General features: G+C 37.2%; 1 protein-coding gene across 1 annotated transcript; it reads left to right on the top strand.

Annotated features, from left to right (window-relative positions):
• Nucleotides 1-70,163: 70,163 nt before the first annotated feature.
• On the top strand, nt 70,164-241,992 carry LOC150087946 (nuclear hormone receptor FTZ-F1-like). The gene is made up of 5 exons (XM_090369285.1): nt 70,164-70,859; nt 93,018-93,790; nt 221,902-222,160; nt 238,221-238,321; nt 240,303-241,992. Exons 1-5 carry the CDS (start codon nt 70,511-70,513, stop codon nt 240,447-240,449), a joined length of 1,629 nt encoding a protein of 542 aa, XP_090225411.1. The 5' UTR covers nt 70,164-70,510; the 3' UTR covers nt 240,450-241,992.
• The last annotated feature ends 46,366 nt before the right edge of the window (nt 241,993-288,358 follow it).

The following is a 288,358-nucleotide window of genomic DNA, read 5'->3' as shown; positions in this document are numbered from 1 at the left end:
GAAATGATTTCAGGGAAGGAAATGAGAAGTCCGACGGTGCAAGGTCAGGTGAGTAGGCTGTATGGGGCAGTATTTCATATCCACAAGTGGCCGCTTGTGTTGTTGCAATTTCAGAAGTGTGAACTTCAGAAGTCTTGAAGCATTCTCACACCTTTGGACAGCATGCCACGCCTACATGTTTTGATTTTCTCCCGTAATTTTGTAAGTTGGCATAATAGGCACCTGTAATTGTTCTATCTTTCGGAAGGTAATCAGTCATTCTTACACCTTTCTCATCCCAAAACACTGTCGGCAAGACCTTTCCTGCTGACGCTTGGACCCTCGCCTCCTTGGGGGTTGGGGAACCATGATGTCGCCATTATATGGACTGCTTTTTACTTTCAGGGTCGAAATGGTGTATCCAACTTTCATCCTGAGTGATTAGACAAGAGAAAAAGTCTTCCTCGTTTTTTTGGCACAAGACTAACAACTCTTGTGATTTCTGTTGTCGATCAGCCTTCTGGAAACCAGTTAATAATCGGGGAATCCATCTTGCACTCAATTTCCGCAAATGGAGTTGGTCATGAAGGACTGTTTCAACAAAGCCCACACTAATCTTCACCTCCTGGGAAAATTCATGCACAGATATCGGGCGATCTTCCATGATTAACGACTCCGCTTATCTGATCGTGTTGTCATCGATGGCTGAATGGGGACGACCTGTATTGGGCTGAGATTCTACCGATGTACGACCACACATAAACTGTCTATGTCAGTGCTTCACAATGCCATAGGTTGGAGCTTCATCCTTATATACAGCAGTCATCTCCTCGTGGATTTCTTTAGGAGATTTCCCTTTCAAGAACAGATACCGGATTACAGCTCTGGCTTCAACTTTGTCCATGATGCTACTTCTTCACACGTTCAGCTCTGTAAGAGAAAAACAAATTAAGACACAGAGCTGAAATTTTACACCTATAGTACAGAGATATGTATGATGCTACATACAAAATATCATGACTCTGTGATATCTGGAAGTAGGCGAAGACGATTCTTTTATTGAACCACCCTCGTACATTAATACACACAGTTCCAACAAAGTCTACATTTTACAGTTAAACATTTCTGGAGACGAGGACGGGTGTAAAGTTGGCAGTGCCATTGCAAGAAACTGCTACTTTACACCTTTCTTTTTGCTCTTTCTTATGTCCAGACGGCTTAAACAAATCTTCAATATTGACACTACGGAGGAGGTCAGACTCGACCTCATTTTCTCCACTGAAAACACTACCGTTAAAAAGCCTGAAGGTGTTTTCATCTTAGACCATTCCACTATTGCCTGCAAATTCCCAACAAAAGGTGCTCGTATTGGAAATTTATTAACTCAAAAGAGATTCACCTCTCATGAGGCGAACTGGGAGTACATTAACGGAGCAATCATGTCAACAGAGTTATCAGTTCACTAATGCACTCGTGTCAACGTTCGCACACTGAATAGGTTCTAATCGACAAAATCCCGGTGGTCATTCACAAGCCTTTTGATTATCCAACTTGGTAATCGAATAAACTCAGGGCAAAAATCAAATGCAAGGCGTGATGTCACAGGAAATGTAAAACTAAGCTCACTGGCAATGAAATCTTTCTTAATCAGTTCAAAGAGCTTAAAAAAGATTGAAAATCGTGAAATCTGTATTCCAAATAGTGGTCACTTTTAATATTATATATATATATATATATATATATATATATATATATATATATATATATTTATTTATTATTGTTAGGGCCATAGTGTAACTAAGAACCCTTATAATGTCACTCGGCTGTCTGTCCGTCCATCCGTCCGTCTACCACAGCATTATATCTCTGGAACCGCTCAACCTATTGACTTGAAATTTTGCATGGGTTTGTACATCATGTGGCCCACCATAACGCCATATTGATCGTTGTTGACAAAAGTTTGTCTGAGAAATGGGGGAGGATATGTGAGGGGGACAAGAATGTTGTCAACAACCTATAGCTTATTATACACCGTTGGAAAGAGCTCAACGAGTAGGTTTAAAATATAATTTTACAATATTTTTAAAATTAAACATGGCGGCGCCAGACAGGAAAATGTGAATAATTTTCGTGCCCCCTCTCTTTCCGTCGCTAATGGAGCTAAAAATTTAAAAATCGCAATAGCTATGCGTTATTCGATGCTTATCGAGGGAAAACTATTCCGATTGAAATCTATCATTTACTTTTTGTGTTAAAATTAAAAAAAAACAATTTTTTATTGCACTTCGATAGCGCGCTTCTTTCTACTAAGTCACTCCACTTTTGGTGACAAAAAGGTTGCTAAATAGTTAGTTAATAATTCTATAAAGGTCATTTATAAATTTTGCGATAAGAAGTATTTTTTAACAATTTTCAAAGCTGCAGTTGTCCCGGCAAGGAGGTTCTCAAAGATCCAGTGTTGAGGCGGTGGTGGTGAGGAGACACTTGCGCGGAGTCTTGCAAGGCCCTCACCCGCCAGTCGCTTCTCCCCAAGATTTTAATCGCTTCTCCAGGAAGAAGTCGAGGTCGTTTCTCCCACCCTTGTCATTCACAACAATTGGAAAGACTCAAATAGACAACGTTTTCGTTAGTTTCTCAGTCTTAGGCCAAGCCGGGGTACTAGAAACTTTTTTCAGTTAACATAAAGCTCTCTATTTGAGATACTACACTAACGACCATTCGTGACTACGGACCCTTCATCCTGAGTGCCCGGCACTCAGTTGACCGATTTATTATTTATTTGTTTATAATAAACAATAAATAAGAATATTTTTTGCTTTATTAATTTTATTATTTTTTTTACCATACAAAACTCCACAGCCATTTTTTTTTAATTCAAAAATTCACAGCTCTGTAGCCGTTCAGATTGGAACACATGTGTATTACGATTTCTTTTATTTTTATTTTGAATCCGAGAATACTTCACCCCCTCCCTTTTCTGACATACTTTTAAAACACCTTGTATGTTAAATAAAGAGACGCCTCTGATTCATTCTCAAAAATATTCATATACTGTATACGAATCGGTAAAGGGGCACGTCGACCAATGCTATTTATCATGTTCAACAGTTTCTTTAATGACCACCTATTATTTGAATGGTAGGATCGTAGCAACCAATTTGTTTTTTGTTCCACATATGTTTGTACAAAACATTTAAATTTGTTTTATTACCTTTTTTTTTAAAGTTGTCTTGCCTTTTAGTTTTCATAGTGAAAAAACCCACAAAGTGGAGTGATATATACTCGCCGTATCAGAACAATTTTCCCACCTAAAATTGTAGCTATTCCTTGGTGATATTCCCAGTCCTTTCTGACTTCCCAGTCAGAAAGGACTGGGACCGAAATCTTTGTTGTCTTTGCTGGAAATTTTTCTAAAGGCCTCTTTGTCAATGAGAGAAGATTTTTTCCCCTGTAAGGTATTCATATATTGGGTTTTCAGAGAGCACAACATGCTCCCAGTGCAGGCGGCAGTTATGGTCCTGCAGTGGGCTTGAAAAAGCAGATGAGGAATAAAAGTGTATTGGTATTAAATGTTTGCTTCCTTTTATCATTTATCCATTTGGATAAATGATAAAAGGAAGCAAACATTTTCTGCACTGCCAAAAAAAAAGACAAAAAAAAAACACAAAGTGGAGTGATATATCTGAGTTTTGAGGTAAGAGTAAAGACGGGAATTGATTAAATAATCAGCACAAAACATCTTTAATTCAGAAATACAGTAAACATCAGTACGAAGTTCAACTCTCCTTCCCTCTAGCAGCAATGTAAGTCATTATGCGGCTTAGCATGACGCCAAAAGATGCTAGATATCCTCTTGCGGAATATCTCTCCACGGGTGAATGTTGAATTTTAAACAGTTAAGGTTTGAGCCAATTAAAGCATGGTTATAAGTTGCCGTCCTATCACATTCCAATCATGCTCAATAGCAAACAAATCAGGACACTTAGTAAGCCAGGAAAGCACGTCGACATTGCAGAGAAACTGTCCAACATTAGTCGAGTACGACTTTCCACTGTCTCCTTGAAATAAACAATTATGTAAAAATGTTGAAGAAATAGCAAAATGACATAACGTCGACCTGTAACAAAAACCAGCAGCGGACGGTTATCAAAATAGGTAGCACCTAATTTCATGATTCCTGGAGTTTAGTTTATATTTCTTTGTTAAATAACAAGGAGGAACAACTCTTTCACCAGGACGTCGCCACACACTGATTTTTCCGTTATCTCTCCCCGAACAGAACCGTGACTCGTTAATAAAGACAGTCCCTCCCCATTCTTCATTCCAACTGGCTCTATCTCTGCACTACTAAAACCGCTCTAAATGATGAGATGCGGTGAGGGAATCGAACAATGAACAACATGAATTCATGCAATCTGGCTCTGTAAGTATTCTACTAATGGTACTTAATGATAACAGGCGTTCCAGATATGTATTCAGACAAGAAAATACGTGAGCCGCTGCCTGACAGGGAATTATCTGGTCCTCACTCTAATTCTGGATGGGCAACCTGGACAATTTACAGCGATACAGCGATGCATTATGGCCTTAGTTGTCGTGATGCAACTGAAACCAAACCAAACTTATTCGTTTGGAGAGGACCATGGTAAATTCCGCCAGTGACTACAAGAAATCTTTAGGGATCTCCAATCGGAGCTGCAATTAGCCAATATCAGAAGGAAGAAGCAAGATCATCCCCCTCCTTTCGTCGTGAGTGATCCGGTTTCTCAAACCGCACAACATACAAATCGCCCTGTGAACACATTGCACAAAGAAAATACATGTCACCAGAATTATGATTAGTTATCGTACATGTGAGAGCGTGAGATGGGGAATTGACTGAGGAAATTAAGAAAAATTAGCTTGCTATTCACATCTAGTGCTATTAAAATAAATGAATGAAAATATTAAAATAATTAATTCCTTCTAGATTATTTAGATGCAAAAGAAAGCACTAAGATGCAAAGCACTAAACCTAGCTAGCGCGAAGATGAAAAGGAAAGCACTAAGTTGATCACTGGATAAACAAGTTAGGTAAGTTCGCAGTATGGTACATCTCGGGCTCGTTAGATTTTTTTAATTGAATATTCATTTTCTGTGATTAATAGATGTGAAATATAAATAACTAATTAACTTGTTGAGAGTTAATTACTAACTAACTAATATATAAAAGTAACTGTTTTCACTTGACTGCACATACCTCAACATAACATTTACCTCAACGTTTTGTAATGTACTTTATTCATTTCCTCCTGGATTTACTAAAAATTGAAATGCAACACATATTTCACGCTCTGTGATTTAATAAATAAAAGGAACAGCAACACATACCTCATATCGTAATATGTTATTAATACTTTTTTAATGAATTTTACTCATTTATTTCTGAATTTTAATAAAAATTTAAATACGAGAGAGTACTGCTCTCCTAGTGCTCATGCAAGAGAGTGCAGTAATGCACACGCGTTTGAGTGGACCATGGTTCGAAGCCGCCTGACTTCTAAATATGGAAATATGGTTGATGATTGTATTCATTGATAAATAATTAATCGTAAACTCCTCAGATCTAGTAGTCGCACCAGAGTAAAAACCTGAACATTTATTTTCTGCTGTAATAGTTCATGATTTATATATTTAGCAAACTGATAACAAAAAAAAAAAAAACCGATCTCAGTAAAAGCAACGACTTTTATGCGCTAACTGAGAACATGCCATATCTGCGCATCCGCCACATTTTATATTCATTCCTACAATCAGTGCACGCCAACAAACATAATATCCATATTTAGCTACAATGTATGGTATATGGATAGTCTATGTGATATGTATGAAAAAAAATAATAACTAACTGTTGAATTTATATTTGTTCCACTTAGAATGAGATGGCTCAAAAATCTTTGTAAAAGAGCTAAATATGAAATTTCATGAAAATCCGTCCATTGGAAGTCAAGTTGTTACATGCGAACGGACAGACATGATGAATACAATAGGCGCTTTATGCATATATATGCAAACGCGCCTATAAAGTGTGCCTCGGAATCTGCCTGTTACTCTACTAGTAGTAGGCTCTTTCTTTAGCACGAGCGCTGCAGGTTGCCGACATAAAATTTTACAGACCTGTTCAGATATGAAATTAAATGAATAATTTCAAAATTAAATGAAAGACGTACGAAAAGTTCACAACCATTAACATAATATTAAAGGTGTGGTGCTTCTTTTTCATTCAGACATATTACATTGACTTACTCTTCATGGTACGTTAACGGTTATGAACCCATACCATTCCCACCAGTCTTACACCGCTGTATTCTACGGCAGGGGTCAGCAAACCCTTTAAAGATGAGTTAACAGAACAATGCTGCTTGCTATGGCAGTGTACCAAATTCTCTTTAATGCAAAGATCCTATATAAAAATCCTCTAACTAATATTTTACAATAATTATGCAATTATATAAAAGGTAAATACGAGGGTATCAAACCTCGTATTGGCTTTTAAACTGGGTTTAATAAAAAGAAAAAAAGAAAAAAAGACAGACACACCTATCTGCCTTTGTTAAGACTTTCGGAATAATATGCTATTTTCATAATTAAATCATCTCGTGTGCCCCCTGTGGCGCTCGCCATAGGTTGTCGACCCCTGTACTATGGCAACCAGTAGTTACTACAGCAACTGCAATCCACTCTTGCAAAATGCCACAAGAACTAAAAAAAAAAAAATCACATTAATATGATGTACGTGCCTTTCAAAGAAAGCTCCGAATTTCATTCGTGATAATCTTTTCATCTTTGTAAAGTGAGATGTCATATTCTGACTAGGAAGACTACTTATCGTTCTATGAAGATGCCAAGAGGGCAGTGAAAATGAAGCCTCGCAAAAGAAATAGTTCATTGTGTCAGTAATGGTGGAAGTTTCTGATTTCGACAATTTATACAAGTAGTTAATGCCAAAGTACTCGGGATGCGACACTTTTCTGGTACTTGCTGGTATAGCACTACCTCCATCAGGTGAGGGATATATTGTCTTTCCTTAGCAAACAGTGAATGCAGAGCCCGGCTCCTCGTGGGAAGCGGCTTTCCTGGTGATTGCTGCTTCCTGGTGGCTGGCAGTCCAAACAAACAATATTATACCCATACATTGGCCTAATTGTAAGGCCTATACTGTCTTGGAGGATAGCTTTAGTGCAAGAAAAAAACAAAAAGGAATTAGCGACGAATATGGGGAGCCTAAATGGTCAGTCACAAACCATATGATTAAATGGTTTTGGTTACTCACCTTTTATTGTTACTACTGATAAAAACTCTATTATAACGTGTTCTGATGGTTTTATTATAAAATTTCATAATTAGTAATGAATTTTTTCATCATTTTTCAACATTTCTTTGTATTTACTACTGCTACTGCCCAAGTGTTACAGACTAAGTTTTCAATTTCTGTAGCTCCTGTCTATCACTTTTTAAATCCCCCAGTCATAGAATTTACTTAAACTTGCTCTTCCGTCATTTGCGTTCCAGTCTCTGGGATTTTCCCCCTTGGCTTTCTGGGTTATTCACGTGCCGAAAAGCTGTCGTTCCTGACATTCGACTTTCAGTGAACTTGTCGGTTGACCTACAATTACGGAAGTTTTCGACAACTGCGGAAAAATTGCTATGGAATTTTGGTCGAAAACCTAACTACATCGATTTAAAATCGTGTTGCATACCCATTTGTCACTTCATCCAACTCTTACCTAATTTGCTCTGTGTGAGAACTTTGCTTACTAACTTTTCTATTCCACATTTAAACTTGTACATCACATCATTTTAGTGATTTTTTTCGCAACTACGGGATTACATCTTGATGTTTTTCATTTACTTGTGCCCTCGTGGGTAGCGCAGTTATTATAATCACCGGTTTTCCCACGCCGGGTTGAAAAGGAATCCAGTCAATAACGCGAGGAACTTTTATGGGCTTTTTTCCGTAAGTTATCCCGGTTTTTCAGCCTATACAACATGCGAATCAGCCCATAAACCATAATTGTATAGAAATAACAGAAAGCAAACCATATTAACAAGATTACCAATGAAAATGGAACGCTATGGCTTTAGTAGCCGGTGCGTCAAAAATTCTCAAGAATACGGACAAGTACTAACTTCAATAACTTTATAAATATTTTATTCGGCAATCATTTACTGAATAAAAAAAATTAAAAAAAAAAAAAACAGACTAGAACGTTAATACTTAGCCTGAATATGAGAAAAAGAGGGAGAAATTGCTGGTTCCTTTTTTTTTTTTTTTCTGTTGTTGTCAAAATCAGTTTTTATTGAATACTGATATTTCAAATTTAATTACTTGCTAAATGCTATAAGAAAGCCGAACAATAACAAAACAGCAAAATAAATAAAATAAAAAAATAATAATAATGTACCTTACCTTTAGTTATTTTTATTTTTTAATATTATTATTTTGTTATTTTTGCTATGAGCTCTGTTAGTAGCTAGGCATACTGCCATCCCATTATTCAGCTATTGCCATATAGGCACCAATATAAATACTGCTCTATCACTAATATTAGGACACCTTCATATCTATAAATAGCCTTTATTTACAGGAAAACTAATAACCTGTGCTGAAACCTTTAACCTTTATGACAGCCTCTAGTCTCCGTGGAACACTCTCCACCAGCTTTTTGGAAATGTCCCCCGATATTTTCCGTCATTCGGCCTTTAAAGTGGCGACTACTTCAGCTCTGTTTTTTTGGCAGTCACTTGTCACACGCATCCGAAGATCCAATTCATCCCACAGGTTCTCTATAGGAACGAAATCAGGGCTCTAGGCTGGCCAGTCCAACTTTTTGACGCTCATGTCGTCAAACCAGTCCGTCATAATGCGAGCAGTATGACATGGAGCGTTGTCCTGCTAATACAGGTATGGAAATCATTCATAAAATAGTTTTATTTCACCGTTGTGACTTTAAAGTTATATCATTGTCGTGATCAATTATTATGCTTTAATGAATTTGATACAATGTCTTATATCACTCAAAGTTTCGTGGGGGTTTGATATGTTTGGGATCGGGCTGGGGCCTTGATTTAAGATTCCCCGGGTGTTGAATCGTTCATGAGCAATGAGTGGAAGAAATTTATTTTAAGTGCATTAAAATTATTTTAAGCAGTTATATTTTGGAGAGAATTGTATTGAAGATATCCTAAAATGAATGAGGTAATATATTATATTTTTTAAGATATCATTCTCTGTATATATTGACCATAGCGGGCAGTGAACAACCGAGAAGTGCAGTTTCCGATATGGAAGCACCCGACGCACGAGCTAACACAATCATGCCTTTAGAAACGTGATATCTTTACTACACTGGTGTATAAAATTTAAGGACCAGTCAGGTTTTCACCTGTAGCTTCTCATAGGAATGGCCTGGATATGGGAAAAGCATACCAAAGGAACCTCGTGAGGTACAGAAATGATGAAGGAAACAACACCGACACAACGGAAACAAAACAGTACACAGGGACTTATTCAAAAATGGCAACATAGCACTGACTGCCATGATACAGATGCATTACTGCCAAAGATGGAACAATGGGAAGAGGTGGTCCTCAGTAGGAGATATGGCCACCCCTAATGTCGACGCAGGGTTTGCAACGCCTGTCTATACTTAGAACAATGTTGTTGATAAGTTCTTGCGGCAACATCGTCCATTCCTCTGTCAGCGCCATCTTCAGCTGGTGAACATTTTCTGGTGGATGTGCCGCTAAGCGTCTTCCCAGAGCTTCCCATATGTGTTCGATGGATTGAGATTGATGGAACGGGCAAGCCAATCCATACGAACAATGTCCTCACTTTCCAAAAGTATATCGACAGATGCAGTGCGATGGAGTGTTGCGTTATCATCCATAAACACGAACTCGGGGCCAATGGCACCTCGGAACAGCACATGGGGAAGGATTACCTCAGTACAATAGCGTGCACCTGTTACAGTACCGTCTTCCAGTATCTGGAGTTGTGTACTCTCCATCCAAGATAACGCCTCCCCAGACGAGAACAACTCGACCGCCATATCGATCCCTTTCAGTGATGTTTGCGGGGTGATACCGTGTGCCAACCTCTTGCCAGATTAGATGACGCCCAGAATCGCTGCTGAGACTGAATCTACTCTCATCAGTAAGAGTACCTTAAATAAAGATTTTGTGGTTGTAACCTTTAGAAATAGTGTTGGTCCTTAAGTTTTGCACACCAGTGTACGTCCCATAACTGATACTTTATCACTCTGACTTCACGAGCAGACGCAAATTACCACTGCTCTAGCATATGAAGCTGTTCAGCTTTTTATACTGCGAGCATAGTTCATTACGGAACTGGTGGTCACAATTCAGCGATCGCTGATTAAATGTATACTTCAATACATTTAATCTCAAAGATGGAAATAAAATACGCTTCGTATCTGGATTTGTGGGATGCTTTGTTCATATTTTGTTAAAAGTGCTGATTCATAAAAATAACGCGCGTCCCTGAAAAAACCAAACTTTGGAAACCTCTGCTGTAATACGTCGACTCCCACTGAACGGATTTTCACGATATTACAATTGGATCTTTTAGAAACATTTGAGCCATTTCAAATTTCATTTAAATCGGACCAAAAAAATCGATTAATATATTACACATATCTTGGCCTATTTATTTATTAAATATATATACAGTATATCGGTTACATTAAACTCTTCGCATTATATTTCAAAACCTTTTATTTAGAATCCTAAATTTTAAAAAAGTAAACAAAAGTATTACAAAAATGTATTATTTTTAGAAATAAAAATTCTATATATATAGAATTTTTCTATATATTCTATATATACGAAGGAAAGTTGCTCCTAAAAAAGGAAGGGATGAATGAAGAACAATTAGCCTGACAAGTCTGGAGTCGCATTGTAATTTTGAGGTCGGTTATTTCCATCAATCTTATTTCTAGAAAGTGGTGTCAATCAACAAAAAATCATCAATTCCTAGAGGAAGAAAATATGAAAACACAGCTGCGTTGACCACGAGGCTTTGTTTTCAAGAAAAAGGAGTGAATAAAGACTCCGCTCTGACTACATAAATACACGAAGAAAACTGTATTTTAAACGGATTTACGAATACTGCAATTCAATCAAATTAGAAATTAATATACAGTATTAATTTGATTGAATTAGCGTTATTATATCGGTTACTGTGTCATTTCTCTTTTTCTTTTTTTTTGTTTTCTGCAATAATATATCAGCTTAGCTGAAGTATACTGAAATTAAGTGAGAATGCTTAAGAAATCATAACCGAACAAATAAACTGGACAAACTTCGACATCTAAAGGAAAAATATTGCCGAATACGCACAACATTTACCGTCGGTGTCTCAGGAATGAATGTTACAGCCAAACATTACATAAGATTGGCACGAAAAATAGGACACCCGCAATCCAAGTGTGCGTGTGTATGCATTTTGTCAACACACCTTGGCAGACGATCGTAACCAAAAACACACATACACAAAAAAAAAAAAAAAAAAAATGAGTAATACAATAAAGTTCTCGAATAAGAAATAATTCAAAGTATTTTACCTATTTTTATCTTTACTTATTTTTAAACGAATTGTAATGTGTTCCAAGCAACAACAACATAAGAAAACCAGTGCGTCTAATTTTCCGTATACTGCTATAGAGTAACCTGTTGTAGAGGGGTTTTAACCCTACTACAACAACAAGGCCTCATTGCGCCGTATATGATGTCTGTAAATTGCGGGTGTTCTGTGGTCAATTTGCTTTTTGCTGGACGATAAACCCGAGATGCTACCCTTTCCTGAGACCAACTAACTCGACCACTTCGCTAAAAAGGCCCATAAAAATTCCTCCCGTCATCGATGGGACTCGAACTCAGGTCTTTTCCACTCGGTGTGAAGAGAACAGCGATCCAACCGTGTTCCCCACGAGGGCGCTATAGAGTAATCTGCAAGTTTTCTTGTGTATGATTTGTAGTCATATAATTAAATTTAGTCAGGATATTTAGTAGTAAGTCAGTTAGCATTGTGATTGCAAAATAATCAAGTGAATTAGTCCTTGCACATGGCGGTTTCAAGTGTGAACGTGGCTGCCAGTACATGTAAATCGGCAACTCAACTTTCTTTCTGGCATGTTATTGTAAAACAGTGTTTTGATTATCATTATTATTATTATTTCTGTCCTTCTGAAAAGGTATTATTCATGATATGTCATGAGTGTGTCTCTGTTTGAGAACTGAGAAGATTGCCCAAAAATCTTTCCCATTAAAATTGGGTTTTAATTTAGAATAAAATAATGGTTATTAAAAGAATAGCATTTGCACTCTGTTGGCTGTACAGAACAACCACAAAGCATATCACTTCATCTTAATGCCTTGTAGTAGTAGTAGTGGCATGTAATGCAAGAAAGCAAGTGTATGAGCATATGCAGCATCAGCCAAAAAAAAAAAAAAAAATTACAAAACAAATCCCTCTGAACGTTTGTTCAGTTCCTCCTTAAATCTATTTAACCTATCAACTTCCACAACGACAGATGGAAGTTTGTTCCCGCAATTAACCACCCGCTGGCTAAAGGCAAGTTTCCGCACATCTATTCTACATCTATCTTTCCTCAATTTGAATTTATGCCCCCTTAAGTTTGTAATCTAAAAAAAGTGGAAGAATCCCATCAGAATTCACCATGTTCAACCCATTCAAGGCCTTATACACCTCAATCAGATCACCTCGCAGGTGTCTAGTCTCCAGCCGCTGCAATTTGCAGAACTTAAGCCTCTCTTGGTAAGAGGATCCCTTCATTCTCCTCACCAATCTTGTTGCCCTTCTCTGTACACGCTCAAGCAATTCTACATCCTTTCTAAAATGAGGCCTCCAGACCTGTACGCAGTACTCAAGGCGTAGCCTGACCATTGCCTTATACAGAGGGACAATCACCTCCTTTTTCCTGCTAGCAAAATTCCTATATATCATTGACAAAACCCCATGACCTACCGTGGCAGCCTGCCTGCATTGCTCAGAAAACTTCATATCTGACAGCACAATTACTCCCAGGTCTTTTTCATTTTCTACCACGTTGAGTGTAGTACCACACGGTTGGTACGTTTCTCTAGGGTTACTTCTTCCCATAAGCAGTATTTTGCATTTGTCAAGGTTAAACTTCACTTGCCACTTCTCATCCCATCTGGCCAAATTTTCTAGATCCTGTTGCAGTAGCATACTGCCATTACTGTCATTAACAACCCTACCAACCTTTGTATCATCTGCAAACTTCGATACTAAGCCTGATATACCTTCATCAATATCATTGATAAATATGCAAAACAACAGTGGACCCAACACAGAACCCTGTGGGACTCCACTACTAACATTATTCCACGAAGAGCAGCATCCTTTGATTACCACCTTCTGTCTTCTCCCACTCAACCATTTTTTTATCCATTGTAGTAACTTACTCTTAATACCATTCTGCTCCAATTTGTACAATAGTCTTCCATGCGCAACAGTGTCAAAAGCTTTCCTGAAATCCAAGTATATAATATCAAAATTATTTTTTGCATCCAGTTCTTTTGTAACCTCATCATAATAGCCAATCATGGGATTGACTATTATGATGTGGGAAAGTCAGACAAGACTTTCCCTTAACATATGCTGTGTATGAATTATTGCTGCAGTCTTGTCTAGATGATCCTGCAATGCATCTTTAACAAGTGACTCCATTATTTTACCAGGTACAGAAGTTAAACTAACTGGTCTGTAATTACTCGTGTCACCCTTCGATTCCCCTTTGTGAACTGGGGATACATTTGCACATCTCCAGTCCGTGGGGACCTCCCCTGAGTCCAAGGGGAGTCTCCGTATCCAGGTGGGAAGGAGCAGCAGTGCGTAGACACGCTTCTTGATTAGACCGGGGTTCGAGCCAGTCACCACCAAATACGGAGGATGAGGAAAAGTCAGGGAATGACCACCGCATATTCCCGGAGCAATATGGCCTTAGTTGCTAATGCTCCTAAAAACCAAATAACAAACAAACATATTTGTATTTGAGTCCAAGGATGCTCTCATAATTATGGCTAAAGGCTTGCTCACTTCCTTTGCCGCCTCCTTTAATATAACTGGATAGATCCCATCCACCCCAGGTGTTTTTCTTATGTTTAACTTCAACAATTTCTCCTCCACTCTGCTCTCAGTTATTACAAAATCATTAAGAACCCTGCTACAATTTGATAACCTTCTGGCATTTTCGAACCTTAAAAACTCCTCATGTGGGAATGTAGATGCAAAATACTCATTCAGTTTGTTTGCTATCTGAGCAGGATCATCAACAGTCGAACCATCGATATCAAGTGGACCAATCAGATTCATCCCCTTCCTTTTAGAGTTTATATAAGTAAAGAAATCCTTGCTGTTTTTCTTAGCATCCTTTGCCAAAGATTTCTCGTAATCTGCCTTCGCCTGCCTAACCTCCTTTGTGACTTGATTACAGCCTATCTTATATTTGCCATAGGCTTCTGTGTCGCCTGATAATTTATATGCATCCCATGCATTTTCTTCTCTGTCACGAGTCTCATTAGTTCATTTGTATCGAGTAATTAATTAACGCTCTGTGGAAGGTAAAACGATCTGACTCTTTTGTCACATTCAAAGAACAAATTCTGCACTGATCAATGAGAAGGCATGGGAAAATCTTCAAAGCTGCAGTTTGAAGTCTTGAGATACCAGTGTCATTTAGCGATCTTTCTATGCTACTTGACTCCTATACCCAGTCACTATAATTAAAGTGCCAAAATTTTAAAATAACTCCAAATAATCAAGTGTGTAATCTTTAATGGATGAGATTACGAGATTTTTGTTGTTATTGTTGTAGGGTTTTAGGAGGATGAGCGACTAAGACCATATTGCTACGTGTATAGTGTCTGTAAATTTGGACTTTCTGTTTGCTCGACGAAAAACCCGAGTTTCCGAAAGAAAAGGCCATACTACCCGCGCCTGCGACCAACTAACTCAACCACGTTGTGCAAAAGGCCCATAAAAATTCCTCACATCATCGACGGGACTCCAATTCGGTTCTTTTTCCACCCGATGCGGGGAGGACGGCGATTCTGTCAACCTGTGCTACCACGAGGGCGTTTTTTTTTTGGGTTCTTAAAAATAGGATGATTATTATTCAATATACACGTGAACTAGTCTGAAAGGTCGAAATTGGCTTGTGAGGCTAAACTATGTGATCTCCAAATGGTGCTTTGAATAAGCGCTGGAAACATAAACTACAACATACTGCAATTTGTTTCGTCTACGTGCCCTTCAATCCCTTAAAAACAAGAAAATGTAAAAAATCTTATGAAATTGTCTATTTTTTATTTGAACCCCTACAAAACAGTAACTGCATTCCTGTTTTTTTATAAAATCACCAAGAATATTACATGACAAACGTTATAAATACAACTCACAAAAAAACAAGCAGCAAGGGAGCAGTTAAAAAAAAAAACACATACATTTCAATACTTCACCAAGCATGTTTGGTATAGCTTGCGATTTCCCCGAGCTTCCTACGGCACTACGAAACTATACACTGAGTTGGCTTTGCATTAGCAATACCCCCTTGTGTAGGAATGGACTGGCCTCTGACGCTGGTGAAGGCTGAAAGTCGGGAACGGCTGATTTAAGACTGCGGTTCGCATATGCTTGAGTGTCTGCGAGGAAGAATGAGTCGGTGTCGAGATCTTTCCAACTTCGAAGATGCAATGATTGTGGGGGCAAGACGCGCAGGTGTCAATATCTCAACAACAATCAACACAGTTAAGTGCTTTCATTCTGTGGTCCTACAAATCTATTGTAAATAGCTCAAACGCGGCCGAACAACCAGTAAAAGGTCACATGCTTCACCACTGCCGTTGACCACATGTGGGACAGCCACATATGGTCAACGGCAGTGGTGAGCGTCATGTGTCTCGTCACGTAACATAGCAGCAAAGAAGCACAGTGGTTCAGCTAACCACCCAGTACAACACAGGAATAGCGTGAAGCACAGTGGTTCAGCTAACCACCCAGTGCAACATAGGAATAGCATGACTAATATCCACATGGATTTGGAACGGAAATTTGTTCGTAGAGTCTGTGCAGCTGACGGCTGTTACGGGTAATTCTCACTGCGAGACACAAGAAACTGCGCCTTGCATGGGCACGTCATCACCAACTGAACCAACGATATGTGTAAATCTGTCTGATGAATACAGTTTCCAACTTCATCATACTGATGGGCGCATTGCTTTTGAAGGAAGCAACATAAATACATTCAGGTGCCAAGAAACCATGGCACCTGAATCGGTGTTCGGCAAACTGGAGGCGGGGGTGTTAAGAGTTCAGGGACTGTTTGTGTAGCTTACCCTGGGTCCTCTCATCACCGTTAATCAACGGCTCAATGGAAACGCTATATTTCTATCGTCGCCGGTCAAGTACACCCCTTCATAATGACAGTGCAGCCCTCGTGAGTAGTACAGTTGGTAGAATCGCTGTCCTCCCCCCCACAGGGTAGAAAAGACCTGAGTTCGAGTCCCATCAATGACGGGTAGAATTTTTATGGGCCTTTTCACAACGTGGCTGAGTTAGTCGGTCTCAGGCGAGGATAGCATGGTTTTCCCCTCCGGAAACTCGGGTTTTTCATCCAGCAAACAGAAAATCGACCACAGAACACACGCAATTTACACAGTATGTTATACACGAAGCAATATGCCCTTGTATATTCGTGTATATTATATACGAAGCAATATGACCAGTGTATACAAGGTGGGATCAAAAGGCTCGGGGCATTTGTACCCTGAAATTCGGCATCGTAGCGAACTTTCATCTGTCATATGTTGTATGACTCATCTAGACATAGTAGCGCAAGAATTACCCGTTTATCTGCAGTTTGTCTGAATTAAAGCGTGTTGAACAGAAAAGTGTTTTGCACCAAATTTTGTTTCAAAAGTTAGGAAAAGGTGCAACAGAAATCCAAGTAATATTAAAAACAGCTTTATCATTATCGAAAACTTTTCAGTGATTCGCAATGTTTACAGAAGGGCTGTTTGTCCGTCGAAGATGATCCTCGCTCTAGCCGCCCTTCAACTTCAAAAACCAATGATTCAATCACTCGCGTTCGTGATCTAATCAGAAGTGATAGACGTTAAACTATCGGCGAGGTTGGTAGTCAAACTGGTATTTCTTATGGTCAATAAATTTTGACACAAGGTTCGGGAATGAGGCACGTTTCAACCAAGCTTATGCATCGCATTTCCAATGATGATCACAGAGAATGACGAATTCTCGTATGTCAGGATCTTAGTCACGTGCTGCTGCTGCTGGCTCCCACTTAGTTTCTTTCATATGATTGGTGAGAAATCGTGGGTTATGGCTATGGCCCAGAAACAAAAGTCCAGTCCTCTCAATAGAAAACTCCATCTTTTCCAAGATTCAAAAGAGCAAGACAACCTCGATCAAATGTGAAATCATTCTTATCGTATTTTTTGCCTCCCAGGTCATCGTTCGTTATTAATTTGTCCAACATTATCAAACAGGGAATCAGGGATACTGCAAAACAGTTCTACGGTGATTGTGCTATGTTGTTCTAAACGGCCGGAAAATTGGACTTTGAGGAATTAGCGCTTGCATCACGACAATGGCCCTACACACTTCGCCTTTTCCAATCACGAATTTCTTGCGAAGCTCTCCAATACTGTGGTATACCATCGGCCATATTTGCTGAATTTAACTCCCTGTATATTTTTTTTTTTATTGTTGTTTGTAAAGATTAAAGCAGCCTTGAATGGTTTTTTTTTTTTTTTTTTATGAAAACCCCAAACACGAAAGGTATCAAAACCTATAGTACTTAGTACCGTGCATGGGTTGAAGGAGAAGTATGGGGGGGAGGGGGATGCCGGAAACTTTGCTCTAGAGACTAAACATGGGTTTCACCACTTCAAGCCTCCAATAAGCAAAGTGGTGGTATTTCACCGGTTGATGAAAGTCATCTACCACCTACCAGATCTGCAACGACTGTAGTTAAAATTATTCTGAACACCATTAGCAAATACAAACAAAGCCTATCAGGAATGCTGGCTGCCATTAGTTGCAGGAGAATTTGAATTGGTGTATACAGTACTAAGGAGACTACTTCGAAGAAGATTTATCCGAAGATCTGGCAAGCTTCATGATTTTCCAAGTATTAGCTCAATCCCAAACTTTTTGATCACACGATCAAAAAGTTCAGCTTAGTACAGTGTGTGCCAGAGCCTGAGCTCGGGATGATAAGTCGCTGTTCTCAAATAGTTGTAAAAACGTTAATCAATCCATTTGAATCTGAGATATGAAGTAAATGATATGGCTGGAAGTTTAGTGAAATATCGGTAATTACTGCTTATCGTCATCGCTATTTAAGAAGTTTATACGGATTTAGAGACCAACAGAGAAATTTTATAAATTGTTATGAAACGGGCCAATGAAAATCATGGAAAATTTAAACAGTGGCACGATGAGAAATAGCAACTTATGCAGTTAAAAAAAAAAAAAAAAAAAAAACCTCTCGGGAAAAGTCATCGCCCGATTTTGCTAAATGTACAAAGTGAGGAAGGATTTACAGGAAGGGACTGTCCAAAATGTATTTAGCATATCAATAAACTGGAAAACTCGTATAAGAAAACTGACGGCCTTGTCACAAAATGTGAGTTGAACTACTCATTTTAAAACTCTACGATAAGTATCGGTGATTGAGACTGGGACTGCGAAATAACTCCTTTATCTCCACAGTCTAAACCTAACTATAAAAACAAAAGTTCTTTCAAGGGCTGTATTGATACCTAAGGAGCATATTAAAGCATATTAATTTCGCAATAAGGGAACTCCTAAAAAGTTTTGTTATACAGTATAAAGGCTAACTAAAGGAATTATCATAAATTTAACTAAGGGAGAGTTTTATCAAACCAAAACTACAAAAAAAAAAGTTATATTCTATCTACCGATCGAGTCATAAACTCTTGGTTTGTTTTCGTAGGGATAATTACAAGTTTCTAGCGGTTAATATAATATTTTTGCAGTTAATCTTAAGTTATTTACATATACCTACTCAGTCTTACGTGGTGATTAAATCTTTGAATGTTTGTTTGCTTCATCAAGCTAAATCGCATTGTGTCACACTGTTTTAGTCATTTTATTTATTATTTTTATTCACATAAAAACAAACTTTTTTTTCATTCAATTGCAAAACGTATCAGGACGATGAGTTTATCTTATCAAGAAAAACAAATTTTCAATATAAATAAACAGTTTTTATTATGTTAGCATTTCTATGTCATCTTCCAGCAACTAAGCATTGACAGCTATCGCAACATGAATTGCAATGCAGTTCTTTCTTTTGATACGTAAAGAAAAACTTTGGTATTTTACAGGAAAAATAAAAAGAAACAAGTTGGTTAATGAACGCATTGCGCTACATTTTAGGCGGCTTCGACTTATTCTCTTATATTAATTGAATTTTTTATAAATATAATTACCTCCTTATCAATTAATTACTAAGATTATAACTCTATAGAACAGTTAGTAGAATTCTATAGTTTTACATCCTCTAAACTTAGCCGTTCAATTTAATTTCAATAATATTTAATGCTCTTCTCCCGTAGTATACTCTTTTTTCTTTAAGTCTCTTTTCTCTCCATATATACAAAATGTAGTATATCTATATATTCATAATCGTCACCACGTTCAAGAGACTTACCATAACATGAGAAGTGTGCACTGACTGTCTAAACCGTATAACAGTAGTTGAAGTAGAGATTGTTTGTTGTAATATATAAAACCATTGCTTTTTGATCTTTTCTTTTATAAATCGTGTATTACTCCTATTTCCTATTTCCAGTGGCGGCTCGTGACTGATGTATGGGGGTGCTGCTTCTTAAAGTTACATTAAATTTCCTTGGTTATAAGACATATAGACATATATGGTAATAATAATAAGCAACTTAAAAATACTACAAAAAATTAACCGGAAACTTGCTATTAACAGACTTGGGTAATCTCAAAATTTCATTTAAAAATAAAATCCATTCTTTGGTTTTTATTTGTCGAAAATAGATTAATAACTTTTTCATTCAAGTTTAGTGCACTGTTCAAATCGGCACTGCTCACTCCAAAGTACCTTTGACTCGTTTTACACTCTAAATAATGCGTATTGGCAACTGCTAACTAGGCATTGACTCAACCACTGGAGCCAAAATGTGGAACTGTGTAGCGCACAGTTCCACTTACGGTTAAACTTTAAAGTTGAAAACGATTTCGTGTTTTTATTCGTTTATTATTGAAATGATTATTGGAAATAGAGAATGAGTATACTATATGCGGGCCCTATTAATAAAAATATTCACAAAATATCATATAACTCCGTTGACTATATTTAGATTTAAAAAACTGGGGGTGCTTGCAGTTCCGCAGTGCCTACCAATAAACCCCCTCTGTAATTAACTTGTTATAAAAGTTTTTTAAATATTTCAACAGTTTGAATGAAAATTATTAATTTACATTTTAGTTTTGATATTTATGCGAATCCACACTTATTATATACACTGGTGCCTAAAAGTTTAGAATCACAAGAGCGTATGATAATAGTTTTCTTTAATTATTATTATTATTTTAAATTATTTATGACAATGTAGGGATTCATCAATTATTTATGACAATTTATGACAATGCATTGAAAATTTTACAGCAAAAAATACTGAAATGATTAATATTAACAACTATACTGATATTTTTCATCAAAATATCTCCACGAGCCTTTATCACTTCGTTACACACACGTGGCATTCTGGCGATTAATTTCATGATAGTGTATTGACTAACACTATTCCAAGCGATATGCAAAGTTCCCATAAATTTTATGAAGATGGGCAGACTTCACGGTTTAGCTGATCCCATGAAAGCTCTACCGGGGACAGCGATTGGGGTGGCCACACCATAATTGTAATACCCCTCCTTTTGTTTAGTTACTGGAAAGTCCCTGCAGACCTTAAGAGCTGTGCTTCGGGTTAAGTAGAAGCCCAGAGGATATTGCATTATGTTCAAGAATGTTTTTAGTCTTCTTTTTTTAAAATTCCTTCGATTCTGTCGATTTCACCCACTCCAGAAAAACAGCAAGAACCCCAGGACATGACCGAAAACCACCGTGCTTGACTGTAGGCACTAAACAATGTAGCACAATTTTTAATTCAGTAGATTGTCTCACATAAATTCTACGCCCTTACATCCAAAAATTTCAAATTTGGATTCATCCGTTCACAGTACGTTTTTCCACCCTTCGATTGTCCAATGTTGATGGCTCTTAGCCCAGCCCAACCCTTTCTTTCGATCTTCCGGTTTTAATAAGAGTTTCAGACCGCTACACGACCATGAAATTCTGCCTGTTTAAGACGAAGTTTTACAGTGGATGTAGACAAGGGAGTTTCTCTGTTTCTATTGAATTCTGCTCGAATTTCACGTGCAGTAAGTCGTCGACTGCGTTTACAGATCAGTGTTATAGTCTTATTTGCGCTTCCGTTGTTACATGAGGTCGTCTTAATCGTGGTTTGTCCCTTAAACTGCCAGTCTCCTTGAATAGTCGAATGGCAGTAAATGAAACACCTAGTTTTTGCTAATACTTCTCATGGAATAACTTTCTTTATACAGAGTTATAATAGCGCTTCTTTTTATTTTCAACACTGAGTTCCTTATTTCTTGCCATGTTTATCACGAAACACACAAAACTTACACCAAAGAGTCTTTCTGAGTGCGGATGTTCGATTTTATAAGGTAGAGTTCTTATTACCCTAGAATCATCTACAATCTTCTATAACATTTAAACAATACTCTCACTTCTAGAATATTTTAGAATCAGCGACAATGTTTAGGATCCTTCTACAATATTCCACCACATGCAGGAGTCTACTACAGCTTTCTGGAATTTTCTAGAAATTTCTTTTTTATTTCTTAAATATTATTTAAGGCTTTTGATTTTTTATACATAATACAAAATATTTTAATAAAAATTTTGAAAATTAAGCAAAATGAAATGTGATTCCAAACTTTTGGGCGAGAGTGTAGATATAACTTCTATTTTCTCCTAGCGATTATCTCGAAACAAGTGACTCCCAAGTGTACGTATAATTTTTATAGCAGTATGTACGAAATCAGTTTTATGAAACTGAATTCATGATGGCTTATTTAAATATAAGTACACTGTGTGTATTTAAATGTAAAACACACAAATACAGTAAAATACTGTGTGTTTTACTTAATACAGTGCACTAGATGGAGAGTTGTTTCATTGGCTACAGTTCGAGAATTTCTTCTAACTGCAACGTCATAAAATTATTATTATTATTTTATTTATTATTTTTTCAGACTGCTTTCAACTCTTATACAGGGTGTTTCAGTTAAACGTTTCAGAACTTCTAAGAGGGGTAGGGTACATCCTGACAACTCGAAATCATATAGCAATGTGGGGTCGGAAATGCTTTCCTGAAGCGGTGTTGTACACAGAAGCACCATAAAGAAAAGAGACCGTAAGTGAGAAATCGTTTTAATAATACATGAAAAGAAGCAAAAGGTACATGGATTAAAGTAAGTGTTCGAAGTTTCTTCCACGGGCTACAATACACGCTTCACATCTCCGACGCATGGACATCCGAACATTCTGGAATACTCCAGGCGAATTTCGAATTTCTTCGGCAGCTACTGCGATTCTTGCAACCAGCTCCTCAGCATTGTCAACAGGGGTGTCATAAACTAGCGATTTCATATGACCCCAGAAATAAAAATCAAGACATGATAGGTCGGGTGACCGAGCAGGCCAACGCACGGGACCACCACGTCCGATCCACTGTTGACCAAATGTGACATCCAGGTAGTTACGAACATCTCCGCTATAATGGGCAGGGGCTCCATCGTGTTGGAACCACATTGTCTGTTGCGTCGATGCAGAAATCTGTTCATCTCTCAAAAGTTGTGGCAATACTTGCTGCAGAAAGATCAAGTAGATAGGTCCGGTTAGACGACACGGTAACAGGTAAGGTCCGATGAGGTGATCTCCCATAATACCGGCCCATACATTGACCGAAAATCGAATCTGTGCTGCACGACGTCGCACGACGACTTCTGTGTACAATACCGCTTCAGGAAAGCATTTCCGACCCCACATTGCTATATGATTTCGAGTTGTCAGGATGTACCCTACCCCTCTTAGAAGTTCTGAAACGTTTAACTGAAACACCCTGTATAAAGATTCCCTATGTCAAAAGCATTCAAAATTAGTCACAAAGGAAGGTTCACCGCATCCATATCAGCCAAACGCACCTGACTGAATTACACCTTGCTTATCAATAAAACAGAAGTATGGAGATCAACTTGCTATCATTTACACAGCGATTTAGCATCTAAAACCATATTGCACTGCGTGTATTATCGCAGTGCAATTCTGAACTCGGCGCACAGCGACTTATGCCATATTGCGACATATATTGTCTTCAAATTGCGTATGTTCTGTGGTTTATTTGCCTGTTTGCTGGACGAAAAACCAGAGTTCCGGGAGAAAAACCATGCCACTCTCTCCAAGACCGATAACTCAGCAAGTTGTGAAAAAGGCCCTTAAAAATTCTTCACGTCATCGGCAAGGATCGAACCCTTAGTATACCACCTGGTGTGGGGAGGATGCGATTCTACCAAGTGAGCTAACCGCGAGGGATTTATCACTGACTACTCCACATAACTTCATTTAGTACTAGTCAGTGATATTTCATGATTACAATATTATTTGAACTTAACCTCTTCTTTCAGTAAATATGATATTACATTTTTGTAAAGGTACATCAAGAGGTAGTTAATTAACCATTTAAAAACATGATTAAGAAATCGTAACAGAATATTTCAGAATATAACAGAAATCGTAACAAAAAAATATTTATGTTTTCAATTTACTGTACATTATTAAGAACTAGTTAACATACATGAGGGATTAATAAATTTTAATTAACCAAACCATATCTGCTTGACAGGTAAAACTAGGTTGTTAAACCGGATGCCTGTTCATCAAGATCATCAGTAATTTTATTATAAAGAGTGAAATGGTAAAATATCAACTCTGTGATTCGTTTGCTTCAGTGAAATTCCAGAAATGATAATTAAGATAATTAAAATAATTCCATGAATGATAGTTAGGAATGATAATTAAAAGGAATTAATAACGAATACATACAAATAATAACGAATATATAGAAAATTGAGCATATTAATGTATATTAATTATAGACAGTTGCTTGGCAATTAAAAAGTAATTAAATATTTATAGATTAATAATTAGTTACTTGCCTGTAACATAACTAATATGAATTATTTATTCTTGATTTAAATTACTTACAAAATCGGTATGCTTTTAAGCTCTGCCAAAGATGTCAAACGGCTTTTTTTTTTTTTTTTTTTCAAAAGAATACAGAATATACAGTTATATGATGCGTAATTTTCATGTGCATATTAATTGCTAAATTTATTACAGGCAAGTATGAATACATGAAAGACGAATACATGAATAAATTAGTTGCGCAACATATTTGGCATATAAATGCCAAATATTCTGCGCAATTACCAGAATCAAAAGAGGTTGTTACTTACCTTACTCCTTATATGGAAACATAAGGCGTATACTTAAGCGTACAAATGTTCTTACAAAATGAAGCAAAACCAGGAATACCAGCAGCCTACTTTCATTCGGTTTTATAGGTTAAAAAAAAGAGAATGGCGTTAGGAAAAATAGAAGGTTTAATCATTTTTTTAATTACTAGTTATGTACACAATCGACAAGCAACCGAATTGACTTTTGCACTATATAAAAAATATAATCACGTTCTCAGATCATTATCGGAAACTGTCGTGTAGAGGCGCCCTATGCAAGAAAGCAGGAAAACATAAAACTCGTAATAATTAAAAAAAAAAAAAAGCTCTCGAATATTATTAAAACGTACGCTGTTTTGATAGAAAATGTAAGATGCGAGCACCTTGCAATTTGAGAGGATTGTTTTGGTTACATTTTTATGTTAATAAAAGCTACGAAAAAGATAAAATGTAATTTCATATTATGTATTCTAGACGTTTGTAAAGAATCTTGTTTTTTATAAGTAATTGTATACGGTATTACAAAATAGAATTTTGTGAGTTGTAGATAAAGTGTTTGCTTAATAACTTTATCAGGCCTGCCGCTATGCACGCCTTCTCTATTACTATACAGTAATTAACGAATCTAAAGGTAAAATTTACGCACGTTCATGTATTACGCATTCTGCGTGGCCCAGCGCGAGAAGACATAATCTGGGGTTGTAGGGAACTGTGTCACTGTCATAGATAGTGAAGTGGGACACAGATGTGTGTAACTGTGTATTTAGTTCAAGATCACTATGCCGTTGGAGAGAGTGAGTTGCATACGACGCTTCAGGCACGGGTGAGCTGAACTGTGTTACGTTTGCTTGGAATTACGTTATCGGTTCCTCTATCAGTCTTAAACACCAGACGGACCAACACTCACGGCTGTAATCCATGTCATCCTGGAGAAGTGAGTGACCTACTTTGCTGAAAGTGGTGGGTGGGTAGGTGACGTGCATCGAAGGAATCTATAACAGTTTCTGATGATAAAGGGTAAACTGTCACGATGTTTATTTACACCAAAATGCCAGTTTGTTTTATCGATCAGTAATATCTGAAACTGGGCAAACCTTGAGCAACGTTGAAAGCCTCTGTAAACTGAACTACGTAGATTTTTTTTTTCAAAAAAAACTAGCTATTCATGTGTAAGTTCTAGTTGTCTAAAACGATGTTAACAGTACAAATACAATTTTAAAAATTCAAAATATCAGCTTACTCCAAGGGGCGGATATACACATATACAGATTTATTACTTACAAGTACCATCTTCCTGAAGAAATATCTTTTGCAGGGCGTTCTAATCTGTGCCCTAGATATTAGAAATATATCCGACCTCACCAAGATATTTTTCACATCCATTAATTGTCGATGGATTATGAAATCCTTTGTTTTGCAAGCAACTTTCGTTTCTTTATGGGAACTTCACTAAACCTTGAGCATAAATTAGGTTACCCTACACTCGAAAATCCACTTTAGCACTCTTAAAAACTCTTCAAATTCTTAGATGCTTGAAACTCTTCAGAGGTTTAGAATTAAAAAATAAAATCAGGATCGAAAAATAATCTTCATTGCGTTAAATGTAACAAATTGAAAAAAAAATCTAAAAAAGAATGCCAGTTCACTCCAAAGCAGCTATGCTCAACATGTTTTAAATAGGCCACCCAGTCATATTACAGTGATACAATAACGGAAACAATCATACCTGTATATTACATAGTACATATTTTCATAATCACCCGTACTAAACTTTTTGAAGTAACTGGTGAATAATACTGCATTTCAAATATTTGATGACGTTTTCTAAGTGAGAATATTCTTACATCTTCAACTGAATAGGCAAACAAGTATGTCAACGATTTCCTTTCTGTCCACTACACAGCAGCATTTAAATAGCTTATCGAATTATGAAATACATCGAATTATGAAATACATTTTTCCGAGGCCGTTTCTAGTTCTGTAATTTTAATAAAAACTTTCTTTTATATAGGGAAACTAAACATACCGCCAGATACACCACCTCGGGGAGGGGGAGAAATGAAGATGTAACAGTTGGTTGGAATGGCTGTTGAAGAGAACAGAGGGAAGAAAAGTTTGCAGTTTGGCCTCTGCCCAGCGAAGACTAATACTTTAATTTAATATTAATCTTGTATATCGCGAGTATATCAGAGACATATATCCTATATATATATCACAGAATTTTTTACGCTCCACTTTCTAAAGATTATCATTATAGTCTAAGCATATGTAAAGTAATCGATGTAAATACTTCCCTTGTGCGCGTGCTCATATGGGCTCCTTCGAAGAGAAACAGGTACTAGTGACTAGTTAATGGTCAATGTTTCCAAAATTATAAGAGCCATTAATTTAAAAGCTCTGACAAAAGAAGTACAGGCAATGCATATCCTCCACCTCAGAATTAGGCATGCTGTGGCGAATGGAAGTTCAGGGGGTGGGGGATAGATGTCCAAGCGCCCCTGTCGCGCAGCCGTTTTAAAGAAAAATGAATTTGAAATACGCGGAGAACCATGTACATTAAGCATTTATGCCAGAGATATACAATCGTTTTTTTTTTTTTTTTTTCTTGAGATCGACTGCAGTGTAGGGCATCAGCACATGGAACAGTCTATTCGTTGCTGCCAGCCTTTTTTCTCCCTTCTTTCTTATCGTTGTTTCATGTTTTTCTAATCACAAAAATCATATTTTGTGTTATTTGCATCGCGATTACTAGTCCTTTATTTTTATGCTACAAGAATATCAAAAAAAATTCAGTGCGCCTGATGATTTCTTATACCTAACGGACTTTTATACTTGCTTGTCTTGGATTGGTTACGTTAGGTATGTTTTAAGTGTCAAAGCAAATAAATCGGTCAACTACTGAGTGCCGGGCACTTAGTATAAAAGGTCCGTAGTCATGAATGGTCGTTAGTGTAGTATCTCAAATAGAGAGCTTTGCGGTAACTGATAAAAGTTTGTAGTACCCCGGCTTGGCTTAAAACTGAGGATCTAACGAAAACGTTGTCTATTTGAATCTTTCCAGTTGTTGCGAATGATAATGAATGGTGGGAGAAGCGACTCCGACTTCTTCCTGGAGAAGCGATTAAAGTCTTGGAGAAGTGCGACTGTCAGGTGAGGGCCGTGCATGACTTCGCGTAGGCCCCTCCCCACCAATGCCGTCTCAACACTGGCTCTCCGAGTACCTACTTGCCGGGACAACTCCAGCTTTTAAAATTGTTAAAAAATACTTCTCGTCGCAAAATTTGTAAATGACCTTTATAGAATTATTAACTAACTATTTAGCAACCTTTTTGTCACCAAAAGGAGAGTTACCTAGTACAAAGAAGCGCGCTATCGAAGTGCAATAAAAAATTGGGTTTTTAAGTGTGGTACTACGCTTAAGGTGGTAGAAAATGAAAAAGACCTGGGAGTATTTGTGCAGTCAAATATGAAGTGTTCTGAGCAATGCAGACAGGCTGCCAGGGCAGGTCATGGGGTTTTGTCAATGATATATAGGAATTTTGCTAGCAGGGAAAAGGAGGTGATTGTCCCTCTGTATAAGGCAATGATCAGGCCACGCCTTGAGTACTGCGTACAGGTCTGGAGGCCTCATTTTAGGAAGGATGTAGATTTACTTAAGCGTGTACAGAGAAGGGAACAAGATTGGTGAGGGGAATGAAGGGATCCTCTTACCAAGAGAGGCTTAAGTTCTGCAAATTGCAGTGGCTGGAGACTAGGCACCTGTGCGGTTATCTGATTGAGGTGTATAAGGGCTTGAATGGGTTGAGCACGCTGAATTCTGGTGGGATCCTTCCACTTGTTCAAATTACGAACCTAAGGGGGCATAAATTCAAATTAAGAAAAGACAGATGTAGAATAGATGTGCGGAAATTTGCCTTTAGCCAGCGGGTGGTTAATTGCTGGAACAAACTTCCATCTGTCGTTGTGGAAGTTGATAGTTGAATGAATTTAAGGAGGAACTGGACAGGCATTTGGAGGGAACGGAGTGATTTTTTTTTTTTTTTTTTGGCTGATGCTGCATAAGCTCATACACTTGCTTTCTTGCATCACATGCCACTACTACTACTACTACTAATTTTAACACAAAAAGTAAATGATAGATTTCAATCGGAATAGTTTTCCCTTGATAAGCATCAAATAACGCATAGCTAATGTGATTTTTTTTAATTTTAAAAATATTTTAAAATTATATTTTAAACCTACTCGTTGAGCCTTTTCCAACGGTGTATAATAAGCTATAGGTTATCGACAACATTTTTGTCCCATCCCATATTTATCCCCCCCCCCATGTTCAGACAAATTTTTGTCAACAACGATCAATATGCCGTTATTTTGGCCCACATGATGTACAAACTCATGCAAAATTTCAAGTCAATATGTTCAGTGGTTCCAGAGATACAATGCTGTGACAGACGGAACGACATATAGACGTTAGACTTCGTTAGACTACGGACCTTAAAAACAAATGAGGCGTCAGTGTACAGTATTGTTCTTTTTTATTTATGAAAATCGTAAACACGGAAGGTATTACAACCTATAGTATTTAGTACCATGCATGGGTTCAAAGATTAGAGATTGTAATTGAAGAAACTAAAGTTTAATGTTGACATTAAACTTCAATTTCTGTACCTTCTAATACACGTACATTCAAATACGTGTGAAGCATGGCTTTTCCAGAAAACAGAAGTAAAAGGAATACATGAGGGGGAAAAAAGATCGTTCGGGAAGTTCGGAATTGGACAGTAAATGGATATTGACTGGTTGTGCGGCGCGTGTTCGGAATGGTTTGGAATTGCAAAACAACAGTCTGCAATTCCAATGGGAACTTGTTTAGAAGATCTTTGTGTGAAAAATGATCAAAAGCCTTAGAAACGTCAAGACCAATTGCTTGAGTTTCACGAAATTTTCCATTTAATTTGCCCATAGATTGGTAACATAAGCCAACAACCAACATATCGCTAGTAGTTCGACGCTAATGGAATCCCTAATGGCAATCGTTGACCAGATAAAAGTTTCGAAATAGTTTAGTAATTGGTGGTTAATGGAGTTCTCCACCACCTTGAAAAGAGTAGTAGTAATTGCAATGCGACGATAATTGGAGGGAAGGATTTTACCCTTTTCAGGAACTGGCTAGATATCAGGAAATTTCCAAGCAGACAGAAAAAACACCAGTGAAATGAGAAAGCGTAAAAAGGCGGCACATCACCGGAGCACGCTCAAGAGCACAGGTTTAGAGAACAAGTAGAGAAATTCCACCTGGAGTTCTCTTTTCTGACATCTTTTTGGCGGATCCCCACAGGAGGCATCCCATTAGCATCAGGAAATTTAAAACAGAATTCCAACCAAGGAAAGGAAGAATAGAAATATTGCAGATCATTCCATTTTGCATTCTTGTAATGTTAAACAACGCGAGGTTGAATAAAGGCACAAGAAAAAGGTTCCATTGGAGAAGGCACCATCACCAAGTTATGATCTCAGGTGCCTAGAGAACAATTCACCTCGACCGTGTATTTTGAAAGTTTTTTGTGAGAAAAAGATCAAGAGATAGTGAAGTGTGTATTTAAGACTGTCTGGTATTCTGGTAGGTAAATGAGCAATCTGTGTGCAGTCATTAGCAATTGCGAAAGCTTCAACATCTTGACCAGCTGGGTCCGTGTGATTAGAAAACTGAAGCCAGCTGGAGTTGTGAATATTAAAATAACCAAGGAAAATTACCTCACTGTTAGGAAAGTTCAGTGTTCAGTTTCAAAGAAAGAAATTGAAAGAATTCCACGTGATTAATGGAGATGGGAGAACGATAGAGGCAATAGATGAATTTGAGAGAATGGGTTAGAGAGATTTTTTTAAGCCAGAGAAGATCAAAAAAGGAGATTCCAAATTAGTAGATCTCTGACAGAAAATATCAGAGCGGACATAAGCAAAAATGCCACCTTTGATGAGAAAGGAATCCTAGACCGAATAATTAGGGAAACTAAGATAAGCAGTGGTTGAGTCAACGATAATTGGGATTCTGTCAGAAAAGTAAGTGGGGTTTGTAAGACTATGTGGAAATGGATATCCTTGAAATTGGAACTGAAACCCAGTACATGTGTAAAATGAATGAGGAAGTTTTTAGGACGTTTAGATCTTTCGGTGTTAAAGTTTTTGCTATTTGATTACCCATGATGCATTCAGAAGATAAAGTAAAAGTAATGGGAAGACGTGTTATATTAAGTAACTGAATTTTTGAATATGGCTTAAACACAGCAAGAATGTGATCAGCTCCTTGACATAACGTGATCTCGATAATGTCCTCCGCAATCGCACACACACACACTATTCTGACACCCTCCAGTCACTATCTGGTATAATATAAGTAGCGAAATTATACACTAGTTGATCCGGATGCCTATTAAAGAATTACCAATAGATTCAGTCCAGCAGGTAGCGCAGTTGGTATAATCACTCCTCCCCAAACAGGGTGGAAAAGACCTGACTTCCAATCGTCAATGAATTTTTATTGGTATTTTTCATGACGTGGCTCAGTTAGTCGATCTCAGGCAAGAGTAGCATGACGTTTTCTTCCGGAAACTCGAGTTTTCCGTCCAGCAAACAACAAATCGACCACAGAAGATACATAATTTACAGACATATTACATACGGTGCAATGTTGTCTAAGTTTCTGAAGCACCAATAACAATCTCGTCCTCGCTGGTGTTCAAAGAAACTTCAATGATCAAACAAACCGGCCGAGAAGTGTGTTTAAGGGAGTTATCTTGGAAGGCAGTGACATTTTTATTCCAGTGGAGAAGCTACAAAAGTAAGGTTCCAAAGTGGATAATAATAAATGAGCTGAAGAATTTAATTATACTTCCACGACGTCACATGGAAATTTGTACCATCTCTAAATGGATTGAGTAAACTAAATGCTGATGCATTTTACTTATTCGATTCATTTAAAGCCTCAAACACCTCAATCAGAACTGAAGTCTCTCGTAGTAAGAGTACCTTTTGTGTCCCTGACTAATTCCGTTGTTCTTTTCTACACCCGTTCCAACAGATTCACATCCTTCCTGGAAATGGGGCTTCCACACCATATGCAGTACTCAATATTCAGCCTAACTATTGTCTTATAAAACTGGATTATCACCTACTTGATGGTAGCAAAATTCCTGTATATCATATGAGCTGTCCTAGTAGCCTGTCTGCACTGTTCAAAGAACTTCGTGTCAGACTATACAATTACCCCGTCACTCTTTCGTTCTCCACCAGCTTTACCATGATACCATCCAACTGATATGTTATTCTGGGGTTACTGCTGTTCCACATGCAGTACCTTGCACTTATCAATGTTATATGTGTGAATTGCCACTTACCAGCCCATCTGCCTAATCTTCATACGTCCTATTAGAATAGAAAAATTAATAGAAGTATTGAGAAGTGGCAGTTGAGGTTTAACATTGATAAATGTCAATATGAGATATCACTGGTGAAAAAAATCTGACGTGGAATAAAGAGTTCTACTCGTTAATTAAAAACTCGTATTTGAATACAAGAAATAAGAACGAAATCAAATAGTGTCCTTACAGTACAGAAGTGGTGACTTCATAGTCCATGCAAAATAAACGGTGTATAAATCTGTAACGCTTACTCTCTACAACTAAGAGCGTGTATGAATCAGAAATAAATAGTGAAGGCGGGTCAGGCTGATGTAAGATATAGAATACAGCAACTATCTGAAAAGCGTTTATTGGAAATCCTATTGAGACTAAGGGAGAGTAAGAGCCTGGAGTGAACAGTATTCATCCACTTTCACTAAAAAGGTTGCAGGTGAGTGTAATCAAACCGTTTCTAATGACAATGAGATTATTTTTCGATTTCAGTGTCTCCCTTGAACTGGAGGAACTCTAATTTTTTTAAAACAGTAATAGAGGATCTAAAGTGCTAATGATAAATCATAGACTAGTAAAGTTAATTCTGTGGTGATTACTATAGTTAAGGAGAAGATATAAGACCAGTTCAGGAGAAGATACAAGACCACCAGGACCAGTTCAGGAGAAGATAGAAGAACACAAGACTACTTCGTTAAGAAGTAGTCTTGTGCAATAAGACCAGTTCAGGAGAAGATACAAGACCACCAGGACCAGTTCAGGAGAAGATAGAAGAACACAAGACTACTTCATTAAGAATAGAATCCTATTGGAATCACGACATGAGTTCGTGAAGAGAGAATCGTGCCTGACAAATCTGATAACTACACTGGTGTGCAAAACTTAAGAACCAACACTATTTCTAACGGTTAAAACCACAAAATCTTTACTTAAGGTACCCTTTACTGATGAGAGTAGATTCAGTCTCAGCAGCAATTCTGGACGTCAGCTTATCTGGCGAGAGGTTGGCACACGGTATCACCCCGCAAACATCAATGAAAAGGATCGATATGGCGGTACATGTGTTCTCGTCTGGGGAGGCGTTGTCTTGAATGGACGTACACAACTCCAGATACTGAAAGGCGGTACTGTAACCGGTGCACGCTACTGTACTGAGGTAATCCTTCCCCATGTGCGTCTGTTCCGAGGTGCCATTGGCTCCGATTCGTGTTTATGGATCATAACGACACATCCCATCGCACTGCAGCTGTTGATATGCTTTTGGAAAGTGAGGACATTGTTTGTCCTCACTTTCCAAAAGCATGGATTGGCCTGCCCGGTTACCGATCTAAATCCCATCGAACACTTATGGGACGCTATGGGGAGACGCTTAGCGGCACGTCCACATCCTCCAGAAAATGTTCACCAGCTGAAAATGGCGCTGAAAGAGGAATGGGGATGTTACCGCAAGAACTTATCAACAACATTGTTCTAAGTACGGAAAGGTGGTGCAAACTCTGCATCGACATTAGCGGTGGCCATATCTCCTACTGAGGACCACCTATTCCCTTTGTTCCATCTTTGGCAGTGATGCATCTGTATCATGGCAGCCAGTGCTATGTTGCCATTTTTGAATAAAGTCCCTGTGTACTGTTTTGTTTCCGTTGTTGTGTCGGTGTTGTTTCCTTCATCATTTCTGTACCTGACGAGGTTCCTTTGGTATGTTTTTCCCATATCTAGGCTACTCCAATGAGAAGCTACAGACGAAAACCTGACTGGTCCTTAAATTTTGCACACCAATGTATTATAATGAGGTCACCATACAGTTGGATGAAAAAACAGCGACGTTGACATATTATTATTATTATTATTATTATTAGCTATATGGTGCAAGGAAGCCTGAGGCTTATGCTGCACCAGCCAAAAAAAAACAATTCCTGAGCCACCCTGAGAGAGAGAGAGAGAGAGAGAGAGAGAGAGAGAGAGAGAGAGAGAGAGAGAGAGAGAGAGAATAGGGAATCACCAAGAAAGAGAAGAATGATGATATCCAGCTCAGGACCCTGGGTGTGCCATGCCCATACTCACCAGGTGTGAGCCCCCCGGGGTGTATATATATCTGGACTTCAGTAAAACTATATGAACCGCCCTACAGATTATTGTATAAACTGGAGCCGTAGCAGAGTGGTCAAGCGCGAGGATACATAAGTATCACTCGAACCACGATTTGAGTGACCGTGGTTCGAGCCTGCGTGATTACTAAATACGGTGCTATTTTCTCTGTCTTGTAAATTCCTCTGACCATGTCGTCGTCCCGGAGTGTAAAAGAATTTTTTTTTTTATCCTTAAGTAGAGCAGTACTAGACGAAGGCCATCAGATATTGGATATTCTTCAGAGTAGGAGAGGGAATGAGGCGTAATCTCTTAGGACTCGCTGCTTTAGGCCACTTACTTTTAATCTTCAGCAGTGAAATTGATGAGGAAACATAGTTGAAGTTGTGAAAGACTGCTGATTATTTGAAGGTTGGTAGTTTCGATCAGAACCATCCTATCCAGTTTAATTCAGGTCATAAACTGTGTTCTGAAAAATGGTAACTGATGTTTACTGATACCAGCTGTAAGACCTTGCACCCGGGCTAGAGAAATCTAGGAGTAATATCCAGACTAAAGTGGGAAGAATTAAAGGTGTTCAGGACAAAAAAGACTTTTGGTTACTATACAATCCAACATGAAGTTTACCATGTAAGTATAAAGAGATTTCCAAGAGAGCATGTAGCAATATATCAATAATTTATCAGACTTTTGTCAATTAGGAAGAATTCATTATTCCTCTGTACAAGATGATGGGAAGACCCACGTAGAATATTGCATTCAGATCAGGAAGATCATGTTGTTCTAAGAAAGCCACTGATGGCGTTATATGGGGTAATCTAATTACCTATTATGAGGATGGCTATAAAGAATTGGACAGAAGGAGTAACTTTTAGATCATTTACTTAGATTTCAGTAAAGCTTTTGATATAGTCCCACATGAACGATTGTTGTAAAAATTGAAGTAAAGTACCACCAAACTCACGAGTGTAGTTGATGAAAAGGACTTGGGAGTAATTATGCAATCTAATATGAAGTTTTCTGAATAATGTAAGCTAAGAAGGTTTATAGGGTTTTTCCAATGTGGGGACTATGGCAAAGTTCCTATATTCTGTGGAAATGGCAAAGTTTCAAAGTTCTAGATTGCAAACCGATATCTGCCGGATCGAGATGTTTAAGGTCTTGAAAAGTTAGCGTAAATTAAATGCTGGGGGAATTCTTATGCTTAGTCAAATTTATACACAAGAGAGGATATATTTAAGCTGAGAGCAGAGAATTCTGCACTAGATGCCCGAAATTTTTCCTTTAGCCAAAGAATAATTGACTATTGGAATAAACTCCCATCTACCCTTGTGCAGGTCAGAAGTTTAGCTAAATTTAAGGAGCAATTGGATAAAATTCTTTCCTTAAATTCTTGAAAGAAATAGGTTAATGAAAGGATGGAAAGTGTTTACTGTTTAAGATATGTATAATGACAAGTGAACGAGATTCGTCAGGCTAGTCGTAGGAATATTTACTGTGGATGTGTAGACATGTATAGCATCTTATGTAGGGCGACATTTGAACGTCAGTTCAACTCTTCCTTAATGCACTGTGATGAATGCAAAATTCTGTAAAAGGCCAGAAATGTGTGAAATGATATGTTTGTGCAGATATGTATGTTGTTGTGTTGTTGTGTTGTTCTGTTGTTTTTGGCCACTTTTCCAACAGGATGGCATGTTGAATATCCAAAGCGAAATTGGAACCATTCAAAATAATCCCGTACCGGCAAACTGCCACCAGCACACACAGAGACCTGGAAAGCCTGCCCAGTTCCCGTCTATACCATAAGGTGGGCCACAACTAGGTATGTACCCTGTCCAACTTCGGCTATCTGTATTGAATGTCCAAAGTGAAATTGGGACAATTTAAAATAATCCCGCCCCTTCAAGCCAACAGCAGCACGCACGCACACACACACATACACACACGCACACACACCCCCTTTCACTCAGGAGACAGGACAGCAGAAAACGATGAAAGACGAAAAAAATAGCATAAAGGAAAAAAGCGGGATACGATAAAGGATGCTGCACGAACCATGTCATTATCCAGTACAACCCAAGGCGGTCCACAAACGGTAAAAGTCTTCAATTAAACAACAACAGTAAAATTATATCCAAAAACAAGGCCAGCAAGGCAGGAGAAAGTTCACAATGTAAATCTGTTAATCGGAGTGGTATCAGAAATCACTAGTTGATGACAATATACAGAGGAAAGACTGGGTTGCAGAGACACTTAATAAAGGAAGAGCCAATGAAATACAATGTCTGTTAAAAACCTGTTTAGCGTGTTCTTGAAAAACCAGCAAAATTTTATTCATGTGGTCATCAATACGACAGATTAGGCAGCAGGATGTATTAACATTTACACCGGTGTGCAGACCTTAAGGACCAGTCAGGTTTTCACCTGTAGCTTCTCATAGGAGTGGCCTGGATATGGGAAAAGCATACCAAAGGAACCTTGTGAGGTACAGAAATGATGAAGGAAACAACGCCGACACAACAACGGAAACAAAACGGTACACAGGTACTTTATTCAAAAATGGCAACATAGCACTGGCTGACATGACACAGATGCATCACTGCCAAAGATGGAACAAAGGAAGAGGTGGTCCTCAGTAGGAGATATGGTCACCCCTAATGCCGATGCAGGCTGTGCACTGCCTGTCCATACTTAGGACAATGTTGTTGATAAGTTTTTGCTGTAACATCGTCCATTCCTCTGTCAAGCGCCATCTTCAGCTGGTGAACATTTTCTGGTGGGTGTGGACGTGCCGCTAGGCGTCTCCCCATAGCGTTCCATAAGTGTTCGATGGGATTTAGATCGGTCAACGGGCAGGCAAATCCATACGATGTCCTCACTTTCCAAAAGCATATCAACAGCTGCAGTGCGATGGGGTGTGGCGTTATCATCCATAAACACGAACTCGGGGCCAATGGCACCTCGGAACAGACGCATATGGGAAAGGAATACCTCAGTACAGTAGCTTGCATCGGTTACAGTACCGCATTCCAGTATATGGAGTTGTGTACGTCAATCCAAGATAACGCCTCCCCAGACGAGAACACCCCGACCGCCATATTAATCCCTCTCAGTGATGTTTGCGGGTGATACCGTGTGCCAACCTCTCGCCAGATTAGCTGACATCCAGAATCGTTGCTGAGACTGAATCTGCTCTCATCAGTAAAGAGTACGTTACCTCGTTGCGCTGTTGTCCAGTCCTTGTGTTCGATGCACCACGGTAAAGGGTATCTGGGATGGGCAGGTGTTAAAGGGACACAGCGTGCTGGCCGTCGGGCAAACAGTCCACCTTTGTGGAGTCGCCTGACAACAGTAAACCGCAATACCGTGCGTCCTGTGCTCCTGTGCAGCTAGTTTGCAATGGATCCCGCTGTCTGGTGTCGGTCCCTCCTGGCCTGTAGGAGTATATAGCGGTCATCATTGGGCGTTGTTTTTCGTGGACGACCACCACTGGTCTTTCAAACAGCTGTACCTGTCGTTCTGAAGGTGGACCACGCACGTGAGACGATGCTATGGGCGATGCCGAACTCTGCAGTCACACGCCTCGCACTTCGATCTTCCTCGAGCTTCCCAATTATTCGGCTCCGGGTAAAGTCATCCACATGTTGTCTACTGGCCATTTCGTTGTTTGTAGCACTGTATGAAACCAATCGAACGTCTGTAACAATTGTGCTCACCATTCGGTAATTTGCACATAACTGCTGAACTGCTGCTTATATCTGTTTATGTGAGCCCTCTCATCACGATTCAAATTTTTTCATGTGCACCAGCTTTCTACTGAACGGCCACAGTTGTGCAAATCGTCACATGCTGTTTCGTTTGATTTTGTGGTTGTAACCTTTAGAAATAGTGTTGGTCCTTAAGTTTTGCACGCCAGTGTATGATATGTTTACAATCTGATTGCATGCATTAGCATTGGCGCTGAAGATCCTCCTACGATTAAAAACAGCATTGTAGAAAGGGCCTGGAAGTTATTGATTGAAGAAATGAATAGCTCCTCACATCCAGAGACAAGTTTGGAACTGTTGCCTTTAGAGCCGATCTTTGGTCCTCATAAAGATGGCATTAAAAAAAAAAGTGAAAAGATTCTTCAAGCAACCCGCATCAACATTGCACAATATTAGAAAGTCTGAATTGGTAAAGTTTCGCATTAAGCGAACCATATCCAGTTAGTATAAAGAAGGTAAACAGCGAGGGTGAAAACCATTCTGTCCAGTTAGTAGTGTAGTTACAATGGAGAAAAAAAAAAATTCAAGTGGTGGCTCCTTTTTCTGTAGAACTCCATCTACGATGCCAGATGTCCAGTAATAAATTCCAGTATCTAGTTTGTTCAGTTTTAGGATCAGTTTGAGAATTAACAATGATTCCCTGAAATTCCATAGGCTTATAAATGCAACTTGAAGGTCCAGCGGTAAACTGCCCTCAAGAATCAGTCCAGTTGGTGTTGTTCAGCAAATGTGAATAGTGAATAGCTTAGTTTGTACATTTTTTTTAAGTGCAGTACATATAAACCAAAGAGTCAGCATAGCCTGTAAATTTAGATTATCACAGCTTTATGTATACAATAAATGTAGGGTTTCAGTCTTGCCTGGTAATTCGGAGCAGTACTGCAGTGAAGCTCTTTGCTTTAATCGACAGGTTTTGTAGAAGTGCAGTAAAAGAAAAGCGGTCGTCGATAACGACTCCTAAAATCTGATGCTTCTGACAAGTGGAAGTGATTTGTTGTCAAGTTTTACAACTGGTGGTCTGCCGTAGTCTAATTTATGTTTAAAACAGTAATCTTGGATTTGCTTGTGGGCTAATTTCAGTTCATTCTTAGAGGACCAAGACAATATTTCAAAGATCAATTTGCTAGCATACAGTTCTAAATGAGATCATGAGTTTCCATTAGCCAAAATGACAAGCTCCTCGCATATGAGATTTGTTGCACATTTTGAAAATCGGTCGTCATAAGCAGCCATTCATCAAGAACGAGGGTCCAAACCAAGAAGCCCAAAATTGATCATTGGAACAGCCCCATGAGGCAGTTCTGTGAAACGTCTATCTTTTAGTAATAACGGTGACAGAGCAATCATAAAAGTAATTCCTAAGTTTGTAAAGCTGAAGAGAGAAATAATTAGAACGGATTCGATATTTGCTATAGGCCTACTTCAACTAGTGAAGCTCATGTCGCTCTGTGCTGCAGGAAATGGAACTGTGTTTCTAGGTGAGTCTCTTTACTGACGCTGACTATGTAACATTCGTGCATATCTAACGCATTATAGCATTTTAGCTGCCCCCCCCCCTTTCTTACGTAACTTTTGAATCTCTCCCTGATACAGACAGAAATATACGAATATAGCCGTGTTTGGAAATTCTTTTCATTTATCTTAAAATAAATCATTTCAGATAAAACAAGCCTAATAATCTTTTCAAAACTGATTGCCTACATTAATATTGTTAAAGATCCGAAGACTCTTTCTCACAGTATATGTTATTATCTAGAAACTCTTCGAACTCTATCATAACACAATCAGTATTTTAAAATATCCGATTATTTATTAAGATAAAGATTCATCCAGACGAGCGAAATTATTTTTATTATTCTCACGCAATGTTCAAATTTGATAAGACTTGTTGCACGTAATGGACTTCTAAGCTTTAGTTTTATTTCCCATAAAAAATATATACAACATTAGGGAAACGTGCAGTATGACCTAAACAGTGTAGTGAGGGAAGGATGAGAAAGAAACAAAAGTAGGAGAATTAAGGTATGAGGAAGAAATAACAGGAAAAGGCTTTTCTATGTTTCATGTGGTGAAAGTGGCAAACGTGGGGATGAAACTATGTCAAGGACATACTTTCATACTTCAACTCACTCTAAGATGTGTGTGTGTGGAGTTATTTTGAATGGGCATTTCTTTAATTAGGCACTATTCAGATATTCTTACTTTTCTACTGATAGTGGAACCTGTCGACAATCTTTCATTTTTTGACGTTACGTGTCGTATAGATAATAATAACATAACTTTATTTTCTTCAGTACCATTCTTCGTTATTTATATCTACGACACCCTGTAATGCTTCCAGTTTTGTAGAAAATGATACGCATACTGACATCCGCTAAAATTGTATTTCCTCCATCTCTTTCGTTCCAGTTGCTTCTAACAACGGCCTTGTCCCCCCCTCTGCTCCCTGATTTTTATGCGACCAAATACGCTGTCACATTATTTTTATATATTTTTTTTAAAGTCTGTTACATGACATCCATGAGTTCCCCCCATCTTCCACCAGTAACTTAACATTTATATCCAACGCCTCCAATTTTTATTTCTCCAATCCATCCACTGAAAATCGACTTTTCACAGAGATGGATTGACTGACAAACGGACGGGTGTACTTGGTGAAGCTAATTGCGCTTTATGCATTGCGAACGTGCTTAAAAAATGATATCCTTGAATACTTTTATAGAGATTAGATCGAGCTTGCAATTCTCATTAGGGACTTGGTCTTTTCTTCACAGTTTTCGATGCTTTATTAAACCTCCAAACAACTAACGAGCCTTTCTTTTGTTTCAGATCAGAAAACTCTTTTCTGATCGGCTATTAATGTAATAATAATTAAATAATCTGTTACCGTATGTCAGGTTAAATAATTTTCACGTAAAATTTCAAAGTCAGTTGGCTTTTGTATTCGACAGACGAAGTGGTTTGATTTCTAGTTCATGAGAGGCTAGTCTCTTTCTTCAGTTCCTCATTACAATCAACAGTGAGCTACCAGATTTCTTCATTTTCTGGGGAAGGTCCCAGATCATCACTTACTTGAGACAAATAGTTGACTTTTGTATTCGACAGACGAAGTGGTTTGATTTCTAGTTCGTGAGAGGCTAGTCTCTTTCTTCAGTTCCTCATTACAATCAACAGTGAGCTACCAGATTTCTTCATTTTCTGGGGAAGGTCCCCGATCATCACTTACTTGAGACAAATCTTTTTACAGGTCAATATTCTGCACATCACATAACGAGCTCTCTCTAAATGACCAACGATGACATATTCATTTACCACTAGAATGGATGATGAGTGGCGTAAGTAGGTTATGGCAGATGTGGCCTCGAACCACAAAACAAACTTCGCCTTGATAAAGAATTACCCTGATATTGCACTGCTTTCAAACACATTTTTTTAACTAGTAGGCAGATTAAGATTTTAGACACGACATTACAACGCCAAAAGATTAATCTGCCATTTAGCCATTGTCCCCTTTAAATAAATGGCAGATTAATCTTTTTTACAATGTCATTTGTTTGAAAGTAGTGCAATACCAGTGTAACTCATGGTGAAAGCAAAAATAAAACGAGAGGACAGTCCATTAATATAACTATAATTTCATTTATTTGATTATTAATTAAATTCACAATTTAATACATAATGGTTGTTTATTTTTCCAAACGCTTGCTGTTGAAGGCATTTTGTTCCCCGATTTGAAGGGGGGAAATAGATAATCGCAGCTGTGATTATAAACCTCCAAAAATTCAGTTTCCTTGTCCTGGTACTCATGCGCGATGCTGATACAACCAGAAATACAAAAAACAACAAACAAAACAACATAAACATACACAGAATTATAAATTATGTTTATAATTCTGCATATGTTCTCGAAAACCTCTTGGACACTTTGCATTGTTCATTAAAGATACGTTTTTGGTGGTAGCTCTCTCTTTTTTCTCTAGCTTTCCACAAATTCTAAGGTTATTTACTATGCTGCACATCACTTGAGCTCTTTAAAAACCCACACTGTCCAATGTTGCATGTCACGTAATTCATTTCATTTGTCATACCAACGCCTTGTAACTGAGTTATTTTTAAACAAGTTTAACTAGACACGCAGAAGTTACACCTATTCTTTGAAGCTGTAATAATTACATATGATATATATTGTATATATATATATATATATATATATATATATATATCAGCTTAAATGCTTTATTAGAAGCAGTTAATGAGATGTAATGAAATTCATTTAAAAACGATACTTATTTGCATGACAAATGGTCTGATCCTTGTGCTGCACTAGATGTCATGTGACATATGTTTGAGGTTATGATCATTCTGCTTGTGAAAAATTAACTTTCGCTAAATTCTATTTGCCCATGATGTTGTTGTTCACTCTGTTTCTAAATAAGATAAGATTCTAATGAATAGAATGATCCCGATACAATATTTGGTTACTTGAAAGTTCATTTAAATTAAACCTACGTTTTAAAAAATGGCATGAGGAAAACTACTGAATAAAAACATGGTACGGTTATGAAGAAGGGAATCCGATCAATGGGCGAAAGTAAATCATGTTAGGCTTTTACCATGTATTTTTTTATATATTTTAAATTGAAATTAGCTCAGGTGGAGTTGAGTATTTTAAATTTCATACAAAGAATCTCGAGAAGGACTTTATCAGTAATTTAAACAAAAACTTCAACGAATCATCTAGATGTACAAACAGTAGAAGTTATTATCATCACCATCTTCAACCATTTTCGATCCGCTGTAGGAAGAAGGCGTGCTTTCTGTTGCCATTGTATTATTGCCATCGATCTACATATCCATTGTGGATCAATGAAATTTCACAATTTCATCGATCCATCTCATCTTTTGTCTTTTTCTTGGCGTTTAGAGTCAATCGGTATCCATTCCAAAATTCGTTTGGTCCATCAATCATCAGTTCTTGATATGTGACCTGCCATTTCCATTTTAAGCTCTCTGTTCTTTCAACTATGTCACAGACCTTGGTTTGTTGGCGAATCCATGCACATATTTTTCGGTCTCTTTTGGTTATGTTAAAAAGTCGAATAGAGGTAATTCTGAGTTAATATCGACTCCTTGCGGAAGGCATAGTGGTTTCGATCGCTATCATTCAACGACATGAGGAAAGGGACAGGGTTCAAATCCTCTAGCCCTTGTGGGTAACGCAGTTGGTAGAATCGTCCTCCTCCCCACACCGGGTAGAAAAGACCTGAGTTTGAGTCCCGTGGATTAGGTGAGGAATTATAATGGGCCTCTTTTCACAATGTGGCTGAGTTAGTCGGTATCGGGCGAGGGTAGCAGAGCTTTCCTCCCAGAAACTCAGTTTTTTTTCCAGCAAAACAGAAAATCGACCGCAGAACACACGTCGCTGATGATCCTAAAACCCCACTAAAACAACAACAACAAATCCCCTCAAATGGGAGGAATTTTTATGAGCCTTTTTCACATTGTGGCAAAGTTAGTCAGTCTCGCGAGAAGGTTTCAATTTTTTTTTCTCAGAAAACTCGGTTTTTTTATTCATAAAAACAAATAAACTGACCATAAACGCCAATTTCAGACAGTGTACTGACATCTCACAGCCTTAATCCTTTGGTAAAAAAACAACTTATTCTAACATTTATAGACATATTTCCAGGTCATTCAGAAACCAGTTTTAAAAATTAATTCGTTCCGGTTTCGGAACGAATTAATTTTTAAAAGTAATGAAAGTTGAATGGATCTCTAACTACATTTTCCTTGGATAATCCCAGTATTAGTGGATACTTTCAAGAACTAGATAAAATTATTTAAGTTCTTAGCTTTGAAAAAGAAATGACTTGTCAGCAAAGGCCCTGCCGGGGCCAAAACCTATCATTCCGGTCTTGTTTATAAGCATATAAATTGTACTGTATCTAATGTGTGTGTGTGTGAGAGTGAATATATGAAGACCTCATGGCATAGTGACTATGGCTGTTTTTTTTTTTTTAATCCTGTTGCAACGGAAGGAACTTTTATGGGCCTTATTCATATTTGAGCTCAGTTCGTCATTCTCGGGTAAGGGTTGCATAGCGCTTTCTCTCCCACCAAGCTATATGGGCTTTTCATCCCATAAATCCACTACGGTTTTACCATATCATATGAACAGCAATACTTTTATTTCCTCACATTATAGTTTGAATAGCTCCATCTTAATATTCATAACAGATTTGCCTACATAATTATGTCAGCTATCGTTATTTGATCAGTACAGATTTATTTTTAATAAATAATAAACAAAAAAAATTGATATCTAAATTACAAAAAAAAAGTTTTAGTCCCTATTTATATTATAATGACTTTAATTTCTCAGGTCATCCATATAGGTTTTAAGTACTAAAGTCATGAATTTCTGGGCCACATACCTTGTCGAGGTCAAGGTCAATAATACTGAATTAATATTTAAGAAATTTCTAGAATAGTGGAGATTATTCCAGAAAGATATAAAAGATTCCTGAATGTGGTAGAAGGTTGTAGGATCTAATATTGTTTCAATATTATAGAAGATTGCAAATGATTCTAGAGTGTTAGTGTTTTACAATAATATAAATTGAGGACTAAGAGATGTAACTTCTTACTACACCTGAAATTCGAGCTAAATTCAACAGGGACAAAGAAATTCCCGTGTCTACATCCACTGTAAAACTTCGTCTTAAACAAGTAGGACTTCATGGTTGAGTACAGTCCAAAAACCCTTATAAAAAAAGGAAAATCAAAAGAAACAGTTGGGGGCGGGCTAACGTAAAAACGTACTGAGGATGGATGAATCCAAATTTGAAATTTTTGGATCCAAGCGTGGAGTTTATGTGAGATGATCAACTAAATAAAAAATGGTGACGCATTGCTTAGGGCCTATAGTCAAGCACATTGCTGGTTTCATCATGATCTGGGGTTTCTTCTGTTCTTTTGAGTGGGTGAAAAATCGTCAGAATTGAAAGAATATTAAGAAAAGAAAGCATTAAAACATTTTTGAACATAATGCAATATCCTCTGGACTTCGACTTTGTGGGAGAAATTTTACATTACAACAAGACAATGACCCGAAGCACAGCTCTAAGCTGTGCGGTAATTTTCTAGCAATTAAACAACATCAGTGAAGTCTTCCCATCATCACAGAATTTATAGGAAACCTTGCAGATCGCTTGGAATAATGTTAATCAAGACACTGTTGTAAAATTAATCGCCAGAATGCCACGTCTGTGTAAGGCAGTGATAAAATCTCAAGGAGGATATTTAGATGAAAAATCAGTATAGTCGTTAATATTAATCATTTAAATATCTTTTTCTGTAAAATTTTCAATGCTTAATAGATTAATAAATAAATGCTTAATAAATTCTCAATCTTAAAATAGAGTGTAGCGTGTTTTTTTGATATATTAAATCTTACATTGTCACAGCTAATTTAAAAAAAAAAAAATAACGAAAACTGTTGTCATACGCTGTGATTCCAAACTTTTAGGCTGGAGTGTATCTAGTGTACATCTTCACGACAAACACATCTGGTACAGGTCTTCAGAACATTCTCGCCTCTCTGCTTCCAATATTTTTCATGAAACTAACAACGTTCAAGACTATTTTGGACTTAGCTGGTGACCTTTTTAACTTGTGCTCTTACCTGTTTTTTTTATTTATTTATTTATTATTTTTTTTACCAACACCTGTTTTAGCCAACACTTGTGCCAAAGTTTTTTTTTTCTTATGTAAACCTCTCTAAATTCTTTGCAATTCCTTTTATATTAGATATTCCAGTGATCTACAACTCATGTTGCCCGAAGGCAAATACATGGGATCCAGTCATATATTTTAATAATCCCCCCCCCGTTTCTTGTTTCTTCTAAAAGTCAGAATATACCTTCCTCGTTCAGTTTATGACTCTCCTTCAAGGCTTTAAAGTTAATCCTGTTCCCTGTTGGTATCCTGCTGCTAGTGGATAATTCCACTAATAGAATCTTACTATTCTTTCAGATATCTACTTCAGTAATAACACGTGCTTACATTTGAATGGAACTAATAACACGTGCTTGCCTGCACTGTAATTTGGATGGAAGATGCCTATTCTCAAAGTGGTCCATGAAATATATATCATCAGAGGCACATGGATAAGCCTTCGTGGTATAGTTGAGTGGGTATTCCCAAGCCCTGATTAATCACACTTCGATTTCTTTCTATGGGAGTAGCTGAAGTTCGTTGTTTACCAACCCAGACTTCGGATCGTCATTCAAAGCGAGTTAACTTGAAATAGATGAACAATTCCAGCGCTGTTATCACGCGATGTAATGACCCTCTGACAAGTGCGTTGATGGCTGGAGTCTTCGAATCAAACCAGTGTCCCTGAAGTAGCTTTTACCTGGGCGAACAAAAAGTAATGAATGGAGAGAGGTCCGAAGAATAAGGTGGTACCAACGTTTCTCAAACATGTTGATGAACACCCCCTTGGAGACAGTGCATTATCCCGAAAATATAAAGATACAGATAAATTACATCACAGCACCAAATGGCGTGGAACGATCAAGATTGGCATAACTTTCAGAGTACCTTGACTGTGTCGTCCTATGTTAAGGGTATACACTGACCACTGACCAGACCCATACGACGGCGCATGGATCCATAACTTCCTTTCAATAGGATTACAACGCTTGTGTGAAGCTTTTCTTAATAATAATAATAAAAAAAAGGTTAGGTCAGATTAGCTGAGTGGTCAAGCGCGAAGGGTTCATTAATACACGTGCATTCAGTGACTGTGATTCAAGCCTGCGTGATTACTAAAATACAGTGCTATTTCATGTATTCTCTACCTTGTGAATTCCTTTGATCGTGTGGTCATCCTGGAGTATTAACAGAAAAATTTATTTAAATTTGTGATCATGACCGTACACGATCACTTTTTCGAGTACTTTTATCATTTTCACTATTGTTGTGCAAGTAAAAGTATTCTTTGTATATCTATACTGTATTGTACTGTATTTTTAACATAATTACGGTATACATTACTCACATTCATGAGGGCAAAGTTCACTAACAACCGTTATTGTAGCTCGGTTCTATCCGTGAATCTGGGGTCAAAGTGTGGTCATGTACTACCAGTTTCAGTGACTTTCTCTGTCAGATTTCCCATAATATTTTTCTGCATTCTTAAATCTCTCATTTTTTAACCTCCTTATCTCCTAGTTTATTTACTTAAGATTTTTTTCCAAGGAGGAAATGATCCGTAGTACTGATGAAAGTATAAAATTCAGTCAGGTGGCTTTTATCTTTCTTACTCGGATGTTTCTTGCACACCCTGTAGCATTTCCCAGAAGGCGCGGATACCTTAGTTTTCCATGCGTTGAGGTATCCTTGACACAGTTCCCTATGTTTTACCTGGTGTTTCAGCAACCCTTTACATGCTGGTACCAGCAGTGGTTGCTCCAACGCTTATTTTCCGTGGAGGCTCTGCGATGACGTCTATCTTTCGACCCCTGGTGGTCATGTTTGTTGAATGGCTAATACTGTGCGTTGAATATGTAGGATATGTCCATATGCGAATACTCTATACAAGTCGCAATTTCAGAATAAGATTCGAGATGTGAGAAATGGTGCCAGTTTAAGAATACAGCATTATTTTTATACTCTTAGGATAAATAGTCCGTTTCCCCCTTTTCATATTCACCATTTCTCTGCTTCTGACTGAGAATAAGAAATCAGGACCATGTTGAATACCCTACCCTTAAACGAGAGAGAGAGAACAGATTATTTTAATTTTTTTACTATTGCCTCATTGGTATGGCAGACATTTAATTATTTTTGCTTCGAAAGCAGGTTAAAAATTCAAAATTATTCGGAAATAATAGAACCAATCTTTTCATCCTTATGGAGCCCAGTTATGTAACTGCCTCAGTTTGATAGTATTTACCATCAATTAAAGCATTTTAATTAACAACAGCGCAAATTTAGAGATAATGAGGAGGCTGACCTTGCTTTCATTTATCGATACAGTATGAGATAATCAGATAAAAAAAAACCTGAAATACTGTACGAAACATTTCTGTTCTCTTTTATGATCGTTGGCATAAATTGTTGAAAATACTGAATTTAAATTGTGTTTATAGTTTCTTCTGTTATGAATAAACTGTAAACAAAACCAAAATCACGTGGCCTGCGCCTCTACAATATTCACATCGTAGAGAGGGCAAAGGTGCCAGGGTTTCCTCATCGTCAGCCTGCCGAGAGTGTCAGTCATCAGTAAGATGTCACCTGAATCTCAGGGGAGGGTATTCGAATGCTCTTCATACTCTGAATAATGCTTAGTCAGAGTTTCCGCTGCCACTGCAGGACACAGAAAATTTTAAGCTCTTTAACTTCATACAGTAAGTGCAGTAAAATACGGTATTACAACCTTGCACGTATTCTTTCTAGATTCACATTTTGTGGCTACCATTCGTTTAAACTGGTTCTTAAATCTAAACTTGCGTTATCCAGATTGGGTAAGAGAGCCAGCGGGGTATTTTTTTTTTCTATACAGACTACGTATTATATTTATTTGTATGAAAGCGTTAATCACTTGGGAGAGGGCAAGATTGTCTTCAAAGAAGAAAAACAAAAATAATTCTGTCAGGGTGTTCATTACTGTTTCATGAAAATAACAGTCCATTCTTTTTTCACTTCTGATATCATGGAATTTTTAAATAAAACGGTTGTTCAAATAAAAAAGTGCACAACGAAAATTGTATGTAACGTTTATTTACTTTTATGAAATTGCAAAAACTATCAAAGCACATGTCCAACAGCGTTTCAACTTCAGACAGAATGGGGATCATTGCTATCAAAGGGATCTTTTGACCATCTGCTTCATATACGACTGGAACCTTTACTGGGCGTCAAAGATGTGAAAGTCCCAGGGGATAATTCTGTATTATGGGAAGGAAAGATGTTCCAATACCTCCCGTTGAAACCAGATTAAGGTTCCCACTTAGAGATGATGTTATGGGGTGGGCGTTGTCTTTCACTGCTGGACTTTATTGCCACTATAAACGTGCCCGTGTGTCGCTGTATTTGATCGTCTTGCCTGCTGATGAAAAACTGTCAACAACAGTTTGTGATGACTAAAGAAAAACAACAGCATCTGGTTTTGGTTCTGGAGTAGATTATGTGCTCAACAGTATGCATGTTGCTCATTTGAATCCATATGCCAGCACAAAAATTAGACCAACCATTTAACTTAGCTGTTGTGTTACTTTCGTAAAAATCAAGTTATAAATCTTCTTACATGGTAGATGTCCCATAATATAAAAGTCAGGTTGGTTTTTTTTTTTTTTTTGCACTCAACCCACTTACAATGCATGTACCCAGTTACATAAAACGCATAAGTATTATATCATTACAAGAAGTCTGCTTTCTGCGGTATATCAATACAGATGACTGCTCTTTGTGTCAACCTGCCACCAGATAGCAATATTTTAATCTGTTAATTAGTTAAGATTCATTGGACATTAAAAATCTTCAAGTAGAGGAACCGCTAGGGGCAGTAATCACATGTGACAATGTGAATGTGGGATATGTTCGAAGAAATAACAGCTCGTGGGGTAAGAGGAAGTGCTTTTCTTTTTCCTCTATAATGAGCCCTTGACATCGTTTGAATTCTATTTAGTGAGATCAACTGTCATATATAATAAGTAGAAATGCTAAATGGGATATGCATCCATATTCATATGCGAAGAAGCATTTAAACCAGAGGGCACTTATGTAGCAAAAACATCTGGTAACCGAGCACACGGAACCAAAACATCGTTACACTGGACAGCCGTAGGAGTTGAACAATTTTATATCTCGAAAGGACTGGAAGGAATTTAAAGTAAACATGATACCAGGCGCTGATGGAATCTATTCAGTAATATTAAAGGAAGCAGTAAAAATGTTATGAAACCTCTAACTATAATAATGAGTGTCTGCTTGGATCCAAACGAAGTTTTTATATCGATTGGAAATATTCAGACCTCCCTCCATTCAGAAAGGTAGTCCAAAGCAGGAAATTAGATCAAAGTTCATATACGTTGTCTGCGTTTACGATTTCGATTATAAAAAAAAAAAAATCAAAAAAACAAATTATGATATTAGGGTCCCCTGTAAATGATTCATCTACCCATATTTTGTCTGTGAATTTCTTGTGTTCTCTGGTCGATTTGCCTGTTTGCTGGACGAAAAAAACCCCTAGTTTCTCGGCGGGAAAACCTTGCTATCTGCACCTGAGACTGACTAACTCAGCCACGGAGTGAAAAAGTCCACTAAAGTTCTTCGCGTTATAGACGGGATTCGAACCCGGGCCTTTTCCACCCGGTGTGGGAAGGATGGTGACAATACCACTGTGCTACCGCGCAGACACGATTTCGATTACAGAGAGACTCTTTGCTCTCAGCGTTTTTGACCTCCGAGTTTTAATATCTTTTTAAATTGCACGGCATCACCTGAAAATGTAGATCCGCTCTACATTTAAAATCTGCTTGATGAGAAGCCAAGAGGCTTTGAAACAACTATCCCGTCGGTTTTTCAGATTTTTAAAGATCTCAGAGTATTTATTTATTTATTTAGAAATCAAACTCCACATAGAGTAGATATCGACATGACGAGCAAACATCGCAATGCAACAATTTAAAATGCAAAGACTGCTTCCAAACTAATGCTACCAATTTTTTTCCACTCAACTTAATCTTTCATATAAAATAATGTGATGGTGTCAGTAAAAATTAAACGGTACCTTCAACGTCCTGCAAGTTTTAAGACTGCACGCTAGGTGATAAGGCTGTGGTAGTCGGTGAAAATGTAATTGGTAATTCTTATGCAACACTTATAAATGTTCCTTATACCTGTCCGAAGTTTCTCTCTGTCTCCTCATTTCATCGTTATTCTATGGTACACCAACATTCCATATTTTGTTCGCTTCATCGCAAGCTACACGAGTTACACCACGTTTTTCACGTGTTCCGTTAAGTTTGTCAAGCAGTGTATGTCGAGAATGAAATAGATAAGCTTTAATGTATTGAAAACATATCTAGACAATCTGGGATACCAGAAGTTGTGTGCTGGGAGGATTGAATTACGATTCACTTTACAATCCACCGGAACATACAGTTGTCGAAGCACACCTTTTCCACAAGCTGATGAATTTCTGATAGAGAGTTGCTCCCTGCAGAAATAACGTTGCGTGGCAGTGGTTTTAACGCACCCTTCGCTGTAAAGACCACGTTTGCTCTGCCGCCTTGCGCGTGCAGTCCTTTCAGTAGAAGCACTAATATTAATATTTCAATTTACACTCATGGCAGTGCTTAACTTAAATAAACGCAATCGAATTCTTATTTGACTCACCCATTTTTGTTGTTATTGTAGGGTTTTAGGTGCATGAGGGAATTCCCGTTTGCTGGACGAAAACCCAGAGTTTCTTGGAAGAGGGAATGAAACCTCCCGGGATCGACTAACTCTTGCCCTCGTGTGTAGTATAGTTGGTAGAATCGGTGTCCTCCTCACACCGGGTAGAAAAGACCCGTCGATGACGTGAGGAAATTTTACGGGCTTTTTTCACAACATGGCTGAGTTAGTCGATCTCAGGCGAGGTAGCATGGTTTTTTTTCTCTCGGAAACTCGGTTTTTCATCCAGAAAACAGAAAATGAACCGCAATTTAGAGACAGCAAGCATGGAGCAATATGGCCTTAGTCACTGATGCGCTTAAAATCCCACTACAATAACAACCGACTACCTCAGCTACTTTGTGAAAAAAAAGCCCATAACAATTCCTTGCATCATTGACGGGAATCGAACCCAGAACTTTTTTTACTCGGTGTTGGGTTGAGCGTGCTTATATGCACTCTGCTACTGCGCGGGTTCACCTGCATACTTATACTTGAAACTGTGGTATTAAATAGCTTGGCTAGGAACGTTAGATTACAAACTGGCCAACAGTGTGAGGCGATTTACTTTTAATTGTTCTTATGTAAAGGAACACAACACCAACCAATTTTAAATGAACTGGATATATACTGTACCTTAAAGAAAGGTTGAGGAGTTTGAGGATGATGATGACAGTTACAGTGCGTAGAGATTTTTGTCCAAAATAGTAAGTGAATACGATTAAAAGGCATGAAAAAAAAAATCAATTTTCAGTTTTGTGTCTGAAATTTGAGGTTATCAAAACTAATAATAAAGAAAGATGACGAGTCATCCTTACTGACAATTAAGTCGTCCTTGCTATTCATAGCTATTTCCTGATTATTTGAGAAAGACAATGATTTGCAATGAGGTTCACTTTGCTAATTGGTTTCAAAATCGGATTACCATATAACAACCTCATCCACCTAGGTATATTATGTCCATAAATTGCATGAGTTCTATGGTCGGTTTGCCAGTTTTTCTGGACGAAAATCAGAAATTCCGAGAGAAAAAACCGTGCTTTCCTCGAGTGAGACTGAATAACTCGACCACAGAGTGAAAACAGCTCATGAAAGTTCTTCGCGAAATGTAAGGACGTGAAGAACTGGGGACTTTTTTCACAGTGGTTTTTCAACCGCTATTATAACCACTGTGCTACCGCGAAGCTGAGGTTTCGTGATAGATAGAATTCTTCATAAAATTAGAAATTAGCTTAATACCTTTGTTAGTTGACTTTGGATGGCCCTAATATATTTACGAGGGGTGATCATTTAATTCGCGGACTGTTAAAGAGATGAATGAATGAAACGTATGGTAGTGAGTGTCTTGGTAGGATGGCCATATTCCAGTGTGACCGAACTTTTCAGTGTGAAGCGGTTTCTCCATCGAGACAATGCCAGGCCCCATACGGCTAATATTGTGCAGGCAGTGATCACTGCCATAGATGCCGAGGTTCTAACACATCCCCCTCATTCACCGCACTTAGCCCCGTGTGATTTCTTCGTTTTTCCACGTCTAAAGAAACCTCTGAAAGGCAAGCGTTTCGCGTCCAACACAACGATACTTGCAAAGCCACAACGGAAGCACTCCACAGTCTTTTAGAAAATGGCTTGCAAGAAGCATTTAATGCGTGGGTACGACCAGGGTGAAAGTGTGCAAAGTTCAAGGGAGAGGAGTTCGAAAATGAGAAATCCTCAGAAGATTAAGATGAGGACAATTAAGAAAAGATCTTGCACCAATCGCGAATTAAATGATCACCCTTAGATCGCCGAACTTCTAATGAGGTTTTTGCTGTCCTAACATTGTTTATTTTAAACAAGCCAAGATAATTAGTCTTCTATAGCATTTTAGTGTTTGCGATTATAAATATTTTGTTGATCTTGAGTTTAATATGCTTATTTAACTAGACTGTCCTCCAACATATATTGGAACACTAAATTAAAAAAACACCATCTGGCTAGACAATATTGAGTATGATCCCCATAGGCTTTAATCCTTTAATTTATATACAAGTTTTTGATATGTTTAAAATGGAATATTGCTCCATTCCTCCCTTAACTACAGCTAGTTCTCGTCTTGAATTAGGACGTGTTGTTCTGTGGCCTCTCTTCTTCAATTAGAACGTCCGAAACATCTCAAAGATGTTCAGTTCATTTCAGGTTTCAACTCTAGGCCAGAAATGACAGGTTTACCACATTATTCTTCTCAAAGCATTATTGTACCGCGGAGCGTTGTCATGCTGACGACATAAATAAGGTCTTCCTCCCCAGAGAATTTTTATTTTCACCATGATATTTAAAATAAAATATCATAACCTTCACATCAAAGTTCATAAAAAAATTGAATGTACGGTATATATAAATAAAATATAAAATAATATAATATTTACATATTTATAATTCACGTTTAAAATTTATAAAATAAAACAATTTAGTGAGAACCTGTCTTAACATGAGAGTTTAAAATCCATAAAATCATTGCAAGCTTGGCATTTAGTCCACCAGTGCTGAATGATACAGCTTTCTTTACCTGCGTTTGAACACTCAATAAAACTACAAAACAATTTAAAAACGATCCGATCCACAAAAACAGTGAGAAGCATTTCAAGATCAAGCACATAAGCCTCCCTCTTGATCTCCCCTCAAAGGTCCACGTAATAGGATACTGGAGTGCAATATGTAAACCGTCTCCATTGCCTCACAGAAACACAAGCCTGAAGGAACCAAATTGAGCTCACTAAGCCTAGACATTAAGCCATGTCCAATCAGTAGGAAGCAAGCATTCATATTGAACTGTAACCACGGCCTATCTTAATAATCAACGGTGGTGAAGGAGGGCATGAAGACAAAAGTCTGCCGACCCTTTTCAGAACCATTCCACCTTTCTTGCCTAATTTGTACTAGTTCATCATGGATCCGCCGCCTCTCCACCGCTAGCTTTCGCCCCCGTAATACTGCTCCGGCTCCTGGGCATAACCGAATACTTAAAATCTCAGCGGGAATGCATCTTTAATAAGTCTGGTCGATCTGTGACGGCCAATGCTTTGGTGGGCCTGTTAAACCTGGGCATAACCCTCAGGTGCGAACCAACATAAGCAGGAGTCGAGGTGTGGCTGCCACCCATACAGAGGATGACGCCCCTCTGTGTTACCAGTAATACGGTGGTAGTTGACTCTCATCAACCGGTGCAATACCACCACTTTGCTTATTGGATGCTTGACGTGGTGGAACCCATGTTTAGCCTCCACAGCAAAAAAGTCTGGTAACTCCACCCCTAATTTCTTCCTTCATTCAGTATGATTGATGTCTTTTGATGTTATAATGGATATCATGTCGAGATCCAATCTTCCTTACATTTCGAGGGTACAGCTCTAAAACGGTGTTCGCCAACCGGCTGCTAAATAGTCCACCGCACCGGACCTATTGGTAACTCTGTAGGAGGCTTTCGGATCAGCTAGCATATAATCTCGCTGCCTCTACTCTGCCAGATAGTGACTGGGGGGGGGGGAGTCCGAGTAGTGTGTATGCGGGGAGGGGATTGTCGAGGCCATGTTATGTCAAGGAGCTCGGTATATTTTTGCCGTGTGTACGCCACATCCAAAAATTTCATTACTTCATACAACATGTTCTCCCCACCTTTTATTACTATTGAATACATCATGAATTGTCAAACTAACCGAACAAAGTTATCTGAGAAATGATCACCTCAGAAATACTTCCTCGTTCATTTTACAAATATACGTGGTCTCAGTTCCAATCTCAATGATGTTCATTGCTACTTACAGTCTGCCAAACCACACTTACTCTTTCTGACAGAATCCCAATTATCGGTTGATTCAACCACTACTCATCTCCGTTGTCCTAACTACTATCCCTGTGTGATTCCTTTCGCTTCAAATGTGGTCCATGTGCGTATGTCCGCTCTGATACTATCTATATCAGAGCAGACTTAGTAATTTGGACTCTCCTCTTTTCGATCATTCAGCTTAAAATCTACCACATTCTTTCAAATTCATCTGTCGCCTCTATCGTTCTACCAAAACTCCAATAATCACTTGGAACTCTTTGACTTCCACTCCTTGAAACTTTACTTTCTGCAGTCCAACTTTCCTAACGGTGAGGTAATCTTCCTTGGTGATTTTAATGTCCACAACTCCAGCTGGCTTCTGTTTTCTTGTCATACGGACCCAGCTGGTAGAGACGCTAAGGCTTTTGCAATTAATAATGACCTTGCAGAGATTGTTCATTTAACTACCGAAATACCAGAAAATCCTAACCACTCAGCCAAAACGCATCTTTTTCTCACAAATAATCCTTCTAAATACACGGTCGACGTCAATGGTCCTCTACGCACCCCAGATCACAACTTGGCGATGGTATCTTCTCCAATGAAGCGTTTCTCTTGTGGCCATTCTCAACCTGTGTTGTTTGGCAAAATGGGTTGATGCGCGAGATTTCTTTTCTTTTTTTTTCTTGATCGGATTACTGTTTCAAATTTTCTGATGTCGACGTTTTCTCAGATCGTATCAGTGAAATTATTCTTGTAGGGATGAAATCCTTTATCCCATACTCCTCCTTAAAATCGCTTCTTTTATCTAAACTTTGGTTTTCCAATAAATCTGCTAAGGCTGTTCAAGATAAGAATGTTTCAAATCGCAATTGGCTTGTATCCAAATTTCCAGGTTCATTTTCTGCCAACACCAAAGCTTGTAACAATTATAAAGCAGTTGTTAATCAGCCCAAACTAGACTTTGAATGGACTCAGAGTAGAAAACTGGCTTCTTGTACAAATGGCAGTCGAGAATTCTGGTCTCTTGTCAAAGGTATTGACCGCAGCTTTTTCCCACCTCTATTACCATTTCTATCAAAACAAAATGGTTCTACTGCCACTTCAGCCAAAGACCAGTACACTCCATTCACCACCTCCTGTTGTCTTCATCAAAAGGATGTCATAAGAATTGTGAACAATATTGATGCCAAGAAAGGGCCAGGTCCTGATGGTATTTCTCTACTTTTTCTCAAATCCTGTGCTCCCGGCTTACCCCTATTCTGTGTTGCCTTTTTTTTTTTTCACTTTCTTATTCCACACGTGTTTTTCCTTCTGCTTGGAAATTTGTCCATATTCGGACAGTTCCTAAGAAAAGTGACAAACCCGACCTATCCAATTATCGTCCCATTGCACTTAATTCTACTCTTTCTAAAGTAATGGAGAAATATATTAATCGCCAACTCTTAAACTATATAGAAACTTTCTACCTGATTAATGATCGCCAGTATGGATTCAATCGGTGTCGATCAACTGGTGATATATTGGCTTATGTTACCCATCTATTCGCAAATTCAATGTAAAAGCTTGGTGAAACTCAAGCAGTTCCTCTTGACATTTCAAAGGCTTTTGGTCGTGTTTAGCATAAAACGTCTTCTAAATAAGCTTCCGTCTTATTTAGCAGGATACCCAATTACAAAAAAAAAAATAAAAATAAAAGTTTTTGTCAACTTTTTTTGTAATTGGATATCCAGTTTTCTCTCTGACTGCTCACTGCGGTTGATGGTAAATGACTCTCTGTCTTCTAACATCTCCACTAATGCAGGTGTTCCTCAAGGTTCAGTTGTTTCTACCAGTCTTTTCCTCTTGTATATTAATAACCTTCTTCCATTTACTAGAAATTCTATCCATAGTTTTGTTGATGATAGACGTTGCACTCCAACTTTCATTTTGAGAAACTTTGCCCTGCTAAAACAGTTCAACTTCTCGAATATCCACTACCAATTTCTTGAAAGCTGGTCTCCAGTGGGGCAACGGTAACTTTCGATTTCAATCTTTCTAAAATTTGGTCTTGTCTTATATCTCGCATAAAGGATTCGTCTGTTTCTATGCTCGCCTTCGACGAAGCTGATTTTTAGACAAGATTACATACCTCTATTAGGGATTATTCTGACTTGTACTCTCTCTTGTCATATGCACATCACAAATATTTCTTCCTCTATATAAAAAAAAACTGGTTTTCTCTTTCGCTCTCGGCATTGCTTTTCTCCAAACAGTTGTTCACTCTGTACAAATCGCAAATCCTTCCCACGATGGAATTTTGTTCTCACATCTCGGTCAGTGCTCTCAAAACACCTCTCAGGCTTCTAGATTCCAATCAGATGAGGGCAGTTAAGTTAACTAATGTAGCAAAGTTTCTTTACTCTCTGTCTCATAGTCGTTCTGTTTCTGCTGCACTATTTTTCTATAGATACTTCCACGGGCACTGTTCTTCTGAATGTTCTTCTATAATTCCTGCTCTCTCTTCCAAATCAGCCCGAACACATGCCGCAACCAGTTAGCATCCATTTACTGCCCAACTTCATAGGAATTTGAAGTTGGGCAGTAAATGGATGCTGACTGGTTGACTTCTTCCTCATTTATTCCTTCAGTTTTCGTTTTCTGGAACTACCTCCCTTCTTATGTATTTCCTGAAAATTACAATCTACAGAAATTCAAATCTAATATCAACAAATATCTTCTTTCATCTAATCTTTTCAAACTTCAACCCATGCACGGTACTAAGTGCTATAGGTTCTAATACCTCTCGTGCTTTGGGTTTTCATTTAAAAAAAAAAAAAAAAAGATGTTTTTCTCAGTTTGGAAAAGGTCTGGGATTCAATTAACGACATTTGTAAAAGAAATTTTATAAATACTTTTGTATTTATAAAATTCAGGCGGAAATATATGACACAATATGCTATTGCCCTGATGGACCTTGGTTGCCTCAGCTTACTCTACGCAACGCAATTGAACTCTGCTTTCTGAAAACGTAGTCCGTCTATAAAGTTTTGGTAAAACCGTCATTAATTAACTGCTTGCTAAAAACCCTAGAAAAAATCGTTTAATCGTGGATGGATTTCGAATTATTTTCGATTTGGTAGGCTCCACTTTGGAGTATTTGAGAAACATTTTTAGCTTCAGGTCCAACTAAACAAATGCTTCCTTGAAGCGGTGTAGTTCACTTTGCTATTGTTGAATTCCGGGAAGGAAATCTGTTTACATTTTGACGCTACAAATTATCAAAAAACAAGAAACGTTAGTAAAACAGCGAAAAAGAGGAAAACCATTTATGTAACTGCCTAAAATGAATATACAGTAATTTCCTTCAAAGAAAATAATATGGTTTCTAATGGATCGAAAAATGGAGAATGTACAACTTGTAATTGTTACCTTGTCTACGCTGATCGACAGTTCGTGAATGGCTGTTGTTGTTGTTGTTGTAGGGTTTAAGGAGCATCAACGACGAAGGCCATATTGCTCCGTGTATATTGTCTGTAAATTGCGTGAGTGCTGAGGTCGATTTTCTGTTTGTTGGGCGAAAAACCCGAGTTTCCGGGAGAAAAAACCATGCTACCCTTTCCTCATACTGACTAATTCAGCCAGGTTGTGGAAAAAGCCAATAAAAATTCCTCCCATCATCGACGGGATTCGAACTCAAGCTACATCTTTGCACTATATAACGAATGTTTTTGTAAAATCTCGATTTATTACTTTCAAATGTTTTACTGATTATTGCTTATGTTTATTATACTGTGTTGTTGACTTAATGATAAGGATAGAATCCAACCTTATTGTATAAGAATTACCAAAAAGGTCACATTTCACATTCATTTTTTCCCTTTATTTTTTTTAATATATTGAATAAAAGTGGCCCCTAGCCAAAAAATATGGCAAATTCGTTGTAGACATGGTACAATATACAAATATTAACAATATTCTTATATACATGAAACATTGTACATAATAATTAATTCAATTAGCACATGACTAATCAACTATACTGTGCAATGGTCACCCCGAACTCAGCTACAGCACAACGATCTGAACAAGCAGGCGACAACTGAAATCGATGAAGAGACACTGTTCACAGATGAGCATCACATCCTAGACACTGATCATCGCCCGTAATCTCCAAAAGATAAATAGTTCAAGGAACAGCAATCCACCAGCAGTCACAGAGCTCAACAAAAGACACATTAACGAGCAAAACCAAGTTGGAAGAAGGCGTTATAGCAGAATCAAACCCAAGAAAAATTACAACTAAAGCTTACAACTAGGAGCAGAAGCTTACAACTTACAACTAGGAGCAGAAGCTTACAACTTACAACTAGGAGCAGAAGCTTACAACTTACAACTAGGAGCAGAAGTGGTCACATTACGCCGAAGCCGATACAAGATGCTCGAAAATACGATCATATGATATCAGTACGGTGTATGGTCCTCTCTAACAGTTAGACAGCCCTGACAGCGGTGAACCATGCTTGATACAAGGGTTTCTATAAGATTCTGTGGCAACAAATCCCATTCTTCCACCAGCGCAGACCTTTCTCACCAAATGACCGAGGAGTTGGCTGTCGGCGTGCAATGCGACGCCCAAGGGCATCCCATTCGGTTCGATCGCACGCCACTGCACATAGAACTCCCCCACATGAGCTCTATGTGCAGTGGCGTTGTCGTACATCAAAAGAAAATCTGGGCCAACGGTACCCTAAAAAGTCGCACATAGGGTTCGAGGATCTGTTCTAGATACCTCTGCGAAAGAGGGGTACAGCCATTGATCATTATTCTGCCCCACTGAGAACACCACCTCCACCGTAAGAGTACCTTTCGCTGAGGTTAGAGGGATGGTACCGCATTCTTCGTTGTCTCCCGATAAAATAACGTCTAGAATCTATTTTTAACCTAAAACGGGACTCATCAGTAACAGGACTGTACTCCGTTTTTCAGGGCTCCAAGTCACACGTTCATGGCGCCAGTTTCGATGAGTCCTGAGGTGATTTGGTGGTTAATGGAATACAAACCACTGGCTTCTTTGCGTAGAGTCCACTTGGATTGAGCCTTCTTAACACAGTCCGGTTGGAAATATTTTCATCGTTGCCTTAGCAAGAGACAGTTGATGACAGGACATCGTAAGGTTCCATCTTGTTTTTAGAGCCTGATAGTTGACGTAGTCCTCGGGCGACCTTGGCCAGCTCTTCTTGTAATGGTTCCTGTCTCCTGAAACTGCTTCCATAAAAAAAAAAAAAAAACTATTTAATAGTTACCCAGCACGTTAATTCAACTACCCATGTGTATTATGTCTGTAAATTGCGTGTGCATCCTGGAATTTGCATGCCAGGATGCCTATATATCAAATATTCAAATATTCGCCTTCGAACTCTGTTCACAATAAAATATTCATGAAAAACATTTTGTTCTCTTAATTTTATCGAGCAGTTAATTATTAAAATTTATTGTAAATCATGATAACTACTTTCGCTTTCACAAATAAAATAAAATACAAGGTAAAGAAGCTAAGATATATAATGCGAATTTATAATTAAAGTATTAGTCAAGGGCAGCTTGAATTTTAGAAAACAAATCAAAATCGTTTTTTATAGTAAAAATAAAAAGATCCAAAAAGGAATTTTGACTCAAACCATTAGTATTCACAACATGGTGCAAAATTTTGCTATTTTTAAAACGCAGGAAACAATAGGGAAGTATGGCACGCTTTAGGGAACCATGACGTCATACATGATGTAAAAAATATTTATGAATCGGTTTTATTTACAGAGAAATGTTTGTTTCTAACTATATATTAATAGAGAAGAAAAAATTATATTTTTTAATTCTACAACTTTTTAGAACCTGCATCATTTCCTTTTAGAAAATAAATTGCTTTTTAAATGGTCACTTGATTTTTCTTATATTTGACATTCTTCTGTTCCACTACTTGGTTAACTTAATTAACTGATAAGTAAACGAGGTTCGTATTAATTTTATTAGTATTAGTATTGCTAACTATTGCATCTATTGTTGCAATTCTGCATCAAGGTAATCTTGAGTCTCCTTTCCCCGTTGCAATGAGGAGCACTTCCAGCTGAAAATATCAGCTGGAAGTGCTCCTCATCGAGGTTAGACAACTGAGAAATTTCGCGATTCTGCAACATCTGTAGGTAATTTTTTCTGTTAATGGTATGTATTTTTCATGAAAGAAAAATGGCTCCACCACATGGTCATTCATGATTTTCCAAATTACCTGTACCTTTGGGCTGTCGAGTTTCATTTCTCGAACGACGTCAGTATTTCTGGAGCCTTAGTCCAAAGGCTGTGGCGATTGTCTCTCTGTGAGACACAAAATGGTAGCATTATCAGGAAACATCACACTTTTTAGGAATTCGTTGTCCTGAGGGCTCTACCTGGGATTTTCTATCCTACGATTTCCCATATGCTGATGAAGTCGAGAGCAGCTGAGCTTCCTCGCATATGCCAAGTACTGGGCTGGGGTGTATCTGAGATTTATGCAAAGTTGTGATTTTGATGTTGTATAGGGTAGGTGAGCCCAATTGTTGGCCCACTTTAGGACCCAGAATTCTATACCCCAGAGCATTTTCAGACTGGACATAGGAGCAGCGGACCAAACTTTATACCATAACTGATGATAGAACTAACGCAATAGAGGAGAAATTTTCTGGCTGTTTCCTTGTTGTACGCTCTACAGAGATCGAGTTTAATGCCTCAGAAAGTCCGTAATGCTCTAGAACGCAGTTGCTGGATTTGTTCCTTATACATTAAGTTTTCGTCCATTACCACCCCTTAGAATTTTACGTGATGAGTGGAGATGAGAACATGCTCCGCAATGGAGTGCTGCAGAGAGGCTGCTGGATTGAAGTCTGATTATGATTTATTTAGATTTTTCAGGGTTTAGTTTAAGCCCAAAATAGGCGACGTATTCACAGAAAGAGGACAGATATCTGTTCAGGATAACAGACTTCGATAATTCCTTTGCCTTGTTGTTGTTGTTTATTTCGTTTTTAGGAGCATTAGCAACTAAGGCCATATTGCTCCAGGGATATGCGGTGGTCATTCCCTGACCTGTCCGCATCCTCCGTATTTGGTGGTCACGGGCTCGAACCCCGGTCTAATCAAGAAGTGAGTGCTACGCACTGTTGCTCCTGCCCATTCCTTTGCCTGGTCTGGTGAGGTGTTAGAAGGCTTGAGAGGTAACATACAATATCGTCGGCTTAGGCTATAAACACAGGTATCTCATTCATTAGCAGAATAAATATCGCTGAAAATAGCAGTGCCGACAACGATCCCCCTTGGAGTATACCGACTTCCACCTGTTTTGTGATGCAGTTATTCCCTTGCTGGAAGGTAAGAAACCTCTTGGTTATTAGATTTCGGAGGAGTTTCGAGACATTACCTGTGAAACCGTAGTAGTTGTCCAGGAGGCACATAAGAGGCTTAACTTGCACTGAGTCAAAGGCTGCTTTCAGATCCAGAAAAACAGCGTGTAGAACACAGTCTTGCTTCCAGGCTTGAAAGGTTTTCAAATTCAGAGCCTGTATGCATGTTATTGGTGATCTTTGTGAGAATGCGTAATGTGTATGCTGCGGTCTTTTGGAAAGGATCTAATTGGCAACCATTTTGAACATGCACTTCTCTTGGGATTTGAGAAAACTGGGGGGGGGGGGTTGAAATAGGCCTATAGTCAGCAGTTGAGGTCGGAATTTGCACCTTTGGAACTAGGACGACTCTATAATTCAGCCAAGCGGTTGGGACGATTCCCTGTTGTAAAATTCTGTTATACAACTTCGTCAGCTCATCGCTGATGAAGTAGGAGGCGACTTTAAGGCAAAAGGTGGGAATAGAGTCACTTTCCATCGTTTTCTTATCGGACAAGGCGTTGATGGCCTTGATTAGCTCCTCTTCGCCACGCATCACGTTAGTGAGATTAGTTATGTCGTAGTGGGCACTGTTCCAGGGGAAGTCCGCAGCTCCACTGTCTGTTTTGAAGAACCTGGTTACATAATCCCACTATTTGGCCAGGTCTAACGATTCTGTCGACCGGATGTGATTGGCCGACCAGGATCGCTGGCCACAGGCTACCCTCTTCTCAATGAACGAGTTGATAGCCTACTTCTTGATTTCTGGATTTCTGGCTATTGAGTACACTGCAAAGTAATTTTGTATGTTACTGGCGGCTTCCAGGGTCTCCCCTATGTCCGCCGCTATTGAGTATACTGAGTATGATCTTTCTGAGGGCAATCTTTTGAATTGAGCACGTAGTCGTTACTTTTCCTTAAATTGGTGCATTAGAATGCTGGACCGCCATGGCTTGGGTGTGGACAGATGAGGCATACCCTTGACATGGCAACTCTAGCAATAAGAGACAACCATCTCTGAAGCCAAAACGCAGCTTCGCCAGGGGTAGAGCCTAAAGAGGTCCGTATCGATGGTTTTCTTTAGTATTGTGTCCGAAATTATTCTGTACATCTAAACGTAATTGACTGTTCATTGAAACCAAATCAGAACTGTCTGATTTGGTCTCAATAAACCGCGATACACTTTTATCTCAATAAAAAAAAAATATTACTATTGAAATAAACTTTTCGGCTATTTAACGATATGAAAAAACCATCTTAAAATACATAAAATATACGTTTCAAAGGTTATATATATTTCAGTTTGTAAAGGTTTCATGTGGACACCCTGTATAATAAAACTTTTTATGGAAAAATTTTTTAGGAGAAATTGTGCAAAAAATTACCATTAATTTGGATCTGAAAACAAAAGTTGCCATACACTCTGGAATATGGTTGTTTCAGCCTTTGTCACCCGCAACTATGATATAGCCCTATATTTTCACGATGTTCCAAAATCATTTCGCTGTTTGTGATCAGTGCCTTTCTGTTCATTATTCAAGAAGTACTACATCCAGTTGAAGACAGAAGTTGCAGCATTAAATCCAGTATGTTTTTAACTTCCTTTACTATACCATCTTTCTACTCCAGAATTGTACCGACAAGAAAGGTTCCTGAATTTCGATTGACAAAGTAAATAGTTGGGCGAAACCTGAAAATTAGGCAACAATAGTTCTCCTACAGAAAAAAACCCGAAGTGCAAAATTTTGATTTTTTTTTTGATAACCTTGTATACTTAGACATAAAACATGGTACTCCTTGTCACAGTCTCCTCAGTTTAATTGGCAGATTAGCCCAAAAATAGACTAAATCCACTAATATTGCTGCCTTAGGCAAGATACGAATATGGTCCCCTCCTTTATATGCACTGAGTGGCCAAATTATTAGGTACATTCTCATCGTCCAAGGCATCTAGTGTCTCTACCGAGAATGGTTCAACGAGGAGAAAACATCCAGCCAATAGCAGTCCTGTTGCCGGAGATAGCTTAATGAGAGCGGTGAGAGGCTAACGGAGGGCGAAAAGAATTGTGCAATTTAACAGATGATCCATCAGCTCCATACAACAGTCGTGTGCAAGTATATAAAGTAAGTAGTCATCGGAATGCACAGTGCATCGAGACCCATCACGAGTGGAATATAACAGCAGACAACGTCGATGGGTTCCTCTCCTGTCAGCTAAAACAAGCAATTAAGAACACAGTGTATACACGAACAACAACAGTGGGCATTTGAGGAGCGAAAAAGAGTCGCCTGGTCTGATGAATCCCGGTTCCAGTTGTTTCATACTGACTGCAGGATAAGGGTAGGGCAATAGCAATATGAATGAAAGACCAAACACCGCAGGCTGGTGATGGTGTGGGGAGTGTTTCTGTAGCTCAAAAGCTAGTTCCCCTGATACCCGTGAAGCAACGTCTGAATACCACAGGAAGGGCCAGATTTACATATAAGCTAAACAAGCTACAACTTAGGGCCTCACATTACAAGGGGCCTCGTTCTATCTTAAGAAATTCATCTTTAATATTACCACAGATGAACAGTAAGAGAGAAGGGCCTCATACATTTAATAGCTTAGGGCCACAGCAAGTTTAAATCCATCCCTGACCACAGACTCCTTCAGTATTGTTACCGACCAGTGACATTCCTTTATGCTCACAATTTGACCATCTGGTAACGGTTTCTTCTAGCAGGATAATGCGCCATAGCACAAGGCACGGATTACTCGAGAATGGTTGTAGGAGCGTCTTAAGCATTCTTCATCTACCTACTCAGTAATCGCATCTTAACCGATTGAGGAATCTGTGGAAAGCTGGAACGAGTTGTTCGTGGCAGGGATCCGCTTTTTGCTTTGATTAAACGCCAAATCAGCTGACGCCATGAGGCGTCAGTGTGTTAGTAAACTGTGTGTATTCTGTGGTTGGTTTACCTGTGTACCGGTTGAAAAATCTAAGTTTCTGTAAGGGAGAAAAACTGACTCTCGATTGAAGTTTATAAAAGTTTCTCCAGTCCTCATGGGAATCGAACCCAGTCATTTTAAGAGTGTGTTATCGTTATCCGAGGATAACTGGTTCCAGCAAATTCCACTTAAAACGAATCCACTTAAAATGGGGACCAAATTTTCGTAATGTTTATTATTTAAATAAATGAAACAGGCATAATATTTTAAGAGTTTAAGATTCTATATCTATATAATATAGGTGTATATACACCATAGACAACTCTTAAAGAAAAACTGAAAGGCATCATTTCATCTGTATCTCATATTGTGCTCATCCTTCACGAGATGTCCATGTATTGCACTACCTCGAATAAGTAACGCTTCACTAATATAGAAGACTGTTCTTACTTATTCTCGGTGGGCACCCACACAGACGACACCGTTTCAAAGCTAGTTGGCTTTTCATCGGTGGGTGAAAAGCCAATGAAAACCCAACTAGCTTTGAAACGGTACCGTCCGGGTGCCCACCGAGAATAAGTAACAACAGTCTTCCCTATTAGTGAAGCGTTACTTAATCGTGACAGTGCAATACATGGTAACTCGTTGTGAAGGATGGAGAAGCGTTGCCTATTCGGGGGATTTGTGATTTAGTTCAGTCAGTGAGTGGCAGTAACTATCCCTTTTTTTCTTTCGACGGTATTTCTTCCTCTTCTTCTCCTACTTTCACTTTTCTTTTTTGCTTTCCTAATAGGGATAGTATGTGGATAACAGAGTATCTTTGGTGTATCTACACCGATATTATATAATAACGTTTATTATGTACTTGTACATAGTAAAGAAATGAATGAAGAAACTGAAAAATGAGAAAATTATTTTATTAGACATTTTTTATTATGATATGTTGCACAATGTAAGGTTGAGTAAAGTTTTTTTTTTTTTTTTTTTGATTTGGTAGCGCATCGGCTTCTGTGGCCATATTGCACCTCCCAAGGTTTTTTGCAGTACTTTGATCCAAGCCCGAGGCGGGAATCGAACCCGCGACCTTTGGGTTGCCGGGCAGGTACTTTACCCACTCGGCTAGCCCGGTCGGCTAAAGTTTATTGAAGTTACACTATTTTTCAGTTGTACGAATAAAGAATGAATCCGGAGTTGTTCGTGTTTTTTTTTTGCAGTATTTTTTCAGATAAAATTGTGTCGTAGCATTTAGTTATGTCTTTAACTTCGCGCTTAACTTTTGTTGCACGATCATGAAGAAGATCATTCTTCCAAAAAATATTCAAGTGTTGGTTAATTTTCTCAATGGAAAAAAGCTTTAATTCTTTAATTAGTATTAGCAATGGCGACATGGCGCAAGGAAGCCCATGGTTTATGCTGCACCAGCCAAAAAAAAAAAAAAAAAATAATAATAATAATAAAAAAATAAAATAATAATAAATAAATAAATAAAATAATAATAAAAAATAAATAAAAATAAATAAATAAAATAATAATAATAAAAAAATAAAAATAAATAAATAAATAAATAAAATAACAATATAATAATAAATAAATAAAATAACAATATAATAATAAATAAATAAAATAATAATAATAATAAATAAATAAAATAATAATAAATAAATAAATAAAATAATAATAAATAAATAAATAAAATAATAATAAATAAATAATAATAATAATAAATAAATAAAAATAAACAAATAAATAAAATAATAATTATAATAAATAAATAAAATAATAAAATAATAAATAACAAATAAGTAAATAAAATAAAATGATAAGAATAAAATAATAATAATAATTAATAAATTATCCAGCTCACCTTTGAATTTCCCCAAAATGTCAGCCTCTACCACCCATGCAGGCAACTTATTCCAGTAATTCATAACTCGCTGGCTAAAATAAAACTTCCACACTCCATTTTAAAATCTCGTCCTTTATCTAAACTTTGGTTTTCCAATAAATGTGCTAAGGCTGTTCAAGAGAAGACATGTTGCATATCGTAATTGGCTTGTTTCCAATTCTTCAGTTTCATTTTCTGCCTACATCAAAGCTCGCAACAATTATAAAGCAGTTATTAATCAGCCCAAACTAGATTTTGAACAGGCTAAGAGTAGAAAACTCGCTTCTTGCCCTAATGGTAGCCAAATAATCCAGCTTCCTGCAATCCAGTCATATTCGAAGTCTTTCCTCATATGGACGCCCTTTTGCCGATCTCACCAGGCGAGTTACCCGTCTCTGAACCCTTTCAAGACGCACAATGTCTTTCCAATATGGAGCGGTCTCCATACCTGAACACAGGATTCTAAGTGTGGTCCAACAATAGTCATATACAATGGGATTAAGACGTACTTATCTCTACTAGCAATTGTTCGATGCATCATCGATAGGACACCGTAGGCCTTCCTTGCAACCTTTTAAAATTTTTCAAATCCTCGAACTGCTGGGCCTCGGATAATGAATACTCAGATACCGGGGACCCCTGTATCTGAGTAACAGATTAGATACCCCTGTATCTAATTCATATTATTATATGTGTATGTTTTTATCGCACTTTATCTGATTATTTACTGCGTAAGTGTGATATATCAAAAAGGTTTATCTAGTTAAGCATCATGTAGTGGTTTCGGTGTTATTTAAGAAGCGAAATCCATTAACAGATTTTAAAAAATTCAGGATTAAGAGATGTTGTACTACGTAAAGGTGAACGTTCACAGCTAAGATTAGCAGAGCTCTTTAAGCGTGGATACATTCTTGGAATGATTATCAAAAATACCTGGAAAGCTTTCTTGTTTTCACAAAAACTATGAGTTTTAATTTCCAGGAAGCTTTCATATTGACATCCTCACATGAAAATGCAGTCCTTTGGAGATTCCAGCGAGCAGTTTTACATTGATCTGTAAAGTTTTTTTCTGGAACCGTGTGAAAATGGGCAAACCACCAAGGTATTTTTGATAATGCATTCCAGGTATGACGTCATCAGACTCAACCTGGCTGTGAATGCTCGCCTCACATAGGATAATAGCTTCTTTTAATCTTAATGTTTTAATCTCGTTAACCCGTTTCACTTGCTAAATAGCAGCGAAAATTCTTTGCAATTAATACCTACAGTGATACTGTGACCCCTGTTCTTAAAACTAATGAATTCATTTGGTTTAGAGTTTAGCAAGAAATAAATAATACGGTGGTTACAATTTACTTGTAATAATTAAATTTTATATATCATATAAAACAATGATAGAACCTTGTAACTTTATAAAATAAAACCGTTTCATGGGAGATAAACAAAAAAAAAAAAAAAAAAAAATCGAATTTAAAACCTGAGGCAAACTTTTAAAAAATTTTGTGACCTCCTCTCGAAGATGCTCACGACCAACACGAGGCTCGTGATCTACACCTGAGAACTCCTCATATAACTTATATAAAGCTAAAGCTCATTTTATAAAGAATATTGGTTTAAAAAAAAAAAACTTTATATATCTTCAAGTACTGATCGAAATAATCTTTATTTCTCTTCCAGTACTGATTGAAATACAGTGGATATGGCATGATGCTGGACGTTGTAACTATTTTTGTGTGTAAAAAAAATAAAATAAAAGAAAGAAAGTGGAATAAGGCTCTTTGTCATCTGAACAGCGCACATAAACTTTAAAAATAAGTTTAGTGATCAGAAAAAATTTCCTCACCTGATATTTTAATAAAAATGCAATGTCTGTGCCATGATCATCATACAATAAGAAAAGTTAAAAGCAAGAAACTTCAGAACACTTAAAAAACAAAACTATACTTTCGTTTAATAAGTAAAATTTAGAGCCACCTTATCACCGAAGGGCCCGTGTCTCAATGAAGAACCAAACTCCCACTAGGCAGTCACAAATTCGCCAGATCTTTTGCCAATAAATTATTTTTCTGCATTTACTTACATCCAAAATCCATTTCTTCGTCAGCAAAAGGGGCCCACGGAACCATTCTGGAATTCTCGACTTTCCCTGTAAAAAATATCTGAATTCTTTTTCAAATCGTAGCGTTTAAAAAAAGAAGTATTTTAGCTATTAAAGGCTACCATGAGACAACTGAATTACAACAATACAGTTTGGCATCCACAAAGAGTAGACATATTTAAAACACCACAGGTTTCGAACCCCCCTCACCCTAACCCCTACCCCCAATCACTAGGAGATGAAGTCATTACAAAATGTAAGCAACCGTCACACCTACAGCTATAAAACCCGTTTACGCTTATCACTAGCTACACGGAGAAATCGCCATCGACAGCTTAAGGGGTGGTCCAGATAAAAATGTAGGTTTTGGTGTGAACTTAATTCGTAAAGAGAGTATGGCGATTTGTAAGGAGTCGCAGATAGCGTGCAAATCCAGAAATAGACTTGTTAACTTTTTCTATTATCTGTGGACACTCAACAAATCGCAGTCCCCTTTTTTGTAGAACTTTCACTTTCTTCCCGTCTCTGCTGTATAGGTAGTGTGTACGGCCTGTTGTGATTGGCCAGAAAAACGCACCGTTTGTGGGTCACTAGGTTCTAGCTGAGCTGACATAGACCCACTACTAGTATAGGTTACTGAAAGGGGTTGGCCGCCACTCGTTCCAGCCGTTCGTTCCGCTGACACAACTTTCACTCTTTCCGCAGAGACCTAGTTACGAACTACTGGTGTACCGTGTCCCCGCGTTACTCTGCATCGTCGGTTTATCAGCCCGCTCCCTGGTGAGAAGAGAAATTGTTTTCTACGGAAATACTGTACAGTGTTCTCCAGCGTGGCTGGCGGTGTTGTGTGTATGCCTTGTAGAACACGTGGTCGGTGTGTTTTGCTTTTGCCGGAGTACTCTTTGCCACCATGATACTTTCTATAAAGCCTATTTGACTAACATTAATCCGATATTAGACGTAGTGCGAGTTTTGTTTAGCACGAGATGTCCACAGCGCATCTGATGGATCCCTGTTTTTTCTCCTCTCTGTCTACAATGATGGGGATATCAACACCCCCTCCGATACCGAATCCCACCCTTGACTATCACGATCCTCCAGACACTAAGGAAGGAATAGAAGAATTGTGTCCCGTATGTGGTGATAGAGTTTCTGGCTATCATTATGGTCTTTTGACTTGCGAATCATGTAAAGGTTTCTTCAAGCGTACTGTTCAAAATAAAAAAGTGTATACTTGTGTGGCGGACAGAAACTGCCACATTGACAAGAGTCAACGTAAAAGGTGTCCTTATTGTAGGTTTCAGAAGTGCCTGGATGTTGGGATGAAGCTTGAAGGTATGTATTTTTAATAATGTTGCTGGTGAAAAGGTTTTGGATTAACACTAAAATCAAATTATTTCGATGTTTACTAATAATCTTTAAACGACAGTGGGTTACAAAATGATGTTTTTCAAGCTATTTATTAATGTTTGTTTTAATCGAAATACATTGTATAACCCTCAGGTCACGTGTGCGAAAAGTGAAAACGTTTGAAGTGTGCAAATGGCGCGGAAAACTTTAAACACCACTCATACGTGGAATGCGTAGACAACCGAGCTAGCATTTGGTATTAAAACCTAAACACTTTCACCTCATTTCATTAATTATAAATGGTGTGTTATCTCTAGCCTGCTGTCTGGAGTTTCTTCCACTAGTACTGTACTCTAGTTCCACTGAGCTCCATGTGGCGTTGAATATATTAAATATTTAGGTCATGACACACTTTCACTGGAACGTCAAAAGGGACACAGAAGGATTATTTAACATCTGAGCTGTATAGAACCATTTAAACCTATTGCCAAATTAGTAGTGATATGAAAAGGGGTGGAAAAAAAATTCCGGGTGAGGTGGGAAGGAAAGAAATTCAAAAAATATATTGTTAGCATCAGACAAATAAAATTAATATATACTAGCTTTAAATTCACGTATTTCAGTTATTATTAACGACAATTATTGTCTCTACCTCTGTATGTATCTTTGTGTATTTATCTTGAAGAATTAGTTTGTTTTTGCCTTAATCAAATAGAAAAAAGCAAAACGTATAACATGTATTTATAAACATATCAGCCTTTGCTTTTACTGAGTGTAGATCTCTAGTATTAGTTTTAATTTACATTATCTAATTTTAAAATAAATGTCTACCCAGTCATCCGGGCCATTGACCTACATATCACGTAATATATAAAATAACCATGAACGAATTACATAGATAAACTGCGTCTATAAATATAAAAAAATAAAAACGCTAAATATATAAGCAGACGATGAGAAATATTTTTTGCGATATTAATCGTCTGCCTAGCATTTATTGTACGAAGAGAAATATTTCGAACATTTTCTTTCATGCACGCAACTAATATTAAATGTATATAAATATAGGTCTTTGTAGATATAATTTATTATATACTCTCGACTCGCTTGCAGCCGATATCAGTTTGCAGTGGTGGCTCCTACGACCGATATTTGTTCACGTGAGCAGACGAACAGTTCATCGTACGAAATTGCTAAAGAGTTTCTGATAAGACTCGTATCTATGAAAGCACAAGGACTGAAGACAGTTGCTGGATTGTTCCTTTAAGTGGTACACGGGTTATTATAACTTTTAATCTAAATTTTAGTTATGTACTGAAAAGAAACGTTTCATTTACTGCGTAGTAATAGTGAAAGTGACCACGCCCGTTGCAGTACACACATCAGTTTTCGAGACCGAAAGTAGAATCGCGTTGTGACCCAGATTTGATGCAAATTTTGACCCACTATCCTGCTTGGCAGAGAGCTCTGCAGACGCGTATGTTGGCAGCTAGTTTAGTGGGTCACTGCTAACACATGCTCCACTTTACTCCTCATAATACACTTTCATTCAGTAAACGAAACATCATGTGATGTAGGACAAGGTTGCTTATTAAACCGCAAGAGGGCACTTAGGTCATAAATGGATTAGAGAAAAAAAAATTGAAGAGCAGGTGCGAGATGTATGCGATAAAAAATTAGTATTCATATTATTTGAAATTTATAAGAAAAATGAAGCCATCAAGAATTATTGCAACAGCCCTTAAAGTCATATTAATATTCACTATGCCGGTTTAACCTGAAAATTTTCCTAAAATGCAAAAAAATATCTTGTTTGTTGCGCGGGCGAATAATGTGGGCGTGGAAATCTAAACAGAAGTTTTTATAAAATTAGCTCTTCTGTTTCTATGTGCAAATAGATATTTAAGAAATAAAAATAGTTTTAAATGGAATCAAGTTATGCAAATCATTTTATTTTCTAATAAATATGAATTTTTGTTATGAAGGCTATGAAATGACATTGTTGACCAGTTAACGGTAATTTGCCTTTCTGAGCATGCGTGGATTTCACTATTTCTCACAAAGACACCGTGAACAAAATATTTCGGGTTATTCTGGAATTAAAGAAAGATTCAATAATTTTAAACCTTAATATCGGAAAAAAAATTTTAAAACTTAATGCCAAGGATAAATTTCATTTTTAAATTTATAAAGATATGCAAAGGGATAAAGTGAGTAGTTATGTAGCTATTTTTACAAGGCAGAGCATATAGTCGTTTGCCCAGTCTTTATGACAAATTATAACCGAAATAAATTTTTCATTTTTGGTCATTGAATTTTATATTACTCATAATGCTTCACAAACTGTAATGATTAACCTATTTCGTGATGTTTAAATTATTTTTTTTTTACACCCCCTTGCTAGAGATTTAAATCTAAATCAACTAATTTAATGTTTAATCACGTCTAGAGCTAAATAAATTTCTGAAGTGTTTTATATTTTAAAATTATTTTAGTTGTAAATTTTATAGTTGTGTGCCTATGGGTTTGTTTATATGCTGATATTATAATTACTGCAGATATTTTATTCGTTTTAAGACTAATAATAATGCCTAGGATAATTTTTATCTTTGTATAAAATAACCAGATCTTTTTGGATCCAAAGCGGCATAACGTGGTAAACGTTATAAGGAGCATGTTAGGTTACGAAAGTTTGTGTTTATATCATCAGTATCGTTTATAGTAGTAGTAATGGAGGCATGTGACGCAAGAAAGCAAGCATATGAGCTTATGTAGCATCAGCCGGAAAAAAAAAAAAAAAACAATTTCACACGTCCATTCCCTCTAAAAGTTTGTCCAGTTCCTCCTTGAATTTATATTTAAGCTATCAACTTCCACAACGACAGATGGAAGTTTGTTCCAGCAATTAACCGCCCGCTGGCTAAAGGCAAATTTTCGCACATCTATTCTACAACTGTCTCTCCTCAATTTGAATTTATGCTCCCTCAGCTCGTAATCTGAGCAAGCGGAAGAATCCCATCAGAATTCAGCGTGCTCAACCCATTCAAGGCCTTATATACCTCAATCAGATCACCTCGCAGGTGCCTAGTCTCCAGCTGCTGCAATTTGCAGAATTTAGCCTTTCTTGGTAAGAGGACCGCTTCGTTCCCTTCACCAATCTTGTTGCCCTTCTCTGTACACGCTCAAGCAACTCTACCTCCTTCCTAAAATGAGGCCTTTAGACACGTACTCAAGACATGGCCTGACCATGGCCTTATACAAAGGGATAATCACCTCCTTTTCTCTAATAGCAAAATTCCTGTATATCATTGACAATACTCCATGACCTGCTCTGGCAGCCTGTCTGCATTGCTTAGAAAACTAGAAATATTTGAGCTATTAAAGCGATTAAAGCTTTCATATCTTATAAAATTAAGATGAAACGTTTCAACGTACACATAAAGTCATTTTCCAGTTTACGTGGTAGATGTGTTCCTGAAAAGTGCCATGCGAATTAAAAATGTGCATATTGAGAGCTAATTTCTCAAACGAAATAATAGAAGAGATGAGGAGGGGTGTTGGCATACAAATGCATATAAAGGATCGAACTTCCAGATAACAGAGGGCGCCTCCGTAGCCAGGTGGGAAGGAGCAGCAGTGCATAGCACACGCTTCTTGATTAGACCGGGGTTCGAGCCCGTCACCACCAAATACGGAGGATGCGGAAAGGTCAGGGAATGACCACCGCATATCCCGGAGCAATATGGCCTTAGTTGCTAATGCTCCTAAAAACCAAATAACATAACATAACAGATAACAGAGAGAGTTCGATATTGTACATACATATTCGATCTTGACACAAATATAAAATATGTCAAGTAGTACTAGAAATTATTATTTTAAGAAAAGTTAATTACAGTAGACGATGGGTTACAATTTAAACAAAATTATACAATTTAATATTGAGTTTCAGTTAAGCAAAATATAATTTGAAGAATAAAATATTAATATTATTTAATATCAGACCATGGCTGTATGAGTGTGGGTAGGAGAGATTGGGTGTGAAGTACCCCAAAAAAAACCGTGTACTTTGTCGCCTGCACAGCAATTGTAGAACCAGCTATGATATTTTTGTGAAATTTTAAGAATTGATGAATTTGGTATGAAACCGTGGTGCCATCAAATTGATTTGAAAAACTGTAGTACTTCTAATCTTATATATTCGAATTAGATTCTGTAGTAACAAAGAAACTAGAAAATATGTTCTAGTTTATATTCTGGCACAACCACCAATTCAGAGTTTAAAAAAAAAATCATGAATACAATCGCTAATTGTAATTAGCAGTCATGCGGGCTTGAACCACAATCCACTCGAAGTGCGTGTGCTTCTGCACTGGCATTCCTGACCACGCGGCTACATCAGGCTAGGTCAGTATTACAAATGTGTGCTCAGAAGACAAGCAGAACATTTCATAATGCGGACAGCAAGTCGAAAAACGGGATGCGTGTTCACTTTATTTCGAATTTGTTTTTTTCTCTTCCTCCCCCCACACAAAAAAACATTGCTTGTTCTTACACATCGTTGAATATTGTAAAAAAACTCTCGTCAAATGAGCTATCGGGCTACTCTCAGAATCATTATGATTCTGTTTTTCTTTTCCTGTTCTTTACGATAGAAAGAACAGCACAGACGCCATTAAAAATGCTTTTTGATAATCGAAATGAATGTATACAGTCTATTGTATTGCGCATAAAACGATTTTTTTATCATTATCTACCACTATAGAATTGACCTACTATTTTAATATCAAAATAGTTCATGTTATCCCTATAAACTTAATTTCATATCACGTTACTGAGCAGATTAGAAAGACCAGATTTTGAAAAATTAAAAACAGGAAACACCTTGCCGAACCGCCAATGCGATAGGTGAAACAGCGCATGCGCATTGTGAAAACACGTGACTGACACAGTTATTTTTAGAAACGTACAGTGTCTGTGCTTTGATTCACATGGCTGTTATGCGTTACAAAATCGTGTCCGTTGGAAACAGGTGGTGAATCAGTACGCCTTATTACACTGTGTTTTAATTTGAAACGTTACAAGTGACATCCATATAACGTCGACATTATGTCACTTGTAAAAGAGAACATTAACAGATATGAAAATATGTGTCTTAGTCCCAGTGGTATCAATGATTATTTCCTTGTTTACTCAACTCGATCAACGTCTAATAAAACTGAGAGCCCTCGTGGGTAGCACAGTTGGTAGGATCACTTTCCTCCCCACACAGGGTGGAAAAGACCCAAGTCCCTTTTGGGGAGGGGAGACTTTTTCACAACGTGGCTGAGTTAGTCGGTCTCAGGCGATGGTAGCATGGTTTTTTCTCCCGAAAACTCAATTTTTCGGCCTGCAAAACAGAAAATCGTCCTCAGAACACACGCAATTTACAGACAATATACATGGAGCAACATGACTTTAGTTTCCGATGCTCCTAAAACCCTACTACAACAACAACAACAATAAAATTGAAGAAAAGTATCACTTACGAGTGGGCAACGTAAAATTTTCATGTAACTTCTAAATAAGATGGCACTATTATAAAAAAAAAAAATTCATCGTTATTGGGAACAGGACATCTTTTCATCCCATGAATGAAAAATTTTGCGTTAGTTTCTGATTACTTACACTGTATTTTTTTTTCTTTTTTTTGTGTATAAAGGCCTGTATAAACAAAAACTCTCTATTGGCGTGCATTATGATCAAAAAGTTCGAGGACTGAACTAATATTTGGAAAATGATAGTTTGCCATCTATTTGAACGGATCGACTTCACAGTAGTCTCTTTGACACAGTGCACATCGATTCCAATGCTTCTAGAAGAATTTATGATAGGCCTCTTTGGTATCTGTCGCCTTCTGAATAATTTTCTCAGTAATAACTGAGGAAATCACTGACTTTTCGAGGGGAGGGACTTTAACCTTGTGAAACAACAACATAAAGGGAGTGAGCTAAAATCGGTGAGTATGGCGAAGAAACAATAGCGTCAAGGAATAATACTTCACAAGAAATTCTCGACTGTGAAGCGTCGAGTGTACAGGAGTATTGTCATGATGCAAGCCCCAATTTCCCAAGGTCAACTTTCCTGGTCGTTTTTTCCCGATCGTCGCAGAACTTGTTGGTGGAACCGGTCGGTTGGTGGAACCGACTTCCGTCACTTGTTGTTGAAGTTGATAGCCTAAACAAATTTAAGGCTCAACTGGACAGGTATTTTGAACTAACGGAGGGGTGAAATGGGAGTGGTGTGTTTTTTTTTTTGGCTGATGCTGAATAAGCTTGCTTTCTTGCATCATATGCCTCTACTAATGCTAATGCTAACTTATGCATTATCCCAACTTCGCTCGTTGGCCATGAGGAACAAATTCATAATGAACACTGTTCTGTGAGTCAAAATATATGATAAGCATGAGCTTTGCATTTGATCGAGATCGGCGTTCTTTTTTTTTTTGGAGTGAGGGGGGACTTTGGAGAAGACGGAGTGTTCCATTGAAACGATTGACCTTTGTTTCAAATTGGTGGACATGACACAAAAGAAATCTCAATTTCATTAACAACTTTGTAGATATTCAAACCTCTTTGACCACTTCTGATCAGATCAGGAACATGAGCGATTAAATCATTGGTTTCAGAAGTTGACAAGGGCGGGGATCATCTTCGATGGGTAAGCGGCACTCTTTAAGCTTTGCGAACCATTGCTAAGTCTTCGAATCACACACACAGTCTTCTCCAATAGTTGTTCTTAACATTTCGTGGGTTTCTGTTGCACTTTTCCCTTAACTTGAAACAAATTTGATGCTAATTCGTAGCCTCGTAAGTTAACAGTAAAAAATTCTCACTTTCTTATTCCAAAGGTGTTTTATCTTCCGCTTGGAAATTTGCTCATATCAAGCCAGTTCCTAAAACGGGTAACAAATTTCCTCCGTCCCATTGCACTTCCTTCTACTCTTTCTAAAGTAATGAAGAAATCAATTAACCGCCAACTCTTAAACTGTCTAGAAACCTTCCATCAACGATCGGCAGTATGGATTCTGTCAGTGTCGATCCACTGGTGATATTCTGGCTTACCCATCTATGGACAAATTCAGTGGAAAAGTTTCATGAAACTCAACTCAAGCAGTTGCCCTTGACATTTCAAGGGCTTTCATCGTGTTTGGCATATAGTATTTCTAAATAAGCTTCCATCTTATAGTTTCCCGACTGTTTTTTGTAATTGGGTATCTAGTTTTTTCTCTGATCGCTCACTGCAGGTGATGGTAGATGGCTTTGTCTTCTAACTTCTCTACTAATGCTGGTTCAGTTTTTTTTCTCTCACTCTTTTCATCTTGTACATTGACTCGAAATGGAAGAAAAAAAATTGATGAGTCTCTATGTGTATTCTTTCCTCTAAAATACTATATCGTTCTAATTTATAACAGCAGTGGAAAAAAATAAAAAAAAAAAAGGTATAAAATGAATAAATAACAGAAATTAAATGAATGCTATAAATTCTGAATTGTTATTAGATTAGCTGTGTAACCGCTCATTATTTAAAAGTTTTTATGCCACATCCTATGGTATACCTTATCTTATAAATTTAGTGCTACTATTGATAGATGGTGCACTGATCACGGAGCAGGGTATTTCTATTGATGAAAATGTAATGACCATCAATTGCAGATTCGTTGAACTTTTCGTAAATATATGAAGCTATATGATAGTTTATTAAACAAAATGTAATGTAATTTCTTATGCCAGCGTTATGTAAAGTTTTGAGGGTCTACTAAGTGATCCGCAAATTCATTGAAGAAGTTTAAGCAGTTGGAAACATTGAGATATGTTGTCTTCTTTATGCACGAATTCCTTCCTCCCTATTGAGGTACTGTTAGTAGTGTTAAGGAATCTTTTTGAGATATTAAAACTTGCGCAATTTCACAGTGACTGCAGGAAACTGGTGATTATACGTTATTATGCTAGATGAGTCACTGAACACGTTGCGACAAGTCGTAACTACGACGCTGCTATTTAGATTCAAAGTCAGTCCCAGAACTTTTTGATCAAACCTCATACGTAATATCTAATTTTGTTTAATATTAAAATTTGAATTGAAAACTTATCGCAACTTTTTAAATAATTTTAACAAAATTTTAATTCGTAGTTTAAATTTTACAAAATATTTATGATTGGAGATCTGACATCGTGGTAATGACATTAGATGCAACGCTGTCATAAAACTTTTTGATTGTGCATGATTGTTTTCCCTAACTTTTGGCAGTAACATATTCCATCCAAAAAAACCCTTTGGGAAGAATAAATTTTCGCGGCCATATTAAATAGTCATAAATTATCTACTAATAAAAATTTAAACCTTTTTGTATCAAATGTGTAAACAATAAATAAATAATACTAACTGAAGAATTACTTTTTAAACTCATAAATTCTTTTTTTTCTCATTTTACTTCAATTACGACAGTAGCCAAGTGGTCCAAAGTACAGAGTTACTCACGCCTTGTGTCCCATCCATCTTTGATATAAAGAAATACGACAATACTCTTGTTTCTACCTTGTAAACTCTTCAATGAATAATGTGTGAAGAATGGACTTGATGTGTCCATTATGTCAGAAGAGTTTACTCCATCGTTTATTGCATCTTGTATCAACAGGAAGATTATCTACTTATAGTAGTTCGAGCCGCAAGTGTGAAAACATCCTTTCTTTCATTTGAAATTTCTGGAAGTATGCAAGTCATGGTGAACATGCAAGATATGAATCATTGCCAGGTATTAGCTGAACCGATACTTTATCTTTCTAACGGCATGACTTACGCGAATGATTCAGATTCAAAAGATATCAGGGCACTTGGGTCAAAAATGTGTGGTTAAACGGCAGTGCATTAGTACACGCGTTTAAGTTGACTATGGTTCAAATTCACGTAAGGATTACTTGTAAATTCCTGTAGCTTAGTAGATGGTCCTGCCCAGAGTATAAATAGAACTTTTCTTTTTTTAGCAATAAGAACATTGTACTTCTGCTGCGGTGTGAACTCGCATTTTTCGGTGTGAATGGGGTCAGAGTGACTTGCGCCACCCACACATACAGGCAGGTGAATCTAAATTTTATTAACTGAAATTTCCCTAAATGTAAGAAGATATGGTTTTCATTTACATTCATAAAAGTAATAAAATTTTTTCTTTTGAAAAGTAGATGCTCTCGATAATGCTTGTCGACCTTGTTAATTTGCCGAAATAAAATGGCGAACTCTCTAAACGATTAAAGCTTATTTATAAGTGCTTCCATTATTTTGTCTACTTACTGTAGACTTCCACACTAACAGGGTTCTTTAATTTAATAAGTTTTCCATTCAGAAATTTATTTAAAATACTGATAAAGTGAATGTACCTTCGTGCTAAACTGTATTTGAAGCAACTATGGCCTAGACATTAATTTTATGACAATGTAGAATCATCTGATATCCCTATAAAAATATAAAGGGAAAAAAAGTCTTTATTTTTAATATTTATTTTTACTTTTGGCTATATCGATGATATCTCAGAATGATAAAGTTTATGTACTTTCGTGCTAAACAATTCAAGAAGGCAAAAAACTTCTTTCCGAGCACGCTCTCGTGGTTTGATGTGGCCTTGCAGGCTGAAACAAGAAGGCCACATCAATCTAAGAACGTAGTCCTTAATATAAAAGGCACACAGGTCAATGAGCGGTGTCTCTGTATTGTTGTTTTAAAGAATCAGCAGTAATAAGTTGTAGTCTTGGTAATGATAGATAAAAAAAATGGATTAAAATAAAACTTTTTCTGTATTCTGGAAAATCAGCAGAAATAAATTGCTTTACGACTATTTAAATGTAGACAAAGAGTTGACAGGCAACTCTTTGTCTACATTTAAATTTATAAAACCCGAATTCTCCCATTGTGTCAGAAAGGCAGTGCACTCATTAAGGGAATCCCTTTTATTAGTATTACTTTAATATATGTGTAGTTTTTTTATTTCTTCCCCGGATAATTTTATCTCATGGAACTTAAGAGGATTAAGTCAACCGTTTACGTTGTGAAAACAAATATAAAATGGATTTATTGGGCTATAAATTATTATTACAAACTTTAAAAGAATTTTTGCAAAATGTACGCGCTTAATTCTACTTTCTTCTGATTATTATTATTATTATTATTGCTCTTATAATATTTATCTCTGATTGGAGTTCCACCGTGACGGGTATTTCTACCAAGTACGTAGGGTAGTTGTTATGTCTGGTGTTACTGTTGATCGAGGAACTCTCTGACTATTCTACAGGTGTAGTGTTCAGGATTGCGACTTTCTGGAGTTCCTTGTAGGTGTTTTCTGGGAGACCTATTGCGGCTAGGCTGTTATGTACATGTCGACTATGCCACCTGGCATAATCGACATGTGTAGGGTCTTTGGCACCATACCTGTGGTTGACACGATTATCGGGATGGTCGTTACTTGTTGCATATGCCACATCTCTTTGATTTCCTGTCTTAGGTTCGTATACTTCCCGATTTTTTTTTTTTTCTCGTGGGTTTTCTGGAGGTTGCCGGTGTTGGGCACCGCTATGTCAATCAGATAGGTAGCCGTTTCCTTCTTGTCCACAAGGGTTATGTCCAGTCTTTTGTGCGGGATTGTCTTGCCGTTACAATGGCGCGGTGCCAGCACAACTTGTTGGTTGGAGTCTCTAGCACTGCCTGAGGTTCCTATTTGTAAAACAGTACACTTTCTTTGATCAACTGGTATTTCCTTGCCAGTTTCTGATGTATTATCCTGGCTACCTGTTCGTGCCTACGAGTGTACAAAGTCTGGGTGATCACCTTGCATCCTGCGGTGATGTGTTGGATCGTTTCTGAGGCCAGGTGGCATAGTCGACATGTGTCATCTTACACTCCAGGCTCCTCGGTGATGTATTTTCTATAGTTTCTGGGTGTTGACTACCTGGTCTTGGATGGTGAACATGAATCTTTCAGTCTCAGGGAAGAGCATTCCGTACGTGAGCCATACATTTTGGAAGCCATTCAAGCTCGTAATCGGAGTTTAGTAGAACCTAAAATCCGGTTCTTTTTGAGTATTTCTTTGAGGGTAGTCAACAGCGCGAGGGCAGAGGAAAATATAGGCTGGCCAGACTTAGAAAAGAAAGAAAGAAAGAAAAAGCATTACAGGCTCCAAATTTATGCATTATGTTCCATTAATAATTTCCAGATATCAATTTCTTTGTTTTACGCATTTCCTAGACTGTTCATTCATAGCATAGCATAGCACTTAATAATACCGTAGTTATTTAATTTTTAGGGTGATTCAATTGGTGAAGTCGTATCACACTTCATACTCCATATTAAAAATATTGGGCAGTCGCAACGCCCATCCCGGAGGCAGCATTCGAACCTGCCTTTATTTATTAGGTAAATATATGGTAAATATTTATTAGGTAAATATCTGGTCCAATACTGGTCCAATTAGGTAAATATCAGGTCCAATCCGGCAGTACTGATTAACATTTTGGCTTAATGATTGTGAATATCGTTCTGTCTGGAGATTATAGGGATCAGAGCTACTGTGTTATGTAGTAAAAATGACGAATTACCCTTGGATACTTAGGCTGTATGAATAACCGTCTGCGCGTGTAGCACAGTGGTATTGTCACCATCCTGCCCACACAGAGTGGAAAAGGCCAGGGTTCGAATCCCGTCGATGACGCAAGGAACTTTAATGGACTTTTTTCACTTCTTGGCTGAGTTAGTCGGTCTCAGGAGTAGATAGAAAGACGCAAATACGCGTTTATGTAATCAATTACGGGTAACCCTAATATAATAATTTGAATTTGTATGAATAACCTTCGAAAAGCAGCATTTTCAAAAATTTGGAACTCTCTGTGTTCCCGAGCATGGCGGATTTATGAGGTTTACTGTAATCCTTTCTTTCAATTTCTCTCATGTATAAAGTTTATGAAAAATACAGGTAATTGCATTGATAGCAACTGCATATAGAGAAAATCTCATTTTGATCTTCCCAACGCTAAATAAAAAATAAATAAATAAAAACAGGAAGCCCATACATTGAAGAAAGTGCATATGTATGTCAGTTTTCCTTTGGAATTTCGTTATATCCTGGCCTCTTTCTAGCCTGTTACTTTAGCAGGATAAGATTTGTTTACATCACAACTTACATGACACAAATAAATATATGCCGCTGGTAACCAGTGACATCCCTACCAAGCACACTCCCTAAAATACTCTTAAGAGCTATTTTCATTCTTGCCTGAAACATAAAATGAAATATGGAAAATGAAACATAAAATAAAATATTTCATTCTTGCATTTTCATTTATTTACATGTTTTCTTAAATTCGCATTTTGACACTTTGACTTACCGATATACATGTCCAACCGTCCTGACCAAAACATATGCAGTTTTATCTTGTTGACTGCCACCTCACTAACGAAATTTGGATCTCCACACAGCTAAAACAGAAGAGGAGGATAGTGTGGATAGTCTCGTCTTCTTTCAGGCAGTTTGTTTGAAAGGCTAGAGACCCCATCTCAAACTCACCACCTCTTTCCTGCTGCCTGTGTATTTATTTCCTTGTCTGTCATTATTATGTAAGAAGTTCACGGCGAATTATTTAATGAAGGATGTAACTGTAATAGCAAAAATAAGAATGACAGTAAGTGCTATTAAAGAAACGCCAAGGTGTATCTTAGGTTTCTGTCGAAACTAACAGAGAGTCAGTTTCTAGGGATGAAAAGTGTATAAATGTAGATGACGGGGTGGCAAAAATTTCAAAAATGAAATAGTAAGGGTTAAACATGTACGGTGGGGATCACAGTCCTTTGCTATTGCATTTCTCCTGTAGCTAATATAATACAGGGCGATTTTTTTATTCATCTGAAGAACATAAAATGTTGTTTAGAATCAGAATTTAACACTTCAATTATATTTAGCAGTTGCGAAATTCATGTTTGCACGTTCACTGTGTCCTCCACATATATTAGTAATGTGTAGCAGTCAAAGTGCGAAGTTGCAAACGATATACAACGACTTTTCCTCCGAACACAGAATGGTTCGTCAAAGATTGTTTCATGGACTCTTCTAAAACAATGTCTTTGAAGTAATCCCAGAGATAAAAATCATATGGGTATAAATCAGATGACATTGAAGACCACGCCAGTCCTCTGCCATACACCTCAGGGTAGAGGCTAGAAACTACCCTGTTGTCAAAAATTTCACCCAGGAACTTCAGGACAAATCTTGCAGTCTGGGATCTCCCACCATCTTGTTGAAACCAGTTGCCATCCACGTCAATGCAATAGCCATACAAAAAAGGCACAAAATTATCCCTAATGACATTGAGGTAGACGCCACTTTTATGTTTCCATTGACAAACACTGTCTCAAAAATGCCAAATGCAAAGAGTGGTTCCAAATGCAGTGCCCCTTTTGTGCATGTAATGGATTATCAATTTTTCATAAACTGTCTAAATGAAAAGTGCCCTTCTTCAGAAAACCAAACTATGTTTATAATGTCAGATTCTCGTTCTGAGTGCACTGAATTCCACGGCAAACTGAATACTCCATTGTTTCCCATTTGGTGCTAGTGGCTGGCTGAGCTGAGTTTTGTAAGGATATGCAGACACATCACTTCGATAAATCTTCTTTACCGTGCTGTAGGAGATTTCATCTGTTGTGAAATTTTACACAAACTGTTCCTTCGGCTTCGCTACAAGATTTTCCAAGCTTTGTGAACCATGATGGTCGGCCCGCATGACCCTTCCTTTCGTGTAACACACTACTAACTACTTGTTCTCTCAAATTGATCTGTTAACCTCAAAATTGTTTGGTTTGTTGGTCCATCACGCCACCGAAGCTCTGTAAAAACTTTTTGTTTAATGCTGTACGCGGCCATTTTTTTCACACCAGCTGGAGTGTATTCATTGTTGCCAACCAAATCTCCACACCTTTCTCTACAAAGTAATTATGTTGTTGGTGAGAAAAATTTGAAGTTTGCCAAACTACAAAGCAGTCTTTTCTTTGGGATTTTTATTTTTGGAAATAGTATGGTGAATAGTCGCCCTGTATGAGAGCTGTTATATTCTCTTTTTGATTAATTGGCTTAGCCTCTGTTAATTTATCATAAGCAAGTCAGTAAAAGTAAATTACGTTTATCACCATATGCGTTTCACATCTTTTTTATGATACGCATGGACTGAAGAGAATAACATCAGAACACTGAAAATGGCCAGCTTAAAGTCCGACCTCAACCTAGTTGAATATCTTTGTGATGAATTCGAAAGCAGAATTAGGACAAGGATAAGACTATCTTTGTTTGTGGAATTCAAGAATGCTTTAAAGAAGTAAAACAGAATACGATGACTCATTGAAGCATTATAGAAATTTATGAAATTGATGATAATCAAAGGCCGTCCTGGTCTCCAGTTGAGTTGCTTTAACATTTGTTCCGAGTCAACCAAAATCATGAGGCATCGGTACGTATCGCTCTAAATAGCGTAAATCCTTATGTAGATCCTGTTTTCTAAACTCTTCATAAAGAAGAGTTCAATAAGAGAACTCTGCATTTTCCACCTATTCATTATGAAAATTCTAAGCGTGAATGGTTAGAATTGAAAATCAAGGTTTTTCACCAGTCCATGAAAAAACAACAGTATGGAATCTCTACTTCTTTGGTCCTTGTATATTTTCTGTCATTGTTTCAAGCAATTATCATGTGACTTAAAAACACCATTGCAATCACAAGAGTTCAAAAATTGTGTGATTTTATTCAAATACAAAACTCACGAAGAGGAGACCGTAAGATGATCTTAAATTTCAAATTTTAAATGCATGGTAATGCACGACTATATTATTTTTTGTCTGGAAAAAGGGTATTTTTATTGTATCACTTCTTTGAACATAAACAGAAGATTGAATTGGTTTTGCTAACCTAGAAAATGAGCTGACACTGGTAATGCTGTGTTCTTTAAAATTAGATGTGACTTTTGATAGGAATTTTTAACTCGCTGAACGAAGTAAAAGCTCCAACTTTCCTTGAATCTAAAGACTGGGTCTTTTGTCTCTGGGTGGCCGTAAACTGTTCATAACTAAGAAAAAGCTCGTTGCAGAACTTTGAACAAATAAATACTCTACTTTTATTTTGTCCTACACAGATTTCCTCATTCAGGTCGACGAGAGATGGAAATGTAATTCTTTTATACATTTTATCAAAAAAAAAAAACCTAATAAATAAAGTTTTCATGTTCTTTTCCTCTTACGCGACCATTATTTCTCAAGTTCCAAAAGCGCAACCAATAATTTTACGTGGAATGGGAGGGATATAGAGCATAATCACCACTGTCTATGAGAAAACAAAACCCTTCTTAATATGAGTAGTTAAAAACAAAATTTCATGGTTTACTAGAAAAGATGTACAATTGTAGGTATTGCGTGTAGTTTGATTGGGATTAAAAGACATGAAAGTAAACCAGTCTAACAGGTTTCACTCGTCATGTTTCTCTGAAAAGGCAGACAGACATGAACAGAACATGTTCTCAAAAGGTTTATTAATTCTCATTGCGCTAATCGATTATGGATCGATTGAATTTCTTATTTTTTTAATGACGAAGTTATTAAAAAAATAAGAAATTATTTTTTTAATAATTTCTGGTTCTTACCATGCCATCACCTCATTAATGTTTTCAGGCACTTTGTTAATTACTGGTGCTTTTTCCTTACATGATTCGTCCACACTCCTTATGTCACTGGCCTTCCGTTTGTCGATTGACTTCCCAGTGTTCATGGAGGCTGCGATTGCTTCCTCGCTCAGGTAATGCGCAACCGGAGTTTCCCCTGGTCAAATTCTCCAAGTCTGCTACCAAGACGTCACAAGCACCCTTTGCTTCCTGTCCTGAAAATCTGCTAATTTAAGGTTGTTATTAGTGATCTCGTCTTCTCCAATTTATTTTTTACAGCAGTTTTCAGTTGCTATTGATCTTTCTTTCTTCCACGCTAATCCAGTATTATATGCAACTTCCTTCCATGTTAATGATTTAAGAAATTCTAAAACGTGAATTTCTGAGGTCATAACACTAGCAAGTAGCTCATCAGGCTTTGAAGGCTCAAATAATGTCAAGGTCCATGGGCTGAATTAGTGCAGTGGGGTTCCTTGGCAGAAATGCGACTCTAATCTTGCCATCTTTCGATTTCAGACCCAGCTCATCCATTAGCCGAAGGATGAGCTGGGCAGCGATCCAACTGTAAGAGGGCATTTTCTTCAAGTTTTTTGGAAAGCGAGTGTTATCTCATCGATCGCACAAACTCATTTTCAATCCATGAAGGAAAAATATCACTCGTCATCCAAGCAGTGAAGCTATTTTTATAAATTACAGGCAGAAATTTGACGTGCACCGACGACTTCTACCAATGCACAATGGCTTTAGCTTGTGATTTCCAGTCTTGTTTACTCACAGTAACAGTAATTTTCTCTTTGTTAGATTGCATGCCCGCTTTGTCGGCCACCTTTTTAATATCCAGTGACTTGTTTGGGAGAAGTTTATAGTAGAGCCCTGTTTCGTCACAGTTGTAAACAAAAAAAAAACCTTTCATTAGAATCACCCGGAAAGTTATTTAATCTACCCATGTGTCTGTAAATTGTGTGATTGAGGGTTTTTGGCACAAGCGATGAAAACCAAACTGTCCGGCCTACCATACCATAATGCCGAAGTGAAGTCACATGATTTCTTCTTAGTTGATCTATATTTTTGTCTAGTTTTGCTCTTACCAGTTTCAGATATTCAAAGTGTAACTTCTATTGGAAGAAAGAATGTCATGTGCTGTTGTTTACAAAAATTTACTTTGTAAACTAATGTAACGCACTTGACGAGCAGTAGCGTGTTCCTCTCCAAACGTAGCTGTTTGCAATCAGCATCCACTGATATACTCTTTTATTACATCTGTAGCCGTGGAGAGAAACTGAATGTCAACAGTAATTCGCCTTTGACGAGTCGTGTTGTTTATTAAAATTATTCAGCAAGTGGATATTGAATATACAGCCAATTTTTAGCTAATTTTTCTTCTCCTCTTGGAAATAGGGTAATATGAGGATGTACAGTAAGGACGCGTATATATAGTATTCACTTCGATTTTCCAATATGAAGTTGCTAGTTCTTTGAACGCAGTACTTTTTTTTTCCATAATTCGTTTTGGAGAATATGATCATACCCGTGGTAGGGAGAGGGGCTTCGAGGTTTAAATAATATTTAATTCGCTTATGTACCTTTTGTAGAAAGCCTGATAACAGACAGGGGGAGCCGTTTCACTTCCTATGTGGCTTCAGTTAATGAAATTCTAAAATTAAAAAAATATATAAATATATCTGCTGGCTCTTTTATTCGCTGTAGAGAGGTAAACCAAAGTCCATCACAAATTGGCGTGTTCTACCCAACCCAAGTTTTTAATTTTCTACATTCCTTAAATTTTTGACAGTTAACATGACCCACATTGCTTTCACAGAAGGGCTCGAATATCACCAGATAGACTTTATATACGAAAGAATTAGAAAAAAGAATACGGACTGCCATCTTGAAATCTAAAATGTTAATTATAAAAGTGAAATTAAAAATTAGAAAAGTAGAGAAAGGATAACTAAGATTCTCGACCATTGAAGAATATTTCAACACAAGAGAACAGTTCCAATTAGAGTCTATTCCTGGCTTATCGTCATTCTCAAGGACTTAAGTAAGTTATAGTCTACTGTGAGAGTAAGGGTATTGCCTGCCTCTCCGCCAGTCACGTGATCAAAGCAGTACCAATAAAGGTGGACGAGTGTGGAGATGACCCAGTTATTTGTATTTATACACTATCGTCTACAAAGTATCCGTACACACATTTCATACTGACGCCACTCTGTTTTACATTAACGTCACTGTCACTCCCTTCAATAGCATATCGGTCTCCTTTGTCCTCTATGACACACCCCATCCTCCTGGACAGGCTTCCACTAACAAACAACAGACCGCTGTGGGTATAGTCTTCCATTTCTCCTGTAGAACAGCGACCAGTTGAGCTACCGATGTGGGACGTTTTGGTCTGCCCCTCATCTGATTCCATTTTACCCTGTAGGGTTCAGATCAAGATCTACGCCATGGTTCCAATTAGCACGATACTCCAATTGTCGCCTTGCATGGTACAAATAGATTGGAATCCCTTTCGATACCTTAAACTCCTGGTTGATATTTTGTAGGGATGTACCACGGCTCACGTGGAGTATGAACACCTTGTTTTATGACTGCATTTTCCTGAAGGTGCATTATAGCCAAAGCAGCTTATGCGCCATCAAACCCCCATAACAACAACAGTATTTTCCTGGAATTTGTGGGGTATGCATCTGGATAGGCTCCGCGTTGCATAAATTCAATGTGCTAAAGAACTTTTCGATTCAGCGATCAGTTCTACTGAAGATGTGTATGGCCTGTCGAACTGTCTACTGAGGCACTACAAGTTTTGACAGGCCGTCTATCACTGGATTTTCACTCGGTGTTTCTATTTATGAGTTATCATCTAAGAAAGGGACTGCCATATAACTGTTTGTCACTTGAAATAGATTGTGATGCTAGTTACAAAAAGGAAAGGAAGCGTCTATGGATAGAATTGGTAAAACTGTGGCAAGGACGTTGGAGCAATTGTTAAAATCATAACTTTTATTAAAATCATAACTAATTCAAACCGTATAACTGTTTGAATTAGTTATGATATTTAGAAATCCAAACTGTTTCAAAACTCATTGCTGGTTTTCTAATATTTTTTAATTGATTTTTATAGGAAACTGAACTTTCTACCTGCCAAGGTCAATGAACTTTACTTGAAGATTAATTTAAAAATTACGCTTTTTTTTTTTTCAAAAATGGTTCTAGTGATTTTGATGAAATTTTATATTTAGTTCTTATGTCATATAATTTGCTTGTTTTGTTGTCACAATAAAATGAAATTGAAAATGTTCTTTATTAGTTTTCCCTTTAGATGGGGCCCCCAAATTCCATTTTGTCTTAGGCCCCACGAAGGTATAATGCGCCACTGGGCACCACAATAATAGATGCCCTACTTCTCTTCAAACGCCACTTCTGTCTCAATGAAACTGCTTTCAGTCACCAGTCTAAAAGTATCCATCATTTAATAAGCGCTGTCACTCAGGATGTTGTAAAAAAAAGACGTCAAATCCATTTACCAATAGGAAACTACCTTATTATTAAAAAAAGTCTTTCAATATACACCTGTCTTTAATTAATTGGTAAACTTCATGCTTAATGAATTTTACTAATAAAGATACGCAGGAAATACAATATAGGCTATATACTGCCTGTCATTTATAATAATTAAGATAATGTTTTTTAATTGCGACGAAGTTATGCACTATTTCAAAATGTAATATTACCTAGCAGTCACAGTATGAACCGTGTAAAGCCTTGTACATTAATCTACTTCTCTGCCAAATGTCAACTGACGTTGGGTATTCGACCATTCATTAAATAGTTAACACTAAAATGATTACGGTCGTTTCGCTATAACAACGTGTATTTCGTAGCGTGCCTTTGACGGTTCCGCCTCTTTCGAATACAGGTTTCATGCCTGTTTAATGTATCAGTTGTCGGTACTGCTTGTCAGTTAGGTGTATCATGTTCCAACTTTCTTTTTGTGACTTCAGCGTAGTAATAAAGCAGCAAACGGACCTGGCTTGCAAACATTCGCTGCTTAAAAATTGATATATGTTCCAATTAAAGTCAGGAAACGTGACGACATGGAAATGGTCTTCTGAAGAGAAGTGTGGTGCTACCCGATATGCTGTCCATATAAAAATCAACTTTTTGCTCGTTATTTAGTAAACTTTTTTACAATTGTAAATAAAGGCCCTAAAGTGATGATCTGTAAAATTGGCGATGAACTAATATCAAATATTCTTTCTTTAATTTTAATTAAAAACATCACCCAGAATTAGATCCCTATGGCTTGTCACAGACATTCTTCTAGATATGGCCCCTAGAGCTGTTATCTGTTGGTCTAAACTGTTGTTCAGGTCCGCTTGTGAGTCAAATGGATTGAATTCCTCTATGCATGTGCGAGATCAGAACATCGCATTTGGTAAACTGGAGGTGGCCACCCAGATGTGAACCATCAGATTATAGAGGACTCTCTGCGTTACCAGACAATACCAGGTGGTAGACGACGCTCATCACCGATGCAATACCATCGCTTTGCACATGTTCGAAATTTATTTATATTTGCTTGAAGTAGTCAATCCTATGTTGTCTCAAGAGCAAAGGTCCGGCATCCGTTTCCCAGACTCATAAAGAGATACAACATTATACGAGGGTACAGTTTTAAAATGATTTTCGCAGTACTACCGCTAGATAGTCTGTCGGATTAAGCCTGTTGATAACTCTTTAGGAGGCTTACGGATCAGCTAGTGTATAATCTCGCTGTCTCTACTTTGTCCGCTGTAGGAGGAAAAAAGTACGGAAAAGAAAGCCAAGTGAGTGAACTTGAGCCGCCTCTTGTTTTTTTTCTTTTCTTTAGTGACTGGATTGAGTCAGAGAAATGTGCATGCGGGGGACATTGTAGAGACCAGTTTAAGTCAAGGAGCTGGGTATATTCTTGCTGTATGTACTGCATATCCAGAAATTTAATTAATTCATACGTGTTCCCTCCTTCATTTTTACTTTATATTCTCAATGCACCATGAATAGTTCAAACTGATATATATGAAGTCCGTTTCTACCTACAATCTACCAAGCTCTACCTTTTCTGACAAAGTCTCAATTATTGGCTGAGATGAGTGACGGCCTCAATAACCACTCATTTCAGTTGCCTTAACTATTGTATCTATGGTTCCTTTAGCTTGACAGGTGGTACTTGTGCATATGTCCACTTTGCTGTTCCATGTCAGAGACTTCTTGCTCTCGTGGTTAGCACAGTTGGTAGGATGGCCGCCCTCCCACACTGAGTGGAAAAGACCTAAGTTCGGGTCGCGTCGATGACGGGAGGAATTTTTATGGCTGAGTTAGTCTGTTTTAGGCGAGGATAGCATGGTGTTTCTGATGGGAAATCCGAGTTTTTTTATCCGGCACCACAGAACACTCGCAATCTACAGACAATAAACACTGTGCAATATGGCTGTAGGCGCTGATGCTCCAACAACAACAATAGATTTCTCAAACTCAAATCCTGTTTCTTGTCCAAATGGTAGTCGAGCCTATTGATCTCTTGCCACATATGTATTTTCTATATATCCATCTATTCTTTCACTTCTGAGGATGCGATAGAACCATCTTGATGGTTCTAATGATCCTGAGCTAACGATAAATCTGACTTATTATTATTTTAGTTTTCTTCCAACTCTTGTATCGATGATCTTGATAAATCACCTCCTACCGTACCAGGCATACTCCACTTCCGTGGTCTTCCGACAGACGAACGTTAGAATTCTGAGCAATCTTGATGTTAAAAAAGTTTCAGTTCTACATGGCATTTCTCCACTTACCTTACCTCTTTAATCTCTTTTATTCCACTAGTTTTTTATTCTGCATGGAAATTTCCAGCCAGGGTAACAAATCCCTTATTCTCAATTGTCGTCTATTGGGACTGTGCAATTCATCAAGTTAGTTTTCAATGGGTTTTCGTGAGTAACATAGGTGTAATTTATTAATGGTGTGAAACGATGCCCGGTGTGAAATTTGCATAAATTTTAATAAAATTCAAAGAAATTTTCATAAAATAAAGTGTATCTGGGTGTGTGCTTTACTTTATGAAAAAGTGATGCAGAATTATAGGATGTTGTTCTCAGCCGCTGAAACATACCAATACCACTATAATATCATCTATTCCTAGCTTATTAGAACTGAGAACTTTATGAAAATTTTTTTTCGGTGGAAACGAAGCTCGTTAAAATTTTTAAATAGCCCAATTAAAATTGACTCTCATAAAATTTCGTTTAATGATTGCCTAAAGAAGATATCACAATGATTTTATATTGGCTAATAATCAGCTTTGAAGTGAATTTTGTTGTATCTTTTACATACTTATTTACTCAAATCAATAACTGATATCTGTTTATTTGTGTTATAGCGGTGCGAGCGGACAGGATGAGGGGAGGGAGGAACAAGTTCGGTCCCATGTATAAACGAGACCGAGCGCGGAAGCTGCAGATGATGCGCCAGAAACAGCTGGTGCGTTCTCAGTGTCAGGGGGGCGCGGGTAGTGAGGTGGTACCCTGCGTCCCAACGTCCTTTCCACCTCCTGCAGCCTCCGTGGGTGTTTCTCCCCAACCCTTGTACTCTACCGCCACCACCATCAAGCAAGAGTTGATTCAGATTCCTCAACTGAGTTCATCCACCAGCTCTCCAGATTCCTCGCCTTCTCCGATGACTACCGCAGCTCAGACAATAGCTCCGATTGGAGGAATTTTCACCACCCCTTCGACTCATCTACACTCGCCAGTACCACTAATTGGAGATCCATTAAAGTCGTGGATAACTACCCACGCTCCAACCACACCGACATCAACTTCACCGTCACCAAATCACCATAATGCTCCTTCCTTGCCACCGAAAACGTACCAATACGACACCTCCACAGCAGCCCTTCCTGTCCCTCTACCGACTCCCCTTCCACTTCCACTTCTGTCAGGGAATGGCAAAGTCCCGCCATTGATCCGGGAATTCCAGATGTCCATGCCAGACGATAAGGACTGGCAGAGCCAGCTGTTTGGATTGCTGCAGAATCAAACGTATAACCAATGTGAAGTGGACTTGTTCGAGCTCATGTGCAAGGTAATCGACCAGGCTCTCTTCACTCAAGTAGACTGGGCAAGGAACAGCATTTTCTTTAAAGATTTAAAGGTATGTGGCACTTTATTAGTTCCAAAAGTTGAACTTTTCTTTTAATACCTGCTTTATTGAGTACAATTGATTGCAGTTGCGGTTTTGCAGTGATCATAAAATCATTTATTGGTTATTAGGAAGGAAATTAATCTCTTTAGGCTTTGGAAAAATCAAAAATATTGTAAACCTCTGTGAAAACGTATTGTACAACAAGTTGCTGAACATAGGAAACCTATTTCATTTACTGTTAACCATTTTTTATGAATATTTTAAAATTTTTATTGTAGTGAATCACATCAATTTGCACTTACTGCCTTTGCGATGATGGGGTTCAGTGGAGCCTCGAAAGATCGAGGCTTCACTGAACTCTATCATCAAGACTGAATTCTGGAGAGAGAGAGTGCTTGAAGTAGACTGTGTAGTAGTAGTGACTCTAGTCTAGCAGTCTACCTCAAGAATATTTTAGTTTTTAGAAAAAGATACTTTGATTTATAAACTTATTTATAAATTATCAAGTTTATCATCGTAGTAGTGCATTAACACTTTCGCTGCTGGCTTTACTTACAACAGTTTCGATCCGGGATTGAGCCAATCTCGATTGGAAAGAACAGAAACATTTTTGGGCTTTCTTTTCGTTGCTTGGCAAAAAAGTATCCGGTTTTTCTTCTGTCAAATTGGACGAAAAAGTTCTTAAAGTAGGGTGCTTCCCCACTCCAAGTGAATTAATTATTAATATTCAGTGCTGTTTGAAGAGAGAAAGGAATATTTTATTTCTGTAATAGATAATGTCATGAAGTTGACACCTACTTTTAAACTTAGCTGAATTACCAATGCTTGCACTCTATTCTTTATTTAAATCTCCTTCATATTTTGTAATAATGCATACTGGCTATTGGATATGACTCACCAAATACAGGACACGACTCAGGAGTTACCAGTTTTGCTAAAGAAATTGTCTAAGACGACGAATTATTTCTCTGCAGTTGGCAAACACTTGTTTGTTGAAACGATTCTTTCTGTTTTAGTGAGTCATAGTGTGTACATACTTAAAGGGTAGAGCCAGAAATTCTAGAATGGAATCGAAATATGTGTCAATTCCCCCGCCTTCCCCATATAATAGCTTATTACGGTGATTATTTGCACTATTAAACTGTAAGAAACCTAGAGAAGTAGGTAGCGAAACCTAGAGGGTTATAAAAACAATAAATTATTTTTAATCGGTTGTTTTAAATATCAAAATCCCGATAAAAGTAATTTAATTCTTCTTGCAGGAACAGGAACATGCGCATATGTGGCAAAACTTGTCCTTTTGACAAGTTTTGCTGAAGGTGGTGAGGTTCTGGACAAGGTGATAATCGCGAACGACAGCGTCGTCATTTCAGCCCTGACCTTGCACTCTGCGATTTTTTATTTCTAAAGCTTTTTAGAAGGAGTTGCGAAGAGCACTCTTCCAGTCGTCAGAGGAAGTACAAAACATCGGAGGTGATTCTGTTGGAGTAATTGCATTTCATCAAATGGGGATTATTTTGAAATGGATCATCAAAATATAGATGATCAATAAAGGTATGTGATGAGAAAAAAAAATGATAATTCTTTATTGAACAGCCCTCGTATTTTGTCAGAGCAAGAGACAAAAATATATACGCCACTGCTGAATACTCCACATTTCATCTTATCAAAAGCAGGTCGCAGTTTCAAAAGATAGATAAACCCAATTGCATGATTGCTATAAATAACAGAATGGCTTGGTGGGATACTTTCATTTAGATGGGGAAAAAAATATAAAATACCAGAACAAAATTCGAAAAAAATTGATTCTAATGACTTTTAAGGCTCATAATTCCAGCCATTATTAGTGTTTTTATTACGAATGATGTGGATAATCGTCGGAAACACGATGGCAGCTTGTATAACCAGTTTACGCACCAAATGATTTGAGAGTCAGCATTACATATATGGTACTGGGCGGTATAACACACGTAGGCAATAAAAACACGTGCGTTTGTCACTTACAGATTACTTGTGTGATAGATAAGGTCAGGCAAGTGGCGTTAAGTCAACTTATGATGGATGGTATGAAGATAGCAATTATCGAGTGACCACAGACTCGTTCTATCATTTAGAACTATACTGATAGAAATCGCAGCATTCAAGTGTTTTGTGCTTTTGTTCAGAGGGTGGTTTGCGTGAATATCAATCGTCATCTGTTTGTAAGTAGTACAGGATGGGCAATTGCAGTTGTTGTTGAGGTGGCAGGGCAGTAGAACGCGTGAGATATTTAAATATGAAATTGTTCTCGAAATCTAGATTCTGTTGACTATTATAAACCAATTAGGTTACTATACAATATCTTGTTAATCAAATTGTGTGTGATAAAGGTCAGAAAGATTCAGAGTAGAAGCTCTGATTCGTTGTTTATCTGGATATGACTCTATAAATTTATTAACTGTCTGGCATTGAGGGAGATCCAAGATTAATTTCACCTACCGTTATTTGGCATTCATACTATAGGAAAGCTTAATTTGCATATTTTTTCACTCCGCTTGCACATAGATACGCAACTGAAAATGCGGATGAGGATACCCTAGTATTAGGAGCACAACCTTACTATAGCATGCTTTGCTTGTGATGCACTCCAATGGAAACTATTCGGGATTATTAGCATTTCAAGCACCAGCATAGCGGTCCGAAGATGATATGTGGTACCAGAAAAATGACTGCACGGTTCAAGGAAACAGAAAGTGTGAGAGCGAAGCCTGGAAGAGGAGATAAATCCATCACCTAAGAGCAGGTTTGAGGATCTTGCTACTACAGTCATGGAACGATCTGTGGACAGTCTTGCCTTGACTGTTCACGAATCAATTAGACAGTGGTGTAACTGGATCACCACCAGAAAACAGAACCGGTGCAGTAAAGTGTTCATTGTCTAACGGCCCCAGGGGTTTCCCCCATCTCCGTGTTGTGTACTCTGTTTGTGAAACACAACATTGTGAAGGCCAGAGATTTTAAAAAGTGTAAGGTGGTGCACGTGCAGTAACAAGCAAGACCGCTGGATATCCAGTATGCGGCAATTTGTATGGTTTGTGTAAGGTATTGTGGTTCTATCCATAAAAATTCCACCGCGAGCAATAATTTCAAGTAGGTGATGCTGGAACGCGATTGACATTTGATTTCATCTTCTTGGCACGAATGAAGTAGTCACCGGGTGGTCATGGAGCATTCTTTAGGGAGACGAGGCCCGTTTCCACTTGAAGAGGAGCTAAAACTGCAGGTTTTGAGCTGCAGAGCCACCAATCACAAAAATATAAAATTTTTTTTTCCCCTCCTCTTCTCTTATAAAGGCGATTACTAGCATTTCAGAGAAGGTGGTTAAACAGACTTTTTGCATATACCCTTCAGTATCATGAGAAATCTTGCACACAAGCATGGGGTGCACGCCATGGAAGCTTGACAAATACGCTACCTTGACATAATTATTAATGGCTAGATTTGATGCGTCAAACCTATCTGGCATCTCAGAGAACAGGACCGTCACTCTCCCAACCAATTTAAAAAGCCTGCACTGGATGTTTCCATCAAACACAATAGATATTCTAAACCGTTTCAAATTATATTGCGACAATTTCTACTCTAAGGCCGGCTGTATTTTACAACTAGCAACACAACAATACCAACTGCTTTGCTTCTGATAATCTCCAACGCATCCCATCTGATATATATCGTGTCAACTTCACGAAAAACATTCCTTTTAAACTAGTTACTGTTTATACTGCAACTAACACTCTCTCAATGGTTAGTTCTAGTGTCAGTAGCCCATACCTGTTTAGAAGCTTGAAGACGGGGATTCAACAGGACCTTGAAAAGTAACCATCCTGTATTGAGTAGATTGGTGTATTAACACTTCGGTAAACATTTTAAAACAAATTCTCCCTTAGCATAGCATTTCATTTAAGTTCTACTGAAATTTCCTAGGCATGTAAAAATGGGTAAGTTTTTAAAATTGAAGGAAATTAGATTGCATGGGAAGGATGCCTCTGTAACAAGATTAGCGAGGAGCACAAAAGGTTCTCTTACCAAAAAAAAAAAAAAAACACTTCAGTTCTGCAAATTGCAGCGTCTAGAAATTAAATACTGTATTAGCGAGATCTGATTGAATTTTTTTAGATTTTAAATGGATTGAGTAAACTAAATGCTGATGGGAAATTGAAAAAGGAAGGATAGATATGCGAAAATTTGCTTCCAGCCTGAGAGTAATTGATTGTTAGATCGAACTTCCATCTGTTATTGTGGAAGCCCGTTTGAATAAATTTAAAGAAGTCTTAGACAAATTAGAGATATTTCTCAAACATTAATGATCTAAGGATATTTAATTATCTTTTAGCTTCGTAAATTTTTCGCGGATCCCACGCTTTACAAAAATATTTAGGTTATGTGATGTAAAAATTTATAAATTTGAAGTGTTTTTATACCTAAGAAATTTTGGAAATTTGTCACTGACCTCCTAGAGCAGGACTCGGTGGATTGTTTTGCAAGACTTTCCGTATTTGACTGAACTCTGCAGTCTGCTTATTTATTTTAGGTGTACATCCCGCCCCCTTAGATCTTAGAATTGCTGTCGACAGATTTTGTAACTTGGCACTGAGGTGAAACTGTTACCAGGGCCGTGAAAAAGGTAAATAAACAATGCACCCAGGCCTCGACTCTAAAAGGATGGGGGAGAGTACAAAGCATGTTATAAAGTGGTCCCAAAACCAACCATTTACTGGAGACCCTGGGTGAATGGTTGTATTGTTCACCCAATTCTATAACTCGATGCCATCTTACCGAAACAAACTTATTTTGAAAATTTTTATTCTGACTTAACGATTTATAGCTTTAAATTCTAGTTATACTACATGTCAATTATTAAAACATTTTAAAAAATATGATAGACTGTTCCTTCAGTACTATTACTATTAAAAAGAGTTTTGCCAAAGAATTATTGAGGGATGCGTAAAAAAAAAAAAAAGAACAAAAAGTGATTCAAAATTTCATGATGAAGGCAAATCATATAGATAACTTTAATTTTCCTTTTGGGCTAATTAAATTTTAAATTGCATACAGAAAGCTAATCTTTAACATACGATATATAGCTTAACTAATAATAACATAATAGGAAATTTTTCAAACCAACCACATGACGAGACGGTTTGTCTCCTTCTCCATCATTCATCAATACAATCATCATAAAAGTTCAGATCTTTCTAGCGTACCCTGTGGGAATCTTGCCAAGAAACGTCTTAAAGCAGTAAATCTACCAACCTTAGGAATGAAGCACTGTTCCTGTGCAGCGTAAACACCGAAAGAAAGTCAGAAGAGGTCAATGTTTAACTAGCGAACTCGATACAACTTGTTCTATTGATATCCTGTGTAAACTGATGAATGTGCTCTGTTGAAAATTCCTTGTTCTTTCGTTCGCTGCCGTGTGTTGGACAATGACCTCGTTGATTAAATACAGACGGTGGAAAGTTTGTTTACAGATGGAGAAAAAAGAGGATTATTGTATAGCAGATACGGAGCGAAGTCTGCACTGTAGTATTTCGTTAAATGCGATAATCCGTATTGAACAAAAATTATGATAACTGATAAGCACTTTAATATTTTCTAATTGCAATTAGCGATGGCCTAATGCATAGTGCTATAGTAAATTCATCTCACAAAACATTCCTGTTTTGTTCATACAGGAAACTTTAAAAAATCATTTTTCGATCTAGAAATATTAATTAAGAAAGCAGTCCCTGCAAAAAAGAGTGATTAATTTTCTCTTTTAGTGCTATCGCTTATTCAGTTAAACTTCATAACTTAGCGCGAACCTCTCTTGCAAATTACAGCCATGTGGCTGGTCATACAGCGCTTGAGTGAGCTGGTGACCAGTTTGACGTTACTTTAGGACAGCCCAGAGCGAAAAGAGAGATAAATAGACAATCCTATTGTGGGTATAGCCATCGTTATATAAACAGGGTTTATATAACAATGACACCCGCAACCATAGGTTTAATTGCACATAACCAGGTTTCTATCTCCAGTATACATTTTTATCCACTAGGACCTTATATCTTTTAATCATTAGAAATGTTTATAGACATAAATTCCGTTCAGTTGTTGAGTGTTCATTGAAATGTGCTTCTCCAAAACTGTTCAAATATATCTCTCTAAAATCAGGGAAATTTTAAAATCCAACACCTCTCGTGCCCCAAGGATATCGGATTTTAAAATGTTTACTGCATTTCTTTTTATTAACGGTTCAACTTTACATTTAATTAAGTGCTTTTTTGAAATTTATTTGTTCACTCAATTTTTACACACTTTGAGTTGTCACCACTGTTATTTTAAAAGGTTCTTCGTTTGTGGCTCTGAATTTAAATATACATTAAAAAATTTGGAAAGTTTTGAATTCCGGAAAGTATTCCGTTGGTTCTAATCTTATCTTGATGGAAGGACTTTTATAGACTTCTCTTGCACCCTAGAGCTAGGGTATGATAGGTTTTTTTTATTCATACTATTTCTTTTCTTTGAAGTTTCTCATGCTTCGAATTTTTCTTACCAACAACATAATTACTTTGTAGAAAAAGGTTTGAAGATTTGGTTGGCAATATTAAATACTCTAGCTGACGTGAAGAAAATGGCGGTGTACATCTTGAGCAAAAAAGTGTTTATTGTTCATGAACACTGTAGATGTGGGAATTCAACTGAATTTCTCAAAGAAGATACCCAGAGCACTTCGGTGTGCATGATAGATAACAAACCAAAAGGTGTTGAGGTTAGTGAATTAATTTGAGAGAACAGGCAGTGTTGTAAAGGAAACTACATGCAGGCCGACCGTCATTAAGAACGCCAGAGAAGGTTAATGAAGCCCTCTTTATCTTGCTGCAAAGTCCAAGGAACAGTTCGCATAAACTTTCACAACAGATGAGAAAGGTTTATCGAAGTGACTTGTCTACATATCCTTACAAAATTTAGCTCAGCCAACCGCTGAACTAAATCGATTGAAGATAATTTTTTCTGTATCGTAAGGAACGTTGGAGTATGTTCTTTGCAACTTTACACTCCAACTGCAACACTTATTAATAAACGTGGAGGACACACTGAACATGTAGTGACATGAATTTCCCGTGTGCTTAAATGTAGATAAAGTGTTAATTTGTTTCAAACAATATTTTTTGTTCTTCAAATGAATAATATGATATATGATGAATAAAAATTTACTCCGTACTTTAGACTTATTAACCTGATTACCTTACCTGTGATGAAATCATTTCATTATGTAATTTTATTGGATGGTACAGTTATTTGATCAGTGATGTTTGATTTTATTTGCTACTGGTCTCGCTACATTCTCTTAATATGTAAATAATTTTATTGCCATATTCCACAGTGGGAAAATTCGGTGTCCATGTTTATCATTCCGTTTGCTTGATGATCGGCTGGCAAGATTATCATTCAGTTTGCCTGATTACATCTGAAGTTAGCATGCTTATTCGGTGTGCGTGATTATTGTTTCAGAATGAGCATCAGCAACGAGAACAGTTTGGTTCCATTGTTGACTGAATTGGGAATTTTGACTATTAAAAGTTAACTAGATGCACTCTGTGTAACATACGCCATCTTTCTGATTATGGCATAAATAGAGTAATCTATATCCTTCAGCCTTCACCATTCTTGTTTAGCGATGATATAATTCTACAGCAGTCACCTGTGGGATATATGCACATGTCTCTATATGCAGGTGGTTCTCCAACATATATTGCATCAACATATGGTGCATTATATCGTCTCTTAACCATCTCGTCCAATTGTTGCATTACTTCGGCCATACACCCTTGATTTGATTGTTTTTCAAGCCGTTTTGTTGTTTCGCAAAATCGAAAATATAAAGTTGTCCATATCCTTGCTTATTTGCCTCTTTTGGATATAGCGGTGAGACCAAATGATAAATCTGGCCGGGTATTCTAAAACAGTATGGACCATTTCCAGGCGGTGATTTAATCCCTGCGCCCATTGATGCGAACGCCATTGCTAAGTTGTACTCTCGTATATGTAGTTATTTGCTTCACGTGTATCTCCTGTAAGCAGCTCTCGTAATAGAGTAGGTGTCTCGGACAGTGGGTCAAGTGAAACCTTTCCATCATGACAGCATTTAGTGTATTTATTCGATGTGTTTAACTCATGTCCCCAATATCTTGCATTGCAATACTCACAATTGTAACATATTTCCTATGTCATGCTCTTCCACATTAATTACAGCTTGCTGATTATTGGCATCCGTACTTCTGTTTGATTAGTCCTGCGGCCTCTTCTCATTTCCAATCTTGCTCCTCTTTCTTCAATGTTTTCTAACCGTCTTCGTAATCGTAGAGTCTTTTCGGTCTGTTAGATCTCTCCTCTGTTTCATTAGCATTTCTTTTACATTTTCTCAAAGTTCTTACAACTGTTCATTCATTTTACACTTCTTAGAACGGTTTATTAAAATTTAAGACAGATAAAATAAATATACATCGATAGCTTTCTGGCACATGTTGCCTTTCTTCAGTCGAAAAACGTTAGTAAAAAAATTAATACAGAATGCCCGTTATGGTGGTCATGCGAGGTGAACAGGTGCTGGCAACAATTAGCAGTTGGAAAATTTGGGAGCATACCTAAGCATTTTATATATATAGATTACAATAAAAGAATTTAAAAACATTTTATTTAACTTTTGTTAAATAAATGGCAACATACTTCTCCTTTGGAAGTACAGTTATATCAACTGTGTTACACGCGACGGTACGCTACATAACAGCAGTGCTGTGGTCGTTAAAGTTAGCAGAAGGTATACTCTATGAATTTTGCGAAAAGCAGAGAGTATACTGCGTATATCAGGCTTATTTATTGGATAATAAGAAAAACACATGGATTAGGCAGCAAACTCAAGTAAGGGACATTCTTATCAAAACTAAATAACTAAAATGGTCTTGGGCAGGACACATAGCTCGAAGACATGACAGATGGACTAAGAAAATAACAGAATGGTACCCAAGAGGAGCTAAGAGAAAACCTGGAAGACAACAACAGAGATGGACAGATGAAATTCATGAGTTTGTGGGTAGTAAATGGATGACCATTGCACAAAACAGAAGGAACCCGAGTACTGTCCAAGGGCTCAAGAAGGGACTGCATATTTTTTTTTTTAATCAAAGAATTAGTTTTTCGGTCACAAAAAAGGTTAAATCAAATATAGAAGACACACAGTTAATAGACTATATATATATATAGTTAGTTCCATCTGCGTTTGCTATAAGGAGTTCAAAATTGAACGTACATTACCGTCTAAAAGTTTGGAATGACAGCGTATGACAACAGTTTTCGTTAATTTTTTTTCAAAGTTAACTATAACAATGTAAGGTTTAATATAAAAAACAACACACTGCAAAGTATTTTAAGTTTTTTTATTAAGCATTAAAAATTTTCAGCAAAAAATATTGAAATAATTAATATTAACAACTACAGTATATTAATTTTTCATCAAAATTTCTCCACGAGATTTTATTACTACCTTACACAGACTTGGCATTCTGGAAATTAATTTTATAATAGTGTCTGCCTTGACTAACATTATTCCAAGCGATCTTCAAGGTTTCCCATACGTTTTGCGAAGATGAGAAGAGTTCATGGACTTGATGAGCTAGATGATCACATGAAACCTCATTGGGTTTAAGACATGCAATTGGGGTAGTCACGCCATAATTTGAAATACCCCCCTCCTGTTGTTTAGTTGCTAGAAAGACCCTGCACAAAGTCGAAGTCTAGATGATATTGCATTATGTTTAAGAATTTTTTTTTAGCCTTCTTTTTTTAAAACTCCTTCAATTCTGACGATTTCACCCACTCCAGAAAAACAGGTAGAAAGTCTAGTTTCGGTCTCTTAGTCTATTAGATCTCTCCTGTAATGTGAAGAATCACAACCGTGTTTGACTGTAGGCACTAAACAATGTGGCACCATTTTTGGTTCAGTTGATCGTTTCACAAACTACTCTTGGGTCCAAAATTTTCAAATTTGTAGTCATTCACAGTATAATTTTCCACTCTGCAATTGTCCAATGTTGATGGCTCTTAGTCCAAGCCAACCCTTTATTTCGATTTTCCGGTTTTAATTAGAGTTTTGGACCGTTAACCGACCATAAAGGCCTTGTTTAAGAGGAGGTTTTAAAAGTGGGATGTAGAGTTTCTCTGGTCCTATTGAACTCAGCTTGGATTTCAGGGTCGATTGCGTTTAGAAAAATGTGTTGTGAAAAATGCTTCCATTTTTTTCGCGCAGTCGTCCTGATCGTGGTTTATCCTTTAAACTTCCAGTCTCATTGAATCGTCGAGTGGTAGTTTGTACTCCTTTAAATGTAACACCTAGTTTTTTTGCCAATACTTCTCATGGAATAACTTTCTTTATACAGAGTTATAATAGCACTTCTCTTTTTTCAACAATCAGGTATTTCTTGCCATGTTTATCACGAAACACAAACGTTACACCAAACACTCTTTCTTAATGACGGATGTTCTATTTTATGAGTTACAGCTTTCTCTTCAATTTATATTATTGCAAAACACTCTAGAGTCATTTGCAATTTTCTATAATATAGAAGCAATACTCCCACTTTCTAGAATATTGTAGAATCTTCTACAACGTTCCACCACATTGAGGAGCCTTCTACACCTTTCTGAAATATTTAAAGTTTTTCTTTTAATTTTTATACATAATAGAAAATGTTTTAATAAAAATTGGTAAATAAAGTTGGTCGTATTTTAATAAAAAAAACTTTGAAAATTAAGAAAAAATGAAATGTGATTCCAAACATTTAGGTGAGAGCTTAAAGTGCTCTTTTAATCTCTTAACTTTTTCTTCATCACAAGTTTAGATTCTTCAAATTACATCCTCCTGTTTTTGTAGTTCCATCTATGCGATGAGCATGCTCTGCCCAGTTGGCATTCAAAAGACATCCGAGAATTATTTCAATTCGAAATTCACCAAGGCTGTGTACACGACCCAAATGCTACACCCAAGGTAGTCCAGTGTCCCTGGGAAGGATAAAGTAGAGTCCTACCCATTCCATGATGAATTGTTCTGATTTCGTGAAGAAAGTTATGAAACAGTGACCGCACCAGCTCTGCGTCTGAAGCAGCGCACTGCTTTATAAAAGTAATTTAGCGCCATCTTACGAGTAGTAATTACAGCAAACCTTCCCTGGAGAGAGAGAGAGAAGGTATTTTTTTGGTGTAAAATGTGGGTCAAGGCAATAGGAGCAGCCAAGCACTAAACATTTTCTCTGCACTGCCTGTAAAGTCCTAATCAGACAACAGTAAGAGTTAATTAATGGCTGAAAAGTACACACACACACACACATACATACAAACGCACACACCCCACTACACTAAAATGGAGTTGCACACAAATGAGACAACAAGCAAGGTTTTTCATGTAAGGTTAAAGGGAGTGGAATTTTCACCTGCCATATACAGTACTTGTATAAATAGGGCTATGTTGATAATAGGGTGATAGCGTAGCTTCGAGGCATTAAAAAATTTCCGAGAAATTGCGAGGTATGTTCACCTACAGATAACTACGCCTGATTCTCCCTGCATAAACTCGTTCTTTTGAGAAGAGGATTTTACTGTTTTTTTTTTTTCTTTTTGCCGTTAATTTTTCCCCGAAACCTCAGTTTAAGTCCAATGACTCATTTCCGTTATAAATAGCAAGTAAATATTCAATGAACCATTTAATTACATTTTCTTTTTATTTGTTTTGACTGCAATTTCCGAGATATGCACGAGCATAGATTATATTATGTTAATATTTATTTACTACTACTGCGAAGTGGAAAAAGAAAGATGAGAAAAATATATAGATTAATCAATTGCTTTGTTTTCGAGTTGTTTTTGAGTATTGGCAATAATAGAAGATTAAATTTTTATATATGAAAAGCCTCGATAATTTTTTACTAATTTCTGGAGCATTATCCCACTAATAAGGAAATTCTGACCCTCTCATCTATTTTTGTTTCTATTTGTCACGCACTGTTATCACTGAGCCATCATAGAAAGTAATTGCTCTAATAATACGGTTGGTTGAATCTAATGTTTATTTAATAATCGAATGATTTCCATAATTGAATGATTAGTAATCGAGATTTCAATAATAGAAAAGTCAATGATTAGTAGGTACTAATTACTGATCATTCGATTATATTATTCGAATGCCATAATCGAATTAAGCGATCGAATGATATAATTTAATTATACCATTCGAATGATGTAATTCGATTATATCACTCGTATCCACGATCAAATAATCATTCGAATGATATGAGTATAAGCGAATGAACCATTCCAATGATATCAGTATAATAATCGAATGAATTATTCCAATGATTGATTATGACCACTTATGCCCATCACCAAAAAAAAAAAAAAATGCATTTTTGGTCTTCATTTCTCTTATTTTATTATACATCATTTGTTGTCTCGTTTAAATGGATTGCCTTCGTCGAAAGCACAGTTGGTAGAGTCGCTGTCCTAAAAACACCGGGTGGAAGAGACCCGAGTTCGAGTCCTGTCGATAACGTGAAGAATTTTTATGGGCCTTTTTCACAACGTGACTGAGTTAGTCGATCTCAGGCGAGGGTAGCATGGTTTTTATCCTGGAAACTCTGGTTTTTCGTCTAGCAAAATCGACCACAGAACACACGCAATTTACAGATGGTATACATGGAGCAATATGGCCTTAGTCGCTAATGCTCCTAAAACCCTACAACAACAGATTAACTGGGCTGCTTTCGACGTAACATTTTTGATTTTCTGGCTTGGCTGCCTTCTTTATAAAACTGTAGTTGTCAATAGTATTCAATATATTCAAACAGTTTCGTCAAGAGTCCACCAACCTCTTTATTAAGAGAGATCCAAGGGTATAGTATTTTGTTCTCTTTTAAATAAATAAAATTCGCTTCTTATACCTTGTGACGACTAGAGAAGAAGTTTACACTATAGAATAAAAGTACAGCAGCTTATTTAACGCTCATGGGCTCGAACCACGGGTATTCCGAAATCAAACACGTGCACTTCGCGTTTAATCACTCGGCTACAGCTGCCGTTTAAATTGTAAAAGTTTATCTAACTTAATTATGAGTAGATGGAACGTTCAAAAATTACTGCTACTTTCTCATAACACCAGTTGAACAGTTCGTGCTTGTTACTGCGTGTGATAAGACATCAGAAGTCTCTTCTAAAACAGGCTTCGTTTGCCCCACATTTAATTATACTTGATGTGCAAACTGGCACTTGTTCCGTAAATCCCCCTGGTGGGTGGACTGCTGAGAGGCTATAAACATTTAAAAATTTTTCTACTATACTACAGTATGAGCGAAAAGATAGTTTAACTTTAAAAAGCCAATAATTTATCTGTATTTACGTGTTATAGGAACATTCCACGTGACGTGGCCAGCACTGGTTGATTTATCCTTGCTTTCGGTTCGTATTATACAGGAATCAACACTTCCGTCTTGTGATTTTAACTCTTTTGAACTGTATTCGGTCTTTATTTTATTATTTTTGCTCGCTGTAACTTTCAATAAATATACAGACATTCGGATACTGATTGCAACTGTGGAAATCCTTTTAAAAGAAGGAATGTGTGTAAAGATAGGAATCTGTATAATTAAATAAACCAGAAATTGGAATAATTAAACTAAAAAAGCATAAAACAAATTAAAAAGCTAATTACTATCTTTACATATTGAGAAGCACATCGAACATATAAGAAATCAATAAATATATATACAGTACGTGCGAACACCAAACCAGGACCTGTCGAACACCAATATACAAAACATATTCATGTTTTTACAATTATTTACACCCAAAATTCTATTGAAAACATCAAATGACCGGAGTTAACATTATGTTCATTTTATCAGAAAACCATTTTGCAACAGATCTTAAGAAAATAGTCTGGCTTTCAAACCGTGTCCTGACAGTAAAAATGTAACGTTTAATCCAGGGCACAGCCATGCAGTTTTATTTTTAGAAAACTCAGATGCAACAGGAAAGAAGGAAGCAGTTACTCTGCCCACATCAGTGTTCTGCCATTTATTTTGCCAGTTTTTATATTAATTCATTTCTAATTCTAATGTTGTCCTCTCTGGTTGAAACATGAAGATTTAGACCAAAATTATCAATTCTAGCACGTAAATTTTTTTCTTCTGAAGTATTGCAAGTAATAGTAAAATATTTCATATTGTATGGGCAACTTTCCTGTGAGAACCTGCACTGCCATAGTTGAGACAGTGAGGCAGCAACCACTAGTTGCCATCAGGAAGAATCTCTGCGCTTGAGAGAGAAATCTGGCAATTAGAGAATTATTTACACGGTGCTCCCAGGTACCAGCAGCATAACACATAATTTGAAGAAATATGCATGTATAATACAATTTTAGGGTCATTGGTTTTATACCCCAGGCGATTTTAGAGATTCTCATAATTTTCTCAGTAAGAGCTTTAATTTTATTTACTAGATATTTAGCATGAGCAGTGAATTTCAACTTATCAATTAATACGCCCAGGTATCTATATTGTTTTACAATTTTGATTGCATGACCATGAATACTAACATTAGGTGGTCGATTGATTTTTAATAAACCTTTTAAAAGCATCTGTTTTGTCTTATTAGTAGAGATTGTCAATTTGTACATTTTGCACCAAGTGTCCAGGCCCAACAAGATATCATTTACCCGATGTTCAAGCATTCGTCTAGAATCACCATAGACGAGGATAGCCAGATCATCGGGCATAAGTCACTTTAAGAACGTTTTCATGCCCACGATTAAGCCACTTATCAAGGACCATAGCCCAGCAAACTGGTCCAAGCACAGATCCTTGAGGGCAGCCCCTGGTGAACACCTGCCTCACTGAGCAAATCCCCGAGTAGGCAACCAGATTCCTATTATCAAAATAGCTAAAGGAGTCAAAATAGCTAATAGGAAACACCGGCCTCCCGGGACCTCGCCAGGACACTCTGCCACCAGATGGTGTCAAAGGCCCCTTTGAAGTCCACGAAGCGTCCGAGGACGTATTTCGAACCAGAAGAAGCCACAGAATCCAGTAAGAGCCTAATCGCGTCTACCGTTGATTTACCTTTACGAAATCCGAATTGGGAATCGGCCTGTAAATTTTTGGAAGTGTAGTAATACATAAACCTAGTAACTATTAATTTTCCAAGAAAAGACAACAGGGCTATTGGACGATAGGATGAAGGGGGAATCAGCAGGTTTACCAGGTTTCAAAATTAACTTTAAATTAGCTACTTTCCAAGGTTTAGGAAAAACACCATCACTTAAGCATTTGTTCATCAGATTTTAGATAAGATTAGGTTTCAACTTCCATATTCGTTTTAGAATCACTACTTCAAACAAGTCTAGACCTGGACATTTGTTGTCTCTGAACGCATTAATAGCTTCCCTAATTCCATTCTCATTAAATGCATCCTTCTCACTTGAGCCTATATACATAAGATGGTCTCTTCTTATATTGGTCTTCTCTGTGCTTTCTGGAACAGAAGTGTCTTGACTGATAATCTCATCTAATATTGCATTCATTGAGTCCCCCCAAGAGAGAGAGTTTCAGAGTTATTGGATTTAAAAGAGGAAAAGACCTCAGCAGGGTATAGTTTTTCCAATGCCACCTTGTAGGCCCCATGGTTCATTTTTTTAAGGTCTGTTTAACAAGCTTCTCCCAGGAGGATTTCTTGTTTTTATATATTTGATTGTAATATGCTCGCCTAGCATCTTTGTACAAGTCATACAATCTATCTATTATTTCTTTTTGCTTTTTGGAAATTTTTCCTCTTTAATCTAAGATCCTCTCTTAGACTTGTAAGTTCCCTAGACCACCAGAGAACATGGTTTTTCCTACGCATTTTCCTTCTAAATGAGGTATCACAGATTCCAGTGATTTAAACCCTCACCACCTCAGCCTGATCTTCAGCAGGCAGCAAGCCAATCTCATTAATATGTTCTTTCGTGAACGATTCTTTAACATTATTCTCAAAAGAACTCCAGTCAGCATATTTTGTGTTATATCTAGGAAAATCAAAAGGATTTCTATTATTTTGAGGATTATCAAAAACGATAAGATTGTGGTCACTAGCTGACCAGGAAGGTTGAACCGTCCAATTTGCTATATGTTGACCAAAAGTTAAATTTGAAACCGTGAGGCCATATTGCTCCTGGATATGCGGTGGTCATTCCCTGACCTTTCCGCATCCTCCGTATTTGGTGGTGACGGGCTCGAACCCCGTTCTAAATCAAGAAGCGTGTGCTAAGCACTGCTGCTCCTTCCCACTTGGCTATAGAGGCGCCATATATGAAGAACCACTGGACGAGATAAAAGTCTCATCCAGTGGTTCAGTGGATGTCCCACCGAGTTCCAGATTTTTAGATTTTTTGTGATTATAAAATTCTCCAATAACTCTCCTTTTGAATTTGTTACAGGGGCATTCCACACTGTGGGTGAAGCATTGGCATCCATGCATATAATTACTCTTCTCCCAGCTAGTTTTATAAGACAATGACTATACGTAGTTAAAGAAAAGTTAGAAAAGGTTTTATATTCTGCGACTGCTGAGAACATTGGAAATATACGGAAAGGAGGTAAAATTGTTCAAAAGTGCCTTCCAAGCAGGCGCATGCAGAATGCTTTTCCTGCGATTTTCGTAACAACAATGTTTGGATCTGTCACAATCACGGCAGCCCAAACCCTGGCCACAGTATTTCCACCAATACCAGTAACATCCGGTTCTGACTGAACAATCTTACAAGTAGAAGAGAAACCCTTGACAGTACCTTTATATGAGTAAATTTCTTGCAAGACCATTTTGATGTTTTTGTCAGAAATGAGACTAGCCAAATCACTGAAGACAGATAATAGATCGTTGACAATTCAACTGAAGTACTCTAATAGATTCTCTAACAGATTCTACATTGGAAGGATTAAATATAACTAGTTGTGACTTTGTCACCTGTTGCGCTCTGATAAATTCCAGCAACGTTTATCTCTATACGAATGGTCTGCTTGTTTCTTTCGAGATCTACAATTAGGGCAAGAAGGAGGAGGAGACTCCTTTTCCTGACAATCATCGAATTTATGTCCAGTTTTTCCACAGTGTCCGCAGGTAAACCCTGATCGCAGGCAATTGCGGGCAGAGTGGCCATAATTAAGACACTTAAAGCATCTTGATGCAATAATGAAATCTTTCATGAGATGTCCAACCTAAAAATAAACGGTTCCTTGAGTTTAGAAGTATTTTCCTAATATGTGGAGAAGGTTCAATCACCAACGCATATTATTCTTAATCCTGGACTTAATTTTAAACCTAATTTTTACAGAGTTTTTAAAGTCCTCTGCAGAAATGCCTTTTTCATTTAAGTTTTTAAGATCCTCCAAAAAGTTTTAAAGAGTTTTAAGAGTTTTAAATATCCTCCAAAAAGTTTTAAAGAGTTTTAAGAGTTTTAAATATCCTCCAAAAAGTTTTAAAGAGTTTTAAGAGTTTTAAATATCCTCCAAAAACTCAGTGTCAGGAGTTTCTTTATGCACATCATAGATAATAAGTGTGGGATTAAGCTTTTTGGGCATATCTACTTTGAGCTTTTGTTCTTTAAATTTATCACATTTCTTTAATTTTTCTAAATCTCTAGCCGAAACAGCCTCAATGACAATTTCCTTGTCGCGGACCTTTCAAACAGCATTAATCTTAATTTTCTTAAATTCATTTTTAAATTCTTTTAAAACAACTTGTTTAATCTCGTCAGTAGTCTTGTTTATGTTCATTCGTAAGTGTGGTTTTATAGACTGTTTCATCACTGCTTGCAACGAATTTAGTTTGCATATTAGCTCCCGCCAAGCTCTTATGCTTGATATATTATGTTCTCATATCTGATTCAATTTGATATTGATCTTCTCGCTTTTGATTTTTGGATCACTCTACATTTCATGCGTTTGCATACTAGTTTGATTATTGATTTTGCTGCTTCTTATTTCAGTTTCTATTACCCATATCAATTTTTGTATTCTGATAAAATTAATTCTAAAAATAGAACAAGAAAGTAACGCAGATTAAGAAAGATTTTTCACTGCGGGAAAAATCTTAATCTGCGCCCTAACTGCAGTTTAAGAATCGTTATTTCACCACATTGGAAAATTTCATGCTCTCCAAAACTGGCACAGTTTCAGTACAGCAGGTAACTTTCCAGTGTAGTTAGTGATTTCGAATCTGTAATTCATTGTAAGTAATACGGTTTATACTTACATAACACGTAGGAGAAGTTGGGGCAAAGTCAATTACTGATCAAAGCAAATAATCTAACTTCTTGAAAAAATTACCAGAAATAGTAAATAGTGCTAGTATCCATATAATCTACAGCATTTTAACCAGACGTGAGAAGTAACGCATTACAAAGCTGTTTCTCTTTTTTATTCTTAAGAATTGTGCTCTATCTTCTTTTTTATATAAGTTGTTCTCGGCTTGATGGTTCTTTTCCATCGCCTAAACACTTCCTTTTCTTCTAGAGGTTTCCTTCGTATTCTGTTGAACCATGGCAAGTTGAAATTTATTTATTTTTTTTCAAGTACTGTAATAAATTTTAAAAAGCTTGTATAAGTAACAGTTCATATTGAGTTAGTTCAGAAATAACCTCTGATTTTATATATATATATATATATATTTTTTTTACCTTTTAGAAAATTGAACTTAAATAAAATAATCATTTAAAAAGTCATTAAAAGAGGATTAGCTCGGATAAAAAAAGGTAAACTGCAGCCATTATTCATCCACTGCAGGTGGAAGCCTCATCAACGATGCATGTTGAGAGAAATGGACCATAATCTGCCACGCTGGTCCAGTGCGGGTCGACAGAGCGACCGTATTTGGCAGTCAGGAGCTTGAACCCCTGTCTACTCAAAGAGCGTGTACTCACTCGGCTACGTTGGCCTCCTTAGCTCGGATACTGGATTGTAAATATTTTAAGTGTGGCAAGAGTTGCAATATTAATTACGCGGAATTTTCATCAATAGCAATCAGAGACCTAAAGCTTTTTTTTCCCGCAAAACACAGAAAGTAACAGTTATTTTTCGTGTAATAGTTTATGTTACTTTTTGGAGCAATTTTTAACTAAACTTAAATTTAACTTTGTTGACTTTAGAAAGTAACTTACCCATGTATGATTTTTAACACATTTAACACGTCTTTATATTGTATTAGTAGTAGTAGCTTATACACATCAGCCAAAAATAGAAAAAAAAAACTTTCTACATCACCTGTTCATCCCCTCCAATATGTTTGTCTAGTTCTTGCTTGAAATTATTCAAACTACCAAATTCCACAGCAACAGATGGAAGTTTGTTCAAACAATTAATCGCCCACTGTTGAAGGCACATCTATCCTGCAACCGCCCTTTCTTAATTTGAATTTAAGTCCCCTCCTATGTGTAATATCAGCAAGAGGAAGAATATCATCAGCATTGAGTCTGCTCAATCCGTTCAAAGCCTTAAACACTTGAATCAGATCACCTCGTGGATGCCTAGTCTCCAGCCACAGCAGTTTGTAGAACAAGCCATTCTTCGTAACACCACCTTTATTTTCCCCTTCTCTACATCCGTTCCATCAGAACTATTTCATTCCTAAAATGAACCCTCCAGACATGTATACAGCACTCAAGATGGGGCCTAACCATTGCCATTTCTTGTACTATGGATTAATGAAAACATGAGCTGTCCTGGCTGCCTGTCCGCACTGCTCAGAGAACCTCATCTGATTGCACAATTACCCCAAGTCTTTTTCATTTTCCACTACTCTGAGTGTAGTACCGCATAGTTGGCCGTTAATCTGGAATTACTGCTACCCATATGCAGTACTTTGCATTTTTCAGTGTTAAACTTCAACTACCATTTCTCAGCCCATCTGCCAATTTTTTCTAGATCTTGTTGCAGCACCATACCTTAATTTTTGTCATTAACTATCCCACTAACCTATGCATCGTCTGCAAACTTAGACATTAAGTATGATATACCTTCGTCAATACCATTAATAAATATAAAGGACAATAGACCGAACACTAACCCTGAGCGACTCCAATAATAACATTAGCCCATGAAAAAGCAGCGTCCAGCAGTAATTGTCTTCTCCTACTCGACCGTCCCTTTATCTATAGCAGTAACTTGCCCTTAATGCCACACTGTTCCAATTAAATAAGTCAAACTATTTTCCCATGAATAGAAGTTAAACTAACAGTTCTGTAATTATTCCTGCCACTTTCTGGTCCCCTTTGTGAATTGGGATATATTCGCATATCTCTGGCCCATAGGAACCTCCTCTGAATCCAAAGATACTTTCATAATTATGGTTGAGGGTTCGCTTACCTCCTTTGCTGCCTCTATTAATGTAATTGGATAGATTCCATCCACCACAGGTGTCATTTTTTTCAACAATTTCTCTTCCACTTTCCTCTCAATTATCACAATCATTTAGCTCCATGTTAGAATTTGATAAACGTCTGCCATCTCCCTCCGTAGCCGAGTGGTCATGAGCGGGAGTGCAGTAGCACACGCTCTTTGAGTAGACCGGGGTTCAAGCCCCTGACTGCTGAATACGGTCGATCTGCCAACCCGCACTGGATCAGCGTGGCAGATTATGGTCCATTTCCCTCAGCATGAATTGTTGAGGAGGCTTCCATCCTGCAGTGGGTTGATAATGGCTGCACTTTATACCTTTTTTTTTTTTTATCTCCTTTCTTAAACAATTCTTAAACAACAAAACAATGCAAAATACCTATTCAATTTGTCCGCAACTGAGCAGGATCATCAAAAATAGTTAGACCATCGATATCAAGTGAAGCAATGTGATTGAACCCCTTTCTTCTAGTGTTAACATAAGAAGTCTTTGCTGCTTTTCATTGCATTCGTTGTCAGAGACGTCTCATAAATCTGCCTAACCTCCTTTGTGATTTTATCGCAGACTTTAACACACTGTAGCGTGATTTGCGGTTCAATGAATTAAGTATTAAACGTAATTCATACATAACTTTCTTTTGGTGGCTGTAATGAACCAACCCTACGAATATAGCCTATCTTCTGTTAACTCCAAATGTGTTTTTGGATCCTCTGTGTTAGTGTATCATGTCTGTCAAGCCGTGCGCTTTAACCGAGTTCGGTTTGTTTATGTATTTGTGGAATGAGAACCCAAAAATAAGTTCCCCGGAAAAATGCTTCACCTCTGCCTGACACAAACTAATTCTTTGATTGAAATAAATGTCAGCAAGGTTTCATTCAGTTTAATTTTCTTCGGTTGCATTTTTTGAGTATCCAATATTAATCTATTTTATTATATATTATTGATATCATTTTCTCAGTTTTGTAATAATAATTTGATTTCTTGTAGTCCGTATCCGTGACTGAAATTGTATAACTAGATTTAGCACTGATATTAAAAATAATAGTTTCAGATATCTTACATGAAATCCTGTCATGGTATAATCTCTTTAAAGCTAATTTTATTCAATGTTTGTGATAAATAACTAACAATTATTACGTTATTTGATTAAATAAAGCTTTTATTTTATATATATTATATATAAATTTGATATATTATTTAATTTTATATTTATCATTATTAGCGTTGTCAGAATTCATTTTAAAATGAGAGATGGCGCTTGCGTACAACGTGAAAAAGTATTTCATTTCCAGTTGCATGTTGAAGTAACCATCAATTATAAATGTAATTTCTGTGGATGGGAATGCTGGTTTTTTTTGGGGGGGGGAGGGTAGTATACTAGTAAATTTTTTGGTTAGCAACATGAAACTTCAGTTCAAACAACTCGCATAGACTGGTAAGACCGAAAAATAATCGTGCGGATATTGCAACTTTAAGCCTATAATCTTTACTTACGTCAGTGGTACTACTGCTGCATTTTTACGTGAATCAACGATTGTGAAAGCTTTTCGAACAACACATCGGAAACACCTTAGCTTTGTCAAATAATGATATAAGAAAGAAAAGATGCTGTGCTGGTAAGTATTAATTAAGCTGTCTGTCCATATGGAAAGTTCATTTTTGTAGTTTTTGATAAAAATACAGAATCACTGAAAAACGAACTGTGTTTAAATGCAATAATGCAGTGAAATGTTGAAATCATTACTGAGTTCCTTTCGTTAGGGATTACATTTTTTATTTTTTTAGCGCAAAAAAATATGCTCACTGTTAGTGTTCAAATACACACTTATAACTTCAGATCTGCACCTTATTTAAATTATAAAAAGTTTGCAGGATTGCTTTGTCCTTTTTATGTGACTTTTTAGTCAGTAGGATTTAAGTCACCTATATTTAATGTAATGATGTTATCGCTCAAATGGCATCTCCAAAAGATTAATCTACCATTTAAGAGAACTTATTTGTTCCTCATCTGATGTTATGTGGTCTCATTTAAATGTGAATTATCCTTTTGTCGATACATTTTGTTTGAAAATAGTGCAATACAAAGGCAGTTCATTCTTGGGGGTGAGAGAGTTTGTTCTGTTGCTCTCAATAAGCGCATTGCATTAACTGGGCAGTTTGAATTCTGCTATTCCCAAAGACACATGAAAAGAGAAGACAAACCTCCCAGTTGCACATAAGTAATAGTATAGTAGTCTGCATATAGTGCAAGGAAGCCAGAGGCTTTTGCGGCACTGGACGAAAAAAAAAATTGAAAAAGAAAAACAAGAAGATAATAAAATACAAATTATGTGCTTCCTTCCTCACATAGGTAACCATCCAGTTGACTTTTGAAGTTATTGAAACTATCAGCCTCAACTAACTACGACGGCAACTTGTTCCAGCAATCAACGACTCGCTAGCAAAAAGAAAACGTCCTACAATCTAGTTTTCTCCTATAATTTGAATTTATGGCCTCTAGTTCTGAACTTCTTTATAACAGTAAAACTTTCCACCTTCATCTTTTTATTAACCCCTCTCAAAGCCTTATAAACTTTAATAAGGGCCCCCTCCCAGTTGCCTGATTGTCAAGCTCTGTAGCCCACACAATCGGAGCCTTTCCTCGTACGGTCGCCCTTTTGCCGACTCACCATGCGAGTTTCTCATCTTTGGACCCTTTCAAGAAACCCAATGTCTTTTTCTTTTTTTTTTTCAGATGAGATCTCTATATTCAGTATTCAAAACATGGTATTCCAAATGCGGTCTTACAATTGCCTTATAGGGTGGGATTATGATCTCTCTACAGGATAATGTTCGATAAATCATCAATAGGACACCATGGCATTTCCTGGATGCCTGTTTACACTGCTCGAAAAATTTCATACTCCGTATCGTAACTTCTAGATCCTTTTCTTCCTCTGCTGTTTTTAATTTAACCTCACGAGGTGTATAATTTATTTTGGGGTTGCTTTTTGTCCAAGTTTTTAAGAACTTGCATTATGCCGCATTAAAACATAGCTGCCACTTTTCTGACCATTTTTGAAGTCTGTTCAAGTCATCCTGAAGGGGCCCTGCTTGGCACTGATCATTAACGGCTTTACCGATCTTGACTTCGTCTGACCTTTTGAAATCGTGCTTTCTGTACCTTCGTCGATGTCATTTTTGAAAATCAGAAACGACAGTGGACCAAGAACCGATTGTTGGGGACCCCACTCCTGACGTTACACCAAGCTGGGTGGCTGCAGGGCAGAAGACAGAGGGTTGTGATTAATGAATATTCTTCAGATTGCATTAGCATTAGTTAAGGCATATGATGCAAGAAAGCAAGCTTATGCAGCATCAGCCAAAAAAAAAAAAAAAAAAAAAAAAAAAAACCCTTCCCATTTCGCCCATCCGGAACTAGACAAACGTTTGGAGTGACCGGATGGGCGAAATGGGAAGTGTTTTTTTTTTTTTTAATTTTTGGCTAATGCTGTATAAGCTTGCTTTCTTGCATCATATGCCTCTGCTAATGCTAATGCAATCTGAAGAATATCCTTTAATCACAACCCTCTGCCTTCTGTCCTGCAGCCACCCAGCAATCTATCTGAGAATCTTATAAGCGGATGAAAGTTCCTGAATTAATGTATGAATTAACAAACACGGCAGGTTACTGTGAAATCTGTCAAAGTTGTTTGCTCTTAGGATATGCAGATGTTAGCCTAATGCCATAAACCGGAAGACCAAGAAACTTTCGATTCTTAATTGCTAATTATAACTAGTCACTAATTTTACCCACAAATACCCACTAATTTTACCCACAAAATCTTAAATGCTGTTTGTGAATTAATTAACTAATAATGTTACGATTAATTATCAGTAGCCTATCTACAAATCTGTATGGGAATCAGGGAATCAATGTATTTACCGAGTATTAGAGTTGACTTGGGGGATTAACAGAAATTCCTCGTTGACAAAAATTTAGCACTCTAATAATGAGTGAGAACAAAAGAGCTGATAAAGACGTTAAACCCTTTTATGAAGAACAACAAATTTTTGGAAATATCTTACTTTTGGTGGGTGTTTCCATAAACGTCTACCAAATAGAAATAGCAGCTTACCAAAAGTTAGGGCCGATGTGCGCTTCCAGAATAGGACTGATGCTGTGTAGAACGGTATCCACAAGACTGGAAATAGCTCTATAGGGATCCCGCACTTTTAATTTACAAGTAGTTTCCATTTCCTACAATTCCAATAAGGAATTATAGTTTTTAGCAGTCTAAATTGTCGAAGATGAAGAAAAGACTTTCTATCAAGAATTGTGCCCTGTGTGTGAGAAACGTGTACATATTAATAAATAAATAAATTGGCAGCTTGTCCATTCTCATTCCATCGCATTGGCTTATTATTATTTATTTTTAATTATTATTATTTTTTTTAAACTCAACTCGATACCATGGAAGGTTTATGGAGATGCTGAAGTAGTAGTTGTATACTGTTACTAAGTATAATAATAATAATAACACATTTCTCTGTGTAAATTACCCCTGATATGGATGTCGAGATATTTCGAAAATAATGAAATTATACTTGCTAATTTTACCTTTATGCGCCATGTTTGTTTTAATAAATAATGTTAAGTACGAGTAAGGCTTGCTTGTTTTCCGTTTAGCCAGAACTGACTAATGTAAACATACTGTATAATGCTACTTTTAAAACTGTAAGGAATCCAAGGAAGCTTTTTTATAAGGATAAGAAGCGTATTATCAAATAGCAGAAATATATTCGGCACTTTTTTTTTATAGTTTGCTTCATTTAAATATTTTCAGATATGTCCTTTCAAAGCACTCTAACAGTGGCAACTAGCGAGGAAAACGTTTTAAAATCATTGAATTTTTATTTTTAAAAATTTTGGATTATAATTAGTGTGTACAGTTGTTGGTTATCTTTAATTATACACCATCTCTTTAATGTGGTCTACAGTATATCGCTTTGATAACATAAAAAACTGTAATGACCACATGAGCAGAAACTTAAGACAGAACGGATACGCTTATTTTTAAAAACTGATTACAATCCTGCTATAAAAGAAATGTTGAATTGTATGCAATAAAAAAATGCTATCCTATCTACTTCAGATGAATTCAATGTTAAAAGAAGCAGTAGTATAGGTTTCCAGAAGCTTTGTAATTATAGTTTTTTATTTATTTATTTATTGGTAGGTGTTACCCGAAGTTATCAGCTACATTCGCTATGGCCAGAACTTTCTATAAAATTGTTGTTATTTGCTTTGATTATACAGCAAATACTAGTTCTTAAAAGTATCTTATTGTATTCATTCACTGGACGATGATACTTTTAAAATTTCTCAATAGCTGTTTGTCCGTAACTTTGACCCTCACTGGGAAAGTTACGTTGTCCGGGACAAAAATCCACTCCAATCTAGAATAGAAGGCAAAGATTGCTTCATCCTATGAAAGAGGAACAATAAGAAAAGTGTTTGTTTGTTCCTTTGATGTTTATAAGGTATACTGAGTTCTAAGTTGTAAAATAATATTCATTTCTGGGTGTAAAAGAAAATTCAGTGCCAAATATCAAAATTTTATTTAGGCTATGGTATCGGACACCGTGTGAAAAAAAAAAAAAATAAATAAAAAGCTAAATATTTGAGCTTTTTATTTTTATTTTTTTCCTACCGAAATATGGTAGATCTTATGGATTGATGAACTGATCCAAATTTTAAGTCAGATATTGCTTAGCACTCAAATCTGTGGATGCTGGTACTATCTGTACTTATTGAAATCAAAAATTAATTCTAATAAGTATTACAATAATCAGCGTGAAAACTTTTTTTTTTCCGTTTTCTTTTCTCCTTTTTTTTTCCAGAATGATCAGGACTTCTCTGATCATTACATCTCCTAGTAGTCCGCCAGCATACTGGGTTTCCACCTTCATTCGTAACGTTCCTTCACAGTTGCACTAGCCTGATGAAAATGTTAACTGTATTAATTACTAGCATGTCCATGCGTATCTTGGGAAAAAGTCCAAATGGGAATGGTGGAGGTGTGTTTTTAGAGACATATTGCAACCATGATTTTAGTAGCGTTGTAATAAGTTATCAGTCAATATGTTAGTCAGATCAGTGTAGCATTTATGAGAACTAACTTCTTGTCCTGATCACCTAATTTGCAGCCAAAATAATGCTCATATCTTTAACAGGGATGTTGTATAGACTGTGATATTTAATTGTATAACCACCGCACACATAACAGAATCCATCTGGTGAATTAACGCACTGACTTGATATTTTAAAAGCAAAAAAAAAACACCCACATTCAACTGTAATTGGCACCGTAAAAAAAAATGAGTTTATTAATATGTAACAACATTAACTCACGCACTTGCAACTCCAGTGATTGACTTGCCTCAGAAGTTTGCTTTATATATATATATATATATATATATCCCTCTGAAAAGCCGGAATCGGATGTGGGTAGAATAGTCTAGAAACTTCTGAAAAATTGACCGCTGCAGTAAGGTCTAGAAAACTCCTGACTCCAGAACTTTTCAATCAGCTTTCCAACAAATATGAACAGATAGACCAAACTCTATGTACGTGAAAACTAGAATATGAAGAATCTTGCGAACTGAAGATGCTAATAAAAAAAAAACAGGCTACACCTTCAAACACAGCGTTATAAAATACACTTTCCATCATATCTCTGTTGAAAACATTCATTGTTATTCACTGTTACTGAACGCCCAAGGTATAACTTTCTATATTACAGAGCATCGTTTCATGTTGACTTGCTCTTGTTACAGCTTCTGTTTCAATGTATCATTATTAAAGAATAGTCTCATATTTACACTAGTTCGGAAAAAAAAATAATATAATGAGCAAGAGTTATTTTTTAACGGCAAACGAATACTGAATTTTTTCCTTTAGCCTAAATGCAGCTAACGTGAATAAACTGCTCATGATAATCCATTGGTATTTAACCCAAGTTGACCTGAAGGTCTTCTGAGCTCCCACCCGATTTTTTGTCTGCCTGCCTTCTGGTTCTTTCAGTTGAGTGGTCAGATTGCTCTGTGACCTCCTACTACGTGCAGTTATCTCTAAATCCTTAAATTTCTCGATTAATGCTGGAGTTCATAAAGGTCTGTTCTTTGAAGTATTCTTTTGTACTGTCATTGACCTTCCGTTTGCCACAAATTTTATTCGCACTTTTGCTGGTGGTAATACGCTGCTCTTCTCTTAGTTTATACTCCGGAAAGTATAAGCTCATAGGAGTTCACCAAATAGAGAGAGAGAGTGTAGGAACTTGCCGTATTTAGTAGTCGTGCGGGCTTGAACCACATTCAGCTACTATACACTCGCACTTCTGCCCTACGTCGGTCTGCTAACTTCATTGCACAAACCAAAACAAATTGTTCCTGCATCTCCGAAGGTATTCACAAAACATCCTATTTAAAATAAAGCGATGCGTCATTTTTCACATATTTTCATAATCATTATTCTCACAAATTGTCACCTATTTTTTTGCCTTATCATAATATGCAATCACATATGTAAACTCTTCTGGCCTCGGTCTTCCTGAGAATAAACGGAAATTTATTTATTTCATTTATGAAAATAACACACAATTTCCCCTAATATTCATTTCCTGAAAATTGTAACTTGCAGGCCTTCAAGTTTGTTGTTAAAACTGTTTCTTTCTTCATAGCCACAGCCAGTGTGAGCCACCATTTTTATTTCAACAACTTTTCGGATTCATTAAGAAAAAGAGTTGCAAAAGAGAAAAAAGAAGCTTTTCTAGGAAAGGAGTAGTAATAGCTACATCGTGTAGTAAACGAGTGTGCAAATCACAGATGTCGAAAACGAATGCAGAAAAATACTTCCAAATGAAGGCAAAAAAAAACAGCTTCCTTAGCCGACATCAGGAAATATCAGTTTCCGCTCTCTGATCATTAAAGAACATGTTCGTGGAGCTTTATTTTCTCCCCGTTTAAATGTGTGAATAAAAAGTGAAAAATATTAAATCTGAAGTCATTGTAAGTTTGGCATTCCTATCAGAGTACTCGCATCTTAAAGTAATCACAGATAAATGACTGGTTATCCTTTAGAAACGTTGCAACATAAAGAGTTGAGGTCCAGCAGAAACAAGCGAACCTCGCGTATTGTGCTAGCTCCTTGAGCATCAGAGCGTAAGTAGGTCAGCAGGAAAAGCAGATATTTTTGCTATGGTGATGGCCTGCGTGGGCGTCATTGCTGTTTTTAACTTATTTTCTTGAACCCCCCATAGACACACCATTTTCATTTCTTCGCTAAGGAGCTTATTATTTTTCGTGCAATTGAGAAACAGAGCCTGTTTTCAGAAAAGTGAGATAGGATCGCAAGAAGACATGTCCTTCAGAGATAAGTAGATTAGTACTGTTTTATTCAGGAAGTAAAGCTCACTAAAGTCAGGCTATTGTATATAATAAATGAAGAGAAATTTGCTGATCCATTGGGCCGTTGTTCATATAAGATGAATGATAGCTTATTGGGTTTTATTATTGTATTGGATGGGCACACGCCAGAGAGCTTGGTAATACATCAGTAATACTGATAAATTATCCTTAATATTTTCTGTTCTTCTATATTAGTATTCTAAATAAAATCAAACACCCATTTTTACTTGCATTTTCTTTATGACGTTATATTGGTCTTTTCCCGAGAAGAAAGGATATTGAAAGCTCTTTAGATATTTCTTCACAGTGCGGAAGATTACTTAATTTTTTTTTTTTTTTAAATTTTGACAAAACACTAAGTGCAGCAGCTTTAATTTCAAGACAGTTCTCACTAAAACAGAAGTAGGCCAAGGAAACTTGAACTCACAGTTCCGTGAAGGATGTATTCATAGTGCGCATCGCCATTTTAAAGTTTCATTTGTATAACTGTTACCAAGAGAATAAAGAAATTTCTTTAACCTTATACCCTTCTCCCTGTTGATTGGCTTAGATACCAGGTAACGGACACACACACATGGGATTCCTGGAAACTTAAATCCTCAATTTAACAATTACAATCATTATGCAGCAAACCTGCATTGGAATTACAGATGTGTACCTCTGATTGAGGACCGCTAGGAAGAAGCTCAAGGTCATTATATTTCCGAGAGAGAGAGAGAGTTGTCCCTTACAGAGATTATCATTTGGTTTTTATTCTCTTTTTAGCCTATTGCATAGAGGTAAAAAAGAAAAGAAAACTGTAAATAAAAAAATTCTTAATACAGCGTGGAGACCAAGCTTCTTGACATGAACAGCAGCCAAAATGTTTTTTCAAATACTGCACATTGAATTATGGCGTACATTAAACTGCAAATTATACGAGGAAACAGTTTTTACAGGGGGAAAATGTGTTTTTCCTATACAAATGCCATAGTTAACTTTTACAGCTGCATTAGCTGCGAGGGCTGAATCAAAGTGAGGATGTTTCCACGGTATGGAAACGTGTGAATTCGGTTTCAGTCGAGATAGAAACTTTTATGCACGTTATTTTCCATTGTGACCAACTTAGAGGCGCATGCAACGAATTTTTACCGACCGTTAAAGAGGTTCCATAACTGACATCAAACGGCAGTCTTTGCTATGCATAAAACATTTGTTGGTTACTCCTTTAAGCTGACAAGTGAATCTGTTAGCTTCCCGGCCTGCAGAGTACAAGTAGGTTTGTGGCTAGGTTATTGGGAATCATGATAGATGCACAGAAAATAAATTCCCGGTTTAAGTGCTGCGCATCTCTTAGCACAGCGGTCGCATCTACGTTTATGTTTGTATTGTTTTACAGCTTAAAACCTGTAAAAATTTTGAATAAATTAAAAACCAACAATGTCAATTTTTTTTTTTTTTTTGTACTACAGTATTTGAATTATTTGTTAATCGAGCGCAGAAAATATTTTTCCCTATAGTTATCCTACAACTATGTAAATAATAGTATCATATTGCAATTGAGTCATACTTCCTAACATATTCGGTTACTTAATTTCTTTATTCTGTATTTCAATTGGCAGTATTCTTGCCCATATATAACATATAAAATTAAAAATATCGTGAAATAATTTGAATTTGTATCCCGTTAACAAATAATTTGAATTTGTATCCCGTTAAAATAATGATTATTCTCGTTATTATTCCTAATAACGAGAATTATTCCTAATACCAAATTAGACTGAAAGAATTGATTTTATAAAGTGACGTAAATTGATAATGAACTTCTTTAATGAGCTACTAATACAATACAGCAGACGCAGTTTTCCTTTATAACCATTGTGAGCCAGGAGGGATTATAACAGTTAGAGTAATTTAAGATATTGGTTTGAAGAATTAGCAAAGGTCCTAGTATAGATCATTGATACGAGTTGGAAACATGTTGAAAGACAGAGTATCTACAGAGAGAGCCTTCCTGGCTTCCTGCTTACACTGCGAGGGAAATGATAAGTCATAAATCTTTTTCATCTTGAACTACCTTTAATTACGTGTTGCCTAATCTGTAAGTTTTTTCCTCTGGTTTCATTTCCCCCAAATGCGACCTTGCACTGATTAAGATTAAACTTCAAATACCATCTTTCAGACCATATGTGTAACCGATCAAGGTTATTCTGAAACAGAATGGCCTGGTCTCGATTATTTACAGGATCCTTAAATACATTCTGTAAATCTGAGTTTTTATCTTATTGGTTGTTATTATTTGGAACAATGGAATTACTAGAATGAGTATCATCCGTACACTCTTTAAACTAGGGTATGCAGAACAAGGTTATCGGTAGATGGAAAACCAGTTTTTGTATATTTTGTTTATAGTTTGAAGGGGTATGAGAAGCTATCACTTTAACTGTTACTGTGTTATTAGTACTCGATTTTCATTTTGTATAGTTTGTAGTTTTAATTTTCTCAACATATTTGGATTGATTCTTTTTTTTTTTTTTTTTAATATTGTGTTCGGACACTTTCTGGGGTCTTTTAGCTTCTTTTACAATGGGGAATAGTGCAAAAGAGCATGATAAAATCATTTATATGCCCTACATTTTACATGTAGGGCATATGAATGATTTTCAGAGTTTCAAAGTTCTCAAATCTGCTGTTTGGTGGTAATATCCTTTTCAACTCCAACCTACGAAAGCAAGTTGAATGTTGCGAAATAGGATAAGCATTGCCCAGATCTTTCAGATCAACTTTCTAAACAAAAAAAAAAAAAAAAAAAAAACCAGCAACAACAAAAACTGAATATACAAAGGTTGTTTTTCCAGTTTACACTATGAAACGGTGGTTGGCTGATTGTGAAAAGCGATGTAGATAGTTTTTGTTGCCCATGTTTTATTGTTTTCAAAAGAGCGCTGTATGGCCTGAACACCGTTTTCTCAATGGTTTATCTCAACCATTTAAATACAGTGCAACAAAAACATTGAAAATCTCAATTACATGTTCGGTCTGCTCTGAGTCTTAAAAATGTTAGCGAAACAAAGAACTGATAGTTTAATTGGTCACCAACGAAAAATTGAAACAAGCCTATATAATAAACAAATAAAAGAGATATTTCAAAACTGGTTACTGATGCAGACAAGAACTTTCTGAACGGGGTCATGACGAATCTACCAAATCAGTGAATCGAGGTAATTACTTGAAAATGCGCTTCATTGCGGAATATAAATATAGAAATGCCTTTTTTCTTTTCTTTTAACCTTTTGTATTCATCTTCACTTCATTTTTATTTTATTTTATTAAAGCTGAACATGCGGTATATGACTTCTAATAACAGTTTATGGGATAACAAAGCTAAATTTTAGAATAGCAACAAATTGGTTAATGTGTGCAGTTCGTTTCATTTCAGGAGCATCAGCAAATAGTAATAGTTTGATTTGTAATAATAAAATAGAAAAATAGCAACGACGAAACGAGAAAACTTCGTTTGTGCGCATCCACCACATTGTCCGTTAATTCCTCCAACAAATATAACAACATGGCAACAAATATAATATCCAGTGCTTCAACTACAATACCGTATACGGTATATGGATAGCCTGGGTGATATGTATGAAAACAATAATAATTCTGTTGGTTCTATTTTAATGAAATTTGGGAAGAGTCGATAAATCGTTCTAAAGAGAGAAATATAAAATTTCATAAAAATCCATTCATTGGGAGTCGAGTTATTACATGCGGGCGGACGGAGAAAGAACATAATTGGCGGATTTCTGTTGGTCTGATTTTAAATAAATTTCAGATGGCCAGACAAATCTTTTTAAAAGACCCAAATATAAAATTTAATGAAAATCGGTCCACAGGAAGTTGAGTTGTTAACATGCAAAAAGAGGGAGGAAATAAGCCCAACGTAGATAAATATAATAGTCATGAAGAAATACAGAAGAGGCAGTTTTTAGTGAAACAGCATACATATGTAGTAAATTACTACTATTTCGATTTGAATCCCAAATATTCATTAGCCTCTGTGTGAAATGGTGAGACCACATTTAGAATACTATACTGTGTTTAGGTCTGGAAGCCACACCTAAAGGAAGACACATAGCGTGTACAGAGGGTTCAAATAATAGTAACCAGATTGGTGAGGAGTGCTAATCGATATCCATTTGGAGAACGGCTTACAAAGCTTGGCAACTAAACATATGGGGGGAACTAAGATATCGGGTTGAGGTGTATAAGCCACTAAAGGGGATGACTGAAAAACTGGGGGTGACAAGAAAAACTGGGGCCACAAATATAGTAATGGAAGGCTGAACCTCATGTAGTTTATCTTCGGTCAGCGAGTTGTAGATCATTTGAATCAGTTATCTATCAAGCTGCTAGGCAAACAGTTTTGTAAAATTAAAAGCGGAATTAGATAATCAATTTTTGGAAATGGGAAAAAGTGTGAAGGATTAAGATTTTTTTTTTTTTTTTTAGATATGCATCCATTATTTATTTTTTTTAAATAAATGTCATAAGGAGAGTCGCATCTATTATCTCACAATAAAAATGAATTTTACACAGTGTGCTTTAGGAGAAAATTCCATCCGCTCTGACACAGTAATCGAAACCGAATTAAATCGGAATATTAAAACTTATGATGCAATTTCACTTCTGCCTTCATACCATATGTCTGTCCATTAGCAAGGCCAATGTGCGCAATAGTTTTCGCTGTTAGATGCGATGTTGAAGTTAGATGTTCTTAGATCTTCGGTTATAAAAGATTACAAGCATAAAAATCTTTGTCTGATTTGGAACATAAACGTAATATCGTTGTACATCACCTCAATCATCCTAGGACTACGTACTTCACTACGATTCAGTATGAAGTAAGAACTCTTCGGAACAGAACATCCTTTTAGTTATGCTACTAGATGCATTAATTCGGTGATTTCTGCGTAGCGGTCATTTGGTCTTATTCTTTGTACCAAAAACGTGTCTTTGGATGTGAATGGTTCATGAGATGGATTAACGGAAAGTTCATAACTCCTTATAACATCTACACGTGTTCTTTATATCACTTTACAAGTAAAACTTTGGAAGCTGTGCGAATTTCTTTCCTGTGGAATCGATGCCTCATCGATCTTCACCACATTTGTCTCTTTCAACCCAAATGAAAGACCAACTTCGCAATGATACTCCGAAGTGGTAAATTACAAATACATAAATATGACGTTTCACACAGTACTTCAGAATTATTTTACAACCTTCGGATCGACCCACTCACATTCTGTATGCAAAAGAAAATCGGAATTCTTTAAGCATTTGTATTCTACGTTTCTAGCTCCAATAGCGAACTTAAATGTTTAATTTTTGTCAACATAAAATGGTTATAACGGATTATTCTCTCAAGCATGCTGCTGTCTTGAGACATATATCTATTTTGAACTGAAATAAATAAATAAATAAAATATTTCGTAACCTGCATGACTAAACAAATGTTTTCAAGTTATTGAGAACAAACGTTCCCAACTTTATAAGATATTTTACAAATTTCACTCTTAAAATGGTGATATAGTCAGACAGTAAAATAAGATTTAGTGTACACCTATATACATAGATATCATTTTTAAATGCACTTCGAAATTACAATTCCCTTAATCGCTTAAAAGTTCTCTCATGGTACAAAATAACATTAAAGTTGTATTCTGTTACTTCTCTTCTCTTAGTTGTAAATTGGGCGATTATGTGACAAAGTAGTTGATATGTCGAATTATATATACACACAAAGGGTTTTGTTCTATACAATAAAGCAATTTGTTGGTTAAAACTAGGTTTTTTTTTTTTTTTTTTTAATACGGCTGTTGTTGTAGGCTTTTAAGGAACATTAGCGACTAAGGCTATATTCTCCGTGTATATTGTCTGTAAATTGCGTGTGTTCTGAGGTCGATTTTCTGTTTGCTGGACGAAAATCCCGAGTTTCCAGGAAGAAAATCCATGCTACCCTTGCCTGAGACCGACTAACTCATCCACGTTGTGAAAAAGGCCCATAAAAATTCCTCACGTCATCGACGGGACTCGAATTCAGGTCTTTTTCCACCCGGTGTGAAGAGGACGGCGATCCTATCAATTGTGCTACCCACGAGAGCTTCTGCCTGGCAATTTCAGTATCGAGCAGTGTTGCTTAAAGATGAGCAGTATGTTTGCTGAGGTATGTGTGTGATATGTATAGTGTAATTCCTTTCCCTTCCCACAATTCGTTTCCTTTACAGCTCCTCTTGTTGCAATCAACCAGTCTTTCCTATTCTTTGACTATTGTGACATAATCTAGTTCCCCATCACAACTGTTTGTCTTCCTTAATGACACTCATGAGGAAGAGCAGAGGACATTGTGAAAGTTGGCTAATAATTTAGAGGTAAGAAGGATGGTTAACGTCCAGAACCAGGTCATTTTCCTTCGTAATGACTTATATCGGTTGCACAAATGGTCCGAAAAATGGCATGTGAAGTTTAATGCTTCTAAATGTATGGTTTTGCACCTGGGGAACAGAAATCCAGAAGGTACTTTAAGACTCCGACATCTTAACATCTTAGGGGGGGGGACTAACAGAGGTGTATAAGGCCCCGGAAGAGAATCAGTAAAATGATTAAGGGAGATACGTTTTCACTGGTAGAAGTGTGGAGGAAACAGGGTTGCACAAGTACAACTTGGGCAGTAACAGAAGGTAGGACTGCATGAGGTTTACTTTCAGAAAGCGTGTTGTATATCATGGGAATGAATTGCCTGCCATAGTAGTCGATATAGGTTTGATAAAATTCAAGTCTGCTACTCCAGCCGCATGCTATAGTGTTCCACTAGCCACTATGCATGAATCATTGATCATGATATTGATATTTTTATGCTGCTTCAGCTTTGAAGAAATACATCTTACTGCATCCCACATTTTATTAACCTCCATAGTTTTTAATTTACAATACTACCTCTAAAGTTAGCGAAAATATGCATCGTAACTACATGAAGTACATCATATATCCGATATGATTAGTATCCATATTTGTTTTGTGTCTGTTCATTGTACCTGTATAATCATTGCCATTATCAGTCTAATTCTCACAATCACATTTTATTTTATTGAGAAATCTTATAATCTGTTATGTAAATTAATAAATTAATCTCGTAAAACATTTGGTGAAAAGGTTTTTAATATTCAGACAGATTCCTGCCATCAGAAACTTCACCGCCATCTTGTGTTTTTCACTCAAAAATTGCATGATTTGCACCAATGTAAAAACACGTATCTTCCATTGTACGTCCATTTGAAATCGCTAAAAATATCGGCAGATAATTTACTGTGCATCTCGTGTAGCGAATGTGCATTTGTCTTAGGTTTATGGTGAATCCCTCACAGTTTATTTTTCTATTTTGGATGAGTGATATCAGCTCATAAGAGCAAGAAACGAACCAAAGGATGAAAATCACGTGCTTGTCCGAAGGAGAGAAAAAAAAAGGATACTGCCTTGTGTTTATGTAGAGAATGCGTATGTGGCATTGAAACGTCACAGTCTTGAGCATCATCATTTATCAATGCAGGCACACTTCGTGGAAAGTTTAGAAACTTTCTCTTAACCTTTTCTTTGTGGATCGAACGTCCGTAAAGAAAAAGTTGCATGCTTGAAAACAATCAATTTAAAAATGGCAAAATGTTTTAACTTTTTGAAGTAAAATGAGGCCACATTAAAGATTGTCTAGGCACGGTCTCCTGAAAAGGGAAACTAGAACAACTGATTATCAGTAGGAAGCTAACAGCTCTCCTTTTTTTATTATTAGAAATGCTATGTCAGGTGATAAATTTCCATCATGTGGGTGTCTATAATGCCCTGAGGACCTGATTCTTATGAAAAGAAATAAAAGAGCTGCAGATTTGTTGACTGTTTTTATTTGTACACATTCATTATAGGAAAAGACTAACGACAATGTGTAATTACATAAACAATAAAAATTGTAATTAAAAACATGAAATAATGATAAAAACATGAAATAAATCATTAATTACACTTATCAAGATACTAATTATAATATGATATTATATTATATAAAACTATGATTATATATTTTAAAACAGTATTTCATAAACGATTGCTATCATATTGCTTTACGTTCCTTTGGAGAAAGTTGGCTAGAGCCAACGTGGGTAGTGCAGTTGGTAGACTCGCCGTCCTCCACACACCGGGTGGAAAAGACCTGAGATCGAGTCTCGTCGATGACGTGAGGAATTTTTATGGGCCTTTTTCCACAACGTGGCTGAGTCGGTCTCAAGCGAGGGTAGCATGGGTTTTTCGTCCAACAAACAGAAAATCGACCTCAGAACACCCAATTTACAGATAGTATACATGGAACAATATGGCCTTAGTTGCCGATGCTCCTGAAACCCCACTATAACGACAACAGGTCAACTTCATTCAACGTGGGCTCGAGCAATAATGAACTCAAACGTATAGATTGAGTTAAATGCATGTGTAATCTTAATTATAAAACTTCATCTTCGGAAATTTCCTCTTTCTCAATTAAATTTTAGTTACTTGAATACCTATCAGATCCAAAGAGATGTTGATAGGACGCTGCATTTAGTGAACGTTTTCAAGCATATTTGTACGCCTGGAAGTTTTCCAATCTAAACAAATGCAGCAAACTCCAATAACGGTAACGATAAGATAAGTTTAAATTGTGGGAAATATTTCTGTAGCACTTGATAAATCGAAGTGGTTCCTCATGATTTTAAAAGCTTGCGATGAAAATGTAGAATTTTAGGGAAAATGACAGCCTACAATTTTGTGAATATATGTGGTAAACGTTTTCTGATAAACATAAAATAATTATAGAATGAATCATTAATTACTAGGATTGCTGTTTACCTATTAATCCCGTAATGAAATATTAGAAAGAAATACATTAGCGAAGAATATTACTTCCAAAATATTGTGGACACACTCTTTGATTCCCATGAATATTCTTTATTTAATCGATTCTCTTTCACTAATTTCCAAAATGGGTTTATGGTTGAATCCCTCACAGTTTATTTTTCTATTTTGGATGAGTGATATCAGCTCATAAGAGCAAAATTATTAGGTTGAGGTATATTTAGTTCATAAAAATTACTATCAGTTAATGGCTGACAGATCGAATATAGCTAGCAAATATTGGAACTACTGAGGTTGAGTGATGGTTGTAGGGTTTTGGGTGCATCAGCGAATTAAACCATATTGTGCCGTATATATTATGCCTGTAAATTGCATATGTTCTGTGATCGACTTGTTGTTTGCTGGGAAAAATCAGAGTTTCCGGGAGAAAAACCGTGCTACCTTCGTCTGAGACCGACTAACTCACCCATGTTGTGAAAAAGGCCCATGAAAATTCCTCACCTCATCTACGAGATTCGAAATCAGTTTTTTTTCCACCAGGTGTGAAGGGAAAGGCGCTTATACCAACTGTGCTACTTCGAGAGCGGCTGTTGAGGATTCCTGAAGGAAATGCTATTCTTACTTTTTAAGATCATAAGCTGTAATTTGTGTGCCTTTAATGGGGCAACTTCACTAGTAGCCCGTTGTAATTTATCGAAAAACATGTCATTGAAACTTTTAATTATAGATAGTTCAAGCCAACTTCCTATCAGATATTTTCTCAATTAACCTTGAATTGTGACATAAAGCGACTACAGTACTTCCCTAAATTTCTTCTTCAGTTTGTTTGTGGTTTTTCAGTGGGTGACCTTCTAAAGAGACCAGTTAGGTTCCGCTCGAGCACAGGATTATTACTGAATATTAAGAATAAATAGTTCTGGTTCTTTGATGTGCTATTTTAGGTAGCATAGAATCTGTTTGTTTCTCTGTGAAGCTGGCTAAGATTAAAAACAGACTAGTTCTTTGCCTATCGAACATTTGACCAATAATTTAAATAGGCTGTTAAGTCAAAAAAATTAAAATATCGACCATTGGATAATGAGAAATAATTATAAACTTATACTGGATGCTTTTGCTGGATAAAGAGCCTGCATGCTCTTGATTAAGTAAAGTGCTTATTCACAAAAATAAACTGTAGACTGGATTTTGAAATATATTAGCTGACTTTTTTTTTTGAGAACTTTTTAAAATATTGTTAAATTATGACTGAGTGCGTGGTGTATGTAAAAGTGCATTTATGAAGTAGATTTGCGTCGTGTTTATTTGAAAGTAAAGAGACATCAATTTTCTTAAATTAGATCGACAAAGGGAATAGAGGGTGTGATGTCATCACGCCCCCTATCCCTATACAATTGGTGGGGCTGAAATACAACACAGTGGTGGAAGAAAGATTTGGGAGTTACGACACTGTGATACATGCAGTGTAGCCAGGGGATAAGGAAGTCCCATGTCTTATCGATGATTTATCGAACACTTACTTGTAGAGATAGGAAGGTTATAATATTACTGTATAAGTCAATTGTTGTGAGACTACACTTAGAATACTGTGTCCAGATATGGAGACCACAGCTAAAAAAGACACCAATCTTCTTGAAAGGGATCCAATGACGGGCAACGCGCCTGGTGAGATCGGAAAAGGGTGATCTAAGTGAGGAAAGACTTCAAATATTGACACATTTCCAGCACGTTGAGTGCTGCCTGACACCGAAGAAGACGGGAGGAATTTTTATGGGTTTTTTTTTTTTTTACGTGGTTGAGTTAGTTGGTCTCAGGCGAGGGTAGCATGAAAACTTAGACACCTTAGAGGAGATTTAATTGTGGTGTATAAGGCTCGGAGAGGTGAAAAAATAAATAAATAAACGAAGGTGGAATTTTCATTTTATAAATGGTGTGCCCTCGTGGGTAGAACAGTTGGTATAATCACTAGCCACCTTCGCCAGGTGGAAGAGACCCGAGTTTGAAGGTCTTCAATTATGTGAGGAATTTTATGGGCCTTTTTCACACCGTAGCTGAGGTAGTAGGTCTCAGATGAGAGTAGCATGGTTTTTTCTCGGTCAACTCGGGTTTTTTGTCCAGCAAACCGATCACAAAACACGCTCAATTTACAGACATATTATATACAATGCAGTATGGTCTAGGTTGCTGATGCCCTGCAGCAACATAATAACCTAACCGTAAACGATTCCACTACTAGGAGCCATAAATTTTAATTTCGGAAAGAGGTTTAGATTGGATTGTAGGAAGTTTTCTTTTATCAAGCGAGTTGTTAATTATTGGACTAAGTTGCCTCCGTGGGTGGTTGAGGCTGAAAACTTGGGGAAACTCAAAGTTCAGCTGGATAGATAACTACATGAGTAGTGATTCAAACAGGTGGTTTATTATTTATTTATTTATTTATTTATTTTAAAGTACACACCAATGCGGAGGTGTCTTCCATTATTAAATTTTCTGAAGATAATTAAATTTATAATTAAAATTTTCTTTTTGTACCCCTCAACGGCCAAATAAGTTTATAAGTTACGGTGATTTAAAGCTGCCAAACATGGCAGCTAGCTGTTTGCGATGAACCACTTATTTCGTGGCGTTGTGCAGATTTTTAACACGCGAATTGCGGAATTCTGTACCTGCATTCGGATCCAACCCGGTAATGAATGACTTGTTTTGTATACTTTCCTGCGTGATCAAAACTTAATTCTAGAATGATTCTTCTGGGTATCTTACACAAAACTAGGCTGTCTCATTTGGAAAACAAAGTATTAAATGTCTGATGAAATTCGTCTTTTCTCATGGGCCTACCCAGCCCGTAGTCGGTACCATTGATTGCAGGAGAGGGATCGCAAAAGTAGGTATGTATTGTAGTTGCAATACCTACTGTAGTTGGTTAGCAATCGTCTGAAGGATAGGTGTTCTGAAGGCTCACTTACCTGGAAAATATGCATTTCATTTGAATATTTTCAAAGATAATAAGTAACTATGTGTATAAAAACAAAAAAAAAAAAAAAAAAAAAATTAGGCCAACAACCTGGGTGGAGATTCACATTATGATCTTCAGTACGCCAAACTAAAAAAGCCACTCATTTATGTGGAAGGACAAACCAGGAAGGTGTGGTTGTTGCTGACACCAACGAAAAACGATATTAATACGATGATATGAGAATGGATTAAGTTGTATTCAGTATTATTGTGCATTTTCAATTGGAATATAGGTTATTTTATATTTCTTAGATATCTAGCAGTCGTGATGAGGGAAAGCTTATTGTTATTAACTGCGTGTTGATCACTGGAAATGGTACTTGCATAATTAAGTAGATTTTTCAATTCTATTTTGCCAGAAATTTCTTTTTGTATTTATTTATACTGATATTAAGAAGATATCCTGTAAGGAAAAGTGTATTTTACGAAAACAAAGTAAAATGATACAGTAACAAGGTCAATATATGACCTTTTCAGATGACATAATAAAAATAATATACGATTATAGCAGACTTATCAAAGAGGTCGGCGCAAGTGTAAAAATAGTGATAAAAAATCAAAGATCATTTATCGTAATTTTCAACAAGATACTAGATTCATTGATTCATTTCTTTAGCCCCCTTTTTTTTTTTTTTTTTTTTTTTACCAATGCGCAATAATTTGTCTTCTTCAGTGTCAGTGGCAGGCAGCACTCAATGTGCTAAAAATGTCGTGTCAATATTAGCTTTTCATTTATTGTTCTGTTTTTACGAAACGCCACGTTTTTTCTTCCCTATTTTCATCTTCAGATAAAAATAGTGAATTCCTCACATTGCTCATAATATTGAGTAAGTAGTAAATTCTCTGCCTTTTATGGAGCCTTTCTCCCAGTAGCAGCCTCTGTATTTCATAAACAAAAGCAGTTTTTCCTATTTTTCGTTCGTTTTACTTTCTTTTCTTCCCAGAATCTTCTTCGCTCCAATGCCTCCGCCAAATGCTTTACAGTTTTTTTCTCCTTACAACAAATAAATTTATCATTTCATTTTCGTCGCTGTGACATGTGATACTCGATTATTTCTGTCCCTTTCTGAGTGCTAATATACGAAATTGTATTGCTTGTCATTGCTGTTATTGGAAAACATCATCTGTAATGTTTCTGTCAGAGCAAATCGAAAAGTACGATCTCCAATATTTTATTTTCAAAGTTAGTGGGATATAGAAAATGGTATTGTTACAAAGATTCATGTAGTATACATCTCAATATAATTACGAATATTAAAACGTTCATCGGCACGTTTCGTGAGATTTTGAAACCCACTTGAAGAAATGTCATGTAAACTCCATTCGATCCTGCTCGTGCAAACTCATTATTTTTAAGAAAATATTTTCCTACAGAACCTTCCTTAAGATGAGGAATAGATAGATATCTGCGGTGGTTAGAGTCACCTATGCAGCTAACACCAGTGCACAGTGTATGGTCGTGCATTATCATGCAAGATGACTCCATCATCAAGAAGTTGAAGTTGCTTTCTTCTTATAGTAGATACATTATAATACTCTTTAATGCTGCCTGCGTCCATCTTCAGCACCATTAACAGCAGTGAACTGATATTCTTGGGCGATCAGGCCATTCTTCATCCAGCAAGTTGCTTCTTCCCCCTTTAAACATTTGACACAACTTACCGACATTTTTGGAAACATTAACGCTTCGCCCCACACACACGTCATAATTTCTTTATGAATGCGTATCGATTTTTGTTTTACCTTTGGTCCATTCAGAAACAGATTTCTCGCACTTCTTTTACAGTATTTATGTCTGTGCAATTGGCTATTTCTAATATATCGCTTCATGATCACGTCTAAAAGGAAATCAGTTAGATCAGTCATCTAATTTTCAGATTTCTATAAATGCCGGAAATTACATTTTTTATTGTTATTCATTTCAATTTATTGTCAAAAGCAAACTCCTTGACAGCCACTGGACTAGTGGGAATGAAGGTTACAAAAGGGGTATTTTAGAATAATAATTCTAAAATTTCATTAATGACTTTAATTAGTAGCGTTTTTGTTGTTGTTGTTTTTCTTTTCTTTTTTTTTTATTGTAGGGTTTTAGGTGCATCAGCGACTTAAACCATATTGCGGTTTAGTTATATATTATGTCTGTAAATTGATTGTGTTATGGTGGTCGATTTACCTGTTTGCTGGACGAAAATCCAAATTTTCGGAGGAAAAACCATGCTACCCTCGCGTGAGAACAACTAACTCAGCCACTTTGAGAAAAAGGCCCAGGCGCCTCCGTAGCCAGGTGGGAGGAGCAGCAGTGCGTAGCACACGCTTCTTGATTAGACCGGGGTTCGAGCCCGTCACCACCAAATACGAAGGATGCGGAAAGGTCAGGGAATGACCACCGCATATCCCGGAGCAATATGGCCTTAGTTGCTAATGCTCCTAAAAACCAATAACAAACAAACAAACAAACAAAAAAGGCCCATAAAAATTCCTCACGTAATCGACGGAATTCGAATTCAGGTCTTTTCCAACCAGTGTTGGGAGGCGATTCTACCAACTCTACTACCCTCGAGCACGTAATTAGTAGAAGTAACTAACTGAAAAACACTCTATTAGGGTAATTCGTCCCTTTACATATTAGCAAGAAATTCCTTTGTAGTGTGTTTCCCTCGCTGGTCACCTTTGGTTCTGTCGACGATCACCCTTCTCGGCTGATACTAGCACTTTAGGATTGGATTAGTGTGTGTAAGTTTTCTTCCTGAATTTTTTTTTTTATCAACACAGCATATCAGAATCTATTCTCAGTTGATTATTGATACCCAGTGTGTTGGTTAGAAAATATCGTTTTAGGTCAAGCTTATTTACTTTGCTGCGTTATAGATGTTTTTGTTATTATTATGGGGGTTTAATGGAGCATAAGCTGCTTTTATAATTCGTCTTATAGGAGATGGGCTTGCTAATTCTGACCACGGATGTTCCTGGAACTTTCTGTTAGATCTATAATACCGGGTACATCCAGTCGGCCCTTGATTAATTGCACGAGTACCTTTAAGTTTTGGGCTATAATGATTTCTATACTACATAGTTTTTAAGCTACAACATTGGAGATCCTAATTTACAATTTGTCTTGTTAATAAAATACCAAAGGTCTTTGGAGATGTCTAAGTTTGACTCCCATTCAACAGGGATTCTTCAAGTCCTCTTCAACCTTAGGAAGGATGCAGATCTGTTGGAATGGATGTAGAGAAGAGCAACAAGATTATTATTATTAGCCATGTGGTGCAAGGAAGCCTGAGGCTTATGTTGCACCAGCCGAAAAAAAATTTTTTCTGAATTACCCTGAGAGAGAGAGAGAGAGAGAGAGAGAGAGAGAGAGAGTCAGCAAAAGAGAGAAGAATGATGATATCCAGTTCAGGACCCTGGATGTGCCAAGCCCATACTCACCAGATGTGAGCTCCTGGGGTTAAATTAGTCAGGTCTTTTCGAAAAACTCTTACCAAAAGAAAGACTTCAGTCTTGCAAATCGCAGCACTTGGAAACTAGGCACCTGCGAGGATATCTGATTGAAGTGTTTAAGGCTTTAAATGGATTGAGTAAAATAAATGCGGATAGCATCCTTTCTTTTTCTCAGACATCATATATACGGGGTGATAAATTTAAAAATGATGGTTGCAGGGTAGATATGCGAAAATTTTTTCCAGCCAGAGTGATTGATTGTTGCAACAAACTTCCATCTCATGTGGAAATGTGTACTTTGAATAAATTAAAAAAAGGATTAGACAAATTATTAGAGGGATAGACAATTAATTTCGCTTTTTTTTTGTTGTTGTTATTTTTTCTGCTGATGCTATATAAGTTTACTTCCTTGCATGCATTACTTTGCTAATATTAATACTACTAGCAGTGTAGATAGTAGATCTCAGATGGAGAAAGCAGTGTTCCCCCATAAGTTATTTTGTGTTTTTTAGCCCTTGACACGTGAACACACTCTTCAGACATTACAACCGCCGTGCAAACGTAATGCTGGCGTATTTTGGTTTCTTATATTATTTATTTTCTTCTTCTGAAAAGAAACTTGTTTTCGTAGTTATCACTCATTGGACATCAATATCTGTTGGTGGTAATTTTCAGAAAATACATCTTTTCCAGGAATGAATGTTGATTCTTTGATTGTTTAATCAAGGTTAGTGAGTTTTTATTGAACTGTGACTGAATTATGGTTGTTTTGTGCACAATTCTAAACACGTATCGAAAGGAAACGGGAGAATTATACAAATTGGTTGAACAGTGCTGTGGGAAATTTGTTGAAAAGGACATGCAGCAGAAATTAAACCAGCGTGTTGGGGATGGAGTGAATCGGTTAGAGGATTAGTAGTTTAAAAAAGAAGTGTCTATACTCCGGTGTAACCATTAAATCAGAGGAGTTTACAATTCCAGAGGACTGTGGCTTGAGGAAAATGACCCTCGCCCTCTTCTACACGACAGTATTCCTGCCAGCCATTTCACATGCACACTAGCCTTATTGGCGATCTGAGCCGGCGTCCTTGCCTGGCCCACTTTTTCTTCCCTTTCCCTGGCCGGGGGAGAGGTGACGGTCCCTCTGTCTCCTTCCCTCCTTGCCACCCACACTTTCCCTTCTGGTGGGGAATGGGCATGCCCCACCAAATCACTATCGACTCCATTCTTCTATCTGTCGCCCCTCCAGCCTTCAGTTTCCCTCCCACTCTACACGCAAGCGAAAGCCCCACACATCCAAACTAATTACAGCCAAATTAGATTCGCCCACAATTTTCGGCCTCACAATTCTAGCGCAACCACCACGCGATCACCTTTCATTTTTTTTATTTTTTACTTAGTTATTTTTAGTTTTTATTCTTTTTATTTATTTATTTTTTTAAGTCTTAGCCACTGAAATCTCAGGAAACTAGTTTGGCAGGACCTGCCAGAGTACTTATTTAAAATATTGGTGTACCTGGTCTGCCTCCACGGGGCGAAGTGTGGGCAACGTCTGGCCTCAGCAGAAGCCTGGCGGCTAAATGGCCAGAAGAACAACGGTTCACAACACTACTCATGTACAATGTCCATACAATTTTTAATCTCTGGCCTTTACAGCGTACTGTATCACACGACAATGTAAAGTACGCGGAGGTGGGGAAAACCCCTAGTGCCGTTTGACCCCAAACACACTTTACACATTACCGATTCCGTTTTCTGCCGGTTCGACCATGAACCGACTCTGGCCATACATTTTTCCACACGCATTTTACATTGACGGTTGTACTTCGTTGAGCGATAAAGCCACGATTCCGATACAGTCTACTATTGAAAAATGTTTCCATGCCTCCATCACTTCAATTTTCCATCAATCCAATTCGGAATAAATTTTGGCCAAAATCCATTGTAACGATTTTCTGATGTAATGAGTTTCAAAGGTAGATATAATACCTTGATCTAATTAAAGAAGTTGTATAGGTGGTAGGAACATTACTCCAACGTTTGAATGACTTAAATCTTTTGGATGACCTGGCACGTTATCCAATAGTGATAAAACTTTGAAATCTGGATTTTTCCACATGTTCAACGCCACAGAACCTAACACGGGGATTTCCCAACAAAGTAAAATATGGGGATTTCCCTTTTTTTTTTTTTTTTGCATAATGATTAGCGAACCAAAAGCGGGGATTCACAAAAAAAGAATGGAAATGTTTAAAAATTACATGCAACATAATGACAGAGTTTTTTTTCCTGCGCAAAAGCTCAAAAATACCGTGTTATGCGAGGTTGCCACAATTTTTTATCGGTGTTAGAGCGAAACCGTGTTATATAAATACCGTGTTGTGCGAGGATTGCCGCACTTAATCAATCGTGTTAGAGTGAAACCGTGTTGTTGAAGTGCCGTGTTATACGGGGGTTACCTGTATTGGCTTTCTATTGTTCTTGCTAACATGCTGCTGTAGAAAACAGCCATCTGATAAATCCACAAAATTCTTGCTAGTGTGTGAGATTGACCAACCCACAAATTCCAATTAATATGTGGAAAATTAAAATCCCCCATAATAAGACATTCTGATCTACTGGGCCACCGTATTTCTCTGTGTAGTCGTTTGTTATACTCATCACAGTCATTAGGGCTACAGCACACTCCTATTCTTCAAATTCCTTTTCCAAATGCTTATGTCACACCAGACTGACTAACACTACACTGTTCACCCTTGTCGTCTGGATGCACTGCCTTAGATTTTAAAATATGCTTCTTAACTAAGAGCATAACCCCATTCCCTCCTGCCGTGTCTCTCCATTCTGTGCGCATTGTGTTCTCCATATTCAAATTGTGCATCCCTTATTTGTAAGGATATCCTTACAATGTCTGCGTTTGATGACTTAATTAGTATTTTAAATTGATCAAATTTATTTACTATGCTCCTAGCATTAGTGTACATACAAGTACACGAAGTGTGGCTAAACGATACTAACGAGACTGCGCGCACAACCACTACACAGAAAGTGCCACTCTTGAAACAAAGGCACAGCAGTTGACCTTGAAACTTTCCGTAGTTGTATTAAATGAATTATTATGCCTGAATGCATTCCACCAAATCAAACTTCCAATAAAACATATTACAAAGGGTACTAGGAAAGTTTTGCAATATGACGCAACAATGAATCACAGGAAGCTGCTTGTTGCTGCATGTTGAGACATGTTCATACGTGCATAGTAGCCGCCGCGCCAAGTTGATGGGCTCAGTTATTCATTAGTAGTGAAAGTGTAAAGAGCTTGCGATGGCATCGTGGTCACGAAATGAGATAAGGACAGTTTTGCGGTATAATTTCGTGCGTGGTTTAACCATAGACCAGTGCTTAGAAGAAATGACTCTTGCACTAGATGATGATTGTCCACATCGTACAACGATATTCAGGTGGTATAGAGAATTCCAAAGGGGAAATTTCACTCTGGAGGATTCTGAGAGGCCGGGAAGGCCACGAACGTCAGTTACGGAGGAAAACGTTACTGCTGTGAGGAAAATGCTTGACGAAAACAGGCGAGTGACCTACCAACAGATAGAGGATACTTTGGGCCTAAATGCACCAGCAATTCATTCGATTCTGCAAGATCATTTGCACGTGAAGAAACTTTGTTCTCTCTGGGTGTACAATGAAATGCTGACAAGCCTGCGTGAAAATATTCGAAGGAAGATACCTGAATTGTTGACGGATGACTGGATGCTTCATCAAAACAATGCTCCAGCACACAACGTGTGCTGGAGCATTGTGTGTGCCAGTTTCTGGCTAAAAAAACACAAATACAACTTTGTGTGTGTGTGTGAACATACACGCTACTGACCAGACTTGTTTTGACGCCGCCATCTGAGATGGCAACGCATGTGTAATTTTAATGACAATATTCCCGATAATATAGCGGGGCAATTAATCTTTGTTATTGTTTATGCATATTTTAATAAAATTAATACGTAATTTTAATTATTAATAATATGGATTGTGACGTAGCTTCAAATAGCGTTGGCTGTAGGCGCATCAGCGACTTATGCTATATTACTCCGTATATTATGTCTGTAAATGCTTATGTTCTGTGGTCGATTTACTATTTGCTGGACGAAAAACCTGGGTTTCTGGAAGAAAAAACCATGCTATACTCGCCTGAGACCATCTAACTCAGCCACGTTGTGAAAAAGTCATAAAAATTCCTCACGTCATCGACTGGATTCTTACCAGATCTTTTCCACTCTGTGTGACGAGGACGCCGATTCTGCCAACTGTTCTACCCACGGGGGCACTTAGATCCATTTTATACTCAGAAAATTACGGTAATATTAGCACAGCGATTGTCCCTATTTCGAAGATTAAAAATTTGAATGTGCATTTTATAAGGGAATAATTGAACAGGATTTTTGAATGTTGACAGTGAAAATCCACTTAGTTTTCTTATCGCAGAGTGTGTAGAAATACTGGAAGCAGTTATTTTTAAATTGCTATAAGTGTGTCCATTTGACCTTGTAATAATCATCTCCTGTGGCACTAATACATGGTTACATTCAAAGGCAGTATTGAGTAATTCTTTCCTTAATCAGGTCGTTACTATCACTCTACCTGTTGTTTATATGACCTGACACAATCCCCCTCTCTCCCTTCTTCTGTGTTTTTAAAAACAAGAAACGTAATTTAAAAGATGCTAATAGAATTGTGGCTACTCTTTGTCGATTGCGTGTATTTTAATAAATACAGTAAAGCATTTTTAAGATGAATGCATGAACGCATTGATAAAGCGAGTGAAAAGCTGAAAACATATTAAGGAAGTTGGAAACTGCAGTTAGCAGAAAATATGATGTTGTTGAATCGTGCGTAAAGATGAAAAGAGAGAACTGCAAGAAAATTTATTAGTAGTCTCTAGTGCATCCCTGTTCATTCCTTACGAACCGTGGCACATATCCCAAAGTAAAGGAAAAACTAGAGCAGCGTACGCATGAAAAACGATCCGTGGAGTTTGTTCTTTTTATAGGATGTGTTTTCCGAAGTACAATAAATTTTAAGACTTGGAAAAACCTAACATTTTATTAAACTTAGGCGATTTGGTTTTTCACTGCTGTAAATCGAGTACATCGTATATGCAACAGTTGAGATAATTTTATATAAAGTAATACAGTTTCGTCTTTAATTTAATTTATTTTATGGAAATAAACCATTCCTAGTTTGATAACACGAAGTCATCCAAAGCTTCTTTGGAAGGAATGAACTATATGAAGATTTCATGTGATCACACAATGCCTTGTGATTGTCTCACTACAAATTTCTAATCTACACTGTTCGACAAAATTAACAGAACAGGTAGAAAACGTGGTGTAACTCGTGGAGCTTGCAATGAAGCGGGACAAAATTTGGTATGGCGGTGTACCATAGAATAACTACGAAATGAGGAGACAGTGAGAAACTTCAGACAGGTATAAGGGACATTTATAGGGGCTGTATAAGAATTACCAGAGGTCACATTACAGAAGTAGATACAAGATGCGCGAAAATATGGTTACATGATATCAGTGTAATTCCCTCTAACGACTAAACAGGCCTGACAGCGGTGAACCATGCTCAATATAACGGTGTCTATAAGATTCTGCAGCAACAAATCCCATTCTTCCACCAGCACAGACCTTAGCTCACCAAATAACCGAGGAGTTGGCTGTAGTCGTCAATGCCACACCCGAGGGCGTATCACACAGACATGTTCCATCGGGTTTAAGTCTGACTGTGCTGGCCACGGCAGTAGTTGGGTATTATCAGTTTCAAGATATTCCTCTACCACTTGGACTCTATGTGCAGTGGCATTGTGGTGCATGTAAAAGAAAATCTAGGCCAATCGCACCCCTAAAAAGTCGCACCTAGGGTTCGGAGATCTGTTTTCGGTACCTCTGCGCAGTTGCGGTACCCCTATCGAAAACATGAAGAGGGACATAGCGGATCCTGGGATTTCTCCCATCTCCGCGGCGTTTTCTGTATCGAGTGACAGTACCCTGTCAAGCCAGAAATTTAAAGTGTATGTATAGTGTAGTCTGTTGTGCCCATTGTTCATCCGGCTTATTGGCCATCGGGCCCCTGATGGGACCCGACGTTGGCCATACCCCTCCACGAGGAGGCTAGCCAGGTGTTACCAGTAAGTAATCAGTACCCTGGCAGATCCTGCCATCTACTTTCCATGAGGAAAGTAGATGACCTAAAAAAAAAAAAATTCTCTAATCCCTCTTAATGCTTTTGTTTGGTCATAGAGATTTGCTTTAAGAGCATGAAGGGATTGTACGCTGAATGAGTTCTATTTTTGGCCGAAAAGGGTCGGGCAAGCAATTTTGGTGTAGTTACAATTTCGACATGTGGGGATGTGCGCTGTGAAGGTAGATAGATTTGGTTGGGGAGAAGGAAGGCTGGAAGGTAGAAGAAAAGATGGACCGATAGAGAAGGTGGCCCCTAAATGTTCAGTGGGCATGCCCATGCCACACCAGAAAGAAAGTGGGTTTGGCAGGAAGAGGAGGGGACAGGGGTGCTTCCTCCCGCCGGAAAAAGGAGATAAAACAGGGCCGACAAGGTGTCGGACCTGGGTCGCCATTTGGGCAGTTGGCAGCAAGGCTGCAATCTAATTCGTCCACTTTGACTCTCCAGGTGGGGGACTCGGTAGAGGCCAGCTACGTCTAGGTCCCATTGTGTGGTCGCATCCAGTAAGGACTGAGTTGTCTTTCAGTTGCTGTAGGTTGTCACCGCCTCTTGTGTTCAAGTCCTATAGTCTCTCAGCTGGTCGTCAATGGCCAGTTGTGTTCTTTGTATCTATTAGGTGGTCCAAAGTCTGAAATTTTTTTTCAGGGTGGTGGAAGTGCTCTTTGCCTCGCGAAGAGATTTTGAGCGAAAAGCGTGAAAGCCTTATAGTTTCTTCTTCCTGCAGCACTATGTCCTCCTGATTTCTAAGGCTGGAACGTAGTTTGGTAAACAGCAGGCCACGGAGGTCTTCATAGATATTACATTCGTAGGGCAGGTGCTCTCGAGTTTCTTCTTGTCCGCATCTACAGTGTGCTATGTCCGAGATTCCAAAATCGTGTAGCTTTTTCCTGAAGGAGCCATGCCCTGTCAGCAGGTAAGTGGTATGAAGTCCAGGAGAGTACCAGGTCGGGGAAATAGGGTAAACACGTCCAATGTCTGATATGAAGCTTCTAGTTATGCGGCCTGTAGTGGAGTCATTCCACCGATTCTGCCACACTGTTCTCATGTGGTCTGTAAGACGTCTTTTTTCCTGTGGTCTAGTCAGAGTTGGGTCCGTAGTATATTCCAAATGAGTGATTACCCCTCCTTTGGCGTGTTGGTGCAGTAGCCCAAGGCGCACAATCTCCAAGAGACATCCCGCAAGGACCCGGAGAGCGTAAGTGCTCATCGTTCAGCATGCTCTGGTTGTTGTGAGGAGAATTATTTGATGGTCTTCGTATGCCATTCCTGGGACATGTTTTCCGTCCTTGTGAGTGGTCAAGTCCAGATAATGACTCCCGTTTAAGCCAGTGATCAGATCTAGGTTAAGTTAATGATTAGTTGTTCTTCAGATTGTAGCTGTTAGGTTTTTGTTTGGTTGACACATCTAAGGATCTTTATTCTGGATGACGAGTGGTTGGTTTGTAGGAAAATTCCTGCTAAGGTTGTGGGTATGTTCTTCTAGTTAAAAGATCCTGCGCAAACTGCGTTAAGGCTTTGTAATTGTCCTCGCTCTCCAGGAGATATTGTTCTTGGTTTATTGGCGAGAAACGTATTCTGGTTATTAAGAGGCAGCGGAGGTCTTCGTATAGTTGGCAGCGGTGCATGAGGTGCTCCCACCTCTCTGCCTGTCCACAGTGGCAGAGAGGAGTGTCACTCAAACCGAAACTGGAGAGTTTTCTCTTATTGCGCCGTGTCCCGTGAGTAGGTAAGATGTCAGCAGTCCCGGTGAAAACCAGTTTGGGCTTTTGGGAAACACTAGTTGATTATCCGGTATGAATCTTCGGGTGACTTCCCCTTTTGTCGAAGTCGTCCAGCGGGTTTTCCAGGCCTGCTGTAGGTGGGTGAGAAGGCGTTTTTTTTCGAATTTCCGGGGACAGTGATACTAGTGGAGAGAAGAAGGTTCTGTCGAAGATCTAGATATTGATGGCAGTGGTATAAAATATGGCGACCCAGAAGACTGGGTCGCCACAAGAACAGGGAGGTGATTCAGCAAGTTTGAAAGTTGCAAGTTTGGCATTAAGGGAGCCATGACCAGAGAGTAAGTAGAGAGTGTACAAACCAGGATGAAACCATTTATGAGTGGACTCTAACGTGGCAAAGGTGACATTAAGGATGAACTTTAAAGTAACAAGATCCTTAGAGGTAGCGGACCATCTGTCTTGCCAGCTCTGCATCAAAGTATTCCAACAGCGTCTTTTCTCTGTCTTGGGATCCACAGTGACATCGATAGTAATACCAAGGAAGGTGACAGGGACAGCGTGCCTAATGTAGAAGCACATGGCTCGGTACATAAGAAAGATCGAGGAGCAAACAGCCGTTAAGGACCCGCAAAGCAGGAGTAGACACAGTCCTACAGGCCCTGCACATTGCTAAAAGCATTTTACGTTGAATGCTATGAAGTTTAGTCTGTACTGAAACCTTCTTAACATGCCAGAACCAGGCGGCCGCGCCATAGGAACAAATTGGCAGAAACACAGTTTTGTAATATAACCGTAGAGAGCGAGAATTAAGACCCCAAGATTGTTTAGAGAGACGCAGAAGTGAGAAGGTAAGTTTTTTGACTTTCTCTGAGAGATCTTCCAAGTGTTTTGTAAACGTAAGTTTACTATCAATGATCAGACCAAGAAATTTTAGAGAAGAAACCATGGAAAGTTATTTGTTTTCAAGTTTTACAACAGGCGGCCGTGAAATATTAAGCGAGCCCGTAACCAGCATCATTTTAGTTTTCGTGGAGGATATGGATAATTTATTTATAGTGGACCATTGAGAGAGATCTGGCATGACTAAGTTGGCAATACTTTCAAGAGAGGCACGGGAATTGCCCTGGATCAGCAGGGTGAGATCGTCTGTATAAGCCAATTTGGATGTATAAGGAATATCAAATTATTATTATTTTAGGGTTACCCGTAATTAAATACATTAACCCGTATTTGTGTCTGTAAATTGCGTATGTTCTGTGGTTGATTTGCCTGTTTTGCTGGACGAAAAAACCCCAGTTACTGGGGAGAAAAACCTTGCTATCTACGCCTGAGACCAACTAACTCAGCCACGGAGTGAAAAAAAGCCCATTAAAGTTCCTCGCGTCATCGACGGTATTCGAACCCAGGCCTTTTCCACCCGGTGTGGGGAGGACGGTGACGATACCACTGTGCTACCCGCGCAGACATGTATAAGGAATAGTTTTAAGGAGCCATTCGTCAAGAACGATGTTCCAGAGGAGTTGTGCAAGAACAGAGCCCTGGGGGCAGCAGCCCCACTAACTCCGCCTCCCAGAGCGGGAGGCGGAGTTAGATCCAGAAATAACAGAAACTGAACGATTTTCAAAATAATTTCTTAAAAAAAAGGTTATAGATAGAAAGAGGACAATGGGCAGTTCGTAAGCGAGCAAACAAACTAGACCACCATAACAGATCAAACGCCTCAGAAAAATCAACAAAAATAGCAAGAACGTATTTAGAATTTGCAGAGTTAACTCGAGAAAGGAATTCAACGACTGCTTCTTCAGTTCCCCGTCCAGTTCGGAAACCATATCGATCGTCTGATACAAGAGAGGTGTAAAGAAATGAGTCTTATAGCAATCAACCTTTCAAGTGTTTTGGCCAAATGCGATAAGAGAGCAATAGGACGGAAGGACTTGCCACTTGGGGTGTTTGAAGGTTTAGGAATTAGTTTAAGAAGAGCTGTCTTTCAGATAACAGGGAAAGTGCTTTCATTCAGATATTTGTTGAATAGAGTCGGAAGAACCGTTGGACGTGCTTGTGGAATTGTATGATAAAGATGCCCTCATGAAGGTCGAGGCCTGGACAACCAGAGTTGTTAATTTTTAGGACAGCTGTGTCCACCTCCAGCTGCGTAAATGGCTGAGATTCAGAAGTAGTAGTGTAGGAGTTATTGAGCTGTCTTATTTGTTGATGAGTAGTCAGGTCATCCTCTGGGCGATCAGAAGGAAGCAGATTGTCCAAGGTAGTGTTGATGGTGTCTTTCCAGGTGAGAGTTTCGGTGCCGTTTGCGGGTACCGACCAATAAACAGTAGAGGAATAGGATTTGTTCCTGGTACGGCGATAAACAAGGCCCCATGGGTCCCGATTGCCAGTAGAAGTAACCAAGTTCTGCCAAGATTTTATTTTACAGGTAGTGATGGTTTTGACGTATTGTCTTTTAAGAACCCGATATTCTGTTCTAAGACTTTCGACGTCGGGAGGTGGCCAGCTCCTGCGGCATCGGGCTAGGCGTACTTACCAACGACATTGCAGGAGTTGGCCACCTCCCGACGTCGAAAGTCTTAGAACAGAATATATGAGGTTCTTAAAAGACAATACGTCAAAACCATCACTACCTGTAAAATAAAATCTTGGCAGAACTTGGTTAGAGTTCTGCCATGGAGTGGGATGGGAAGACTGAATTTTCTTTTTGGCTGCTTTATAACAGGCGTGGCTGAGAGTATCATTAACATAGGAAGCTAATTCAGAAGCTGTAAAGTGGTGGATGAAGTTTATGATTTCAATTGGGAAATCAGTGTTGATTGAGTCATTAAACCGGTTCCACATGATGCGTCGCAAAGAAAATCTTCTAAAGTCCTTCTAAGCGTCCGGAGACAGTAGCAAAGGGAGTAGTCACTGTAATCATTCTGTCATCCAATTCCAGGCCACCAGAGAGAATCAAAAACGTCAGCAAAGTCTATTGATATGAGGAGAAAATACTTCATGTCGCAGTTTTTTGCTGCCTCAATTATGTTTTCCAAAGCATCTGTCCCTGAGCGTCCTCTTCTGAAGACGAACTAGTTCGGCGACATCATGTTCGCTTCCTGGAAGTGAGTCTCTAATCTCTGGTATAGAAGCCGCTCAAAAAGTTTGCTCAAGGTAGAAAGAAAGGCTATGGGTGTGTACGATGTTGGCTTATCCTGGGATTTGGTTGGATTCTTAAGTATAAATCTTATTCTTGATGTTTTCCACTTATTAGGGTAATAGCCTTCTGAAAGACAGCGATTGAATAGATTTAGAATGACGTCTGGTATCTTCTCTACTGCCTTTTTGAGCATCTCTGGTTCAATCCAATAATCACCAGGGGTTTTCCTGATTTTGATGTTTGCTGCTGCTATGTTCAGCTCCATGATTGTAAAGGGGGGGGGGGGCTCAACATCCGCGGTACAATAAGAGGAGTTTTCTTCACAGAGTTTTCTCTGTTCCTCAGTCTGAGGCTCAGTTTTACGTTGGAACATGTGGTCTAATATGTTGTCAATTGATTATTTCCAGGTTCTGGTATAACTTCCCGGTGCAGTTTTGTTGGCTGTAACCACTTCTCCTCTTGGGAGCTTGTTAGTGACAACTCTATTCCCCATGGGCCAGCATTGCCATTTGCACTGACCAGGGTTTCCCATGTTTCATTTTTCTTATGCTTAATCTTGGCCGTGTAGTTATTTCTTGCCTCGTGATACCTCTGCCTTAGTCATTGAATCACCCAGAGCTGAAATTGAGAATAGACAGTTTCTAGACTCTGCAGAGAAGAAAGGCCCAACAAAAGTTCCAATAAGTGATAGCAAGGTGGTTTGGCGATACACATAGTCATTACCCAGCGCAATTTATTTAATTAAGTTACAGTACATGAAGAGAAAGCAACAGTTTTTAAAGAAAAATTGTTTGATTTTGATAAATATTTGTATTACAAATGTGTTGAAAGTACATTACTTACAGTGTGGTGTCCAAAGCATGTCAAGGGGAACGTTGGCAGTATGCTTTTTGATGCTTTTCTTCAGGTCATCCAGAGACAATATTGCCTTGATAAACCCAATCCTTGAGATATACCTATAACCAGAAGTTACAAGAATTTTTTTTATTGTACTACGTTCCCTGCCAAAAGCTAGCATCCCCGCCATATTATACAATACCTTACTTAAAGACATAGATACACGAATCCACTTATACATTACCTAAATACTCATAAATAGATAAATCAGTATATTTATTACATAGATCCATTTAGTCCAGTCCAGTGGGTAATGTAGTCAATGCTATTCTAAGTTACAGGGATTAATGTCCAGAGAGTGAAACAGCTAATATTGGCAAAATTCCGGAAATCCCATCGTCAAATATGACCCGAAGCAACTGTTTTAACACCAATTAATGTGTTCCATCCTACATATAAGCAGTTTGGCTAAACATCCTTTTCTTTGGTAGGATAAAACCATACGGTATTGGAGAAGATCATGGGTGTTTCAAGGGCACGTGTCATTCTCCTCCATTCTAGTATAAAACCGAAACAGTATACTTGTGTATTATATAAAGGATAGAATCGTTAAGTATAATGTCTTCTGGATCATTTCTAGTATATAAGAATTTAATAAAGCCCAACTCTGTTTACATTACCTCTATTTAGATGTATAATGAAATTTGTGGTGAAAAACTCAGTATACTGTATACTCAATATACTGTACTGTTTGGTGGATAAATTTTAGAAATGAAAGGAGTCAGAATATAGATATTATTAATATGGAATGTAGATATAGATCGAATAGATATTAAGTAGTTAAGCCTTAAAATCTGAAAGAGAAACCAAATATGCTGTGAGAGTTACAGGAATATTTTGAATGAAATTGAAGAGGTATATGAGAAAAAAAGAGAACGTATGTGTATCTGGAAATGGTTCGATGTTTTAAGACCCTAGAAATCCGATTTAATTTGAAAAATCTTTATGAGGGCTGGTACTGTTCTTTTACTCCTACCAAAAAGAATTTCCTTAAGGACTTTCAACCTTCTAAAAGGATTTCCCTAATCCAGGGCTGCCTAACTTCAAATCAGAGAGACACAGAACGATTTTAATATTCTAAGGCCTTCGAATTTCGGAGAATGATTGTTAATCATTCTCTCTCCAAGGTTTTGGTTTCCCTTTAAAATTTTTAGGGTCTGTTTGCGTCGCCACTGTCAAAATTCGTCATCCTCCAATTCCCATAATCTAATTCCCAGCCGAATAATACATTAAATTATCAAACTTAAGCAGATTTCATTCATTTATTCAGAACAACGTTTATTAGATCAACCGAGGTTCTTTGGCAGCATTTAATGCGAACATGAGCAGCCTTCAGTAAAATTGCACAGCTCATTGAATTAAACAAATGAGTTGATTTAAATTATTCTGTATTTAATCCTTCTATATTGTATCTCTGGTGTGGTGGCCCTTGGCCTATTATTTTAACGGCTCACGATGTTAGAATGTTGTCTACGAAACAGGTATTATGCGTGCTGTTATTAAATTTGGACGAATTCATTTGTGGGATAATTATTTAGATTTTATTGATAACCTTCCATCGTCATGGCAGCTTATTTTATTTTTGTCTGTACACTGCTAACGAACTCAGAATCTCTTAATTTGCATTTCACGCAGTTTCTTTTTTATTTACCCTATCTTTCATTCTGTATATTCGTAATTGTTCTTATCATAAGGTGAAATCATTTAGAAATGACAGGAAAACATTTTAATGTAATATTGATAGTCCAGTTAATTCATTTAAGCAAACTTCATCACTTCCAACACTGCTTCTTGCTTCCATTTATCACCGTAAATTACATGCTTTGATGTGAATTAAAGTATTAGTTACAATGAATACAAATATAATAGCGGTCTAATGTAATGGTATGTTGGGAAGGACCATTATCACTACTGTACTAGGACTGATGATTACGGATATTCGCAAAGACGCAAATTCGAAAATAATTCCGTCTTAGTAACACAACACTAATTTATTCCAAGACGCCACAATCCGTTCCTTGTACTCGGCATTTATTACAAGTTAATTAATAATTACATAGCAACAAGGTCACAGAGATTTCATACAAACATGATGAAAGAAGCTGTCATTGTCAATTGACGTGGTGGGTCCCTCGACTCTAGGGAGTCAGATGCTACTTAATTTTCGAACTGAGCTTATCCTTACTGAGCTTCGTGGACACGTAATCTGAGATTTCTTTCTTGATTGTTTTCCACTACAGGACGGTTCCATTCTCCTAGTGATCGCATTCTTTGAACAACAGCTTGGCCAAACGGCAAGTCGAATACTGGATCTTGATCCACTATTCGAGATTCTGTGTTAAAATAACCAACTACCTGTTTTGTTTTATTTTGTTACCCCGATTACGCAACACACTGTTTAAGTTAGCACTGTTTTTTTTTTTTTTTTTTTTTTTTTTTTACTGGGCCAAAGCCAACAGCAGTCAATCTCATCTAGGTCGCATGCCGGAAGAAATGAAGAGCCAGTGCTCTGGAGAGTAACTTCTTTCCAAATTTAATGCATTTCGTATGCTCAAAAGATTTGGCCCATGTCTGAACCCAGTAAAAAAAATTCTGAAAGTTAAAACGCACATTCTTATTTTCCAGCATGTTTATGGTAAAAAATATTAAGGTCTGTTCTTACTCAAGAGACAAAAACGGCTTCTTCTATTGAGTCAAGTCAAAGATCTCTTATCTATTTACACTTACTTTTATGTATGAGAAAACAGTGTTAAAGATTTTAATAAACAGCATTGATACTTTATTACTAGGGCAGATCGGAAAGTAAGGGTCTCAAATGTAATTTAAAAACTAGTTGTATTATAAAAATGTAGAATTGAACTACAGAATACTATGTGCTAAAGTAGACGAAATTAATTTTATTAAGTTCCTTTCAGATGTGACTGCTCAGGCTAAAAGCAAAAAACTAATAGAAATACATAAAGAAATTGTGACTCCATGATTTAAGTGTCTGGAAAAAATGTTTAAAGGTAGTTGTCTATTCGCCGAATGAAGAACGAAAAAAAAATTCAGTTGGGTACTATTAATATTATAGGATTGCTGGGGTGTATCAATGTAGTAGTAATAGTCATGGCAATCAAATCAAATTTCCTACGCTTTACCTGCATACGTTTTCAGTGTTGGAAAGACTTTCTCTTCTCACTGAAGACCAAGCACTCCTTTCTCGGTCTTCAGTGAGAGCATAAAATTTCAACATGTTAGAAATCGAAAGCAGTTAAAGCATATGAATTTTAATTCGAGCACTGTTAATGACCAAACATATATTATAACTCTGCAGGCATTTAAAAATGCTAGAAGAAGACTTATGATTGAGCCATCATTTCGCATGTGAATGCACTACTACACACTGTGCAGTTCACATAGATTGGTTCGAATAGATCGTGCAACAAATTACAGACTCCACCATAAGTTCTGATGATTTAGCACCTTCAAATTTCTATCTATTCCCTGAATTGAAGAGAGGCCCTTGTGGGTAGCAAAATTGGTAAAATTGCCATCCTCCACACACCGGATGGAAAAAACCCGAGTTCGAAGACCGTCGATGACGTGAGAAATTTTTATGGGCCTTTTTCCCAACGTGGCTGAGTTAGTTGATCTCAGGCGAGGGTAGCATGGTTTTTCGTCCAGTGAACAGAAAATCGACCACAGAATAGAACAAAATTTACAGGCAGTATATACGGAGCAATAAATAATTTTGACCATTCTCAACGAAAACAATTATCTCTTCTTTTAATTATCTTTTTAAAGAGCTAGTTTTTTTTTTTTTTTTTTGACTGATTTCTTGAGCGTGACAAGTGTCTTTAGGGTTTATATAATTGTTTTTTTGAAACCCCAAGAAAGGTTGCCACAAACATAAGGGGATGGTATTAAATACACCAGGCTACAGGCCAGTAAGGCTCCTGGAGTTGATGGAATATACCCTATAATCTTAAGGGAGGCGGCAAGTGAGTGCATTGAACCATTGAGGCTAATTATGCGAGCATCACTAGACTGGGGAGATTCCCTTGGATTGGAAAAGTGCCAATGTATCTCCCATACATAATGGTGGCTCTAAGAGTGAAGTGGGAAATTATCGACCTGTCAGTCTGACTTCAGTGGTAGGGAAAATCATGGAGGCAATGATCAAGGGTGGAATTCAGGATCATTTGGATCGAATTGAAATTCTCAAGGATACTCAGCATGGTTTTGTAAAGGGAAAATCATGTTTAACAAATCTGGTTCGCTATTTTGAAAGGGTCACTCACGAGCTGGATTTAGGGAATAATTTCGACATTGTTTATTTAGATTTCAGCAAAGCTTTTGACTCAGTTCCACATGAGCGGTTGCTTTATAAGCTGGAACAGGTTGGAATCACTGGGAAAATCCTTAGATGGATAGCAGGGATGGCTTCAGGGCAGGAGGCAGAGGGTTGTGATAAATGGCTATTCCTCAGATTGGATTGATGTAAGAAGTGGGGTTCCCCAAGGATCAATATTAGGACCACTGTTGTTTTAAATTTTCATAAACGACATCGATGAAGGGATAGAGGGAGTGATGTCTAAATTTGCAGATGATGTTAAAATTGGTAGAGTAGTTAATGATCACTGTCAAGCTGAGCTTCTTCAGAGAGACCTAGATAGACTTCAGGAATGGTCAGAAAAATGGCAGCTATGCTTTAATCCAACAAAGTGTAAGGTATTACACCTGGGAAACAGTAATCCCAAAATAACTTATTCACTTGGTGGGGTTCAACTAAATCCAGTACTGGAGGAAAGGGACTTGGGTGTTACGATTCGGTCAGACATGAAATTCTCTGAGCATTGTAAACAGGTTGCAAGGAAGGCCCATGGTGTCCTATCGATGATCTATCGAACTTTTGCAAGTAGAGATAGGGACGTGATAATCCCATTATATAAGGCTTTTGTTAGACCACACTTGGAATACTGTGTTCAAGTATGGAGACCGCACCTAAAGAAAGACATCGAGCTTCTTGAAAGGGTGCAAAGACGGGTAACTCGCCTGGTGAGATCGGCAAAAGGGCGTCCTTATGAAGAAAGACTTCGAATATGTGGGTTGCAGAGTTTGGAAACTAGACACCTTAGAGGAGATTTGATTGGGGTGTTTAAGGCTCTGAGAGGCATCAGTAAAATGAATGAGGACGAAATTTTCAAGATTATAAATGATGCTAGAACTAGGGAACATAAATTCAAGTTATGGGGGGGGAAATGTTTAGATTAGACTGCAGGAAGTTTTATTTTAGACAGCGACTTGTAAATTACTGGAATAAGTTGCGTACATGGGTGGTAGAGGCTGACAGTTTGGGGAAATTCAAAGGTCATCTGGATTAGTATGCCCTATGCGCTTCCCTCACCCGAAGGGTGAGGGAAGCGCATAGGATGATAGGTTTAATTTCCTTTTTTTTAATTAATTATTATTATTTATTATTATTTTTTTCATCATTGTTTTATTCGGGGTTTTTTTTTTTTTTTTTTTTTTGGCTGGTGCAGCATAAGCCATAGGCTTTCTTGCACCATGCGGCCATTACTGATACTAATACTAAACGATTTCTGTTTGAATACTTCCTGTTTTTTTAACAACTCTTAGGTAATCTGGAGCCAGGCTCTAAACTGTTAAATTATAAATTGAAGATTTTAAGTTAAAAATTTTGAAATATTGCTATCATTAATTTCACTATAAGTGGCAGCCGCATATCAACTGTTTTGAGAGATGCATCTCATCAAAAATTGTTAGAGATAGATGAAACAGAAACAGTGTAAAATTGTTTCGAGAAGTGAAAAGTAAAGAAGGTAAGAAGCCTGAGATTTAAATTAAAAATTTGCGCTACCAACAGCTCAGCCCAAAATAAAAGAAACTAGTAGAATTAGAAACTATCAAGCAGTAATGGGATTTGAGATGAACTTATTCCAGTGGAAAAGAATACAATTTCTATATAAATAAGGCTAATATTCTACAACGACGAAAACATCCCGGCAAATCTCACTAATGGAATCTCAATCTCACTAATCTGAATCTCACTAATGTAAAGTATAAAAGATGACAAAGCTGAGCCTTTTCCATTACTGTAACCTCATTTTAACAGCATGTTGACAAGTGCTCTATCATTACGTTGGACTACATTTAGTAACCAATAATATAAATAAGTCTAAAAGTGGAACACAAACAGTATTATACCTTCTGTTTGTATACAGTAACATATGTGCACTACCTAGTTTCAATTAAAGCAATCCCAAAATTCATTTCGTCGCTGGCCCCTCAATGTTAAAAAATGCAAGAGTGTTGCAATGTAAAGCACCTGAGCCTGTCTCGTTTATTTTTTAGCTTTGAAATTAGGATAAATATTACTGTTTGCCATTAGTTTCATATAAATGTAACTCTATGAAGTAAAAGTTAGGGATATTTGAGTCAGAGAACAAACACCCCTGAGACCTGCATGGCCCGTTGTCCACCAGTTTGACGCCCCCTGTTAAAATAAGAAAACTTTTTTATTTTAACAGGAGGCGATCTCAAATTGTGCTTTGGGGGGGGGGTTCTTTCTTCGTAATGAATTGCTATCAGCATGTATTAGCATGGTTGGATTATTTAAAATGATTCAAGCGTTTCGTGTCCCTAAATTTCGTGTATTCTAGGATTAATGTACCTGATTTGCAGGGTGAAAGGCCAGACTTCAAGGGAGAGGGGGGGAATATGCAGTCCTTCCTAAAGAATGTATAAGTTATTTATTTGTTTGATTAGGTTTATGCATGAACCCCGAAACCCATAAGCGCTAGAAGGGTAGGGAAAAGGTATTACAGATGCTCAATAAGGAAAGATGAAACAAATTATTAAATATACAAATAATAAATAGACAAACAAAGAAGAGTCAAGCTGGAAGGACATCGCCAAAGTTCTGGTGGTAGCAATCTGCTAGAAGGAGAGATGCATGTGCAAATCAGCAATAATTATCATAATTACCTTGTAGCTGTTATCTGCACAGTACTTTTCAAAGTTGAGATTAAATGCAGCAGAAGTCTATTAAGTTTAAAGGAAACATAACTTGCATGGATGACAGATTGCAAAGCTTGCTTCATAGTTCAAAGGTGAGTAATTGTAAACACATTTCATACACTGTTGTTGAGCTATTTTAGATACAGTACATCAGCAGAGACTGTTCGATATATATATCGTTGAAGGAAATACTTTTCAAAGAATAGGCCTAAATGGTTGTTAAATGAACTAATAAGACTCGTGGCAGAGAAAAAAAGCATGGGATGTATATAAATTATCAGGTGAAACAGAAGCTATGGTCGATATAAACTAGTCTGTAATCAAGTTACAAAGGAGGTTTAAGCAAGCGAAGCAAAGACTTCTGTACTTATGTAAAAACTACTGTATAAGGAAAGGGATGAATCAAATTGGTTCACTTGATATCGATGGGTTCGACTGCTGATAATCCTGCTCAGGTTGCTGACAAACTGAAATTTGCGTACACAAGAAATATAAAAGATCATTCACATATATTTATAAATGAAAATAATTATTTTAATTGCACTTTTCTAGCTTTCATTTCAGCAAATTCATTGATTGCATCATCATAATTAATATCTTTAACGATATTATATTCAATCGAAATTATGGAAAGATTGGATAATCGTTCTTGTCCAATAGTCGATCGATTAAATAATTCTTAGTTAATTTTAACTTGCTAAAACTTCTCTCACACGAAGCAGTAGAAACCGGAAGTATGAGAAATATTCGAAGAGGAACATTGATATTCGGATATCACCCAATTAATCCAAAGTCATGAAGTGCCTGAAGAATATCAAGCGGAGTTGCAGTTTTAATGTTTTGTATTAGTGTCGAGGCTTCAAACTTAAATCTTTGCTATACTTAATAGCGAGATCTGCAGCCGATTTTTGTAAATCAGAAAACATCGATTCTAAAGACGAGCCATAGAGAAAGCAAAAGCAAAAATCATCACAAGCAGTTCTCAGTTGCTCATAACGCCAATCTATTTGAGACAATAGAGTGTCAAAAACGCTGTAAATTTGCATTTTAAATAATTCTTTGGGTGTCATGCTACTTCCTTCATTCAGTGCTTCATCTATTTCCATTTTCTTAACTCTTCTCTTCAGTTTATTAGGAAATCCAATCTCTATATCCATTGTTTCAGCCAAATCTTTTGCTTCCAGGAAATTTTGTTCGAAACCTGTTTCTCGTAGTCCTTTTAAAGTACCACGTAGTCCATCAATTAATTTTGTTGCATGGTCAATCGATACATCTTTTCGTTGTAATGCTTTATTTGTTCGTTCAATGCATTGTAGAATTTTAAAATTTTAAAATATTATTAATTTGACAATTTTTTTGTCAGTTCCGTTTCAGGGCCCCTTCGTCTTGGGCCCTGTGCCTGTGCACCTGTTGCACCTGCCTAGTTACGGCAATGGCTATTACCAAGAAAGGCTTCGGTTCTGCAAATTGCTGCGTCTGGAGACCAGACACCTGCGAGGTGATCTGCTTGAGGTGTTATGGTTTTGAATGAATTGATCAAACTCAATGCTGATGGGATTCTTCGTCTTGCTCACACCACACGCATCATGGGACACAAATTCAAATTGAGGAAGGACGGTTGCAGAATAGATATGCGGGAGTTTGCCTTTAGCCAGTGGGTGATTGTTTGGTGGAACAAAGTTCCATTAGTTGTTGTGAAAGTTAAAAGCTTAAATAAATTCAAAGAAGAACTAAACAAACTATTGGAGGGGATGAATAAGTGAAATAGGAAATGTCGGTTTGGATAGGACTGCACGTTTGAAGAGAAGAGTGGATTTAGAAATGGTGAAAGGGTTTAATTCTGTTTAGCCATTGCAGGGTCCAATATCCCAGTCCTGTAGGATTGCGAAAGATGCGTTGGAGGAGTAGAGAACTAAATGATCAGGGTGCCCACATTATACGGAGGAAAACCGAGACACTTGCCGGAATTTATAGGGAATAAGCGAGACAAGAGTTACATACGTTTGATGAACTTTTGAAACCTCAAATTTACATTTTTTAATGGTTGATACAGTTGCTACACTGGAAAAAAATTATTTATTGTTTTCGTTCTAAGATCAGGAATCGTTACGGCAGATAGCCAACAGAATTGGGAATATCCAGTTTCCTAGAAAAATGGAACGCGGTGGGTAATTTATAAATTAATGTTAAGGGAAATTATTTACTACGATCTACCATAAATAATTTTCGACACAAGTGTAATGTAATGATTTTTGTTATGTCATTTTACATATTTAAAAATTATTTGAGAAAAAATTAACAGAATTTAAGGGTGTCTCCAAATTCATACACAACACACAAATAGTGATTTAATGAAAAAATAATTTATAATATCTACAACGAAGAACTAAATAAGTTTAAAAATCTTTTCGAAAGTTAGGCGCATTTACTAGAACATCCTGCTTTCATTATTCCTATATTATTTTTACTAGTTTGTAGAAGTCATCACGCCGACCGGGCTAGCCAGGTGGGTAAAGTGCCTGTCTGGCAACCCAAAGGGCGCGGGTTCGAATCCCGCCTCGAGCTTGGATCAAAGTACTGCAAAAACCTTGGGAGGTGCATTATGGCCACAGAAGCAGAAACTTCCAGCCTGTTTCATTCATGAATCAATATCCGATATACACATTCTGTGTTTGTATTATGAGCAGGTAATGCAAATAAATAACTGCAAACTCTGAAAAGCTCATTCTTCTGTTTGTCACACTCGATCAAAGAAAAAACTTTCCATTTCTGAACATATGAATTTGAGACCCATTTTGTTTTATTTTTATTTATTTATTTATTTTTAATACAATCTGTTTTTAGACAGAGGCCCTCGTGAGGTAGCACAGTTGGTAGAATCGCCATCCTCCCACACTGGGTGGATGGCGGTTCACCTAAGTTCGAATCTCGTCGATCACGCGAATAATTTTTATGGGCCTTTTTACACAACGTGGCCAAGTTAGTCGTTCTCAGGCGAGGGGTAACATGGTTTTTTGTCCCGTAAACTCGGATTTTTCGTTCAGCAAACATAAAATCGACCACAGAACACATGCAATTTATAGACGGTATACATGTAGCAATATGGCCTTAGTCGCGGATGCTTCTAAAACCCTAATACAACAACAACAACAAGAGCATACACCAAGACAGAGAATTATGAAGGTTCATTTTCCCCAATATCTGTTCTCAAGTTCACCATAAACATTACTTTGGAACCTTTTCTAGCAGCATCCACTCAAATAAGTTTTTATTTCAATGGCTCAGACCAATCCTTTAGATAATCAATAAATGATTGATAGCAGTCTAACTTCACCATAAAACAAAACTCTTAGACAAACTTTCAGGCGCTTTATTTACCCGAAATATTTCTTTTACCCTAGACGGAACAAAATTTTTGAATAATTTTTCCTGAACTGACTTTGTTTCTTAAAGATATTTTATTTAATTATTGAAATCTGTACCTTCTCTATGTTTTTAATTCGACTGTGTGATAAAAGGAATTATCACAAAAGTATGCAAATTGTAAATAACATCCACTTAATAGATTGAAAAAATCTAAAAAATATTTGCGTGCCTTTTCTTCTAAAAGATAGAACATTTTCAAAGCGTTGAAAAGTTTTAATATACTATCAACAGCTGGATGTGAAGACAGTCAACATGTTTTAGAATGCAACACTAATTTTTTGTATAAAATATCTGCAAATGAACAAAATTCTTTCAGCCGGTCTGTCCTTACAGTATAATTTTTTAAAAAATGGGAAAATGTCTTTAAAAAAGAATTTCGATGTCACATGATAATCTCTCTAGTCCATACTGAATGGCATGTAAAATATGAACAGAACAACCAACCTTGTGAATATCAACATGAACTTGACTTCTCAGGTGTAAAACATTGTTTTATCTTTTACGTCCCAATCCAACAAAATTCGTGTTTGTGTTGCCTGCTCTAAAACCAATATATCTCTAATTCAATACCTTGTGCTGATTACATATCAACTACAAAATGTGCGCCAATGTTTCTGATGCTTTATTAGGCAAACTCTTTAGTAATTTAATTTTCATTTCAGCCTCTTTATAAAAATGATACTTTACCAGTGAAACATTTTTTTTCTGCCTTGTGGTTGCTGGTAACAGTAGATATACCGTAAAAAAAAAGAAGAAAAAAACGTCTTTCAAGATTTCTTTGAGCTAAAATGGAGCAAAGTTCCTTTAATTAATACCACCGTTTCGGTCTTCCCACAGGCAGACTTTTTTTGCCATTATAATTGCGGAAGGATGTTACTTGGTGATTTTCCTTAGAATTATGCTTTTAGTAATGATGACTCTAATACCATGTGAATATTAAGATAGTTTATTCAGCTAGTAACTAAATTCCTATAAATTAAGGTGACGTTTCGGGAACCTTGCCGGTACCCATCATCAGATCATATATTGGCTGTTAAAGGGAAAAATATTTTTTTGCCTTTTAACAGCCATTTCTTGTTGAAATAAGTAGTAATATTTTTTAACGTGCCCGGACAATTTGAAATCGAACGTTGATGTTTTTGTGATGATATATGCTACATAACGTACGATTTTCCTTCCATGTCCACAGTATTTAAGTAACAATTACATAAATCACACTCGGCTTACTCTGCATTCCGGCATTTTTTAATGAAACTCCATTGCTTCCCGTATTCCTCGCTGTAACTGCATCTACTTTTCGGAATTTTATCCTAAATCGATTAACCCGGTCTTGGTCCATTTTTTTTTTAATTTAAAAATAAAAAATAGCACTAAGCTTTTTAAATTAAAACTGTAATCTGCTCTGAAGATATTTTAATAAAATAATTTAAGAGTACATACTTGGTATGTACGGGTGTTCTAAATTAATAAGTTGTCTTTTGATAATGAAACTGTGGAATAATTGAGGCTGACACCAATAATTGGAACAATAAAGGTTTTTTCACCTTCAAGTTTAGTTGTTCGACCGTATTTCAACCTCGATGGCCGTATTAAAGCAGTGTAATCCAGAAACCTCATAAGACATGAACTGAAACGAAGTGTTCTTAAATAATGCTTGCTTAATCACCGCACACAACTGTCTGATTGGTGAAGCTGAAATGTCACCAGCCTATTATATTATTACAATGTGTGTACTATGCCCAGAAGAAGAATACTGAATTAGTCACAAAGCAAAAACAGAGATGTAGTAGTAAGGCTTTAGGCGACTAAGGCTCCGTGTATACTGTCTGTAAATTGCGTGTATTCTGTGGTCGTCTGTTTACCGGACGAAAAACCCGAGTTTCCGGGAGAAAAAACCATGCTACCCTCGCCTGAGACCGACTAACTCAGCCACGTTTTGATAAAGACCCATAAAAATTATTCGCGTCATCGACAGGACTCGAACAAAGGTCTTTTCCACCCGGTATGGTGAGGACGGCGATCCTACCAACTGTGCTACCCACGGGGGCCCAAAACGTTAACAATTAATACTTGGAGATATAAGTAGGAGATTTTGCAGATGAGAACTGTGACGATTCAGTTTGGATTAAAATAATTGCAGACTTACAAAATTCTAAGACAGCACCTTAAGTAAGAACGACAGTGTGGTCACTGTTGTATTCAAGAGGAAGTAGATTTTAAAACAGATTTTGATAAATGCTCATGTTAGAGAAAAAGCTCTTAATCGAACCTGTAGTTTTATTTTTTAGGAGTCCATTAAGCAGATATTTATTGTTTTGAATAAACATCATAATATCCATTGAATATTATTTCTTAGTTTGTCTCATAATATCCACTGAATCAGTGATGATATAATCTCTTAGCTTCTTTCCTCATAATTTGCATCAGGAATTTCCCTTGGTGTTTACTCATTTTTTTTTTTTAAATGAAGAACACGAATATCATCAGAAAGTACTCAGAAGCTATGCAATTAGAAAACAGACGGTCAGGAGAAGGTGATTGGAGTGGTAGTGATTCTCAGAGATTGTGCGGCCATTACGTCAGGAGTTAGTCGGTCATGGACTGGGACAAGGCTAACTTGGTCATAACCACTTGGCTACTTTGGTTAGTGAATGTATCTGAGGCCAAGGCTCATGGCATTGGTCTTATTATGTCATAGATGAAGATTCACAATGGGGAAGACACTTTGATTAAAGTCTCCGGAATTCTTCCTACCTTCAAAGGTCTTCTGAGAAAAGTAAACTTATTTTAAAAGAGGTTTGTGAACTTGGTTAATATTAATATAACATACTTGTATTGAAGTTTCTTTAATGAAGTGACTTTCCTGACTTTTTCGTAGAAGTTTTATTGTTGAATTACCATTTCCATCTCAGGTAATAGTCTGCCGCTCCTTTGTAATTATAAGTTAATGTCCTTCAAGTTTCTGAAAATATTTGTGTGTTATTAAGCCTTGCCAAAAAAGTAATAGTGACCGCATTCTCACTCACTTACACCACGTGAAACGCTTGAAATGATTTCTACTAATGTGGAAATTACTTCAAGCGTTTCAGGAAGGAAAACTTTCTGAAGTTTACTTTCATCCAGCTCGCAGTTTGCTGCTTCGGAATATAATTTTTTAATGCCCTGCTAATATAATTGTGTTACTTTATTAGTGTATCATTGCTCACTTAAGATGACTTCATACAAAATTGAAATTACTAAAAGATTTATTACAGCCTGGTTGAATTTTTTTCTCATTGAGTTTTGAGCTCTAAAGTACGAAGCATACGTACGAGTATTTTGATATTTCTAGTAAACTGTTGGTTCATTGGGTAGTTAGAATTAGTGCCGAGGAAGCTAAGGAAATGAAGCATTGGTTGGTATGTGAAGTCTGAAAATTGTGCTTATGGTGTCACCAGTTTTACTGAATGAAAAACCCCTAATTTATTTAAGGGTGTACTTTGAAACTCTCGCCAGAGACCTATTGACTTCTCCGCGTGGAAAGAGGGATTACAGCCAATCTGCTAGACGCGAGGTTAAATTGTAAGTAGTACACCGCCCTAAAAAAATATTAGAGAATACAGTTAATAATGAAGATCCATCTTTAGCTGCTATGGCAGTAGCAATAATCCTTGGCTTTGATTCTGCATGTGTGGATATCTCTGCTAAACTTGGCTCATTCATGTAAGAATATATCTTTCGGGCTTTCCATATTCGCCGCCAACTATTGTCATCCTCTAATGTGTCTTTCCAATAGCTCCTGCGGAGCTTTTATTGGATTCCATTATAGTGAGTGGAAAAAAGATGTATATATTTGGAGGGTTCTCCAATTCGAGCATCGAGAGTTGAAAATCCCTCAAGGGTGATGAGAGAACCAACACTATTGCACAGATCAATGCATTCTGGCTGCATGTTTTCTCTATATCGATGTGTGTGTCCGTCTTGGTAAACGATATGAAATGGGATTCGTTGGACTACACGTTTTCACTGTCCCAACGATCACCTCGCTGTTCATGATAACAGTGGAAAAGGACATGTCTGTTCGCTCAAATACAATATTCCTTGAGCAATACAGCTGAATTGACTTGACTTGTGCCCTTAGTTTCGGTGCGTGCCACATACTTGATAACGGGTACCTCCCTTCCAGTATTAAAGGTGACCATTAATACTGACCGGAACTAATGTGCATAGCCCAGGCTGTGCGCATGTGTTTTGCAGTGCTTATCCTTTTGCATGTCTTAGTCCTTTTGAGAGGCAGTGCTTCTCCTGTTGCATGCCTACCCGATGGAACCCGTTATATTTTATAATGTGTCTGGTTTATGCAACACAGATAAATGCCGAGGAGGGGAAAATTGATAGACATTCAACCAAACATTTTCGAACGTATCCGCTAATTTCTTATACAGTACAATTTAGAAAGTGTGATAATGCACGAATCAGACTGAAAACCTGCTGTACAGGAGTAGAATAAAAATTCTTCAATATATAAAAATGTTAAGAAATAACCCTAAACACCACAATAAACACTATAGGAGTGCAGGGGTATTAAACACAATAGTTGAAATAAAATAAAAATTCGTACACTACCTGCGTTCGATTTTGATCATGGAGAAACCTTCCCCCCCCCCTCAAAGACCGAGCGCTGACTTCTCTGTGTTAAGGATTGGGCTTATGATCATCTTAGAGACAAGTACAGTTATCCATGGTGCTGCCTAACTTGCTAATCTTTTCAAATTGTATAGCACCCTTAGAATAAGTGAATCAGATATACATATAAAACCTTGAAACCCCGACAGGACAACTGTTTCAAATATTACTGGCTTATCGTCAGCTGGCAGGTGCTGTCTATTAGCGAACGTATACCGAACTGTGAATAATGTATTTTGTCTAAGTAAACAATCATGCAGTGCATGGAAGTAAAACTTCATTGGACAGCGTTTCTCCCCTCAACCCATGGTTGTTTTGTATAAGTTGCTAATATGGCGGTGTTTCAGATTTTTAAATGTATAGTGGATTTACCTATTCAGGTGATGCTGTACAATTTAAAAAGATATTAGGTTGCCAAGACTTGTGCAAGATAAGCTCTCGTGGGCAGTACAGTTGATATAATCACCGTCTTTCCCACACCAGGTGAAAAAGACCCGAGTTCGAATCCCATCAATGACGAGAGGAATTTTTATGGAGCTTTTTCTCCCAGAAATTCGTTTTTTTGTCCAGCACACGCAATTTACACGCAATTTTATACGTCACAATGTGTCCTAAATTATTGGTGCAGCTAAAATCCTGCAACGGTGAGTGCAAAGTAACAAGTTTGTGCGGATAGCACAGTGGATATAATCACCATCTTCGCCACAGCAGGTGGAAAAAGCTCCGGTTCGAATCCCGACAACAACGCTAGGAATTTAAATTATATACATACGGGCTTTATTCACTCTGTTGCTGGTGTAGTGGGTCTCACGTTAAGACAGCGAAGTTTTTTTCTCCCGGAAACTCTGGTTTTACGTGCAGCAACACGCAATTTGTGGACACGATGCTCATGGGTGGGTGGGTGAGATTGTTCTCGAGTAACCCTAATATGATGGTTTTTACATAATTTTATTTGTGCAAGGTAACAGAAAGGCTATAGTAAGTCAAATAACAACTAAGTACAATAAAAGTAACCAAAGGGGTATTTCAAAACAGCTTCTAACAGCAAAAAACAAGAGAGTACAGTTATAAGTTACAGTGAGCTTATGAACACCAACATTTAATAGTGAAGGACTAGTGAAAGAGAATTCGTTAGACCGTTGGCTGGTCTAACGAATTCTGTTTCACACTGATGGAGGTCCATAATTTAGCAAAAAGTACAAGTCTATGGAATCACCTTGACAGGTGTCAATGATGCAGGTTGGTGGTGGTGGTGGTGGCGGCGATGTAATGGTGTAGGGGAGTGTTTTCGGGTTACATTAGGTTGGGTGCACACAGTTGGAGCAACATCTGGATGCCACAGGTCATCTGTAGCATCCAGAGTACTCTTCGGAATAGAGATCTGCAACCATCCAATTTGCAACAACTATGGGAATCGTTTGAATCAGCATGGACTAGCATCCTTGTGGTGCGCTTTCGACACCTATTTGACTCCATTCCACGACAAATCGGCTATTCTATGAGCGAAAAGGGGAAGGTGGAGTTAATCTAGCATTTACAAACATTATACATCATTTCTTACTGATCTGGATGTTCGGATGCCATGGTTAATTACAAATATGTTCGAACTTGTGATATGGAATAACCATCTTAAGATTCAGGCAAAAAAAAAAAAAAAGTGGATGACTAACAACCGCAGCGCTTGGCGCTTAATTTTAATGTTTCGAACTATTAATGCTTCCGTTTCTGAGTGGCCAAGCTCGAAGGTACAGTAGTACACGAGTTTGTGTAAACTGTGGTCAAGCTCACATGACTGCTAATTACAGTGATGTTCATGTATTCTCTGTTGTGAACTCTGATCTCATGTGTTGTCTCAAAGTATAAACAGAAAATTTAGTTATTTTCTAAACAGTTTCATTAAATGCCGTTTAAAAAAAAAAAAAAAAAAAAAGGATTTGTTTGTTGTAGGGGTTTAGGCGCATCAGCGACTTAGGCCATATTGCACCGTATATATTATGTCCTATGAATTGCGTTTGCTCAGTGTCGATTTGCTGGATGATAAACTCGAATTTCCGGGGGAAAAAAAACCATGCTACCCTCGCATGAGCCCAATTAACTCAGTCACGCGAAAATTTCCTCCCAGTTATTGATGGAATTCGAACTTAGGTCTTTTCCACCCGGTGTGGAGCGGACAGTAATTGTACCAACTGAGGATAAGGGTTAGGATAGGTGTGCTTGAAGCGCCAAAGCAACTACTGTATATATCCTTCGGTCGGGTTACTGGATGGAAATCCCGAGTTTCCATCCAGTAACTATATCCCGAGTTTTCATCGAGTAACTATATCCCGAGTTTCCATCCGCTGTATTCTTTACCTCGTTTCTTATTTTCGTTCTGAGTACAGAAAACATGTACATAGGAAACACATGGAATTAAAATATTTTTCCTTTCGAAATCGTTGTACGTCTTATGGTTCAAGAATACGGTGTCTGTTTAATAAGTAATATTACTACTGTTGTCCTTTTTAGTAGGCCATTATGGTTTGCAGCACTTTCTTTCTGTTCATAAACAGATTTTTTTTACTATTGTTTGTAGCCTTCGTTATCAAGGTCTTTTCTAAGTCTGCCTTAGCATGCTTAACTCGCACTGTAACTTTGATACAAATTAATTTGTTTATCTAAGGTTCAGAGTCCCTGGTAATTTAAATTCATTGTGTGTAACTGTCTCTACTATAATATACTAGTTAACTGATTTATCAGCCATCTGTTTAGGTCTACGCCCTGAACAACTTTTTATTAGTATAGAAAGGCTAATGAATTATAGAATTATTTTCTTGAACATTTCCTATTTAGTATTGTTTGAATTGTAATCGATCTTAATGAACAGAACTGAAACGTTACCCTAGGCCACCTCTTCAGAAAAGAAGGAGAAAAAAATAAAAACGAAATTGAAATTTTTTCCATCAAGGACAGAAAGAACTCTTATTGGTTTTCTCACGCCTCGGCTGAGTTAGCTAAAATCGGGAGACAAATGTGTGGTTTTTCTCGTGAAATTCCAGTTTTTCAAATTGCATCATAACAGGAACAGTAAATTAGATACGGATAGTTACGTGGCGCACATTCTAACAATCCAATCCTGGATTTTTTTTTTTTTTTTTTTTACTGCAAAACGGGTTTCAGTGCACACAAACACAATACTTGAGGATTATTCAACTAATCCTTAATAATAAGAAAGTCGCCCTCACGATTAGAAAGTGGTTATAATCGCGGGTCTCTCACACCGTGTTAGTTTGCCTGGGCGGGATGAACTTTTATCCGGTTTTTTTTTTTTTTTTTTTGCAATGGCCGAGTTAAGGTTTTTTTATCTTCCGGGAACTCTAGTTTTTCACCCAGCAAATATACAAAGCGACCATAGAATACATCAGAGGTTCCCAAACTTTTATATTTTGAGCACCCTTAAAATTTTTAATAAATTTCACGCGCCTTCGCAAGTTCAAATAAACAGATTTGACCTAAAATTTAGCTATGAGTATGCATACTTTTATAAATTAATATATACGTACTTCAATACAATTAATCTTAAAGAAATAAAACACGATAAAATATGAATAATAGAAATAAATAAAAAAACCGCTTCGTACCTGGATTTGGTGGGGTAGTTTGCCCATATTTCATGAAAACAACAAGCTCCCCCTCCAAAATACCAAATGCACACCCGGGGGGGGGGCGTTCCACACATTTTGAAAACCTCTGGAATACGCGCAATTTAAAGACAATCTACTAACGCCTTGTAATTTTAGTTTCGTTGTCTTAAATTAAAACAACAATGACTCATCATTTGCAGTACATTCCATTCTCATCACTTATGTATTCTGATTAAAAATATTATTTCTCATGCCGGTCCTTTCTATTCACCCTACACATACCATATGGAAGAGTGGAAATTTGGGATTATAATAGAAAATATGAGCACCCTTGATGTCCAGAGCAACGCTTATTCGTGCTGTTCGCAAGCTTGAAAATACATTCTGGGAAGAGATCGACCCAGTTCTCTGTAAATTATTCCAGGCATGCTCAATCTGATTAAGGTCGAGATATCTGACTGGTCACTCCTTTCGAAGAATATCCTCAGTTGGAAGGAATTTCGACCAACTGAGCTCCCTGTGGAATTGCATTATCATCCACTAAAATGAATGAGGAAGGGTCAATGGCACCTTAGAAGAGCTTCACTTAGGGTTCAGATTTCGTTTCTGTACCTGTTAGCAGTAAAAGTTTTTCCCTTAAAAATGTGATCAGTACGAGCTGAATGCCTGCCCAGATCTTCACCACAATAGTGAGCCTTTTCCCTAATACTAACATCAGGCCACGGCTGGAAACATGTTCCACATTCTCTCCAGATGAGAACATATCGAGTATCAGTTTCCGATTGATCGCGAAACTGATTCTTTGGGCTCACCTGTAAAGCGAACGTGGTCTAATTACTAATTATTACACCGCGATAACTTTCCCTTTTTGCATAGTTCCTTTGGTGCCTTTGGCTCTGCAAATAGTCATATTATATGGGTTTTTCTGCCAGAGGAAATTAGGAGAACGCAATCCTTGGTTTTCCTTCGTGTAGTTCCTTTCCTACAGCTCCCCATATACAGTTTACCTTATGTATTAACAAATGAAGCTGCCTTTCCTGGGGAAGAAAGACTGTTTCTTTCCGGAATAACTCGTGGAAGGGCTCCCTCATTACCTGACCTCGGTTTGCTGCATTCCCGATTGAAGAGGCCTTTAAGAATTCCTCAACCGTCTGATAGGATTTGAACTCTGACTTCTAGAAATGAGTGATGTTGCAAAAATGTTATGCTTTCAAGGAGGGTTGTGGAATGACGACAATTGTAACTACAATTGTAGTTACAATTGTCGTCATTCCACCTGTGTGGGAAAGCTCATGGTTTAAATCTCCTCTTGACGGTAAGAACTTATGGGGTTTTTTTTTTAAATTTATATCTTATACAGTGCGCAGTTTTTATAGCCTTCTCCGGAGGTTTTGATTTGCCTGCTCCTTAAAATAAATTCTTAATAACAGCCATATTCAGTTTTATCTTAAATTATACCAGGATCTGAAATTTCATGCAATAATTTACGCAGGTATATTTAAAAAACAAAAACAATTTGATTGTAACTTAATTTTTAAACATAAGTGTAGTATGTTTAGCCGTTCTCTAGTTTGGATCACAATTCAGTGATGATTCACTCCTTGTTTCCCCTTCCTGGTGGTCATTTCAGCTGCGTATTGCTGTTTGGCAAAAATAATGCCGAGTAGAATAATTTATGCGATTTTTATTCCTCTTGGACCAACTACTGTTTTAATTCTTCTAATAGTTGCCCGAATTGCACTACTGAAATGTTTCTCTTAGGAATAATTCATCAGATTGAAACTCATCTGTTGTCGAAATGATGGTTTTCATACAAGTATGCTAAAGCTGCCCTGCGAAATTAAAAAGCATAGCACAACTGGTTTTCATTGAGCTGCTCTGAAATCTTCCGATAGTTAGGAACAAATTAAATATACACTTAATTAGAAAAAAAATTGTAAACATGGCAGTGGTGCTTTCTGGTACCTTGTTCAAAGCTATTTGTGGCCATTTCTATTCATTGTTTTTTGTGATTTCTACGAAACCGGATTTATGTGAAGTTATTTATATTAACAAAATCAACATTATTATTCTCAATAATTGCAAATAATATTGGTTTCGTTGATCCTCATACAATCTGTAAAGATTCTCTTGTACTCATGTATATATATATGTATGGTTACAAGAGACTTTAGAGGATAGAGTGGAGTTACTAAGTGCGCCTGATTAACCAATCAGGAGTCAGTCGCTGTCTTATTACATCATCTCTCTTCCATGTCTTTCCTGGAAATTCCGATCCTCGAGAGGAGTAATGACCAGGGGCAGAAGTGCCAGAACATGATGTTCTGAAGAGGAGTCATGACCAAGGACAGAAGTTCCAGAACATGATGTAAACAAAGGTAATAACCACAGTATTGTAGTTATTGATTGATTCGTAGGTATCTGTTAATTGGGCGTAACTAGCGAAGGAATCATGATTACAGGTTATTAAAATTATGAATAGGGAGATCAAGCAATCTTGACAATTCGGTCGATGAGAATAGAGAAATTGGAATTAAAGCATGATGCAAATGCTACTGTCCTACACTAAAATTTCGTAGTGTGCAAAGACGGTTTACATTTTTGAAGAAATAATATCACGTTTATCATAAGTTGTTTGGTTGACAATGACAGCTGGTAGTACGTGGAATTTAGACTACTCAGATAGCTGGTATTCTGCCAACAGAAATTTGAGAACAAGTGATCTATGTGAAAAGATAGCGAGGTTAGATCAAGCTAAATGTTTATTGATCTTGTATGTAATTTTGAGATCATGAAGCTCTGGCTATCCGGAAACTACATTTAACTCGTAATGTTAAAACAAAAAAAAAAAAAAAAAAAAAAGGAAAAGAAAAAGAAAGAAAATCAGTGACTAATAATTAACCTATATACAAGTTATATACAGCGATTACATGGACTGATGTCCAAAACAGTTTTAACAGCGGCACAAATCAGTGGTGTTCCCTCTAGTGCGTTTGGTCAGAGAACGATGTTATGAAACGTATTTCCTTGATTCACGCGTTGCGGAAGTCATATCTAGTAACTTAACACCATATGTCAGATTGCATTCGAGTCGTGACCCCACCCAACATCGGGTCACGATTTGGAGGGTGTCGCAAAACTTTCGTGTAGTATTGTTTTACTTGCATTGTTTTGCTTAATTCACTGTGAAATGTGTGAAGGGGAGTGGTTCGCAGCTGTTTCCCAGTGAGGTTTTACGTGTGGAAAAGGCGGGAGGAGCACAAAATGAATGGTGATGTTCACATGTGCAGTATCTGCGCCACAGATATACGTACATTATGAATCGTTATGTTAACCGTACCAGTCAAATTTCTTCTTTTTCTTTAAAAATTGTAAGCATGGCAGCATGTCATTTCTAAATAATGAATTATTATAATGTTTTTATTAAAAAGTATGAAAAAATATGTGAAAAAGATCTAAAACACTTAGGAGGTAAAAAATGCCCTTCAAACTTGTAAAGCTTGAAGGTCATTTTTACTTAAACTTTCTGTCTCATATTCTACCAGTTTTTTACCTCGACGAAAATGAAAATTGAAAAGAAGAGGTAGTAGTCTTCCGTGACAGTAATATTAGTTTCACCACTTGCAAACTCGTTTGGATAGGGCTGGGTTCGATTCCCTCTAATTGCTCTTTGATCGAAGCTGTCCTTAACGATCTCAGGCGGAAGGAGTAGTCCCCTTTCCCGTAAGTTATTTTTGGTCTTTCAGCCCGCACAAAATCGTCATGAAAATCGGTTCATAAGTATACATTGTACAGACAAAGTGCACAATGCCACAATATGACAGATCACTGATTCGTCTAAAACGCAACAATAACAGATGAGGTAGTTCTGTACAGACTAAGAATGGAACCCACCTGTATCAAACATTGTTTCCTTCTCTGAGCAGAAGACCCTCCAAAATTCCAAATTTGCGATGTAGTAAAACTAGTTAAGCACATACTTTAGGACCGTCCTGAATATAAAAACGAAAGACGAATTTCCTTCACAATTCTTTATCAAACGTAGTCAACTATCATCCTTACAGATCTCCTCCGTGATCAAAAAGACTTGACAAAAGTACTGGCACACTATGATCTGTGAGTTGAATTCTCCAAAAACTCTTTAACAACCAACCTACCAACTGTAAATTGCGAATATTGTCAGTCGGGTTTCCTGTTTTGCGGAATGAAAAACTCCTGCCAACAACGACAGGAAGTAAATTGAACTTACATTTTTACTTGTGTTAGTAATGGAAAATGATGCAAGGAAGTAAGTTTATAAAACATCAGCCAAAAAGGGGGAGGGGAACCCATCTTACTTCCCCTATAACATTGTGTAATCCTTCCTTAATATTTTTCAAACTACCCACTTCCACAACACCAGATGGACATTTCTTCCAATAATCACTCATTCTTTGGCTGAAAACAAATTTTCGCACATCTATTCCACGACGTCCCCTTTATGAGTATCGTCCGAGCAAGAGTCAGGATGCCATCCGCATTTAATTTACTCAATACATTTAATGCCTTAAACACTTCAAAATTTGTATTACATGTTCAGAAAAACTGCATCTTACATATAACCAATGGGGCCTCAATATCAGTTTCACAAAAACAGAATTCCTAAGCACAGCGGAGCATCTAGACGAATTTTGGAAGTTACACAATCTATACATCTAAAACCTGTTGGCTTCTCAAGTATCTTGGCTGTATTATAACTAAGGAAGTACTAGGGAAAGAGGAAGTTAGCACGAATTCATCAAAGTAGAAAGATTCCTTGTGCCCTCAATACTATCTGGTGGGACAACAATGTCTTCCTTAGAACAAAAAAAAAAAAAAAACATCGGACAGTCGTTAGTGCAATCGGTAGTTTGCTACGGATGCGAAGTGTGGACACTAAAAGAGGTGACAACAAGAAGCTTAGAGATGGCCTACCTTCGTCAAAGTGCTAGAGTTTCCAAGCTTGAGCGGGTTACTTACGAGGAAATTAGAAGGCGTTTGCATGCAGATGAAAATATTATAGAGCGAATTGAAAATAGGAAGCTGAGATGGTTTGGACATTTTCTATGCATGAATGAAGAGAGATGGCCTAAAATTTTATATAAGTGGATACCACAGAAGCAGAGAAGACAAGGATGCCTTAGAAAATCATGGAAGGAGGGTACAATATCAGCTGTGTGAGTGAGAGAGAGGGAGGGATTTTAAAGTTGAAGATGCCCTAGTCCGGCGACTTTGGAAAATGGGAACGATGAGGGGACGATCTGTTGTATGAAGTCGAACATAGAACACTTCAAAATCAGATCTCCTCGTGGGTGCCTAGTTTCCAGACGATTCAATTTGCAGAACTGGAATCTTTTTGGTAAGAGTACAACCCTTTTATGTCCTTGACTAATCTTGTTGCTCTTCTCTGCATCTGTTCCAACAGATCCCCATCCATCCTGAACTGACGCTTCCAGACCTGCGTGCTATACTGAAGATGCAGTCCAACCATTGTCTTATACAACAGGATAATCACCTCCTTCTCCCTGCAGGCAAAATTCCTGTATATCATTTGCAGAACACTATGTGCTGTACAAACAGTCTGTCTTCACAGATTATATGAACTTCGTGTGGAATTGTACAATTATCCGTAGGTCTAGGTATTGCAAAGTAACAAGTTTGACAGTGAATACAACCGCTAACCATATTTAGTAGAGACGTGGTCTCGAACTACAGTTAAATCAAACACTTCGAGCTCTGCATTCCTTCGCTGACCACTGGGCTATGTCAGTCCGTAATATATAAACTATGGATGTTTATAGTTTTCATTATGTGTGTAAAACAAAACAGAGAATTAAAACGTTGCATGAAACATAAGAATACATCTGCACACAGAAAATATATTTTATCATTTATTTACAGTAATTAGTTTGCAGGATAATTGACTACTGGTTATCATTGTTATCACGCCCAAGTTCTGGGTGAAATGTAGCTACTGCACTCCCGCTCATGACCACTCATAGCCAAGTGGTCATGAGCGGTTTTGCAGTAGCACACGCTCTTTGAGTAGACCGGGGTTCAAGCCCCTGACTGCTAAATACGGTCGATCTGCCAACTCGCACTGGACCAGGGTGGCAAATTATGGTCCATTTCCCTCACCATGAATTGTTGAGGAGACTTCTATCCTGCAGTGGGTTGATAATCGCTGCAGTTTTTTTTTTTTTTTTTTTCTTCCATTGTTTGCAGGATAATTGACTACTGGTTATCATTAACTAAAGATATGATGGAATTGATTTCATTATTTTGAAAAAACGTAGTTATGATGATGAAGTACTTTCAAGGAAGTTTTTTAGAATGTCTCGTAGGTCATTCTATTTTAGTGAACGTATGGGTAAGAAGTGGCATTGAGTTCATAACTGTGGTTACGAATTCAATGCTACTTCTTACCATAAAACTAAAACCTAACCGTAAAACTAAAGTTACAACACTCTTCTCTATAGTATTCGCTTTAAGATGGTTTCTGTCTTTATCATATTTCCCTGCATAGTTGTTCTCATTCTTTTATGTCTTCCAAGTGAATGAACGCTTGTCTTTTACATCCTGGAGTTATTTTAATTAATGGAATATCATCAAAGAACACCTTGGCAGTTCAGTAAAGAAATCCTTGTATTCCCGAAGCGCTTCAAACATTCCAAGGATATTTCGATAAATAGGCCTAATAATTATCTTCTGTCTAGCTACCATTCAGTATCTTACACACTGTAACGCACGCACAAAAACTTTTTTTGTCGTAACGTCCGTTTCCTTACTAATAAAGAGCTCCATTTTATCGAGATAGCACCGAAGGTTCCGTTTTAGTATATTCATTCAAATGTTTTCGTGCAGTGCTCTCTGCGACGTGTTAGATATATAACTGGATATATTTCGGGCTGCATTTCAGTATTTTCTAAATAAAAAAAAATAATAATAAAATAAAAAATGCACGCCATATGAATTTTCATATTTCGTTTCCTTTTGAGGGATTTACAAATGTAGCACCGGGAAGTGTTCGTTACAGCCTGATAATAACGTTCACAGAAGCTAACTCTCATTGGATTACCTTGACCGCTTTTCCACACAAAACGTCCGGTTCCACCCATCGTGTTCTTTTTTTCTTCCCCCTTTTTTACTATTATTATATTTTACCATTGCTAACATCCCAAGTTATAAATATGCTGCCGATCGTGAGTTAAAAAAAAAAAAAAATGTTAAAGTTAGCACTTCTGTTTCTCCTAACAGTTTGCATTACTTGTACACTGCATGTCCAAAAAAAAAGTCATTACTATCAGTAGAGGAAGTTGCAGTTCTGGATGAAATGTGATCAGCTAACGTCATTAGTTAAGGTCGCCTACTAAAAGACCCAGGGATGAACCTACGCCCAAACAAATAAAAACAATTGTCCAGGGCTTATAAATTAGTATTTCGGGTGTAATTATTTGAAACTTTTATTTTGCACCCTCATACTATCTGTAGGGATCGAAAATTTACAAATCTCTCCGCGAAAAACACATTTCATGACAATTTGAAACTCGTTCTCAAGAACAGTATTCAGGCATGTTGAGAGAACTTATATAAATATACTGTATACCGCATTTTCCGAACTATAAGACTCAGGTTTTAGAAAACGAATGTTGGAAAAAAGATTTTGTTGCCTATATCTGAAACACAAATTCACAAGTGCTTGCTAAGCAAAATATGAGTGTGGTATGAGTTTCTACCTTGTAGAATCTCAAAAACTCAGTATAGTCACACTCATCATTACTGATCCCATGTCCTGATATTTTCGCTTTCTTTAAAGTGTTCGTCGTCTTCGGTGCCATCAAGGTCACTGCTGATTTCATATTTCTTAAGAATTCAGGTTTCTAGAGAGAAGTAAGGTGTTAATGAGTTTTTTTTTCGGCAGTAAAGAAAAGGTTTCAGTGACATGTGCGAAATGCTTCACTTGGATCTGGTAGCCAACAACAGTACAGCCTGATCTAAAAAAAAAAAAAAAAAAAAACCGTATCACTGCGAGTACCTAATATACATTCGGACCATAAGATGCAGAGGAATTTTAGACAAACATTTTCTTGAAAAAACTACGTCTTGTGGTCTGTAAAATACGGTATATATGTTGTGGTATAACAGCGTATTCTTTGTATTTTACTTTCCAGGCAGATAACTATTACACTTTTTTTCATATTGACTTCTTATAGCTCCTAAAATTCAGCAGATACAGTTCCAATTCATGGATATTTTAAATGTGTGGTTTTCTAATCAAATTTCCCATCAAAAAAGTGATAACCACTTTCCAAAGTCCACAAAAAATCAAACAGCTCCAAGGGGGAACAAACAATTTAAAACACTATCGCGAAGATACAAATAATATACAAGGCTAAGTACAGTTTGATTGGATGAGAATATTCTCCTCCTAAACTCGATATCTATGCCCGAAGACTGATTTCAGTATGGAAATCCCAAACGTAGTCAGTTTTATTTAGCTATTGAGGGTGTTTGTGGTATGATTATATCATTTTTGTCCTTTCATACCATTAAACAAATTTTTCAGTACCAATAAACTAAATATTTCATTTGGAAAGCGTCTTTTATTAAATTTGCTTACTCAGTAGTATTTCCACCTAATATCCTCAAGTTTAAGTAAGGATATGCATGAGTTAATGTTCACAAAATTATAACAATAGAAGAAAGATTGTAAGTTCTGGAACACCTGACACAACAAGTGTGCCGATTGAACAACAGCTGAGAAAGCAGGCCATATGGCTGAAATTGCTTAGGTTGCAAAATATTCTTCAGTAATTATCTTGCAACTATTACGACACTAATTCTTCTGGACATTAAACATGTACTTGGAACATGAATATGCTAACCTATATGGGGTCTTTCTATAACCTCCTGTGAGGGCATAGAAAAGATCTCCTGTGAGTGAAAATCATGGCCAATGTGATTGACAACTTGGATTTAGTATTAACCTATAAATGTAGGAGGGGGGGATATTTCGTGTGGAATACAGTATATTACAATTTATAAAACTAAATCCGATTTGTGTGTGGGGGTGGGGGGGTGGTTCTTATGAACCCTTAATTTCCTCCCTCCCATCACCTTGTTTCGCTATTGATCAGTGAACTATAATTGTGCACGATCATCAATCCAACGATTTAATGCCGAGACCGATTTTTTTATGGTAACTAGCAAATTTATGCAAATTAATTTAATCAAAGGTGTTTATTGAATCTTGTAACATTGCAAAATATTATTGCCATACTGGAAGGTGCCATTATATGAACAATAAGCGAATGATTATCAGTTCTGTGAATGACATGAAATCACCATCGTCCATAACTGTAGTAGTCCTATGGACTGCAATAGTCAAGGGATCAGCCTATTTTCCAGGCAGTCCTTTTTCTACTTAAAACAGATTTTAATACAGGCTTGGAATCCTGCTGTTAGCCACTCGCTTCATACGTTTCCAAGTATTCTCTACAGCTGCAGATATAATCTAAGATTGGTATTTCTTTTAGTGCTTTAATTATGTCATTAATTTCTTGTAGTCCAATAAAGTGTATCCCGCTGTTTATCCCATAAATTTCATTTCAGCAGATGTCAGCCTTTCATCCTGTTTTTGAAGGGTTCATGGTTCTCATCTCTGCTAAAATAGGTCTGGCCAGAGTTTCATAACCTTTTTTTTTTAATTTGTTTTTTTGTGTTATATAATTTATGATTTAACTAAAATGTAATCCAAATATTTAAGACTGCTCACTTGTAGTATATTTATGCAGGTCTTAACTTTTGTTTTGCCAGTAGAATTTATATATTAAGTTCTATTGCATCAATATGTAGATTAGTATTAGTAATGGCCGCATGGTGCAAGAAAGCCTATGGCTTATGCTGCATAAATGATTAATGTATTTTAGAATTAAAAACATTTTAAGAAAATATTTATTTTTGATAAACATAACAGATTCAGTAATGGGAAATACTCCCCCACCACCACCACCACCACCACGAGAATTTTTCGGATCTAAAAAAATTTCGGCCCTCTCCTAGTAGATCATGCAAAGTCTGGATGAACTGGTGGCTCCCATGATCTGGGCTGATCAGTTAGCAATTTCTAATTATCCTGAAGTGGAATTCCTAAAATTGAACTTGATGACAGCCGAGAATTTTATCTTGTAAAATGAATGAGATGTACTCTACTCTAAAGAAAAGTTCGAAGGAATTTTTCTAAAAAATGTACATTACGTTAAATAATTTAGTTCTTTTGGTTTTCCTGTTTTACATTGATATTGTTGGATTTTAGGGGCATAAGCGACGTAGGCTATATTGTTCCATTGTGTATGTACGCTGACCGATTTATACGCTATGTGGCTAAAAAAATCGAAAAAACTTACTGGAAAACCTTACTCACCCCCCGCCTGAGATCGGTTAACTACAGCACTGATTGAGAGAGACTTTAAGAGATTCTTCCACCCATCGACTGGATTCGAGCCCAGACCTTCCCAAAAGAAGTGAAATCACTATACACGCTCACGGAAGACTCACATTGGAATTTCTACAAGTATTTGGTCAATATAAAAAGTCATAAACAGCAATCAAAACACGAAATTTAACTTCTTACTTTGACAATAATAATAAAAAGTGGGAAAGCCTCCCTTTTTGCTTATTTTCGAAAGGCGTATGTGGTATTTACTATAGGCTACAATTAAAAATGAAAATTTCTCACTACGTACGTAAATATTGAGCAAAATTCTTCAGTGTTTTTTTTGTTTTTTTTTTTTATATATATATATATATGAAAACCCAAACACAAGAGGTATTAGAACCTATAGTACTTAGTACCGTGCTTGGGTTAGACGTTGAGAAGACGAAAGAAGATATTTGTTGACATTAGACTTGAACTTCTGTAGACTATAATTTTCAGGAAGTACGTATGAAGGAAGGTCGTTCCAGAAAACGCCAGTTGAATGAATAAACGAGGAAGATGAAAAGTTGATTCTGTGAGGTTGAAGTTGGACAGTAAATGGATGTTGGCTGGTGGCGGCAGGGTTGTTTTGAAAGACAGAGGGGGAATTATAGAAGCCAATTCAAAAGAACAGTACCAATGGAAGTATCTGTAGAAAACGCGGGCAGCAGAAACAGTACGTCTGTGAGACAGAGTGTGGAGAGACTCTGTTAGAGATGAGTCATGAATTAACCTAATTGCCCTCTTCTGAATGGAATCTAGAAGCCTGAGAGAGGTTTTGGGGGCACTGCCCCAGATGTGGGAATAATATTCCATGGTAGGGCGGATTTGCGATTTGTACAGGATGAACAGCTGTTTGGAAGAAAAGTAACGCCGAGAGCGAAAGAGAAAGTTTAGTAGGTGAACGTCTACTGCTGCTATGTTCATCGAAGGTGAACATAGCAGCAGTAGACTTTTATTGCGAGATAAGACAGGACTGAGTTTTAAAAGGATTGAAGTTTAATTAAGTTTTCTCCATCTAATTGAAGATCTGCATTTATGCAATTTCTGGGTGCGTATTCAAGAAGTTGAGGTTGCTTGTGTAGGGCAAGGTGGAATATACGAGGGTAATCCCTAATAGATATATGTAGTATGCTATCATCAGCAAAAGTATGGATATGATTTCCATACTTTTGTGGAAGTTAGTGGAAGGAGGTCATTGATATACAAGAGAAGAAGAGTGGGAGAAAGAACTGAACCTTGGGGAACACCAGCATTAGTAGAAAAGGTATAAGAAAAAGTGCCGTCTACCATCACCACAGTGAGCGTTGAGAGAGAGAGAGAGAGAGAGCTGGATACCCAAATGCAAAAAACAGTGTTGGCATGGTATAAAATGACAGCTTGTTTAAAAGTCCTTTATGCCAAATACAATCAAAAATCTTAGAAATATCAAAAGCAACTGTTTTAGTTTTATCAAATTTTGAGACGCGTTGAATTTAAAGCTCCCTTTTATTATTGCTATTTAAGTGAACGTGTATTGGTCCCTGGATGATATGGTTAGAACAACCACTTACAAGTAAATTTGACATAAAACAGAATAATGTACTCACACCGCAGATGCCAAAACATATTACATAATATATTGCAGACATTACCTTTCAAAACACACATTAGTTCATTTAAAATGTAGTAAACCTCCGATTATCTCGAGGTACTTGGGAAATAAATTTGCCTGGATGTTCGAAACAATTCGTTTATGTTAATTTTGGTATTCTGATCCGTGCCCAGAATATGTTTCAAATCATTTTTATGAATATGGTTCGATTATGCTGTTTAGTACAAATAAGTTTTTTCATAGGTTTTCGTCATCGTGTTCAGGAATTCTGAGTTTTTCGAGGACCTCTTGCCGATCGACTTTTCGCGTAACTTCTGAATGGTTCTTACAATGACATGGTCATTTTAGATAGCTCATCCTTGTTGGACCTTGTTTGAAACTTGTTTCAGATTTCTGTCATTGTCCTTTCAGTTCTTTTGAGCTCAAGTGCCGACTACACTGTGAAATTGTAATTTGTTGAAATATGGGGAACATCATTTTTTATCACCTTTCTGTAGTTCGAGCAACATCAGAAATGCAAGTCCACGTTTAAGAATGGCCTAGTGTTCTTAAAAAGTAAATCTAAGATCCAAGATTCGCAGAGTAAACCTTTGTGAAACTTGGATCCTAACTTCAACGTTTGTATGCCTACTTTCATTTCTACAATTTCCATTAGTTTCTCTTTCCTTTCTTCTGAAGGTTCGTCTATCTATCTATCTTAATCGAAATGAAACAAACTACATATTTAATCATATAATTTACAAACATCGCATTTTATTGTATTTATTCGATTTGTTTCGATATTTATGTTTTTAAATCGCATATACCTATTTGTTTCCACAAATATCGAAGGTCTAATTGTTTGAAAAATCGAACTCAAGATGAAGATGGAAAAAAAGTTTTTTACTAAAGTGGTTTAAAGCCTCAACTCTTTTCTTGCCCTTTTACTGACCGTAAATTTAAATTTGCGATTAAAGTGCAAAAATGGGAGATAGCCTCTACATTTATTGCCTACCCTCTTGCGTGATTAATTCGAGTGATTTTCCATAGTCTTCTCGACTGTCTGCACTTGTAACTATCAGAACTACACACTTTTATAAATGGTAGTTCGCCATTAATATTTCTGACAACGTTATGTTCCCAATGCTGTTTTTCTGCAATATAATGATAAAGCAGAAATTAAGGTCATGTCGCAGCGTCCTTTTATTTGTTTTTCGGTTCGTCACTCGGCATTTAATAAATAGCACAAGATAACCTTTCCGTTGTATTCCGCAAGGGCTTGCCCCTGTTCTGTTTCACATTATTGTCCTAATTTATCGTCTTTAAAATAGTTGAAATACGTATTATTTAACACACCAATAATTCCACCTGTTTAATGATGCAACTTGCAATTCAACGTTGATACACCTGTAGCACGGTTTCGCATGCTATGCAATGAGAAATGGATAGTGCACTAAAAGAGAAAAATCGAAAAAAGACTCTTCACAAAATAAGCGATGTCATCTTTTCATATTGTGTATCGAAAGGGAATAAGGAAATCCTTTTATCATCAAAAATTTTTCATAAGCAGTATTTCATAACAAAATTCTAATTTGAGTTTGTACAGTTTGAACTTGATTGATTTTTTAAATAAATGAATTTTTGTTGCCAGAAGCATACATACATTATCGAGAATGACATAAGTCCCTCCACTACGAGGTATATATGGTCAGGGGATTAACATAAAAATTACTGTCGGAAAGAAAGCTGACATCAAGATATTTAGGACTTCTTCACCGCCAGGGATTATTAGGGTTAGTATATTTTAAATTACAAAAAAAATCTCAATGTGTTAGTTATGGATTGAGAAAATGGAAACAATAATGAAAGCTTGACATGGATATCAAGTGGTATTTAATAAAATATCTATTCTCCATGGCCAATGTAAATTCACTAATTTACACAGTGGTGAAACCATAAAATTAAACAGTTGTAAGTTCTAATGTTTCTGTCGATACCATACCATATGTTCATGATATTAGCCTCGAGTTTTGCAATGTACAAAGATAAATCATATCATTTGAAACGCCTCAACCAGAAATCGAGGTTCGTACCTACAATGAATGCATTATAGATGCAAAGATAAATCATATAGCATTAGAAAAGTCAACCAGGTATCGAGTTTAACAGATTCCATATCGACGAAATTGGCTGCTATTCTGCGATCAAATGGGGGTCTTCCACAACACTAGGGGTTGTCTTATTAATAAATATGTGTTCAAAAGCAAATGCGAAAATAAAACAAAGTTGTAATGGAGTCTACTTTCCCTTTCTTCCAGGAAGGTAAGCAGCGGAATCCATTTCAATCTGGTTTCAGGATTGCGGATCGAACTGTTCATGTTCATGTTATTTGGTTTTTAGGAGCATTAGCAACTAAGGCCATATTGCTCCGGGGATATGCGGTGGTCATTCCCTGACCTTTCCGCATCCTCCGTATTCGGTGGTTATGGGCTCGAACCCCGGTATAATCAAGACGCGTGTGCTACGCACTGCTTCTCCTGCTCACCTGCCTACGGAGTCGCCAACGCGGATTGAACTAAGGATACTCTGGGTTCCATATCTATCTATTATAAATGTGGACTGTGTTATAAACTTGAATTCTATCCGGGCGTTTCTTTTACTTTGGGCACCGACACCCTTCCTTCAAGATGGCCGATCGAAATGAAAACAACGCCATCAGGATACCTCGGAATCTCCCCTTCCCCAGTGTGTTGTATTTTAGCTGGATTAGACTATGCTACTGTTGTTTTGGGGGACTACTTTAGGCATGGTGCACTGATCCACGATATGCTAATTCATACGGTTTTTCTTGTATCATGTCTGTACTTCACCTGAGTTCAGCTAAACTACAGCCCTAATTGATGAAGAGTTCTTTAAGAATTTCTCCAGTCTCCCACAGAATCCAGACGTCTCTAATCTATATGACCTAGTATTACTCATGGAAGTTCTAGACATCCATGAGTAATATTATAATTTGAATAGAAGAGGCAATCTCGTTTCATAAACCTCTAAATTTGGTATGGATTGAACTGTAGCTACAAGAGCATTAAATGGGCGGTACATATAATTTGAGGAAAGAATCATATTATTTCAAAATGTTGATAGAAATAACATCTCCTGTTAAGTATACCATGGTACGCCGCTTTTTGAATGAAGTTGATACAAAAGCTATTAGTGAGGAAAGTAAGGGTAGATTCGGTAAAGTTACCCGATTGAATATATTTGAAGACTATCTTAGTGTATATACACTGATCTACCATTAATATCCGGACACCTGCATATCTACAAATAATCTTTATCTACATGAAAATCAATTAACGTGTGGTAATACCTTTAGCCTTTATATCAGGTTTATTATCCGTGGAACACTTTCTAGCATTTTTTTTTTTATTTTTTTTTATGCCCTTCTATATTTTCCACCATCGGCCTTCAAAGCAGCAACCCGTTCAGCTCTGTTTTTACACGTACCCGATGATCCAATTCATCCTAGAAATTCTCTGTAGGATTGAGAGCATCGCTCTGGGCTGATTAGTTCAACTTTTTGACGCTCATGCCCTCAAACCAGTCCGTCACAACGTGAGCAGTATGACATGGAGAGTTGTCCTGTTGATACAGATATGGCCCTTCCCCAACGTGCTGCCACAACATAAGTAATCCATTTGGCAGGACGTCTACATAGGCCTCTGCATTTATGGTTTTGTCCAAAACAACCAATGGTCCCAAGCCAAACCATGAAAAACAGTCTCGGGTCATCACGCTACTTCCGCCCAACTTCATTGTCTGGAGAATACAGTCTGGTAAGTATCTTTCTCCGGGCATCCGCCACGCCCAGGCACGACCATAGGACTAGTAGACTATGTACCGTGACTCTTAACTCCAAAGCACAGATTTCCAGTGGTCTACGATCCAAGAACGGTGTGCCTTACACCAAGCTAGATGGCATCTGGTATTAATCGGAGTGATTAGTAGCTTGCGTTGCGGACGACTGCACCACCGTAGTAACCCTATCATACAGCGCCCTGCTTACTGTACTAGTGCTGATGTGCATCCTACTGAGGGCCTGTGTGTGTGCTGTGACAAAGTTGACCTGCATTTCCAGCGGACGATTCTTTACTAGAATTTCCTGTCACGTTCTGTCAGCTTCGGAGGTTTTCCGGGTTGTTTCCTGATGGTTTCAGCACCAACCCTAGGGATCTTCAGTGCCGTTCAAATGTCGCGTACAAACCGATTGCTTATGTGGCACCTTATTACGTTTCTACTCTGGAAGCGTTGACTCCATCTATCGCGACATCTTTCATTCAAAATCGTACTGCAGTCTCTTCGAAGGCCTACGAGCATATTTATCGTTGTCTGACACGTGGTGCATGGGTAGGATGTTAATGGTAGATGTCGAATTGTAATAAATAAATTTATCCTTAAACGAGCTGATGAATGTGGCTCGAATGAATGGGATTCGAATTCATATGGAAAGACAGCGGTCATCACTGCTGCAGAGTCGAGAAATCGGATTTCTGTCGTTGTTAAAGAATTCAAATTATATTCAGTTTTTATCGATTCGAAATCCCAGTTGTCTCTGTGGCACAGCATTTAGAAGTTCGCTGTAGGATTCTTCTAAGATAAATACTGCACGTGATGATACATCCGTCTATGTGCTGCAGATGCTACAGCTTGAACATGCTGTTTGAATAATTCTCAATTACTACTTCAAGGTTGTAAATAGTATCTCAGGGCGGAGTTGGGGGGGTTTTCCTCCCTAAGTCATTCTTGATTTTTCATCCTGTAAGTATGAAAAGTGACCCCCGTGAACACAGAACTGCTTAACTGCTTTTACAGGTATCATAAAATTAGTCAAAGAACCTTTCTTCTACTAAATGGAGGAAAGTTTCTTTCCCCAAATAAACTTTCCTTTACTTGGTGAGTGAAGGAGCTTGGCCTCGTCAAAAAATTATATATTCAACGGACTTAGCATTGAACACAGCTTAGAGACAGGGTTGAAACTCCTCCTTGATTTATCTTGACTGTATTTATCAATTTGATACGTTACTTTTTTTCTCTGACTTTTATAATCATGAAAACCAAAACTCCGGTTCCGTTAAATCGATTTTGGTTTCCTCAGAAGAAAACTCTAAAAGCTAGTTATCGAAATTATGGTATATATGATATTTTTGATGGAGTCATATTTAAATTCTCCTTCGTGTTTATTTTTAATGTTTATTCTGTTTTCCACGTATACTGTACTTTACTTCTGGTGTTCTGTCGTTCATATTTTGAATTTCCTTTTTCACTGATGAGTAGCAATGTTTGATGTAATACACTGCCTGGTCACATTATTAGGACCGTGGTATTTTGAGCTGTATGCAGCAATCCGTGTAAAAATGTGTAAATCGAAGAAGTCACGTGATGTGTGGCATATGCGGGAAAGTTCTATAAAGCTGTGTCTTGATTAGTACCCAAATCAGTTCGCCGGTAATGAGGACTTCCAGAGCGGTATGATTGTTGATGTGCGTTTAGCAGAAGAAAAAATGCCAGCACTTGTAGAGTGCCGTCGTGGGTACTACAGTTGGTATAATCAATGTATAATCACACCGGCTGGAAAAGACCTGAGTTCGAATGCCGTTAGCGACACGAAGAATTTTTATGGGTCTTTTCCGCAATGTGGTTGAGTTAGTTGGTCTCAGGCAAGGGTAACATGTTTTTTTTTTTTTTTCCCCGAAAACTTGTTTTTCGTCTAGCAGACAACAAATCGATCACAGAGCACACGCAATTTACAGACATTATATGGAGTAAGTCCTGATGCGCCTAAAACCCTGCAACAAGGAAGACATTTGTGAAAAGATATAGCTACGGGCTAGGAGGAGCCAATTATTAAGTGTAATTATCTCGAAATTACTCGAAAATATTATTAAAAAAAAATTATCTCGAACAGTTAACCTCTACATGTAATGTCGGAATATCACAGGGCATTCGTACTAGTACCATACGAAAACATCTACAAACATTGCATTATGGGAGTAGGCCTTCACAGAAGCCAGTGATTTCGGGTACCAACCGGAAAATACTACTGCGTTGGTGCCAGGAACGCGGCGCAATATGGCCTGTGTAGCCCTTGCGCCAGAAAACACCACCACCACCACAACAACAACAACAAAACAACAACGACCCAGGAACGCAAAGGTTGGACGCGGAAAGACTGGAGACAGGTCATGTGGTTCGATGAGTTCCAATTTATCATTTCTAACACTACTGGAAGCGTGCAGCGCATGGGGAAAGTACACGAGGCCATGTTCTTTTGCGTACCGACAGTATAGAATTAGAATGATGGAGGAAGTATAATAGCATAGGGCCTTTCTTTGCATACCCTTGGTCTCCTTATCCCGCCGAAGGCATCGTAAACGCCAGCTGTTATTTGAACATCGTTGCGAATCAAGCTGTTCTTAGCACAGCTGTTTATCGGCACGTGGGCTACTAAGGCAAATATGTGCTTAGCAAATCAGGTATGCACGGCAATGTTTTTTTTTCTTTATTATTATTATTATTATTATTATTAAGGAGAGATGTGTTTTCAGGATAAAGGATAATAACAATGCAATTACTCACCGCGCCAAATGAAAGGATGGTTTCAGGAAGATCTTTAGGACGAACTGTAAAGGAATGTTCGGCAGTCCAGTCCTCTCTCCACGCCACTCCAGGAATTGACAGTTTCGTTACTTGAATAGTTCAGCATTTCTCGTGTCACTTTTCTGTATCTTGTTGACTTCGTTATACGTCATGTCGGAGACGTAATTAGGACCAAAGGCGGTCCAGCACGCTTCAAATAAAGTGGTCAGGTAGTGTATCTATATATGTTTATCTGCCCAGAACGTTGACCTAACCAGAAAGGGATGTCTATCGATTCCAGCATGATATTTTGTTGGCTGATCCTCTTCCCTCTGGCACGTTTTTTGGGTTAAAGGGTGGACAAGAAGAAAGGGGGGAAAATGGGAACGGCAAGCTATCTTACCAGACATCTAGATGTAATAATAAAATTAATATATAATTAGGTACCACACAAAAAAAATTAAATATCAAATATGCCAAAAGTGAAGTGCACATTATAAAAGGTTACACATAAGGTTAAAGTTAAATCCAACATAGTTACGTTAAAATAATAATAAAATACGAATATAATAATAAAAAAAATTTAAATGTATGTTATGTATTTCAAAAATAAAAAATATTATGTATTCCAAATTTTTCCTTTTGCTACAGGCTATAGATTCTAAATACAGTACTATGATTTCATCTACCAGCAATGCACAGAATCGTTCAGCGGTGACAGACCACGTCTTCAATCCATTCGGCCGACACTGCCGTTTCTATGACCAGCCACTAAGCTGTCCCGAATCATCCCATTTAAGCTCACCCTGACTTGCATTTAACCACCATCCGATCTTTAGTTTGCGTATTTCAACGTCGTACCGTTTATTTTCTCGTCGATATCAATCAGAAAGAAGATTGGCATAGGACCTTAAGAACCCCTACCTACTCTGAAGAATGACCATTTATAACAACCCATTCCAGTTATACAGCAACCTCCCTTGTGGAATCGTAAAAATGTTTTCCTGAAGCCTAAGTACATAATTAAAAAATCGTTTCTTGCATCCATATGGCATTAAATTTATTCCAGCCATGCTTTAAGTTTCAAAGAGCCAGATGCGGCTGGCTCTCTCCATGGCTTGACCACCCTTGGACTATATGATGCTCCGTGGACATCAATCGTCAGCTTTCAATATGGCAGTGAATTTCACTGTAAAATATATTGCATTTAAAAACGATTAACTCCTAGTTGTGACTCACAGAACTTTTTTCCCTTCTTGACTTCCATGAACAGTATTACAACATGGTCATTCAACCTAATCATTTTGGTATTTCTTTTCATAAACTCTAGCTGTAAATATTTTCCCTCTCATTCTTCATACTAGATAAAGTAGGAAGGACATTCTTCACTGCATCGGATTTGGGCATAAGCAAAATTAGCTTAAGACCTCGCTGTTTGTTGGGGGGGGGGGGGGTTGAAAGATCTTCTCCCTTTCTTTTTGCAAAGATAAAAAAAATTCATAATTTAAAAGTCCTTTAATATGCTGTGCTTTAGGGCCTCGTTATGCTTAAATTCAGCCATGTTTGTTGGACTTGCAACACTAAACATTTCTTTCCTTTATTTTTTAATCTACTGAAAGTGTTTACAGTATTTATATATATACATATTTATAACTCGCCCTCCTCTTATCCATTACAGGAATGCGGAGTAATTTATTGTAACCACCAATTTATTATATGTTTGTGTTTAACCTGTTTTTATTAGTGGATATGTCTTTAAACGGTATGTAATCGATTGTTGTTTAGATATCTGTTACAGGAAACGTTTGCGTGTTCAGAAATATGATTTTCAACAGACCTATCTTTAAAGTGGCACTAATCTCTGTTGGAAACACATTTCATACAAGCTACAGTATACTTAGACTGTTACAATTACCCCTTTACCAATCTATTTATATTGATTTACTTTGTACGTTCACTCCATGGCAACCACTGTCTGCCATTTCTCCCTTACAACGACCTACTTTCCTAGATGACGGATAATTCTTTCCCCTCCTGTCCACAGGCGACCGATATTTCTCAAGTAATGATGTGGCCTTGAATAAAATTACGCTTTGAACTGTCTGTGATAAGTACACTGATAAGAAGAAAAAAAAAAAACTATTTTGTTACAAAGGCTCCTTCCCGATGTATTTTTATATCCATATAAGTTAGATGTAAGGCCACATGTTTGTCCTGTATTCAACGCCTCATTTATTAAAACGCGCCAATAAAAAATTTAATAATAATAATAATAAAAAAAAACACTATCCACATCTTAACTTCACTGACAAATGGTTTTTACTGGTGACAGTTTGGCGAAGTTGGTAATTTATTCGCGCTTTTATAGTATCTTTCAGTTAAATGCGGAACATAGAACGAGTTGGGTTTTAAATATAATCCATTTAGTATACCCTCTGTAGTGGTCACACACAGCTATTATGAACCCACCTTTCTTTCTGGTTTAAGGTGAAGAATAGATCCACCCAAGATTTTAAACTTTGTTATACTTTTTTGCATATGACCGTTCATTTCATAGAGATAATATTTCTTGATTATTTAAACATGGTCAGGTTTAAAATAATAATAATAAATTAATTAATGCCTGGAAGTTGTTATAAATTAGATGTGGCCAAACAGGCTATCCACATCTGGAGAAATGTGGACTGTAAAAATTCACGCCTCAAAATGCTTTTAACAGGAATATAAAAAAAAGACTAGCGAGTAGTAGCCAAATTTTTTTTTTTTTTTTTTTTTGATTTGGTAGTTGTTGGCGCATCGGCTTCTGTGGCCATATTGCACCTCCCAAGGTTTTTGCAGTACTTTGATCTAAGCCCGAGGCGGGAATCGAACCCGCGACCTTTGGGTTGCCGGGCAGGTACTTTACCCACTCGGCTAGCCCGGTCGGCTTGTAGCCAAATATCTAATGATTTAAATACCAGTTGACGTTTTTTTTTTAAGAAATTTGCGCACTGTTTTTCTAACTTCATACAGGCAGCTGTACCTTACCTGAGTAAACGTCCAGTAATTTCCTGGAACAATACCTTCGTAGGTAGTACAGTTGGTAGAATCGTTGTCCTCCCCGGTGTGGGGAGGACAACGATTCTACCAACAATTCTACCAACAAGACCTGGGTTCTTATCCCCCTCGATGTCAAGAGGAATTTTTATGTGTCTTTTTCACAACGTGGCTGAGTTATTCGGTCTCAGGCTAGGGGAGCGTAGTTTTTTCTCCCGGAAACTCATTATAAACTCGGGTTTTTCTTCCAGAAAATCGAACACAGAACATACGCAATTTACATACAATATATCTTCTTCTTCTTCTTCTTCTTCTTCGCCGTAGCCTAGTGGTCAGGCGCGCGGGTGCATAAGTACACGTGCCTTGAGTGACCGGGGTTCAAGCCCGTGACTACTGAATACGGTGCTGTTTCTTGTATTCTGTCTATCTTGTGAACTCCTCTGACCGTTTGGTCGTCCCGGAGTATAAACAGAAAATTTATTTTATTTTAAGAGTGTTTCCATTTACAATGGGTTTCCTCAGCCTATAAGTTATTTTTTGGTAGGAATTTTTTTCCCCGCCATAAAGTGCGGTTTAAGATGTCTTGGTCAGTTAAACCTCGAGCTGTCATGCACTCCCGTACTCCATCCATCCGTGTCGCCCTATGTCTCCCTCTTCTCCTTCTTCCTTGAGGTATCCATTCCAGGATAGCCTTTGGATATCTGGTTTCTTGCATCCGTTTTACATGTCTATACCATGTTAAACCTTTTCTTTGATAGTGTCAATAATATTCTTTTTCACTTCCAGCTGTTACATACAATATACACCGAGCAATATGGCCTTAGTAGCTAATACTCCTAAAACTCAGGGGCTCACATCTGGTTAGTACGGGCTTGGCACACCCAGGGTTCTGAGCTTGGTTATCATCATTATTCTTTTTCTTGATGATTCCCTTTCTCTCTCTCTCTCTCTCTCTCTCTCTCTCTCTCTCTCTCTCTCTCTCTCTCTCTCTCTCTCTCTCTCTCGGGGTAATTCAGAAAAAAAAATTTTTTTGGCTGGTGCAGCATACGCCCCAGGCTTCCTTGCACCGTATGGCTTATAATAATAATAATAATAATAATAATAATAATTCAACTAACAACAATCCAGGAACAATTAAATATTGCTTTATTCATGCCTCTATTGGGAGAGGCACAGTTTCTATCCCTGCACACCTGTTATCCCACTTTTTGAACGTACCTCGTAGTTTAATCAGTCCTTACTGAGAAATACAGTATATATCATCTTTAAATGACTCAATCTGAAAAGGGTTTTGTTGTTGTTGTTGCTGCTTGCGTGAATTCAAATCAATAACTTGTGGATGTTGTGAGTTGAAATAATGAAGCTCAGCGATCCTTAACTATTTTAAGATATGCCCCGATGTAATGTCCAGTAAAATTATGAAAATACTGACATCCCGAAAACTAAATTCTGGTTTCCTTTCAAGCAAGCGAACATTTTTTTGCACTAAGCTACTAGCCGATTATAATAAGATTGTAATAATAATTAATGAAAAAACTAAAAAAATTCATTTAGAAAAATCTTTTATTTTGAAGTTCAAACAGTGTATTAACTCCATCCATTTGGCGACCTTTTATATCCTATGTTTGCGAACTTTTTGTTAGTGTTGTTTTGAGCATGAATTAACTGACAACAGATTTAAATGTAAGAAAACAAATGACCGGTTTTGGTTTATTTTGTTTCAACAAAAGAAAAGTAATTACTGGTCACGTTAAAATAATGACTTTAAATACTTATTTTGACTACTGAAAATATGATAGTATATTAAGAGATTAATATACTATCATATTTTCACTGTTCAACAAAAAAATTCTTTGAATTCGTTTCCTTTCTTAAAATAGGCAAACTTTACTAATTTTGGGTCGATAAAACCGAATATGACTTCAGAAATATTTTATTAGCTCTAGTTTTTGAGATACTTTTGCTATTGTCTAAGAATATAGTAATTTTAGTAGTAATCGGAGTGTAAAGTAATATTAAAACAACCCCATATTTACATTTCCTTGATACAACATAAATCACAGTTGTTTTTAATGAAAACGTAAAAAAACAAGAACACAAGAAAACTGCACAGGAACCGAAAGTACTTTCTCAAAATGTTGCCTTTTCATAACACGCCTTCTTTTCGCTTGTTGCTTGTATCCCACTTCCGGAGCATCTCTTGTTACTGTCCAACAGTAGTCAGCAAGCATAGAAGCGTTCCACCTACCCTGATATCTTCTTTCCATTGCTAAAATGTCTTGGTGGAATCGCTCATCGTGCTCGTCACTCACTGCACCACAGTTGTCAGGGAAGAAGTCCAGATGAGAGTCGAGAAAGTGGATTTTCAGTGACATGTTGCAGCCTAATTGATGATAATTTTCTAGAAGGTTGTTCACAGTCTCAACATAGTTTCCAGCTCTTCGGTTTCTAGGAAGTCATGCACAACACTTTTAAAGGCTTCCCAAGCTACGTTTTCATTACCCCGAAGGACTCGCTCAAAGTTTTCATCCTTTAAAAGTTCACGAATTTGCAGACCAAGAAAGATTCCTTCCTTAACCTTAGCATCACTCAACAGTGGAAATTGTCCTCTCAGGTACTTGGAAGCTTCTCCATCCTGGTTTATCCCCTTAACAAAGTTCTTCATGAGTCCCAGTTTGATGTGTAAAGGGGGCGGAAAAATTTTGCTTCGATCAACTAGAGGATTGTGCTGGACATTTTTCTTCCTTGTGCAAATTTTCCCTTATAGGCCAGACTTTACTCTTGTAGTGTGAGGATCTAGCTCGACTATCCCACTCACACAGGAAACAGCAGTACTTCACATGTAGTTGTGTAGTTGTATCCCAACTGCATGCCCAGCAGTATTGAAATCACCTCGGGTCTCCACAGATCTGCCATTGGTGGTCTTTCTACTACATTGCTTCCAGGATTAATTTCATATTCTCATATGTCTCCTTCATGTGGACAAATTCAAATTATTATATTAGGGCCACCCGTAATTTCTTACATATACCCGTTTATATATTATGTTTGTAAATTGCCTGTGTTCTCTGGTCGATTTGCCTGTTTTGCTGGACGAAAAAACCACAGTTTCTGGGGTAAAAACCTTGCTATCTATGCCTGAGACCGACTAACTCAGCCACGGAGTGACCTTCATGTGGACAGCAGGGCCTAGAGGAATTGAAGGAAGAGCGTTGCCATTGTGGAGCAAAACAGCTTTTAAACTTAGTTTTGATGAGTCTATGAATAATCTCCAGTCCCGTGGGTTGTGCTCCACATTCAAAGCTGTCATCAAATCATTGACATCACAGCAGGTAACAAGGATGTTTTCACTTTTAAAATATGGAGTCAAAGCATTCTGCCTGCTCCTGTACATTTGGTTGCTGAGGATTCCACTGTTGGAGCCTTGATCCCAGAAGCTCTGCTTTATCTTTCGATAGATCTAGGTCTCGAATTAGATCTCTTAGTTCACCTTGAGTGATTCTGTGTGACTCACTCGGCGACTCAGGTTCTGGCACAAAATCAGAATCCTGTGATGTTGAAGGCCCAGGTTGACCATCATTCCTCACACGGTCTCCATCTTCATCAGACTCCAAAGTGTACTCTTCTGGAGGGTGAGGTACAGGCAGACCATCCCCATTTTTCGTAATGTAAATAAATTAATACTGCTATTACTACAGTTCGCATGAAATAGCAAACAAGTTATTTACGGTTACAATAGACAATAGTTGCATAGAATAGAATACATGGGAACGCCTGAAATTTTGCTTTTCCGCATGCTACTTTTTCATTAAAGCAATAAGAGCCTTGTGCCGAAAAGACAAATTCAAACGCGGGTATGCTTGTCTGACTGTGTCTGTCATTTCATAATAATGGCCAGATAGCTGACGGGATGTTCGGGTATTCCACAGTCCACTTCCTTTTTTTTTTTTTTTTTTGACATGCCATGCTGAAGAGGAGGCTCCATGCAGAAATAACAGTCATTTTCATGATTTGAAGGCTCCCTCCAAATCATTGGGATGGCAAAAGGCGTTGAACGTCCTTTGTTATTCAACCATCCACGGAAATTTACAGCACATGTGTTGCACCAAATATGAGGTGCCCAGGGTTTGTCTTCATCCCCTACCTTACAGCCAAAATAATGGTAGTAGGCTCTCTTCACAAGTGGAGTCAATTGGCGTGTCTGAGTGGAAAATATCACACCACCACACATAACAAAAATTGTCAACACTGTTAACACATTTACGTGGCATCCTGGCTTTTTACGTAATTTTTGTCCATAAACTTGAAAAAAAAAATGAACATCACTTGCAAGGTAAATGATACGCAGGAATACAAATACAAAAATATAAATATACAGAAATACAAAAAAAAAAAAAAAAAAATGGCGTATCGGTTCCTATTTCAGTGTTACCAACCTGTCTATTCTCCAGACACCAAAATTCCCTGGTATTCACCAATATTCCCCTAAATCATAAGAGGGGCTATGTCGTGGAACCGAGGGCTAACTAAGAGTTTTAAATGTTATATTTATTTTTCTCATTCTGAAATTAAGAATTGACTATTTTCAAACCAGAAACATTTTTGGTGTTGACCAGTGAATTATTGAAGGGTGTGTTCAGATCTGAATTGTAACATATGAAAAAAAAAAAAAAGTTATTATTCTATAATCGTCGTGCTAGCGCGCTTTCGTAATGTAATAAATTAATACTGCTATTACTACAGTTCGCATTAAATAGCAAACAAGTTACAGTATTTACGGCTACAATAGTTGCGTAGAATAAAATACGTGGGAACGCCTGAAATTGTGCTTTTCCGCATTCTACTTTTTCATTAAAGCAATAAGAGCGTTGTGCCGAAAAGACAAATTCGAACGCGAGTATGCTTGTCTGACTGTGTCTGTCATTTCATAATAATGGTTAATTAGAATGATCAAATTATTCCGATGAATTAAATCATTCTGGTGAGATAATTAAAATCATCCGGAGTGACCATTTAGGTTGGTCTCTAGCGCTATCTTTGGCATTAGTGTGTATAAGTTGCCTATCCCTGTTTTATGTTTTTAACGGCCAGCAGGATTTCAACTGCCTTAAGTAATGCCATGGTCCTTATACTCTAGACAACACATTTCGGTAACCAAAGGTTCTCCTGAGAAGCACCACTTTTAATCAGATAGTATTACCAAAAGGCTATTCTCTTATATTAGACATTACTGTGACAGCCTGTTACAAGACAAAGTTTCTGTTTTCACTCCAGGACAACCACCTAGGATCAGATGAGTTCATAAGATAGAGAATACAAGAACGTTACAGTATTCGTGGAACACGTGAATTCCAACAGATGGCATAACACTGTACTGGCACACTGATTACTCGGCTATGATTATGTCCAAGCTGATTTACGTTTTGAACTTTACCAAACTCTCTGCCTTGATCCCACCGCGGCAGACAGTTTATTACAGTGATCTACAACACTCTGGCCGAAAGTAAATTTCATGAGATCCAGCCTTATGTTCTTCCCCAAAATTTGTCATTTTTACCACTTTGTTTTCTCCTCTGCCAGTGTAATTATACTACTTTCGTTCATTTTACTAATCCCCCTTCAGGGCCTTATATGATTCTATAAGGTCTTCTACCCATTCTCCAAAAGATATCTAGTTGTCAAGCTTTGAAGTCCCCACCTTCTAAGCTCTTAATATCGATTAGCATCCCCTCATCAATCTGGTTGCCCTTCTTTAAACCTTTTTTAGAAGCTCTGTCTTTCTTCAGGTGTGGTCTTCGGACCTGATCATAATATTCTAAATGACGTCTCATCATTTTATAAAGGGACAATGACATCTTTTTTCCTACTTGCGAAGGTCCTACAAATCGTAACATGGGAATGCTTGTCTCACTGTGTGAAACATTTCATTGTAAATGCCTTCTTGGATGATAAAATTATTCTGGTGGAATAATGAAATCATGGCACAAGACATCATGTGCCTTCATATTCGCTTGTTTACATGCATGGTAAATTTATATCTCGTGGTACCATAATCCCCTAAGTCTTTTTCGTCCCGAACCACTTTTAACTCCCCTTTCCTAGTTTATAAGTGTATCCTGGATTGCTGTTCCCCAGGTGCAAAAACCTTTCATTTAGAAGCATTAAATTTCAGTTGCCATTTTTTAAGTAAAATGGCTTGGCTCTGGTAGCAAACCATCCTTCCTAGCTTTAAATTGTCAGCAGAGTTTGACAGCTTTCCTCTCACTCCTTATTAATGTCATTAAAGGAAGATAAGAAACAGAAGTTGTCCTCCCAGCATTGATCCCTGAAGGACTCACTTTCTGCACTGGCCCACCCTAATGTAGGTCCATTTATGACTACTCCCTATCACCTGTATTTTACCCACCCCATGATCCAATGAAAGGTCTTACCAGTAATCTATCCCAATTTGCCTCTAGTTTATATAATAGCCTTTAATGGAGAACGGTATTAAGAGCTTTACTGAAGTTAAGGTAAATAATAGCACTTATTTTTTGCATTCATTTGTTTCATGACGTCGTCATAACGATTAACTAGACTCTCGGGCAAACTTCCCCTTTACGAACCCATTACCATCAAGACTTTACCATTACTATCAAGATGGTTCTGTCATATCCTTAACCATAGACTCCATGATCTTTCCCAACACTAAAGTCAACCTCACTGGTCAATAGTTGCTCATCACATTATTAGCATCTTTGTGGATTGGGGTGACTCGCTTTTCCGGTTCAGATGGATTGTCCCGGGGTCTAATGATCATATAACATCCCCAACGAGACGATGCACCCACATGCAGCCTTTTTTAGTATAATAGAAAGTATACTGTCCACTGCTGGAGCGTTATCTTTGAGCGTTATCCTTCTGAGATCGTAGATCTTAGTGTTCCCTCTTGGTTCGAATGGTCTTTCAACTGTAGAAATCGCTTGAGTACCTGTTCAGCTCGTCTGCTACTTCTGGTGGGCTTTCTGTGACTTCCACTTTGATCAAGTAAGGGCCCTATCTGATTCACTCTCTTTTCTTTTGTACTCGTACGCATGAAAAACCGTTTTCATTTTTAGCTATCTTCACTAGTGATTTTTCGTACTCTGCTTTCGCCTGCCTTACCCCATCAGTAGTATTATAACATACATGTATACGCTCATAATACTCATATACAGTAAATCAGTGTCTCAGGATTAGTCAGTAACTGTCCCATACCGTCCCATTTTGGCATCTTTCTTTTTCGGAACTTCTTCACTTGAACGAATGTATTTGTAGCTTCCAGCATGAATTCCTTGAATATTTCCCATAATAAACTCTTATCCAATAACTTATAGTTGCTTCTCCAGTTAATAGAGCCCAAGTAATACCACAAACATTCTCTTTAAATTTGAAGCCTTTTCCTTTTATCACAGAAATTTCTCTGGACATTACTCGTTTTATGACGTTATCACTGTTCGCTATTGATTTCTGTACTATCAAATGTTATATGCAGTTTGGAGCCTTGGCGAGAATCAAGTCGAGGATATTACAGTCCCATGTACTTTCTCTGGCATGTTAAAACAAATAATAATCCTCCAGACAATTTCTAGTGTATAAATCGAAGTCACCCATAATGAGTCGATCACACTTAGCTGCCTATAGAGATTTTTATTATGCTCCTAGAATCGTTTCGTATGTAACTTACCCCAACTATTACCTTTCTTTTACAACATTGCATCTTGCAGCACTCAGACTGAACATTCATATGAACTTGGTCTGACTCTGGTTAGTTTCAAAGAGCTTCTGAATGGGATGTCATATAGCTATTAAATAAAACTCTGCACATGGTGAAAGAGTAATAAACATTTTTTTCAACTATCTCAAACCTTCTAAAACAAAGTAATAGGCAACTTAATCTGCTTGGCTTATATTGGCTGAATTTCCTCAACTGTTTCATTAAATCAGATCGAGGTTAATGAAATCTCATTTGCAATTACACTCAACTACGGTCTGTACTGTATTTTCATTCTGTCTTGTCTTTCTGGTTGAAAGATTGTCAGGAAACATAATTATATCGGGAATAATTTATAAATTGCTTCCAAAGAGCATTATCATATTTGAATCATGCTGACTGGGGAGCTACTTGTTATTTTCATTATTTTAGATGAGTATCACGTATATATATATATATATATATATATATATTTTTGTGCTTAATTTGGTAATAATCACACAAGTTAGTGCAATTGCATAATTTCTGTTCGTAGCCAACAACTTTAGTAGTTATAAATTTGCATCATTAAGTATATCTCATATTGTGAATACCTTCACAACGAGTTGCTATTCTGTAATCTGTGGTAACAATTTTAATGATCGAAATCTAGTAGTAAAAATTCATTTAAATTGCACATTTTAAATGTTAAAACTTGGTAGTGAAATGTGTCTAAAACTGTTTTTCAGACTACACATTTTAAAAATTTGAGCACGATGTGTGATTGAATCTCTTACCATACACTACAATGTTAACTTAAATTAAAGAACATCCTACATCCTTTATGTATAATCATGGTGTTTCTTTGTCTGTTTTTTCCCCCTATAATTCTTTCTCCAACAATTATGATAAGACTTAATTCATCTGTATCACAGTACACTGTTGCGTTATCTTGGAATCCAAATGTGACCGGGGAAACATTTTGTGCCTATTGTTGTGCAAGATTATCCTCCAAAACTTATCACTGGGTCATTTTGTCTGTGTTTCCTGAGTGAAATATACTTATTACGGATGAGGACAAAGAACTTGCACAAAGTTAGCCAATAAGTATACATGGATATGATGTGCTGTTATCTTGTATTTTTCCTTTAACTCAACTTAAGATAAATAACATGGAGTGCAGGAGCCATGAAAATGCAGTTAATATCGGATAAACTGCAGACACACGTGCGCAATCTCCCAATAAAAATAAAACAAATAAATAAATAATTCATATTTTAGTGTGTCACCTTTTACTTAGCAAACTGGTGTATGGACCAGTTTGGGAAAAAAAAAAAAAAAAAAAAAAGGCTATCTCTTACAATCTTCGTAGCTGAGTGGTCAGGAGTGGAAGTGCAGTAGCACACGCTCTTTGAGTAGACCGAGATTCAAACCCCTGGCTACTAAATACAGACGATCTGCCAACCCGCACTGGACCAGCTTGGCAAATTATGGTCCATTTCCCTCCACATTAATCATTGAGGAGGCTTCCATTCTGCAGTGGATTGATAATGGCTGCAGACTACATGATTAATACGATTAATACACAATACTTTATGATCAATACGCAATATTTCATGACTAACACACAATACTTTTATGGACTAACATTTTACGCATCCGTTCTGCAAGTTGTCATGTAATTTAGTTTGCCGGAACTGATGACAGCGTTTTTTCATTACATAATTCTTAATAGTGGTCAGATGCAATAAATGAAGGCGTTCACTGTCATCTGTAAAGTTTTCGAGTAGTTTGTTAATTTCTGGTGCTTTTTCCCTACATGAGTCATCCACATTATCTTCTGAGTCACTCCTTATGTCGCTGGCCTTCTGTTTGTCGATTGTCTTCCCACTGTTCACAGAGGCTGCGATTTCTTCCTCGCTCAGGTAATGCTCAATGGAGTTTCCGAATCCACCTCTATCCAAGCAGCCAGGTCATTTGCTGAGAAGACGGCCACCAAGTACGTACACTACAAACAGCCTTTGCTTCTTGTTCTGAAAATGCTGCTAATTCAAGGTTATTATTAGTAGTGATCTCGTCTTTTCTAATTTTTTTTTTTTTTTTTTTCAGCAGTTTCAGTTTCTGTTGGGCTTACTTTCTTCCACGCTAATCCAATATTGTATGCAACGTCTTTCAGCGTTAATGTTTTCAAAAATTCTATAACTTCCATTTTTAAGTTCACAGCACCAGCAAGTAGCTCATCGGGATAGTAGGCTTTGAAAAAAGCTCGAATAATGCCCTGATCCATGGGGCGAATTAGTGCAGTTGGATTCCTTGGCAGAAACGTGACTCTAATCTTTCCACCTTTCGATTTCAGGACATCAGCAGAAGGATGAGCTGTGCAGTGATCCAACAGTAACAGAGCGTTTTCTTCGAGTTTTTTTGAAAGCAGGTGTTACCTCACCGATGATACAAACTCACTCTCAAACCATGAAGCAAAAATATCACGCGTCATTCCAAGCATTGAGCTTTTTTTATAATTTACAGGCAGAAATTTCAAGTTGACGTGCGCTTAAAACACCGGGGACTTCGACTTTTACCACCGGTTTAGTTTGTGATTTTCAGTCTTGTTTGCGTACAGTAACACAGTAATTCTCTCTTTGTTAGTTTGCATGCCCGCTTTGTTGGATGCCTTTTTAATATCCAGTGACTTCTCATGGAAACGTTTATAGTACAGCGCTGTTTCGTCACAGTTCTACAGCTGTTCATCTGTTGAATCACATTACGCAGAAATTCAGGAAACGCCTCTGCTGCTGTGATGCAGATTCGCCTACAAGACTAACCTGGGATATCCCATGACGAGCCTTCCATCTCCAAAACCACCCTTCATAAGCTTTATATGTGTCGTCATCTCCACCAAGTAGCTTACGAAATTTAAGTGCCCGTGCTTTCAAAATTACCTCATTTATCGATACTCCTTTACTACGCTTCCGTAGAAACCACTTGTATAAGCATTGGTCCACATCACTGTGTTCCCAGAATCTAGTTTTCTTTCTTTGGAGCCCTACTTCATCTTCTACGGAGCCTACGAATGAACGCAATTTTTCTTTCTCTTTCATCCTATCGCGGATCATTCCTTCTGGAATTTCACACTCTCGGAATATTCTGCATTTCATTTCGCCACTCTTAACTCTCAATAATCTTTTCTTCAGCTGTATAATTTTTTGTTTTGGCGGCTATTACTTCAGTCCTACTGATTTACTAATTTTGCCGTCTAATTATTTCTGATGTCCTAGAATTTGCCGTGTTTTGAGAAACCTAAATGGAACCAAACTGTCCGGCCTATCCTGCCATAGTGCAGAAGTAAAGTCACGTGATTTCTCCGCAAACCACTTTTCACTTGTATATTTTTGTCTGGTTTAACCCTTAGCAGATTTTGCTGTTCTAAATGTAACTTCTAGTTGAAGAAAGGATACCATGTGCCATTGTTTACAAAATTTACTTTTTAACTAATGAAACACACTTGACGAATGGTATCCGTGTTCCCCTCCATAAGTAGCTGTTTGTGTGAGCATTCCATTCCACTCCACCCCACTCTTTTATGCATCTCTAGCTGAGAGGAAAAACTGGGTGTCTGCAGCGATTAGTCTCTGACGAGTTCTATTGTTTACAAAAAATGTCCTGCAACTGACTATATCGAAGCAAATATACAGCCAATAACCATTAATGCGCATTTCCTGGGGGAGTCCGCAATTTCGAGAAAAAGGCAGCTGGTTCCTGTTTTTTTTTTATGAGAACCCCAAACACGAGAGGTATTAAACCTATAGTACTTAGTACCGTGCTTGGGTTGGAGGTTGAGAAGACGAAAGAAGATATTTGTTGATATTGGACTTGAACTTCTGTAGATTGTAATTTTCAGGAAATACGTATGAAGGAAGGTTGTTCCAGAAAACGGCAGTTGAATGAATAAATGAGGAAGATGAAAAGTTGGTTCTGTGGGTTTGAAGTTGGACAGTAAATGGATGTTGGCTGGTGGCGGCACGTGTTCGGACTGTTTTGAAAGAGAGAGCGGGAATTATAGAAGCCAATTCAGAAGAACAGTGCCCATGGAAGTATCTGTAGAAGAGGCATGCAGCAGAAACAGTGCGTCTATGAGAAAGCGAGTGGAGAGACTCTGTTAGAGATGAATCATTAATTAACCGAACTGCCCTCTTCTGAATGGAATCAAGAAGCCTGAGAGAGGTTTTGGGGGCACCACCCCAGATGTGGGAACAATATTCCATGGCAGGGCGGATTTGCGATTTATACAGAGTGAGCAGCTGTTTGGGAGAAAAGTAACGCCGAGAGCGAAAGAGAAAACCAAGTTTTTTAGATGCAGAGGAAGCAATATTTGTAATGTGCTTGTGCCAAGAGAGATTAGAAGTCAGGGTAATCCCCAAAAGAGATATATCATTTTGCCTAGAAATCGGAGTGTCACTAAAGATAAGCATAGGAGCAGAAGAATCCTTTTTGCGAGATATAAGACAAGATTGAGTTTTAGAAGGGTTGAAATCAACTAAGTTGTCTTTGCCCCACTGGAGAATTACCTGAAGATCGGCATTTAAGGAATTGGCAGCAGATTTTCGAGAACTTAAAGCTGATTGAGCTGGACAAGGTTTCTCAAAATGGAAAGTTGAATGCAATGTGCTATCATCGGCAAAACTATGGATAGGATTTCCAGTCAATGGAAGAAGGTCATTGATATACAAGAGGAAAAGAGTGGGGGAAAGAACTGAACCTTGGGGGACACCGGCATTAGTGGAGAAGTTAGAAGACAGAGAGCCATCTACCATCACCCTCAGTGAGCGATCAGAGAGAAAACTGGATAACCAATTACTAAAAACAGTTGGCAAACCATAAGATGGAAGCTTGTTTAGAAGACCTTTATGCCAAACACGATCAAAAGCCTTTGAGATGTCAAGAGCAACTACTTGTGTTTCACCGAACCTTTCCATTGAATTAGTCCATAAATGGGTAACATAAGCCAGAATATCACCAGTGGATCGACACTGACGGAATCCATACTGGCGATCGTTGATCAGACGGAAAGTTTCTAGGTAGTTTAAGAGTTGGCGGTTAATTGATTTCTCCATTACTTTAGAAAGAGTAGAAGTAATTGCAATGGGACGATAATTGGATGGGAGGGATTTGTCACCCTTTTTAGGAACTGGCTGGATATGAGCAAATTTCCAAGCAGAAGGAAAAACACCTTTGGAATAAGAAAGTGAAAAAAGGCGGCAAAGAATAGGAGTAAGTTCAGGAGCACAGGTTTTGAGAACAAGTGGAGAAATACCATCAGGACCTGGAGCTTTCTTAGCATCAAGATTCATCAAAATCCTTCTGATATCCTTTTGACGGAAGACCACAGGAGGCATTGAATGGAGCGTGTTAGGAATGGTGGGAGGTGTTTTACCAAGATCATTAATACATGAGCTCAAAGAAAAATGGGATGCTAGCAGGTCAGCTTTATCCTTGGCTGAAGTGACAACAGAACCATCTGGTTTGGACAGAGGTGGGAGCAGAGATGGGCAAAAGTTGCGGCCAATAGCTTTGGCAAGAGACCAGAATGCTCGGCTACCATTAGGGCAAGAAGCAAGTTTTCTACTCTTAGCCTGTTCAAACTCTAGTTTGGACTGATTAATAACTGCTTTACAATTGTTGCGAGCTTTGGTGTAGGCAGAAAATGAAACTGAAGAATTAGAAACAAGCCAATTACGATATGCAACGTTCTTCTCTTGGACAGCCTTAGCACATTTATTGGAAAACCAAGGTTTAGATAAAGGACGAGATTTTAAAGTGGAGTGTGGGATAAAGGATTCCATTCCTGCAAGAATAATTTCACTGACACGATCTGAGCAAACGTTGACATCAGAAGTTTTGAAACAGTAATCAGACCAAGGAAAAGAAGAAAAGAAGTCTCGCAGGTCATCCCATTTTGCATTCTTGTAATGCCAAACAATACGAGGTTGGGAATAGCCATGAGATAAAGGTTCCATTGGAGAAGAGGCAATCACCAAGTTGTGATCTGAAGTGCCTAAAGGACCTCTCACTTCAACCTTGTACTTAGAAGGGTTGTTTGTGAGAAAAAGATCAAGCGTATTGGCTGTATGATTAGGATTGTCCGGTATTCTTGTAGGTAAATGAACAATCTGTGCTAGGTCATTAGTAATTGCAAAAGCCTCAGCATCTCGACCTGCTGGGTCGGTGTGACTAGAAAACGGAAGCCAGCTGGAGTTGTGAACGTTAAAATCACCAAGGAAAATTACCTCACTGTTAGGAAAGTTGGACTGGAGAAAGTCAAGTTGCAAAGAGAGGAAGTCAAAGAGCTCCAAGTGATTAGTGGAGTTGGGAGAACGGTAGAGACAACAGATGAATTTTACACAATGAGGTAGAGAGATTTTAAGCCAGAGAAGATCAAAGAGAGGAGATTCCAAATTGCCAAGTCTCTGACAGGGAATATCAGAACGGACATATGCACAAGTACCACCTTTGAGGCGAAAGGAATCATACAGCAAATAATTTGGACATCTGAGATGAGCAGTAGTTGAATCAACTGATAACTGAGATTCAGTCAGAAAAAGTACATGGGGTTTGGAAGACTGCAAGTGGAAATGGACATCGTTGAGATTAGAATTGAGACCACGTATATTTGTGAAATGAATTAGGAAGTCCTTGGGAGGTTTAGATCTTTTCGCAGATAAGCTTGCTCTATTATTTTGACAATTCATGGTGTATTCAATAGTAAGAAAAAGTGGGTGGGACATGCTGTATGAAGTAATGAAATTTTTGGATATGGCGTACATGTGGTAAGAATATACCCAGATCCTTGACATAACGTGGCCTCGACAATGCTCCCCGCATACACACTACTCGGACTCCCTCCAGTCACTATCTGGCAGAGTAGAGGTAGCAAGATTATACACTAGCTGATCCGGAAGCTTCCTAGAGAGTTACCAATAGGTTCAGTCCGGTGTACTAACTAGCGGCCGGCCTGCGAACACCGTTTTAGAGCTGTACCCTCGAAATGTAAGGAATATTGGATCTCGCCACGACATTCATCATAACCTCAAAAATCATCAATCATACTGCATGGTGGAAGAGATAGGGAAGGGTTGGCCGGAACTTAGCTCTAGAGACTAAACATGGGTTCCACCACTTCAAGCCTCCAATAAGCAAAGTGGTGGTATTTCACCGGTTGATGAGAGTCATCTACCACCTAGTACTGCCTGGTAACATAGAGGGGCGGCGTTCCTCCATGTGGTGTGGGCGCCACACCTCGACCCCTGCTTACGTTGGTTCACACCTGGGTGGTCACCCACCATGTACTTGTGCATGAGGGTTATACCCAGGATTACTAACAGTCCCACCATCGTGAAGGTGCAAGCAGAGGATTTGGCTGTCATAGACCGTCCGGACTTCGCCGAAATTGGGTCCACTTTGACTTGAGTGTCACCCGAATATCAGTTCCATCAGCGTTTTAGACTCACAGGTAGCAAGAACAGCTTGTCTGGCATATCTAAGAGAATGTCTGTGACAGCCTCAAGGACCAAACACGTTGCACGACAATGCCCATTCCGCACTTGTTGCGAAGGCATTTCTGACGAACATGTCATTGTACTGATCAGCCATCCACCCTATTCTTCCGATCTAGCACCAGCGGATTTCTTTCTCTTTCCTAAGGTGAAAACTGCCTTCAAAGGAAAGAGATTTCGGGATGTTGAGGATATAAAGAAAAATGTAACCGCCAAACTGAACATAATCTTTTCGGATATCTTCACTGGCTCATAAACTTTTAGAACAGTGCAATAAGTGCATTCAATTAGGTGGTGATTACTTTGATAAAAATAAAACCATTTTTGAGCTTGTTCAAATCGTGTTCATTTTATTGCAACAGTCCGAGAACTTTATTGCTACACTTCTTATAGTAGGAGAAATTCTTCTTCAAGGTCATTCAAGGTTATTCGCTGCTGACGCACGCTACAACGCCACCCTTTCTCATCATAATTCACGTTCCATTTTACCTCTTGCGTTATTCATGGCAAGATCTACTGCTGTAACAAACTGTTAGTTTAAGAACCACAACACAGTCAGTACCGCGAATTATGTGGGTAAAAAGTAAACGGAAGAAGTATGAAAGGGGGGGTAGTAAATTACCTTGAAATGCCTGTAGAATTTCTCCTTACTTTTTTAGGTACAGCTATCTATTAAACTCGTTGTCATTTAGAAACGATATACATTTTAATCAAAATAACTACATGCTGGGATTTTTACTTCTCTATCCTTTAAACATATACGAGTACTTTATGTATTAGTATTAATACATACTGAAAGCAAATTTTTGCACATATTTCCTGCAACCATCCATTTTTGATTTGAATATAATGTCAACTCGTGTCTCTCATCCGAGTGGATGCCATCAACATTTAGTTTAATCAATCCATTTAAACCCTTAAAACACTTCAGTCAAGTCTCTTCGCAGGCATCTAGTTTCTGGGCCCTAAAGTCTTCTTGGTAAAAGCCCTTTTGTGCCTCTGCTTAATCTTGTTGCTCTTCTCTGTATTGATTAAGAGAACCACATCCTTTCTAAAATGAGACTTCCACACCTGTATGCAGTATACAATTGTGACCTAACTTTCTTTATGTAATGGGATAACACCATCCTTTTCCCTGCTGGCAAAAGTTTAGTATATCATTATCAGAACACCATAAGCTCTCTTGGAAACTTGACTGCCCTTCCCAAACAACTCATGTTGGACTGCACAACTACCGTTATGTAATTTTCATTCTGAAACCTTGAGTGTGGTCCCATCCATTTGGTATGTTATTTTGGGATTATTGTTACTTATGTACAGCACCATGTGTTTATCAATGTTAAACTGCAATTGCCATTTCTCCGCCCATCTGCCTAATTTCTCTAGGTCTCCTGACTCCTCTTATTAACCACCATGCCAAACTTTATATCATCGGCAGACTTAACTTGATAAACTTTTTGATGTGACTTTATCAATATCTTTAATAAATATTGAAAAGTAAGGGTTCCAGCATCGAACCCTCAGAGACTCCACTAATAACTTCAGCCAACGAAGAGCAGTCAGCCTATTTATAACTACTGTGTTTCCTGCCACTCGGCCATCCCATTATCCCTAACAGTAACTTACCACTAATGCCACGCTGCTCCAGTTTATACTGCATATCTTTCATGTGGAAAAGTATCAAAATCTTTACTGAAAATCAAAGTATATGAAGGCAAATTATTTTTTTGTATCTAGTTCCATTGTTGCTACGTCGTAGCAGCTGATCAGATTGACCAAGATCTTTCCATTACAAATTCGTGCTGTGATTGCTGTATAACTGCATTATTGTCAAGGTGACAAGTTTGGTTACAATCTGTAGGAACCAAAGAATGATCTCATATTGATGGCTAAAGGTTTTCTTACCTTTACTGCTTCTTTTGATATACCGATAATTGGGTGGATATTGTCAGCCTAAAGTGGCTTATTCCCTTTTAGCTCCAACAATTTATCTTCCACTTTTCTCTGTTATCATAAAATCAGGTAGTACCCATTTATAAATTGATAAACGTCTGGTGTTCCCATTCCAAAAATCAGCTATCGTGCAACGAGGAGAAATTTCCAAAGATTTGTTTTCAGTACAGGCAACCCCCCCCCCCCCGTATAACACGGTTAGAGAAATTCGGTAAACCTCGCATAACTAGGTATTTTTGAGCTTTTGTGCAGGGGAAACGTTGGATGTAATTTTTCAACATTTCCACTCTTTTTGAATTCCCACTGTTGACTCGCTAGTCAAAAAAAAAAAATTATTGAGAAATCCCTGTATTTTATTTTGTTGAGAAGTACCCGTGTTACTTTCTGTGCTATTGAACTTGTGCTTGTTGAACTTGTGGAAAAATCTATATTTCAAAGTTTTGGATAGCACACCAGGCCATCCAAAAGATTTAAGTTATCCAAACGTTGAATTTATGTTCATATCACCACAGTTGTACTAGGTTAATACAACTTCTTTCATTCAACCCTTAGATCAAGGCATTATATCCACCTTTAAAACTCATTACATCAGAAAATTACAATGGATTTTGGAAAAAATTTATTCCGAATCTATTGAAGTAATGGAAACATTTCTTAATTTTGGACTGTATCAGAATCATAGTTTTATCGTTCAAAGAAGTAAAACCATCACCGTTAACTGAGTGTTGTTAGAAAACTGTATAGCCAGAGTCAGTTCATTCAGGAAATATGGTCGAGCCGGCAGAAAACGGAATCGATGTGATAGTAGAACTTGCTACGTCGGTAGGAGGGGAAGGTTTTGATGATATGACTACTGAAGCCCTCGTCGGTAGCACAGTTGATATAATCGCCCTCCTACCCCACACCGGGTGGAAAAGACCTGAATTCGAATCCCATCGATGACGGGAGGAATTTTTATGGGTCTTTTTCACAACGTGGCTGAGTTAATCGGGCTCAGGCGAGGGTAGCATTTTATTTTTCCTCCCGCATACTCGCGTCCAGCAAAACAGAAAATCGATCTCAGGAAACACGCAATTTATAGACAAATATACACAGTGTAACATGGCTTTAGTTGCCTATGCTCCTAAAAAAATAAAAAAAGATTACTGAAGACGTTCAAGAATTACTGGTAGAAAAAGAGGCTGGTGAAGGGATTTGGTGAAAATGGCATCATTTTTCGAATGCAGATTCTTCAATGAAAGGAGTCCAAAGTTCAAAAAGGTGCTTCAAAAATGCTTAGTTCCATGCGATGAAATTCACAAAGATCTATCAAGCAAAGGCAAACAAACCCAGAGTACTGATATTTTAAAGAGAGCAGAGGATACACAAAATCTAGAATGGTTATTTTTAGTTTCTTTAACATTTTGTTAACGAAATAGTGTATATTTGTTAGCTTTTGGAACGTAACTCTCCCCCCCCCCCCATTTTGTACTTTTTCTTAGTCCCGTATAACACGGTTTCGCACAACACGACATTTTATAGGAACCTAACTACCGTGTTATACGAGGGTTACCTGTAATTCATTGTTGAAAAAACTTTCATCTCATCTGGTGTGTGTTGTGGAAGTGGATAGTTTGAAATAATTTAGTGAAAAATTAGGCAGATTATTAGAGGGAATGAACACGTGATGTGGGCAATGTTTTGGCCGATTCTGTATAAGTTTACTTCCTTAAATCGTTTTCCACTACTAATAAAGGATAATTTTGTTTTCATATATAGGACTAAATGGGCTTAGACAGCTTTTAAATTTTTTTTCAGTTGGCGCAACTGATGACAGCTTCAGATCGTAAATAGGAATCATCAGGGATGTAATCGAAAATGCTACTTAGGCTCTTTATACCAACTAAGAAGTATTGTTCAAGGTTTAGACTTAAATGGATGTCAGCAGAACTGATGAGACGTGGCAGAGAAGAAAAATGAATAGGATAATTATATACTCTCAGGAGACGGGGGGGAGGACACAGAAACCTGCAGTAAGAATAAACTAGAAGACAATCAAGTCACTGGAGGATGGGTAGGAATAGGCAAGCTAAGGCAAATTATGAGAAATCTTTGGCTAAGAATGCGAATTGAAATATCAAAGACTTCTTTGGTTATGTGACCACTATAAGGAAATGGAAGGACTTCAGTGATCTACTAGATATGAATGGCATAACTGTTGATGATCCTGTTCAAATTCTGATGAATTGAATAAATAATTTGCATCTACATTTACGTGTGAAGAAGTTTTCAGGGATGAGTACAGCAGAACTATACCAAGTTATAACTACGAGCTCTTGATAGTAGTTATATCTTTAAGTAAATCCTACATCAGTATGTTATATTACTGCCACCTAGTGGTTCCTTTAGCTGGAGATTCTTAATGCAGGGAGAGTTATTTATGACAAAAAGATCAAGAGTATTGGTTTTCTTTTGTTGCCTTTCAAACATGTTGGTGTGGAAAATAGTCATATAATAAATCTAGAAAAGTTCTAGTAAATCTGGAAAGTTAAAATCTCCCATTCATAAGACATTCTGATTTTCTGTTCCACTCTGTTTGTCTGTATAGTTGTTCATTATATTCATCGCAGACATTTGGCCTATAACATACTCTCTCTCTCTCTCCTTTTTATTTCCCAGAAATTATATCACACCAAACTGTCTCAACTGGTCACCCATGTAACTGGGTGCTCTGCTTTAGATTCTGTATGCTCCTTAATCAAGAGAGCATAATTCCTTCACCCTTCTCCTTCCCACACACATTGTACTCACCATATTTAAGTTCTGCATTCTCTATAAGTGGCACCATATTTCTGTAATCCATATATGTCCACATTTAATGACTCAACTGATACTTGAAATTCATCAAATTTATTTACTGTATTTCTAGCACAGGTATATCAAGCAAACAGAGTATATGCGAGCCTGATTTTTCTCTTAGTAACCAAAACACAGCCCATATATTTGCTTGTCCAATGAACATCCCCAGCATGCTTTATAATTCCTGCACATCATGCTTTCAAGGCTGCTGCTGGTTGGTTGTTGTAGGAGTTTACGTGCATTATCAGGTTAGGCTATATTGTGCCATATATAACACGTCTGTAAATTGTGTGTTCTATGGTCGGTTTTCTAGATGAAAATCCAGTTTCCGGAGGTAAAAACCATGCTACCCTCAGATCGACTGACTGAACAACGTTGTGAAAAAGACCCATAAAAATTCCCCGCGTCATTGACGGAATTTGAACTCGAGTCTTTTCCACCCAGTGTGGGGGAGAAAGGTGATTATGCCAACTGTGCTTCCCATGAGGGCAAAGGCTGCTGAATGTCCCAGTAGAAACAGATCAATTTCCCTTTTGCTTACAGCTACTCCTGTTAATCTATTAATTTTTTTATATCACCAAGCTAGCAGTTTTCTGTCCCACCTAATGCTGCCTGAATAGCATCGGCAATTACAAGTACAGGTCAATGTTGCAAAAAAGTCGTGAGTCAGGGTTAAATTTGAAAGTGTCTGCAATTCTGCCCAGACACGATAGGAGGGAGTACGTGATGAGAGCCTTGTCAATCAATTCGCCCCTGGAGGGAATGTGCAAGGCTCAAGGGGTAGTATTTTTTTCAGTGTGGTCTGTGCTTGTTAATAGGAGAGACTGCTTCTACAGGGATGAGATACACTTAAATAGAAAGGGTGCAAGAATATTTGCTGATGCTATCGAGGCAGTGTTAGGTGGGTCGGGAAACTGCTAGCTTGGGGGGGGGGGGGGATTCACAGACTAAAAGGTTAAAAGTAGCCGCAGGCAGAGGTGAAGGTGATTCTTGCACAACTTCTATTAGAATAAGTAGCGACCTGGAGCGAGGGGTGCTGGGAGTTTCAGGGACTGAAGGCAGTTATCGTGAAACAGGTGGGTATATGGGATGTGTCAGGGTAACTAGGAATAGGAATAGGTGCGTGTATGCTGCATTTGTACCAATGCTAGAAGTATAGTAAATAAATTTGATGAATTTGAAGTGTTGGTCAAGACATCAAAGGCGGATATTGTTGGGATATCAGAGACGTGGTGTCACACGGATATTAGGAATTGGAATTTGGGGAGTACAATGTGTACAGAAAGAATAGACAGGATAGGAAGGGAGGAGGTGTCATGCTGTTAATTAGGAAAAACAAAATCAAAAGAAGTGCATCCAGTTGATATAGATGTACAGTGCACTGTTGAGTCAGTTGGTGTGACATAAGCACTGCGAAAGCAAAAATAAGAGTAGGAGTGTGTTATAGGCTTAATGTGTACAATGAACAATTGTACAGAGAAATAGAGTGGGCTAGTAAATCAGAATGTCCTATAATGGAGGATTTTAACTTCCCAGATATTGACTGGAACTTGTGGGTTGGTCACTCACACACCAGTAAGACTTTTATGGATTTATTGGATGATTGTTTTCTGCAGCGGCATGTTCGAGAGGCAACCAGAGAGGGTAATACTCTTGATCTGGTTATCACCAGTGATCATTCGTGTATTAAGTGATAATTCTTGTATTATACAGTGATCATTCGTGTATAATTCGTGGATTTGCAGATAAAGGAACCACTAGGTGGCAGTGATCACAGTGTGCTGATGTGGGATTTACTTAAAGATATAATTACCATCAGGGGTAAAGGAAAGGGTTTTTGCTTCCGTAAAGGTGAGTACAGTGGGATCAACTGACGATGTTACCAACAGTAAATTCTAAGTGGGAAGCATTCAAGGAATTAATCGTGGAAGCTGCTAAAAGTTTCATACCCATTAAGAAATATTGTTCAAAGTTTAGGCCTAATTGGTCATTAGCATTAGTAGAGGCATTCGATGCAAGAAAGCAAGCTTATGCAGCATCAGCCAAAAAAAAAAATAAATAAATAAAAATAAAATAAAATAAAAATAAATAAATAAACAATAACCACTTCCACTTCACCCCTCTGTTCGTTCGAAATACCTGTCCAGCTGAGCCTTAAACTTATTTAGGCTATCAACTTCCACGACAAGGGATGGAAGTCTGTTCCACCAACCAACCACCCGCTGGCTAAAGGCAAATTTCCTCACGTCTATCCTACATCTGTCTTTCCTCAATTTGAATTTATGCCCTCTCAGGTGATTTTTCTGAGCAAGAGGAAGAATCCCATCAGCATTGAGCATGCTCAAACCATTCAAGGCTTTATACACCTCAATCAGATCACCTCGCTGGTGCCTAGTCTCCAGACACTGTAATTTGCAAAACTTAAGCCTTTCTTCGTAAGAGCACCCCTTTGTTCCATTCACTAATCTTGTTGCTCTTCTCTGTACTCGTTCCAGCAGCTCTACATCCTTGAAATGAGGCCTCCAGACCTGTATACAGTACTCTAGGTGTGGCCTGACCATTGCCTTATAAAGGGAATAATCACCTCCTTATCCCTGCTAGAAAAATTCCTATATATCATCGACAATACACCATGAGCTACTCTTGCAGCCCGTCTGCACTGCTCAGAAAACTTCATATCTGCCTGCACAACCACCCCCATATGGGTACTTCCCCTGAGTCCAAGGAAGCTCTCATAATTATGGCTAAGGGTTTGCTTACTTCCTTTGCTGCCTCCTTTAATATAACTGGATAGATCCCATCCACCCCAGGTGCCTTTCTTGTATTTATCTTCAACAATTTCTCCTCCACTTTACTCTCAGTTATTACAAGATTCTCTAGCTTACTGCCAGAGTTGAATACACCTCTGGCATTCCCCTCGCTGAATAACTCCTCATGTGTGAATGTCGATGCAAAATATTCATTTAGTTTGTTAGCTACCTGAGCAGGATCATTAACAGTTGACCCATCGATATCAAGATTATCAAATAAACTAACGAGACTCGTGACAGAGAAGAAAAATGAATGGGATGCATATAAATTATCAAGCGACTCAGAAGCCTATGGCAGATATAAGCTAGTCTGTAATCAGGTCACAAATGAGGTTGGGCAGGCGAAGGCAGATTACGAGAAATCTTTGGCAAAGGATGCTAAGAAAAACAGCAAGGATTTCTTTACTTATATAAACTCTAAAAGGAAGGGAATGAATCTGATTGGTCCACTTGATATCGATGGTTCGACTGTTGATGATCATGCTCAGATAGCAAACAAACTGAATGAGTATTTTGCATCTACATTCACACATGAGGAGTTATTAAGGTCTGAAAATGGCAGAAGGTTATCAAATTGTAGCAGGGTGCTTAATGATTTTTTAATAACTGAGAGAAAAGTGGAGGAGAAATTGTTGAAATTAAACATAAGAAAGGCACCTGTGGTGGATGGGATGTATCCAGTTATATTAAAGGAGGCGGCAAAGCAACTAAGCAAATCCTTAGCCATAATTATGAAAGCATCCTTGGACTCAGGGGAAGTCCCCACGGACTGGAGATGTGCAAGTGTATCCCCAATTCACAAAGGGGGATCGAAGGGTGACACGAGTAATTACAGACCAGTTAGTTTAACTTCTGTTCCTGGTAAAATAATGGAGTCACTGGTTAAAGATGCATTGCAGGATCATCTAGACAAGACTGCAGCAATAATTCAGACACAGCATGGGTTTGTTAAGGGAAAGTCTTGTCTGACAAATTTGATAGGATATTATGATGTGGTTACAAAGGAACTGGATACCAAAAATAATTTTGATATATATTTGGATTTCAGGAAAGCTTTTGACACTGTTGCGCATGGAAGACTATTGTACAAATTGGAGCAGAATGGTATTAAGGGTAAGTTGCTACAATGGATAAAAGGATGGTTGAGTGGGAGAAGACAGAGGGTGGTAATGAATGGGTGCTGCTCTTCGTGGACTAATAACATCAGTCCCACAGGGTTCGGTGTTGGGTCCACTGTTGTTTTGTATATTTATCAATGATATTGATGAAGGTATATCAGGCTTAGTGTCGAAGTTTGCAGATGATACAAAGGTTGGCAGGGTTGTTAATGACAGTGTGCTACTGAAACAGGATCTAGAAAAATTTGGGCAGATGGGCTAAGAAGTGGCAACTGAAGTTTAACCTTGACAAATGCAAAGTACTGCATATGGGTAGAAGTAACCCCAGAGAAACGTACCAACTGTGTGGTACTACACTTAATGTGGTAGAAAATGAAAAAGACCTGGGAGTAATTATGCAGTCAGATATGAAGTTTTCTGAGCAATGCAGACAGGCTTCCAGGGCAGGTCATGGGGTTTTGCCAATGATATATAGGAATTTTACTAGCAGGGAAAAGGAGGTGATTGTCCCTCTGTATAAGGCAATGGTCAGGTCACGCCTGGAGTACTGCGTACAGGTCTGGAGGCCTCAATTTTGGAAAGAAGGAGATTTGCTTGAGCGTGTACAGAGAAGGGCAACAAGATTGGTGAGGGGAATGAAGGGATCATCTTACCAAGAGAAGCTTAAATTCTGCAAATTGCAGTGGCTGGAGACTAGGCACCTGCGCGGTGATCTGATTGAGGTGTATAAGGCCTTGAATGGGTTCAGCACGCTGAATTCTGATGGGATCCTTCCACTTGTTCAGATTACGAACCTAAGGGGGCATAAATTCAAATTAAGAAAAGACCGATATAGAATAGATGTGCGGAAATTTGCCTTTAGCCAGCGGGTGGTTAATTGCTGGAACAAACTTCCATCTGTCGTTGTGGAAGTGGATAGAGAAAATAAATTTAAGGAGGAACTGGACAGGCATTTGGAGGGAATGGTGTGATTTTTTTTTCTTGGCTGATGCTGCATAAACTCATACACTTGCTTTCTTGCATCACATGCCACTATTACTACTATTCTTGCACCTCATCATCTCTATTTAAGTGTATCCTGTCCCTTTAATAAAAAAAAACACGTAAGCAAGCACAGACCATGGTGGAGAAAAATTCTACCCCATGAACCTTTCACAATCTTGCTCTTTTCCCAGGACTGAATTTTTGGCAAGGCTCTCATCATGTACTCTTTCTATCATGTCTGGGCAAAATTCCAGACAATTTCAAATTTAATCCTAGCTCCCTAATTTTTCCCAACATTGTCCTATACGTGTTAAGTAAACGCTTAGATCTCCTGCTCTTAATATGATTATACCAACTTGTGCAACAGTATCACCTTTTTATGCCCTTAAACAATAACTTCTACATCATTAACTGTAACCCCTACAGACATGACTTGGTCCTATTCCACCTATCAAATTTTTGTATAATACACGGTACTTCCCATATTCCTGACAATGGAGTCACCTGCAATACCTACTTCCAATGGAGCAAGCGTTTTCTTTTGGGAATTCTGTTGTGTTGTGTTGTCTAACGCACCATCAGGGGTTCAAGCGTTGAGCTCGACAGCTGAGTTCTTGATGAATCCGTCATTTTAGGGCATCATCCTCGAATGATGCCCTTCGAGGGCATCATTCCTACTCGATGAGTAGGAATGATGCCCGCCCATTAGAATACGCAATTTGAAGTTAATCTCCTCGCATTCTTTGCATCGAAAACTCACTACGTTTCCCTTTGGCAGTATCGTATTATTCTTCACAAACACGCAACAAAGTAGAGATCATTGTAATGTGCGATGCGAATGAATTTACTGCGAACGAATTCCTTACTTAGCCTTGGAAATTTCTCAAAAACGAGAGTTTTTGAGTAATTTTCAAAGTAATTAAGAGACAATTTCACCTACTTTATCTGGAAAACGCAAATAATAACTGCCTACTTATTTGAAGCAAAAAATAAAAATAATTTTTAATTTAAAAAATGTATTTAGCTGATTTTGAAAATGTTTCTAACCCACCAAGTGGTGCATGTGCTTTTCAAAAATGTTCCATATTAACAGTTCATTCACTTTTCCTCTTTATGAAAAAAAGGGCATCGGGTGTACATCCCCTATTCCAAAAGCTGTATGGAAGATATATCTCCTACTCCAAAAGATAATATTTTCCCTATTAAGATGCTATATTATCTTCTATAATATTATATAAGATAATATAGCATATAATATTAGATATTAGAAATATTAATATTACAAAGTAGATAACAATTTTACCGAATTGAAATACATGTATTAGAAATATTCAATATCATCTTTTCTTTATATTCGCATCACTAAACAATGTATAGTATATGAAAACATGTAGGCAAAGTCCCCCCACCACCACCTTTTTTGTTGGACTGTGAACAAGTGAATTATTTTTAAATTTTAATGAATTATTAATGTTGTTAAATAAAAAAAAATAATAACGTAGGAAAAAAACGCTATATTTATCCTAGTATAGAGTAAAGCTTATTAAATAATAAACATTGAAAGTTGCAATCTCTACTTAATATTGAATAGTGAATGTCTAACATAAATCTTAAACACGAGTCAGTTGTAATGTAAGCAAAATATATCCTAGTAACACTCGTACAAGTGTATGTTGATGTCGTGGCTCTTATTAATAGTGACTTATACAGCTTTAGGATAACAATTTTAGGAGGAAGTCTGCTTTAAACTTGCGATGTTCTATAATACCAAATAAACTAAATCTTCAGAAGACGAACTCTTCTGTAATAATAATAATAATAATAATAATAATAATAATCAACAAAATGGATCAATCATTCCTCCAGTCGCTAACACCTGCTGACGATTCCTTACACGGAAGACGTTTTCCTTTTCAACGACAAGTTGATCGCCTGAACATGTCACATTTCCAGGACAGCAAACTGTTGTGTTTGTGTTATCCATCACTTCCTTCACCCCGACGTCTGGGAATGGAAGCAGTCACGTGGATTGGCAGGTTTTCCAACAGCAAGCAGCGCCCCAGGCAAATACGTATACGAACACTTTCACTGATGCCATTTCTTCTCTAGAAAATAGGTCAGTAGGCCACGGTAAGTTGTTGTTCAACTCCAGTGAGTCGATCACGTGTAAAGAACACGAGAACAGTTTTGTTTGAAATGCCATCTATCGAGAAGTTACTCAGTTACTGCAAAGTTTAGTTCATAACTTATTTCTCCACGCTGTTTACCATAATGTTATTACGTTTTTGTGCCAACCCCGTGGGTGGATGCATCTCCTCCCATGTTCCTCAGAATTTACCTATTGCGGATAGTTGTTGCTGCTGACGTAAAATATCTTTGGTGTATGATGGATGAGACAGACAGTGGAAGTAAATCTTTAAGGGTTTGAGATTTTTAACATATACAAACGAAATGCGAATAATGAATGGCGAAAAAGAAACTGAATATTTGAGCTTAAAATGTACGGGAAAAAAAATCATAGACAAAAAGTTCAAAACTTACGCAAATTGCTTGCAATATTTTTTAAAACAACATAACACATCGTAAACGCGAAAGGTATTACAACCTTTAGTACTTGTAACATGTATTCGTTGAAGCTTTGTGATCACGGAAGAGACTTGTTGACATTGGACTTGAATTTGTGTATAAGTGTAATTTTTAAAGAAACACACGAAAGGTGGCTGTTCTGAAGAACAAAAGAGGAGATAATGAGGAAAAGTTAGTCTTAGGAGTTCAGAATTGGGCAGTTGAATGGATGTCAATTAATTGAAGTTCGTGTATTGTTCCATGTGTGATTTGAAAATTCACATTGTTCCATGTGTGATTTGATTAGCTGTGGAATATCATAGTAGGCTAAATGCCAATTCAGACAGTACCCATGGAAGTATTTTCAGTAAATGCACCTGAACGCCTGTGTGATGGCAGAGAGTGGAAGGAATTTCTTAGAGACTGGTCATTAATTAACCTTACTATTCTCTTTTTGGATAGAGTTTGAAACGTGCCACATTATGTTGGAAATATCGCAACGAGTCAGTAGGGTTGGAACTGAAAGCCACCCAAGGCAAATCGAGAGAAGGGGAGTCGCAGACTTTTAAGAATTTCGTTACCACTCTTCTGTGAAAAGCTGAGAAGTCCCATACAAAAACTTTAAGGTTAGGCTCTAAAAGGGAATCAATCATTGCTCCCCGCCTCCAAAAGATTCGGATCTGGCGCCTAATTATTTTTGCTAACTACATAAAGGAATTTTAGCTAAGCCCTTGAAATAATGAAAAAAAGTGAAAGTAATATACGTTTTTTAAAAAAAAATTATTACAGGTTAATGAACGAACGTTTGTCTGAACTGTTGTCATAAGGAGTGCCCCTAGCTAACTAAGCTGGTGCTAACAGGCAGTAAAACCCGGTCTTAATGGCGCCTCCGTAGCCAGGTGGGAAGGAGCAGCACACGCTTCTTGATTAGACCGGGGTTCGAGCCCGTCACCACCAAATACGGAGGATGCGGAAAGGTTAAGGAATGACCACCGCATATCCCCGAGCAATATGGCCTTAGTTGCTAATGCTCCTAAAAACCAAACAAACCGGTCTTAATTTCTGACAAACATGGAATTTAATGTTTGCGTTTGTCTTTATTTCTCACAACTCAAAAGGCGTGCCACCGATAGGAGCTGCGTGTGCCACTCGTGGCACACGCAGCTCCTATCGGTGGCACGATGCAAAAAGTTGACCACCCTTAGTCTATAGAGAAGTTTCGGGTACCGAAAATATTTACATATTATATTAAAATATTTTTTAAAATTAAATATTAAAATATTTACTGAAAATTAAAAAATAAATTTATTAGAATTTGATTTTTAGGCAATACTTATAGTTTTATTATTTTAAAACCGTATACCCTCTGGAATTCGATTAATAAGCCGATATGCACAGTATGCGCTCTGCTTTTCGTGACATTCATTGAGTATACGTTCTGCTAATTTTACGAATGCAGCACTGGGTACACCACTGTGGTATATTATTCCATGTGGGAACAATATACCACAGTGGTGGTATATTGTATATACCACCACTGTGTGGTGGTATATACAATATCCGTACTGCTATGCTATATTGTTCCATGTGGGAACAATATACCATAGCAGTACGGATTTGAGATTCGTACAGCAATTTTAAGATTTACATAACATCCATACTGAAAAAAAAAACAAAAAAAACACAACAACATTGATTTTGTTTAAAATCCGATAACGTCAACATAAGCTTCGTACAGTTGATGAAATTTTCTGGTTTTTTTTTATTAGGGTACAGTCAACACACAACAGTACAGTCAGATTTTTGAAAAATCTGTTTTGAATAATTATTTTGTAAGTACTACATTAGTTTAATTATTGGATTCGCACAGGAATATTTTCTTCTTCTTTGATCTATGACCTTAGGCTGTGCATAACCCTTAACCGAAATCCTCTTCTGTCGAGGTTCTGTTAGACGATCTCAGGTGGAGGAAGTAGGATTCCCCAGTGAGCTATTCCATGTTTTTCAGTCCACACAACATTTAAATCGTCCCGTACACACACACACACACACACACACACACACACACACAATACAAAGTCGCTGATGCATCTGAAACCCAATAGTTCACATTGAGAACTAAGAACAACACACTTGGAAATATTTCATTGGGAGTTTCTCAAACAATCTTCCTTCAGTTCAGATCTTGCTACGTGTTTTCACATGGTGAAGGATATGAAGAATACCGTAGTGAGAACGGTTTAGAGAACATTTACCCGAATTTTTTATGCAATTAGAATATATTTTCTTATAGAACGATGCAACATATTTCTAAAATCCTAGTAATTTTGTGAAATCTTTTGCAATGTAAAGTAAGATGTGCCTTTTTTGTTTTATTTTAACCCTTACATTATCATGGCACAGTTGTTTAGTAGTGAAAAGCTATATTGTTTAGTAGCCAGTAGTGATGTAATTAAAAAAAAAAAAAAAAAACCTTGATCGATCGTACATATCACTACATGTATGATCGATCATTACCGATGCGTTTTACGAACCGGAACGGTTTCCGGTGCGCTCCGGTCCCTTCCAAGCTCTGTGCAATACACTGCTGTGAGGCAAATTCAGTGCATCGGGCACCTTGGTTTTATAATGTCCTAATTCACTAAAACTTCTTCGAATGTTAGGCTTCTTAGTTTTGGATGATTGCTATGATCTTTTTAATATTTTCGGATTTTTTTTTTTTTTTTTCTGTTAATTGAAGGACCACTCAGAAGCATTCGAAGCAGATTTTGTTCAGTTTTTTCAAGTTGAGTTTGTTATATCTATAAATCGACGTGCTGTGCCCATGTAATTTTCTTCAATTTCCTTTTTCTAGTTTCAGTAAATTCACTTTTGTAGGCCATGCTGTGGATAAGTTCGTTTACACCTGCGACGCCCGACACAATCCCGAATGGTACCACGAGACTATGTACTTCATTTAATCAACACACGCGAAATCCCCATAAAGATACAGCCTTCCCCTGTTCCAGTTTTATTTTTATAATTTTAAAGTGAAGGTTTCTACATGTATTTAAAAACCCTCCCTCGCCTCTATGTACGAGAGTAAGTCGATATGAGCGACAGGCTTTAGTGGCTTTAAAACATTTTTTTTTTTTTTTGTCATTATGGTTAGTAAACAGTACATGACAAAATTTTATTTAGCCATAATCACTGGATTCTTTTCCTGGGAGTTTGGGACCACAGTTTGAGTCACTAAAACAGTGTGATTATTTGCCTCTTCAGTTCACTTTACAGAGCAGCTGTTAAAACAATATATGGAGTAATTGAGGTTTTTTTTTTTTTTTTTTTTTTTTTGTTCTTGAAAATACAGTTTTGAAGGACTAGATAATGCATGTCCTACAAACAAGTTTTTATTTTTTACGCAATCTTATAGTTACCCATAATTCCATTGAATTCCATCGAAAAACGGCTACTGAAAAGGGCGTGTAATTAAAGAAATATTTTTCTTTCTACATAGACTTGCTAGCAGCATTTTGTTTTTATATACAAATTGCTACAGTTCTTCTACTTTCGGTAAATTGTTTCTCTAAGTGCAGGAGAAATCTTGTAACGCAAGTTTTGGAGGATATAGCTTGCGGTGTGACGACATTTCACATTATTTTTTCCTTAAAAGAATAACTCCTCCCACGCTATATTAGAACCCGCTGTATAAGTGATTTCACTGTATTGATTTTTTAAAATGATCTTTCGTGCACAGTTTGTTAAACACTGATACTCATTTTTTTTTTTTTTTTTTTTTTTCATTTTTTCTAGGTTGATGACCAAATGAAGCTTTTGCAACACTCCTGGAGTGATATGCTGATACTGGACCATCTTCATCATCGACTGCACAACGGTTTACCAGAGGAAACCACTATGCCGAACGGTCAAAAGTTTAATTTACTGGCGTTGGCTTTGCTTGGTGTACCGTCACTGAGCGACCAACTTCGGAATGTGGCTGCATGCTTACAGGAACTGAAGTTTGACCCCATAGACTACATCTGCCTCAAGTTCCTTCTCCTGCTCAACCCAGGTGAAGTGGTAGTAAAACAGACCAATTATTTTTTTAGATGTTTTTATAATTGGGTTTTAAAAATTTGCCTGTTTTATATAATACAATTTAATGAATTTGGGGGAGGGGTACTGCTTTTGAAAAAAAAAAAAAAAAAAAAAGGTAAGGATTATTACAAAAATAATCCATTTGTTATTTATGCATTGGCTAAACGCAAGCTTCTGGGACAGTAGCATTCTATAAATAGTAATTTTCCTTGTAATGCGTACGTCATATGCCGTTCAAGTGAGGCTCTCTAAGAGGTGCTTATCACTTCAGGAAAATACAGCAGATATAAATACCTAAAACAATAATGGGAAAGTTATACCAAATCAGTTTTCTTCAGCCTTACTGTAGTTAAATCTATAGATGGAAATTAAAAAAGAAAGGGAATGAAACCAAATTGCTTATACAAATCTCCGGTGTATTTTTAGTCGGTTATGTTTGTTACTTTTTCATATCTTTCCTACAAAGTTGAATGTTTATCCTGCTCTAGTTTCGACATGATCCACTTTCTTTCCTGTTTTCAGATATACATTTGTTGCCATCCACAATTCAATGGAATTGTGATTCATTTCTGCTTCCTAAACTAATTTCCTGATGTTTCCCTTTTCGTATTCTAATGAATATCGTGTATTTAAAATGTGAAAAGACGTTTTCCTATTGCATCTGCACTCTTTTCGCAAACGAGATTAACGACTTTCATGAAGTATCTTCATCTTCGTGAGGTAACATTTGCTTCTGTAGTGATGAATATCGCCTGCTTTTAAAAAGGCAGCCTCTTTCTCCTTGTTATTAATTTGGATGCATCAGATAGACAGAATTAGGTCACCTTCAGCACATCAAAATGGCTAACCCACGCAACTTTCTGAAATTGTTTCGTGTCCCTTCGTATTCAGTTAGATTCCATTTGATTCTCAGCTATCTCTCAGTTTGTCATCTGGTAGTGGGGACTTTGCCTACAATGTATGTTTAGTGACGCGTAAATTAAAAGGTGAAATTGAAAATAAAAATTATTAGATTAAAATTAAAAATATTATGCTCTTTTGGAATAGAGGATATATCCCTTATGCCTCAGTTTAAAAATCGGAAAAGTGAATGAACCACTAAATGGATAATCTACAATTATATCTTAAGTAATTAGAATGATCTTTGTAATATCATTAAAAAATTTAAGGAAATTATTCATAATAAATAAAACTTTAAGAGCTGTGAGTCTGACTGAAACTCAGTTTACAAGGCATACATAAAGCATTTAAGTTTTATTGATTGTACAAATATTTTCTATAATTTCCGGTTTTCGAAGGTCCACTTATTTTTAGTTATCGACTTATTTTGCAGAGGGTGTGGTGAAAATGCGGAGATGCACGTTTATTCTCAGTCTCGCTTGTAATTTTCTAGAGAATATTCCTTCTATCAGTGATCAGATTTGAATATACACAAATGATATGGAAACTTACTATGGACTTTGTGTTTCTTGACTTACCCTGTGGATGAGAACGAATTAACTATTCTGGTATCATCTCCAGAATCTCTTTTGTGGTCCGCAGTGAAGGTTTTGCGTCCCATTGGTTTCCAGATAATTTTTTAGCATATATAAGAAATAAACGATAGGTTCTTTATATTTTTGGTCTTATTTTTTTAATGGCAGTTAATAAAATATAATATTATCAATATATATCGATTAAAATATCAGTATATTAACCCTCTGAGGACTGAATTCTTTTCCGCCAAATTATTTCTAATTAAGACAATTAAAATAGTGACGTTTAAATTTTTTTTTATAAACTTAACAAAATAAGACTTCGTTGTTTGTAGAACATAATTTTGGTTAATGTACTTCAATTGCTATTTACTATATAAGGCTTAAATTATTAAGTTTTAGTCATTTTTACAGATATTTTTCTTTTAATAAGCTCTGTAATCAAGTGAATAGAGGTGAAAAAAACAACAACTATACTTTGTATCCAAAGTTTTGTTCTGGATTAGACTGTTTAGAATAAACACCAAAGCAGTAGAAGCTAGGTGGCGCCTCTGTTGTAAATTGCTTATTATTTTGAACCTTTATGGCAGTTAAGTTAATTAACATTCATTAATTAAGTTTTTTAGAAGGCTTAAAATATTCTTCAAAAGAATACATCGCCAGACTCATCAAAACAAAGCAAAAACGTGAAACATTAATTTTCTTGCTATGTAACATAAAAATCTCGAATTTTAATTTAAAACTTCTCAAAAATTTTAGAATTCCTTTTAAGTAGCTTGTATTTTCTTTTCTTTTTAAAATTTTAAAAAGAAAAAAAAATGAACCAAACAAAGGAACATTATGAACCGAAGTCACTAAGAATATTTTAAATAAGAAGTAAATTGTTAAAAAAGATCAAGACTGTTTTGAACTTATATCAGTGTTTTGGTTGCTTCAGGAAATGGGTTGTGGGAAATGGAATCGAAACTGTCCCTAAATTTTTTCTGGGTCAACACAAAATACAGTATATGTATAGATAACTCCAGATCGTATGGAAAAGAAAAAAAGTGAAATTTCTATTTATGGGATTTTAATGAAATCTGGAATGGATAAACATGTCTTTCTGTAATAGCCAAGTGTAAAATTTCATGAAATCCGTTTATTGGAAGTCGAGTCTTACATGTGGAGGGTCGAAAACGAGCTGAATCTAATAGTTGCATTTTGAGAGCCTTGCAAAAAAGTGAAATCCAAAATTATTTATATCAAATTTTAAATTTGTTTATCGATTATCTGACTAGAGTTATCACAAATTAATCACTAATTTGATTACTACACATATATCACTTCGTTCTTCTTATACTTGACATTCTGTTCCTGTTTGTGTTTCAAAACTGAAAGAGTTCAAAGAAATTCGAATGTCAATCGACCACTATTGTCCCTGAACCTTTCTGTTAATCAGCTTGCATATTAGATATTTGTTGTCCGCTGTTAGAGTTCCCAATAATTTATAGTTGAGAATTAAAGAGCTAAGGCAAGCAAAATAAATTAATTATTAACTACTTAGTATACTTCATTAAAATGATTAAAATATACTTCATATTCCTCTAATATTCTCACAAGAATTACAGGCGCATTTTAGACGCGGTAGCTCTTGCACCAAGAATTCTTAAATCAATCAAATCTCACAAGAAACATTCTTTTAATTACTAAATTCCACACTCTAATCTTAATATCCGTAGATCCCCTTGATCGTAATTTTTGTTGAGAACAGTTCTTCCCTTTGACGTAAAGCGAGTTTAAGGAAACATTCGATAAATGCGCAGTCTAGCAAAATGCGATTTTGATTTCTTCCAAACTCGACGACCTTGGAATCTTTTATCATAGTAACAAGTTTCGAAGATATATTTTTCCTCATGTGTTACTTTTTTTTTTCTCGTTTTTTTTACGAGATGCCGTAAAATTTCCATTCTTACTATCGTTCACAATGTGTATAATTAAGTTCTCCAAGATGTGTATAATTCGTTTTTATAAATATTTAAATAATTAGGTCATATTACGCTACTAATTCAACAACATCATGTATGTCTTTATCCACTGAAACACTAAATACGTAACAAGTCGCTAATTGTAGCTGTTTTATATACGAAACTCTGCCACTATGCTTTTATATTCTAAAGAGATGATTACCCTAAATAACAATGAACAATATTTAAGCCTTAAATATACAGGAAATTTTTCTCCTTTATACTTGACTTTATTGTGGTAATTGCGATTTATGTTAACGAGTGTTGTCCTCAGACGACGGACGGTGCAAAAGGGTATCCGCCCCTTAAGAAAATGCCACTGGAACTCAGTCTACTAAAAGATTTATTTGTGTCAACCAACAAGGCCTAGAACGTTCATTTGATTATCAATGGAAATTGGTTGGGTGCCAGAGAATACTTGGAAGCACATTGGGATATTTAACCATTGTGCTGTGGAAAGACTTACGAGTCCGTAGTATGTTCTTCTTGAAATCAGACCATTTTTTTCAGTGGTCCAACTACAATTCAATCACACTGGTTTACTTTCAATGTATCCCATAGTTTTATCATCTAAACAGAAGCCACCAGCTTCACTCATATTGCGCACTTAGTCTTTATAAAATGAAATAGCAATAGCTGACAAAAAATGATATCGAGTAATATGGAGACCTTATGAAAAAGAAAGACTGCACTTCTTTGAAACGAGATCTTTGTAGAAAATAAGAGAAATTTACCTCAATATGATACTGGGCCGAGTATCTTAGTGTTCATCTAATGCAATTATGCACCAAAATGTTCAAAAAATCTCCCATAATTGTGTGCATCGATAGTTTGTGCCTGGAGAGAAAGTGAATGAAATAGTCAACAAGAGTTTAAAATATGAATTTGATAGTATATAACAGAGTTATGGTGCTCAACGTTCTACGCTGATATCAATATTTGAAGAAGAATAAGAGAAATGAGCATTCTAGCTCTGTTATATACTATCATATTGAAACGAGATCATAATTCACTATTATGCTCACTTTAATTTTGATCGTTAATATATTCGAAATTTTTATTATAATAATAAAATGTATGTCAAAAGTTATTTCATTTAATGGTATTTAAGAAATTTTATAAAATTTTAATAAATGGATTTTCGTTACCTCCTTTCATATGTGTTTATTGATAAAAGTACATATTCTGTGATTTAAAAAAAAGTGCATGGATTATAAAGGATGCTTAAAATGAGGCATTCTTCTATCTAGCATAACCAATAGTGATTCAATCTAATTTTGTTTGTACCAGTATATCACATTTTCTTGTGCTTTTCTTTCAGATGAGTGAAAAGAAATGGAGAGAAGGGAGTAGTCGTACATCGCTGTAATTGCTCACAGACATATAACTTACACGATATCTTCAATGTGGCCAAATTTGTTGCATTGACCCTTTTTAATTAGTCCAAGTTCCAAATAAACTTCTGAACATGGAATACCTTTTCGATGATAGGGTTCCTTTTGTCTTGCTGGTCGTTTCTTTTCTTGCGTCCTTTATATACACGTGACTGAAATCTCCTTTGACTGAGTTATTTTATCGGTGATAACAAAATATGGAAATTGCTGATTCATCGAAGAATATTTTATTCAAAATCGGCTTCAAATTTATGAAATAAAAACAGCTGAACGTTCAAAGAAGACGCTCTCTATTTGTCTTTTATTCTGTAGATTATTTTATTATCAAATATTGTTCCTGGCGATGGCTACGTTGTGAGGGGTACTACATTCCAGATAATAAGGATATAATATAAAAGTAACTTTTCTTTCAAAAAAAAAAAAAAAAATGATAAACGTTAGATAAAATGAGAACGGGGGTGCTGACAATGTACAGTCGCTATTCCCGCTATTTCACATAAGGTTAAATAGTCCCCCCCCCCTTAACCACTTTTAAGCCTAAAATATCTTACAATTTCATTAATTACTTCAATTTTGAAAATTTGAGTAGGCCAACAACATAATATAATGGCACACTGCGGTTACTATATATAATACAAAATTTGCAATATACGTTTGTCTTCTTAAAGCAGATTAATTGATAAAACATCTTAAAGAATGGCATATGCCACATCAGTGGCTTATCATCACAAGCTTGGTCCTTGTGGAGCATAAGTTATTTTTATGTAACGTTCTCATGTTTCTATTTTCTTTTGGACCTCCCCCTCCCCTTCCCGAGCTCAGGGTTCTGGTGAGGTTACAATATCCTGTAGCATAAAATGATATGCCACCGTTCCACATTCAAATAGATGTGGGTGGTAAGAATAATTCAGCCAGAAAGCGGCTTCAATCTGAAAATAAATGTGATTTACTAAAGTAGAAAAAGTATGTGCAGATTTGCTATACGTGAGTAAGGCAGAACGGCAAGTACATGGAGCGACTCGTTTGCATTTGCTATGGAAGTTGCAAAATGTTTAAACCACCATATCATATTACCCCGAAAGAAAAACTATAATTTTTTGTTACCTCTAAAGTTTTCAAGTGCACGATGGGAATTCTCACCAACGATTAAACCTACACACAGCTGCATGATGATCCTTTTTTTCTGCCACGTTAGCTGATAGAGATAGGATGTACGATGGGGCGTTCAAAAAGTTTGTATTTTTACTGCTAAAAGATTAAGATATTAGTTTTAAATTTTATACGTATTTAATAAAGATCTTAAAATTGTTTACCAAATTTTATGGGTTTTCTGATGTACTTTTTTAATTATTAGGCATTTGTGTATAGATATCTGCAAGATGGTTGCCACGATTATCGGTTGATCCTTGAATGAATCAAAGCCCATGTTTCATCTATTAGAAATTCTATTTCTTTTTTCTAAAAACGTCTGGCTCATAAGGAGCGAATGTTCATCTCTCGACAATCGTTGCGTTCACTTTGCCAATTCTTTACGCTAATGCTTACATAAAATAAAAACACAGAATGCGATAAAATTTGGTGTATAACTCTAATAATATCAATATTAACTCCTTATGAAATATAATATCAATATATTAATTCCGTTATAGCTAAAATATGAGGTTTTCCTGAAAGACCATTGCACACTTGGTCGCTAACATGACCCCTCGAGCAAGTGTAATGGAATTGGATTGAGCCCATTACGGCACTCCTCGAATCACCCACCTAATCCATCTTATAAACGGCTGCCCCATTGTAATAGTGTGGTGAAGCTCTGCCTTCCTGGAACACCAATTTCCTGAGACAGTAATCTTTGGCATGATCCAGCATATCGAAGTATTCCATTAATCATCATGATTTGCTTTCCCAACTTGCACCTTTTCCCTCTGAAAAAACAGAAACTGTCAAACTTACTTAATTGCTGAAGAATTTTCTTCCCAAATAGATTTTAATCTTCCAACCACTACTTAAAAATCACAAGAAAGTGTACTGGTTTTCTTCGTATGTCGGCTTGGTGGCTTATTGTTTGTTGTGATATACTTTCCAGGCCAGCTCATCTTTGTTGGATTCTTTGAACTCTTGACATCTTGGCATAGTCGTTCCACTGTTTCATCACTGACGTCCCGCTTACATCTGCTCTTCTTTTAGCACACAATCTGTGAAATTTTCATATCACACTTAAATGGGGCTCCTGCCTGAGAATTCTTCTTGAATTAGGTTGAGTATGTGAGGTACTCTCCTTTGCGAATTATATTTCGTAGACGTAGCATATGGGCTCATCCATCTTTTATTTTTTGCATATGGCGGATGTGATGCCATCTGAGGGAATGAATATGTGAAACGGACGAACAGTGTAAGATAACTTTCAGAATTTTTTCTTTCGAGGTAAGTATGATATGGTGATATACTCTGTATACATTCATTGTAATAAATTTACAAAGTTATTAACTTTATTTAGAGTTACACTATTATTTTAAGAGCATTTAATTCACTATTTGGAAATAAATCTACAAAACATCAAAATGGATAACTTCATTTTGAGCTTTTGTTTCTTGACAGATACAGTCCATGCTAAAAAAATACAGCACAAATGCTGATTTATTACAATTATAGTTATGTATTTATCTGAGAACTGTGTCGTCTTCTCTTATATGTAAAAATCTCCCCTCAATAATTCAATTTTATTAAAAGAAGAAAAAACTGAAATGGTCTGCATGTTTCGTAGTGAACATCTTTTAAACAGATAGTTCTAATATAATAGATCTTTAGCTGCAGTACAGAATAAAAAAAACTCAAGAAAACAAAATTGTACTTTGTTTCTGGGAAAAAAAAAAAGTGTTATGATCCGCAGCACACATAAAATTTGCAACTGAAAGCAAAATCTTTTCTATATTTCATGATTGTGCCTTTTTCAGGCATCTCTTTGCCGCCATAGGATTAGTATTAGCAGAGGCATATGATGCAGGAAAGCAAGCTTATACAGCACAGCCAAAAAAAAAAAAAACCCTTCTCATTTCACCCATCCATTTGCTCCAAAAGTTTGTCCAGTTCTTCCTTGAATTTATTTAAGCTATCAACTTCCACAACGATAGATGGAAGTCTCTAAGGCAGGAAGATTTGAAGGGTTTTTGCTTCAAATCTCCATTGGTAACACAGTAGATAAAATCAACCTTTTTTTTTTTTTCAGGATGGTGGAGCAAATAGGTTTCATATGATCTATTATATGATTTTTCGTCCATACTTTAACGCGATTTCTGGCGCCCTATAGCCTTAGTTGCATTCGGCGCGTAACAGACACACACACACAACCCTGCTTCAGGATGAAAGGAAGAGCATTATACTTTGCAAAAATATAAACACAGCATACTGAATTACACAAATGTATGTACGTATTTTTGTAATATGGGGGGAATTTTTTCTTCCATGTAAAATTGTATATTCTGTATAGATATAAACACCATATATAACTGATAAAAAAAAATGACTTCTTATGTTATCGCTTTCAAGGAGCCACTCAAAATTAAAGAGAACTGTGAGAAAACTAATCATCTTGCTAATTGGTAAGCCACCCGGTTATCGTATCTGTTTAAAACATAAACTAAACAAAAGATGTATTTAAGTTGATAATATTACAGGTGGTGGGCATGAGCAGCAGTTGTTTAATGCGTGTCAAATTTTCTTTCCATTGTAGGAGCACAAATGTCGCCTGTAAATGTCCAGCCCAGATTGCATTTTTGAAACTGGGTGGTGTTGACCTTGGTCATTCATCGTCATTTGCTTCGTTCATTTCCACGGCACTTTGAACGAACAGACAGTTCCACGATCGTGTGACTGAATTCTGTGAGTGCAAAGAGATCCTTCGAAAACAGTTACGCATTATCTTTGGCGTAATATGATTCCAACTAGCTAGGGTCTAATACCATTGCACCCAGGATGTTAAATTCATTTTCTATACATGCGTACTGTACACATCATCTGGTTCTCGTTTTAAAGTTAAAGATGAAAGTAAACCAGCGATTTCTTTCTATCGTTATGAATTGTTTCCAGTATCCTTTAACCAATGACTTTTTCCTTCCTCTTTTGACAGTCCAATGTATCCGAGATTGAGAAATAGTAGAGTGAAATTCCTTTCTTTCTAGTGCTCAAAATTGCATTAATTTCAGTGATAATCGTTCTGTAGATGTAGCGCGACATAGGGTCTTTTAACTCCCAACACGAACATCGTTGTGTTTTGAGAAAGGTGAAAACAAGAGTAAAATTGCGGACATTATAACTGCATATTGTTCTTTTTATTTTTCTCGATAATATTATTCGCCATATTGGACCCGGTGAATCTCTTTTCAAAGCAATCTCTTTATATGCAAGAAAGAAAAGATTTAAACTCATTAAATTCACAAATTGGCAATATATCATGTTATAAACGAAGAAGCCAATCCTCGCTGCAGAATTCTGGCTCCTTAAATGGGCTAATCGGGAAAGCTTGTCTTCCACCACAGGACAGAACTACAGCCTGAGCTACTTCACTGGGGATGCAGTGACTACCTGCTATCATTTAAATGGAACGATTGGTAGCTACAGTTAGAATGATCACGTGCCAAATCTCAACATCGTGCATTTGGGATTCGTGTTACTGTCGAATACCCAAGCCAGAACTTCGGTCAACCACGATGCTCTGTTTGAAGCATCGGAGACTTCATATCATGCTCCTTTCCACACCATCTGCCAAGCTCTCCTGTGCTTCAAAGAAATTCGTTCGCTACGAGCGATGGCTAAGTACACACACCCATGCTTCTGTAAACAAGAGCGCATCGATAAGTATCCACAGCGAAAGTATGAATGTCATTCGTATATATTGTAAATATAAGCTTGCGTGATATAGAATTGTAAATACCGCTAATACTTGCATCATGTGAGGAATCATGATAGCATGTTTCATTTTTTTAATTTTTACTTTTATATCGTTGTGTAGATAATTCATTATTTAATTCTGATGTGAGCCCCTGGCCTTTTAAACCGTGACGGGACAGTTGCAACTTTAATTACATTTATCTACATTTTATTCATGGAGTTGTAATAAAGATTCTCTCTCTCTCAAGTCGTTGCTGACAGGAATTAAAACTTAAGGCGGATTTACACTTGGCAATTGCAATTCGCACGTGTGTTAGTTGTTTACTTGGTTGTTTACTCTGGTTGTTTAACCATATATAAATGAATAAGATCACCTACATCACGCTAACTGTGATCCAGGACAAATCCGTGGCTATCCGCTAGAAGGCAGACTTCTGCTCATCATATGCGCCACGAATGAGTTAAATAGCGAAAAGATACAACTCACCCATTACGTTGATTCTGAGCAGTAAACTAATGGGAGTAGTTTTTTTCATCTTCTCCTTCTCTCTACCATTTCAAGAATCCCAGATATAAGTGATTCATGTATCCGACTGACTGCTTAATTTTGAAGGTGAGTTAGAAATATTTTTCTTTGTCGATCACAATTTTTTTTTTTTTTCATTGAGAACACTGAGAAGAAAACAATAAAATGATATTTTAATTTGGTGGTCCACCGATAAAGATAGGCATTAAAAGGGGTCCATGACCGAAAAGTTTTGCATGACACTAGTGTACACATTCTAGTGAGTCGGCCGAGTACTTAGCCCAGTACCTACAGTCAGCTGGGCGGGTATAGGGAGCAAGTGGCTTGAGAAAATGGATAAGAACATCGAAGGAACTCATTAATGGAATTGTAGTAGTTCTATACGAAGAATTAATACATATTTCATCGAGAGAATTAGAGATAAGTCGTTGGATAGTTGTCTAATAGTGCATGGCATCTCACATAAAGATAAACTGATTTGGAAATGAAAATTCAAAATCCTATAGAAATGTAATGGAGGAGTTGAAAGACAATCTTCTATACGCAGGTAACTTTAATGTAATAAATATAAAAGGTAGAACACTATACTGCACGAATTTCGAATTAAAAATAATTTATTGAACGGTAGTGCCATTTTGTAAATATAGACTGAATAATAGAACAACTATATTATATAAATAGATTACTGAAATAGAGTACATAAAAAGTAAGTGGGGTGAGGGAATGTAGAAAGCCGTACGTTAGGCTTCGTTTACATACGAGGCACTGAAGCAGATGCGGCAGTGCTTATTTGCCTCAACAAATAAAAATAAAGATCCTTCACTCCTCTTTAGTTTTATTAGTTACTTGGGGAAATAAATACTGCCGCATCCCCTGCAGTGCCACCTGTGTGTAAATGCAGACTCACGGCCTTCAACAGCTGATTTTGGGGTTTAACCCCCAAATCCCACATAAAGTTGTAAGCTCTGCAGACTTTATCTTCTAAGATGCTCCTCATAGAGATAATGCTTAGCGCTCAATTACGCTAAATAATAGAGATAATACTATGTGCCCTTCTTGCCGATGCCCTCGTGGGTAGCACAGTTGGTAGAATTGCAATCTTCCCCATATTGAATAGAAGAGATTTGAGTTCGAATTTCGTCAGTCAGGGCGAGGAATTTTTATGGGTTTTTTTTCCCACAACGTGGCTGAATTAGTCGGTCTGTCATGGTAGCATGATTTTTTTCTCCCGGAAACTCGGATTTTTCGACCTGCAAACAGCAATTCGATCACAGAACATGCAATTTACAGGCATTATATACGGCATAATATGACCTAAGTTTCTGATGCACCTAAAAACTCTACATCAACGACAACAGCCTTACATTCCATGTTGAACTTCATGTCTTGCTGTATCGTAATCCCCAACTCTTTCTCATCCTGAACATCCTTTAATTCCTCTCTGCTAATCTCTTACATACTGGGTTTCTGTTTCTCATACTTTAGCTTTTATTGCATTAAACTTTAGCTGCCCTTTTTCCGCCCATATTTGCAAGCCAGCACGGTCCCAACCTTTTAAGTTGTTAGCAAAGTTTTCAATATCATTTTTGAAAAGATAAGAAATAAGAGAGATCCAAGTACTGATGTCTGAGGGACAACACTTGTTATTCCATCCCACTCCGAATAATACCCATTTATGACTATCCTCTTTCTCCTGTCCGTCAAGCATCTCCTATTCCACCGGTGGATCTTCCCTGTTGTCTTGACCTGCTCTAATTTATATGATAACTTCTCGTGAGGAACCTTACTGAAATACAGATATATAATGTCAAAGTTGCTTCTTGATCCAATTGCTTTATAACCTGGTCACGATAATTTTCCAGATTAGTAAGGTAAGATCTCTCTTCACGAAACCATGCTGTGAGACATTTAGGATACCATTCTTGTCGAGATGGCAGTAGTATTAGTAGTAAAGCATGTGATGCAAGAAAGCAAGCTTATATAGCATCAGCCAGAGAAAAAAAAATCATTTCACACATCCATTCCCATTGTCCAGTTCCTCCTTGAATTTATTTAAGCTATTAACTTCCACAACAACAGATGGTTTATGTATTGCGTCTTTAGCCATAGATATAATTGATCATCACTTTTTTGCTCCTCCGTTATGGATTTAGGAGACATTGGCGCTTCTTCGGTTCGACAGGATAATCCCTAAATCTAATGATGATCTCATTAACGTTACTAATGGTTGGATGCACTCACATGCCGTCTTTTTATAACTGGATATATGCCATCCGTTCCTGCATCTTTATACTCTCTCAACCTGAGTAGTTTTAGATAGTCGCTTCTCTGATATCATTATAGTATATTACTTATTTTGTGATACTGTGGTATCAAGGAAGCGATACCAATATATTACCGTCCCCCTCTTGAGACTAATATGGTTTCAATAGTAAAGGATCGTTGCAAGATACTTACTCATTTCGGCTGGACTGTCGATCATTCCACCATTTTGATCTCGAATTTTAATCTTAATTTTCCATAAAGGATAGTGTAATCAGGGTGGATTTCTTTCGGGCCCGACTATTCAACAGTTAATATTTTATAAACATTTTAATTAGAATACCATTATAATTATATTCAAAATCAAATTCAATTAATGAGTTAACGTACATACTAAACGTAGTAGAAACTAATCATGCAATTATGATAACTGTACTTTCGTGAAGAAAGTTAAAACATTTAAAATTGTTAGAACGCTTAAAATTTATTAATATGAAAGATGGAATACAAATTGAGAGTAAATTTAACAGTGGATAAAAAATCATGTGGGCTGCTAACCGAACGAGGGCAGATGCTGACTGAGGGCACGCAGTTGATCACGTGATGATCGCAGGAAACTGCCTTGCAATGGCAGGTTTTTCTTCTTTTTTTTACATAAAATTCTGCACAAATGCTTAGTTCAAAAAATATCTCTGTATAGTTTGTCTTTTTATACGTATAGTATAAGTTGTGAGTTTTAACAACACTTTTAAAAAAGTGTCGTGGTGGCCGGCCGATTATAGATTCCCGTTAATCCGAAACGCATCCCGTATTTCGAAAAATGTTTCTAAAAATGCAATTTGCATTTATATGAAAATGCGTATCTATAACTCAACTCGCATAACTCATGAGATAACTGTTCATTATCGTTAATGGCTATTGATGCTTAGTAGACATTGCATAGGCCTATATCTTTAGAGTACCATTTAGAGTTGACTATAAGGGTATTTGTGCGAAAAGTTTGATGCTTTTTATGATAGTCTCTATCCAATTTTAAAAGTCAGAAAGGAATACGTCATTTGCACTTAATTTTTGCAATTAAAAAAAAAAGTAATGCATGCTTTGACATTAATTTTTCTCATTTACAGTTCTATATTCACTCACAAGGCTTCCATAGCCGAGTGGTCAGGAGCGGGAGTGCAGTAGCACACGCTCTTTGAGTAGACCGGGGTTCACGCCCCTGACTGCTAAATACAGTCGATCTGCCAACTCTCGCTGGACCAGCTTGGCAGATTATGGTCCATTTTCCTCAACATGAATTGTTGAGGAGGCTTCCATCCTGCAGTGGATTGATAATGGCTGCAGACGTTTTCACTCACAAATTTACATGGAAGATTTTCACCTCGTGTAAATCCGCCTTTACGTTCAAGCCATTTTGACTGAAAATGGCCTGATTTTGAGTAAAAGAATTCTGCTTATCAAACACTTGGAAAACATTATTCAGTATTCCATTACCTGCGTCATATTTAGATAAATATGATCTCGGAAGCAAAACCTATCTTTATCAAAGGGATACCTGTATGACTTATTTAATGGTCATAACAAATAAAATACAAGTAGGAACTAGAAGTCTATCTGCGAAGCACAAAAAGAAGTTCAGCTGTATGTAAAATCTTGAAAATTGAATGCATTCCATTTCACATAACCTTTCTTCATTAATATTTCGTAGTAGCTTAAATATTGTTGTATCCTGTTTCAGTTTTAATAAGGAGGCATGAAACTGTAAACTTTCATTTTGGTTAATGAAAGTTTGTATCATTTTTCTTTATTAATGCACCGAACCCATTCGACGCCATAATAAACTCATTCTTCACGAAATTAATCTTCAATGAATTTGGTGGACATAAGATTCCTTGCACACGATCTTCAGTAACTGAAAAATTCACCTAATAATTAATTACTAAAAATATGCAGGCTGTGAACTGAATCTGTCAAGAATCCTCCGTAACTGGAATAGGTATAATTTGAAGACTCTAGCATATTGAAATCCGATATACCATTACAATGATCATTAGGAAACTTTTGTTTTTGAATGAGGTACTCTCACACTGTCAGTTTAAGTACGTCCCCTTGATCAGTTCTCTCTTTGTCGATGTTCGCCGTTTGTCAATCTCATAAGCCAGGAATGCATATGCAGCAATTTTTGTACTATCTTTACCACCAGTGACGAGGATATTATCTTGAAATTAAAACTTTGTTCTGTATAATAGAAAGTATAGACAACAGATATCAACCTTCCTCTGCATAACAATGCGAACTGTATCATCCAAGTGTAAGTGATTATCTCAAGCCATTTTACTGCTCATTAATTCATGTTTTCCTGCAACATCCCTAAGCTTATCTAAGAAGTCGTTGTATAATGTCTTTGCAGGCTCTTTTGGTCAAGAGCTGGTTTTCGGAGATACTCTTTCTCCTTCAGTGACCTTTGCCCTTCTTCTGGCGAAGATGATAAAGAACACGAACATATGAAAAAAAAAAGTCGTCTTTACAGCACCCAGGATATGTTTCTCTGTACACATCCTTCAGACTTGTTTAATACTCTAATCACCATAAAGTGACTACAACTTGTATCTGCAGTTTTACGAATAATTAATTTTTAATTACCTTGGATATAAATAATTTTTATACAATCCTTAACATGAAATACTTAAAGTTGCAATCTATGGTACTGGGAAACAGCACTAACCCTACAATTCCTGTCTCATAGATACATTCGTTTTTATAACGAACTGATGGATTATCTTGTGTAGAAGGATGCATTATTCCAGCTTCCCTTTTGATTGGCATTCAGAATAGAGGCTGTAATTTGTCTAAACGAGATGTACATCGATATATCTGAATCTGTTTGCATTTTTATATGAAATACTTGTTTGTTGCAATGCAGGCGTTTTGATTATCTGTTGAACGAGACGTGTAGGACTTTGTGCTAAAACTGTACTATTCTTCGTTCCCTTGGACACCTCATTCTCTAGATAGGTGGTCGAGACTTCTTTTGTCAAAAACGCTGGCATTTTTCTTTCCTTGATACGTTGAAGGAGATTTCATTTGAAAGCATATTTCAGCTAGAAATAAAAATTCCACAGTCACGTGTTCTGTAGAGGTCACTGTAATCACTAATCAATAGTTGCGTTAGCACACTATTCTAGGACATTAGTTGCAAACCTCTTTCATTGATCAGCGACTCATATCATAATTATTACTTATTGTACAAAACGTTCGTAGTAATACGAATATTAGTTTCATCACCGAAAAATTGTGGAGAAAAAAATAATAAATAAATAAAATGTTGCTTGAGCAGGAAATGTTTGTTGTTCATGATTTTATCTATAATTATAATTAATTAATAAAGAAATGATGCAATTTTCTTTATATAAAGTTACGAAACTCTTGTACCATCGTAACTTCATTTGCAGTATCAGAATGGTAACTATTATTTTCTTCCCACCAGAGGTTCGTCCACTGTCCAACCTACAATTAGTACATGAGGCTCACGAGCAGACTCAGCAAGCCCTGCTAGAATATACCATCAACTGTTATCCACAGACAACAGTAAGTATGAAAGCATTGTGCACGCAATGAACTAAGACCGATTGTGCAGTATTACTAGGTCCTTTCAAAGATGCTAGCAGGATCCAGGCCAGTTGGTGATTTGAGGTCCCTATTTTTGATTATATTATATAACTTATACTTTTTCCTGAACTTGGGAGCCTCTTCGAGCTTGAAATCCATAACAAATGGCCTGGGTGCCCTCCGTGTGACATGGCCTGAATATTACAAATTCCCCATGCCAAAAACACATGAATATACAGGGTGACCACAAACTTCCTTTGTGAAACTAAAACGTTATTGTGTGAATGGGGTAAATGATGCAAACCTGAAAACACGTCCAGGTGATAAAGGATACCGTCAAGTTTTAATTAGAGGTGTTCACTGTGGGTACTTTTAGTTACTCTGCAGATGTCTTACCTATAATCCAATTCTTCTCATATTCAGCACACTACATGCCTATTAACGCTGCCGATTGCTCATAGATGCATTAAGTTCCATAATGGTTTCTGGCATGGGTGGAACATACACCTGGTCTTTCCGCGAACCCTCGGAAAGTAAAATCTAAAGGAATCAGATCAGGGGATCGTGGGGACCACAAGGTCCTTCTTTTCTAATCCACTTCCAAGGAAACATTGTCCAGGTTTGCACGAATTTCTTTGTAGTAATGTGGTGAAACACATTAACACAGTGTTGTTGAAAAATCAAATCGCCATCTTTGTCATCCTACAGTTTAGGCAGGCATAAGGAAATTCTGTAACATGTCTAGGTACACAATGCCTATGACGGTAGCTTCTCCACTAGAAAGATCTGTACACTTTGCAACAACTCATCAGAACGCCAAATTCATCATGATCCGTTTTACGATTATGCTGTCATTTACGCCAAGGCAAATAAAGCCACGAGGTTCGTTATATTGTGTATATTCTATGGTCGATTTTCCTGGTCTTCTGCATGGGGGAAAAAAAAAAAAAGGACAGAAATTTTGAAAAGACCGCGTTCATAACCACCTCACTAGCCGCAAAGAACCACAATCTGCGCGCACATTTTCCGTTTGGTGAATAAAAACTTGATGATAAGCTATCATCTGGAAGTGGTTTCAGGTTTGTATCAAGTTCCCTATTTACATAATAACGTTTTAATTTTGTGAAGGAGGTTTGTGAACACTCTGTATACATAATGAATAATAGATAAGCAAATTAATTATAAATAAATGAAAAATTAATATTAATTACTATAAAATCTACTACAAAATTGTATATTGTTATCACTAATTGAATAAAAAAAATTTTGTATCCCATTAACAACTTATTTATGAATATTGTACATACATGCAAATCGGACTGAACCGCATGCCGATACAGACATAATACACAGTATTATGTAATACTGAGTTCCGTTTCTGTTTTCCTCCATGTAGCAGACCAGGAAAACCGACCATAGAATATACACAATATAAAGAACCTCGTAGCTTTATTTGCCTTGGCGTAATATAAACTGACACATTATGACCAAAATAATCGATGCACCAATAAATCCTCGAAACAACCACTGCTGATTGAAGCAGTTCGAAAAATTTCTTTATCAAAATTAGTAAAAATTTGTAGAATGTCATAATTTCTCAAATCTTCTCGGAAAGCATAGACCTCTCATTAAAATATTTGTATATCTGTTTTTTCTTAGTTGGGGTTGGTTCTTTCCTGGGTTGAAATCCGGAAGCATATAAAAAATAAAAAATTGCGTGTCCTATTTGTTAATTGAGCGCTGTTTTATCAGCTGCCATAAAGAGTTGTTTGAGATTCACCTGACACCGAGCAGCTCTATGAAAGAAGATTATTTTACAATTAAACTCAATTACGACCAAACTGCAATTTTAATATGTACTTGACCATCCCTACACCAGAAAAGTTTTTTGATTTAACCTTAGTAAAATGATTTATTATTATTATTATTAAAAGCTAATAATGTTTCATTTTACTTTCAGGATAAGTTCGGACATCTCTTACAACAGCTACCAGAGATTCATCTAATAGGCATGCGTGGTGAAGAATTTCTTTACTATAAACACCTCAGTGGATGTGTACCTACGCAGACTCTCCTAATGGAGATGCTACATGCCAAGAAAAAATAACCAATTCGTGTCTAGGCAGAAACTGAATTTGAGTGGAAACTTTCTTTTCGACTGCCAGATTTTCTTTGTAGATGGCAGCACTGTTAACGCGAGCATTGGTAATCAAAGACTGAAGTTACCGTAACTGATTGTGATTGCCCTGTTTATGGACAACAGGGATTAAATGAAAAGTGAAATGTTGTGGAATATTGTTTTTATTCTCATATATTGCACGTCGCAAACTTTGTACTACTAACGGAAGCTGTTTGTTAGTAATATCCGGTTCTTGTGATTTTTATTTGTACAGCTGATATATTGTAATGCTCTTTCTATATCTGTATAGTGTGTCCGCCATTGAAAATAATAATGTTGCTTCTTTGAAAAAGAAAAAAAAAAAACGAAAGAAAGGTACAAAGCTGATATGAAGATTCATAAACTTCGACTGTTGGCTTCAACTGACTCAGGGAAATCACGATAACCTTTTTCTGGTCAACCGGTAAGAGGGGGGGAGATCTAAAAAGCCTTCAACCTGGCCAACTGTCATTCGAGAACTTTGTTGATGGCAAAATGCTGGAGAAAGATCGTTCCATCTCTTGTCCATTGTTCAGACACGTAGGACTGTTTTTCGGTAGCATGCATTAGAGGGCTGTTGATAGTTGAAGCTGAACATTCCCTGTTGGGGCTTTGTAGGATGTTATTTTTATACTTGTTGGTATTTGATTAAATACTTAAGTGTTTCGGTTGTCTGTGTCCAGAAAGAAAAGAAGCAGCTTTTTTATTATAATTATTATTATTATTACATTTCTGATTGTGGTAATTTGTGGTTGTTTTAGTCGCCTGTGTTTTATCTTGAGCTATTCCAAATCGATCTTTTTGTTAATGCTTTACTATTTTCTTATCTTGGAACGAATTGTATGAGCTACTTACTGCCCAAGATTTTTAACACTTTTCTTTTTATAAACACAGAATTAGAAATTCTTGGACCTCTACTCTCTCGAGTTTCTCAACCTTTTAGTTGGTATTTGGGTCTACTACCACAAAACTTCCACAAAGTTAAATTCCAACACAATAGGACTACTTATTAATTGGCGATGTTTCTGTATTTCATATTGATTTCATCAGGCCTAAACAGCAATTTCTTGGCGGGCGTTACTATTGGCTTCAAATGACTCCTTGTACAGTTAGTAACATCGCCAAATCATTCCAGATTAGGCATGATGACAGGATTCAATATGAAATCTAGATACGTTGCCAATTATTCAGTGGTTTTATTGGGTGGGAATTTAACTTAATGCGATCTTTTAACACAATAAAATTCACTCGATAATAATAGTTCACGTGGTTTTAATTAGTGTTATCCATGTTTAATTAATTAATTATGAACAACCACGTAATGGCCTTCTCTCAACATCATGAGCTGTTATAATTTAAACTATTTAATTAATACAATAGTACAACATGTCAAGGAGGTGCATATATAATTTATATAAGTTGGAGGTTATTTTAAGCATGGGCAAGGTCACCTTAAGGTAATTCGGCGCCCTAGGAGAGTTGTTATATATGGGCCACTGGTAAGTTTTGTTAGGTTTTTTTTTTTTTTTTTTAAGTCTGCTCAGAATTTGTGGCGCTTCCAGATGTTGACTTCCTAGACAACTATCTTGGAAGCTGATGGGTAGCTCGGTCATGAGCACAGGTGAAGTAGGGTGCCACCACCCGTGATATCGTGCTTTCTGCGGTCTTCGCTCCATTTATCTTTTATTATATTGAAGTAATATTTGAAACAGCTAAAATATAACGCTTCTCTATGTTAACATTTTTCAGTCAACCGTCAGAAAGCGCTGTGGTCTCTCCAGCAACCACGAGTGTTTGGACTTGCGCTCTTTTTAGAAACGACTACAATACACATAGTCGTTTCTAAAAGAGCATAAGTCCTATCACTGGAGAGATCACAACGACCTCTGATTGACTGCAAAACTTAACGATTATGAGAAGCGTTATATTTAAGCTCTTTCAAAATTGCAATAACCTGCGTTTGAAATGGTCTTTCCTTTTATTAATTATACTATAACAAAATTCTCCTATCCTTTAGTTTATTTCTATACATGCAAATTATTTTTAAATGTTGTACTCTATTAATTAAAATGTTTGAATTATAATTATTCCGCTTAAAGTGTAATCTTTTATATTTTGAAACAGAATTTTTTTTTTTATTATTGTTATCCGAACATTTGAAAATTAATTTCTCTATTGGCGGGACTAATTTAAAAAAAAGTAATAATAAAATAAGTACTAACATAGGTTTTTATTATTTTCGTTATGTGCTAGAATAGTATTGACCAGGAAAAAATTATATTGGCAGCACATTATAAACTTCTAATTTCAGTGTGAATTCACTACCCCCGTCCGATCAGTAACGTTCGCAATGGCTTACGGGTTAAAAGTCGTGCTCTCCGTGGCAGAAAGACCACGGCCGAATGCAATAGAAGCCTGAGGATGTGTTCTATTACGCGGGAGGCCCTGAATGGACCGCGGGGGCCGAAGGTTTCTTTCACCTGTTATAGAAGTTTATTCTAATGAAGGGGAAAAAAAGGCCATAACAGAAAGTGTTCAGTGTAATAGATTTTATCATTATGAACTGAAAAGTGAATAAATGAGTTCAAAGTATTTTTTTATATGTGTAATTCCTCTGATGCACAACCACCATGATCCACGAAAATCTTTCATTGAAAGCTTCATCTGTCACAATGATATAATGATAGACTTTATTTATTCTCTATTATTTTTTCCCCCCACCGTAAAGCTTCACACACACTCAGTATTTTGGTCGAATTTTCATCTGCACATCCAGTGGATTGGGGAAGTTCCTTTCTCATTAATTATATCAACTGTATTTCGCTGTTCAGTGTGGTTGATTTTTTTTCCTTTATTTTTTGCTCAGATCCTTTCTTTCTTGTACTCCAACTTCGTTGAGTAGTATTTGACGCAGCAGTGGTGATAAATATACCAAAATACCATTCTCATCCTTCATTGGCCTTCTGAAATGAAGCAGGACATGAAATTTAGCATTTAGGAAAAACAACGTATTTATCAGATCTTATTTCTCACTTCATATATTAAAATAGTGTTATTTGGTTAGTAAAGATTTTATTTGCTTTACCAGAACGCCTTGAAAAATATCAGGAAGTTGAACTTAAATATACTCAAATTATAAATTAAAATTGTTAAAAATTTAAGCAAATTAAATAATTCTTAAATTTAAGTAATATTTAAACTTAACTCTATATAATTTATATAAATTATATGTTATATTAATGTTAGCAGAAATTATATACCAATAAACATTGTATAATTTGTAAATTACATTCTGTTAAATTGTATTAAATATTTTATTCTTAAAACTCCCTACAAAATGGCGATATTTCTACATCCGATGTTGGAATTAAATACAAAAATATAAATAAGTGTATATTGTTCTAGTATATATAAATAAAATATTTTTGTACAGAAAAAAAAAATTATAGCCTTAAAAATTTGTAAAGTCGCATTGCTCTAGACCACAGAAATACAAAACGCCCCATTTCTTATTGAGTTTTATTGTAAAACCAGCAATTTGCCTTAATGTTGGTGACGTTGGAAAATTTCCAGAATTGGAATTCCCGTTTGCTGCAGTTCATTTTCTTGCAGATGAATGTTAACTAGCTGTTTAACGTAACTAGTAACGTTTAACAAATGCAAATTAAACAGTTTACTCCTTCAGGTGGCTGATTCATTAAGCTGTGATTCACTTTTAACTAAAGTTATTTATTTCCTTAGGTGGACCAGTCCAAGTGCGTACGTATACATTAATGTTGATGCTGTTAGCCTCATTACGGGTTTTATAAGGAGAGAGAGAGATGAACACTCAGACGAATGTATTTAAATTAATTGCACCCAAAATTGTATTTTCTGCATGAATGTAAAAATTTGTATAAAGGAATAGGTCTTCTTGCAGTTGAAGCATGTTTCATGCCTGTAGGATAACCGATGCTCATTTGCAGAGGCGTAAATACAAATTCCGCCCCTTCCTCCAGAGAGATTTTTCGAACCCCCTTTCTACTGTAACAACCACACCAAATCATGGGCATGCTGTTTGGTGGAGGACTTGGTGGCATAGTAGTTACCCTATTACTGTTTGGCACCCATGATAGTTTTAATCTATTCATGGGTATTCGCAAATTCTCTTTCCTAGTATAAATAATTGTATTAGTGTCTTGCTAATTGTCTAAGAACAGTTTAAGATCAAGCAGCAGTTTAATTGTATTTAACCACATTAGAAATAATGAATTGATGAAATCCAACATCTCTATCAGTTGTAATATATACATTATGGTATTCAAAAAAGTTAAACTTGAAGTCGGAAAGCTTTTAATCCGTTTGCAATTTGTTCTGCGTGTAACTGAATCATAAACAATTCATTTTTCTTGTCTCTAATGAACAGTTTATCGATAGCCTCTTGTGATAGACATTTATACGATCTTCAACTCACCTCACTTAAAAAAAAGAAGTCCAAAGTGCTTTCATGTTGGGTGAAGGAAATTCTTCAAAGCTTTTCACGCCTAGATCATATTTTAATAATCAATCTGTCTACGCCGACATGCCAAATGATTGGTTAATTTGCATGGCCACAATTTCCTACAAGCTGGAAACGCACAATGCAGCATTCAAGCTAGCATTCCTTTTAGAAAGGTACAAACAACACTGCCACGCCTTTTAAATCTAAATCTGGGCCTTTAGTAGTCTGTGACTAATTGCATAAATGGATACGATTTACCGGTAAATACTGGTTCCAATCCTACCTGATCTCCCTTTTAGTGTTGATTGTTTTATTGTTAATTTTTTGGGATAACAGGTTTCAGAAATCACTGTATGCCGATGTATAAATTATCGGAAAACCCAGATGTGATATAATTTTTGTACTGCTTTGCCTCGCACTTTGGTAACTTCAGGTTTGGTGGTGCTATTTCACGATAACGTTCTGTAAAAGGTTTTCTCAGCTTTATTGTCTGTGTTGTGGTCTTTAAAAAAAAGTGCTCTTTGCCTATATACGGCGAAATGCAGAGATATGTGTGAATGAAGTATTTTGTGTAATCTAGTGCCACGTGAGAGAAGACAATGAATACAGAAAGACCTCACAAATGTACATCTTTGTATTTTTCTACGTTCACACGATTTGAAATAATTTTAAACAAAAATTATCATACATCATTAACAATATGGAGCCATCATGTTTAACTGTTTCTTAGTGACGTTAACGTCAGAGTTTGTATGTTTATCATGCTATAAAAAATGTAAATAAAAAAGTTGTTGTTTGGTTTTCTGTTTTCTTTTTTTACTAAACTAGTGCACTTTACACATCTTAACTCTCTTCACTAGCAAGAATCAGTTCCTTGCTTAGGGACTAATTGCACTGAAGATCGAATCATCTCTTTCAATGCCCTCGTGGGTAGCATATATGGTAGAATCGCCATCCTTCCCATATTGGGTGGAAAAGATCTGAGTTCGAGTCCCTTCGATATCGTGAGGAATTTTTAAGGGCCTTTTTCACAAAGTGACTGAGTTAGTTGGTCTCAGACGAGGGTAGCATAGCTTTTTCTCCGAAAACTCAAGTTCTTCGTCCAGCAAACAGAAAATCTACAACAGAACACGCAGGTTTACAGACAGTATATACGGAGCTTTTGAACGCTGATCCTAAATATGAAACTCGGTAAAGTTCTGGATGTAATATCATCTAGTTAAAAGGGTTTATTGTTGAGTTTAATCGGAGCATGGACTATTATATACATAATAGTCCATGCTCCTTTATGATATCCGTTTACATATGGCGGTGACCATTAGAGATGAGAACCCATGAAAATGCAAATAACTTCGGATAAAAGAGTGATACGGATATGTTCACTGAGACTGAATAATGTGAGTCTTGGTCGAACATCGACGACCCTGCAGGCAGTGTTTTTGAACACAATCGTGCTTAGGGTCGGTCCTACATTGTGGCTAAAAGAGCCACAGTTTCCTCCGTATGATAAAAATAATGTGGATTTTTTTTACTGCTAATGATTAAACCTTAATGGTTCCCCATAACATTGCATTATCCCCCTTTAGAAAATCCTGTCACCACCACTGGTCTGCCCAGTTACGTTATGATAACGATGTTGGTCATTTTTTTTTTTTTTTTTTGTGACTTCAGAGAATAAAGAATGTTACTTGTAAATTCTTTAATTCGAGGTTATTGGCAGTTTCATGAGTTCTCATTTAAAATGATAACCCTCTATTACAGAACATTAAGAGTGCAATTTTGAAGAGAAAAAAAGAAAAGAAAGATAATTGTCTGAAACAAAGACCGATTTATCTAATACAAAAATAAAATATGAATAGACGAGTCTTGAAGTGATATTAAATCACTGATGAAATATTTAACTGCCAATGAAAAAACGAGTTTAGTAAACGCCCATATTCATTTTATTTAACATGAACAGCGTATTAAATAATGGATTATTTTTGCCAAATTTTTCACGAATAAATAATGTGGCGAGTTACTGGTAAATAGGTAAAAATTATTAAAGTAATCCGTGTTCACTGTTTTATGCTGAAATTTATTTAAGAAAACTATTAATAGACTCCGATTACAAAGAAAGGAAAGAACAAATCGCAGCACATTTTCTATGAAAAATGGCCCCTAAGAGAATTCCTATAAGTATTTGATTATCTTCTAAAAATAATTCGGCTATTAAAGCATACTTACCAAGTATTCGAATCCACAATGTGGTATATCTTGTATGTAGTCTTCTGACCATCCTGGAATCTAAACAGAAAATTTGTTGTAATTATGTAATTACTGTATTTTCTTAAAATGTGTAAGTTACGTTTTACATTCTGATATACACCTAAAAAAGTCACTCGGTATGGTATTGAGCCACCGTGTGCTGCTGTAACGGTATTGCACAGAAAACACAAGATTAGAACTGTCCTACAGGGGTTGGGTATCATTTGTTCTCAAGGAAAATCGCCAATTAACGTGTGGTGGAAACCTCACTCATAGATGCCACTCCAGAAACTCCCAACAAATCTTCTATGAATTGATGTCAAGTGATTAGGAGGAAACCCATGACATGAGTATCAGTTCTTGTTATCTTCGAACCATTGCTTGATAATATGCCTCTGAGGTGATCATTGTTATCTTGGAAGTCACCCATGCTTGTCTGGAAGAGCTGCAACATTATGCACAGCTGCTTGCTCAGGATGGTTACATAATTCACCAGTGAAATGGCTGTCTGCTGGAATGTGCGAGCCCAGCCCATACTAGGCAAACATGCTCCTTACTATTACAGAACCATCCTTGAGCGGCTGTAGGTACAGTTCCTTCGTCTTCTTTCTCTGCGAAAAGAAAGGCGACTCAGCAGGTCATATCACATTCTTCCACTACTCGATGGTACATAGTCTGCACTGAACACACATTGGCAGGTGTTATGTGTGGTCTGTACAGCAACCTGACCATGATGTGCAGCTATCTTCTCACTATTTTCCCGGTGATCCACACTGAATTATGCACACACTTCATCTGTTGTTGCTCGTCTGTTTCGCTTCGCAATTCGGACTAATGATTTGACTTCGTTGCCAAACGATGTGTTGTCGACTACTATATTATATTTCGAAGATTGCCTTCCCGTCTTTGACTCATACCAATATCACCTTTGAGATAGTTCTTCGTGACACGTTAGTGAACGCCACTATTTTTTGTTGCAGATGTTCTTGCCTAGTGCGCTCCAATGATTACACCCAATTCGGAATCACTGAGGTCTGCTTCTGAAGCACAACACAGCCTCCTTTTATATCCACTACCAGCATACTGCTTTGAAGAGATGCGCATGTACTATCAAATGATAACGTATATCTGATGCACCCCTACTTGGAATATGTCACAAGATCTTTGTGCTCAACCGTTTCCATTTTTCTGTCCAACACATATTAAGTAAACAATATTAGCTATCAACTACTCATTTAATATCGCTTGATTTAACAGTAATATATAATAAGGAGAAATAATTCTAAGAAAAAAGCATTATTACCATCCCCTTATGACAACAGTACAGTTTTAAGTCATTAAATAATAATGCCAAATCATTAATATATGGCTTAGTGGGAAAATGGAGGACCAAGATCAGGACCAAGACCAAGATCCCGAAGAAAATACTTTCGTTAAGGCAAACTGGAAATGATGCCATTTCCATACACCTAATAAAATGTGGAGGAAACAAATCTTCATCAAAAGTAGTAACAGATCTTTAACAGGGTGTAGTTTTAATTTTTTTTAAGTGCGTCACGGAATCAAAAATAGGTGATTAAAGGTCTTAAAAAGTATATAACATACACTACACAGGTTTCGTTTTACTTGCCTTTTTCTGGAACTAGTTTACCATAACATAACAGATTTCCCTTAAATATCTTTGAGATTAGGCATATATTCATCAATGCAAATAAAACCATTCAAATATTTCTTTCACTGCAGTGTATCATTAGTTGCTCAAAGTGAACTGAAGGCGATTTGTATAACAGTGTTATCAGATACTTGGCAAATTGAGTAGGATTCAAGATGGCTTGTCAACTACGACCGTGAAGCGTTAGTATGTCTCCACTTGTTGCATGTATTCTATGGCATGCGATCCGGGATGGAAACCACACTTCACCAGTGAAATGGCTGTCTACTGGAATGATTAATTTCATCACTTGTTACATAAAAACATTGACCCTCGTTCGACTAAATTCTACAAAGGCGTAAAAAAAAGCTCATAAACGTTCCTTCCTTCCAAACAGATCAAAGCTAAGCCTTTTTTACAGGGTAATCATTGTACTGGCCGGAAAAGGTTTCTGTAGTTTATTACAAGTTGGTTTTTTGAAGTTTATCCCACCTTGGAAGTCTCACCTTGGAAGTTTATTGAAGTTGGTTTTTTTTTTTTTTTTGGTAGTTGTTGGCACATAGGCTTCTGTGGCCATAATGCACCTCCCAAGGTTTTTTTTGCAGTACTTTGATCCAAGCCCGAGGCGGGAATCGAATCCGCGACCTTTGGGTTGCCAGGCAGGCACTTTACCCACCCGGCTAGCCCGGTGTGCACATGAAGTTGTATGCATATGCAGAAACCCATGTTTGGGGCCCAGTGGAAGGTTCTTTATTCTTAGATTTTACTTCCAAGGTGAGATTTTTCCTGCTAAGGTGGGCTCTTTCATTACTGTTATTTCAGAAACATGTCCTTTTTTTCCCTCCTATTGTGCATCTGATGTTTGTATAGACACTCAAAAAATATGAAAAAAAGAGATCATTTGCATTCCTTTCACACTTTACATTAGGAACCTACCTAATAATGTGTCTGGTTGCAAATGAGTTCCATAATCGAGTGATTAGAAATCGAGAGATTTGTATAATCGAATTATTGGTAATTACTAACTACTCCATTATATCACTTAAATGAGGTAATACAACGAATTTTCATAATCAAATGAATTGTCATAATCGAAAGAATCCTTCGAATGATAAGGGCACAATTGAAATAATCGAATGATTAATTTCATCACTTGTTTGGAAATAATAGTGATGGGCATAATCCATATTATGCCCATCACTAATTACATCACTAATGGCCCGTTCCATGGGCCATTAGTGATGTGACGTTCACTTGGGCTGAGATTGGGCGAGTTTGACAACCATTCAGGAGTACTCGCTGAAATGCTCGCCAAAGTCGTTGGACTGGTTCCGAGTTCAGCGAGTACCACTTCTTTCGCGTACAGCGAGTACTGGTTCCGAGTTCTAAGAGTACAAAGATGCCTTGGTGCACATGGTCAGAAATTATGACCCCCCCATATCTGAGTCTCCAGTGAGCGGCTGAGCGAAAGGTATCAGGGAGCCCAGCGTCTCCCATCCAAACATTCTTCCAGACCATTACCCTTCCCTTGCTAGCATGTATAATCTTCTTCTTTGCAGTGAGGTTGGAGGTCCTCATGTTCAGTATTTAACATCCACGCCTGTTCATCTGTATAATACAGTTTGAAATGTGATTCAGGCAACCAGTTTATAGATAATTATCTTCTGTCCAATGGCTGGGCACCCATGCCCACTGTACGCACACCCATGGCTATGCATCCATCCTCATGGTAGCTTGCCTGTGGCGGGGCATCAGCCTCAGACAACCTGATTGTGTTTGTGTCCAATGCATGGCCCATGTTGAAATGAGTCATGCTACCTCCATGTTGTATAGTATGGTCAGCTGCTCCACTCTGGCACACATGTTCACTAGGTAGCACATTAGATCCTCCTCCTCTTGCGTCTTTAGTCAACGAAGTGTGGCTGGCCTACATAGGGTCTCTTGCTGGCTGCCCTTCCACAGATGTCCTCTTGATGCATTTTGAGATTTGGCTACACAAGATAAAAACAGCAGTGTCCGAGATACCTGTTACATGCTAAAATGGCGCCAACAGTTATTCCCCATTGTAACTCTGTGAGGTAACGTCTCTAACACATTCTTCGTGCTGAACACTGGTCCAAGAAATGTGGAGCTCCAAAGCTTTGCCTTTATATAGAGACAACGAGCTACATGACGGGTTGCAGCAGACGCGTGCATTAAATCACGGTTTGGGAATTGGAGGGGAGAGTTCCAAATGCAATGCTGTCTCAGTGTAATGTGGCTGTATTAAATAGACAGTGATCTATCCAGTGCAAATACACTGTACTGCCACTTTATTAGGTACACCTACCTAGTAGCGTGTTGAACCTCCTTTAGCCTTCAAAACAGCCTGAGTTCGTCTAGGCATGGATTGAACAAGATGCTGAAAACGTTGTACAGGATCCAGACATGAGTGTGTCACGCAGTTTCTTGAGATTCGACGGAGGTGTAGGCCTGCGGTGAACAGCCCTTTCCAGCTCATCCCAAAGATGTTCAATAGGATTGAGATCCGCAGACAGAGCGGGCCATTGCAGCAAAGAAAAGTCATTGTCATGTTCCTGGAACCATTCTATAGTGATTCGGGCTTTGTGTATTGGCGCATTATCCTGCTGCACGTAACCATCTGACTGATGATAAACTGTTAACATGAACGGATGCACTTGATCAGCAACGATGTTTAGGTACGATGTGGAATTCAGACGTGAATCTATGGGTATCAATGGACCCAACAGGCGCCTCCGTAGCCAGGTGGGAAGGAGCAGCAGTGCGTAGCACACGCTTCTTGATTGGACCAGGGTTCGAGCCCGTCACCACCAAATACGGAGGATGCGGAAAGGTCAGGGAATGACCACTGCATATTCCCGGAGCAATATGGCCTTAGTTGCTAATGCTCTAAAAAACCAAATAACAACAACAATAACAACAATGGACCCAACGTGCACCAAGAAAACATTCCCTAAACACCATAACATTGCCCCCACCACCGAGCACAGTATTCGTCAGACATGACGGGTCCATTGATTCATGTTTTTTTCGCCAAATTCTGAGCCTTCCATCAACATGATGCACCATGAACTTCGACTCGTCAGACCAAGCAACTGTTTTTCAATCCTCGATAGTCCAGTGCTGGTGTTGCTGTGCCCACAGGAGGCGTGCTCTCTTGTTCCTCATTGATAACAAAGGTACACAAAGTGGCCGTCGGCTGTTGTAGCCCATTCGCGACAAAGTGCGACTAGTGGTCCGTTGCGATATTTTGTTCTGCGCACCAAGGTTGTATTCTGACGTGATGTGCGACATTGTTTTCTTGCACAATTCTAGCCATCCTCCTCTGACCCCTCTCATCAACAAGCGATTTTCTTCCACAGGAGTGCCGTTGAGAGGATGTTTTCTGTTCGTTGCACCATTCTCGATACACCCTTGAAACTGTGGTACGTGAAAAGTTCAGGAGAACTGCCGTTTCAGAGATGCTTTGTCCAGCACGTCTTGCACCTACTACCATGCCACGTTCGAAGTCCGTTAGATCACTCCTTTTCCACATTCTTGCTATGGTTTGTACGCTTAACTGATACTAGAAAGGTTTTTCTGCTGCATTTATATCCACAACTGGGTCATTTGACCTTCAACGTTGTGGAACCACCATTTGTGTGCACAGCAGGGGTGTAACTAATAAAGTGGACCTAATAAAGTGGCAGCACAGTGTAGACGGCTGCAGGATAATCAAATATAATAAATTTAATCCACGAAAAAACATTTAATTATAGCATTTACTGTAATTAAAACACTGCAATAATAATTAGACCTTAGCTTTCAGTATGCAAATTCCGTATTAAATATGCGCAGTTGTTGGAGTAGTTAGGCAGCCAAGCACTTGAAGTGAAACAGTATTGGGAAAAGTGCGGTTAGTTAAAGAGCCACGTGCAACAAAAAAGGGAAGGAGGGGAAAGCAATATCATTAAGCAATTGAAAGTCAGAATGCATAAAGCAATTCTTGAGAAAAACCAGAATCGTATCTAAAACTTTCGCCAAAGAACTTTTTTTATCGGACAGAAGAAGTCAAGTTGCAATGTATCGAATCCATTAAGTAATAAGTAAGGAAAATTATCATCAGTCCTTCCTCCAAAGATGCCTGCCAAAACCTTTATTCCACGCTAGTCATAGACTTTTCCAACCAATCAGAGCTCACAGTTGTTGCTCACAGGTAAGTAACAATTGCATTAAACCACAGAAATTCTGTAAATTGCCTGCTTTGTGGGATGTTCATTTTTGGATCAATTTTTCGAATCCTTTCAGCACATTCTAAGATTTTTTGTAGATCACGAAATTTCAAGTGTTAAAATTTTCAAATTTTAAAAACCTGCTGTATATATTTAGTATTGTAACTTTTTTGCAGCATTACTAAATTCTGTTTTGCCTTTTATTAAAACAAAAGAAAAAAAAGTTAAATGTAATAATGCATGGTTGGTGATTCTGAAAAGACTCAAACTTTATAAATTTATAGTATGCTATTTTATGAATGGCTTCTTCAATAAACCAGTTTGGGATATTTCGTACAGCGATTTTTTGGACGAAACACATGTCAGTCATTTTAGTCTGAATGCTTGACAATATCTGGCTAAGAGTAATATAGCTATAGTCCTTCCAAATTCTGTGGTCTTCAGATTTATCTTCTAATGATTTCTTCTTGTTTTTGTTTCCAGAACTAAACTTTTGTAAATTAAGGAAAAAACCGCAGGAAGTACTGACTGAGACCACAGAGCAAATGGGGCAAGGGGAACGTGAAGTAGAGTATTACTTCGAGGGCGACATTTTTAATACATTCTGTTAACTTTAATTGCATCAGTATTCAAATCAGGAAACCATCATTGTGACTCATATGGTGACATTCCAATTACGATTCTTTAAATACTATCATCATAGCTAAAAAACCAAGGGATAGAAAAAAACTCTTAATATAACCTGCTCCCAAAATAATATTTATTGTTTATGAATGAGAAGCTGGAGCCAAAATGGAAATTTTGGCCCCAGCTTTGGCCTAAATATCTAGAAGGAAGTGGCCGTCTATTATCGAACATTTGCAAAATATTTTCAAATTAGTTTCAGATCAAAATGATCTGAATGAAAACAATGCATGAAAACAATGTGCAAATAACTTGAAATCGAGGATTCGGTCGCCGTCCCCCTATATTTCGATTTAGCCAAAAATCGGAAGTGAAGTTTCCAACCTTTTACATTAAAATCGCGTCGACTTACTATATTGGAGTCTCTGCTCCATTGCAATGTACCGATAGCAAACCGAACTGATGAATCCTCATTTACATTATTTTGTGCAGGGTGGCAGGGCTAGATTGTGAAGGAAATCGAATCAAGCAATGGTCGATCATGTCTTGTTTCTACAACCTGTGGACTGAGTCTACTAATATATCTAAAATGACAACAAGAGACTGCCGCATATCTTTCATAAATTTATCAGATAACGTACATCCTACAATATTCCATGTTGTCCGAAGAAAAAGTCGGGGATATCAGGAATTCCAGGAAACTGGGGGTTTTTCGTCAAGTAAACAGCAAACTGACCAAAGGATACACGCAGTTATAGAAACAGTTCCAATATACTGATGCCTCGTAGCCTAAGTTGCTTTAGCTCTTAACAGACACACACACACGTGTTCGATGATATAAGAACCGAGGTAACCATGGCCCAAGTTACTTTTCGTTGGATAAAAAATTTTGACAATTGTATTTCGCCATTTTGACAAAACTGGAGAAGCATAAAAGATGACAGGATGTATTATTATTATTATTAGCTATATGGTGCAAGGAAGCCTGAGGCTTATGCTGCACCAGCCAAAAAAAAAAATTCCCAAGTTATCCTAAGAGAGAGAGAGACGAAAGTAAAAGGGAATCACCAAGAAAGAGAAGAATGATGATATACAGCTCAGGACCCTGGGTGTGCCAAACCCATACTCACCAGATGTGAGCCCCTGTGATTAAATTATTTGTGTAAAGTCATTAGGAATAGTATATGAATACTGTACTGATAACATATGAATTTTGATTAAAAACAGTTTCTAAATCCATAAGATATGAGACAGTTTAGATTGTGTATTGTATTTAAATAGGTTCATATTAATATTTAAAAGGAAGCATCTCATTTGATATTTTCCAATGTTAAATTTGAAGGAGTGAGAGTTAGATTATACTTATCAAGTTTATTAACTAGCCTCACTTAAGTATTACATGGATTCAGCATTTGCTGCCATGGAAACGGAATTCGATATAATAAAGATGCTTTCTTGGTCAACCTTTATGTTTCTCTTGGAAAGAGGGTTGCTTTATCCAGTGGATAAAATAAACAACTGCTCAGTGTCCCTCTGATTTTAGGAAGCTCCAAAGCGTACGCATCAATACAAATTGGTTAAACTTTTCTATTTCTGAAAATCTTAAAAATCAAATACATTTGCGAACTTTTCAATCTGTGTTATAGTAAGTTTCTAATAGTTACGCCAGATGTCGCTAGCATGCAGGCTGTGAAATAATTCAGCATTGCGTGCTTAATCATCAGGAGCACTATCAATAAATGGAAGAAACAGCAATGCATGGTCAAAGTGTAATCGGCAACTACCCGGATCAACCTTAAATTATGCACCATTGTGGATTTGTAATCAATGGCATCCTGGCCTGATTTCCCTTTAAATATACAGCAATGAAGTAAAACTGGATTAAATGAATCCCGAAAAATCTGTTTATTCTCTTCCTATCCTTTTTGCTTTTAGTTATATATATAGATTTTCTACTGCTAAGAAATCGTAAGGTTTTCGTTTAAAAAAAGATGGGGACACCTCCTGATCACACTTGGCTCACTATTTCCTTGAAGTGACTGCTTTTTATACTATATTTGAGATGTTTAGACTGATAGAAATAATAAAATTAGCTGTTTTAATGGGAAAGCCGAATGAAGTATCAACACTTGATAGAATATTTTTGCGCAGTATTAGAAAAGTTTATCACAGCGGATTAGGAGTAGTCAAGAGTTAAAAAAAAACACACACACACAACTTAAAGGGAACAGCTTAAAAAACATTTAATTTTTATTTTTTAAATGGAACCCCCTCCTCCTCCTCAGTCTCAATGCTCGTTTTACATTTCCTGTAAGGAATTCAAACTCTTCATGTTTTTTTTTTTTTTGATTAGTTGTAACCATTTATATCCTTGCACTCTCGAGATAATTATCCTTAAGGGTTTCTAACTTAATAAAAACAAATAAAAAAAACATTAATCACATTAGGAGATATATGGGGGAGGAGCAGAGTTGATTTGGAATTTGACCTATTCAATTTTGACCTTGCAACTCGACCTTGTGAACTGGAGCATCGTCACGATTACTATCGAAAGGTAGTTATGAATTTTGTTGCACTGACGTATCCAGGCTGAAATCTTTTTCTATGGTGGAAAGAAATATAATGATTATGATATATGTGTTGCTATTATAGGTTTTAGAAACATCAGCGACTAAGGCCATGTTGCTCCGTTTATATTGACTGTAAATTGCGTGTGTTCTGAGGTCGATTTTCTTTTTGCTGGATAAAAAAACCCAAGTTTCTAGTAGAAAGAACCGTGCTACCTTGGCCTGAGACCGACTAACTCAGCTACGTTGTGAAAAAGGCCCATAAAAATTCCTCATGTCATCGACGGGATTCGAACTCAGGTCTTTTCCACCCCGGCATGGGAAGGACGGAGATCCTACCCAGAGGTCATTCAAAGTTAAGTTCAAATCAAGGAGTGAGCTTAATTTTCAATGAAGAGGGGGAAGAATAATTGCCCAATTACTCTCCCATAGCCCAAGTAAACTGAAACAAATCCAAGAGGAGGGAGATCATTCCTTCTGGATTCTCCCCTTGCCCTGCTATCTTAATCTTCTCATTATTTTCTTTTTATTGTTATTGCTATTTTTGTTTTTTGTGTGATTGTTGAACGTATCGAGAGAAAACTGTCTGTGGCCTTGAATGAATATGAAGAACCCACCAGTGCATTTTGATCATAGAAGCCCTTATATCATCAAAAATCAAAAACAGCAATATTGCAAACGCATATGCAATCAGGGCTCGAAATGGACAATGTTACGAACCAATATGGATGCAATAAATAAAATGTGATTATGTAGATCTACGTAAAGGAAGAGTCACAGAATTTTGGACTACTAAAAGTAATGAAATACTAATGACACATCGGAACATGTCTGCGCAAACAGAGGTGTATAAGAACTATATTTGTAAAGTAAGAAAACGAGCTAAAGAATCATATCCAGTGGTAAATATAAATTAAAATTTAGCCCACTTTTTAATAGAGGGTACGAGTTTTTTGACAGATGTCCCACTCTTCGGTGAAAAGCAATTTACAACGCCTAAGGGGGATGAACAAGTTGGTATTGGCGAATCCTAAAGGGCCCAAGAAATAGTGCTAAATGAATATGGTCGATGGAAAAAAATTTATTTTTTGTCTTCGATGGGGTAGAGAACAGAATCATAACATTTGCCAGTAGCAAAGAAAGCGAAGCTCTTAGAAATTGCTAAATAGTTCTTATCGAAGGCACATTTAAAAGTTGCTGTAAATCATTTTCGCAGATATATACGTTTCATGTTGATATTGGATGAAGAGCTGAGGAAAGAAATAATACCTGTAGTTTTTGCACTGCTAACAAGCAAGAGAGAAACGTATGAATGACTGCGGAAGTTGGTGCATAAATCAATACTAGAGTGCAATCCTGTTAAATCTCCACGGATTTGGAAGCCTTTGAAATATGTTTTGCATCACTACTGAAGGCTGCAATTTTAATCAGTGCTTGTGGTGGAGAATCAAGGGTAGCAGGTGGTTAGCGAATACAGAAAGAATGAAAATAGTCGACTGCATATTCGCATGTATGCTGATCTTGCATTTTTGAAGGTAGAAGCTTTAAATAATGATTGGCTCTTCATTCATGAAAAACACACCAGACTAAAAGAATTCTACAAGTATTTCCTTAGCCAAATTCGTTTTTCTTTGCAACGCAACGATTTCTTTGAGTCTATCACTCCAGACTCAAGTAAGACTTTAGAAAAGCTGCAAATAAATAAAAAGTACTTATTTTGTGCCTTTGTAATTCTTTTTGAAAAGCTATTCCTGCTGGCTCCATCTTCTAGAAAGTGCAAATAAAGAGATTTGACATAAAATTTACCTATGAGTACATTTACTTTTCTAAATTAATATACGCATCAATACATTTAATCTCAAAGATTAAAATGGAATACGCTTCCTACCTGGGTTCGCGGGATGGTTTATCCATATTCCGTGAAAAAAAAATGCTTCAGAAAAACAAGCGTCCTCCTCAAAAATCAAGGCATCCCCAAGGGGAACACCCATATTTTGAGAATCTCTGTGCTAAGTGAATAAGTGAAACTACCATTTGGAGATTCGTTTCTACGGCTGAACTGAAAGTTGTAAAGCAAACTGCATACATTATACTGAGACATATAAATTTCATATATTTCTCTCTTCGTATGTTCCAGCATTTCATAGTTTGAATCAATAGCTGCCTCTGGTGAATTCAACTGGTAACGCCAAAACAACAATAACAAAAAGACCTTTTTCGTTAGAACGTTGCTTTTCTAAATCAGGCAGCCTATTCCTTTAATTTCAGGTTTAACGTATGTTAACAAAAAAGATTTTTTATTTTAATAAATTACTTATCTTATTTGTGAATTTAGCACAGTCTAGAAAATCCATCTCTTCGGTCTTCTTCTTCCAGTCACATTAGTTCAAAAACTGCATCGATCATATGCTATACGAGCGGCATCGCAAAATGTCACGCCCAAAAGTTCACTGATCCCATCCTCCTTCCACCTAGTTGCAGGTCTTCCTTTAACAGCAGTTTTTGGAATTGGTTTTGTTATGGTTTCTGTGGCATCAGATAATGTGGTGGTATGCCATTGCCTACCACATCCTTCGGTAGCGATAGCTATATTTCGGCACTCCAAAACGTCACTTTGCCAATGCGTGGATAATTTGCAGTTGGTAACAATGACAGCCAGTTTCAAAGTGGCACCTCGCTTCGTTATATTGGCTTAGAATCCAGTACATTAGACAGCAGTTACTTATTAATAGAACCGGTTATTAATACAAAATAAATACAAATCATTAATAAATAGGTGTTACTTTTTCATTAAAAAATAAAAAGGTGTTACTTTTATTTATTTTTTTATTTTATTTATTTTTATTATTTTTTTTTTCAGTGTTGTTGTGGCGGTGCCATGACTCGTTGCCATTTCATAGTCAGCCATAACTGTTTGAATACTGAAATTTAAAATTAAAAAATAAAAAATGAATTTTTTTTTAATACTTTGAAAATGAAACTTCTAGAGTAAACATGTTTATCTTGTTTAACTGAATAACATTTTAATTGGGCTTACAATTACGAAGAAGAATATGGAATCCGATAAATTCTTAATAAAGAGTAGATTGCATTTATTTGATTGCATATTCTATTTGTGTTCTATTGTCCTAAATGTGTCCTATGTCAAGCTTTTTTATCGTCAAGAAGGAAGTAAGATTTCGTTATCACAAAATCAGCTGGAAAGGATGTTTCGTTTTTGGGTGCAATCGTCATTGAACACAATACTTGCATAACGATTCGCATGAAAAACTTGTATTGTCTGTTTTATACTTTATAGCTTATCTAGAAATAATATGACTGGTTTGTTTTCTGTATTATTATTATTATTATTATTATTATTATTATTATTAGCCATATGATGCAAGGAAGCTTGAGGCTTATGCTGCACCAGCCAAAAAAAAAAAAAAAAAAAATTCCCTGAGAGAGAGAGAGAGAGAGAGAGAGAGAGAGAGAGAGAGAGAGAGAGAGAGAGAGAGAGAGAGAGAGAGAGTGTGTGTGTGTGTGTCAGAAGTAGAAAGGAATCACCAAGAAAGAGAAGAATGATGATATCCAGCTCAGGACCCTGGGTTTGCCAAGCCCATACTCACCAGATGTGAGCATTCGTTAATATTTATTAACGAATATCGAATTAACCACTTATGATTAAATAAATTAATCCAAATATGACATAATTTGCAGTTATAAAAATTCTGTTTATCAGAGGCTGACAATAGCCTCAATTAAGTACATTAATTCTAATTTATATTATAATAGGCCCAAAGAAAACCCCGATTTAATAATAAAATTGAAAATAAATAGGTCTAAGATGCAGATGTCTGTTTGCTTATAAATTTCACTTGTGATGTTTTTTAAACTAGGCATATTGTATATGCCTAGTTAGTAAATCTTACTAGGTATATTTCGAAGAATATTTTGAAGAATGTTCTTCGAAATATTCTAAATCTTACTAGATATTTACGATTACTTCAAGTTTATACTACTAGATGGCATGACGCATCTGCTACTTTTCATCCTGACCTCGGTTTGCTTTCGTAAGGCCAAAAAAACAAAAGGATATAGTTGTCGTGCCAGGAAAAATTACATTTATTTTCGTAGTGCTACATAGGTTAAACTGGCAATGTTCATTAGTTGTTTACTATCCAAAGAAATAACTAAGGAGACAACACAGATATACGATAGGCTTTCTTTCTATGACGAAATCTTTCACGACCTTGATCAACAACTCCAACTCAGTTAGCCGTTTTTATTATGTACTTCTTCGTAAATGAAATACAGTACATTTTCAGATTTAAATAAATGGTAACCAGTAATTAATAAATAATTCTATTGTCAAGTGGCCTTAGCTAGGATCAGGCTGGACTACGTTCCATTTTGGACATTCCGATAATTTCATTTCGAAAAGAATATTAGACATTTAATTAGAATATTAGACGCTTATCATTATTATTATTGAGAATCTTTTAGTAGTTTTGTGTTTTAAAATCTGAGCGTTGATTGTACAGAGTTGACCGGTGACTTTTGACTGACCTTACGCAAATAGAAATTGCTGCCCTTCAAATAAAAACATAGGTACTGTACTGCAGTGGCGTATCCAGGTGTTATCGTAAGGGGTACCAGGCGTTTGAGTTTGTTTTGTTTTTTTTTGGAACGCCTACTGCTTTTTCCCCCCTTTAATTTCAAATTTTTGGTTCAGGGGGGAATATGCTCCCTCTGCCCACCCCTGAACACGCCCTTGCTGTACTGTATATACTTTTAAGGTATGTCAGTTCTGACTATATGCTAAACTCTGAAAATTACAGTTGTACGTGACAATTTAGAGGTGGTAGTATTAATAGCTTAAAAATCCTTTCTAAACAGCACCATGACTTGCCATTTTCGTCCTAATTGTTTCATGGTGCATTTAATATGCAGGCACCATAGCCAATGGATGATGAATTTCTATAGCCTTACGGTCCAGAGGTTTATTGCTAAAAAAATAGTACCGGAAACCTCGTTCTCCAGAAAACTATATGATAACGCCACATCGACTGTACAGTAACTGAATCAGACTTCAGCTCATGGTTCATAGAACAACCAGTTCTAGCGTTCAGCTCATGGCGAATGCAGCAGCGTTTGCACGCATCACGGTATATCTCATTCGTTGGATCTCTTTATCTAACACATAGTACTTTAGTAAGAAACGTTCAAGTTTCATTGCGAAATTTATATTTTTGTTTTTAAATAAATTTTTAAAGAAATCTATTAATTTTAAAGATTGCTATTAATATATATTTTTAGTAGCAATGGGTAAAATAGATATTTCTTCCTCCCCTTTGATTATGCCATTGTTTAATAATATTAGGTGCATAAATTTAATGATTTTCTTATGACATTTATAAAAACAGTACCGGAACGTCGTTCCGGTACGTTCCAGTGCGGAGCCATCAAATGAAGTCTTGTGTGGTTAACACACAGGTGACAAAATTTACTAATAAAAGGCCTCATTATTAAATTTACACGCAGGCATGTATAATCTTAGGAACACTCCTGCCTATAATGTAATCCTTCATAAATGAAATGCTTTCGAATATGAATAATTATATGCATCCTTCGCTATTTCTTAAAAGCTGGTTCAAAGGAGGAATCATTTTTCTCCATCACTTAGAGATTGGCCCCTTGATCCCTACCACAAGAATACATACCTATATATTTATATACGAATTTATATGAAATTGAATTTATACGGAATGACATGAATTTGTACGGAAGAAGGGCAAATTAGAAGGATGGAATTCAACTCGAATCTCGTAAGAATGGTCAAATATAGCACCTGAAAATTGAGTACCCACTTTGTGATTTCTACTGCCATTTATAACCGATTTGTGTTCGTTTTAAAGAAAAACAACAACGAAAAAATGTCCTTTTTGTTTTTGTTTTTTTACCTGTTCTATCAAAGACCAATGTCTCTGTGTAAGGCATTAGTATTTGATACCTTACACAGACCTTATCTGTTTTTTCTTTGCCTGGACAATAAAAAACGGAGTCCTATTATAGATATATTGTAGCTATTAAAGATATACAGTAACTCCTATTTTAGATATATTGTAAACTTATTGACAACTTAGAGCTTTAATTAGCTCATATACCAATCATTTTCTAATTACTTGTATTTCTTTTGTGATCAAACTTAGCCACCTCCGCTCGCACGTGAACAAGTGTAACCTTATCTTTATAATTCACTCCAACTTGCGTAATATCCTACAAGCAGTTTCTTAAAATGCCAAAATCAATAGGGAGTTACTTTATTTTAATCATTAGCAATATTTCGCATACCTCATTTTCATCCATCTTAGTGATAATCTTAACTGTTGTTTTATGTTTATATCCTGTGGGTCAACGTGATACGGTTGAAATTTCTCAAGAGCTAACTTGTTGCGTCAATGCAGAGGTGTACCCTCTTACATTTAACGTCACTATGTAGAGTAATATTGTTGATTTATAGGTGGTGAGTGAGTGAATGCTGCAGATTGGTGGGAATCAGAACACACTACAGAAATGGAGTCCTGCATGGAAATTTGGTCTCGCATGTGATATTATTTCCAAGAGTTAATTCCGTTCTACGCTACCAAGATTTCTCAATCGAAATTCATAAAGTAGCACTAAGTGATGGATTGCTTGAGTGTATTCAGAGAAGCATCGCACTATTTATTAATATTGCATGGCCACCATCCAGACAGTCGTTTTCGACGGGTTATTGTCAGAAGCATTCGTTAGATGGCATAACCATAGAAACCGCGTCTGGATAGCGGCGTCACATTAGTAATAAATAACAGTATACATCTTAAATGAGTCAGTGGTGCATCACAAAGACAATCTGTGATGATAGTATAGTAATATATATGGGGTTTCGTTCTTCTCATGTAGCGAAATGTGTAGTAACACAAAAAGCTACCAAACTATTATTTTTAGGCCACCCGAATAATTAAATTCATCTGCCGTGCTGTGTGTCTTATGTCTGTTAATTGCTTGTGTTCTATGGTCGATTTGTCTGTTTTGTTGGATGAAAAAAACCCCAGTTTCTGGGGGGAACCTTGCTATCTACGCCTGAGATCGACTAACTCAGCCACGGAGTGAAAAAAGCCCACTAAAGTTCCTCGCATCATCGACGGGATTCGAACCCGGGCCTTTTCCACCTGGTGTAGGGAGGACGGTGACGATACCACTGTGCTACAGCGCAGATTACAACTGAAGCGAAAGTGATGGCTGCATTCACTAAGTATGGAAAGACAAAATGTTATTGGAAGAATTGTGACAGAAAATCGAAGCTGACTGATAGAAACCGCCAGACATTGTAAAGGATTTTATTCCGAAACACAAAACTATTGCCTCAAAAATAACTGCAGAACTTAATGAGAGTCTCAGCAACCTGTTTCTAACAAAATAATTCGGAACATGATTCAAAGCTGAAATTTATGGCAGAGCTGCTATTGCCAAGCTACTCGTTATTGGTAGTAATGTTTGAAAGAGGATGTAATGGTGTAAGGGGAGCTAAAACTGGAAGCTTGATTATTGGAAACATGTGATATCTTCAGACGAATCATGATTCACACTTTTTCCATCATCAGAGAGAGATTACATTTGGCCAATGTCAAATGTAGCACATCATCCTAACTGTTTTGTGCCAAACATCAAATATGGAGGAGAACCAACAATGGTTCGGGCAGCAATATCTTGGTATTCTTTAGGTTCTATCATCATCCTGAACGGACAAATTACTGCTACTGATTACCTTGATATTCTGAGTGACTATGTTCATCCCATGGTTCAAACATTGTTCCTCACAAACGATGCCATGTTTCAAGACGATAACGCTCATCATACACACAGCCAGACGTGTCCAGCCTTGGTTTGAGGAGCATGAAATTGAGGGTAAATATCTTTCATGGCCTGCACAATCACCAGACTTAAACGTTATTGAACCATTGTTGGCATATTTAGAGAGGAGAGTGAGAAGCAAATTTCCTCTACCTTCCTCACTCAAGGAGCTTGAAATGTTCCTCCTTGAAGAATGGTCCAATATTTCTCTTAAGACAGTTCAAGGTTTATTTGAATCTATTCCACATAGAATACAAGTTGTTTTAAAAGCAAAGGATGACCCAACACCATATTAGCGCATACCTGTAATTCTTATCATAGATGTTTCCATCCCCTATATATAGACACCTAATAGCCATAGTAACGCATTATGGTCCTAGACCCTAATGCGCTATATAAATAACAATAGCAATCCTCTTCAGACCCATAGCCTTAGTTGCTTTGTCACAAAAATGTATTTTCGGTATTTTCATTTTTCATTCATTTTAATCCTGGAAAGAGGTTAAGAACTGTTAAAGATTTCTTTGGCTCAGTCAAGCCCTAATAACAATTTTCGCATTTTATTTTTTTTTCCCCTAACTTTTTCAAACTAATGTGGTGGTTGCATTTCTAACAAAATGTCATTAGATTAGGCTAAAACCGGAGGAAATTTTTAAGAAACAGAACGATCTTCAGAATACTGTAATACATGTGGAAGGCAGTCAACGCGTACTCGTGACATTACCGGCCAGTATGACGATCGGGAACGTCGTTTCAGCGTTCTGGCGTCCATTCCGAGTCCTGGTTAAAACGAGCCCAGGTTCCTTTATCATATTGCTGTACAAGAATTACAAATGTTAAATATCTCTTCGTCATTCATTTGGGATTCTGTAATTGTTGCTCGTGTTTAGTTCGTAATATTAGTCATTCTGCGAATACTGTTTGCGATCCTGGGTCCTATACAAAGTAGGTGGTAGCTGTAAGTCTCGAGGCAAACAGAAGGGCACGAAGTCCTCTTCTAAGTTGAGGGAGGTCAGAGATGAATGACCTTGGACCATTGTGTGAGGCCGATAGTGGGAATGTGTTCCTTCGCTGGTTCTAGCTACAACTCATGAAAACAGTTTAAAAAATACTTTTACTGTAAAAAAAAAAAAAAAAAAAAAAAACATATACACATCAGAAACATATTGTTGAAGAATGGCTTCACTTTTCTTCAATCCAGAAAAATTTTCCACATCAAATTGGGATTAAGTAAAGATTTCTTCAAACCAGAAAAAAGGATTATTCCTAGATCAAGGAAGATTCAAATTCAAGGAGTCTTGACCTAATTCAAGCAAGGATCTGCTTCACTAGATCAAGCAAGGCATTTTCATTTGCTCATAAAGTAGAAGGTACATTATATTAGAAGAGCAAATGAAAGAATTTAGATATCTAGAATCAGGGGCGCACGCAGATGGGAAAGCTCCACCTATCAGCTTCTCCTAGAGAAGTTGGATTGAAACGAAAAAAACAAAAATAAACAAACAAAAAAAAAAAAATAGTGATTATCTCTTAGCCAAAGCAGCACTCTGATCCTTCCACAGCCTCCCTCAAGAAAACTCCTCGGGGCGCTACTGTCTGGAATTCTAGTGAGGACTATTGTTGTAGGGCTTTCAGACTTAGACTATATTGCGCCGTATATATTTGTCTATAAATTTCGTGTGTTCTGTGGTCAATTTGTCTGTTTGCTTGACGGAAAACTCATACAATCCTCGCCTGAGATGACTAACTGAGCCACGTTGTGAAGAAAGCCCATAAAATTTTTCTTGCATCCATGATGGCATTCGAACCCGGGAGTTTCCACCCGGTGTCAAGAGGGCAAATGTACTGTGCTACTGCAAGGGCAATAAGGACTAAAAGCGAAGATGAAATAAAAGCCCAGGTAAGGCAAAGAAGCCTCTAATAGAAGGAAAAGAATATTGACAAGACCGATGCAATAAGGGTGGAGCTCAGGAAAAGGATTGTAGTAAAAACGCCCTTTCATAAGGTGAGAAGATTTGGACAATACGAAACAAGATTAAAAACTAGAACATTTGAAATGTGCATCTGGAGTAGAATTGAGGATTAGGAGAGCCAGCTTGAAAGAAATATGAAGAACGTTCAGGTACTAAAGAAAACAAGGAAAGAAAATGTATTAAAAGAAATCATCAAAAGAAAAAGAAACTACTGTAGATAGGACATATTCTAAGAGAAAAGTATGAATGAAAAAGTTAAACAGCGTTTTACTCTAAGGGTTAAAGTTAGGTATGTGTTTTAAATCGAAACAACTAAGACTATGAGGTGGCAGTATATTGTCTCTAACTGTATTCTTTGTTGGTTCGCTGTTTGCTGGACGAAAAACCCGAGTTTCCTAAGAAAAGCGGGGGGGGGGGGAAAGAAACATGCATCTCTCGCCCGTGTTCAACTAACTAGAATACATTGGGAAAAAAGCCCATAAAAATTCCTGGCCTAATTGGCTGGATTTGAAATCAGGCCTTTTTCCATACGGTGTGGTGAGGACTGTGATTATAATCACTTGCTACCCCAAAGGTTGTTGTTCTTGAACAAAGAAGGAGATTGCTAATGCTCTCAGGACTTGCCAGTAACGCAAAGCACTCCAGAGGAACTAAGGGCAAAAAAAAAGATCATAGAAAACAAGAAGAAAGAAAGAAAAAAAAAAAGAAAAATGAATTTTATTAATTGCCCTTTTCTACTATGAACTTCTTAGTACAATACTAAATATTTTACGTTTAATTATTGCAACATCTGTATGGGAACACAAAGAACACATCCATTTAATTTGGGAACACAAAGATCAAAATTAACGCTGATATGCAGTATAAAATAACACTGAAAATGCTGATTTAACACTCTAATAGCTGATTCTTATCTTATAGGAATAAGCACAGAGAAGTAAGATATGTTACTACTCTGTGGGAGTAAGCTAAGTGATGTAAGATACTGAACTGCGCATGCGCTAGATTAGCACCAGCTTGAACCAGCGCCTTTTCAGCTCATTGCTGGACTCGAACAAAAACGTGAATAAAAACTGTTTGTAATTTGTTTAATACATATTCACTTTAGGTTTTGATAATTTTTAAAAATATAGTCCCCTTCCTCTTCCCTTTGATCTACGTCTGCTGCTGTAGCATGTAATAATGACGTCACTGGTTGTACCGCTTCTGCCACAATGGTTCCATCAATTGCTGTCAATGGCAGCTATTATCTCGGCACTTAGTGGTGACGTAAGCTATTGGAGAGACAAACAATAAACAACATCAGTTAGGGACACATGTGCCTAATAGTATAAGTAAATAATCAGCTGGACACGTTGTAAATAATTTCCAAAGTAATGGAAATTTTCTAGAAAAAACAAAGATACAATCTTGTACTTTCTACACCAACTGTGTCGTGGGGTGGGATACAAACGTGAAAAGAAAACATAATAAAAACAATAATGTTTCATGATCTGACACGTGTACAGAGTAGACAGGGATCTTTCCGCGAGGGGGAAGATTAGCGTGCTGGATTCTCTCTAGTGTGGGAGCATTTTATTATTATTATCATCAATCACAACTAAGTTGGAAATTGCGTGGAATTGTTCTGCAAATTGCAACAGGTCATGCTTATGAGGTGCTACTGCTACCTGCAATCATGCTGTAATTAAACAACCTGAACAAACAAAGAAAATTACTAAAGAGAAATAATAAAATTAAATTGAATTGAGAAACCAGCTACAGGCTGACGCTCACTCCAGGTAGAGCAGTAGCGTAGAGTGTTGCCCAAGGTAGTGAAATTTTGGCAGGAATAAAGCAAGACTCTACACACGTGCAAACCTGAAAGCAAATGTTGACCCTTACTTCAATACGAAAAATAAGAAAAAAATAACCTAGGAAAGAATTGGAAGAAAAAACACAGCAACCATTTCGTCGGGGTGGCATCAGCTACTGTGGATCCCAAACGCTCGTATTTCAGTTATGGCCTGCTTGTAACTAGTGATGGGCATAATCGATTATTTCAGTAATCGAAATAATCTATTATATGCAAATTAGTCAATTAGAGGGAAGCTGATTGACCATTGTCCTTTTCTTGCTTCAGTGTTCACATCTGAGTCTGCCAGGACACATCTCCAAAGATTTCCTTCCTGTATTTTTTTTTTGGTTTGTACATAGTTTCTATAGGTCGATGTTCAGATTATTAAAAAACTTTATTTGCTGGGAAGAATCTCCCCAACTGCGTGCTGCACCGGCCTTTGTTTCTTTACCATTTATCATCCGTTGCGTCATCCGAGGTCGAGTTATCCAACTTTTAACTTTAGGTGAATCCAGTCTATCTGATAATAACCGATCCAAAGGTAAAATGATTCATGTAGGTATAATTTGCATCCAGTGTTTTATCTAAATTAGCATACAGTATCTCTCTTGAGATAGTAAACGGTTTCCCAGAAATCCTATTCAGCCATCTCAGGAGCCAGGGTTCCATACTTGAGCGCTACTCTCATGTACTGATGACCAGATAAGCCTTGCATAAAGCGGAATTGGAGTAACACATTTGATAACGTATTGTCTCATTAGAGCATGAGTATTAGTTCACTGTAGTCTAAGAGCTATAGCGCTACTGGTGGCTTTTGAAATCATGGAGTTGATGTGTACTAGTGATGGAAAAAACTAATCTTTTTGTTTGATTCAAATCAGTCGTGTCAGTCAAGGGCGGTCCCAAGGTTTTTCTAAAGGGGGGGCTAAACCAGTGTTCCGAGGAATTATTACTTTAGATGCATACAATTGTAATCATAATGTAGCAGTAAAAAGTACACATTATTTTGATCATAAAATGGGAGTTATAATCCTTTTAGCCTCTACTTGGGACCGCCCTTGGCATCCGTACAGAGATAGAGCTTGATGAATCGAGTCACTTCAAGGAATACCATTCAGTAAACTAGAGGTAGCGAGTCACGACTCTCGTGTGGGAGGCGCGAACTATTAGAAAAGATGAATCGAAAAGCACACTTCTCTGAAGTAACCAGTTACAGCGTACTGTAAAGTATAATATTCAGACCTCCTGCTAATACTCACATCAACAGATGACGCAACCTATTCTTAAATAATTTTAACACACAAATTTTTAAAATTTTTGATTTCATAAAGTGTAACCGATGACATATTTGGTTACTATGAATACCAGTTACACACATGTATGCCTTACATTCCTTAAGGAATATCACATGCACTCATAGGTATAACAGTTAGTGTAATCACTGTCCTCCTTCCCACACCGGGTGGAAAAGATTTGAGTTTGAATCCAGTCAATGACGTGAGGAATTTTTATGGACATTTTTCACAACGTGGCTGAGTTAGTCGGTCTCAGAGGGGTGTAGCATGGTTGTTTTCTCCCAGAAACTCTGATTTTTCGTTCAGCAAAACAGCAAATCGACCACCAAGCAGACGCAATTTAAAAACATAATATATACAGCGCAATATAGCCTAAAATGCCGATGTGCCTAAAAATCCTACACCAACCAGCACATCACATTTTACAAGAGCACTTAAGAGTGATTTTGTCACTGATAAAAATAACTAATGCTTTTAAGGAGCTGTCACAATTGTCACCGATGAGTAGAAATCACCATTTAGCCATAGGGACGATTACTTCCTTGAAAATATTGGCAACTTTAAAACATGGCTACCAAAAATTATATGAAATGGGGTACAGTGAAATTGCTAACCCCCCTTCATTTAAATGTCTATAACTGTCAAGAAATATAAAATACTTATATTAATTTTATGCAAAATATCTTGGAAGGCTTGAACCGAACCATCCTTTTTTCCATAGACTCTTAGCAATATATCACTAAATTCTAAAATCCGGTTTTTTGAATAATAAATACAGCTGAAAAATATTTCTAAATTCCCTATTGAAGTTTCCTGAGCAAGTATTCCTAGTTTCTATGCAGTGCAACGCGTAAGAACTCCTTTTACATGGTCTATATGTATTTAAGGGAAATAAAATAAATTACTAAACTCAAAAAGTATATAAAAACAAGTTTGTCTAATTTTATACATGTACATGTTCCTGTTCCTGGAAATTAAACAAGCGAACATTAAATGTTTTATTAGTCAATTATCATTGATAAGTAGTGAAGTGTTTTCTTAAGAAAAACAATCAACTTGTTTAATGTGAAAGATAAAGGAAAGATTAAATGTCTGCAATAAAATGGACGACACATAATGTCTCTGCCAAAAAAAAAAAAAAAAAAAACCTGTTTTCTGCCATCTTTTTTACCAACTAATTCTCGCATTACCATCATTGAATCCTAAGTATTCCGTGTTAATTGTAACGAGGCTTAATAAAATACGAAGATCGATTTAATATTGTTTTTAAACTGAATAGAAGTAATTTTCATCGTTTATGATAATCATTTACTACCGCGCTTGCCATTAATAAGAAATAAATTTCCTTGTTCCCTATTAGTACAAAAATACACATTGCATTTCTTGCAATGTGAAGAAATATGAAGAAAATGCAAATATGAAGAAAAAGTGAAAAAATTGCTTTCTGATAAAAATCACTCCCCGCTCTCCCCAAGAGATTTTTATTTATTTATTAAAGAAAGCGGTCCCAGCCAACTTGCCTGGCAACCGCACCACCTGTTGGAATGTTGTACAGGTAATTTCTAACATAAGATACTACCACAAGTTGGTTACCATTCCTGGCACATGGAGACCGCCAGGAATCATCTGCCATCGTACGGATGATATCAAATACAGCATCAATCGTCTGCCAACGTATTGATGATATCATGTACAATATAATACCCCCAATTTGGAGGGTATGTTAGTTCATTAGTTCATATTTCAAGAGAGAGAGAGAGAGATTCTCTGATGCAGTATGTGTGTAATGAGAATATACTTTTATATCAAGGGTCGGCCTTTTAGACTGGCGGACCATTAAAATAGACATAGACAGGCAATGAACAAGCTAACTTCAAGTTAACGTGTATCTTCCATTGCTGTAGATATGAAAATCAGTGATCATAGCAGTCTTGCTAATTGGGACTGCCTCAGTACACTCCAAAGTTGATCTTGAACCCCTCTGTTCAACAACTAAGAGGAGCTAGGAATCTCTAGAGCAGAGGTGCCTAAACGTTTTCACATTGTCCTACTTCATATTTAGAATTCCTTCTGCGGGCTACTAAAATTTTCTTTTCTTGATAGTACACTTTTGTTGTTTGCGTGATAATTAATAGAGATTTCTGAAATTTGAAGTCTGGAAATCAAAGGAAATAGTTCTGGCAGCAGCTATTGCGAGTTTCAGCTCTGTGGATAAGAGTAAAATTACAGGATTAGTTAGTTGTAATTTGAACCGGGTTAAAAAAAAATCCACAGCAGACTAAAGCAGGGTAATAATAATAATAATAATAACTAGGGGGGTTTCTCCCCTGCTTTCCAACCCCCCGCGCACGCTTTTCTACATAAAATGTAGAGGTATGACGGAGTAAGTCAAGTCTTTTCTACGTAAAAGACATACCTGTCGAAACGCACTGACGTTCTTCCTCCTTTTTACTCCCATCCTTCAGCTATCTCTGTCACTCATGCTTTTCTTTTGTTCTCTATCAGGAAGCTTAGGCGACCCCTGATGGAGTGCAGCCAGAGTACTGTGGACGGCCTGGCTCACCTCCCAGTGGCGGTAGCGTACAACGCGGAGTTCCACTAATGGCCCTGCTACCAAGAAGCCAGCACAAGCAACAGAACCCAACACTAAACTACACGTGCAGCACACAACACCTTTCTGGCTTTTACAGGGATTCTGTATTCATCACAAGAGTGCTGATGGAGCAGATGTGGGAAATTACAGATGGCGCCTTACCCAAACACTATGCCACTATGATCGATATCTAATCAGGAAATGACCTATGTAATTATTTACCTGTGCATTTGTAGCGACGTAATTGCCCCACCCACGGAAAAGTCCTTTTGCTTGGTTCCACAATACATGAGGAATACTGTTGCATCCGAAAACGCAGGACTAAAATATTTACAAACTACATACAAATATTTAAAATATTTACAAAATACAAACTATATCGGGTACCTTCTTCAGCTGACATTACAATGGAACATCAAATGATGCCGTGCGTGGCTATGTATTGCAGAGTGAAGCACGTGCACGAGGTTGGTGAATGTTATTGACAATGTAATTATTTACCTGCGCATTTGTAGCGCCGTAATTGTCCCGCCCTCTTCTTCCATTGGCCTGAATAAATATCACTAGGAGGAAAACTTTTTTTAATGAATAGAGAGATAATAGTAATAATAATAATAAACTTTTCTATCTGTACTATCAGTAGATTTAGCAAATCAGAAATTTAAGACGTTCAGGGGGCGACTTTTACCTTGCTAAAGGGCAAGGTAGCCCGCGGGCGCCTTATTGGGCACCCCTGCTATAGACAGTCACAGCAACCACTTATACCTCCTTGTGCACGGTCTGTATGAGTTCAGTGCAGTAAAATAAATCATTAGACTGGAAAGTATATATAAACAAGTTTCTTTAATTTTATGTGTTACTGTTATTTATTTCATTGCGTGCAGATGTACCATTTTTTTTTTTACCAAACTAGGAATTTAAATTATAATACTTATTTAAAATATTCTGTAATTTATTTATATTATTTATTTTTATACATGTTAACGACCGTCACTATGGCTAATGCCATGATAAACTGCACTGTATTTAACGCATTGCAATAAAGATGCCCTCGTAGGTAGCACAGTTGGTAGATTCGCTGTCCTCCCCACACCGGGTGGAAAAGACCTCAGTTCAAATCCCGTCGATGACATGAAGAATTTTTATGGACCTTTTTCACGTGTCTGAGTTAGTCGGTCTCAGGCGAGGGCAGCATAGTTTTACGTCCAGCAAACAGAAAATCGGCCACAGAACACACGCATTTCACAGACAGTATATGTGGTAGGCAATGGCATTCCACCACATTATCTGATGCCACAGAGACCATAACAAAACCAACTCCAAAAACTGCTGTTAAAGGAAGACCTGCAACTAGTTGGAAGGAGGATGGGATCGGTGAACTTTTGGGCGTGACATTTGCAATATGATCGATGCAGTTGGAGGATTTTGTTGGTGGCTACAACAGCTCCTCAGGGAACTATGTGACTGGAAGAAGAAGATATATGGGGCAATATGGCCTTAGTTGCCGGTGCTCCTAAAACTATTAAAATAACAATAACAATAAATATTTATTGTAATGTAGCCCACACAACATACAAATCGAGTACAAACTGCTACACGATATGGATATGAGCAAAAACTCCGATACTATTAAAATAATAATTTGCTTTTGAATTTTTCCTTAAATATTAAGAATATGCTGTCTTTGTTACGCCATCATTATAGAAAAAATTAATACGTTTAAAAAAAAAAAAAACTGCCGAAGTGAAGAAACCAAAATTTTTTTTGATCAGTTTAATAATTCAAATAAAACACATACATACATACCAGAGTATGCACATCAGGTTACTGGGAGCATCGGTATGAGGAATCTGTCAGCAGCTTGGTCTGATGATGGGTATCGGTAAGATATTCGAAACGTCACCTTAATGTACAGCCTAATAAACCATATTATTGATTTTCACGTGGTATAAGAGTGGTTTTAATATAATAATAACCTTAATCAAATAAAACAATTTAACTGATCAAAAATGGCTTCTTGTTTATTACTTATTTATTTTTTTTTGTTGGCAAATGAATGTGATCAGGAAATTATTTATGAGATTGTTCCTATGTCATTTTATTTACTTTCTTGTTTCTTCACACCTACTATGTTCATCAATGAATTTATTAAACGGTTATGAATAATTAGTTTTGCACAACAAAATGGCAATATTGGGGCATAAAACTATTTAGCGATATCAAAGAAGGTGCACACGAACAAGGTATTTGTGGTATGGTGTGGGCTTAAATTCACACGTGGCGAAATTCGTACTCACTCGTACACATCATGCACTGGGTCATGACCGACCTTGATAATAAAACTCATAAGATAAAGTTCTGTTTTGTAGAACTAGAACACTATTTGCTTGCTGAGAGAGAGAATGTTCAATAAGTATTTACGAGGTACCAGGTATCGTACTACGTATCAAAATAATGAAGAAAAGCGATAAGTAGATGTCTACGAACTGAGTTTCGAAATTCGAAGTTTTAAATTCCAAGGTCATCGTATGAAGGGTCGTGAAACAGTGTTATCCTACCTCGTGAATAACACTGATAATTCGTGAAGTAACGTTAGACCAAAGTGAACAGACGTCTGGGATTATGAGGGACAGTCCCGGATTTCAGTCGTTTTCCCAACGTTGAAAACTGTCCCGGATTGGCATGTATTGGTTTCGAAATTGGTTTCGAAATTCTGGTTACCCATAAGGCAGGGTCGGCAACTTTTTTGAGTGAAGAGCCATTTTTGATCTAATTTTTAAAAAAAAAAGAGAATCCGAAGAGCTGCACCTCAGCTCAAGCTGGGGGGAGGAGCAGTTTTTTAAGAAATGGAATAGAGTGGGAAGGTGTTTTATTAAGAATATATATATTTTGAAATATCATTTATTAATATTGAAAAAACGTAAGAAACATCCAATTAGTTACGAATTAATGTGACTTTTGCTGCTGAACTCCTTGAGCAAGTTCCTCAGCATCCAGTGAGTATGCCGTAATTTTCATCTTTAAAGATGCTGAGAGACTCGCATTGCTCAGACGGTTTCTTGATTTCTTTTTAATATAGTTAATGTTCGAAAATATTTTCCAGCAGAAATACGTCGAACAAAAAACTGAGAGAAGTCCAAATGAAAATATTTTGAAATTTATATACTTGTCCGGTAAGCTACTCCACACATCGAATACAATTTAGTCTTGCTTTTCAACTCATCTATCGCTGTCCATTTGTGTAGATTTGCATGATGAGATGAATCACAATACATTTCAACAATCACATAATTTGTTCGTTTCTAACGAAACTAATTTTTGCCTTTTGCCTTTCCAGATCCTCAATTTCAGTTTTAAGGCATTTTAGTCTTGCACTCCACGTGTCCTTGATTTTTAAGTCCTCTAACTCCATTTTAAATTGTGCTTTGTGTGGGCTAAAAGTTAAAGAGCATGTTATATGTTCAAAGAGCCGCAGGTTGCGGACCCTGCCATAAGATAATGTTGATCAAGCCAGCCTAATTTTGAGTACCACTGGGTATGATGAGATGAATCACAATACATTTCAACAATCACATAATTTGTTCGTTTCTAACGAAACTAATTTTAAAAGCAAAATTTTTCTCATCGATTATCTCAGAATTACGATTTTTGGGTTATGCCACTATTGTAACCAGTGAGCGAAATGTCAAGCTACCAACGGTAACACCCTAACCACCATACAGTACTAAACACAAGCACCTAAAGTTCAAAGAAAATCATGACAAGGCTTTTATTCGTTAAGCCCCAGAAAATTGCACGTTCACAGAACTTGCAGTGTTTAGACGTTTCCGTGAATTCTAAAAGATTTCAGAGATTATTCCTACATTTACTTGTAATCCCATTAGAAAGAAGAGGAACAGAATATCTTACCCTCAGGGGTGTTGAATTGTTAAGTGCGAAAGTTAATTTCCTAAGAATGCAGTTACTATTTTATGTTTTGTAAAATGCATTTCCACGACTATGATTCTCTCTGATATTTAATACATAATTATAACTGTCACTCTTGTTTTTTCCCCCTCTTGATTTATGAAAAGATGAGATTTTATTTATTTTTGTTTTTAAGCTTTTTAATGAAAAAATTGTCGAGCCATTCTAAAAACGAGTGTCTAGATTTCTAAGAAATCAAGACACTCGTTTGCGAGAGAGCAATCAAAACTTCATATTGGTGTAATAAAAGCAGTAATAAAATAAATAATAATAGCAAGATATATGGGTTTAGTTCGGGGGGGGGGGGTTGAATGTACCTTTGCACTCTGTCCCTCCTTCCCTATTACGCTACTGCTTTTTCTTTCTTTGATGACAATACACAGATGATGCGAAATAACTGCATTCAATAAATTTTAAATGGACGTTTGGACTTTTTTTTTCTTGTACCCTTTTCGTCTAACTTTATTTCCTTAGAGTTTTTTTCTTTGGTCCTTATTTCCATACACATTCGTGTATAGTTGGTCAAACTGGCTATAGCAATTTTTAAATATTCCATCCAAATATAATGTGGGAATGCAACTATTCAAATGCTTTTGATGAAGCAAAGCCAAATGTCTGATCGCGCACTCAACACCATCATTGATGAAAAGAAACAGTTCCCATTGGATAATGATAATGACTTTTATGGAAAATTAATATCTTTTCTTTTCTAAGGAATTTATTGAGGCTATAATTCGTTTTCTCTCAATTAAATAAATAAAGAAAATTGGTAAAGAGAGAAAAAAAATAAATAAATAAATTGTTTTTAAAGTAGTGATAGCAAAGGCTTTCTGGGAAGAGTAAGAACATGGAACCTTGCACAAATTGGCGCAACTGCAACCTTTGATCCCACTTCGTCAGGGTGGCATCAGCCACTGTGGGTTTCAAACGGTCCTTTCCAGTTGTGACCTACTTGTAACAGAGCGAACCAACCACCAATGCTTCTATACGATCGGGAAAGACCGATAGACGAAAAATCCGTGCTTAAATACGGAAGACACCTTATGAAACCAGAAAGAACTGCAAGGGAGAAAAAGAATACGAATGAAAAGTTATTTAACTAGAAGCAATCGATGAGAACCAGAAAAGCAAGACAGAGTTAAAGCTATAAAAAATTGAAATTAAGATAAAATATTTCCCATAATTTTACTTTCTTTCGTTCTCTGTGTAGAATTGAATTGGCTCTCATAATAAAGGCACTTCTTCGAGCTCTTCAAATATTTTTGGCATGATGAAACTTCTTCTCTTGCTTTCTTTTTGTGATTCTCCAGACATCATATATAGGATAAACGCATCATATTATAAACATAAAAGATATTCACATGTCCATGAAGAAGAAGGAGTGACCTGATTCACAAATCAAAATAATTGTCAACCACTTCAAAAACGGAATGATTAATTTAGACAACAGTTTAAAAATGTTAGGATGTGTACAAAAATTAGACATATATGTACTTGTAAACCTGTTTATAAATCATAAAATGAAATAGTTTGAAGGAGTCCTTGAAGGCAAAATAGGGCGGAGAGAATAAAAAAGAAAGAAAAAGAAAAAAGAGAGAAAAAATTATTTTAATATATTATTATCCGGCTGTTTATCTCAATAGTGCTTAAAAAAAAAAAAAATGCCAAAAATATCAGTTGTCCAAATAAGGAAACCCACGTGATTTTAGTAATCACCATGCTTCCTAGACAGTGGTTTCAAATATGAGGAAGCATTTATTTATCTTGGTAACGTATTTTGCAACAGCAGTTGCGAAAGCTATTACACTCCAGCTATACTACAGTATATACGTTTACATTTCTTATCTAGAACAGAGAGCAATATTGGTCCTTGATTTGGTATTATTCCATGCCACACACAAAGATCAATATTTTCTAAACATTCTTTTTTGTTCGTTTGGGGATCTTTAGTAAAGTTGAATTATGTTTACTACATTTCAAAATGCATTTAGATTTTATATTTAATAGGAGAGAGAGAGAGAGAGAGAGAGAGAGGTTTTATTATTATTTTACGCTCTGTCAACGAAGAGTGTTTTCTTTCTTTAAAATTTTTCTTTAACATTTTATGCACAGGTAATTCTAAGGGTCTACCATTTAATTTTTTTTTTTTAAATAAACATTTCCTTCATTATAGGCTTGTAGAGTATTTCCAAGATATAATTCTCTCCATAAAGTGTATTTATTTCGATGTTTACATTCTCAAAATAAGTATAATTCTTTTCATATTTATTTCGATGTCTCCATTCTTGAAATAAATATAATATTCTTGCCATATTTATTTCGATGTGTACATTCTATAAATAAATGTAATTCTTGTCATATTTATTTTGATGTTTACATTCTTGAAATAAATAGAATTCTCTCCATATTTATTTCGAAATTTATAAACTTCGTCAAAATTGGACGGATTGAAGTGTGCACCTGTCATAATTTTGTCCTGGGACTGCACATATAAAAAAAGTTGCTATATAGCTGAGGAATGTCTCTAAAGTAAACTGATGCGCACAATAGAAAGCGTCATTTCCTCCCACGGTATATGTTTGGGAGAAATATATCCGCTAACAGTCAACAGAGCGATCTACGTATTCAGCATGTGGTTCGGTGCAAATATGGAGCATTGACAATCGCATGGACAAGCATTAAGTTGATTGTAGATCTCCTTACAAACGGAGAACTAACCACTGCTGCCATTACTACCTCACCGTGGCTAAGCTGGGGAACGTTGTTCGCGAAAGAGACCAGGACTCCCGAAAATGAAAGTCGTTACCCCATGGCCTATGCAATGGCATGCCAGCTATGCAGATCCAACTATGGTTCCAGCAGAATGAGTGGAAGGTTGGGAATTCTGGTACGTAATTTAGCCCTTTCTTATTGGACGGTTACTCCTATGGATCTCTAAGTTGACATGTTTCATTTGCAACTTGACGAAGTGTCGTGCAGGCAGTAAAGGCGTGGCTTCATTCTCTTGACCTTGTTCTTCGTAGTAAAAGATATCCATTTTCTCGTTCATCAGTGAGACAATTGACTAAACGCTTTAGTGATCTCTAAATTGGCAATCAAGTACCACTGGTCAAAAAATTAGAAATCTTTTGCGATTGGCTTCAATGGTAATTAAAAGCACAGTATGCAAATGTCAGTCGTCTCATGGTATGATCACAAGTCCTTTGGTATTAAATAAATACTTTACACTTTCCTGCTACTTTTTAGTCGGTCTGGTCATGGGGATGACAGGTGATCTTTTCGATTTTCAGAAATGTGCTATTGTTGAAGCACGTTTAGCAGGAGCCATAACTTGAATTTAGAACAAATAGACCCATTTCCAACCGTGGGAGTTGAATAATCTGGGATTTGGTAGTCGTGTGTCTATAAGAAAGCCACTTCTTTCTGTAAAAAAGTAGATAAGATTCCACTGAAGTGATGCGGCCAAGACCGACCTGGAGTGATACAAAAAAAAAGATCATAGAGTCCGGATTTACACATTTTTACACTATGGTAGGGTGCAAGTGTGGCTTGAAACTCGCGAAGCCATGCATCCAGACTGTCTCGTGTCCACCACTCAAGCTGCTGGAATGTTGGTATGGGATGTGATCTATTGGTATATACTGGGCCTCAACTCATACCATTAGAGGGTCATGTTACCTTCAATGAATATCTTTCTGTCATATCGGATTGCAATGGATTCTTTCAACGCAACTATCCGCCGTGCAAATATTGTATGCGAATGGTTAGAGGAACATTCCCAACATTTCCAACCTTGGCAGCCTAATTTTCCAGATCTCAATCCAATTGAGAATGTCTTGAATATGTTGGAAAAGGCAATTCGGCTTTGCAGTTCTCTACTGACCAAAATATACCAGGTGACATGGAAAAATGGCCAAATCTGGAGCTAGATTCCCTAGGACACCTAATGGAATCCGTGCTACGATATGTACGGGCTGTAATTCTAGTAAAAGGTGGGCTCTACTAGGTGTTAATACTGTCTGTGAATGACAAGCCAGTGGCACTGGCTTTATAACCAGAGAGACTATATCCTTGAAGAGAATACTGTGCCGTTATATTGTATCAGTGTAGCCAGTTTAAGGGCAAACAACAGCTGTGAAGCATTCTATCTCAAATTTACGCACATGTTTAACTTTCCCTCAGTGCGTTGAAGATCTGAGAGCAAACTGCTCTCGAATCTTCTAGGTGCGCTTATCAACAATAATAAAATTATTTAGGTGCGCTTATCAAAAATAATAAAATTAGTATGTAATTGGTGGGGTGGCAATATACCGCGTTTTATCATTACTATAAACTGATCTTCATTTTGTGTTTTGCTTTTACAAACACACCTCTCAATCTACAATTCTACACGAATGCAGTACCAGGGTCTCAAAGATGAAGGATTTAAAAATAATATAATATATATACATATATCTATTTTGAGTGAGCGCGACACACATTTTTCAGTATTTTATTATTTATTTATTTATTGTTAATGTATAATGGTCATTTATGAGGGGGATAGGGGACGCGTAATTTTTATTTGCTCCCACGCAAGAATACTGTACTTAGTTACGGCTCTGCCCGTATCACTGCTTCCCTTCCCTCCAAGGGCACATTATTGTACTTCTGTGTCAATAAAAAAATCAACATTCGCCTTGTGTAACTTACTTTCTGAACATCAAAAATAATTTTGATATCATATACTGTACTTGGATTTCAGGAAAGCTTTTGACACTGTTGCGCATGGAAGACTACTGTACAAATTGGAGCAGAATGGTATTAAGGGTAAGTTGCTACAATGGATAAAAGGGTGGTTGAGTGGAGGAAGATAGAGAGCGGTAATCAATGGATGCTGGTCTTCGTGAACTAATGTTATTAGTGGAGTCCCACAGGGTTCGGTGTTGGGCTCACTGTTGCTTTGTATATTTATCAATGACATTGATGAAGGTATATCAGGGTTAGTGTCGAAGTTTGCAGATGATACAAAGGTTGGCAGAGTTGTTAATGACAGTAATGGCAGTGTGCACTGGCTGAGAAGTGGCAACTGAAGTACAAATGCAAAGTACTGCATATGGGTAGAAGTAACCCCAGAGAAACGTACCAACCATGTGGTACTACACTTAGGGTGGTAGAAAATGAATAAGATCTGGGAGTAATTGTGCAGTCAGCTATGAAGTTTTCTGAGCAATTCAGACAGGCTGCCAGAGCAGGTCATGGGATTTTTGTCAATGATATACAGGAATTTTATTAGCAGGAAAAAGGAGGTGATTATCCCTTTTATAAGACAATGGTCAGGCCACACCTTGAGTACTGTGTACAGGTCTGGAGGCCTCATTTTAGGAAGAACGTAGATTTGCTTGAGCGTGTACAGAGAAGGGCAACAAGATTGGTGAGGGGAACGAAGGGGGTCCTCTTAACAATAGAGGCTTAAGTTCTGCAAATTGCAGCGGCTTGAGACTAGGCACCTGCGAAGTGATCTGATTGAGATGTATAAGGCCTTGGATAGGTTGAGCACACTGAATTCTGATGGGATTCTTTCGCTTGCTCAGATTAAGAACCTAAGGGGGCATAAATTGAAATTGAGGAAAGACAGCTGTAGAATAGATGTGCAGAAATTGGCCTTTAGCCAGCGGGTAGTTAATTGCTGTAAGAAACTTCCATCTGTCGTTGTGGAAGTTGATAGGTTAAATAAATTCAAAGAGGAACTCGGCAAACGTTTAGAGGAAATGGTTGTGTGAATTTTTTTTTTTTTTTTGGCTGATGCTACATAAGCTGATACGCTTGCTGTCTTGCATCACATGCCTCTATTACTATTACTATTATCAAAAATTTAAAAACAATATAACTTAAACTCAAACTCGTAAATCTGGGTCTGAACACCAGATATAGCTAGAGCAGAGATCCACAACCAGTGAGCAATTATGGAGCCGCGAAGATATTCTGTGAGGCTTGCTACATCCAATACAACCCTCCAGACGTTAAGCGGATATAAAATCCCTAAAAATCCATAATAGATAAGGAGCAGTTATGAAAACAGCTCCGCCGAAACTATATTAAGTGAGGACAGTTTTACGGTATGTATTTCAAATATGATCAGTTCGCCTCATTCTTCGTAGTACTGGTAATGTCAACACGAAGCTTGTATAAATGCAAAATCCGTAATTTTAGAATTAGATTTTTTAATTTAAAACCGTATACAGAGCTATGTTAGATAGATGCCTAAAGTGGCTACATTTAAGCTCTAACCTCTAAGGATGGAAAAATAAATAGAGTGACTGAACTTTTCATATAGTGAAGCGGCAGCAAAATGAAGACAGTACATCACGTGATGATAGGACATTTCCATCAAACTTGGAGGCACAAGGTCAGATTTACCAAGGCAGCGTTGGCAGTTTCTTCTGGGATCCAAGGTCGAGGGGCAGAGTACCGCAATATTATTTTCAGGGCCTTTAAAATTATACGCTTAGGGTGCCAGACTGCTTAAATCGCGCGTGGGGAGAGCAGAATTTTCTTGTTTGCATCCGGATGCTTAAGAGTCTTGACACGATCCTTTCACCATCTTAGTAAGATGGTGAAATATTGACCTGACACATTAAACAGGATAAGCTATTTAATGTAATGACAAGGCATGAGGGTGAAGTTTTGAATGCAGAATTAAAATCTTTTAAGGTCCTGTTTTTTAATGTCATTTGACATAATAGATCCAATATTCAGCTGCGTAAGCGTTGCCTCGAAACGCTAGAGAATTTTAAATTTTTAGTTAGTGAAAGTGACTCACGGCCCGCATTGGAGAGTCCCGAAGGCTACAAGTATTTTGCAATGATGATATTCTAGACAGAGCAATTCAACCAAATGTAAACAGCTCAAATAATAAAAAAAAATCGAAGAAATGCTTCAACAAGACATTATGAAACAATTTAAAAACAATGTGTTCTGCATGAATTCTGTTGAGTGATAGAAGTTTTCTGAGCAATGCAGACAGGCTGCCAGAGCAGGGGTTTTGTCAATGATATACATTGACAAAATGTATATCATTGACAAAACGAACCTTCAATGATATACATTGAACGTTATATTATAGATATAAATTATAAATTATATAAAGAATATAAATTATAGATATTTATATATTAATGAAGGTTGTTCTGTTGATCCGCTGGATGTGGAGGTGGTAAAAGGGAAACATTTGTAATACCAAATTCCTTTGACAGAATGTTTTGCTCCCATTCAATTGAGATGCGTATAGCTTCTATTATTGCGATCATCCATCACCATGTCATGAACTTTATTGATGATTTCTGAAGTGGTTGCTTTTGATGGATGTCCACTGGGCTGTTCATCTTCGATGCTGGTTCTGCCAAGTTTAAGTTCAGCCACCAAAAGTTTGACAGTTGCATGTGATGGTGCAGATTCTTAATGAATAGCCTTTCTCGATAACCCTTTTTGTAAAGATGTTTTTTTTTACTGCTCGATGTTCCATTTTTTCTCATTTATGTAGGCTCGAATCTTAAATGACCTAAACAAAATACTGTTGTAAGTTAACGAGATATAATTTTCTTGCTTTCATATATGAAGGTTCAAATCTCCCTTCTACTAGGCTAGAAACTAATCAAGCAACCCTCGTAGCTTAAAGCACCGAGTGAGGGAAGGGCAGCAACATTGCTATCACTCCGGTGTTAGTCAGAAGACCAGTTCGTAGTTGGCTGATGCAAGCCTAGTTCACTATGTCAGTATGCTTGATTTTCCACATCGGATGTGTGAGAAAGGAAGGAAGAGTGACACACCGCGAGCTTTGTGATTGTGTTATGGTTGTAGCTACGTAATGTCCTTATTAATAAGGGCATAACATTTGGTATTTGTCAACCCTCAGTCTTTTTATCACTTAAGGTTGCATGACTGCGAGAATAAAGCGGATAAATGAAGACGTTATTAAACTCTACATAAAGAAGCTGCTAAATAAGAAACAAGGTATGGTTTTTAATGTTTACAGTTATTCTTTCTAAGCTTGAATTATTAATTCCCTCTTCCGATACTCCCCAAAGAATACCCATATTTATGAATTTATCTAACTCATTTAAATATGTCATGTCAACTTACAAAATCTGCATACTGAGTTGCGATATTCAAAATTTAAATGCTTATTTGATTTCCTTTGGAAATAATTTTAGTGAAGAGCAGAGCAGGTAATATAAATTGCTGTTCTTTTTGAAACCTTAAAACACTGCTTCGCCTATTACTGTGGATTATTATTATTATTTTTTTTTTTATCATTTTAATTCCTTCTCTTTCCAAAGATTGCTATTTGTTGCAGCATATTGCTCGGGAAATATTGTTCAAGAAATATTTTTGAGAATGCAGTTTTCCATGACCCACTAGACAATAATTACAGTTTCTGGAGCTTAACTTTTACTCTTAACGTTGCATAATAGTCTTCCTTTGAATTGCCATGTTTAACGATGTCTTGAGTTTTATGTCTATTATATAATTATGCAATCACCGTGACGCTGCAGATATTTTCTCTCTCTCTCTCTTTCACACACACATGGCAGCCAGCTGTTTTAAATGGATTAATATTTTGAGGCAGCACTTGAACTTGCAAAGCCTTGTGGAACTGTCTGCACAATTCCAAAAACACTAACAATCACTGTTTTTTAGCTCTCTCAAGACGTTTCTTAAAGACACATTGATCTTTCTGTCACACAATATACTATGACATAGCCAATTGGCTGTGGAAGAGTTTGAAAATAGGATGTTGATGAGCACTCCTCCACCCCCGGTACGGGTGTGGAAGAGACATGTCGATGACACTTTTACAGTAATACAGAGCGGTCGGGATAATGAAGTGCTCAGTTGGTTGAATGATGGAGAAGAGGCAAATCAAATCAAAATTATTTATTAGGGCCACCCATTATTTCTAATATATATCCATATATGTATTTTGTCTGTAAATTGCATGCGTTCTCTGGTCGATTTGCCTATTTTGCTGGACGAAAAAAACCCGTTTCTGGAGAAAAACTTGCTATCTACGCCTGAGACCGACTAACTCAGCCGCGGAGTGAAAAAAGCCCATTAAAGTTCCTCGCGTCATCGACGGGATTCGAACCCGGGCCTTTTCCACCCGGTGTGGGGAGGACGGTGACGATACCACTGTGCTACACGCGCAGACATGGAGATAGAGGCAGAGGGGGGGGGCCTGCCTTTCCTTGATGTGTATGTGTACAGAGAAGGCCGACGCCTGAGAACTAAGGTTTATAGAAAACCTATGTGTCGCGGCCAGTACACACACTTTAAATCAGCTCAGGCCGGTGGCCACAAGAAGAGTGTGGTCAAGGCTTTGATGGGAAGGGTAGAGTCGCATTGTTCCTCCACTGAGGAGAGGGATGGATGGCGAGACTTGACGGGTTACGGCTGACCTCAAGATGTGTGGCTATCCCCAGGGCGTTATTGAGGGTTGTTTAAAGGGCATGAGTAGGGGTGGTAGGAATGTTTTTACGCTTAGGGCCACCGCATACATTCCCTACTATCCGGGTATTTCAGAACCCATTGCACGTATTTTACGCTCGTGTCAGATACGCTGTGCGCAGCTTCCTGGTCGAAGACTTCACACGGTAGTGTCCAGGGTTAAAGATTCTATTGATACTGGTGACACCAACAGGGTCATATACGAGATTGAATTCCCAGAGTGTGGGGGATGTTATGTGGGTGAAACAAAGCGAGGATTACGCGATCGCCTGGGTGAACATGATAGAGCCATCAGGACGGCAGATTATGGGAGCTCAGCCGTAGCCAGACACGCTTGAGAAACAGGGCTTGGTATTTCAGCCAAAGGAGCGTTGGTTGCCGACAGGGCTAGGAGCTTTCTGGAACCGGAAGTGGCTAGAAAGCTTAGAATATGTTCGTCCAGACGATATAGCATTAATAGAGCTAAAGGTTGCCCTATTCATCCGCTTTTCGAGTCCCTGATTTTAGGGAGGGATGAGCAGTTTAGTATAGTTCGTTCCCGAGCCGTTTCCGGTTCCAGTGTAAGGGAAGTTAGCAATGCTCATGTGCTGTAGTGGCGTCGCAGACCTGCTGGGATAGAATTAGGTATATATATATATATATACACTGATGCGCAAAATTTAAGGACCAGTCAGGTTTTCGCCTGTAGCTTCTCATAGGAGTGGCCTGGTTATGGGAAAAGCATACCAAAGGAACCTCGTGAGGTACAGAAATGATGAAGGAAACAACACCGACACATAAACGGAAACAAAACGGTACAGAGGGACTTTATTCAAAAATGGCAACATAGCACTGGCTACCATGATATAGATGCATCACTGCCAAAGATGGAACAAAGGGAAGAGGTGGTCCTTAGTAGGAGATATGGCCACCCCTAATGTCGATGCAGGTTTTACACCGCCTGTTCATACTTAGAACAATGTTATTGATAAGTTCTTGCGGTAACATCGTCCATTCCTCTGTCAGCGCCATTTTCAGCTGGGTGAACATTTTCTGGTGGGTGTGGACGTGCCGCTAGGGGGTCTCTCCAGAGCGTCCCATATGTGTTCGATGGGATTTAGATCGAGAGAACGGGCAGGCCAATACATACGAACAGTGTCCTCACTTTCCAAAAGCATATCAACAGCTGCAGTGCGATGGGGTGTGGCGTTATCATCCATAAACACGAACTCGGGGCCAATGGCACCTCGGAACAAACGCACATGGGGAAGGATTACCTCAGTACAGTAGCGTACACGGATCACAGTACCGCCTTCCAGTATCTGGAGTTGTGCACGTCCATCCAAGGTAACGCCTCCCCAGACGAGAATACCTCGACCGCCATATCGATCCCTTTCAGTGATGTTTACGGGTAATACCGTGTGCCAACCTTTCACCAGATTAGCTGATGTTCAGAATTGCTGCTGAGACTGAATCTACTTTCATCAGTAAAGAGTACCTTAAGTAAAGATTTTGTGGTTGTAACCTTTAGAAATAGTGTTGGTCCTTAAGTTTTGCACACCAGTGTATATATTGTTGGATAGCCCGTAACCATTTCAGCTGATTAAGGCAGTTGTTGCTGCCGAAAGCTCTTGTATAGTGGTTTTAAGTGATTTTAATCTTTTTAGTGATTTTATTATCGTAACATACATTTTTTTTTATTTTACTTTATGATATTTTAATTGCAGTTTTTGAATATACTTTTATATTTTTATAGTATATTTTATTTTATTATAAATAAAGTTATATATGCAGTCTTAAATATGCAGTGTTTAGTGGTATTAGAAATGAATTATCCGAAAAGGGCAGGGGATGATATTTTCAAAAACGTTGCACATTAACGTTTCATTCGCTTTTCGAGTTTTAAGCAAGGAGACATTATGGGAGACTTTACATCCATCATCCCCGTGATGTTGTTAGGTAACAATCCGAAAAGAATGGTAATTATACTTTTATGGCAACTTTTATGCCACACTCTTATGGTTATTTTCAGGGGTGGCGTTAATTTGCACACCAGGAAATGAAAAGCATCTGCATTTCGAAAATATCCCCTACAACATTTTGGGGATAGGGGTATATCCCCTCTCCTTTCCTACTCCCTTGTTTAAAATTAGTAAAAATGAACAAACCTTTAATGGCACACCCATGGTCCTGAGCTGGATATCATCATTCTTCTATTTCTTGGTGATTCCCTTGTACTTCTGACTCTCTCTTTCTCTCTCAGGGTAATTCAGAAATTTTTTTTTTGGCTGGTGCAGTATAAGCCTCAGGCTTCCTTGCACCATATAGCTAATATAACCATAACCATAATTATCATTGTATCCCTTTTCGAAATGTCATTCAAGAACCTTTTGGGGATATATATATTCCATCCCCCTCCTTATACTTGGTTTTAAAACAGGAAAAGTAAATGATTGGTTAATGTTAAATATTTTTGAAAATATTATTGTTGCTGAGTTAGTCTTGGCACCCAATTCGTGCGGACATTTTGTAGGTTCAAAACACTTAAACACGCCCATTTTCCACAATCGCAAAAAATCACCCTATTCTGAAAAAAAAAATAAAAAAATAAATAAAAAACTGAGCAGTACCGTCAGAGGAACGTTTTGAACAAATAATGACGCCATTTGCAAATATATATTATTATATTTACAAATATAATGTGTGGCGCATTTACCAAATTTCTTATTTGGCCAATCTGCATTTGAAACATTTTCGAACACCATTTAAGGGGACGAGCCACCAGATGCTTGATACGCGAGTAATTAGTATGCTAAATAATATAAATATTCTGTAGTGTTTTAAATAATGTAAGTTAGATAAATATATTTACTTGTTCAATGAAAATAGCCAGTACCGATACATTTATTTAAATACAAGTCAAATTTTTGTTGTCAAATGATTATTCGTTGGGAATGAATGTGGGCTTTACAAACCTAAATAACAGCTTACATCGAACCCCCTCCTTTCAAAAAAAAAAAAAAAAAACTAGGAATTTAGTTAATTCTTTATCA

The sequence above is a fragment of the Mastigoproctus giganteus genome, chromosome 3, assembly GCF_048544385.1.
Source record: "Mastigoproctus giganteus isolate SK-2022 chromosome 3, ASM4854438v1, whole genome shotgun sequence".
Taxonomy (NCBI): domain Eukaryota; kingdom Metazoa; phylum Arthropoda; class Arachnida; order Uropygi; family Thelyphonidae; genus Mastigoproctus; species Mastigoproctus giganteus.
This window is presented reverse-complemented; position numbering and strand designations above follow the sequence as displayed.

Excerpts from the sequence above, each read along its gene's own strand:
- LOC150087946 (XM_090369285.1), top strand. The coding sequence starts at position 70,511 with ATGTCCACAGCGCATCTGATGGATCCCTGTTTTTTCTCCTCTCTGTCT. Across the intron at positions 93,791-221,901 it reads TTTTCTTTAAAGATTTAAAG|GTTGATGACCAAATGAAGCT; the intron begins GTATGTGGCACT and ends CATTTTTTCTAG. Across the intron at positions 238,322-240,302 it reads ACTGTTATCCACAGACAACA|GATAAGTTCGGACATCTCTT; the intron begins GTAAGTATGAAA and ends TTTTACTTTCAG.